The 284,188-nt window shown below is 44.9% G+C and overlaps 4 protein-coding genes and 2 pseudogenes across 9 annotated transcripts; 3 read left to right on the top strand and 3 right to left on the bottom strand.

The window, feature by feature from the left end:
* The first annotated feature begins 7,168 nt into the window (after nucleotides 1–7,168).
* LOC114811175 lies at nucleotides 7,169–8,187 on the top strand (annotated as a pseudogene).
* A 42,089-nt stretch (nucleotides 8,188–50,276) lies between these two features.
* On the bottom strand, nucleotides 50,277–50,435 carry LOC114816120 (annotated as a pseudogene).
* Nucleotides 50,436–93,476: 43,041 nt separating this feature from the next.
* Nucleotides 93,477–182,554, top strand: GNB4 (G protein subunit beta 4). 2 transcript variants are annotated; one of them, XM_029058119.2, is made up of 10 exons: nucleotides 93,477–93,561; nucleotides 153,578–153,686; nucleotides 158,994–159,032; nucleotides 161,076–161,182; nucleotides 163,525–163,588; nucleotides 168,390–168,552; nucleotides 169,626–169,692; nucleotides 169,787–169,988; nucleotides 175,847–176,063; nucleotides 177,798–182,554. In XM_029058119.2, exons 2-10 carry the CDS (start codon nucleotides 153,630–153,632, stop codon nucleotides 177,902–177,904), a joined length of 1,023 nt encoding a protein of 340 aa, XP_028913952.1. In that variant the 5' UTR covers nucleotides 93,477–93,561; nucleotides 153,578–153,629; the 3' UTR covers nucleotides 177,905–182,554. The 2 variants fall into 2 exon arrangements, with proteins under 2 accessions (XP_028913952.1, XP_028913946.1); XM_029058113.2 differs by lacking the exon at nucleotides 93,477–93,561 and adding an exon at nucleotides 94,690–94,820.
* A 2,208-nt stretch (nucleotides 182,555–184,762) lies between these two features.
* Nucleotides 184,763–220,972, bottom strand: MFN1 (mitofusin 1). Its single transcript, XM_029060151.2, has 18 exons — nucleotides 220,925–220,972; nucleotides 215,521–215,642; nucleotides 210,904–211,039; nucleotides 207,574–207,736; nucleotides 205,807–205,931; nucleotides 204,840–204,948; nucleotides 202,892–202,999; nucleotides 202,188–202,341; nucleotides 201,976–202,043; nucleotides 197,673–197,794; nucleotides 196,400–196,526; nucleotides 196,130–196,234; nucleotides 194,875–194,977; nucleotides 194,008–194,237; nucleotides 192,525–192,680; nucleotides 191,698–191,894; nucleotides 188,595–188,729; nucleotides 184,763–186,688 (listed from the first exon to the last, which is right to left on the bottom strand). Exons 2-18 carry the CDS (start codon nucleotides 215,633–215,635, stop codon nucleotides 186,622–186,624), a joined length of 2,220 nt encoding a protein of 739 aa, XP_028915984.1. The 5' UTR covers nucleotides 215,636–215,642; nucleotides 220,925–220,972; the 3' UTR covers nucleotides 184,763–186,621.
* A 10,134-nt stretch (nucleotides 220,973–231,106) lies between these two features.
* ZNF639 (zinc finger protein 639) lies at nucleotides 231,107–245,836 on the bottom strand. 5 transcript variants are annotated; one of them, XM_029046413.2, is made up of 8 exons: nucleotides 245,692–245,836; nucleotides 240,208–240,315; nucleotides 239,517–239,586; nucleotides 236,705–236,773; nucleotides 235,118–235,228; nucleotides 233,073–233,207; nucleotides 231,900–232,979; nucleotides 231,107–231,339 (listed from the first exon to the last, which is right to left on the bottom strand). In XM_029046413.2, the coding sequence occupies exons 4-8, from the start codon at nucleotides 236,760–236,762 to the stop codon at nucleotides 231,293–231,295; spliced, it is 1,431 nt and encodes a 476-aa protein (XP_028902246.1). In that variant the 5' UTR covers nucleotides 236,763–236,773; nucleotides 239,517–239,586; nucleotides 240,208–240,315; nucleotides 245,692–245,836; the 3' UTR covers nucleotides 231,107–231,292. The 5 variants fall into 5 exon arrangements, with proteins under 5 accessions (XP_028902246.1, XP_028921424.1, XP_007662585.1 ...); XM_029065591.2 differs by having other exon boundaries at nucleotides 231,107–232,979; nucleotides 245,692–245,835; XM_007664395.4 differs by lacking the exon at nucleotides 245,692–245,836 and adding an exon at nucleotides 241,062–241,261 and having other exon boundaries at nucleotides 231,107–232,979.
* On the top strand, nucleotides 240,773–246,042 carry LOC114811171 (formin-like protein 5). The gene is made up of 4 exons (XM_029062821.1): nucleotides 240,773–240,908; nucleotides 241,029–241,325; nucleotides 241,957–242,032; nucleotides 245,604–246,042. The coding sequence occupies exons 1-4, from the start codon at nucleotides 240,773–240,775 to the stop codon at nucleotides 246,040–246,042; spliced, it is 948 nt and encodes a 315-aa protein (XP_028918654.1).
* Nucleotides 246,043–284,188: the final 38,146 nt, after the last annotated feature.

Genomic DNA, 284,188 nt, shown 5'->3' with positions numbered 1-284,188 from the left:
AAATGGGGTTTCAATACCTGTTCTCCTTCATTAGAATATAAGCTTCAAACAGGCTACAGACTGTGCCCATCCTAATTAACCTGTACCTACCCCAGCGCTTAGAACAGTGCTTGATGCATAATAAATGGTTAACAAATACTATAATAAAATTATCCCTCCCCTGAGAGCCATCTGTTTCCTGCTTTGGACCATAAGCTACTGCGTGGCCCTGACTTTCTCTCTTGATTCTTCCCCCCTCCCAGCCCCCCAGCATTTATGTACATATCTGTCATTTATTCATTCGTCTTGATGTCTGTCTTCTGCCCTCCCCTCCCAAACTCTGTGGGCAGGGAGTGTTGTTGGTTTATTGTTGTATTGTACTCTCCCAAGCACTTAGTACAGTGTTCTGCACCCAGCAAGAGCTCAATAAATAAAATTGAATGAATAAATGAAGCTCTCTGTGGGCAGGGAATGTCTACCATTCAATCATTCATTCAAACAATGCTATTTATTGAGCAATTATGGAGTGCAGAGCACTGTACTAAGCTACCGAGAGAGTACAATATAAAAGTTGGTAGACACGTTCTCTGCCCACAAGGAAGCAAACATTAATAGGTCCGTACCTACCCCAGCGCTTAGAACAGTGTTTGATGTGAAGTAAATGCTCGACAAATACCATAAAACAGTGTCCCATCCCTGGGACCAATCTGTTTCCCACTTTAGACTGTAAGCTACTGCATCGCCCTGACTTGCTCCCTTGGTTCTTCCCCCCTCCCAGCCCCACAGCACTTATGTAATAACAATGGTGGTATTTGTTAAGTGCTTACTATGTGCAAAGCACTGTTCTAAGCACTGGGGGGATACAGGTGATCAGGTTGTCCCTCATGGGGCTCACAGTTTTTAAACCCCATTTTACAGATGAGATAATTGAGGCACAGAGAAATGAAGTGACTTGCCCACAGTCACATAGCTGGCAAGCGGCGTAGCCAGGATTCAAACCCATGACCTCTGACTTCCAAGCCCAGGCTCTTTCCACTGAGCCACACATCCATTAATAGCCATGTTGTACTCTCTCAAGCACTTGGTTCACTGATCTGCACACCATAAGCGCTCATTAAATGCAATTGATTGATTGATTGATTGATTGGAGACCTACTCTCTCTCACATTCTTGCTAACTCTCTCTCCTAAACTTTCTCTGGCACCTTTCCTGCTATCTCATCCTAGCCAAGGCTCCTACCTGAGAAGCAGCGTGGCTCAGTGGAAAGAGCCCAGGCTTGGGAGTCAGAGGTCATGGGTTTGAATCCTGGCTCTGCCACTTGGCAGCTGTGTGACTGTGGGCAGGTCACTTCACTTCTCTGTACCTCAGTTACCTCCTCTGTCAAATGGGGATGAAGACTTTGAGCCTCACGAGGGATAACCTGATTACCCTGTTTCACCCCCAGTGCTTAGAAGAGTGCTGTGCACATAGTAAGTGCTTAACAAATACCTACATTATTATTATTATTATTACCACCACCTTAAAGGATCAATTTGAGTTCTATATCTGGCTCTGCCACTTGTCTGCTGTGTGATCTCGAGAAGGTCACTTCACTTCTCTGGGCCTTTAACACGGGATTAAGGCTGGGAGCCCCATGTGGGACATGGACCACGTCCAGTCGGATTAGCTGGTATCTACTCCAGTGTTTAGTACAATTTTTAAAAATCAACCAGTGGTATTTTTTGACCACTAACTGTGTGTGGAGCAATCAATCCATCAGTCATATTTATTGAGCATTTACAATGAGCAGGACACTGTACTAAGCACTTGGGAGAGTACAACACAACAATATAACCGAATGATTCCCTGCCCACAATAAGTTTACAGTCTAGAGGGGTGCTAAGCACTTAGAAGAGTAGAATCCAATATCACCATGACTACTCCCTTTGCTCACCTTTCCCCCTGTCACAGCTGCTTTTTTGAAGGGTCATTTGTTAAAACTAATAAATGTTCCTTCTTAGCTTTCTTGCATAATCTAGATTGCAAATTCCTCCAGGAGAGGAACTAGTTGTTTCATCTCCCACTCAAAAATACCATCATAGGATATGTGAAAAAATAGCAAAAAGCCTTTTTTTTTCATCTGGATCACCAACTCAAGATCATTTCGGGGACCTTAAATGAAGAGGAGAATGAATGGTCTGGGCTGTAGAAGAAGAGTAGAGAGGTGAGATAGGATAGCGGAAGGTGGTGGAGTGCTTTAAAACCAATGGTGAGGAGTTTTTGTTTGAAGCGGAGGTGGATAGACGATGACTGGAGTTTTTTTGAGAAGCGGGGTGACGTGTCCTAAATGTTTTTTGGAGAAAAATGATTCAGGCAGCAGAGTGAAGTATGGACTGGAATGGGGAGAGACAGGAGGCTGGGAGGTCAGGCAGGAGGCTGATGCAGTAATCCAGGGAGGATAGGATGAGTGACTGCATTAATGTGGTAGCAGTTTAGTTGGAGCGTTTCCTACAGAAATGAGAATGGTGAACTCATTCTCTTCGCAGATGACACCCAAATCTACATCTCCTCCCCTGTTCTCTCCCCCTCCCTCCAGGCTCTTCTCTCCTCCTGCCTCCAGGACGTCTCCACCTGGATGTCTTCCCGCCATCTAAAACTCAACATGTCTAAAACTGAGCTCCTCGTCTTCCCTCCCAAACCCTGTCCTCTTCCTGACTTCCCTGTCACTGTGGACGGTACGACCATCCTTCCCGTCTCTCAAGCCCGCAACCTTGGTGTCATCCTTGATTCCACTCTTTCATTCACCCCACACATCCAATCTGTCACCAACGCCTGCCGGTCTCACCTTTACAATATCGCTAAGATCCGCCCTTTCCTCTCCATCCAAACGGCTATCTTGCTGGTACAAGTTCTCCTAATATCCCGGCTGGATTATTGTGTCAGCCTTCTCTCTGATCTCCCTTCCTCTTGTTTCTCCCCACTCCAGTCTATTCTTCATTCCGCTGCCCGGATCATCTTCCTACAGAAATGCTCTGGGCATGTCACTCCCCTTCTCAAAAACCTCAAATGGTTGCCTATCAACCTTCGCACAAAACAAAAACTCCTCACTCTTGGCTTCAAAGCTCTCCATCAACTTGCCCCCTCCTACCTCTCCTCCCTTCTCTCTTTCTACTGCCCACCCCATACACTCCTCTCCTCTGCTGCTCACCTCCTTACGGTCCCCCGTTCACACCTATCCCTCCGCCGACCCCCGGCCCACATCCTACCGCTGTCCTGGAATTCCTTCCCTCCTCACCTCCACCAAACTAACTCTCCTCCCCTCTTCAAAGCCCTACTGAGAGTTCATCTCCTCCTGGAGGCCTTCCTAGACTGAGACCCCCTTTCCCTTTGCTCCCCCTACCCTACCTTCCCTCCCCACCTCCTACTCTTCCCCCTTCCCCTCCCCTCAGCACTGTACTCATTTGTATATTTTATTTATTACCCTATTTATTTTCATTCATTCAATAGTATTTATTGAGCGCTTACTATGTGCAGAGCACTGTACTAAGCGCTTGGGATGAACAAGTCGGCAACAGATAGAGACAGTCCCTGCCGTTTGACGGGCTTACAGTCTAATCGGGGGAGACGGACAGACAAGAACAATGGCACTAAACAGCGTCAAGGGGAAGAACATCTCGTAAAAACAATGGCAACTAAATAGAATCAAGGTGATGTACAATTCATTAACAAAATAAATAGGGTAACGAAAATATATACAGTTGAGCGGACGAGTACAGTGCTGTGGGGATGGGAAGGGAGAGGTGGAGGAGCAGAGGGAAAAGGGGAAAATGAGGCTTTAGCTGCGGAGAGGTAAAGGGGGGATGGCAGAGGGAGTAGAGGGGGAAGAGGAGCTCAGTCTGGGAACGCCTCTTGGAGGAGGTGATTTTTAAGTAAGGTTTTGAAGAGGGAAAGAGAATCAGTTTGGCGGAGGTGAGGAGGGAGGGCGTTCCAGGACCGCGGGAGGATGTGACCCAGGGGTCGACGGCGGGATAGGCGAGACGGAGGGACGGCGAGGAGGTGGGCGGCAGAGGAGCGGAGCGTGCGGGGTGGGCGGTAGAAAGAGAGAAGGGAGGAGAGGTAGGAAGGGGCAAGGTGATGGAGAGCCTTGAAGCCTAGAGTGAGGAGTTTTTGTTTGGAGCGGAGGTTGATAGGCAACCACTGGAGTTGTTTAAGAAGGGGAGTGACATGCCCAGATCGTTTCTGCAGGAAGATGAGCCGGGCAGCGGAGTGAAGAATAGACCGGAGCGGGGCGAGAGAGGAGGAAGGGAGGTCAGAGAGAAGGCTGACACAGTAGTCTAGCCGGGATATAACGAGAGCCCGTAATAGTAAGGTAGCCGTTTGGGTGGAGAGGAAAGGGCGGATCTTGGCGATATTGTAGAGGTGAAACCGGCAGGTCTTGGTAACGGATAGGATGCGTGGGGTGAACGAGAGGGACGAGTCAAGGATGACACCGAGATTGCGGGCCTGAGAGACGGGAAGGATGGTCGTACCATCCACGGTGATGGAGAAGTCTGGGAGCGGACCGGGCTTGGGAGGGAAGATGAGGAGCTCAGTCTTGCTTATGTTGAGTTTTAGGTGGCGGGCCGACATCCAGGTGGAGACGTCCCGGAGGCAGGAGGAGATGCGAGCCTGAAGGGAGGGGGAGAGGACAGGGGCGGAGATGTAGATCTGCGTGTCATCTGCGTAGAGATGGTAGTCAAAGCCGTGAGAGCGGATGAGTTCACCGAGGGAGTGAGTGTAAATGGAGAACAGAAGAGGGCCAAGAACTGACCCTTGAGGAACTCCGACAGTTAAAGGATGGGAGGGGGAGGAGGCTCCAGCGTAGGAGACCGAGAATGATCGGCCAGAGAGGTAAGAGGAGAACCAGGAGAGGACAGAGTCCGTGAAGTCAAGGTGAGATAAGGTATGGAGGAGGAGGGGATGGTCGACAGTGTCAAAGGCAGCAGAGAGGTCAAGGAGGATCAGAATGGAGTAGGAGCCATTGGATTTGGCAAGAAGGAGGTCATGGGTGACCTTAGAGAGAGCAGTCTCAGTAGAGTGGAGGGGACGGAAGCCAGATTGGAGGGGGTCTAGGAGAGAATGGGAGTTAAGGAATTCTAGGCATCGATTGTAGACGACTCATTCTAAGATTTGTCAATGAGGTATATATCTCCTTGATTCTATTTATCGTGATCATGTTGTCTTGTTTTCATTTTGTTCTCTTTTGCTTTGCTGTCTGTCCCCTCCCCCCCCCCCCCCCCCCCCGTTTAGACTGTGAGCCCATTGTTGGGCAAGGATGGTCTCTATCTGTTGCCGAATTGTACATTCCAAGAGCTCAGTACAGTGCTCTGCACATAGTAAGCACTCAATAAATACTATTGAAAGAATGAATGGAGAGGAAGGTGCGGATTTTAGCAATGTTAAGGTGGGACCGACAGGATTTAGGGATGGATAGAATATGCATGTTGAATGAGAGAGAGGAGTCAAGGATAATGCCAAGATTATGGGCATGTGAGACTGTCCCAAGTGCCTAGAACAGTGCTCTGCATACAGTAAGCACTCAATAAATAGGATTAATGATATTAGAGGAGCAAAGTGAGAGGACTGGGCAGAGAGGCACCATGGCCTACTAGAAAGAGCATGGGTCTGGGAGTCAGAGGACCTGGGTTCTATTCCCGGCTTTGCAATTTGCCTGCTTTGTGACCTTGAGCAAGTAGCTTAGCTTTTCTGTGACTCAGTTCCTGCATCTGTAAAATGGGGGTTTGATAACTGTTCTCCCTCCTCCTTAGACTGTGGGACTGGAACTGTGTCCAATCTGGGAATACTTAGTAGTGCTTGGTACCTAGTAAGCAATTAACAAATATCACAATTTTATTACTATTACTATTATTATCATTATTATTATTGTTATATTCTTCTTCTTCTTGTAGTGGGAGAGGAGCAAGGAAAAGTGAGGAAGTGATTGTTCACCTTGAATCCAACCGTGAGATTTTGCTTGATGCGGGGATGGATGGGCAATCTCTGGTGGCACTTGAGGAGGGGGGAGATGTTGACTGGATTTTTTTTTAGAAAAATGATCTGGGCAGCAGAGTGAAGTATATGGACTGGAGAGGGGAGAGACAGGACACAGGGAGGTCACTGAGGAGGCTGATGCAGTAGTTGAGGTGGGAAGTGAAAAACACTTGAACCAGTGTGGAAGCAGTTTGGATAGAAGGAGCAAATCCTGAAGATGTGGAAATAAAATTGACAAGACTTAGTTACTGACTGAATAATTAGGGTTCTAACTGGTGCTGAACCAAAGTATCTCCTGCTTTCATTTAAATTATTTTTTCTTGCTTTATCCCTAATGGGCATAGATAATAACTAGTTAGCATCCTCCTCCTAAACACTCTTCACTTACCTAAAGATCATTATTAAGTGAACACCAGTTCCTATTACCTTTCCTCAGTGAATCCACTTTTGCAGTCTAATCATTTTTGTCACTCTTCTCTCTAAAGATAATAAAATCATCTTTCAAATTAAAAAAAATATGCTAGGTCTATAAGGTGTAAAAGTTCAACCCAAAGTCTGTCATTGCTTCTTTCGGTCCATGACTTTCTGGCTTTCTTGTGTTTCTCTTCCTCCTCTTGCTCTTCATGGCTCTCCCAGGATATGGACTTCCAAAACCATTCTAATAAGACCTGATGCTAGAATTTTCAGCCAGTTTCTTCTGGGACATTTCCATCAGTGATTTTTCATAGCAAGATGGACATCATTCATCACTATGTATGAATTTTCTCTCTGTAGCTTTTTCGTTATTGCAAATATTTGAAGATGAACTCCTGGGCCAAGAGTTTGTATAAAAAATTAAATCCCAGATCATATTTTCTCAGTCAGGTTGTATAAACTCTGGAAATTGAGGGTGAAATATGCAATAACTCTTTCTTAATACAGCCATCCTATTGGGAAGTCCCTTACTTTAACCACATAGTTTTCAGGAACATTAGGAGGGAGGTAGTTACTGCTAGAGGTGGCTGTCAATAGTTAAGTAGTCATGGAACAGTAAATTCACCTTGAGACCAAGGAGGTGAGCCTAATAGCTTCTTTCAGGTTTCTCAAATGGTCCTGGAAATATAAGTCTTGCTTCAAAATTCCCCCATTCCTTCCGAGGTGAAGTCTGGGAACCCTCTTGGAAGGATTGTTGAAGTCCGGAATGTGCCCATCAGAAAAATGTGAGGGTCCACAGGAGTCATTGCCTGCATCTAAATCAAGACTAGAAATGACTCCTCTAGACAGGGATAGCTCTCAAAATAATTCTGATGAAAATGATGGGGGTTTGGATCTCAGAGAAAAACAGTCCTGTTTTAGAAATGCTAAAGAACATGATGAAATTACCCAACATTTAAAGGGAACTTTAGAAAATAAAGTGGTGGAAGACGTACCAGGCCTCCAGTATATTAATATGTCAACAGAGAACACAGCTTCATCAAAAGTTAGTCCTGTGGAGAAGACACAGCATCCAAAAGTCTTTCGTCCCATTGTGATCTTAGAACAGGGGTCTATGAAGGGGGCTTAAAATCTGGGAATGTACCTTCGACTTCCTGGCTTTTTTAGCCAATGCTGAAGTACAGTTTGTTGGAAAAAGAGTGTCAGATATTGGCTGTGGAGCAGGGTTGTTTGTTATCTCTGCATTAAAAGGAAAAGCTGAAGAAGTTCGCTTTCAAGACTATAACAGTACTGTGATTAATGAGCTAACCATTCCCAGAGTAGTAGCTAACTGCACTTTTGACCACCAAGTCGGTGAGGTCGAAGAACCTGATCTGAAGAGATCCAAGACCTCCAACCCACCGGCCGAACTTTTGTGGAGGTGCCGCTTCTTTTCTGGGGAATGACTTGAATCTACCAAGCTCATGCTCAGCGGTGAAAAACCGCACGGGAACTATGACATCATTTTCATGTCAGAAACCATCTACAATTCAGATTATTACAGCACTCTGCACAACGCACTGGTTACACTGCTGAGTGGAAATGGGTGTGTGTTTTTAGCAAGCAAAGCACATGACTTTGGTGTGGAAGGAGGGGTTCACCTATTTGAGACGTTTGTGGAAGAAAAGAAGGTATTCAAGATTAGGATTCTCAAGCTAATTGATGAAGGAGTAAAGAGGTTTTTAACTGAGATGAACTTTAAGCCTCTCAGTTCATGTCCACCCTCGCCATATATATCTACTTGAACAGTGGTGACTAATAAATAGGTGTTTGACAATCAAGGACCTCATCTATCTCCTGGAACCTATTCTGAAACTAACAATGTATTTATGATTGTTTCTCTCTCTAGTGCAAACAACTGTAAGCTGATGTGGGCAGGGAATGGGTCTGTTCTTGTTGTACTGTACTCTCCCAATTGCTTTGTACGCAGTAAGCGATCAATAAATACGATTGATTGAATGAATGAATGAACCCTTACCCTTTCAACACCACTGGCAAGCTTGAAAGCTGACACAGCGTGGCCTAGTGGAATTAGCATAGGAGTCAGCAGACCTGGGTTCTAATCACAGCTCTGCCACTCACCTGCTGTGTGACCTTGGGTAAGTCACTTCTCTTCCTCTGTACCTTAGTTTTCACATCTGTAAAATGAAGACTCAATACGAGTTCTCCCTCCCCATTAGACTGTGAGCCCCAGGTGGAGCAGGGAGTGTATCTGATCTGATTCTCTTGTATGTGCCCCAGTGCCTGGTTTATCTCAAGTGCTTCATAAATAGCACAATTAGAATTACTGCTATCACATGGTAGGGCGAGGTAAAAGGACACGAGGGAATGAACAGAAGGAAGGTGGAAGGAGAGAAACCTTGTAGGCTGCCCAGTAACATGGCAGTGGCTATTTCTGTTCCAAAAGTTCAATCATGTGGGACCAGAAAAATCGGCTCTGACTCCGTTTCAGTCCAATTAGCAAAGCCCTTTCTTCACCAAACCCCGCCCTTCTCACCTGGCCTCACAGCTCACAGCCCCGTGAGCTCAACTTCCTCTCTGGGGGAGTCCAGTCCTTTCCCTGTGGGGGCTCCCATGTCCCCAAGCCCCCAGCAAAATAAATTCACCCCCCTGCCCGGAGACCTGGACTTGGCACAGCTATGAAAAAAGTTTGGGATGGCATCAGTTGGCACTGGGGCCATAATTGAGAAAACGAACACCCACGAAATGTAGTTCAACCTTTCCACTCCAATTTCTGAACATGCAGAGTGAGGTAACTAGCCACTAAACCGGTGCTAATTAAAAAAACAGTTCAAACAGCTATCATCCCTGCTGGCATATAATTATGGCATTTATTAAGGACGTACTGTGAGCTAAATACTGGGGTAGAGAAGAAGTTAGCAGATCAGACACAGACCTCCCACACTGGACTCATGATCCCCTCTAATAATAATGACTGTGATATATGCTAAGTGCTTACTATGTATCAGGCATTGTACTAAACACTGGAGTGGATACAAGCAAATCAGGTTGGACACAGTCATGGGGTTCACAGCCCCAATCCCCATTTTACAGATGCGGTGACTAAGACACAGAGAAGTGAAATGACTTGCCAAAGGCCACACAGCAGACAAGTGGTGGAGCTGGGATTATAATAATAAATAAAAGTAATAATTCTGGTATTTGTTAAGTGTTTACTGTGTGCCAGACACTGTACAAACCACCAGGGTGGATACAAGCAAATCGGGCTAGACACAGTCTCTGTCCCACATGGGGATCACAGTCTTAATCCCCATTTTGCAGGTGAGGAAACTGAGGCACAGAGAAGTGAAGTGGTGGCCCAAGGCCACAGGGTAGACACGTGGTGGGGCTGGGTTTAAAACCCATGATTTGCTGACTCCCAGGCCCATGTTCTATCCACTACACTATGCTGCTTCTACCGACTCCATTGTATTGTACTCTCTCAAGCGCTTAGTATAGAACCCTGTATAGTAAGTACTCAATAAATACTCCTGACTGACTGAGGCCCAGAGAGGTTCAGTGAGTTGCCAAAGGTCACAGAGCAGGTCAGTGGCAGATCTAGGACAAGAACTCAAGTTCTCTGACCTCCTAGTCCCATGAGCATACCACTAGACCATACCAGCCCAAATAGTCCCTTAAATGCTAAATTTGGCCACATAACTTGTATCCAGAGAAACCCCCTCCAAAGTACTGTTAGCTGGCAAAAGTGGGGGTGTTTATATAGCAAGAACAAACTGCACTGGGAGAAAAAGGTGGAGGTGCAGAATTTTCTCATGTTTTCAGCTTGGCGGGGATACAGTAGTCTCAAGCCCAGAAAATTGCCACTAGGAAACAATCTTCTATGGCCAACAGCATTTCCCTGGGCCTTTTGCCTGTTACCCCAGAGCTATTTTGGACTCACAGCTACTTTCCAAATTGATAAAGTGCCATATCAAATTGATATCCACTCAAGGTACAGTGTACATTAATGCTGCGAGCCAGAAGTTGAACCCCAAAGTCACTGGAGTTCAACCACTTCTCTAATAGTCCTTGAACCCAGCCCTCTTTTGCCTTCCAGTCATCCCTTCTAAAATACCTCAGCTTGATTTTCCTCCTACGCCTCCTCCTCAATTCTGCCTTTCCTCCACCCACAAAGTGAAATCAAATGCTTTCAAGAAGTTACAGAGGGAAATATTTGGTGTCCTCTTCCTTATGGCACATTAAGGCTGATCTCAAGTGACTAGATTTTCTCGAGATTGTAGTGAAACACCCTATAATGGGCATAGTGGAAGGATCCTGGGCCTGAGAGTCAGAGGACCTAGGTTTTAACTCTCACTCCACCATTTATCGGCTGTGTGACCTTATACTAATTGCTTAGCTTCTCTGTGCCTATCTCACCTGTAAAATGGGGATTCAATACATGTTCTTCCTCCTACTTAGACTGTGAGCCCCAATAATCCATTATGATTATCTTGGATCAACCCCAGGACTTAGTACAGTGCTTGATACATAGTAAGTACTGAACAAGTATCACAATTATTATTCTTGTTAGTATTATTTTTCTTCTAACCATGTGTTTAAAGAGAGAAAAAGACAAGGAAAAAAGACAGAATCAGAGAGATACACACAGAGCAAAAGAGGAAGACAGGGTGGTGCATATCTACACATCTATTTGAAACAGAGATACACACAAGAAGAAGTAACATGGTCTAGAGAATAAAGCATGGGCCTGGAAGTCAGAAGACCTGGGTTCTAATCCCGACTCCACCACTTGTCTGCTGTGTGACCTTAGGCAAGCCATTTTACTTCTCTGGGCCTGTTACCTCATCAGTAAAATGGGGATTAAGACAGTTGAACCCCATGTAGGACCTGGACTGTGTCCAACCTGATTATCTTATGTCCACCCCCAGAGCCTAGTACAGTGCCTGGCATATAGTAAGCACTTAACAAATACCATTAAAAAAACCACACACAAGAAAAATACCAGTCTTGAGATCCAATCTCCTTATTCTTGCATCAGCAGCAGCAGCAGCAATAGCATTTCCTGAGACCCTCCTTAGTGCTAAGCATTGTACTAAGCACTTGGGAGAGAACATAAAAAGCATGACGCATGATTCTGAAGGTTTCAGCCTAATGGGGGTTGGCAAACAGAAATAATTTTCCATCAGTGGCTGCAGGAGGAAGAATAAGGATGCAAAATCAAGCAGCTAGACACTCTCTGACACTTACTCTGTTCTTGGCCCCAGGCATGGAGAGGCCATTTTTTTAATTAGACTTCCATCACTCTTGGCCTGTCTCCACCTCTTCTTCTGCCACTCACACTCACACACATAATTAGTACAAGGTATGTGAACCGACATTCTCTCACTTACACGATCCCTCACTTCATCATCCACAGAGAGACGTGCACAAAATCCCCATCACCCACCCACCCTTGCCCACTCACACAATCAAAAGGCTTAAGTTTTTTTGTTCCCAGCAAGGATTCTGCCAGAAGGCAGGTACTGTGCCGCAGCCTGGCACTTTTCTCTGTTCCAGTTACAGTAGCAGTGTTTAGTGGTGTTCGTGGAGAGTAGCTGAATGTGGATGAGAGAGGAAATGGAAAGGTCCTGGTGACTGAGCTTCTCTTCCCTTCAGAAGACTGGCAAAAATGGTTTCAAAAGCCGGTGATAAGAGCAGAGTTGTGAAAAGAAGCAGAGTAGCTAGTGGAAAGAGCAGGGGCCTGAAGTTAGGAAACTTAGATTCTAATGCTGGCTCTGCCACTTGCCTGCTGTTGGATCTTGGGAGAGTGATTTAATTTCTCTGTGCCTCAGTCTCCTCATCTATAAAACGGGGACTCAATACTTGTTCTTCCTCCTATTTAGATTGTGAGCCCCATGTGTGGGACAGAGACTAGGTCTAATCTGATCATCTTGCATTTAGTTTGGGGTTTGGTATATAATGAGAGCTTAACAAATACAGTGATTATTACATTGAAAAGGTCATCTGGCAGACATTTTGGCAGACCACTAACTAAGCATGGCCGTCCCACCCATTCTATGATAGCAAAAAGTGAGTAATGCTGACTATACAGTCTAGGGCTTTCCAGTTTTCAGGCCAGCAGCCAAGCATAAAGGTTTGCTTTTTTTTTATGGTTAAGCGGTTACTATGTGTCAGTCACTGTACTAAGTACTGGGGTACATACAAGCTAATCGGGTTGGACTCAGTCCATGTCCCACCTCAATTTACTGAGCTCTTATTGTAGGCAGAGAACTGTACTAAGTACTTGGGAGAGTACAACACAACAATAAAACAGACATTCCTTCTAGACTGTGAGCCCACTGTTGGGTAGGGATCATCCTTATCTTTTGCTGAACTGTACTTTCCAAGCATTTAGCACAGTGCTCTACACACAGTATAATAAATACGATTGAATGAATTCCTTGCCGACTCTGAGTTTAGAGTCTAGAGTGGGAAACAGACATTAATCTAAATAAATAAATTACACAAATGTGCATATGTGCTGTGGGGCTGTGCTGTGGGGTGACTAAAAGGAGCAAATCCATGTACAGGGGTGACACAGATGGGAATGGGAGAAGAGGAACTGGGGGCTTAGTCAGGGAAGGCCTCTTGAAGGAGGTGTGCCTTCAGGAAGATTTTAAAGGTGGGGAGAGTGATTGTCAGATAAAAAGAAAGGTTTTTTAATCTGACCAGAGACAGCACTGACCTCTCTGCCTCCAAGCACTGCAAGTCACTGCATCAAGATGGGATAGGATAAGTGCTTGGATTAACATTATAGCAGTTTGGAGAGGAAAGAATGGATTTTAGTGATGTTGTGACAGTTGAACTGACAGGATTCATTGATAGATTGAATATGACGTTGGAATGAGAGAGAGTTTAAGGATAATGCCTAGGTTATGGGCTTATGAGACAGGAATGATGGTCAGAAGGAAGGCAGGGTTTGTGTGGGAAGATAAGGAGTTCTGTTTTGGACATGTTAAGTTTGAGGTGATGGCGGGACATCCAAGTAGAGATGTCTTGAAGGCAGGAGGAAATGAGAGACTGCATAGAGGGAGAGAGATCAGGGTTGGAGACATAGATTTGGGAATTATTCACACAGAAGTGGTAGCTGAAGCCATGTGAGTGAATGAGTTCTCCAAGGGAGTGGGCGTAGATGGGGCTGCAGAACTGAATATTGAGGGACACCCAAAGTTAGAGGGTGGGAGGCAGAGGAGGAGTCTGCAAAAGAGCCTGAGAATGAGCAGCCAGAGAAATAGGAGGAGAACCAGGAGAGGACAGTTTCAGTAAAGATGAGGTTGGATAATGTTCCCAGGAGAAGATGGCGGTGGACGGTGTTGAAGGCAGCTGAGAGGTCGAGAAGGATTACCAACCTACTTATTGTCCCTTGTTTTCACTTCAACTGCTGATTATCCTTTGCTCGTGCCCTCTCTCCTGCCTGGAATTCCTTCGCCTATATAGCGGACCATTACTTTCCCCATCTTCATAGTCCTACTAAAATCATAGCACATAGAACAGCATGGCTTAGTGGATAGAGCATGGACCTGGAAGTCAGAAAGACTTGGGTTCTAATCCTGGCTCTGCCATATGTCTGCTGTGTGACCTTGGGTAAGTCACTTAACTTTCCTGGGCCTCAGTTACCTCATCAGTAAAATGGGGATAAGAGAGTAAGCCCCGTGTGGGACAGAGACTGTTTCCAACCTGATCAGCTCACAACCAACCCAGTGCATAGAACAGTGCTTGGCACATAGTAAGTGCTTAACAAGTACTATAATTACTATTATTACTATTATCTTGTCTAAGAAGGCTTCCCTCTCTAAACTCTGCCCCATTTCCCTGCCCCATTTTCTCTCCCTATTGCCTCATTCATGAATAATAATAATAATAATGCTGGTATTTGTTAAGCGCTTACTATGTGCAGAGCACTGTTCTAAGTGCTGGGGAGATACAGGGTAATCCGGTTGTCCCTCATGAGGCTCACAGTCTTAATCCACATTTTACAGATGAGGTAACTGAGGCAAAGAGAAGTGAAGTGACTTGCCCATAGTCACACAAGTGGCAGAGTCAAGATTCGAACCCATGTCCCCTGACTCCCAAGCCTGTGCTTTTTCCACTGAGCCACACTGCTTCTCTAATTCACACTGCATGCCCATAGCTCCAACATATCTTTATACACATATCCTTATTCTTGGTTTCTTCCCTTACCTGTGTTTTATTTTAATATCTGTCTCCCCACCTGGATGTGAGCTCCTTGATGGCATGGATAATAATCATATTAATAATTCTGGTACTTGTTGAGTGCTTCTATGTTCCAAGCACTGTTCGAAGTACTGAGGTAGGTACAAGTTAATCAGGTTGGGCACAGTCCCTGTCCCACATGGGGCTCACGGTCTCAAACCCCATGTGACAGATGAGGGTACTGAGGCACAGAGAAATGAAGTGACTTGTCCGAGGTCACTCAGCAGACAAATGGCAGAGCCGGGAATAGAACCCATGACCTTCCAAGTTCCAGGCCCTTGCTCTTTCCCCTACGTCATACTGCTTCTCTCAAATAGATAGGGTCTATCAATTTGTACTGAACTCTTCCATGTTCTTAGGACAGTACACTGCACAGTGTAAGTACTCAGTAAATGTCATTGATTAATTGACTGGCAGAAAGCTAACTCATGTAGCTGAGAATAAGATAGATTTTAGTAAGTGGTGACCGAAGCAGACAGACCAGCAAAGAAACTTTTGGAACAGTCTAGTTGGGAAGTCACTCATGCTTGAATTAAAGGCTGCAGTTGAAAGGGAAGGGAGGAAGGGGCAGGTGGTGAAATATTGCATCTAAAATATTCATTATCTTAAAGCAGCATGATGTAGAAGAAGGAGAGTGGGACTGGAAACCAAGAGTTTTGCCTAGTGGATAGCGTACAGGCATGGGAGTCAGAAGGATCTGGGTTCTAATCCTGACTCCTCCCCTTATCTGCAGTGTGACCTTGAACAAGTCACTTCACTTCTCTGTGCCCCAGTTACTTCATCAGTAAAATCGGGATTAAGACTGTGAGCCTCATGTGGGTTCTGATTAAGCCTCTATCTACCCCAGAGTTTAGAACAGTGTTTGACACACACAAGCACTTAACAAGTAACATCATCATCATTATTATTATTAGTCCTGGCTCCACCACTTGACTGTAAATCATATAATCTCCCTCTATCTCAGTGTCCTCATCTGTAAAATGGAGATAAAACACCTACCTTCACTCTTAGACTTTGGACACATCTGAGACAAGGACTCTGCAAAATCTGATTATCTTACTGAGGACTCCTGCACTCAGCCGAGGGCTTGCCATGTAGTAAGCACTTAATCTATGCCCATATGATTACTGAAAATTTTAAAGTTTTTTATAACAGTTAAACTCTCCAAAATCTAGAGTCTTGAATTTTATTTTTCATAGAAAACCAATACATTTTCTAAAGATGAATAGGAACAGGGAATGAGAGAGAGAAAGGCAAATGAGTGTTTTGTGAGGATTGAGAGAGTAATTTGAGTAGTAAAGAATAGTGGTAGTAATGATATTTATTAAGTGATCACCTTTTGCTGAGCACTATTCTAAGCACTGAGAAAAATACACAGAAGAAAATTAGATATGGATCCTGCCCCTCGTGGTGCTCAAAATCTAAGAATAAGGGAGGGGAGAGGTGTTAGGTGTTAGGCGCATAAGGAAGGATGAAACAATAAGAACACGAAAATATCAAAGACCACTAACTGAGTAGACAAGGAAGTTCGGGGCGTGTGTGTGTGTGTGTGTGTGTGTGTGTGTGTTCATTCATTTCAACAGTATTTATTGAGCGCTTACTATGTGCAGAGCACTTAACTAAGCCCTTGGATTGGGGGTGGGCGTAATATGCAGTATTTGCAAAAATGCAAATACTTTTTACAGTGTGCTGAAAAAAAAATAACACAATATTGTGAAATGTGGCTTTTCATTGTGAAGAATCTCTAGTTTTTTGATGGTTTTCATTTTCAAGTGTTCATTCTCTGGCTAAGAAGCCTATTGTTAAATTTGGAGTGAAGGGGAGGGAAGAAGGAATGGGGAATTAGTATGTAATTGATTTTATTTTTGTCTATAAGGGCTTCAATTGCCCCATAAATATCAAGATGCTTCTAAATTATTGGAAGAACACGGGTTAGGAATAACTAAGAGCAGTAAATTGGATTGTTTAAAACAAATGAAATATGTTTGATTTAGCCATTAAAAACACTTGAACCATTGATAAGGAAACCGATGCCTGCATTCATACACTCACTCCATCCAAGTAGCAGAAAATCCCATTAAAAAAAATCTCCTGGTATCAAAAAATGTCTGACTAGAACAAGGTCTGGGTTTATTTTGTATAGTCTGAAAACAGGGAAGAAATGAACTCAAAAACAAGAGTCCTCTCACACACAGAAAATCCTGCTTCAGTTTATGGTGAATCTTATCTGTCAGGGGAGGAAAAAGCCATTTAAATTCAGGCAGCGTAGCTTCTCCAGCCTGGAGAGCTATTTTTAGCTTGAACAGTAGCTTAATTTAGAAAGTGAGCAGTTGAGGTCCTGTTTTTTCTCCTACTAGGGATTTTCTTTAAGGACCTTCGATACTTCCACGCGACAGAATGGTAGAATAAAATTTGGCACACCCTAGATACAAGTCCATAATAGATATAAATCCATAGTATTAAATCGAATCTGTTGAACAGAAGAGAATATTGAGATTCGGGAACTACCTGTGAATCTACCTGCAATTATTTTTCCTTTTTTGTTTAGCCGTTCACCAGGGAAGATGATCTCCCTGGCACTGCCACTCCCTAGGCGCAGGGTGAATAAAGCAGCTTGTGGTCTGCAATCTGCCAGTCTATCAGCCTTCTTCCCATGCCCGCTGTGCCTGAGGGGACTTTTCACCCTGTCGATTTGGGCTCTTCAGAAATACAGACCTGCATTGCATAGAGGCTCAAACCGAGCCTCTCTAACTCTGATGATTTTCCTAAGCACATTCCACGAGCTGCCTTTTTTTGTTTTTCCCAACTGTGAATAGCTCTGCTCCATTGCTTGGCCTGTGCATCAGTCTCCTGTACATCTCGGGGCATATGTAATATAAAAATAAATCTATATGTTATGTGCAAAAGTGACAGAAGAAAAATGGGGATGAATTTTTGGAATTCTCTGTTCTCTGTTGGAACCCTGACCTGTCACTGTTACTGAAACTTTCATGTGATGCCATGTTCCTCCTCTGAAGCAGTGTGGTCTAGTGGTTAGAGCATGGGCTGGGAGTCGGAAGGACCTGGGTTCTAATCCCAGCTCTGCCACTTGTCTGCTGTATGATTTTAGGCAAGTCACTTAACTTCTCCCTGCCTCAGTTCCCTCATCTGTAAAATGGGGATTAAGACTGTGAGCCCCAGATGAGACAGGGAATGTGTCTAACCTGATTACCTTGTATCTACCCCAGAGAGCTTGACCCGTAGTAAGCACTTAAATACCATCATCATCATCATCATCAATTTATGCTGGACCAGTGAGACATAATGTTTCTGAGTAAGTGGTATGGGGAGTGAGCAGGAAAAGTGGAATCGCTTCCTGGAAATAAGCTTTGTCTATTCTCAATTAACTCCCTGCCCCAAGCTTTTTTTTGCCCCAATACAATCTTGGCAAGAGCCTGGACCTGGGAGTCAGAGGATCTGGGTTTTAATCCCAACTTTACCACTTGCCTACTTTGTAACCTTGGGCAAGCCACTTCACTTCTCTGTGCTCAATTTCCTCATCTGTAGAATGGTGATTAAATCCTACTCCCTCCTACTTAAATTGTGAACCCCAGGTGGAACTGGAACTGTGTCCGACCTGTTTATCTCATGTCTACCCCAGTGCTTAGTACAGTTCTTGACATATAGTAAGTGCTTAACAAATACCACGACCTACAAATACATGTCAATAAAACCTCTGAGGAACTTCCTTCAGTGCAGAAATGCCCTTTAAGGCAAGGAAGATCTAGACATGGGGGAGAAGTGAGCAAGAGATGTAGGGTGGCATCTGCTAGATATCCCAAATGTTAGGAAGATATGAGTCATGGGATCCAGGTCTGGTTAAGGCTTCAGTTTGCGTATTTAAAATGCAGGACTTCAAGTGTCTCCATCCACAGGCAAGACTTTAAATGGAAGCCTCTGAGGGACTAGAGAAAGCAGCGTGGCCTAGTAGATAGAGTAATGGCCTGGGAGTCAGAAGGACCTGGGTTCTAATCCTGACTCCACGATTTGTCTGCCACTTCACTTCTCAGTGCCTCCGTTACTTCATTTGTAAAATGGGGATTAAGACTGTGAACTCCATGTGGGATAGGGACTGTGTTCAACCTGATTCTTTTGTACCTACCCCAGCGCTTAGTACAGTGTCTGGCACATAGTAAGTACTTAGCCAGTACCATGACAAAAAGGTTAAGGATAGAGAAAACGATTGTGGATATTGACACTTGTTGCACTTATTGGCACTTACTGGCACTTCTGCTTCAAGATCAAAAAAAGCAAAGAAGATCCTCAACAAGAACTAATGAGAAAAAGAAAAAAGCAATAATGGAATTCACTTTGCTAGTGTAAGAAATGGCAGGAATGGTTAATGATAATGATTAGTGTCCAAATCTGTAATCTGGAGGGTACTCTCTGCCAACCCCTAGAGATGACGATAACACTATCTTCATCTCACCCAAAATTCTTATCAGATTTTCTATTAGGTCTTGGATTTCACTGTATCAGCCTTTAAATATTAAGGAACCCTGAGCCAGTTGGCATCCTTGCATAACACTCCCCCAGGAGCCTTATAATGATAATAATAATGATGTTATTTGTTAAGTGTTTTCTATGTGCCTAGCACTGTTCTAAGCACTGGGGTAGGTACAAGGTAATCAGGGTGTCCCATATGGGGCTCACAGTCTTAATCCCCATTTTACAGTTGAGGTAACTGAGGCACAGAGAAGTTAAATGACTTGCCCAAGGTCACACAGCAGACAAGTGGCGGAGCCGGGATTAGAATGCACGTCCTCTGACTCCCAAGCCCATGCTCTTTCCACTAAGCCACGCTGCTTCTACTCGACCTGCCCAGCTTGGGAAGACCTTAGATCCTTTCCTTTCCACTAGCTCTCAATCATCACTTTGGGCTGATTTTTCTGTTGTGAAAAGCTTTGGTCAGGGAGGGGAGTCCTAATTTTGAATTTATCACACTACTCTAACATTCAGTAGGAGGCAAGGGTTTCTATTCACTCTGTTTGACTAATGCCCAGCGCCACATCCTGAGCTAAGGTGGCCCATTAAACAGAGTGGTCGTGCTTTCGAAGTTTTGTGCCACATTCCAAAAGGCGTGGCATAGGACCTAACCAAGTTCTGCTCTTGCCCAGGGTGTTTGGTCTGCAGGGCCTGACTAAGTGGTGATGGAGAGTAGCGTATAGGAGAAATTTGCGCCTTGCTAAAGTACAAAATACCACAAGTAATGCTAGCTGCCAGGTGACTTTCTGTGATTGTATTCCACTATCGCTGTCCAAGCCGCACTTCCTTCATGGATTACTCCTTCTGTCTCTCTTCTCTGTTGAACTCAACTCACTCTCTCCCCTGGCCCAACGTTGATCTCATACCACTAACCTACAGCCCTGGATCACCTGCAAAGTGTGCCTCCTTCACTCTTGTACTCAAGCTGCAGACTGCTTTTGGAGGAAATCTAAGTATCAGGCCGACTTCATCCACTTCAAGTTTATCCTTGCATGCTTTAACTCTGCCCTCTCCTCTGTCCGACAAAACTATTTCTCTTCCCTTATTGACACCCATGCCCATCGCCCTTGCCAGTTGCTGGACATTTAACTCCCTCCTCAGGTCCCCTGCCCCTCCGCCTCCCCAATCCCTTGTCCCCAGTGACCTGGCCATTTACTTTAAAAGAAAATTAACACCAACAGGTATGAGCTCCCTAAAATCGTCCCTGCCCCTCCTTAGTCCTTCCCCCTCCCAGCCCCCTTTTCAACTCTCCCATCCTTCCTATCAGTGTCTCTAGAGGAGATCTCCTGCCTCCTCTTAAATACTACCCCCTCCACAGGCACATCAGACCCCATTCCTTAGTACCTTTTCAAAACTCTTGCCCCTCCCTTCTTCCCTCCTTAACAGCCATCTTCAACTCTTCACTCTCCAATGGCTTCTTCCAAACTGCCTTCAAACATGCCCATATCTCCCCTATTCTAAAAAACCCTCCCTTAACCCCACGACACCCTCCAGTTTTCATCCCATCTCCCTCTTACTGCCAGTCTTCTCCAAACTCCTGGAGCGAGTCATCTACAGCCGCTGTCTCAAATTCCTCTCCTCCAGTTTTCTCCTGGACCCCCTCCAATCTGACTTCTGTCCCCTTCACTCCACAGAAACCGCTTCTCAAAAGTCGCTAGTGATCTCCTTCTTGCCAAATCCAATGGCCTCTACTCCATCCTAATTTTCCTTGACCTCTCAGCTGCCTTCAACATTTTGAACCATTCTCTTCTCCTGGAAACGTTATCCAACCTTGGCTTCACTGACTCTGTTCTCTCCTGGTTCTCCTCTTATCTCTCTGGTCACTCATTCTCAATCTCCTTCGCGGGCTCCTCCTCTGCCTCCCATCCTTTGACTATGGGGGGTCCTTCAAGGTTCAGTTCTGGGTCCCCTTCTATTCTCTATCTGCACTCATTCCCTTGGAGAACTCATTCACTCCCACAGCTTCAACTACCATCTCTATGCAGATGATTCCCAAATCTGCATCTCCTCCCGATCTCTCTCCCTCTCTCCAGATAGTCACCTCCTTCTGCCTTTAAGACATGTCTTCTTGGATGTCCTCCCGTCACTTCAAACTTAATATGTCCAAAACAGAGCTCCTTATCTTCCCACCCAAACCCTGTTCTCTCCAGGACTTTCCCATCACTGTAGATGGCACCACCATCCTTTCTGTCCCACAAGCCTGTAACCTTGGCATTATCCTTGACTCCTCTCTCTCATTAAACTCATGTATTCAATCCCTCACCAAATTCTGTCGGTCCCACCTTCACAACATCACTAAAATCTGCCCTTTCCTCTCCATCCAAACTGCTATCACGTTAATACAACCACTCATCCTGTCATTATTATTATTATTGTTGTACTTATTAAGCACTTACTATGTGCCAAGCACTGTTCTAAGCACTGGGGTAGATACAGGGTAATCAGGTTGTCCCACTTGGGGCTCACAGTTTTAATCCCCATTTTCCAGATGAGGTAACTGAGGCACAGAAAGGTTAAGTGGCTTGCCCAAGTTCACACAGCAGACAAGTGGCGGAGGCGGAATTAGAACCCATGTCCTCTGAATCCGAAGCCCATGCTCTTTCCACTAAGCCACTCTGTTTCTCTATCCTGCCTAGATTACTGCATCAGTCACCTTGCTGACCTCCCAACCTCCTGTCTCCCCACTCCAGTCCGTATGGATCATCTTTCTATCAAAACGTTCAGGACATGTCACCCCCCTCCTCAAAAATCTCCAGTGGTTGTCCATGTACCTTCATATGAAACAAAAACTCCTCACCATCCGCTTTAAAGCACTCCATCACCTTGCCCCCTTATCTCACTTTGCTTCTGCTCTACAACCCAGTCCACACAGTTCACTCCATTAGTGCTAGCCTTCTCACTGTGCTCCAATCTCTCCTGTCTCTCCACCAACCCCGGGCTCACGTTCTCCCTCTGACTTGGAACACTCTCCCTCCTCAAATCCACCAGACAATTACTCTCCCTCCCTTTAAAACCTTATTGAAGGCACGTCTCCTAAGAGACCTTCCCAGACTAAACCCCATGTTTCTTCATCTCCCACTCCTTTCTGTATAACTTTGACTTGCTCCATTTGCTCTTCACCCATGCCCCAGCCCCACAGCATGTACATATATATTTGTAATTTTATCTATTTGTATTGATGTCTATCTCCCCTCCTCTAGCTGTGAGCTCATTGTGGGCAGGGATGTCACTGTTTATTGTTGTACTGTACTTTCCCAAGCAGTTAGAACAATGCTCTGCACACAGTAAGTGCTTAATAAATACAATTTAATGAATGAATGAATAAGTGAATGTTCCCCTCCACCATCTCCCTTCTCTCTGGCCACTTAATTTCTTTCTTTGTCTTTTCCTCTCTTGGTCCCCATCTCTCTGGATGCTCCACCCACATTCTGCTTTGGGTCTCTGGAAATCTGGTTGCCTAATTCTGTACCATGCTTCCTTCAGCGTAAACTAAACAGGGTGAGCACAGAATAGCTATTGTTATTCATCAAACCTCAGAAAAACATGATGGGTGATATCCAATGAACCCTGGACATAATAATTTCAAACACATTGTACGTGCTTAAATAGTGTTAAGAATGTTTCTCTTGCCACAATCTATGACTACAATCTTTCCCGAGTTTTTTTTTTTACATTTTCATCTCTCTATACTTGTCTGATACAGCTTTCCTACATATAAGCTTTTTGCAAACCCTGCCAGCTAGCTTAGACAAATCCTTTGAAACTCTCTCTTTGACGTCAATTCAGCATCAAGGAGTATTTGCTACTTTTCATATGATGGATATACCAGGAGGTTTCCTGGTAGAGCTTCTCCAAGAGGCAAAAGAATGGGAAAGAGAGAGAAGCAATGTGGCTCAGTGGAAAGAGCAGGGGTCTAGGAGTCAGAGGACTGGGTTCTAATCCCAGCTCTGTCACTTACTGGCTGTGTGACCTTGGGCAATTCATTTAATTTCTCTGTGCCTCTATTTCCTCAATTGTAAAATGGAGATTAAATATCTGTTCTCCCTCCTATTTACACTGTAAGCCCCATGCGGGACAGGAACTGTGCCCCAACCTAATGAACCCAAGAGTTTAGAACAGTATTTGGCACATAGTAAGCGCTTAACAAATACTATTAAAGAAAAGAAAAAGGAGCTTGGCTGGAATTGCTATCATCTTTGGTAGTTGAAAACAACCTTTTCATCTGCAAACGGGCTAGGACAACGGGCCATTTTAAGCTCTGAGGCATTAAGAAGATACACAACATTTTTTACTTGGGCAAGAATGTACTTTTTTGAAAGTCAAGTGTGAACAAAATGAGAGGGAAATTTCCACAGATTTCATTTGATTGAAATGTCACACGTATGGTTCAGTCACACTTGGATGGTCTTTGGAGGGAAGAGTAATTTGTTTAAAGGTAGCTCTTGCCTATTTAAAATGAAGCAAACAACCAAAAGAAATTCTTGGTAAAATAATGGAGAAATCAATCAGCGTTTCCTAAAAATCCTTTTTAGGAGGTAACAAAGATGGAAACTCATCCATTCCTGGAGTCAGATTATCCATAAATGCAATTGAAAGTGAGAGAATGAAGTGTGCTGCTTATATGCCATGGGCCTAGTTCAAAAACACACTTTTCATAGAATATGTACTCCATACAAAGTTGTAAATAAATTTAATTTCTCCAACCTGCAGGAAAAATTATAGGTTTGTGGAAAAAAGAGAGCTGAATGACACAGTGGATAAGTGACAGATTACTGTGCGAATGATAGGAAGCAGCATATCCTAGTGAAGAGACCACAAGTCTGAGAGTCAGAAGGACCTGAATTCTAAATCCAACTCTGCCAATTGCTTGCTGGGTGACCTTAGGCAAGTCACTTAACTTCTCTATGTCTTAGTTTCCTCTTCCATAAAATAGGGATACCTATTCTCCCTCCTACTTAGATTGTGAGCACCATGCGGGATAGGGATTTAGAAGTGTTTGAAATATAGTAAGTGCTCGACAAATGCCATAAAAAGAAAAAAATCCTATATAATTCTAATTTATCTCAATTCTGATGAAAAGAGCATTAGTCGCCTCATGTTTATGTTCTGGGTTTCAGTTGGACCCGGGAGGCATTGTAGTATAGTGGAAAGGGCACAGATCTACACCTCAGCTAATCTCTTTTCAGTCCAAATGGCTTGCATTATAATTTGGGTCAGTCATCTGATTTTTCTGTGCCTTAGTTCCCCTTTCTGAAAGGAGTAGCAGCTAGGCCTAGTGGATAGAGCATGGGTCTGGGAGTCAGAAGGCCTGGGTTCTAGGCTCGGGTCCACCACTTGTCTGCTGTGTCACCTTGAGCAAGTCACTTCACTTCTCGGGGCTTCAATTACCACATCTGTAAAATGGAGATAGTGACCGCAAGGGCACTGTGGGACATGAACAGTGTCCAACCTGATTACCCTATATTTACCCCAGCTAGTAGTGCCTGGAACATAGTAAGCGCTTAACAAATACCATAAAAAAATGGGACTAATAATATCTCTATCTGCCTCTCTCTCAGGGATGCAGTAGCTATAATTACTGAAAGGAAACACACCATACACATTCCTTCACTCATTCAATTGCATTTACTGAGCACTTACAGGAAGAAGGATGGCCACTGGGAGTCAGAGGAGCTGGGTTATAATCTTGACTCTGCCATTTCTCTGCAGTTCCCCTTGGGCTTACTTTTCTGGGCTTGAATTCCTCATCTGTAACATGATGATTCAGTAATAAGGGCAGGGACTGTCTCTATCTGTTACCAATTTTACATTCCAAGCGCTTTAATACAGTGCTCTGCACATAGTAAGCGCTAAATAAATTCGATTGAATGAATGAATAATAATAATACTGGTATTTGATAAGTGGAATATGTACCAGACACTGTACTAAGCACTGGATGAATATAAGCAATCTGGTTTAACATAGTCCCTGTTCCCATATGGCCTCACAGTCTTAGTTCGCATTTTACAGATGAAGTAACTGGGGCACGAGAAGTGAAGTGACTTGCCCAAGATCACATTAGCAGACAAGTGGCAGGAATTGGGAAAGGACCCAGGACTTTCTGACTTTAAGGCCTGTGCTCTATCCAGTAGGCCGTGCTGCATTTCATGCCTCCTCTCTCTCCTACATCATCATCAGTGGTATTATTGAGTACTTACTGTGTGCAGAGCACTGTACTAAGCACTTGGGAGAGTTCAATACAACAGAGTCGGTAGACACATTCCTTACTCATGAGTTTACAGTCTAGAGGGGTAGACATACATTAAAATACATAGTAATTCATAATCTATAATTTACAGATATAAACATACCTGCTATGGGGCTGAACATCACCAAGATCTGCCTTCTCCTCTCCATCCAAACCGCTACCACATTAGTACAGTCACTCATCCTATCCTCACTGGATTACTGCATCAGCCTCCTTTCTGATCTCCCAACCTCCCGTCTCTCCCCACTTCCAACTCTAATTCACTCTGCTGCCTGGATTATCTTTCTGCAGAAATGTTCTGGGTATGTCACCCCGCCTCCTCAAAAATCTCCAGTGGTTGTCTATCAACCTTTGTGTGAAGCAAAAACTCACTGTTGGCTTCAAAGCTCTCCATCCCCTTTCCCCCTCCTACCTCACCTCCCTTCTCTCCTTCTACAGCCCAGCCGGCACACTTTGCTCCTCTGCCACCACTCACCTCCTCAATGTGCCTCGTTCTTGCCTGTCCCACCGTCAACCCCTGGCCCATGTCCTGCCTCTGACCTGAAATGCCCTTCCTCCTCAAACCCGCCAATCATCTTCTCCCCTTCAAAGCCCTACTGAAGGCTCACTTCCTCCAGGAGGCCTTCCCAGACTAAGCTCTCCTTTTCCTCTGTTCCCCCTCTTCTCCCCATCACCTCAACTTGCTCCCTTTCCTCTACCTCCCTCCCCACCCCAGAGCACTTGTGTATATATGTACATATCTATAATTCTATTTATTTACATTAATGCCTGTTTACTTGTTTTGATGTGTATATATCTCTAATTCTGTATATTTATATTGATTCTATTGATGTCTGTTTACTTGTTTTGATATCTGCCTCCTCCCTTCTTGACAGTTAGCCCGTTGAGGGCAGGAATTTGTCTCTCTTTGTTGCTGAATTGTTGCTCTGCACCAAGTAAGCACTCAATAAATACAATTGAATGAGTGAATGAATGCCCAAAGGCCAAAAATCCAAATCCATAGATGATACAGAAGGGAGAGAGAGCCAGAGAAAAGAGGGTTTGATTAGGAAAACACCATTGGAGGAGAAGTGACCTTAATAAGGCTTTGAAACTGGGAGAGGGTGTCTGGCATATGTGGACAGGGAGGGAGTTCCAGGCTAGAGGGAGGTTGTGAGAAAGGGGTTGGCAACAAGATAGACGAGATTGGGGCACAGTGAGTAAACTGGTGCAGTGGAGCCTAGAGTGAGGGCTGGGGCTGTAGAAGATCATGCGAGTAAAGTAAGAGGAGGCTTCAAAGCCTATGGGTAAGGAGTTTCTGTTTGATGCAGAGGTGGATGGGCAACCACTGGAGGTTCTTGAGGAGTGGAGAGAGGTGGACTGAACATTTTTGTAGAAAAAGGATCCTAGTGACAGAGTGAAGTATGGATTAGAGTGGGGAGAGATAGGAGGCAGCGAGGCGGGAGAAGCTAAGTGGTTGGATCAGCATGATACCAGTTTGGATGGAGAGAACAGGGCAGATTTTAACAATGTTGTGAAAATAGAACCTACTTAGACTGTGAACCCTATGAGGGAGAGGGCCTGCATATGACATGATTACATTGCATCTACCCCTGCGCTTAGTAAATGCTTGGTACATCGTGAACACTTAACAAAGACTATCATTATTATCCTGTAAATAAACTAATTCTACAAATGGTGGGAACACCAGAGATTGAGGAATAATCTTTCCAAATTCGGTTGCCAAGTAATTTTTTAAAAAATCAAACAAACAGCATGGCATAGTGGATAGAGTGGAGCCTGGAAGTCAGTAGGTCATGGGTTCTAATCCCAACTCCACCACTTGTCTGCCGTGTGACCTTGGGCAAGTCACTTCTCTGTGCCTCAGTTACCTAATCTGTAAAATGAGGATTGAGACTGTGAGACCCAGGTGGGACAGGGACTGTGTCCAACCCAATTTTCTTGTATCCACCTTGGAACTTAGTACAGTGCCTGGAACACAGTAAGTACTTAAAAATACCATCATTATTATTACCTGGCAATCTAAAGCCAGTGACCTTTAATGCCGTATTTTGAACTCAGCCAGAGTACCATCACCTCTTCACAATCTGATTATTAGCTACGTACAGCCATGGCAGCTGTCTGTGTGTGGTTCATCTTGGAAGCACTACATAACCCAAGGAGCTGTGACATCACACTCCCTACAGTGTTAATTATGAAGAATCAAGAATAGCAACAGACAAATACAGAAGAGAAAATTGAAGTGCTTTTTCAACCCACTGAAAATTTAGGAATGGGTAAACAGAGGGTTTATTTTAGCCAGGGGATTCTTTGTTTGGAAGCAGGGCCCACAACTGTGTCAGTTACACAGGAGGAAATGTTTTAAAGCTCATCTAAAATGATACATTTTTTGGCTGGGAATTTCATTGAATGTAGATGCTCCTTGACCTGAGAAGTTTTGTCTAATTGGGCATGAAAGGGAAGAACATTCTCCTTTACACTATGAGCTCACTGTGGGCAGGGAATGTGTCTACCAACTCTATTACATTGTAGTATCCCAAGTGCTTAGTACAGTGCTTTGCATTCATTCATTCATTCAATTTTATTAATTGATCACTTAGTGGGTGCAGAGCAATGTCCTAAGCACTTGGGAGAGTACTGCGTTGCTTAGTGGAAAGAGCACGGGCTTGGGAATCAGAAGTCGTGGGTTCTAATCCCGCATCAGCCACTTATCAGCTATGTGACTTTGGGCAAGTCATTTAACTTCTCCATGCCTCAGTTACCTCATCTGTAAAATGGGAATTAAGACTGTGATCCCCATGTGGGACAACCTGATTACCTTGTATCTTCCCCAGTGCTTAGAACGTAGTGCTTGGCACATAGTAAGCGCTTAACAAATACAATAATTATTTATCTTTACAACAATCAACGGCCACATTCCCTGCCCAAAATGAGCACACAGTAAGCATTCAATTAAAATGATCAATCAACTGATTGCAGCCCATTAGAGTTGCTGAGCAGCTTTCCAGAGAGAGCTGTACTTTAATGGTATTTGGGTGATCACAGAATCAATCAATCAATCAGTCACTGGTATTTATTGAGTGTTTACCATGTGCAGAGTATCATATAAAGTGTTTGGCAAAGTACAGTGCAGTAGAGTTGATAAACATGATCCCTGCTCACAAAAAGCTTACAATCTCCAAGGGGAGACAGACATTAAAATAAATTACAGAGAGTGGAAATGGCAGAGTATAAGGATATGCACCCAAGTGCTGTAAAACTGGGGGTGGGGTGAGTATCAAAGTTCCAGAAAGGTACAAAGTCTCAGAGAGGATGTTTTTGGTGAGTTATGGAACGAAGGGACAGAAGATAATAATAATAATAATTTTGACATTTGTCAGTGCTTTCTATGTGCCAGACACTGTACTAAGCACTGGATGGATCTTGGAGGCTTGCAATCATGCTCTGATGGTAGAGACCCAGGTCCTGCTCCCATGCTTAGGACCCTTCCACAGACAGTGAAACATGAAGAGAAATTGGTGTTGCCTGGTATTTTCTTTTTTCACTTACTACAAACACTGATTTATTAACCTGCCAAATTCGGGAACTGAAAGACTTGAAGAAATTACCTTTCCAAAAACCAATTTGAAAGAACAAAATAATAATTCCCCTCCTGTCCACTCTCCTCTGCCCCCTCAATCCAGGATTTATATTTGTGTCATGGTATATAGAAAGGTCCCGGAGAGAGATTGCGGGCAAGGTTCAAAATGGTGTATGTGAGTTCAAGCCAGAGTCTTCGAGACTGTAAGAATCCAGGGGACAATCTAAAGTTCTAGCAAAACCTTACCCCATTTAAATGTTCCAAAAATTAAGGAAGGAATTTTAATGTTGACTCCAGAAGATATGCATCCATACCTTTAAATTATATATTATAAACTACTTATTTATTTAAATTAATGTCTATCTCCCCTCTAGACTGTAAGCTCAGTTTGGGCAGGGAACATGGCTGCTAATTCTGTTGTACTGTCCCAAGTGCTTAGGACAGGGCTCTGCACATAGTAAGCCCTCAATAAATACAAGTGATTGACTGATATTCCTATGGACGCATGGCAAAAACCATTCATTTGTGTGGTTACTGTTGAGCAAGAGCTATGATTGAATTCCAGCATTAATAGGCTTGAATTTCAGGGGTCTAGTATTGTTACCAAGAAAACTCTATGGATCCTCTACTAGAACGACTGCAGATGGAGGTGGGGCATCTCAGGAGAGATGTGTCCATAGCGTCGCTATGGATCAGAGACGACTCGTCGGCATAAGACAAGACAAGGAGCTGTGAATCAAGGCGATCTGTCTATCAACCCTCTGGCTGTTTTGTTCATCTGTCTGTTTTTCTGCCGGAAAGAACTAGCAGGCCATCGGCCAAATTGCAGAAAGGGCTAGTGGAAAAGGCACAGGCTTTGTAGTTAGCCAGCCCCAGCACTTGTCTTCTGTGTCACCCCGGACAAATCGCTTAATTTCTCTGGGCCTCAGCTTGCTTAGCTGTAAAATAAGGAATTGATACCTGTTCTTCCTCTTATTAGAATGTGATCCCCGTGAGGGACAGGGGCTGTGTCCGGCCTGTTTATCTTGTATCTAACCCAGCATTTAGTACTATGCTTGGCAAGGAGTAAGCACTTAACAAGTAGCACAATTATTACTATTTTTATTATGCTAAGGAATTTGATATGCTAACTAAAAATCCCAATCCTAGTGTATTTGCCAATTAGCAGTCAGTGTGATTCTTAAGAAACAAGGCACCTGTCACCGTCACTGGAATGCTTCAAAAGAGTAGCCAGATCAAGCCATTATTGAAATATCTGAATCATTTTATAAATTCTTTCTAAGAATGGTAATTACCTTCAGATTATGACACAGGTCATGACTCAGCTGTTCACTTTTCCTGGAATTTAAATCCGGTTCAGTCTGCATTCAGAAATTCGAATCCTAAATCAAATTATACCAGTCACCTGAAAGAGGACATGCATTTCCTATGAGCTGGCAAGACATAATTAGAACCTGGACCTAAGTCTCAACTATCAGAATAAAGATCAAACACAACAGGGCTATTTTGAGCGGGAAGCCATTTTCCTTTACCAGGTTTGGGTCCTATGGACGCAGTTTTGGAAAGAGAACAACAGTGAATACAGGAGATACTATTCACAGACAATAGAAACTGATCGAGACTTTTTAAATAATTTATTCACATACGCTAATATCAAAACCATAAATTCCCATATTGGGAATTTGGGAGATACTTTCCCACATCACTCAAGGGGCTGAGAGACTAGAGAGGGAGAGAGGTCACTAAAGTAAATTATGCATATGTACAACACTTGGCTTTGGGCTGGGGATGGGGGAATATCAAAGGCTTAAATGATATAGATCCAAGCACATAGGTGATGCAGAAGGAAGTAACAGTGTGGCTTAGTGGAAAGACATGGGCTTGGGAGTCAGAAGGACCTGAGTTATAAATCAGAAGGACCTGGGTTCTAATCCCAGGTCTGACATTGCTTGCTTTGTAACCTTGGGCAAGTCACTTAACTTCTCTGTGCCTCAATTTCCTCAACTGTAAAATGGGACTACCCATTCTCGCCTTCTTCTGAGAACCGTGAGCCCTGTGTGGGCAGGTCCTCTATCCCACCTAATTAATTTGTATCTACCCCAGTGTTTGTTACATAGTAAGCACTTAACAAACCTCATGAAAAAGACGAAACTCAAGTAACAGTGATTAAATTGGTGTTAGAAAGAGTTTAATGTGAGGATGGGTTGTAGTGGGAAATCAGTGAGGTAAGGTAAGGGGGGAAAGCTGATTGAGTGCTTTAAAGACAATGGTAAGGAGTTTCTGTTTGATGAGGAGGTGGGTGGGCACCCATTAGAGGTTCTGGAAGAGTGGGGAGACATGGACTGATCATTTTTCTAAAAAATGATCAGGGCAAAAGAGTGAAAAAAGGATTGTAGTATAGAGACTGAAGGCAGGGAAGTCAGCTAGGAGACTGGATGCTTATAATCAATCAATCATATTTATTGAGCATTTTATTGTGTGCAGAGCATCATACTAAGTGCTTGGGAGAGTACAATACAATTGAATTGGCAGACATGTTCCCTACCCACAACAAACTCACAGTCTAGAGCAGGAGACAAGCATTGCTATAAATAGATTAATTATGTCTATGTATAAAAGTGCTGTGGGGCTGAGGGACAGGTAAGTAAAGGGAGCAAATCAGAGTGATGCAGAAGGAAGTGGGAAAAGAGGAAATGAGGGCATAGTCAGGGAAGGCCTCCTAAAGGAAATGTACCTTCATTAAGGCTTTGAAGTTGGGGAGAGTAAATGTCTGTCAGATACGAAGAGGGAGGGTGTTCCAGGCCAGAGGCAGGACTTGAGGGAAAGGTTGGTGGCAAGATAGATGAGATTGAGGTATAGTAAGAAGGATAGCCTTAGAGGAGTGAAGTGTGTTGGCTATGTTGTAATAGGAGAGCAGTGATGTTGTAGGTAGGGGGCGAGGTGAATGAATGCATTAAAGCCGATAGTAAGGAGTGTTTTGGTGTGAAGGTGGATAGGTAATCACTGGATGTTTTGAGGAGTAGGGAAACCTGAACTTTTGTGTAGAAAATGATCCAAGCAACAGAGTGAAGAATGGACTGGAGAGGGGAGAGACGGGAGGCAGGGGGGTCAATAGGAGGCTGATACAGTAATCAAGACGGGATAGGATAAGTGCTTGGATTTATGTGATAGCAGTTTGGATGGAGAGGAAAGGGTAGATGTGATTAATGTGAAGACTGAACTGACAGGATCTAGTGATGGATTGAAAAGGTGGGTTGAATGAGAGAGATGAGTCAAGGATATCGCCACGCTTATGGGATTGTGAGACATGAAGGATGGGTGGGCTGTCTCCAGTGAGGGGAAAGTCAGGGGGAGGACAGGGTTTGGTTGGGAAGATGAGGAGATCTGTTTTAGACATGATAAGTTTGAGGTCAGTCATATTTACTGAGCCCTTACTGTGGTGTTGAGGGGACACCAAGTAGAGATGTTTCAAAGGCAGGAGGAAATGTGAGACTACAGAGAGGGAGAAAGATCATAGCTTGGAGATGTAGATTTCAGAATCATCCACATAGAGATGGTAGTTGAAACCATGGAAGCTAATGAATTCTCCAAAGGAGTGGGATTAGATGGAGAATAGAAGGGGACCCAGAGTGAACCCTTTGGGACACCCACACTAAGAGGGTGGGAGACAGAGCACTAGCCCCTGAAAGGGACTGAAAAAGAGAGGCCAGAGAAATAGGAGGAGAACCAGGAGAGGACAGTGTCAGTGAAGCCAGGTTTAATTAATGTACCCAGGAGAAGAGCCTGGCCTATAGTGTCGAAAGCAGCTGAGAGGTCGAGAAGGATTAAGATGTTGTAGAGGCTGATGCCCCTCTCAGGGTCACAGCTGGAGATTTTCCAGGACCCTACCATTCTCAACTATGGGCAGGAGAGTCAAGCAGAGGCCTACCCATTCCATTACTAGCTTGACTAGGGGCTAGCGATTGGAAGACAATCTGCTACAAGTCAAAACACACCTGTGCAGGGCAGCAACATAACGGGAGAGAGTCAAGGGTGGATACTTACGTTTACTGCACAGAAGGAGGCAGTGCTAAATCAATTCTATATGAAATGTGTCCATGGCATCGCAATGGGTCGGGGATGACTCGATGGCAAAAGACGAGCCAAGAGGCTGATGGATTTGGCAAGAAGAAGATCACTGTTGACCTGAGAGAAGACAGTTTCTGTGGAGTGAAGGGGGTGGAAACCAGATTGAAGGGGGTTGACAGAGAATTGGTGGAGCGGAAATGGAGTCGTTCAGTGTAGACAATTCGCTCAAGGAGTATTGACAGAAATGGTAGGAAGGATATGTATTTAAGCCATATCCATTTTCTTTTTCCTCCTCCTTTAAATTATTTTAGTGGCTGTCTGCTCCACTAAATTGTAAGATCCTTAAGGAAAAGGATCACATTTATTTACTCTGCCGTTCTCTCTCGGGATCTTAGTACAGTGGTTTTGACTTCAAATTCTGAGCCAGGCAGAAACAAACCATTCCAGAGATGTACTGGCAGAACTTGTCCTTTAGAAACCAAAGTTATGCAATGTCCTTCTTTAAAAGCATCTATAGTAAGAGTCATAACCGAGGCAGGAAGGAGGGTGTTCTATTGTTCATTAAGCAATACTCGCCTTCCTTCTTCTGTACTTCCGTTCTCTAAAGATGCACGGTAGAGAGTGAGGTTGGACTAGTTCTTTTTCTGGCCTGTAGCAACAGAAAACCCTGTGACACAAATAAACATTAAATGGAGATGTGGTAAAAGAGAAGTCACTCTTCATAAAACACGTCTTGAAGTTTCACTTTTCAATGAAGGTTTTGCCTTCCAAATATCGGTTCTGAGAAATGATGGTTTTGGGGAAGGATGTGTCTGGTTCAGCCTTTAAAATCAGATGTAGAGGATCTAAAGATATCAACTAAAGATATCAACAACTTTTTCATTGCTGACAGCAGCCATGGATTCTAGCCATGCTTTCCAAAACCCTTTTCCTACCAATCGATCAATCGTAATTACTGAGCACTTACTCTGGGCCCAGCTCCATACTCACCACTTGAGAGTGTACAGTACACTTAATAAACACAATCTTTGCCCTTATGGAGTTTACAATCTTGCAGGGGAGACAGACATTAATGTAAATTAAGATAGGAGGAAGGAAGAAAATGTAAAGACGCATCTTATACGTGCTGCTGCCAGGGTATACTCAAGTGCTTAGAAGGAGAGTATCCTATTTATAGTGTTTGTTAAGCACTTACTATGTGCCAGGCACTGTGCTAAACACTGGGGTAGACACAAGCTAGTCTCCAGAAGACTGGAGATTCTCACAGTCTTAATCTCCATTTTGCAGATGAGGTAACTGAGACAGAGAGATGTGAAGTGACTTGCCCAAGGTCACAAAGCAGACAGGTGGTGAAGCTGGAATTAGAACCCAGGTCCTTCTGACTTCCAGGCCTATGCTCTATCCACTATCCACTAGGCTACCTCTCCTAGTGCTTAGGAGACAGGAAGTGCTGAAATAATAATAGAGTTGGGGAAAAGATGGAGTTAATAGTTGTGATATTTGTTAAACACTTAATCTGTGCTAAGTGATGGAGTAGATACAGTATAAGCATAACCCGTGTGCCGCAGTCAGTCAAACGTATTTATTGAATGCTTATTGTGTGCAGAGCACTGTACTAAGTGCTCGGGAGAGTACAAAATAACAACATAACACGTTGCCTGCCCACAACGAGCTTACAGTCTAGAGGGGGACACAGACATTAATATAAATAAATAAATTACAGATATGTAGGGTTGGAAGGGGGGATGAAAAAGGGAGCAAGTCAGGGTGATGCAGAAGGGAATAGGAGAATAGGAAAGGAGGGCTTAGTGGGGGAAGGCCTCTTGGAGAAGATGTTCCTTCACTAAGGCTCTGAAGGTGGGGAGAGTAATTGTCTGTTGGACATGAAGAAGGAAGGTGTTCCAGGCCAGGAGCAGGACCTTCCCGAGGGATCGCTGATGAAATAGACGAGATTGAGGTATAGTGAGCAGTTAGCATTAGAGGAGCCAAGTATGCAGGCTGGGTTGTAGTAGGAGAGTAGTGAGGTAAGGTAGATGGGGGTAAGGTGCCTGAGTGCTTTAAAGCCAATAGTGAGGAGTTTCCCCTTTACTCTCCTCTTCTATCCCCCTTTTTGCCGATGAGAAAACTAAGGCACAGAGAAGTTAAGTGATCTGTCCAAGGTCACACAGCAGGCAAGTGACAAGATCTGGAACTAGGACTCAGGTCTCTGAGCTCCCAGGTCCATGGTCTTTCCACTAAGTCACACTATTCAGGGAAGATCTCTTGGAGGAGATACAATTTGAGAGGAGAGAAGTGGTCTGCTAGATGTGGAAGGGGAGGGAGTTCCAGGCAGGAAGGAGGGTATGAGCAAGAAGTTGATGAAGGTCAAGAGAAAGAGAGACAAGACTGAGGCACAATGAGTAGGGAGACTTGAGAGAAGTGTGTGAGCTGGGTTGAAATGAGAGAAGAGTGAAGACAAGTATCAGGGAGAGAACTGATTAAATGCATTAAAGTCGATGGTTAAGATTTTCTGCTTGATATGGGGAGAAGTGGAAAACCATTAGAGGGTTTTGAGAAGTGGGGAGGCATGTGTAAAACATGGACAGATGATGTCTTTGAAAAATGAGCTGGGCAGCAGCGTGAAATATGGGCTGGCGAGGGTAGGATATCATTAGTAATAATTACAGCTGAAGTTATAGCTGAAGTCAGGACACCTCATTTCTAGTCTCCGATCTGTTGATGACTGAATAATCATTAAATTCCACACTTCCTCTTGCCTCTGAGACATCTCCACTTGGATGTCTCACCAAGCAACACACACTCAATATGTCTAAAACTGAACTTCTCATCTTCCCTTCCAAACCCACTCCTAACTTTCCCACCTCAGTCCATAATAGCACCACTATGTCTTTCCAAGAAGCCCACAAGCCTTATGTCCTCAACTTCTCACGGTCTTTCAAGCTCTCATATTCGATCAACAGCTTAATGTTGTAGGTTCTTCCTGCACAACATTTTCCAGATCTTCCCCTTCCATTCCATCTAAACAGCCATCGCTCGGGTTCAAGCTCTAGGCATATAAAGCATTGCATAGTGGATAAAGCATGGGCCTGGGAGTCAGAAGGTCATGGGTGCAAATCCTGGTTCCACCACTTTCTACTGTGTGACCTTGGGCAAGTCACTTCATTCATTCATTCAGTCATTCAATCGTATGTGTTGGGCCTTTACTGTGTGCAGAGCACTGTACTAAGTGCCTGGAAAGCACAATTCAATGATAAAGAGAGACAATCCTTGCCCCACCAGGCTTACAGTCTAGAAGGGGGGGACAGACATCAAAACAAGTAAACAGGCATCAGTATAAATAAATAGAATTCTAGGTATATACATATATACACAAGTGCTGTGGGGCGGGGAGAGAGGGGTAGAGAAAATGGAACGAGTCGAGGTGATGTGGAGGGAAGGGGGAGATGAGGAAAAGGGGGGCTTAATCTGGGAAGGTCTCCTGGAGGAGGTGAGCTTTCAGTAGGCCTTTGAAGGAGGGAAGTGTGCTAGTTTGGAGGAGGGAAGGCAATCCAGGCTAGAGGTAGGACATTGGTCAGGGTTCAGTGGCAGGACAGATGAGAACGAGGCACAGTGAGAAGGTTAGCACCAGAGGAGCGGAGTGTGAGGGCTGGGCTGTAGAAGGAGAGAAGGGAGATGAGGTAAGAAGGGGCAAGGTGATGGAGAGATTTGAAGCCAATAGTGAGGAGTTTTTGTTTGATATGGAGGTTGATAGGCAACCACTTCTCTGGGCCTCAGTTACCTCATCTGGAAAATGGTGACTGAGACTGTGAACCCCATACGGGACAAGGACTGTGTCCAACTCGACTTGCTTGTCTCCATCCCAGCGCTTAGCACAGTACCTGACACACAGTAAGCGCTTAACAAATACCATCATTACTATATCATGGATAGACCACTACATCAACCTTCTCCCAGTTTACCTGTCCCCAGCCTCCCAGCTACTCAGTAAATTCTATATACTTTTGCCTAGTTATCTTTCTAAAATATCACTTAGTACACATCTCTTCACTCTTCACTCTTCACTCTTCAAAAACTTTCCATTTTCCCCTGCATCAAGAAGAGTCAGCATGACCTAATGGAGAGAACACGGGCCTATGAGTTGGAGGACTTGAGTTCTGATCCTGGCTCTGTCAATTGCTTGCTGTGGGACCTTGGGTCATTTACTTAACTTCTCTGTGCCTCTGTTTCCTCAACAGTAAAATGGAAATTTCTGTTCTCCCTTTTAATTAGACGGTGAGTCCCAGGCCAGACAAGGAATATTCGAGCTTATTAATTGTATCTATTCCAGTGCTTAGAGTAAGCGTTTAACTACTACTAAAAAAAATATTCTTACCATCGGCTCCGATGTTGCCCTCCAGCTCTACCCACCTTACATATTGACTCTCATGAGCTGTTTCTTCCAACTCACACTATTTCCATACTCTTAGCGCTTCTAACTCTTCCACTCTGCCAACCAGAACCTGCTTCAGTTGGCAAGCAAAGCAAGCAGTCAATTGAGGCAGACATGGATGGTGGCACACTTCCTAACCCATGCAATGTGGTCACCAGTTGGACAACAAAAAATGGTCCCCGAAATCAGACCTTAAAAAGATTGTCACCACACCGGCACAGAGTCGCTGCTGCTCCTCGCCACCCCATCACCGCACATGTGCAGTAGTTGTTTTTGGTTTTTTTAGTGGTATTTGTTAAGCACTTACTATGTGACAGGTACTGTACTAAGCGCTGGGGTAGATACAAGATAAGCAGGTTGGCTGCAGTCCCCTGTCCCACATAGGGCTCACAGTCTCAATCCAATTTTACAGATGAGGTAGCTGAGGCACTGAGAAGTTAAGTGACTTGCTCAAGGTCCCGCAGCATTCATTCATTCATTCAGTCGTATTTATTGATCACTTACTGTGTGCAGAACACTGTACTAAGCGCTTGGAAAGTATAATTCAGCAACAGATAGAGACAATCCCTACCCAATAACGGGCTCATAGTCTAGAAGGAGGACAAGTGGAGGACAAGTGGCGGAGCTGCGAAGAGAACCCAGGTACCCAGAACTCCTGATTCTTACTCTGTGTCCATTAGGCCACATTGCTTCTCCCATTTTTGTCTCCTTTTCCAGTGATAAGCCTTCTCCATTCTCCTGTCTCCTGAAATAAAAACTTCTCTGCGGTGCTAGTGGGTTTTTCTGTTCTTATCTAGTTGCTATGGGATCCCTGGTTTTCCTCCCTTCAACCTCATTCCACTCCCACCTCCTTGGAGGCCACAGAGTCAGTCTGGGTGGGGTAGTGGTGTGAGGATGGGAAGGGGGCCAGGGTGGGTGGTGAAGAGATAAGGTCAGAGGTGCGGATGGGAGGGTGGAAGGAGGCCGAATGAGTAGGAGCCCTGTCAGGGTTGTTAAGAGATTGACTGCCAATCAATCAATCAATCAATCGTATTCATTGAGCACTTACTGTGGGAAGAGCACTCTACTAAGCACTTGGGATGGTAAAATAGAACAGGTTTTGTTGGTAGACATGTTCTCTGCCCACAAGGACCTTGCAGTCTAGAAGGGGAGACAGACATTAAAATAAATTACAGATATGTACATAAGTGCTGTGGGGCTTACAGTGGGGTGCAAATCCAAATGCAAGTTAGAGGCAATGTAGCCTAGTGGCTAGAGTTCAGGCCTGGGAGTCAAAAGGACCTGGGTTCTAATTCCAGCTTTTCCACGTCGGCCATGTGACCTTGGGCAAGTCATTTCACTTCTCTGGGCCTCAGTTACCTCATCTGTAAAATAGAAGTTGAGACTGTGAGCCCCAGGTGGGACAGGGACTGTGTCCAACCCCATTTGTTTCTATCCACACCAGTGCTTAGTACAGTGCCTGGCACATAGTGTGCACTTAACAAATGGCATAGTGGATAGAACATGGGCCCGGGAGTCAGAAGTTCGTGGGTTCTAATCCCAGCTCTGTCACTTACCTGCTTTGTGACCTTGGGCAAGTCACTTCACTTCTCTGGGCCTCAGTTCCTTCATCTATAAAATGGGGTTGGAGACTGTGAGCCCCAAGTGGAACAGGGACTGTGTCCAACCTGATTAGCTTGTATCCACCCCAGTGCTTAGTACAGTGCCTGGCACCCAGTAAATAACAAATACCACAATTGTTTTTATTATTATCATTAAATATCTAAATTATTACTATTATTATTAAGTCCAAGGGTTACGCAGAATGAGAGGGAATAGGGTAAATGAGGGAATGGGGAGATTGTCCATAGCTCTGCTATATTTGAACCACCAAACATAGCAGAGTGGGTGTGGGAGCTCCAAAAGTCACTCCCAGCCCCACTTGTGAGACTTTGGCCCAAATCAGGGCAAAGGACTGGGGGTGAGGAGTGACCCGCCCACCTCCTGGGATAAAGTGGGAGCAGGGGACTAGCATCCGGAGTGACCCTTCTTCTGGGATGAAGCTGAGGCCAGGGCCTGCTCAGCCAGAGAGCCAGGGAAGTGGAATCGGTGGGTGGTCGGAAGCAGCCAAGTATCTTAGTGAAGCTGGGAGCTGGAGGGCCTCAAGGCCCAGAGGGTGTCTCACACAGTCCCAGGGTGGAGACCCATGGCTGAGAACCTCCAGAAGTGGCAGAACTTGGGAGTTAGATCCGCGCTAAGGGGGAAAGGAGCTTTTGAGTATACAGAAATCTACTAATTCACTCTATCACAAGCAGATTGAGTCATTGATGGTGATTTCAGGAGTTGGATTAAAGAGCGTTTAGCCGCTGATTCTCTCCCTAGTCTACCTTCCGCATTCCCCAGATACTGTCTTGTTTAAACTAGGATTTCAGATCCTGAGCAAGTTTTCTTAGGATTTGCATTTTTTTTCTAAGAGTTTCATGACCTTTACTTTAGAGAGTTGGCAGTGGTTTCCTGATAAAGGAAGCAGTTACATTTCAGAATCTATGAAATATCTTTTATAATAGTATCCCTTTCTACTAGAACACAAATTTTTAATAGATTTTTCTTGAAAAAATTCCAAAACAAAAGATTATACATAGTTCAGAAAATGATTTACCTCTACAGTAGTTTTAAACTAGATCACTACCTTGAGAAGCTTTTCCTTTTATTGTATATGGTTTCTTCCTTTAATTTTGTTTTGCTTTTGCAGTGCTTCACAATATGCCTTTGTTCCTTGAGGAATCTAATATTCAATTTGTATAATAATCGATCAATCAATCATGTTTATTGAGTGCTTACTCTGTTCAGGGCACTGTACTCAGCGCTTGGGAGAATACAAAACAACAATATAACAGACTCATTCCCTAGACTTCATTCCTCAAAGGCTGAAGATATTTACAGTGAAAACACATTCACCTTCTTTTTCTTACTATTATTTATTAAGGTCTTGCTCTATGCCAAGATCTGTGTGGGAAGATGAGGTAGCTATAGAATTATCAGATTGAAGTGCTTTATCCTATCCAGGGCTCACAATCCAAGAACTAGGAAGAGCATCAATTTCTCACATAATAACCATAGTAATTGTCGTACTTGTTAAGTGCTTGCTACATGCCAACTGTAGAATTAACTGGGGTTTATACTATATAAGCGGATCCCAATTTTGCAGATGAGGAAACTGAGGCATAGAGAGGTAAAAGGGGTTACCCAAGGTCACACAACAGGTTCGTGGCAGAGCAAGGCCTGGACTGTGACTCTCACTCCTCTGCCCTTTCCACTTGGTCAAGCAGCTTCCCACATTTTGTTTTCCATACGCCTTCTTGAATTTCAGGATAACAAAGTGTTCCATGCTTCTATTTTATTCCTCTTTTCTCTTGTGATGCTCCATTAAAAAGAACTACTCTCAATCAGTAGTATTTATAGAGGCCTTACTATGTGCAGAGCACTGTCTTAAGCGCTTGGGAAAGTACAACAGTTGGTATCTTATAGTCTTCTGGGGGAGACAGATATTAAAATAGATAGGGGTTAGGGGAAAAAATTGAGAATGGGGATAATACGTAGTAAGCGCTGTGGAATTGGTGTGAGTGCCAAAGTGCTTAATGGAAACACAGCCAAGTGCATAGTTGATGCAAAGGGAAGGGCGGATAGGTAAATGGGGGCTCAGTAGGGGAAGGCCTCTTGAAGGAGATGTGATTTTAATAGGGCTTTGAAGGTGGGGTGTCATATATAAAGAGAGAAGGAGTTCTAGATCCAGGGAGGGTATAAGCAAGGGATCAGCAGAAATATAGATGGAATTGAGGTACAATGATTAGATTGGTGTTAAAGGAGTGTAGTGTGTGGGTGAAGTTGAGGTAGGAAACAGTGAGGTAAGGTAGGAGGGAGAGAGCTAACTAAGTTTTAAATTAAATTTATAGATATATAAGGGCTTGGGAGAGTACAGTATAAGAGAGTTGGTAGACACGTTTCCTGCCTACAAGGAGATTACAGTGTAGGAGAAGAGAACAGTCTAGAGGGACAGAACAGTCTAGAAGGGGAGAAAGGTGATGGAAAGGAATTTCTGCTTTACGTATAGGTGGATGGGCACCCATTGGAGGTTTGTGAGGAGTAGGGAGACATGGGTTAAAATGGGTTGATCTGAGCAACAGAGTGAAGAAAGGACTGTAATGGGAAGAGAGAGGAGGCAGGGAGGTAAGTGAGGAGGCTGATGCAGTAATCGAAGAGGGAGGTGAAAAGTGCTTAAATCAACCCGGTAGCAGTTTAGATGGAGAGGAAAGTCTGCATCCTGTGAACTCGTTTTGGGTAGGAAACATGTCTGCTAATTCTTTAGTATTGTAGTCTCCAAATCGTTTAGTACAGGGCTTGGCCTAGACTAAGCATTTAAGGAATACTATTGATTGATGCTGTGAAAGTAGAACCGGGAGAGGATTTGGTGACAGATTGTATATGTGGGTGGAATGAGGGAGACGAGTCAAAGATAATGCCAAGGTTATGAGCTTGTGAGACAGGGAGGATGGTGTTGTCTGTAGTGATGGGAAATTCAGGAGGCGGACAGGGTTTGAGTGGGAAGATGTTTTGGACAAGTTAAGTTTGAGGTGTTGATGGAACATACAAGTAGAGATGTCCCGAAGGCAGAAAATGTCAGAGTGAAGAGAAGGAGAGAGGTCAGAGATGGAAATGCAGGGGAAATGTAGAAGGATATGTATCATAAATGCTGTAGTAGAAGCAGAGAAGCAGCATGGTGTAGTGGAGAGAGCATGAGCCTCGGCGTAAGAAGGTCTGAATTCTAATCCCGGCTCTGCCACCTGTCCGCTGAGTGACCTTGGGTGAGTCACTTTACTTCTCTGTGCCTCAGTTACCTCATCTGTAAAATGGGGATTGAAACTGTGATCCCCAAGTGGGACAGGGACTGTGTCCAACCCAATTTGGTTGTATCCAACCCAGTGCTGAGTACAGTGCCTGGCACATAGTAAGCACTTAAGTATCACAATTATTTATTTGTTATTAATAGTAGTGGTGGTAGTGGTGGGATGAATATCAAATTCTTAAGGGTAGATCCAAGTCCAAAGGCAATGCAGAAAGGAAGGCAAAGAGGCTGAGGAAATGAGACCTCTTGGAGGAGATATGATTTTAGTAGGTCTTTGAAGATGGGCTAGTAGTGGCCTTTTGGACATGCGGGGGAATGGGAATCTCTGCTAGCTGCATTCTTTAGATCCCTGAGTCCATAGATGAGTGAGTTCATTCACAAAACAATTATCTGATTATGACAGATCCAGGTGCTTCAAACTGGTTTTTCCTTGCAGGCTTCTTTCCTTCATCTGTTTTTTTTTGATAATCAAGTCAACAATCAATGGTATTTACTGAATGCTTATTTTGTATGGAGCACTGTAGTAGGCACATGGAAGAGTGCAATATAACAAAGTTGGTAGACATGTTCCCTGCCCACAGGGAGCTTAGAGTATAGAGGGCCTCAAATTCTACTGCTATTGCTAATATTACTATTATTACTACCACTAATAATAATATCTGGTATCTAATTAAGAGTTTACCAGGTGCCAAACACTGTTCTAAGCACTGTGGAAGCTACAAGATTTTAAGGTAAGAGGTAGGATACAGTCCCTGTCCCACACAGGGCTCACAGTCCCATTGTGGGGTAGGTTTTGTCTCTATCTGCTACCAAATTGTACTTTCCAAGCGCTTAGTACAGTGCTCTGCACACAGTAAGCACTCAATAAATACGAATGAATGAAGGAAAGAAGGAATCTGGGGATGCTTCTAAAGCCCAGGTTTTCCCTAGTGGTTCTGCTCAAAAGGTTGATGGAATTTCCCAGTGAATCTGATATGCTGGGCTGTAGACTCACCATCGAGAAGTTAAAATGATTAGTTTAATCTCATCCTGATTTGGACTTTCTGCTGCCTCAGAGAAGGTTGAATGTTACGCAGTAACTGAAATGGAAACATGACAAGCCTGCTTTGTTAGGACTCCCTGTATGTTTCGGTTGGAACTCCACCATGGAGGAGGGCAGGACAGGGATTGTAGTTTGCCTGCTCTTTACACTTTAATTTGTTGTTTTTGCCTTCTCATCAGCTGAGAAAGAAGCAGTGTCTGGTAATGGCCCCCAGACTGAGCCCCCCTTTTCCTCTGCTCCTCCTCCCCTTCCCATCACCCCGATTCCCTCCCTCTGCTCTAGCCCCCTCCCTGCCCCACAGTACTTGTGTATATATGTGCATATTTATTATTTTATTTATTTTATTAATGACGTGCCTATATAATTCTATTTATATTGATGCTATGGATGCCTGTCTTCTTGCTTTGTTTTCTTTTGTCTGTCTCTTCCCTTCTAGACTGTGAGCCCATTGTTGGGTAGAGATTGTCTCTATCTGTTGCTGAACTATACTTTCCAAGTGCTTAGTACAGTGCTCTGTACAAAGTAAGTGCTCAATAAATACGATTGCATGAATGAATGAATGAGGAGCTAGGGTGGGGCAGAGTTGAAGGCAGGCCTGTGAGGGAACTGAATCAATTAATCAGTGGTATTGGTTGAACACTTAGTGAGGGCAAGTGACTGTACTAAGTGCTTGGGAGAGGATAATACAGTATTGCTTGTAGACCCCTGGCCCGAAGAAGCCGGGATAGCAAAAATAAAGGGCCTTTCTAACTACCTCTTCTCTTCTTTTTTAAAATCAGAACTGGTTATTCATACAATCATATTTATTGAGCTCTTACTGTGTACAGAGCACTGTACTAAGCGCTTTTTTGTTGTTATAGTGCTTTTATTGCCAAAGCGCTCTCACATTACATTAGTTCATTTCAAACCCTCACAACAGGTAGAGGCACAACAGGTTGAAGCAGCGTGGCTCAGTGGAAAGAGCAAGGGCTTTGGAGTCAGAGGTCATGGGTTTGAATCCCGGCTCGGCCACTTGTCAGCTGTGTGACTGTGGGCAAGTCACTTGACTTCTCGATGCCTCAGTTCCCTCATCTGTAAAATGGGGTTGAAGACTGTGAGCCTCACGTGGGACAACTTGATTACCCCGTATCTACCCCAGCGCTTAGAACAGTGCTTGGCACATAGTAAGCGCTTAACAAATACCAACATCATCAATAGGTAGAGGAAATAAGGCAGGCATTATTACCCCCATTTTATCTTATCTCATTATTCTTGTGATGATGATGATGATGATGATGATGATGATGATGATGATGATGGTGGTGGTGGTGATGATGGTGATGATGATAATGATTGTTCAACTTCTGGGGAGTGGATAGAAGCCTCCAGTAACTTACACCGAGGCTGGTCCTGTGTAAGTTTATGACATCCACTGATCAAGTAATCGGTAGTATTTATTGAATACTTATTTAGTATGGTTCAGAACCTTACTAATGCTTGAGAGAGTACATTATAGGGGTACATGATATAGGTGTGCATTGGCTAAGGTACATTCGACTGGTTTACGGGCATGCCTGGGTGCCCTTCTCTGATCTATAATAATAATTATAATTACTTATAATAATTATTATTATTATGGTATTTGTAAAATGCTTACTAAATAGTAGGCACTGTACTAAGCACTGAGGTGGATACGAGCAAATCAGGTTGGACACAGTCCCTATCCCGCATGGACAATCCCCATTTTACAGATGAGGTAAAAGGCCCAGAGAAGTTTAGTGACTTGTCCAAGATCCCACAACAGACGAGTGGCGGAGGCGGGATTAGAACCCATGCTCTTTCTGACTCCCAGGCCCGTGCTCTATCTACTATGCCATGCTGCTTCTCGTTATGCTGCTTCTCGGTACTTCACCCAGTGGAAAGGGTCTATTTAGGGCAAGGTCTTGTCCTCTGATTGGCGCCTGCATATTGGCTCTCAGTGACTGGAACATCTATTACTCATACAGTCTGCTGCCCCTCTGGGATCCTGAGAGTAGGTGGCTGCGAGGGGCTGAGAGGGACGACACTGAGCCGCTACGAGAAGGACAGGAGGCTGACTCACAGGAATATCCCACCCTCCCTCTCCCCCGGCTCCACAGGGAAAGCAGCGTGACTCAGTGGAAAGAGCACTGGCTTGGGAGTCAGAGGACGTGGGTTCTAATCCCCGCTCTGCCACTTGTCTCCTGTGTGACCTTGGTCAAGCCCCTTCTCTTCTCTGGGCCTCAACTGCCTCATCTGTAAAATGGGAACTAAGACTGTGAGCCCCACATGAGACAGCCTGATTACTTTGTACTTACCCCAGTGCTTAGAATGGTGCTTGGAACGTGGTAAGTGCTTAACAAATACCATCATCATCATTATTATTATTGTTATTACTCCCCTTGTAGTTTCCTGGATTTAACAAATTGTTGAGACAGCAAGATACTGCAGTAGATTATCCTATCATCTCGGAGGACTTCACCAAACAATAGTAGCTCATAATGATGGTGATCCTTTGGGGAACCCAATGGAGTTAGTAGACATGACTCCTACCCTCAAGGAGTGTACAGTCTAGTAGGGGGAAATGGAATCCTCTTCTAAAATATACTCTCCAAAAAACTTGCTTCCTCCATGACGGATACTACTCATTTCTCAAATGAAGAGCAATCCTCACCTCTTTCACTCCACCTGGAAAGAGGCATCCTCAACTTGCGTCTCGCTAGTATGAACAACATTTCAGTAGGAATCATTAAGGTGCTGCCAACAGGGAAGCAGCATGGCCTAGTGGATAGAGCAAGGGCCCAGGAGCCAGAAGGACCTGGGTTCTAATCCTGGCTTTTGCCCTTCACTGCTCTGTGCCTCAGTTCCTTCATCTGTAAAATGGGGATTGACACCATTGAGCCCCATGTGGGACAGGAACTGTGTCCAACCTGACTTCTTTGTATCCACCACAGCCCTTAGTACAGTGCTTGGCACATAGTAAGCGCTTAACAGATACTATAATTATTATATTACGGGGAGCCGGGATATTTTCAAGTGTGCCAGAGCAATGGTTCTCAAATGATATGTTGTAGAGGTCTTCAAGAACTGTCACATCCTAGAATCTTTTCTATAAGCTCACCGTGGGCAGGAAACGTGTCTACCGACTCTGTGCCCTCCCAAGCACTCTGCACACAGTGAACTCTCAATAAATGCAATCGATTGAAGTACTCTACTCCCCAAGTGCTTATTACAGTGTGCTGCACATAGTAAGTGCTCAGTAAATATTGTTAATTGATCAATTGATTAATCTTTCAATTACTGTGCCCCCGGATTTATGAACAGAAGGGACCGAATAATAATAATTATTGTGGTATTTGTTAAATGCTTACTATGTGCCTGGAAGTGTACTAAACACTGGGGTAGATACAAGTCAATCGGGTTGGTCGCAGTCCCTTTCCCCATAGGGCTCACAGTCTTAAGCCCCATTTTACTGATGAGGTAACTGAAGCACAGAGAAGTCAAATGACTCATCCAAGGTCATACAGCAGACAAGTGTTTAACTTTCTGGCCTTTGGTTTTACTTGCTGCCATGTGCCTTCATCTATCACGCTTGGCTTTTTTAAATAATTGTGGCATTTGTTAAGTGCTCACTATGTGCCAGGCACTGTACTAAGCACTGGGATGGATACAAGCAAATTGGGTGGACACAGTCCCTGTTCCCCATGGGGCTCACAGGCTCAAACCCCATTTTATAGATACGGAAGAATTGCAGCAAGGCGTAGTGGATAGAGCACGGGCCTGAGAGTCAGAAGGTCAAGGGTTCTAATCCCAGCTCCTCCATTTGTCTGCTGTGTGACCTTGGGCAAGTCATTTTACTTCTCTATGCCTCGTTTACCTCATCTGTAAAATGGGGATTGAGACTGCGAATGCCTCGTGGGACAGGGACTGTGTACAACCCGGTTTGCTCGTATCCACCCCAGCACTTAGTACAGTGCCTGGCGGATAGTAAGTGCTTAACAAATACCCCAATTATTATTATTATCATCATTATTATTAACTGAGACCCAGAGAAGTGAAGTGACATGCCCAAGGTCACATAGCAGACAGCGGCAGAGCTGGGATTAGAAACCAGGTCTTTCTGATTCCCAGGCCCGTGCTCTATCCACTAAACCATGCTGCTTCTCTAAAACAAAACAACGATTCTAACTGATTTACCCTACTCAACTCATTCTGCCTAGATTTTTTTTCAGCCATTATTACACATGTTGAAAATCAAGCTCTTTGTATGAGCTATTAGATGACAGGACCAGCGTGGCTCAGTGGAAAGAGCACGGGCTTTGGAGTCAGAGATCATGGGTTCAAATGCCGGCTCGGCCGTTTGTCAGCTGTGTGACTTTGGGCAAGTCACTTAACTTCTCGGTGCCTCAGTTACCTCATCTGGAAAATGGGGATTAAGACTGTGAGCCCCACGTGGGACAACCTGATTCCCTTGTGTCTACCCCAGCGCTTAGAACAGTGCTCGGCACATAGTAAGCGCTTAACAAATACCAACATTATTAACTTACTGCCACTATCCTTGTCCACTATAAAACGAATACTGGGCCTCAAAATAACACAGTCCTTGCGGTATCCTAGTTCAGAAGTTCAGAATTCTTTGTTTTGAAAATAGAATCATAAATAGGAGTAACAATTTGCTATTTGTAGCTTAAAGGTCGTTAGTCTAATGAATAAGCACTATTTTTAAAAACATTTTTTCCCAAACATTTGGAGTATTTCTATTTTTGTATGTTTGCTCTTCATGTGACTATCCACAGCATGTAGAGGTCACAAGCAGGTTCCACATCTCTAGGCACAGTCTGTGTCTACAGTAACTATTTCCACTGCTAACTATTTTTCTAGCCTCAAGGATAAACAGAGTTCCCTCCTAGTGATCTGGATGAAAAAGGACAAATCTCCTTATTCTTCTTTCTTGAGCTAGATGCAAGTTTCAGAAATCTTCTGTCACGGATCGAGCTGTAGCAAGGATTGTAACATATACAGTGATTGGACTATTTCCTCAACCTGTAAAGTGGACTTCGATTAATACCATAAAACTACTGCATGCTGCAAAAACTTTATCGCTCTTCCTAATGGCACAAATGCAACATTTTGACTTGTGAGCCTAGCTGGAAATTGTGTTAAATCAATTAAACAATTTACCAAAATTCAAACCCCCAAATTTACGGTTTGGAGGGGAGAAAACGGGAAGCAAAGAGCAAAAGATACAAATGAAGTAATGCAATGGCACTGAAGTGCAATTTATTATGCAACATGGGAAGAGGTGAAGAAATGTGCCCTTTCTTAATGGAGAACATTAAGATATTGTACACATAGTAACTCATGGCAATCATTTTTCCCTTATTTTGGAAGCAAGAGAAACTATCACCCGGGGAGTGAGCAAGCATGGTCTAGTGAATAGAGCACACACTTGGGAGTCAGAAGGACCTGGGTTCTAGTCCCAGCTCCACCACTTGTCTGCTGCGTGACCTTGGGCAAGTTACTTCACTTCTCTGGGTCTCAGTTACCTCACCTGTAAAATGGGGATTAAGACTGTGAGCTCCACGTGAGACAGGAACTACGTCCAGCCTGATTAGTTTTAATCTACCCCAGCGCTTAGAAGAGGGTTTGACACATAATAAGAGCTTAATAAATACCATCATCATCATTATACCCTGACATTTTGATATGTTTTAAAATGCTGGAAGATGGTTTAATGAACTTCATTCCAGGGTAATGTGGGCAGTTTTTGGTAGAAAAGGTTTAGATAAAGAGGCAAGTGGAAAGAGTATGGATCTGGGAGTCAGAGGAACTGGGTTCTAATCCCGGATCCATCTGGATCTGCTGGGTGACCGTGGGCAAGTCATTTATCTTTATGCCTCTGTTTCCTCATTAGTAAAGTGGGGATTAAGACTGGGAATCCCAGTATGGGATGTGGACTGTGTCCAACCTAATTATCTTGTATCTACCCCATAATTATTATATAATACTTATGCTATTAATCCTAATATTATTATGATATTTGTTAAGCATTTACCATGTGCCTGGCACTGTACTAAGCACTGGGAGGTATACAAGCAAATCAGGCTGGACACAGTCCCTGTCCCCCATGGGGCTCACAGTCTCGATCCCCAATTTATAGTTGAGGTTACTGAGGCACAGAGAAGTGAAATGACTTGCCCAAGGTCACACAACAGACAAGTGGCAGAGTGGGGATTAGAACTCATGACCTTCTGACTCCCAGGCCCTTGCTCTATCAACTATGCCAGATTTTAATACAGTGCCTGGCATGTAGTAAGTGCTTAAGAAATACCATTTTTTAAAAAAGAGTCTTGTGATATTCAGGGTGAAGACAGTCATAAATGAACTGGGCATTGTAGCATTCGTTTTCTGTATGAACCAAGCTGGCTCTGAAACAGACTGTGAGTATAGCTATGAGAGGATCCATCAGGTTCATAGCTAAATCTTGGTCTGACCTCATCTGGCATTGGGTTGCCCCCAGTTTGCAAGGTATCCCAAGGTTCAGATCCACTTAGATACAGAAGGAATAATAATAATAATAATAATAATGTTGGTATTTGTTAAGCACATACTATGTGCAGAGCACTGTTCTTAACACTGGGGTAGATACAGGGGAATCAGGTTGTCCCACGTGGGGGCTCACAGTCTTAATCCCCATTTTACGGATGAGGGAACTGAGGCACAGAGAAGTTAAGTGACTTGCCCACAGTCAGCTGACAAGTGGCAGAGCCGGGATTCAAAACCATAATGGGGAAATACCCCAGGTTTCCCATTTAGAGATCAATCAGTCAATCAACTCTGAGTGAGTTTTGACTTGTAGCAGATTGCCTTCCACTCGCTAGCCACTGGCCAAGCTAGGAATGGAATGGGTTGGCCTCTGCTTGACTCTCCCTCCCATAGCCGAGGTTGGCAGAGTACTTTTAACTTCCCACTTTCAGGTCAAAACTCTCCAGCTGTGACCCTGAGAGGGGCTACCAGCCTCACCCTAGTGTAAATGTTAGGAGGCTGCAAAGAGAGTAGAATGAAGTAGGTGATGTGAGATTGGGCAAATCCAATCCATCCACCACTTCAATCAGTGGCATTTATTGGAGAGCTTACTATGTTCAGAGCACTGAACTAAATGCTTGGGAGAGTACAGTAATAATAATAATGTTGATATTTGTTAAGTGCTTACTATGTGCAGAGCACTGTTCTAAGCGCTGGGGTAGATACAGGGGAATGAGGTTGTCCCACGTGAGGCTCACAGTCTTCATCCCCATTTTACAGATGAGGGAACTGAGGCACAGAGAAGTGAAGTGACTTGCCCACAGTCACACAGCTGACAAGGGGCAGTAAGGAGCAAGCTCTTAAAAACTGAATGCCCAGAGCAGGACATTAATCTGCAATTTAACACGTATATATTTAGGGTGTCAGTAATCAATCAATCTACCAATGGTGCTTATTGAATGCCTATTATGTGCAGAGCACTGTACTAAGCGCCTGCCTGGGAGACTATAACATAACAGAGTTGGTAGATACGATCCCTGCCTACAACGAGCTTAGAGTCTGGAGCTTAGTCTGGGAAATCAGAGGCTGTGCTTGTGGCTTAAAAATAAAGATGTCAAAATTACCATAGCACTGAAATGCAGTGTTATACAGATTTTGCAGATCTCCTTGAATGTTGTAAGTGTTGAGTTTTGACCTGAAAGTGGGAAGTTAAAATTATTTTTTCTTCTGATACTTCAAACAGTGATCAACTTGTCTAAAAAGTTGACAGTCATTTTTTAACCTGATGATCTAGCTTTTAGAATAGAAGAGACTATTTTCATTTTCTCAGATTTAAATGATGGGTGCCCTACCCCATCCAGGAAAAAACTCTTAATAGTGGTTTTCTTATTCAACTCAATATTGAATTAACTCATTATTTGTCCTGTTCACCGCCTTCCTAAAACCTCAGCACAGTGGTCCAGTGTTTAGCAGAGAGTGAGGGCTTAGTAAATATTATTACTATCATTATAATTATTATAGGCAAAAGAGTCAGTTAAGAGCAGGCATCTAATGATTTCATTACTCAGAAACTGCCTCTTACCAACTTGAAATCAGAGACATGCTAAATTGACAATCTCTGCTATCAGTCTTGCAGAAGGAAGCAGGGTGGCCTAGTGGAAAGACCATGGTCTTGGGAGTTCAGAGGACCTGGCTTTCTAATCCTGACTTCGCCACTTGCCTGCACTTGCCTTCTGTGTGACCTTGGGCATGTCACTTAACTTCTCTTTGCCTCAGCAGTAAAATGAGATGAAATATCTGTTCTCTCTCCATTTAGACTGCGAGCCCTGTGTGGGACAGGGCCTGATTAACGTATATCTATACCGAGTGCTTAGAATAGTGCTTGACACACAGTCCAATACGATCAAAAAAGGATAACACCTCCCCCACCCATCCCCAGTAGCAAAATAATAAAAAAACAAGCAAGAAGATTTCCTTCGCTCATTCCGTGAAGGATTCTTTCAATGGAAGGGGCAGAGCAAAGAGGCTAGCATTTTGCTTTTTCATAACTTTATCCCCTGGTCCCGTGAATCCAGTCTTCCTGTCTCCTCCCCTAGCTGGGAGCAGCCTGGCTCCCTGACTCCTCCCCTTTACCTCATCTCCTTAGACTTCTTCATCCAACCAATCAACAATATGTTTAATCGAGCCCTTCCTCTGTGCAGAGCGCTGTACTAAGCGCTTGGAAGAGTGCAGTAGAGTTAGTTAAATCAATCCCTGTCCACAGGGAGTTTACTGTCTAACTTCTAATTCTTCACCCGTCTGTGTATGTGGGTCCAAAATTTCTCATGTGTGGTTCATTCTAGAAATAGAGGCTTCTCTTTAACTAGGGGCCTATTCAACTCAATCAGCTATACCCTCCTACATTACCTCCCTGATCTTCTACCAACAAGTCAACCCACACTTAGTTCTTTTAACTCCAACCTCATCACCTATCTCACTGCTGACCCTTGGCACGTCCTCCTTCTGGCCTGGAACTCCTTTCCTCTTCATATATGACAAACCACCACTGTCCCAAACTTCAAAGCCAAACTAAAATCATATCTCCTCCAAGAAGTTCTCCCTGACTAAGCCCTCCTTATTCACCATCCCTCCGGTTCACCACAATGCACTCTACCATGTATTCCTTAAGCACTTTGATATTCAGCCCACCCCCAGGCTCGCAGAACTTTTGTACATATCCTTGTACTTCATTTATTTTAATTTCTTAATATTTTATTTATTTTAATGTCTGCTCTAGTCTGTCTAGTCTGTGAGGCTCCTTGTAGGCAGGAATCATGCCTACCAGCTCTTTGTATGGTACTTTTTGAAGCACTCAGTCCAAAGCTCTGCACAGAGTAAGTTCTCAGTAAATACCACTGATTGACTTATTGACTGATTCAACTAATTCTTGTCCCGTTAGTATCAGGATGACGATCTTTGTCTTGTCTAGGATCCAGATTTTTTTCTGTCCCAAACATTTTCAGTCTATTATCTTCCAGGTTATCTTGCAACAAAAATTTATCAGGATCCCTGTCTTTGTGGCCCCAGAGGCCTGGGTGACAGGCAGTATACCAAATAAGAGTTCACTTATTGGAACTCTTTATCTCCCCAAATGACTGTTCTAAGTCCAAGAAGTTGAACTTTGCAGCCAGTATCATTTCACCAGAGGCCTACCCTGGGACGCAACATGGATTGAGAAGCAGAGGTGGCTCAGTGGAAGGAGCATGGGCGTTGGAGTCAGAGGTCACGGGTTCGAAATCCCAGCTCGGCCACTTGTCAGCCTGTGGACTGTGGGCAAGTCACTTCACTTCTCTGTGCCTCAGTTACCTCATCTGTAAAATGGGGATTAAGACTGTGAGCCCCACGTGGGACAACCTGATTCCCCTGTGTCTACCCCAACATTAGAACCAGTGCTCAGCACATAGTAAGCACTTAACAAATACCAACATATTATTAACCTGCCTCTTGGGATCTTGAGGGTGAGATTTCCCTGTTTTAAAAATGGGGGAACATAGGAGGGTAGATTAATTTTGCTTTTTTCCTAGACCATGGAAGAGTCAACAGTATCAGAAATGAAAACATTATTCAGGAATTCCTACTTCTTTGAGACCATCTCAGTCCTGATAGGAATAAAGAAATAAATAAATAAATACCAAATTAAAAAAAATACAAAGAAAATATGTTCTGTAAGGCAAGGCTTATTTCCTCCTTGCTGAGATATAGTAATTAGTAATACAGGCAGTAACTGTTAAGCATTTAGTATAGTTTGTTAATATTTGCAAAGCACTTCCCAAGCCCCCAGGGAAGCGTATACGATCAGATACAGTCCCTGTCTCACATGGGGTTCATAATCAAAGGGCTCTCAGTCTGAGGGAAGCTAGATGCCAACCTCTGGATAAAACTGATTACATTCTTCATGAAAGAAAGGGGGGAAACAAAAATAGAAAATCCTGTTGTTGCTGGGTTGAATCCAGGACTGGAAGTTGGGCAGGCCTCTGATCTCTATTTTGGAAATAAATCAGAACCAAGCCTTGCATTTCAATCGGGAATGAGGAGAGATGGAAGAGCTGCATCCAGTCTGAGGCAGCTCCACCTTCAAGTGGTTATGGCGCAGACCTGCAGCCTAATCAATCATACTTTTTGAGGTTGCTTACTGTGTGGCAGAATGCTGTATTAAGCACTTGGCCGAGAGTACAATATAACAGCACCCTCGGCACTTCTTTTCCCAATCACATGCTGACAGGGCTGGACTGCCCAACCGGGATAATTGAAACAATCTGGGGGAAACTAGTGCCAGCTGAAGAGTTGACTGCTTTCTCTGTGCAGATAATAATAATAATGATGATGGTATTTGTTAAGCACTTATTATGTGCCAAGCCCTGTTCTAAGCACTGGGGAGATATAAGGTAAGCAGATTGACCCACATGAAGGCTCACAGTCTTTCGTCCTTATGGATGTTTCAGAGATTGAGTGCTCTAGAAAATCTTGCTCTAGAAAAGCTTTACAATCTGACCCCAAAAGACTAGATCTGGGTGGAACAGGAGAAGAGAAGAGAGAACGGTTCCCCAAGGGTATTTCATTCACATCAGGAAGGACCAGATGAGATTTTAAGAAGAGCTTTGAAACTGGAGAAAACTCTTCTAGAATCCCATCTAGGCCACGTGAATATAAGGGCAAGACATGCCAGGAAAATCTGAAAGCATAATACCTTAGAGATCTCAGAAGCACAATCCAATATTTCCTCAGCTCTTAAGAGGCTTTGCCATCTTTAATTGAGAGCAATGGGTTGGAAGAGTACATCTTTAAGAGAGGAATATCTGAAGGAATACAGCAAATAGTGTAACTCAGAACACAGCAGGAGAGATGGGGTTTCAAACAGGTACATGCAGTCGTCAAATAAATTATTTGTTTTTGAATCGAGTAGTAACTGGCTTACTTCTTGGTGAACACAGACATCAGAATCATCTGATCAATTTATACCTGAATGATTCCACCCTTCCACCTAGATTTCATTCCTGAACAACAGCTGTGTTTTCTCACTCTCTTAAAATCAACAGGCAAACCCACACCCTCAGATTGGTCACTCTAGTCTAACTTACTTCTTCTAGGGCAAGGGAACAAAAATGCCACATTCTGCCGGATCTCAAAGCAAATTTAAAGGTGTTTCCAGACCCTTGATCATTGGACGGGGTGTTTATTGCAAAGCTCCTATTGACCTATAGCACAGGGGTCAGGCAACAATTACAACTCCGGAATGGGATGGTGAAGACTGAAAGATGAATTTTTCACCCTCTTTGTATTTTGAGGTGTGACTGGCAGCCTTAGATACCAATCAAGCCCCTTGAAGTTGGAAAGCACAGTCAGAAAAGGTGGAAGCCACGAAAATGACTCATCTTCCAGCTTGGTCCTCACCCAGCAGGCTGTGATCGGTTCAGAATTCCTGTCTCTCCAGTCATGGTGGGCAAATAACCTGGGCCAAAATGTACTGTGTGACTTTGGACAAGCCATTTAACTTCTCTGTGCCTCGATTTCCTCATCTGTAAAATGGTGGACTCAGTAGCTCTTCTACCTCCTCCTAAGACTAGGAGCCCCATATGGCATCAAGATTGTGTTCGACTTGATTATCTTGTGTCTACCCTAGTGCTTAGAAACAATAACACAATTACCCACTATTAACTTGGAACTGAGGAAAGAAGTCTCCTCACCACTCAAGTGCTAGAGCTCCCTGAATGCCCTGCTCCCAAGGTGTTCTTGAAAGAGAACTCCTCACCAGAGGCTTAGTGGTAGAGCACAGGCTGGGAGTCAGAAAGGCTAGGTTCTAACCACAACTCTGTCACTTGTCTGCTGTGCGACCTTTAGGCAAGTCACCTAACTCTCTGTGACTCATCCGTAAAAAATGAGGGTAAGAGTGTGAGGCCCATGTGGGATAGGGACTGTGTCCAACCTGATTAATTTGTATCTACCCGGTGCTTAGAACAGCACTTGGCACATAGTAAACACTTAAAGAAGTACCATAATTAACATCATCATCAGTTTCCAGAATGTAAGTTCCTTGTGGCAGGATTGGGCTACCAACTCTGTTGTACTGTACTTTTCGGGGGTAGTATTGAGTTCATTCAATCAACCAATGATATTTATGGAGCACTTACTTACGTTCATCTCAATCATAATCTGCTAAGTGTTTACTTTGTGCTAGGTCCTGCTCCTGGGAGAGATACAAGATAATCAGATTGGCCACAGACCCTGTCGTACATAGGGCTCACAGTCATTTTACAGATGAGGAACTGAGGCACAGAGAAAGTGAAGTGATAGCCCCAAGAGCACACAGAGGACAAGTGACAGAACCAGGATTAGAATGCAGGTCCTTCTACCTCCAAGGAACATGATCTATGCAGCAGGCCGCTTGGGAGTCAGAGGTCATGGGTTTGAATCCCGGCTCTGCCACTTGTCAGCTGTGTGACCTTGAGCAAGTCACTTAACTTCTCTGGGCCTCACTTACCTCATCTGTAAAATGGGGATTAAGACTGTGAGCCTCATGTGGGACAACCTGATTACCCTGTATCTACCCCAGCGCTTAGAACAGGGCTCTGCACATAGTAAGAGCTTAACAAATACCAGCATTATTATTATTACTACTGTTTCCCCAGTGTATTTTCAGAGAAACATGCCTTGAACTGTGACAGTGTGTGCTGCATGCTTAAGTATACCTGGAAGGGGACCCTTGGAGGCATCTGTTTTTGAGGCTTAGCTGGTAGCTCTGGAGATGGCTGTAAATAGAGTTCTATGGTCAGCCAGTCAGTCAGAGGGATTTATTGAGCCTTCACTGAGTTCATCGCATCACGGAGCAACACTAGACTACCAAATGAAGGATTGCTCACAGATTGGGCCGTTTCTCAGAATGACAGCTATCAAGGGGTTGGCTGTACCGTTATGAAATCCCCATTCTAGGGTGTTTCAACTCTGCTCAGAGGCATAAATTAAGATCTGAAAGGAAGGAAGGAAAGGAAGCGCTTTGCTAGCATCGTTGGTGTGTATGCCCCCAAATTGGAGAGAAATACCAGTTTAGGAAGACTTGCCACAAAGAAACTGATGTTCAACTAGTCGATTATAATGGGAGATGTCATCGTTTGAGTTTTAGCCATACCCAAACATTAGAAAAAAGGCATCAGACTTCACGGGATTGGCAAGGTGAACAACAAAAATTCCTCACCGTAGGCTTAAAGCACTCAATCACCTTACCCCCTCCTACCTCACCTCACCATTCTGTTACTACAACCCAGCCCGCACACTTCACTCCTCTAATGCTAACCTCCTCACTCTACCTCGATTTCATCTATCTCGCCCCCCCTCTGGCCCATACCTTGCCTCTGGTCTGGAACGCCTTCCCTCTTCATATCTGACAATTACTCTCCCCAGCTTCAGAGTCTTATCAAAGGTACCTCTCCTCCAAGAGACTTTCCCTGACAAAACCCTTCCTTTCCTCTTCTCTCACTCCCTTCTGCATATCCCCGACTTGCTTCCTTTATTCATCCCCTCCTCCCAGCCCCACAATACTGATCTAAATATCTGTCATTTATTTATTTATATTAATGCCTGTCTCCCCATCTAGACTGTAAACTCATCGTGGGCAGGGACTATGTCTATTTATTGTCATACTGTACTCTTCCAAGAGCTTAATACAGTGCTCTGCACACAGTAAGTGCTCAATAAATGCAATTGAATGAATGAATGAATGAACATTAGTAAACATTTACTCCTTGGCAGTGCCAACATCTGGTGAACCCCAGTGCCATCTTCCATCCACCAAAGAACAGGACCTAGGAACCAAAGGATTTGGGTTCTAATTCTGCCTCCGTGTGACCTTGGGTGAGTTACAGTTTCCTCACCTGTATAATGGGGATTAAATTCTACTTCCACCTACTTGGACTCTGATCCCCATGTGGGACAAAGACTGTCCAACCAGATTATCTTGTGTCTTTCCCATAGTTCAGTACAACACTTGGCGTATAGTAAGTGCTTAACAAGTACTAAAAAACAAACACATAAACATCTGATGTACCAGAATATAAATAGTGACATTTCATCAACTAGATCACAGTATCGAGTGTCATAAAAAAGAGTCTTGTCTTAGTGAGAAGAGCATGGATATTGGAGTCAGAGGACCTGTGTTCTAATCCCGGCTCCACCACTTGCCTGCTCTGTGACCTAGAGCAAATCAGTTAACTTTCTTATGCCTCAGTTCTCTTTGTAAAATGGGCATTAAATACCTGCTCTCCTCCCCACCTCAGACTGTGAGACCCATGAGGGACAGGGGATTGTGTTTACCCAGTGCTTGGCTCATAGTAAGCGCTTAGCAAATACCACATAGTAAAGGGGGTCTGACCTTTGAGTAAGCACATTTCGCAAGCTCCTCAGTAGCCCACTCCAGTGTTTAGCAAGTATTATTGACAGGAAACTCTTCTTTATAGGCAAGCTAAAGTCCTCACACTGTATTTCAAGCCATTTAATAATCACGGTATTTCTTAAGCACTTACTATGTATCGAGCACTGTTCTAAGCACTGGGATAGATACTAGTTAACCATGTCAGACTCAATCTCTTTCCCATATGGGACTCATAAACTAGGATGGTGGGAGACCAGGTATTGAATCCCCATTTTACAGTTGAGTAAAATGAGGCACAGAGAAGTTAAGTGACTTACCTAAGGTTACCCAGCGGGCTAATGGTGGAGCTGTGATTAGAACCCAGGTCCTCTGACTTGCAGACCCAGGGTTTTTCCTCTAACCCACACTGCTTCCCATTTTCTCCTTTTCCATTTAATATAGAAAACATTTGGTATAGTGTAGGCTCCAGGAAGAGTGACTCAGTACTTGATCCTAGGAGAGTAATTGCTATCAATCAGTCAGTCAGTCAATCAATAATATTTATTGAGTGCTTACTGTGTGCAGAGTACTGTATTAAGTGCACGAAAGAGTACAATACTGAACTTTTGAACTGTTATATTGAGAACAACAACCTGGAGGAGGATTATTCTGAGAGTTGATGGAACTAGGAGAGTTTACTTCACCTCTGGCCAGTACTTTACCCTGGTCCCTGGAAAAGCACCGTGGCTTAGTGGAAAGAGCACAGGCTTAGGAGTCAGAGGTCATGGGTTCTAATTCCGGCACTGCCACTTGTCAGCAGTGTGACATCAGGCAAATCACTTAACTTCTCTGTGCCTCAATTATCTCATTTGTAAAATGGGAATTAAAACTGTGAGCCTCATGTGGGACAACCTGATAATCTGGTATCTACCCTAGCGCTTAGAACAGTGCTTGGCACGTAGTAAGCACTTAACAAATACCACCACTGTTATTATTACTTTAACACAATCAAACAAATCGATGGCATTTTTTGAGGGTTTACTGTGTGCAGGGCACTGTATTAAGCACTTGGGAGAATACAACACAATAGCGTTGGTGGATGGGATCCCTGCCCTACACAGAACATCATCAATCACTGGAGTCTTTGTACCAGACTTTCTGAGAATTTCCCTGACCTAATGTAAAGAGGTAAAATTCCCTCCTGAACAGTGAAAGAGAATCTGTACTGATAAGGGTTTTGCGAATCCCCCAAATCCCAGCATCATTTGTGCTTGGGAGTTACAGTCCATAAGTACAGTTATTCACTGACCACTGATTACAAAATTTAAAAAACTGAAAAGTCATAAAATGGGACTAAATCTACAGAAGGGGATTTAGCCTTGACCAGTTAGATTGTATTCTTGTTAAAAAATACAAATGGTAAATTTACTTGAAAGATTTTGCTCAAAACACCCACTCATTAACCAAACCAACACAGACCCACAGAAAAGATGTCCATAAATTCCTTCAAATCCTGTTTTTCTCTAATCTGATTTTTGCTTATGAAAAAGAGAAAAGGACAAGCAGGGGATCAGACAGCTGCCAGAAGGAAAGTTTTATCTTCAAAAAAGCCAAGAAAATCCTGCAAATGCTATTTTTAGACTTGTTCTTGCATCAGCTGAACCTGGAGAGGAAAAAAAAATCATTAGCTGACTGTCAAGTGGATTTTTCCCTTCGAGCCAATTCTGAGTTAATATAAATCTGACTCATTGTCACTGGAGACATCGCAGAAATTTGTGCATTTATCAGCAATTGATCTCTAGAGAAAATAAGCTCTACATTATGCAAGCAGATGCAGTCATAACATAATTCGATCTTTGCTTGTAAATAAAGCGATGCCAGAGACAATTCATGGACTAGGTTCAAAAATCTGGGCAAAGCACCATCGTACATACTACTGCTGAAAGGACTATCGAATGTAAAATCCAGAGGTTTAGCTCCGTTCCAAATATATAGTCAGTAGAATTCTCCAAGTAACAGAGAAAGCAGTGCCTCAACAATGAAAACAAGCACTGGTGCCCTAGTGCAGACATACAGAAATACAGCAAAATCGGATTTCCAAATCATGGAGCTTGCAAACTTATAAAAATTGTTGGCTAAGGTCATAGCTAAAATTTAGTCCAGTGAAAGCAAACCAGAAAGAGTATCAGTGGCAAATTTGTTAATTAGGGGAAAAAAGATTGGCATGAAAGGTGCCCTTGCCATGAAAGTTAGTGAAATCAGAAGTACTTTGATTATTTGGGCAGGGAACCCGTCCATTAATTCTGATGTATTGTACTCTCCCAAGTGATTAGTACAGTGCTCTGCACATAGGAAGCGCTCAATAAATACCACTGATTGATTAATGTGAAAAGACGAAAAGCTATTTCATTTTTGGGTCTGGTGGAATGCAGCGTTCTGCAGGGATGCAAAAGTAATGGCTTGCAATTGTGTGGCATATGTGCGAAACAAGAAAATACAGGTATTTTTTGTGGGGGAGAGGGTTTTTTGTCCTTTTACTGCCTCCCTATCGTGTGTAAGAGTTTGTATTAGAGGCTTGAGAAACACTGGGTAAAAAGAGCTACCTAAGAACAAGCAAATGACTATCTGAGAGAGAGAGAGAGAGAGAGAGAGAGAGAGAGACAGACAGAATGTGTGTAGGGGGCATAAATTAGATCAAAAATTGATGTGGTGGTTTGGGAATTTGATATGATTATGATATAGCTATACAATTCAGCCAAAAATATATTTCTAGAGAGGGGATAATGGGTACCAGAGCCAGCTTCAGACAGTAAGCAAGGTAAGAGAGGTTAGAAGAGAAGCAGCATGGTCTGGTGGTAAGAACACAGGACAGAGACTCAGGAGAGCTGCATTCTATCCTGGTTCTGTCACATGCCTCCTGTGTGACCTTGGGCACATCGCTTCATTTCTCTGGGCCTCACTTTCTTCCTCTGAGCTCCCTGTGGGCATGGAGGCTTACATGGATTTAAACCACCACTAACAGTGCCTTGCAAATGGGTGACTCTGTGGTACCTACTGCCCCTCATCATGGATCTCAGGGCTCTCGGCCTCCTCCTCCTCCTCCTCCTTCTCCTTCTCCTCCTCTACAGGACCCCCAGGTTGCTGCACCGAGACCCCATGCAGTCTCTCATTCATTCATTCAATCGTATTTATTGAGCACTTACTGTGTGTACTAATTGCTTGGAAAGTACAATTCAGCAACAAAGACAATCCCTGCCCACAAGGGGCTCACAGTCTAGAAGGGGGAGAGACAGGCATCAAAACAAGTAAAGTTTTGATAAATTTATAAAGTAGTATCATTATAAATAAATAGAATTATAGATATAGACACATCATTAATAAAAATAAACAGAATTATAATTATAAATATGTACATATATACACAAGCGCTGAGGGGCGGGGAGGGGGGTAGAGCAGAGGGAGCGAGTGGGGACGATGGGGAGGAGGGGAGCAGAGGAAAAGGGGGGATTAGTCTGGGAAGGCCTCCTGGAGGAGGGGTCGATGGTGAGACAGGTGAGAACGAGGCACAGTGAGGAGGTGAGCGGCAGAGGAGCAGAGTGTACAGGCTGGGCTGTAGAAGGAGAGAAGGGAGGTGAGGTAGGAAAGGACAAGGTGATGGAGAGCTTTGAAGCCAACAGTGAGGAGTTTTTGCTTGCTCTTCCCTACTGCACCGAGGAACTCTCTGTTGTGTGACCTTGGGCAAGTCACTTCACTTCTCTGGGCCTCAGTTACCTCATCCATAAAATGGGGATTAAGACTGTGAGCCCCTTGTGTGGCAGGGACTGTGTCCAACCTGATTACCTTGTATCTACCCGAGAGCCTAGAACAGTGTTTGTCATATAGTAGGTGCTTAAAAAATGCCATCATTAATTCCAACACCCTGGCGGGACAGAGGAAAGTAGCCACAGGATGGCACCTTTGATGTCCCCTCCACCGGAAAGCCCGCCAAGGTGCCTCTCTGGTAACCGGCACCAGTTCCCCTCTGTGCCATCTCGGAACCTCCGTCCCGTCCTGCCTTCCACCACCCGGGAAGGAAGGAGAACAGCTCCTGCAGCATGAGGCTTCCATAAAACCTTAGGGACACTGATCTGCTGGGATTCTGGCTGTGACCCGAACTCTGAGCCATGGGGAACTTGAATTTCTTCTCCTCTAGTCTCAGCCCCCTAACTGCTTTGGCTTTTATTTTTTGGGTTTGTCTGTGTTCTGTTTTGTGGCTCAGTGGAAAGAGCACGGCTTTAGGAATCAGAGGTCACGCGTTCTAATCCCGGCTCCGCTGCTAGTCAGCTGTGTGACCTTGGGCAAGTCACTTAACTTCTCTGGGCCTCAGTTACCTCAACTGTCAAATGGTGATTTAAAAAAAACCAACTGTGAGCCCCATGTGGGACAACCTGATCACCTTGTATCCCCCAGCGCTTAGAACAGTGCTTTGCACATAGAAAGCGCTTAACAAATACAATTTTTATTTTATTTATTTATTTTATCATTCCCCCTTTTCCTCTGCTCCTCCTCCCCTCCCCATTACTTTTTTTCCTTCCCTCTGCTCTACCCCTTTTCCCTCCCCACACTCACTCTCTCGGTGAACTCATTCCCTCTCACGGCTTCGACTACCATCTCTACGCAGATGACACGCAGATCTACATCTCCGCCCCTGTCCTCTCCCCCTCCCTTCAGGCTCGCATCTCCTCCTGCCTCCGGGACGTCTCCACCTGGATGTCGGCCCACCACCTAAAACTCAACATGAGCAAGACTGAGCTCCTCATCTTCCCTCCCAAACCCGGTCTTCTCCCAGACGTCTCTATCACCGTGGATGGCACGACCATCCTTCCTGTCTCTCAGGCCCGCAATCTCGGTGTCGTCCTTGACTCGTCCCTCTCGTTCACCCCACACATCCTATCCGTTACCGAGACCTGCCGGTTTCACCTTTACAATATCGCCAAGATCCGCCCTTTCGTCTCCACCCAAACGGCTACCTTACTGCTACGGGCTCTCGTTATATGCCGTAGAGACTACTGTGTCGGCCTTCTCTCTGACCTCCCTTCCTCTTCTCTCGCCCCGCTCCGGTCTATTCTTCACTCCGCTGCCCGGCTCATCTTCCTGCAGAAACGATCTGGGCATGTCACTCCCCTTCTTAAACAACTCCAGTGGTTGCCTATCGACCTCCGCTCCAAACAAAAACTCCTCACTCTAGGCTTCAAGGCTCTCCATCACCTCGCCCCTTCCTACCTCTCCTCCCTTCTCTCTTTCTACCGCCCACCCCGCACGCTCCGCTCCTCTGCCGCCCACCTCCTCACCGTCCCTCGGTCTCGCCTATCCCGCCATCGACCCCTGGGTCACGTCCTCCCGCGGTCCCGGAACGCCCTCCCTCCTCACCTCCGCCAAACTGATTCTCTTCCCCTCTTCAAAACCCTACTTAAAACTCACCTCCTCCATGAGGCCTTCCCAGACAGAGCTCCTCTTCTCCCTCTACTCCCTCTACCGCGCCCCCTTCACCTCTCTGCAGCTAAACCCTCTTTTCCCCCTTTCCCTCTGCTCCTCCACCTCTCCCTTCCCATCCCTGTACTCATCCCAGCACTGTACTCGTCCGCTCAACTGTATATATTTCCATTACCCTATTTATTTTGTTAATGAATTGTACATCGCCTTGATTCTATTTAGTTGCCATTGTTTTTACGAGATGTTCTTCCCCTTGACTCTATTTATTGCCATTGTTCTCGTCTGTCTGTCTCCCCCGATTAGACCGTAAGCCCGTCAAACGGCAGGGACTGTCTCTATCTGTTGCCGATTTGTTCATTCCAAGCGCTTAGTACAGTGCTCTGCACATAGTAAGCGCTCAATAAATACTATTGAATGAATTGAATGAATGAACGTATATATTTGTACTTATTTACTGCTCTAATTTATTAATGATGTGCATTTATCTATGGTTCTATTTATCTATTTTGATGGTAGTGTTGCCTATCTACTGGTTCTGTTTTGTTGTCTATCTCCCCCTTCTAGACTTTGAGCCCATTGTTGGGTAGGGATTGTTTCTATCTGTTGCCAAATTGTACTTTCCAAGTGCTTAGTACAGTGCTCTGCTCACAGTAAGCGCTCAATAAATACAATTGAATGAATGTCTTGTCTCCAGTTCCTTCTCTCCATTTATATGCCCAGACTGTGAGCCCCCTGAGGAACAGGGACCCTATGTAATTCTCATCTGCATATTCTCTCCTATCACTTATTAAGTGCTTAATAAAAACTATTTCTATATAACTACTACTTCTGCTACTAAAATTATGAGCCCCATGAGGGAAAGGGACTGTAACCTATCTGATTTTCTTGTATCTATCCTAGTGTTTGGCACATAGTGACAGCTTAACGAATACCAAGAATTAGGAAACAGCCTAATGGATAGAGCACAGGCCTGGGAGTCAGAAGAAGCTGGGTTTTAATCCTGGCTCCACCACTTGAATGCTGTGTGACCTCGGCAGGCCACATAACTTCTCTGTGCCTCTGTTATTTCGCCTGTAAAATGGGATTAGGATCGTGAGCTCCATGTGGGATAAGGATTGTGTCAAATCTGATTATTTTGTATCTATCCTAGATTTTAAAACAGTGCTTGACACATAGTAAGCACAAATACCATCATTATTAAATATCACCATTATTATTATTATTATTTTTATTAGAGAAGCAGTGTGGCTCAGTGGAAAGCACAGGGGCTTGGGTGTCAGAGGTCATAGGTTCGAATCCCACCTCTGCCACGTGTCAGCTGCATGACTGTTGGCAAGTCACTTAACTTCTCTATGCCTCAGTTACCTCATCTGTAAAATGGGGATTAAGACCGTGAGCTTCACGTGGGACAACCTGATGACCCTGTATCTACCCCAGCACTTAGAACAATGCTCTGCACATAGTAAGCATTTAACAAATACCAACATTATTATTATTATTATAAGCAGTTGACTGAGGGCGGCCCACAGCAGGGGTGGAATTAGTCCTCTAAAACTCTTCCAAAGTGGCCTCCACTTGGGACATTGACCTCCTTGTCAAGATGGGTGCCGAGCTTGCAGAGAATCACTGTCTCCTCTCCCCTTCCTCAAGCATGTGTGGCAGCCATCTTAAGTTTCATTTTAATATGATTCCTATGCTTCTTCAATCCTTAGAACTAAACAAATATTTCTAAGATTTGTTTTCTTGAGTTTTATTTTAACATGGCTCTTATGCTTCTTCATACTCGGAAATAACAGAATCTTTGTAAGATGTTGGACTTTTTAATTTTTTTAAGTGGCAGAAAACTTGTTCCTCCTGCCATCGTCCTTCCTTGGACCATAGGAGTGGCAGGGAATCACTGGATTCGGGGCAGGGGACGGTGGTGGTTAGAGCTTTTCTTTGTCCAATACTGTGCATTGGGCAATCTGAGGAGGGGACAGAGAGAGCTGTCCCTAGGAAGAACTCCCAGGGTCACACAGAGTGACAGATAAGCCATTCCAAGTCAGGGATAGGGAGTTGGAAGGTTGACATCTGGAGACAAGGAACAGCGTTCCGGGTAAGGACTCGGAGGCCTGGAAGAGAGCAGAGGAGATGTCTTTTAATAATCAAGAAAGGCATAGGGCCTGACCCAAAGGGCAGCAGAGTAGACGTTCTGAGCCGAGGACCCGGGGCAAGGAGAAGGCTGAATGGGAGATGAGATCTGGCTGAAAGGGTGCTTTACCTGGCTTGGGATGATAATAATAATCATCATTATTACTACTAATAGTAGTAATAGTATTTGTTAAGTGCTTACTTTTTTCCAAGCAATGTACAAAACACTGGGGTAGATACAAGTTAGATCAGACACAGTTCCTGTCTCACAAAGTGCTCACATTCTAAGTCGGCGGATGAGCAGGTATTGTATCCCCATTTTACACTGAGGCACTGAGAAGTTAAGTGACTTGCCCAAGGTCACATAGGCAAATGACAGAGGCAGGATTAGAACCCAAACCCTCTGACTCCCAGGCTCTGTTCCTAGGGAAACTGAGTTGGTAGACTGAGGTACTGCGCCCACAAAAAGAAGGTGGTTCATGGTGTCAAAGGCAGCCATTAGGACAAGGAGGAATAGGATGGGGTACAATTATCAGCATCACCTTCATCATCATCTGTGGTATTTACTGAGCACTTATTGTGTGCAGAGCAGTGTACTAAAAGCTTGGGAGAGTACAATGAGACAATATTGGTAGACACGCTCCCTGCTCACAGTATATACACAAGTGCTGTGGGGCTGAGGGTGAGGCGAATGTCAAATGCCTAAAGGTCTCAGATCTGAGCGCAACGATGACAAAGACAGGAGAGGGAGCTGGAGAAAAATGGGCTGATGGGGGAAGGTATCTTGGAGACGTTGTGTCCGGAGAGTGGTGGCCTGGCAGAATCAGAGTGGGAGAGAGTGGGAGACTTTGGAAAGGGATTGGCAGCGAGATAGATGAGATCAGGGCAGAGTGAGCTAGCTGGTGCTCGAGGAGTGAAGTGTGTGGGCTGGGCTCTAATAAGAGTTCACTGAGGTAAGGTAAGAGAGGGCAAGCCGACTGATCAGTCAATTGTTGGTATTTATTGAGTACCTATTGCGTGCAGAGTGCTATTTCAAGTGCCTAGGAAAATTCAATATAATAGAGTTGGTAGACATGTTCCCTGCCCACAAGGAGAGTAAATCCATTAGATGTGGTGAGAAGTAGGTCATTGGTGACCTTGAAGAGAGTGATCTCAGAGGAATGAAGGAGTTGAATGCTGGATTTACAGAGAATCAGGGAGGGAGTTGGAGGACAGCCAGCCCTATATGCTAGCCTGTCAGCCTATTTTGTCTGGCAAGGCAATCTCCGGCCTGGCTTCCGCAGCAGACTACTTTTCCACCAGTTCTGGGCCTCTTTACAGTTTGAGCATTGCTTACTCTAATAATAATAATAATAATAAGCCCTTTGCTAAGCTTTGAGGTAGATACAAGGTAAGCAGGTTGTCCCATGCGGGGCTCATGTCTTAATCTCCATTTTACAGATGAGGTAAGTGAGGCAAAGAGAAGTGAAGTGACTTGCCCAAAGTCACAGAGAAGACAAGTGACAGAGCAGGATTTAGTCCTCTGGCTCCCAAGCCGGGGCTCTTGCCACTAGGCCAAGCTGTTGGCCTGAAAACACTACACTGCTCTTTCACTTATGTGTTACATTCATTCTCATCAATCTGGGAACATGGAAAACATAACCAGACATGCCACGCTGGCCAGACAGTCTTGAATGGTGCCACATAGTCAGTCAGTCAGTCATGCTTACTGAGCACTTAGTGTGTGCAGAGCACTGTACTAAGTACTTGGGAGAGTCCAATATAACAATATTGTCCCACACCACCTTCCAAAAGTAGCTATGAAAACGGCAAAAGTCCGACTCTTGGTCATGGAAATGGCAGTGTCAAGAGCAAAGACTCTGAGGAACATGCTACACATAGTAAGTTCTAAATAAATACCATTTATTGATTCTTTAAATGGCATTTGTTAAGCGCTTACTATGTGTTGAACACTGTTCTAAGTGCTGGGCTAAGTACAAGTTGATCAGGTCAGACACTCCCTGTTCCGCACGGAGTACAAGTTGATCTCAGTCACTCCCTGTTCCGCATGGAGCACACAGTCTAAGTAAGAGGGAGAACAGGTGTTGAGTCCCCATTTTACAGGTGAGGAAACTGAAGTGCAGAGAAGTTAAGTGACTTGCCCATGGTCACACAGCAAGCAGTTGGCAGAAACAGGATTAGAACCCAGGTCATCTGACTCCCAGGCCTGTGGTCTTTCCACTAGGCAGCGCTGCTTCTCCAATTGATCGATTGGCCGTACCTGTCGACAGCACAGGACCATGCACCTGTAGCATCAATACCACCAAAATAGATAAATAGAATCATAGATATATCCACATCATTTATAAAGTAAATAGAATAATAAATAATATATACAAATATACACAAATGCTGGGGGGGGGTAGAGCAGAGGGAAGGAGTAGGGGGAATGCGGAAGGGAGGAGGGGTAGAGGGAAAGGGAAGGCTCAGTCTGGGAAGGCCTCCTGGTGGAAGTGAGCTCTCACTAGGGCTTTGAAGAGGGGAAGAGAGTTAGTTGGGTGGAGGTGAGGAGGGAGGGCATTCCAGGTAGGACGTGGGCCAAGGGTCGACGGCGGGACAGGTGAGAACGGGGGACCATGAGGTGGTGAGCGGCAGAGGAGGAGGGGGGTGTTGCAGAAGGAGAGAAGGGAGGTGAGGTAGGAGGGGGCTGGGTGATGGAGAGCTTTGAAGCCAATAGCGAGGAGTTTTTGCTTCTTGCAAAGGTTGATAGGCAACCACTGGAGGTTTCTGAGGAGGGGAGTGACATGCCCAGAACATCTCTGTAGAAAGATAATCTGGGCACCGGAGTGAAGTGTAGGCTGAAGAGGGGAGAAACAGGAGGATGGGAAATCAGAGAGGAGACTGATGCAATAATCCAGTCGAGATACGGTGAGAGCTTGTACCAGCATGGTAGAAGAGGAAAGGGTGGATCTTGGCGATGTTGTGAAGGTGAGACTGGCGGGTTTTGGTGACGGATTGGGTGAGTGGGGTGAATGAGAGAGCTGAGTCAAAGATGACACCAAGGTTGCGGGCCTGTGAGATGGGAAGGATGGTAATATCATCATTATTATTATTATTATTATTACAGAGAGTCAGCAGTGCTTGGTACATAGTAAGTGCTTAGCAAATACCATCATTATTATTATTGTTATTATAAACACATATTGATTGATTGAATGAGAAGAAGCAGCCTGGCATAGTGGATAGGGCAGAAGCCTGGCGGTCAGAAGGTCATGGGTTCTAATCCCAACTCTGTCACTGGTCTATGTGACTTTGGGCAAGTCACTTCACTTTTCTTGGCCTCAGTTACCTCATCTGGAAAATGGGGATTAAGGCTGTGAACTCCATGTGGGATAATCTGACTACTTTATATCTACCCTAGCACCCTAGAACAGTGTTTGGCATATAGTAAGTGCTTAACAAGCACAATAATTATTATTCTCTTTCTGCTGCTCCTCAGCTCTATGACCCACATGTTCTTGTATGTGTGTGTGTTTATATGCATATTTACTTTGTGAGTATTTGAGACACTGAGAGTGTAAGAGTCTGGGTGTTTGTGTGTGCCTATATAAGTATGTGCAAATATGTGTATCTGTGCACTCTCCCTATCACCTTGTATAGTGTTCGGCACACTGTAAGCGCTCAATAAATATCACTGATTGGTAGATTTTGTGTGTCATTGTGAATATATATGTATATATGTATAACTTAACATGATTACTCTTGCCTGTGTATCTGCCTCTGCCCAGGTTTCCCCTCTTGCTACAACCTTTTTCTCTCTCTCTCTTATTTCTACTCCCTGTCTATCTCAGGTTTCCTTTCCCGTTTCCCTCCGCCTCCTTCACGCCCCACTACCAACATGTGTTTGGACATTGACTCCTACTTCCCCTCTTTCATTCCCTCGCCTTCAGAGGCCCTGGCACTTGGAAACGCCCACCCCCATCCCATTTTCGATTCAAGAAAGTTAGTTCAATTAAGCCAAGAAACAGTGTCCCCAATGGCAGGAGAATAGTGAGGGGCAATTTAGATGTCCCCCGAAGTCAGGAGGCAACAAGGAGAAAGCAGCTTCTCAGTAGCCATGCTGCTACTAATCATGAGCAGACATGTGCCCTTGACCCCTGTTCCCTGCTGAAGTCTGAGCAATTTCCTGTGAAAGGCTACCACCCCTCCACCTCCCCCCACCCCAGAAGGGGCCACCCCGTTGACAGATATTACTCTTAACATTTGTTTTCTCTAAGCGGTTGGCCAGCTCATTACAAATTAAGAAAGACTGGCTGGCCACAAGTAGGTCAGAACTCATCTGGGCTGTGATGTGTGTCAGATCTCCCTTTTTCGTTGTCATGTCTATAATCGAGTTAAGGTATTCTCTTTTCTAACTGTGTCCAACTGGATTAACTTGTATCCACCCCAGCACTTAGAACAGTCCTTAACACATAATAAGTGCTTAACAATTGCCATACTTCTTATTATTAATTTTTATTATTTTACTAATGCAATCAACATTTTATGGTCTGACCTCTGCTAATAACCAAAATGCCATATGGCGTATCTAGATAGATGACTAAATATGAACTGCAACAGATTTTCTATCCACATAAACTTTTACTAAATATTTTAAGACCTTCTTGTGTTGCTCCATATTGATTTTTTTTAAATGGTATTTGTTAAGCGCTTGCTACGTGCCTGGCACTGTACTAAGTGCTGGGGTAGATACTGATAATAAGTTTGGACACAGTCTAGTTCCACATGGGGCTCACAGTTTTAATCCCCATTTTACAGATGAGATAACTGAGGCAAAGAGAAGTTAAATGACTTGCCCAAGGGCACACAGCAGATAAGTGGCAGAGTCAGGATTAGAACCGAGGTCCTTTGGAATTCCAGGCCCGTGCACTATCCACTAAGCCAGCATCTACTGTGAGCAAAAAGAACTGTACTCGACCCTGGGTGTTCTTGAGGAAAGATCCGTAAACACAAAATACTCAAGGAAAATTTAAATTAATCAAATAAGTTGAATATATTATGAAACACATACACCTAAATGATAAAATCACACAAGAGGAACATAGCTACATGTAGTACAATCATGTATTTAGTTGTCCTTTGTATATGAAGAAGACACCACTGAAATTCACTGATGAGTGTGAGTTTGTGGTTGAAAAGATGAGTGTGGTACACAGAGTCCCAACCTCAAAAATTCACCCAAAAAGAGCAATTGCTTTTTGTGTGGTCATGCTTAATGCTTGCAGTGCCTGGAGCTGCTTTCTCTTGGCTCTAAGAGCCTCTCATTCTGGTCTCTTCTCAGAGTTGACTCCCAGTTTTCAGCTGGTAGGCAACATGATCTAGGCTTTGCTTTACTTTGTTCCTAAAACGTTTCCTCTGTCCTCCTTACTTTCAGTTTCCCAATTTCAGCTGTCCATACAGGAGCTGTTCTCTTCTCCTGCTGTCACTCATAGAGCATGGACCTGGGAGTCAGAAGGTCTTGGGTTCTAATCCTTGCTCTGCCACTTGTCTGCTGTGTGACCTTGGGCAATTCACTTCACTTCTCTGTGCCTTATTTACCGCATCTGTAAAATGGGGATTGAGACTGTGAGCTCCACAGTGGACAGGGACTAGGTCCAACTCGATGTGCTTGAATCTCCCCCAGCACTTCGTACAGTACCTGGCACATAGTAAGCACTTAACGAATACCATTATTATTATTATTATTATTCTCTTCACCTGTTAAGGTGAGCAGAGCTTCAATGCTAGATGACTGGCGACATTCAAGACCTTCAACTTCTGAGACCTCGTCTTGTTGTCTGTCTCCTGCACCCTCTAGACTGTAATCTCACTGTGGTCAGGGAATGTGTCTGTTTATTGTTGTATTGTTCTCTCCCAAGAGCTTAGTACAGTGCAGTGCAGTAAGCGCACAATAAATATGATTGAATGAATGACATCTGATATTGAATCTGGCCTGCGATTCCGGTGGAACTGCTCAAGGACTCAGATGCGATCAGAGTTGTGGTCTAGCGCCCATCACCACCCTATTTGAGTTTCCCAAAGGTTGCACCAGCCTTTTACATTTGATTTTCTACTTCTTTGTTTACCACTGCATCTCTGGTGCTGCCTACATAATGGAATTCTGTCACGGCTTTTAGCTCTTTGTTCCCAATATAAAATTTGTGTTGGATGTATCGCTTCCCTGGAGTGGACTGATGTATCACCTCGGTTTTCTTTAGACTTACCATAAGTCCATAGTGCTTGGCTGATTTGGTGATTGGAGTCACGTATAGTCGGCCTAGAGGACCGTTGAAGTGATTGTTACAAGTACATTTTTATGGGTACATTTCAAATGTCTTTCATATTAATGTCTGTCTCCCCCTCTAGACTCCAAGCTCGTTATGGGCAGGGAACGTGTCTGCTAACTCTCTTGTAATATACTCTCCCGAGCACTTAGTACAGTGTTCTGCAGCCCATAAACACTCAGTAAATACAAATTGACTGTCTGACCTACTGACTCTATCAACTCTCTCCTCCCTATCTATCCTAGCTCCTTTTCCACTACAACCCAGCTCACCTTCTTCACTCTATCGCCAACCTATTTATTATGCTCCATCTCATCTCTCTAGCCACTGACCGTCTCATCTCTCCTGCCATTGACCCCTTGCTCACTCTCTCCCCTCTGCCTGAAACTCCCTTCTTCTTACCTAGCGGCTACCACTGTGCTGCTCACCAAAGCCCTACTAAAATCATATCTCCACCAAGAAGCCCTACCTAACCCTTACTATCCTCTCCTTTCCCCACACTACTCTCCCTCCATTCTGCACCACCTACACACTCAAGTCCGTAACTCATAAGCACTGTTATACTCGCCCACCCCGTCAGCACATAAGTAAGATACTTGTACTCTTTTGCTTCCCCTACCTTTAATTAATTTTAATGTCTGTTTGCCTTATTAGATTGTAAGCTCCTTGAGGGTAGGGGTCATGTCGACCAATTTTTATGCATTGTACTCCAAAGGACACAGTACAGAGTTCTGCATCAGTAAGTGCTCAAAAAATACCAACTATTGACTGGGCCCCCCTCCTCTGGTCTCTCTTCAGTGAATCCTACATATCATCTTTTTCAAATGCCTGTTTGAGCTGATCACTCCCTTCTCAAAAATCTTCAAATAGCTCTCCGCCACTTCTATCAAATTCATTCAACTGCATTTATTGAGCACTTAATGTGTGCAGAGCACTGTACTAAGACATTGGGAGAGTACAATGCAACAACAAACAGACACATTCCATGCCCACCACGAGCTTACAGTCCAGATGGGGAGGTTTTATCAAATAAAACTCTTGCCTTTTGGTTTCTTCTAATCCCACCTCTGCCACTTGTCAGCTGCGTGACTTTGGGCAAGTTACTTAACTTCTCTGTGCCTCAGTTATAATAATAATAATAATGTTGGTATTTGTTAAGCGCTTACTATGTGCCGAGCACTGTTCTAAGCGCTGGGGTAGACATAGGGGAATCAGGTTGTCCCACGTGGGGCTCACAGTCTTAATCCCCATTTTACAGATGAGGGAACTGAGGCCCAGAGAAGTTAAGTGACTTGCCCACAGTCACACAGCCGACAAGTGGCAGAGCCGGGATTCGAACTCATGAGCCCTGACTCCAAAGCCCGTGCTCTTTCCACTGAGCCACGCTGCTTCTCCATCTTATGGATATTTTCTGCATATATATATCATATATGCAGACAGTTATCTCATCTGTAAAATGGGGATTAAGACTGTGAACCCCATGTGGGACAACCTGATTACTTTGTATCTACGCTAGTGCTTAGAACCATGCTTGGCACATCGTAAATGCTTAACAGATGCCATTATTATTATTATTTCAAAGTACTTTGTAAGAACGTTCCTTCCTATAACAATAATAATAATGATGATGATGATACCTGCCTCTTGACATCTCAGGACACCTTCTGAACTTCTCAATTGTCCCTTGCTCTTTACAATCCAACCTCTGATACACAACTCATTCATTTCCCACTATCCAAAGCACACACTTTCCTAAACTTTGTTAGACTTTGTTCCTTTTTCCTAGTCTTCATCTAGAGAATCACCTCTTTTGGAGGTATTCCCTTATTAATCCCCCATCTTCCTGGTCATGCTGTCATTCACGGAAGTGCAATATCTGATTATTCTGAAAATTAAGGACATTTTGGAGGATAACAGGGGATGGAAAAGAGGAATGAAATGGATAACCATTTTCTCAGCCACCCTTGGTCCAATCTTGCCCATCTAGTAGCAGTGGCAATCATATTTACGAAGCACTTTCTGCATGCGGAGCTCTGTATTAAGCCCTGGGCAGAAATACATAGATGGAATTCAATATGGTCTCCGTCCTTTGGGGGCTCACAATCTAGTAGCCTTGATAGCTATTTTTCTTTGATAAATGGGAAAAGACCCCCAAAATGTTCAGAGCACAGGGCATGCTATGCTCAATAAAGGCGTGCAGACAAAATAAGGGTTAGTGGTGTTTGCTGCTGCAGAGGGCTCACAGAGCTATCCTACCCCACTGCTACCGGTTGCCCCAGTTGGCCATCTGAAGGTGTGTGCTGCTGTTCATATGAAGACTGGGTGAGGGAGTATGGATAGTGCAGGGTGAACCATCACCACTCCTGGAAGATATCAACGCAAGCCCAAGTCCTATCAGTGGGATGCTTTTCCTTCTCACTCAGTATAAACAGGTAATCCAGATTATTGGCCATTGGCTCACTTAAGGCAGCAGTGCTATTTAGTGTCTGAACAGCCTTACTTAAAATTCTCTGTGCACCCCAAAAGGGAGGGGGTTTGAAAAGGTTGCTGTAAACACCATCTGCCTTTCAAAGCTCAAAACTGCCTTGCTGGAGAGCTGCTTTCATTCATTCTTTCATTCAATGGTATTTATTGAGCGAGCACTGTATTAAGCAATTAACTGGAATCTTGAAATGACAATAACAAATAGAAAAACTAATGAATAGAAATAAAATAATAATCACACCAGGGAACATCTAGATGCTATTTTATGATAATGACAACAATAATAACTGTGGTATTTGTTAAGTACTTACCATGTGCTAAGCTTCGGGGTAGATATAAGATAATCAGGTCAGACACACATGGAGTTCACAACCTAAGGGGTAGGGATAACTGGTATTTCATCCCCATTTTATAGATGAAGAAACTGAGGCACAGAGAAGTTAAGTAATCTGCCCAAGATCACACAAGCAAGAGGTAGATTTAGAATTAGAACCCAGGTCCTCTGATCCCCAGGCCTATATTCTTTCTTCTAGGTTATGCTGTGGTCTTCCAACAAGGATGGCACTCATTGCTAATGAGTGGACAGATATGGAGTTAACTTTCTAGACTTGAACAAAGCTAGAATAGTAGGTGAAGAACAGGTCACAGGGACTCTAGACTATAAGATCTTGGTTGGCAGGGAACGTGTCTACCAACTCTGTTTTATTGTTCTCTCCCAAGAGCTTAGCCCAGTGCTCTGCACAGAGTAGGGTTCAATAAACACTACTGATTGATTGATTGATTGATTGACGGGAGCTAGATTCAAATTAATCAATTATTCAGTCATACTTCTTGCATGTCTACTGAGAGCAAAGCCCTTATTAAATCAATCAATCAATCATTCAAATTTATTAAGCACTTACTGTGTACAGAACAGATGGCAGTACTGTAGATAATGATGTGAAAGTCAAGGGGAGGGCAGTTGTAGGTGGGAATATGAGGAATTCTAGTTTGGACATGTTAAAGTTGAGGTGTTGTTGGGACATCAAAGTAAAAATGTGCTGAAGGCAGGAGGAAATACGAGACTGGAGAGAAGGAGAGAGATGGAGATTTGGGGAATCATCTTGAGAGATAGTAGTTAAAGCCCTAGGAGCTAATGAGTTCTCCAAGGCAGTGGGTGTATTTGGAAAATAGAATGAGACCCAGAAATAAAGCTTGAGGGAGTTGGGAGGCAGAGGAGTTGCTCATGAAAGAGACTGAGAATCAGCAGCCAGAGAGAGATGAGGAGAACCAGGAAAGGACTGTGTCACTAAATGCCCAGCAGAGTAAGACAGAGCTAAAAGACACAATCCATATCCTTAGACCACCAAATTATTTACAGTTAGGAAGAAAAAGAGAAGGGAAAGAACAATGAGTAAGTACAGTAAGTGCTTAAACAGTAAAACTTGGAAAATACTATGTACCTAAATGCTACAGGTGGTCTTGAGGGCAACATTAAGGAGGTGAAGTTATGTCCTGAAGAAAGAAAATTAATTGGGAGAAGTCTCTTGGAGGAAACGGGCTTTCAGAAGGACTGTGAAGATGGGAAGAGCTATGATCTGTTGGATGTAAAGGAATGATCAATTTCAGGAAGGGGAAGGATATGAACAAGAGGCCATACCCTTGGAGAGCTGAGTATGAAGAGTAGGGATGATAATAATAAGAAGAAGAAGAATGGCACTTGTTAAGTGCTTACTATGTGCCAGGCACTGGGCTTGGCACTAGGTGGATACAAGCAAATCCAATGGACAGAGTCCCTATCCCAAATGGGGTTCACAGTCTCAATCCCATTTTACAGATGTAGTCACTGAGGCACAGAGAAGTGAACTAACTTGCCCAAGGTCACACACAGCAGACAAGTGGAGGAGCAAGGATTAGAACCCATGACCTTTTGACTCCCGGGCCTGTACTCTATCCACTATACCATGCTGCTTTTCTTATAGCTTGGGCAAAATGTAGAGCACTATCAATCAGTCAAAGGTATTTATTAAGGACTTACTGTGTGCAGAGCACTGTGCTAAATGTCTGAGAAGGTACAGTACAACAGAGTTGGTAGATATATGATCCCTGCCCACAAGGCGCTTACAGTCTACTGTGGGAGACAGATATTAAAATAAATCACAGATAGGAGAAATAGTAGACTACAAAGATATGTGTACTTAAGTGCTGTGGGGCTGGGGGGGAAGGATCAAAGTGCTTAATGGGTGCATAGTTGACAAAGAGGGAAGGGTAGATAGGGGAAATAAGGGTATAAACAGGGAAGGCCTCGAGTCAGGGAGTTTGGGGCCCAAGGGAGGACTTGGGCAAGAGGTTGGTGGTGGGATAGACAAGACTGAGGTACAGAAAGCAGCTTGGCATTAGAGGAGTGGAGTGTGTGGTTTGGGTTGTAGTAGGAGATCAGTGAGATTAGGTAGGAGGGAGCAAGCTGATTTAGTGCCGTAAGGCCAATGGTAAGGGCTTTCTGTTTGAGGCAGAGGTGGATGGGCAACTATTGTTGGTTCTTGAGGAGAGGGCAGATATGGGAAAGAGCCTGGGCTTCGGAGTCAGAGGTCATGAGTTCGACTCCCGGCTCTGCCACTTGTCAGCTGTGTGACTGTGGGCAAGTCACTTAACTTCTCTGTGCCTCAGTTGCCTCATCTGTAAAATGGGGATTAACTGTGAGCCTCAGGTGGGACAACCTGATTACCCTGTATCTACCCCAGCACTTAGAACAGTGCTCTGCACATAGTAAGCGCTTAACAAATACCAACATTATTATTATGTTGTTTCAGAGAAATGACTGGGGCACTAGAGTGAAGTATAGATTGAGGGGGAGAGACAGGAGTCAGCAAGGAGGTTGATTCAGATGGAAAAAAATAGGTGCTTGGGTCAGCATGGTAGCAGATAAGATGGAGAGAATAAGGTGGATTCTAGAGATGTTGTGAAGGTAAAACTGACAGATTGAATGTGTGGGTTGAATGAGAGAGTTGAATCGAGAAGAAGACCAAGCCCTGTGGGACAGGGAGGGCGATGGTGCTGTCTATGGTGATGGGAAAGTAGGGGGAGGACAGGGTTTGGGTGGGAAGATGAGGAGTTCTGTTTAGGACATGTGAAGTTTGAGCTGGGAATAGTGACTCAAGAGGACAGAATAGTAAAGAAAGAGCAGATGGAGAGCCTTGGAGCCAATGTTCAGGAATTTCTGCTAGATTCAGAGGGAAATGAGCACCTGTTGGAGGTTCTTTGAGGAGGGGAGAGATGTGAGCAGACCAATATTTTAGTGAGATAATCCTGGAAGATGATCCAGGTTGCGGACTGTAGTATTCAGTGCTAGATCATGAGCCCCACAAGGGACAGTACTAATTTGCACCCGTGAGTTCTTTCCCAATGCTTAGTATAGTGCTCTGCACACAGTAAGCCCTAAATTCCATTGATTGATGATCGATAGATTGCTGGGTCTCACATTCCAAACTTGGACTAGCAAGATAACAAATGGATTGAAAAGTATCATCCAAAGTATCGAGAAGACTTAAATGTCAAGATCCTGGAAAATAAAAAAAACTCACTAAGCACTCTGTACAGCCCTATGGATTACCTCCTACTAAGCCCTTTATTTCCCCAATCTGCTCTCCACTCTGTCCTACTCTCTCTCCCTTCTGAGTCACCTATGCCCTTGAATCTTTACCCTTTAAGCACTTGATATTCACCCTACCCTCAGTCCAGCCGCATTTATACTGCTTTAGAGAAAGAAGCAGCATGGCCAGGTGACTAGAGCACAAGCCTGGGAGTCAGAAGTCATGGGTTCTAATCCTGCCTCTGCCACTTGTCTCCTTTGTGACCTTGGGCAAGTCACTTCACTTCTCTGTGCCTCAGTTCTCTCATCTGGAAAATGGGGATTAAAACTGTGAGCCTCATTATCAACACGATTATCTTGTTTATACCCCGGCGCTAAGAATGGTGCCTAGCACATAGTAAGCGCATAGTAAATACCATAACTATTATATCCATAATGTATTTTAAGGTGACGATTTGGGTATCTGTTAAGCGCTTGCTGTGTCAAACACTATTCTAACCACAGGCGAAGGTGATACAAGTTAATCACTTTTTACACAGTTCCCATCCCACATGAAGCTCATAGTCTAAGTCGGAGGGTGTCTGTCCTGTTTCTGTTTGTCTACTCCAAGCGCTTAGTACCCAGAGAATGTCTGTCTCTGCCTCTAGGCTGTATGCTCCGTATGGGCAGGGAATGTGTCTACCAAAACTGTTGGATTGTTTTGTATCTTCCAAGCACTTAGCTCAGTTCTCTGCACACAAGTGCTCAATAAATATCACTGATTGACTGATGACTTATGAACTTGGCTTTGTACCACTTAAGCACTTTGAAATGAGAAGCTGCGTAGCCTGGTGGATAGAGCAAGGACATGGGAGTCAGAAGGACCTGAGTTCTAATCCCCGCTCTGCCACTTGTCTGTTGTGTGATCTTGGGCAAGTCACTTCACTTCTCTGTGGCTCATCTGTAAAGTGGGGATTAAGACTGTGAGCCCCGTGTGGGAAAAGGACTGTGTCTAACCAGATCTGCCTGTATCTGCCCTAGCGCTTAGTACAGTGCCTGGCACATAGTAAGTGCTTAACAAATACCAAAAAAAATACTCACCCCAGTCCCACAATACTTAGGTAAATATTCTTATACTCCACCACTTCTCCTATCCTTAATCTATTGTAAACCTGTCTTTCTCTGTAGACTGTTACCTCCTTGTGGGCAGCGATCTTTTCTACCAACTCTGGTGTACTGTACTATTCCAGTGCTTAGTACAATGTTCTGCACATGGTAAGCGTTTAATAAATACCACTGCTTGATTGACTGGACTATGAGTCCCTCCTGGACACGGACCTTATCCAATCTGATTAACTTGAATCTACCCAGCACTCAAAACAGCGCTTGACATGTAGTAAGCACTTAAATATCATAATGATAATCCTAATTATGAACATCATTATTAAGTAGACAGTGTATGGAGGAGCAGTGTGGCCTAAAGGAAAGGACACAAGCCTGGGAGTTAGAGGACCTGAGTTCTAATTCCATTCTGCCAGTAGCCTGTGCAAGTCACTTCACTTATCTGTGCCTCAGTTTCCTCATCTGTAAAATGAGGATTAAGACTGTGAGCCCCATGTGGGACAGGGACTGAGTCCAACTGATTTGCTTGGGTCCATCCCAGTGTTAAGTACAGTGCCTGGCACGTAGTAAGCACTTAACAAATACACAGTTATTATTATTATTGTTGTTATTATTAACTTTACTTGGTCAGCTGTAAAATGGGGATTAAATTCCTGTTCTCTCTTCTACTTGGACCGTGAACCCCATCTAGGGCAGGAACTGTGTCCAAACTTAATAACTTGTATCAACTCCAGCATTTAGAACAGTGTTTGACACATAGAATCCCTTTACAGATATTATTATTATTACTACTAATAATAACACTAACACTTCTCTGAAACACTGTCTTTCAGGTATTTATCGAGACTGTGGTTTTGACAAAGAGCCAGTTCCAAATCACTTTGATGAAAATCTCTCAGAGATTAAAATCTACTTGCATCAAAGCGTGAAATGTATCAATACCCCTTCAATCTCTTCATAACTGTAACATACTAGAGACCTACAAAATTTTGCAGTAGATGAAACTGATCAAGTTAAGAAACATGAGAAATAATAATAATGATGGTATTTGGTAGGAAGCCAAAGCTGGAGACCCAACAATATGCTCACTGCCTCCAATCAATCAGTCAATTGATTAATAAACTGAGTTTTTATTCGAAAGAGTCAAAGCTGTTACTTTTATTCTTTCATTCAATCGTATTGATTGAGCACTTACTGAGTGCAGAGCACTGTACTAAGCACTTGGAAAGTACAATTCAGCAACAAATAGAGACAATCCCTGCCCACAGTGGGCTCACAGACTAGAAGGGGGGAGACAGACATCAAAACAAGAAAACAGACGTCAGTAGCATCATTATAAATAAATAAATAGAATTATAGATATAGACACATCATTAATAAAAATAAATAGAATTATAATTATAAATATGTACATATATACACAGGTGCTGCGGGGCGGGGATGGGGGGTAGAGCAAAGGGAATGAGTCGGGGCAATGGGAAGGAGAGGGGGAGCAGAGGAAAAGGGGGGCTTAGTCTGGGAAGGCCTCCTGGAGGAGGTGAGCTTTCAGAACTTTTACTCTCCATGTACAGTGTATGTATATTTATAATTGGACACAATCAAAGATATATGCATTTAAGATAAATGCTTGGGTCTATTTTCTTAATCTTTTATTTAATGATAGTGTATTTGGTAATTTTTATCTTCTATTTTCCCTTGAAAATGCAAGTTCTATGGGGCAGTGACCATTTCTTTTATCCTTCTTTTATGCTTCCCAAGCTCTTAGTTCCAGGTTCACTCCACAGTATGCACTCAGAAAATACTGTTGCCGACAATGATAATAATGCAAGAAGAGTGTGAGGGGGACATTATAAGCAGGGGAACCAGCATGTGTAATCACAGTAATAGCAACAATTATAATGATAAACTGTGGTATTTGTTAAATGCTTACTTGGTGTCAAATCCTGTTCTAAGGGGAGAGCCAGCTCAGCCCCATATGGGGCTCACAGGCTAAGGAATAGGGAGAGTGGGTATTTGATCTTTATTTTACAGATGAGGAAAATGAGGCACAGGGAAGTGACATGACTTGCCCAAGGCCACACAGCAGGCAAATGGCAGAGCTGGAATTAGGATCTAAGTTCAGCTCCTAGGTCCCAAGACACACAGGTGAGGGACAGCGAGCAATATGGACTGTCAGAAGCAGAGTGTGGGTGTGGGGGCAGAACAACCCGGACAGAATTAATTTTGTTAGGCCTCCGTGGGGTAACTGGCTTTGGGCCTCTCCTAATGTCCTCAGTCAACACTAAGGGGAAGTGTTGGTGAATCCTGTCTTTCAAGTATTCAGTCAGTTGGTCAATTAATCATATTTACCGACTGTCCCTACTTTGCACAGAGCACTGTACTAAGTCCTTTGGAGAGTACAATAGAACAATATAACAGGCATGTTCCCTGCCCACAGTGAGTTTAGAGTCTAGTATTCCTGACTATGATCCCTCAGGATCAATTGAACCTACCTAGAGCAATCACCAAAACGCTCCTTGTGCTCATTTAGTGGTTTATCTCTAAATCGAGAGGTTCTGGGAATGAGGCCTTAAATTCTGGGGACCCTGGGGCAGCGGAACTGTCTTCTCCAAGGAAGTTCTGCTCCTGCATAACTGAACTTTATAAGAAGCAGAGTGATCTAGTGGATAGAGCAATGGCCTGGGTGTCAGAAGTCCTGGGTTCCAATCCTGGCTCCGCCTCTTGCCTGCTGGGTGATCTGGGACAAATCAGTTCACTTCTCTGTTCCTCAGGTACCTCATCTGTAAAATAGGGATTAAGCCTGTGAGCTCCACATGAGACAGGGACCGTGTCCAACCTGAAGATCTTGTATCTACCCCAGCTCTTAAGAACAATGCCTGGCGCAGAGTAAGTGCTTAACTAATACCATTTAAAAAAAAAAAAACAACCCTAGAGAACACGTAGGCAAAAAGGACAGTGGGAGAGAGAGGTTGATTAAAGTCCAAACATCCCATGGTAAGGAGTTTGAATTTGATTTGAATAGCAATTGGCAGTGACTTTCAGCTTCTGAGAAAGGGAGCAATATGATCAGAAAGACATTTGAGGAAGATAATTCTAATCACCGGAAGAATAATAGACACGAAGGAAGAGAGACTGAATTAGGGAGTCCAAAAAGGAAGATGTGCAGCAATCCAGATGCTAGAGAAATTGGTTGATGAGTTCCATCAAGCTTTGGAAGGAGAGTTTTTGCAACCGGGATATCCATATCGGCCTCGTAAATTCATTTTGCTCTGATATGGATGTCCTGGTTGCAAAACCTCCCCTCCATTTGGACTCCACTTCAGACCTGTAAATTCAATATGCTCTGAAGTGGAGTCCAAATGTTATTCCTCCTGACTCTTTAAAAGGAAAGCAGTAAGTCACTTACCTCGTGCTATAATTCAGGCATGAACCACAGTGAAAAAGGACCCCTCGATCCTGAGCTCCATTTTCATTCCCATTTAACCTTTGGAATTTCTTTTTTTCTGGCCCTCTTGCCTGATGTAGATTTTTAATAACGAGAGCTGTGACGTTTGTTAAATGTTCCCAAGCACTGTTTTAAGCACAAAGGTAAATTTAAGATAATCAGATTGGACATGGTCCTTGCCCTATATGGAGCTCACAGCTTAGTGGGAGGGAGTCTAGATATTGAATCCCCATTTTACAGATGGGTAAAATGAGCCACAGTGAAATTAAGTCATTTGTCCAAGATCACCCAGTAGGTGAGAGGCCGAGGAGGGATTAGAACACATATCCTCTGACTCCCAGACCCAGCCTCTCTCAGAAGGCTGCAGTGTTTCTTGATTCTGAGTTTTGCAAGCGAAGATGTGTGATTAATGGGGTTTGCTATCTTCTGTCCATCTTCTCCTCATCAGCCTGCGTTCTACTATGTCTTTTCTCCTCATCTCCTCTGAATAAACAGAGACAATACTCTCTGTGTAAACCAGTCCTCCTGACTACGAACTCGTGGTGGGCAGGGAATGTGTCTGTTGTTGTACTGTACTCTCTCAAGTGCTTAGTGCAGTGCTTTGCACACAGTAAGCACTCAATAAATACGATTAAGTGAATGAACGAATGAAACCAAATTGGGGAAGAAGAAAGAGGCTAGGTTTCTGACCGGAAGTTGAGGTTGGCTTTGATCATTAATTTAGTGGAATAAAATGAATATAGGTCCACAGACTCATGAAGTAAAACAGTATGAACATTATAGTTTGTAGAGGCACACAACTTTCACATTGACTGGAGTGGCATGCTTTACTGAACATTTCTGTGAATGGATGATTTCCATTCTGAGTAAGCTAGGGGTGAAGGTATCTTCCCCTGACAAAATGGACCAAGGCCCATGAATTTATGTCATCTAGGGACCCCAAAATAGAATAGTTACTTCCTTCAATTTCCATCAGTACCTTAACTGCCAGCCTCAGGGAAACAATGAAGCTGAAGTAGAACCTGTTAATAATTTTCACCTTTAACTTTCAGAGCATTGCTTGAAAGTTCTTCAGGAGTTACCTGTGTGTTTCAGAGGGAAGAAAAGGGGATTGGAGAAGAGTGACATTATTAGAAAATTATAAAGCATAATAGCCGCCAGTTTTCCGATTACTCTCAGGGAAGCAAGCAAGCAATAATAGAGAATTACATTTGCTTTTTAGGTCACTCTGGTTCCTATTACTAGTTAGTGCATTGCAGAAAATTGGTCTCAATAAAATCAGAGCTTTTTTTCTATAAGGACCATCAGAACAGAGTTCAAGTACCCCTGTTAATGGAAAGATGAAAAACACGTAATAGGAGACATACACAGTAGGCGATCAATGAAATGTCAGCAATCACAGTAGAGCAAACACCCAGACTAGGAAAAGATAAATGGAGGATTTTATTTTTTTTAGAGAACACTTTGCCAAACCTGAACAGGTGTTTAGAACATTTCAACTCCCCACGTCCATCCTTAGTGATGATCTTCATTCATTCATTCAATCTTATTTACTAAGCACTTACTGTGCGCAGAGCACTGTACTAAGCACTTGGAAAAGTACAATACAAGCCACTTAACTTCTCTGTGCCTCAGTTACCTCTTCTGTAAAATGGGGATTAACTGTGAGCCTCACGTGGGACAACCTGATTACCCTGTATCTACCCCAGCGCTTAGAACAGTGCTCTGCACATAGTAAGCGCTTAACAAATACCAACATTATTATTATTATTATTACAGTACAGCAATAAAGAGTGACAATCTTTGCCCACAACAAGCTCACAGTCTAGAATGGGACAGTCATCAGCATAAATAAATAAAATTAAAGATTTATCCATAAGCACTGTGGGGCAGGGAGGAGGGGGAAGAGAAGAGGGAGCAAGTGGATTGATGCAGAAGGGAATGGGAGATGAGGAAAAGTGGGGTTTAGTCTTGTCTGGGAAGGCCCATTGGAGATGTGCCTTTCAGTAAGGCTTTGAAGCGGGGGAGAGTAATTGTCTGGCAGATTTGAGGAGGGAGGGCATTCCACTCCCCAAACTTGCTCTCAGAGTAAAGCTTTGACCCAGAAGTTAACAGCACAGGACACTTTCCCCATTTTTTACTTTGTGGTTTTAGAAGCACTGAAAATAGGAAGAGGGGACAGGTGAGAAGCAGCATGGCCCAGTGGATAGAGCATGAGCCTGGGAGTCAGAAGGCCCTGAGCTCTAATCCCTGGCTCTACCGCTTGTCTGCTATGTGACCTTGGTCAGATCGCTTCACTTCTCTGGGCTTCAGTTACCTCATCTGTAAAAAGGAGATTAAGTCTGTGAGCCCCATGTGGGACAGAGACTGTCTGACATGATGAGCTCGCATCTAACCCCAGCTCCTACAGTGCCTGGCACATATTAAGCGCTTAACAGATGTCATAAAAAAAGATGTACAAATAGCAGGATAGTAGCATCACTTTATTTTATAGTAGGCACATAGTTCAGCAGTTTTCAAAAAATCAGTTCAGTTCCCCCCTTTCCTTCTTATTCTTCATTTCCACTAAAGCCTTTAGAACTTTCAGTCAACAGCATTTATTGATTGATTATTGATTATTGATAACCTACTCTGTGGAAAGAGCACTGGCCTGGGAATCAAAGGTCCTGAGTTCTAATCCTGACTCTGACGCTTGTCTGCTGTGTGACCTAGGGCACGTCACTTGACTTCTTGGTGCCTCAGTTCCTTCACCTGCAAAATCGGGATTCAATACCTGTTCTCCCTCATACTTAGACAACGAGCCCCATGTGGCCCCTGATTAACTGGTCTCTACCCAGCGCTTAATACAGTGCCAGGTGCCTTGTAAGTATTTAAAAAAAACGCAATTATTACTATTATTACAGAGTCCTCGGGATTAGGGAAAAACTAACCAAGTACAAAACCCAGGCCTCTGTTTTATCTTTCACATCTGCAGAGGCTGCAACCGAAAATGATGCTTATGTCCGGGCATGTCAATAGCTGAAAAGGCCACTGCAGGGACGGACCCACGGTCCCCACCGCATTTCATACATCAAAAGCCTGTCCATCGTAGTACTCTTATGGTTTCTGTTCACAGAGCCTCTCACTGTTTTCCCTTTTGCACCTTGTCTCTCGCTTCATACTGAACATTTGCTTGGAGAGAGCCACGCTCTTTGATTTTTTTTTCCACTGGTATTTATTAAGCGTTCACTATGTGCCCTGTGCTGTACTAAGCCCTGGGGTAGACACAGGATAATCAGGTTGGATGTAGTCCCTATACCCTGTATGAGAAGCAGCATGGCTCAGTGGAAAGAGGCCGGGACTGGGAGTCAGAGGTCATGGGTTCTAGTCCCGGCTCTGCCGCTTGTCAGCTGGGTGACTTTGGGCAAGTCACTTCACTTCTCTGGGCCTCAATTACCTCGTCTATAAAATGGGGATTAAGACTGTGAACCCCACATGGGACAACCTGATCACCTTTTATCCCCCTCACTGCATAGAACAGTGCTTTGTGCACATAGGAAGTGCTTAACAAGTGCCATCATTATTAGAGAAGCAGCGTGGTTCAGTGGAAAGAGCACGGGCTTGGGAGTCAGAGGTCATGGGTTCAAATACCAGTTCAGCCGCTTGCCAGCTGGGTGACTTTGGCAAGTCACTGAACTTCTCTGTGCCTCAGTGACCTCATCTGTAAAATGCGGATGAAGACTGTGAGCCCCACATGGGACAACCTCATAACCTTGTATCCTCCTCAGTGCTTAGAACAGTGCTTTGCACATAGTAAGCACTTAACAAATGCCATAATAATAATAATTATTATTATTATTACCATCTGGGGCTCACAGTCTTCATCTCACTTTTATAGATGAGGTCCTTGAAGCATAGAGAAGTGACTTGCTCAAGGTCACACAGCAGACAAGTAGGGGAGCCGGGATTAGAACCCAAATGGGTTCTAACTGGCTCTGCCAATTCCTTGCTGTGTGACCTTGGGCAAGTCATTTCACTTCCTGTTACCTCAGCTTCCTCAACTGTAAAATAGGGATTAAAAATCCGTTCCCCCTCCTACTTAGACTGTGAGCTTCGTGTGGGACAGGGACTGTGTCTGAACTAATTAATTTGTACCCACCCTAGAGTTTAGGACAGTGCTTGAGAGGGAGTAATCTCTAAAGAAAGACCATAAAAATAAAAATGATGCCGAGAGAACTGCTAGAGGATCTGGGTGTTGCACTTGAGTGGGGTGCAGGTCTTACAGCCAGAGAAAAGGTTGGACAAGATTCAGCTCTGCAGAATCTTAGCGTGAATCTTAGGTCTGCTTAGAGTGGCTTAGTGGCAAAAACCCAGGCTTGGAGGTCAGAGGACCTGGGTTCTAATCCCGACTCCGCCACCTGTCTGCTGTGTGAACTTGGGCAAGCCACTTAACTTTTCTTTGCCTCAGTAACCTCATTTATAAAATGGGGATTAAGAATATGAACTCCACACTGGACAACCTGATTACCTTGTACGTATCCCAGCGCTTAGAACAGTGTTTGATGCATAGTAAGTGCCTAACAAATACCATAATTACTGTTATTATTATTATTACCTTTAGTTTGGTCCGAAGCCTGATGCCATGCTGATGCTTCAGTCTTTTCAACAATCTCCCAAAGGAGGTGCTCCTCTTCTTGATCTGTTTCTCTATATCCTTGTCTAACATCGCTTCGTTGGTCAGTGTGCTGCCTGGCTAGATTATGATATAATGGGGCGGGGGGAGGGTGAGGGGAAGGCAGTAGGCCAATAAACAAACCTGCCCTATTTAGGAGTAAGAGAATGAAAAGAAATGCAGTAAATATAAACAAGTAAATGAAATAAATATCAAGCAGTCCTTTGCATTGAGAACTTGCTGGGTGCAGAGCACCGTACTACGCTCTTGGGAAAGCGCAGTATAACAGAGTTGGTAGACACGTTCCCCGCCCACAAAACAGATTCAGACATGAATGCTGAGTTGGCTGGTGGGATGACAAGAATAGAAAGGTGTGGGGAGTCATCAAGGAATGAATACCTCCTAGAGAAAATGACTTTTGAAGAAGGCTCTGAAGGAGTGAGGGATGTGATTTGGTGAAACTGAGTGAGACAGGCATTCGAGTGCCTCAATCTCGTTCATCTCGCCGCAGACCTTTCACCCGCATCCTGCCTCTGTTCTGGAACACCTTCCCTCCTCATATCTGACAGACAATGACTCTCCCCGCTCCGCATTTCAAAGTCTTATTGAAGGCCCATCTCTTTCCTCTAGGAAGCCTTTCCTGACTAAGCCCTCCTTTCCTCTTCTCCCACTCCCTTCTCCACTGCCCTGACTTGCTCGCTTTATTCATCCCCCTTTCCAGTCCCACGGTGCTAATGTACATATCTGTAGCATGGCCTAGTGGATTGACCACGGGTCTGGGAGTCAGAAGGCCATGGGTTCTAATTCCGGCTCCGCCACTTGTCTGCTGTGTGATCTTGGAAAAGTCACTTCACTTCTCTGTGCCTCAGTGACCTCATCTATAAAATGGAGATTGAGACTGTGAACTCCAGGTGGGACGGAGACCGCATCCCACCTGATTTGCTTGTATCTGCCCCAGCACTTAGTACAGTGCCTGGCATATAGCCGATTAGACTGTAAGCCCGTCAAACGGCAGGGACTGTCTCTATCTGTTGCCGACTTGTTCATCCCAAGCGCTTAGTACAGTGCTCTGCACATAGTAAGCGCTCAATAAATACTATTGAAGTGCTCAACAAATACCATTATAATGATCATTATTATTATTATTTATTTATATTAATATCTGTCTCCCTCTCTAGAATGTAAGCTCATTGTGGGAGGGAATGTATCTGTTTATGGTTGGCCTGTACTCTCCCAATCGCTTACTACAATGCTTCACACACAGTGAGTGCTCAATAAATAGTATTGAGTGAATGAATAAATGAATGAATGAACAATGGGTTAGAAGTGGTTTTGTCAAGCATGGAAGACAGTTTGGAGATTTCTCTTCCACTGACAATAACCTCTTTGAGGGCTGAGATTGTCTTTTCCTGCTAATATCAGTCAATCGGTCAATCATATTTACTGAGCGCTTACTGAGTGCAAAGCACTTTACTAAGCACTTGAGAGAGACAATGTAACAATAAACACACACATTCCCTGCCCACAGTGGGATTACAGTCTAGACGGGGAGACAGACATTAACACACAAAAAAAATTACAGATATGTACATAAATATCCTCTTCCAGGGGCTTTGTTTATCTGTTTGCTTTTTCTTGTGGTATTTATTAAGCACTTACTATTCATTTATTCGTTCATTTGCATTTATTAAGCACTAAATGTGTGCAGAGCACTGTACTAAGCGCTAGGGTAAGTAAACTACAACGATAAATGGCTTACTAAGTTACCGGCACTGTACCATGTGCTGGGGTAGATACAAGGTTATTGGGTTGGACACAGCTCTTGTCCCAGATAGGGCTCACAGTCTCAATCCCCATTTTACAGAAGAGGTAACTGAGGCACAGAGAAGTGAAGTGACTTTCCCAAGGTCACACAGCAGATAAGTGCAGAGCTGGGCATAGAACGAAGGTCCTTCTAACTCCCAGGCCCATCCCCTATCCACTAGGCCATGCTGCTTCTCTATAATAGTTCAGTAATCTACACAGAGTAGGGACTTAATAAATACTATTGACTTATTGGGAGGAGAGAAAAGCACATCAGGATCCTAAGCACAAAAATCTACACTCATTAGATACCACTTAGATGTCCCTCCCATTATGTCAGTAGCAAATTACTTCAGCTAATGGCATTTTTTCCTTGACTTCACTTTCCGATTTTCAGTATCCTTACCAGCCATTCACTGAATAAGATACATCAGTGTATGTGGCAGAACCACTAATAGAATTAATTTAAAATATCTTCTTGGAAGTGGAATATGTTGGGTGATGATTAAAATTCCCCCTTTTGTTTCTGGACCTTATCCACTCAGCAGTTTCCTTGTACGCTGTGTATATTTCTAAATCAAAGCGGTTTGCATTATTTATTTTTAAATAAAGCAGCACAACACTTTTCAAGTTTTCATGGTGGTGGGGTCTCACTTATAAGCTGTAGAAAATAATTTAATAGAGGTCCTTCTATCATTATCAAAACAGTTTCTTAAAACTTACCTATAAAGCCCTGGGAGCATAAATTTTAGACAGTTAAGATGTGGCCCCTGGCCTGTATGGGGTTTACAGTTAATGTATAGGGTGAGAGGGCAGATACACAGAACAAAGATACGTAGAACAAAGTCAAAATTACAATGCATTTTCAGGAAATGCTAAGCCATAGGCTCCGATCTTTTGCCGTCGGCAGAATCTCGGAATTTCTTTCCATGACATCTTTCCTTGGACCTCAGAAACACCGCAGTTAACCCAGAGAGACTTCTTCCCTTTTCCTCTCCCTTTTAAAAGCAATAATAACCACTACATAATCATTCTCTCCAACGCTTGACACGCAGCAAGCTTAATAAATGACATACTAATAATACCGAATGCCAACTCGGGGCAAATGCCACCGAAATAGGCACCATGGGAATTTATGCAATAGAGAGGACATGGCCTCTGGCTTGGAGTTTGCAATTCAAAGAGAAATTAGAGGTGCAAATACTAGAAGTCGGGCCGAAGTTCCAACTCTGGGGAGAATGGGGCAATCGCATGCCCTCTTGCTTGTTGAGCATCAAGGTCAGAGGCCTGGCAGAAGACAACCTTCCCTACCAGAATCACTTGGAGCATTCTAGGAGAAGACTGACTTCTCTGCCAAAAGTGGGAAAGCTCTATTCCCCCTGGAATGTGGAGTCCAGTTTTCCAGGGGGTAGAAGGAAGGGAAGTAGGACAGTTGGGATTTCCTGTTGGTTGTGACGGGCTGTTTTTCTGCTTCTCTGAGGCATAGCCAGAGATCTTCATGCACTAAATATATATCTCTCCATCAAAGGTAAATCTGGGATCAAAAAGGAAACTAGAGAAGATTAATTTGGTTATCGTAACTGGGGAGAATCCTAAGCTAAACCCTGTTACTCAGCCTTTTTACCAAGCTTTTATTTTTTTAAATGGTATTTGTTAAGCACTCCCTATGTGCCAGGCACTGGGGTAGATATAAGCTAATCAGGTTGGACACCGTCCATGGTCACGTCCCACATGGGCCTCATTTTATAGATGAAGTAACTGAGGCCCAGAGAAGTTAACTGACAGAGAAGTTAACTGACTTCCCAAGGTCACGCAGCAGACAAATGGTGGGTCGGGAATTAGAATCCAGGTCTTTCTGACTCCCAAGCCTGTGTTCTATCCAGTGTAGCACATGATGTTTGATTTCTGTTAATCAACTCCTCGGCTTGGCCCAGGCAGTCAAAAAGTTCAGTGACTCTAAATCCTACCTTGCAAATCTGGACGTTAGCGTTTCCTGTGGTAATCATTAATCATTTGCTACCAAATTCTGATTTTGATCATTACCTTGTTTGGGAGTCTGTTTTAGCCGTGGTCACGGACACCTACGAAGAACTCTCAACCACATCCAGGTGTAAGTTTTTAGTACCATATCATTTTGGATAATAGGTGACATAGGTGGTCAGTAATTTTAGCCCTAGATTGGTCGTGTATAGCAAAGAGACCCCAGTTTCAATCACCAGAGGAAAAAGCCTCAGCGGAGTCTAGTAGTGCAAAGATATTTACTTTGCCCTTTCAGCATTTTGTGTGAGGTGGACTGCCAGCCCACAAAAATCCTGACTCTTATTACTCTTCGGTAGCTGGAATTCATCAGAATGGTGGCTTGGGCTCTCTGACTCACCCTTCTCCCCTCTAATAGTTGCCCAGGTCACTCTTCACAAGTGACAGATGTGAAGAGGAAGAGAGGTTTCCTGACTCTCTCCCTGTTCCTGCCCTTCCCTGCCTATGGAAGTCTCTTCCTTTCCCCTTGAGGCCTAGTGGATAGAGCCAAGGGTGGAGACTCAGAAGACCCGAATACTAATCCTTGTCTGCCATTTGCCTGCTGTGCGACTTTGGGCGAATCACTGAAGTTGTCTCTGCTTTGCTTTCCTCATCTATAAAATGCTGGTTCCGTGAGCCCGGACAGGGGGACGGGGACTGCATCTGATCTGATTATCCTGTATCTACCCCAGGGCTTGGCACAGAATAAGCGCTTGAAAAATATCATAATGATTATTATTAGTACCGTCTACCTCCTTGTCTCCTCTCCAGGTCTAATTCTGATTAGTTTATGTGACTCTCTGGATGCAGTAATAGGCTCTGGCTCTGACTCTCTGGCCGGAAGCCACCTGAGACCACGCCTCTGGGTTCTTTGGGTGCATGAGTGGCTCCATGTGTGCTTTTGGATACATCCTCGACTGGTTACCTGGGCCTCTATGCAATTTCTCTCTGGTTTTGGGCATGTCTCCGGCTTCATCTCTGGGTCTTTTGATTGTGATTTTGGCTATGTATCTTGATTCCTGGAACCCCAGGGTTGTCACTGGTGGAACAGGGAAGGGAATAAAGATGAAGAATCCCTGACTGAGCCTCTCTTTCATGCTGGTTTTTTCATCCATTCATTCAATCATATGCATTAAGCGCTTAGTGTGTGCAGAGCACTTTACTACATGCTTGGAAAAGTACTGGGAGTCAGAAGGTCACGGGTTTATCCCAGCTCTGCCACTTGTCTGCTGTGTGACCTTGGGTAAGTCACTTCACTTCTCTGGGCCTCAGTTTCCTCATCTGTCTCTGTAGGACAGGGACTCTGTCCAACCCGATTACCTTGTGTCTACCCCAGCGCTTAGTACAGTGCCCAGCACATAGTAAGTGCTTAACAAACACCATCATCATCAAAGTATCATAAACAATAAAGACTGACAATCCCTGCCTACAATGAGTTCACAGTTTCTGCTCCTAAATCACGGCTTTATCTCTTACCCATGTCCCAGCATTTACTCAAAATAAAAAGTTGTCATTTAAATCCAGGGTTCCCTAAAACAGCATGGGCCCTATTCCTGGAGGAATACATTAAAAAAAAATGTATTTGTTAAGTGTTTACTACATGCCAAGGACTCTTCTAAATGCTGGGGTAGAAGCAAATCAAGTAGACTGGACACAGTCCCTGTCCCACATGGGGCTCACAGTCTCAATCCCCATTTTCCGGATGAGGTAACTGAGGCCCAGAGAAGTGAAGCGGCTTGCCCCAGGTCACCCAGTGGACAAGTGGCAAAGGGGGGATTTAGAACCCAGATCCTCATCTGACTCTCCAGGCCAGTACTCTAGGCGTTAGGCCACTCTGCATCTCGTCCTCATCGACCAGTGCTTGGCACAAAGTAAGCTCTTGACCAATACCATAATAATAATAATAACATATTCTCTAAGGAGACATCAATTTCTAGGCTGCCTCTTTGGAGCATGGGGGAACTGATGGATTTTAGGAAGCATCGAGGGTCTTCTCCCAACAGACGGTGGGAAGCATCGAGGGTGGGAGAAATCGAGGAATGCGGGGGCGTTAGAGTCGTCACAAGATCTTCCACCCTCTGTCCCACAGAGCCGCTCCGATGGGCTCCTTGGCGATTTCCACACCCCGGACTGTGTCTTTAAAATGTTTAACGTCAGAGAGTGAAACCTATAGCAACTGTCTATCACATCGACTTAGTCCATGAAGGAAGGTGAGGGGCGGGGACCGAGGAACTGCTTCAGTGCAGCCCGGCTTTCACAGTGAGTAAATGCAATGGCTCCGTTGATTTTCTTTTCTTTTCTTTTCTTTTTTATTTATTTCTGTTGATGGCACGTGAAATGGACGCTCGGAGCGAAACGGTCAGCCTCTGGAAAGGCAGCAGATGGCAGGCCTGGCGTCTCCCCAGTTGGAGGCTCGGGGCGTTTTTCTTGGGGTGCCTGGATCAGGGGCAGCCGCCGCAGCTTTAGTGGGTTCTTGGGGAAATCAGGGATACGTTGCAGCGGAAAGAGGGACGAAATAAAGCCGAGCGAAGCTGTGTGCGTCTAGATTTGGGGGCAAATAGATGAATAGAGAGGGTCTGCGCCAATAGAGGGCCGTGGTCAGAGTTCACCGGGCCAGGACCGAACGGTAGGCCACCGCCAGAAGTTGATTACCCGGGACTGGTGTTTCATTCAGTAAATACTATGGAATGAATGAAAAAAATGAAATAAATAAATTGTAGGTAGTAAAGTCATGTCCCCATTTAAGGTAACAGAGTCGCCAAGGCACAACTACCGCCCGTCTCTTAGGAGTCTTCGCCGTCGAGGCAGAAAATCGCAACCCTCCCCCCGGATGGCTAGCCAGGAAACGTCCCGGGCTTTCCCGGAGCCGGAGCCGGCCCTAGATGTGTATTTTTATTTTTTTGTCTTTTCCTCCTTTTCGGCGGGGAGGGAGAAAATAGGAAGCAGAAGGTTCCAGCGCGCAGACTCTCCCCCTCCCCCTTCTCCCTCCTTGGGCGCCGAGCCGGCCATGGAGGGCGGGGGGGGGGGGGAGGACGCGGGACGGTACCATCGGCGGGGCGGGGGGGGTTGGTGGTTGCGCCGCCCTTCGCCGCCACTTTGCCCGACGCGCTCCGCCCGGCCGCGGCGGGGGCTGATGGCGACGGGATGCGGGGGTGCGGGTGGGGGTGCGGGGGGCGCGGGGGGAGGGGCGGGGGGCATCGGCGACGCCCTGTCCCCGCCGCGTCCCCCCCCCCGGGCGGCGGGTGGGCGCGTCTGCGGGTTCCCGGGACGACGACGACGACTGAGGAGAAGGAGGCGGCGGCGGCGGCTGAGGAGAAGGAGGAAGGCGGCGGCGGCGGCTGAGGAGAAGGAGGAAGGCGGCGGCGGCGGCGGCCGAGCGAAGGCGGGCGCGGCGGGCCGTGGCGGTGTCCGACCCCTCCGCCGGTTGTCCGAGGCTCGTCGGAGGCCATGCTCCGGCCGTCCCCGCCCGACGGCCAGCCTTAGCGGCCCCGCGGGAGGGAGCCCCGAAGGACCGGCAGGTAGGGCCGCCCGGGCCAAGCTCGCTCAGCCCGGCCTCTTGAGGGAGCGCTTCCTCTGTGGACTGGACTAAGCGCTTAGAATGGACCCCTGGACCCCAGATAGACGCCATCCCCTCAGCGCGAGGGCGGGGAGGAGAAGCCATGGCGCCCCACTTCCCATTTTCTATGGCCCCGGGTGAAGCAGGACCATCCCACCCCCTTCCCTCGCCCCTCCTTGATTTGGGGGGGCTTCCTCACACTCCTTCATGCTCTCCTGTTCATTGAGTAGTGTTTATCGAGCGCTCACTAGGGGTAGGGCACCGTACTAGGCGCTCCTTGCCTCCCAGGGCTGTAGAAATGGGTCTTGGGGTGTGGACGCCGCCGACTTCCCCTGGGCTTCTGCGCTTCTGTTGTATCCCCGCAAAAAAACCCTCACATTCATTCAGTCGTATTGAGCGCTTATTGTGGGCAGAGCACTGTACTAAGCGCTCCACGCCTCCAAGGAGTGTAGAAATGGGTCTTGGGGTGTGGACGCTGCCGACTTATCCTGGGCTTCTGCGCTTCTATTGTGTCCCCCCCCCCAAAAAACCCCTCATATTCAGTCGTATTGAGCGCTTATTGTGGGCAGAGCACTGTACTAAGCGCTCCATGCCTCCAAGGAGCGTAGAAATGGGTCTTGGGGTGTGGACGCTGCCGACTTATCCTGGTTTTCTGCGCTTCTGTTGTGTCCCCCCCCCCCAAAAAAACCCCACCTCATGTTCATTTAGTCGTATTGAGCGCTTATTGTGTGCAGAGCACTGTACTAAGCGCTCCATGCCTCCAAGGAGTGTAGAAATGGGTCTTGGGGTTTGGAGGCTGCCGACTTCCCCTGGGCTTCCTGCGCTTCTATTGTCCCCCCCCCCCCAAAAAAAACTCATGTTCATTCAGTCGTATTGAACGTTTATTGTGTGCAGAGCACTGTACTAAGCGCTCCATGCTTCCAAGGGGTGCAGAAATGGGTCTTGGGGTGTGGACGCTGCCGACTTAGCTGGGTTTCTGCCCTTCTATTATGTCCCCTCCCAACCCCCAAACTCCCATTCATTCAGTCATATTGAGCGCTTACTGTGTGCAGAGCACTGCATTCATTCAGTAGTATTTATTGAGCGCTTACTCTACTGTACTAAGCGCTTGGAATGTACAATTCGGCAACAGAGACAATCCCTGGCCAACAACGGGCTCACGGTCCAAACGGTATTTGTTAAGCACTTACTATGTGCCAAGCACTGTTCTCAGTGCTGGTATGTGCAGAGCTCTGTATTCATTCAGTAGTATTTATTGAGCGCTCACTACGTGCAGAGCACTGTACTAAGCGCTCCTTGCCTCCAAAGGGTGTAGAAATGGATCTTGGGGTGTGGACGCTGCCGACTTATCCGGGGTTTCTGCGCTTCTATTGTCCCCCCACCCCCCCAAAAAAACTCACTTTCATTCAGTCGTATTGAGTGCTTATTGTGTGCAGAGCACTTTATTCATTAATTAATTCAGTAGTATTTATTGAGTGCTTACTATATTGTACTAAGCGCCTGGAATGTACAATTCGGCAACAGATAGAGACAATCCCTGCTCAACGATGGGCTCACAGTCTAAACGGGATTTGTTAAGCGCTTACTGTGTGCCAAGCACTGTTCTAAGCGCTGGTATGTGCAGAGCTCTGTATTCATTCAGTAGTATTTATTGAGTGCTTACTACGTGCAGAGCACTGTACTAAGCGCTCCATGCCTCTAAGGGGTGTAGAAATGGGTCTTGGGGTGTGGAGGCTACCTACTTCCCCTGGGTTTCTGCGCTTCTGTTGTCCCCCCCACCCCAAAACTCACACTCATTCAGTCGTATTGAGCACCTATTGTGTGCAGAGCACTGTATTCATTCACTTGGTAACATTTATTGAGCGCTTACTATACTGTACTAAGCACTTGGAATGTACAGTTCGTCAGCAGAGACAATCCCTGCCCAAAGACAGGCGCACAATCTAAATGGGATTTGTTCAGCACTTGCTATGTGCCAAGTACTGTTCTAAGCGCTGTTGTGTGCAGAACACTGTATTCATTCATTCAGTAGTATTTATTGAGCGCTTCCTATGTGCAGAGCACTATACTAAGCGCTTGGAATGTACAATTCGGCAACAGAGAGAGGCAATCCCTGCCCAACGACGGGCTCACTATCTAAACGGTATTTAAGTGCTTACTATGTGCCAAGCACTGTTCTAAGTGCTGGTGTGTGCAGAGCACTGTATTCATTCAGTAGTATTTATTGAGCGTTTGCTATGTGCAGAGCACTGTACTAAGCACTTGGAGTGTACAGTTTGGCACTGAGCACTTGACACACACACGCCCACCCCGACATTCTCCCAGTGAAAGGTCAGTGTAACTGCAGTGTCCATGGAGGGGGGGGGGTGTGTGTGCCCACCAACAGCCATCTCTGGTGGCTCTTCGTGACCCTCCCCAGAAGGAGGTGGGGCAGTGACTGGAAGTTTATCCCAGTGCCAGAGCACCGTCCCCCATCAGAATATGTACTACCCTCCCCCTTTATAGTCATGTCTGTCCACCTCCCCACCCCCCGGAGACCGTAAACCCGTTAGGAGCAGGGAATGTGTCCACCAGCTCTGTCCTCTTGCTATATTGTGGTCTCCCAAGTGCTTAGTACAGTGCTCTGCACACCGAGCTCTCAAAAAATACAGGTGACGGATGAAATGGGCCTCGAACGGTAATGCATAAGCCGTTAAATTAAAAGAGGGATGGGGCTGGCTCTTGTTTTCTAGCACACGTCTCGCCGGCCTTTGAAGGGCTGGTGGTTTGGGGGATGGAATTTCCCTTTCTGCTTTGCTTCTTCCCTCTGCCTTAACTGAATTCTGGTAAATACCAGAGTTTGAGGGGAGCCTAGATTTTCATGGTTGGAAGGAAAACTTCATTGATGAGGTTATAGAATTGTCTGTGGGTCCGCTGCGTTAATTAGGCAGTAAACAAGTTACCAGTGTTAAGTGCCCAAGGACACTGAATTAGGTTTGGGGTGAAGGTTGGTTAGCTAAAGTTTCTAATGAGTTAATGTTAAGTGGTGTAATTAGGGAATATTTGTCTAACTCAAGTTTTTTCACCCTAATTTGAAGACTTTGGCAAATTTAGTTTAGAACGTTTCAATAGCAGATGGATAGTTGGTACATCATTTCTTTGTTAATTCAGAATTCTATCTACCTCAGCGTTTAGACAGTTTTTAGCTGGACATATAGTAAGTGCTTAACAGATAGATACCCATTATCATTATCATTGTTGTTATGGTGTTTCTCTCTCAGGTTGGCAGTGGTTATACTGATACCGAAGGACAGCTAACCAATTTACAATGGGGAAGTAGCGAGGCTAGTGGAAAATAGTGGGCCTAGGAGTCAGAGGACCTGGGTTCGAATCCCAGATTTTAGTCATCGTCAGTGGTTTTTCTGAGGGCTTGCTGTGTACAGAGCACAATACTAGATGTTTGCACGATATAGCAGAGTTGATAGATACGGTCCCTGCTCACAATATGTTTTACACTCTAGAGATGAGTTTAATCCCAGCTCTGCCACTGACATGCTGTGTGACTTTGGACAAGTCACTTAACTCCTCTGGGCCTGTTTCCTCCACTGTTCATTCGATCAGTCTTTTATTGAGTGCTTACTGTGTGCAGAGCACTATAGTAAGCGTTTGGAAAGTACAGTTCAGCAATAGAGACGGTCCTGGCCCACAACAGGCTCATAGTCTAGAAGAGGGGAGACAGACATCAAAACAAGTAAACTGGCATCAGTAACATCCGTATGAATAAATAGAATTATAGATATGTACACATTAACACAAGTAAACAGACATTAATGTAAATAAATAGAATTATAGATATGTACACAAATACCCAAGTGCCGTGGGGTGGGGGGTAGAGCAAAGGGAGCAAATTGGGACAATGTGGAGGAAAGGGGGGCTTAATCTGGGAAGGCCTCTTGGAGGAGGTGAGCTTTGGAGTAGGGCTTTGAAGGGGGGAAGTGTGATTGTTTGGCAGATTTGAGGAGGGAGATCGTTCCTCGCCGCAGGTAAGATGTGGGCCAGGGGTCAGTGGTGGGACAGGTGAGAATGAGGCCCAGTGAGAAGGCCTCATTCTTGGCCTCATGGAGAAGCAGCGTGGCTCAGTGGAAAGAGCGTGGGCTTTGGAGTCAGGGCTCATGAGTTCGAATCCCAGCTCTGCCACTTGTCAGCTGTGTGACTGTGGGCAAGTCACTTAACTTCTCTGTGCCTCAGTTCCCTCATCTGTAAAAATGGGGATGAAGACTGTGAGCCCCACGTGGGACAACCTGATTCCCCTATGTCTACCCCAGCGCTTAGAACAGTGCTCGGCACATAGTAAGCGCTTAACAAATACCAACATTATTATTATTAAGGCACCAGAGGAGCGTAGTTTGCCAGCTGGAATGTAGAAGGAGAGAAAGGAGATGAGGTAAGAGGGGCCAGGGTGATGGAGAACTTTAAGCTAATCGTGAGGAGTTTTTGCTTGATACAGAGGTTGATAGGCAACGACTGGAGATTTTTGAGGAACAGGTCTGACCTGATTAACTTGTATCTACCCCAGCGCTTAGAATAGTGCTTGACATGTAGTAAGCGCTTAACAAATACCATTAAAAAAATTAGGTTATTAGCATAATGAGGTCTAACTTTTTATCATGTCTTGAGGCCTTTTAAGCGAAAAAAAGGCACTTAAAAACTCTAAACGGGGGTTTAGTTGGTTTATTAGTTGCCTCATTTTTTAGTATAGTCAACCGAGCCAGGATCCATCCTACCAAGCAGAGAGGGCCACTCACAGAGGGCCCTGCTTGCCCCTGTTACTCCACCCACTAGCGATCATGCTCAAAAAGGGAAAACGTGCTAAAAGATCAACCCATTCTCCTTTCCCTATTACCCAGTCCTACCAGAAAATGTGAACAGCACGATTAAAAGACAGACTGTCATTGTAGGAGATGGCCCCGTAATTCCTCTGCAATTAAGGGCCAGAAAGCATTGCCAAAGAGCCTGTTGCCTGTTTTGCCTCCGACAATCAGTTGACTGAACTGTGTCCGTCTCCCCCTCTAGACTGTACTCTCCTTATGGGCAGGGAACATATCGGCTATTTCTGTTGTAATTAATTGTTGATATTTGTTAACTGCATACTATGTGCCGAGCACTGTTGTAAGCGCTGGGGTAGATGCAGGGTAATCAGGTTGTCCCTTGTGAGGCTCACAGTCTTAATCCCCATTTTACAGTTGAGGTAACTGAGGCATAGAGAAGTTAAGTGACTTGCCCAAAGTCACACAACTGACAGGTGGCAGAGCTGTGATTAGAACCCATGACGTCTGACTCCTAAGCCCATGCTCTTTCCACTGAGCCATGCTGCTTGAACCCTCCCAAGTGCTTAGACAGTGCTCTACACATAGTAAAAGCTCAATAAATGCCACTGATTAGTTGGTGGTTAGGGAACTCTCAAGATTCCTGTATAACCCTGAATGCCCTGGGAGGTGGGATAGAGCTAGAAAATAATACCGTGACCCCATTCAAAGTAACACTTGTGGACCTCATGTCAACTGCCTTCTTGCTCTGACCCACACTCACTTAATCTGCATTTGAAAGATCCAGTGACATAATCACTACTCTGGTTCTCAAAATTTTGTTGTATCGCTTTTTGTCAGTGCCCAGCGACCCTCAGAACAGATAACCACCTCAGTCGTGGTTGTTCTTGGTGATTATTCTTTTGGGTGGGGTAATGGTACAGCCAGTTAGAGTTGAATTTAAAAATGAATTAGAACAGACTTCAGAATTTATTTTATTTTTTTTCATTTTTGGTTCCCTTGTGGAACGTGGATATGTCTGGTAAACTGGGCAAGAAGTGTCCAGGGCATTCCTGGAAACTGAGACCACAGTAAGGCTGCGATATAGCTGCCGCCACCAACTTCAGATTGGATCTGCAAGCAACAGCTCTGGAGCTCGATGCAACCTTACCACACCTTCCAGATCGTTGGTGCTCTCACTGGCAAATGGGGGGCAGACAAAAAAGATGGCAATGAAGAGCCCGGGATTGAGCTTGGGACTTCAAAGCAGTGGTCCTGTAGAATCTGGAAGTGGGAGTGGCAGGCGAAGTCTGTGACAGGGGGCCATGTCTCAGCCCAAGTTTAGCAAATGTTCCAATTTGGGGTTTTCAATAGCCAAAAACCTCATCTGTACCAATGCTGCTTTTTAAGATTAGGCTGTTGTCGGAATATAATACTTTTGCTCCCAGCCCTACCCCTTGCTTGGCTCACCGTTCTGTAGATGCAGCATGGCATAGTGGAGCGAGCACGGGTGGTCATGGGCTCTCATCTCAGCTCCACCACTTGTCTGCTGTGTGACTTTGGGCAAGTCACTTCGCTTCTCTGGACCTCATCTGCAAAGTGAGGATTAAGGATGTGAGCCCCACATGGGACAGGGACTGTGTCCAACTTGATTCGCTTGTATCCACTCCGGTGATTAGTACAGTACCTGGAATGTAGCAAGTGCTTAAATACCATCATCATTATTATAATAATAATATTGGTATTTGTTAAGCGCTTACTATGTGCCAAGTGCTGGGGAGGATACAAGGTAATCAGATTGTCCCATGTGGGGCATTTTGCAGATGAAGAAACTGAGGCACAGAGAAGTTAAGTGACTTGCCCAAAGTCACACAGCTGGTAAGTGGCGGAGCTGGGATTAGAACCCACGACCTCTGACTCTCAAGCCCATGCTCTTTCCAGTGAGCCATGCTACTTCTCTAATTATTATTATTAAAACTAGTTAGTTACAGTGGTGTGACCAGCTGGGGGTTTTTATTGTTGAACACCCAGGATAAGATTCTAAGTTTTGGTACATTTCCGTTGCATCACTCAGATTTAATCATATTCAAATTTTAGGCCTAAGGTTCATCAGTGAGATTATTTATAGAGGTGTCCCTTTATTGATGGCCATTTGGAAATTGTGATTATAAACTAAAGTAATGTGGTAATGGTCATGTTCTTTGCATGTTCACAATCATTGTGAATTTATAGATGATGGAAAAAATCATATCCTCTAAGAAAATCTTCCCTGTTTCTGAAGAAATCTGGAGTGTGTTGTTGTTTTGTGATCTCCCTGCTGTGTGACCCTGGTCACGTCACTTCTTAACTTCTCCATGCCTCAGTTTCCTCATCTGTAAAATGAGGATTAGATACTTATTCTCCCCCTCCCTGCCCCCTTTAGGCTGTGAGCCCTAATTGGGCCAGGAACTATGTCTGATCCAATTGCATTAGAACTACCCTAATACTTAGTGCAGTGCTTGGCACAAAATATGTGCCCATTATTATTATTATTATTCCTACTACACTGAACCTTAAGCAATTGTCCAACCCTGTAGTGACAAAGGAAGAAATTTATTCAAGTTACTGAATTCTTATCTGTTCAGACTAATCCAGGGATTTTTAAATGCACTCTGGAAATTAATTTTGCCCTAAATGCATATCATTATTATTAGACACTTCCTATGTGCTGAGTGCTGGGTTCGATGCAGGATTATCAGATCAGACAAAATCCCTGTCCCACCCACAATGCAGTTTATCCCCATTTTACAAATTAGGAACTGAGGCCCAGAAATATTAAGTGATTTTCTCAAGATCACACAGCTGGCAAGTGGCGGAGGAGGGACTAGAACCTGGGTTGCCTGACTCCCAATCCTGAGCTCTTTCCAGTAGGCCACACTGCTTTCATTTTATCTTTTAAGTTCCTCCCTTAATGAAAGGCATACAGCAACAGGAAACAATGGATGGGATTTTAAGTCGTCCTCAGATACTGTTTCTAAGGTTCAAATCTTCAGTTGACGGGTAAACCGAATATTTAGAATGTGTCTTTCATTTTTGGAGCTACTTAATTTTAATATCATTATTAAGTAATTAATGGTACTGTAATCAATCACTCAATCACTCAATTTGTATTTATTAAGCGCTTACCATGTGCAGGGCACCATACCGACTGCTGGGGAAAACGCAATACAATAGAATTAGCAGACACGCAAACTGTCGAACTCTGTTTCGGACGACCTCAGTACATATAATCTGGAGAGAGATCTTGTACTAATTGCAGGTGGAGCCCAGCATCCTTAATCCCCACCCGAAGTTTTGTCCAGTCATTGAAGGGAATTCCGTTTCTTATCCAGTCTCATTCATACCCCATACAAACTGGAAGCCAAGTTCTCTGTTCTACCTGAAAGCAATAGGGAATCGTGGCTCGGTAGAAAAGAGCTGCCAGGTCCAGCTAAAATCTCTGCCTTTCTATCTCACCCTGAGACTCTGCTGCTTTCAGATGAAGTGGTGAAACTGCCAGTGACAGGAGGAGGTTGTCACGGCTGTCACTAAGGCTACAGTCTTAGTATTACCATCACCAGCAAATATTGGGGGATGAAAAAAGTCTCGTGTCAATTTTCAATCAACCAGATTATCTTCTAAAGATGATTGTAGGTGACCCTGAGAAGGTTGTTCAAAGGTGTGCAGAAGTATTCAGAAGGACTTTGCCTACGTAAAAGAAAAAGAGCAGGCCGTAATCAATTCCACCTAGACTGAACAAGTTTTTCACTTAAGTTGAAAAACAGCTACCCCATCAGGAGAAACAGTTTCTACTTCTGCAGTGTCCTGTAAACGCTGATTTACACTGTAAGCCTGCCATTGGGCAGGGATTGTCTCTACCTGTTGCTGAATTGTATATTCCAAGCGCTTTGTACAGTGCCCTGCACATAGGAAGCGCTCAATAAATACTATCGAATGAATGAATATCCATATTATATCTCCGTACTGTACTCCTCCTTAGAGGCCCTCCTCTGCTTAGGCCTTCCTTATCCCTCTCTTCTGCGTCAATCAGTCATATTTATCATGTGCTTACTGTGCGCAGAGCTCTGTACTAAGGGCTTTGGAGAGTACAATATGATAGAGTTGGTAGACCTGCCCACAAGAAGCGTCCAGTCTAGAGGGGGAGACAGATATTAATATAAATACAGTATGGATATGTACAAAAGTGCTGTGGGGTTGAGGGAATGGTGAATAAAGGGTCTGAATAAAAATAATTATGGTATTAAGCGCCTAAGCACCGGGGTAGTTACAAGATAATCGGATTGGACACAGTCCCTGTCCCACATGGGACTCGCAGTCTTAATCCCTACTTTAAAGATGAGGGAACTGAGGCACAGAGAAATTAAGTGACTTGCCCAAGGTCACACAGCAGCCACGTGGTGGGGGCCGGGATTAGAACCCATGACAAGTGCCAGGGCAACACAAAAAGAAGTGTGTTGCCTATGCACTTTCATCATTCATTCAATCGTATTTATTGAGCGTGTACTGTGTGCAGAGCACATTACTAAGTGCTTGGAATGTACAATTTGGCAACAGGTAGAGATACTCCCCGCCCAATGACGGGCTCACAGTCTATAAGGGGGAGACAGACAACAAAACAAGTAGTCAGGCATCAATACTGTCAAGATAAATAGAATCATAGATATATACACATCATTAATAAAATAGAGTAATAGGTAATTTGTACAAATATGCATGAGTGCTTTGGAGAGGCGAAGGGCGTAGAGCAGAGGGAGGGAGTAGGGGCAGTGGGGAGGGGAGGAGGGGCAGAGGGAAAGGGAGGGCTCAGTCTGGGAAGGCCTTCTGGAGGAGGTGAGCTCTCAGTAGGGCTTTGAAGAGGGGAAGAGAGTTTAGTGGAGGTGAGGAGGGAGGGCATTCCAGGACAGCGGGAGGATGTGGGCCAGGAGAGCAAGGGACCGTGACAAGGTGAGCGGCAGAGGAGCAGAGTGTATGGGCTGGGCTGTAGGAGGAAAGAAGGGAGGTGAGGTAGGAGGGGGCAATGTGATGGAGAGCTTTGAAGCCAAGAATAAGGAGTTTTTTTGTTTCATGTGAAGGTTAAAAGGCAACCACTGGAGGTTTTTGAGGAGGGGAGTGACATGCCCGGAGCATCTCTGTAGAAAGGTAATCTGGGCGGTGGAATGTAGTATAGACTGGAGCAGGTAGAGACAGGAGAATGGGAGATCAGATAGGAGTCTGATGTGATAATGCAGTTGAGACATTTTGAGAGCAATACACTTTGATCTGTATCCTTTTAAACTCTTGATATGCACTCCACCCTCATTTGCACAACACATTTACATATCTAATTTATTTTAATATCTCACTCCCCTTCGAGACTGTAAACTCCTTGTGGGCAGGGAATGTGTCTGCCAAATCTGTTGTATTGTACAGTGAGTGCTCTGTGTACAGTAAGTGCTCGGTAAATATCCTTGAGTAATTAAATAGTGATGTTATGCTTTGAATTTATTCATAGAGAATAAATAATAGTGTAGTGATGTTGAATGCTAAAGATTATAACATGTAAATGAATTTCATATTTTTCCAGAGGTTCTATAATGGGTTCCAGTTTATGACATGAAAGTCTATAGAAAAACATACCCCCGATGCAGCTGTTTGTGGTATATCCTTGTTTTTTAGGAGAGTACAGCATTTTGTGGGCTAGGCTTTTCATATTTCTCATAGTATTTATAAATTCTAAACATGTATTATCCATGACTCTTAGATTCTGGTCCATTTTTTCCTCTTTTTAATCCTCGCTACCATTGACGTTAACCAGTTTCATAAATTTCGTAGTTCATACTCTAGTCACGTGCAGAGATATTTTTTCTCCTATGGGAAGTTTAAAATCCTTTTGTGTTCCCATTCAGAAAATGTGCACTCGGACAAGATTTAGCTCACCTGGATCCTGATCTTGGAATGGTATCAAATTTCAACACCATGCTTTGACTTCCCTTCCCCTTCCTTACAATTTTTCCTTTTTGTTGTTGTTGTTGAAAAATTAGCCTGAAGTAAAACAACCTCACTTTAGAAGTCTGGGAAACAAGCATGTTATTTGGGATTTTTTTTTTTCTAAATATGGGCTGAAAGATAGTTGCACAGTTAGTAGACTTTTCCACACTGGAAATGAAAACCAGTCTTCTCTTGGTAATTGCCGTAACTGTTACTATAGTTGGTAGATAATTGTTTCACGTGACAAATGTATTGTTGCTTTTGACCATTTCCAAATGCTGGATGCCAGACTGGCAATTCAGTCTGAATTTTTTCGACTCTTCTCAGTCTATCCTGAATCACTGGGAGGTGTTTCAGTATGGCCTTATAGTGTATTTTCTATCCCCCTACTTGTTTCAGGAGCCTAGCCATCTGTCGCCCGATATCTTCCATCTTCAGGGCTTGGGCAGCCCAGTGGAGTTGGGTTGTAGCAAATCCTGCTTCGACGTAGGTGGTGTATTTTCAAGTGATCCTCAAATTCTAGCAGAGACCTTTCCAAAATCTTAAATGAAAGCACGTTATGGCAAAACTGAGTCTACTTGGCTCCCAAAGAAAACTGAAAAGCAAGTGCTTTCCTGCCAAATTATAAATTCAGGGAGGAACGGGTGGCTGTTAGTTCAACGGATATTTTTCTAGGTAGAGAACTAGAAAGTTATGTATGGAATTGATAAATTTGCAATGATGAGACCATATGTCCATATGAAGAGTCAGAAATAAGTTGGAAATGTTGGTCATCCTCCGAAGTATGACCCTGCAGGAGTTCTCTCTCTCGAGCCAGATAGAAAAACTTTGGTTTGATTGTGGAAACTGGGAAGAGGGAAGGAGGGAAGAGCACAAACATAAGAAGTCTGGTCAGATCTAAAGATGAGGGCTTGTCGGAGAAAGTATTGCAAAAATCAGACTTTTACTGTGTCACAGGTGATTCACTGATATATACCCTGACCATGTATGGGTCTTTTGTACATTCCCACTAAATACTCTGTTGTATTATACGCTCCCGAGTGCCTTGTACGGTCCTCTGCACACAGTAAGCGTTCAGTAAGTACCATTGGTGATGATGGTGATGAGGTCCATCACATCTGTCCCTGGGATGGAGAAGCCAGGCTGATTCTGTCCATCTGTTCTCCTCTTCTTCCATCCTCCACGGTTGTATTAGGCCTGGGATGGAAAACTTCTATCTCCAGTGTTGGCGTGTAGTCTGTAGTCTGAGGCCGAGGTTAGTTTGCTCCCAGAACCTATTTTCCTGGTTCTTCCCAAGGGAGATGGATAATTGCAGGGTACAGACTGCTCTCTAGACTGAAGCTCACTGCGTTCAGGCTCTCCCAAGTACTAACACGGTGCTCTGCACACAATAAGCTCAATAAATTCGACTGATTATCGACTGCCCTTTGGCTACCGCTTTCCCCAAAGGGATATGAGACAATGAAGAGCAATAAGTTAGACAAACATATGCTCAAATTGGAGTTCAGAGAGTAAGACAAGCAGTTAAGGAGTCCTGGAGTGACCTAGCAGAAAGGTTCCCGGTTCCTTGGCAGTATGTGGGGCGTTAGCCGAGTCTGCAGAAGGATGGGTTGATTCATGGATGCAAGTTGTGGAAAATGAAACTCCCTGGAATGTGTGTGTCAGCTTCTGATTGGTTGGGTGTCCATCGCTCCTACTCAGCCTGCGACTTGGTTGATCTTGGGTCACTGAGGGAGGCGTGGGATTTGCAGAAAGACCAATGAGATAGCAAATGCAGCCAGGGACAGAGTTGGCGTCTAATTCCCTCATGGATACTTTTCCCCTGTGCTCAGTATAGCGCTCTGCACACCAAGTGCTTCAGAAATACTATTTTTCCTACCATTACTTTAGTCTCCGCCAAATTACTTAGCCTGATTAAGGATAGGGACCTCACCTGCCATTTCAAATTGTTCCGGGCATATTTTAAGCAAACCTTTCATGGACATTGCCAGATACTTCTGCTAGGTTATATATTTTTACAGGGCCTGCAACATTTGCTTCAGGTTATCATGTTGAGAGCTCTTCTTCTGGACTGAATAAAGTAAGGATGATTTGTAATAGTCCTGTAGTATTTAAGGGCTTACTATGTGCCAGGCACTGTAATAATAATAATATTGGTATTTATTAAGCGCTCACAATGTGCCAGGCACTGTTCCAAGCGCTGGGGTAGATACAAGGTGATCAGATTGTCTCACGTAGGGCTCACTGTCTTCATCCCCATTTTACAGATGAGGTCACTGAGGCACAGAGAAGTGAAGTGAGTTGCCCAAAGTCACGCTGCTGACAAGCGGCAGAGCTGGGATTAGAATCCATGACCTCTGACTCCCAAAGCCTGTGCTCCTTCCAGTAAGCCACGCTGCTTCTCACATATAGGACTGTACTGTGTGAAATTTGTGTCTTGTTAAAAGCTCTCTTGAACAGTATACATAGAAGAGATCTCTAGTTTCTTGAACACAACTTTTTGAATCTGTTTTGCTTCTTGAGATGAATGAAAAAGATTACCTTTCATGCTTTAGTGTTTTAATCTTTTTCATCTGAGAAATGAGCTCGCCTGCATATATACATCAGATATCAAGTAGATTTAGAAAGAGTGATGAGAGGATAACTGAATAATGAAAGTCAGATCATTTGGGTTTTGTGGGGGCGGGGGGATTGGCAAATTAAGCCAAACCCCCAGTTTCTTCCCTCTAAACCATTTTTCCCCTAAATAATGAATTAAAGATACCACACCAAATAAAGAAGTACTTTTCCTGTATAATGAAAAACTTACAGACATCTGAGTTTATCTGAGTGTATCTGTTTATTGTTATTTTGTACTCTCCCAGTCATTTAGTACAGTGTTTTGCACACAGTAAGCACTCAATAAATAAGATGGAGTGAATAGATAAGACTTGTTTCCTTGTCCATTTAAAAGTAAGGAGAAATTTATATTTTAAGGAATTGTTAGTGATTTACTTCCATTAAGATAAATCAGTTTATTTAGAGACTAAAAGTAATCTTTAAAAAGCCAGTGTCAAATCTTTGGCTATACGTTGGGCTTTTTTTTTTAATACATTTGTTAAGCGCTTACTATGTGCCAAGCACTGTATTAAGTGCTGGGATAGGTACAGGTTAATCAGGTTGGACTCAGTCCATGTTCTACATGAGGCTCACAATCTTCTTCCCCATTTTACAGATACGGTAACTGAGGCACAGAGAAATGAAGTGACTTGCCCCAGGTCCACCAGGAGACAAGTGCCGAACCAGGATTAGAACAGGTCCTTCTGACTCTCAGGCCCGCACTCTATCCACTAAACTGTGCTGTATCCTTTTCATTGCTGCTTCATTGCTCACAAAACTTGTTTTAATTTGTTTAAGGTATTTAAGAGCTATTATGACAATGTGCTGAGTAATGATTTGCTCTGAAAGAGTTGAAAAAATCTACAAATGCATCTAAATGAATAATCTATTATTCTTGTGCTGCAAATACAAAGCAAAGGGACGGTCCTTATTCGTTTGGCAGTCAGCTTTTGTGTTAAAGGGCCATCCAGGTTTGTTCAGCAGTGGACCTCATGGCCAGTAATTCATATGTGTATGGACCACATGAATTTTTTATTGGTAATGACGCTGAAGTATTGTCGGTTAGCTATTCCAAAATATGGATTTTTTTAGCATTAATAAAATTTTAGAAAATGATTTAATCAACTTTAGTACAGAGGTAGATCGTTATAAAGCCAGTGTGAGCCAGTCTTCAATTTTGAACTAAATGGACTGAAATCAAGCAGTGGATGATATTTATTTTGCACTTGCTGCGATACAGAGCACTCCAACCAGCCCTTGGAAAAGTACAACACTATAGAGTTGGTAGATATGATCCTTGTCCTTGAGAAGCTAATAGTCTAGAAGGGACGGTAGATATTAATGTAAATTATGCAGTGGAAGGATATGTACGTAAATGCCGTGGAGCTGAGGGTGGAGTGAATATCAAGCTCTTAAGTCGTATGGATGTTGCAGAAAGGAGGGAGGTAGGAGTAATGAGGGTCTAGTCAGGGAAAGCCTCTTGGAGGAGATGTGATTGTAGGGAGGTTTTGAAGGTGGAGGGTGTGGTGGTCTATTGATATGAAGAGGGAGGGAGCTCCAGGCTGTAGAGAGGACGGGGGCAAGGGGTTGAAAGAGAGGTAGAAGAGGTACAGGTATGGAAAGTTGGTTGGTGCTAGAAAAGCAAAGTATGTGAGTCGGATTGTAGTAGGAGACCATTGAGGTAAGGTAGGGAGTGAGCCGATTAAGTGCCTTAAAGCCAGTGGTAAGGACTTTGGCTTTGATTTGGAGGTGGAGGCAATCATTTGGTGTTGTTGAGGAGTGGGGAGATATGGACTGAATTATTTTTTTAGAAAAATGATCTGAGTGGCAGAACGAAGAAGGGACTGGAGAGGGGAGTGGCAGGAAGGTCAGTGTAGTCAAGGTGTGAAATTGATCCCCTGTCATAATGGTAGTAGTGTGGATGGGAGGAAAGGGTGGAGTATAGAGATGTTGTGAAAGTAGAAGCCACAGGATTTTGTGACAGTTAGGTGTATGGGGAGAGATCAAGTGAGGATAATGCCGAGGTGACAGGCTTGTGAGATACAGAAGACGATGATGTTATCTACAGTGGTAGGAAAGTGAGGGGAAAGATAGGATTTGGGTGGGGAGATGAGTTCTGTTTTTTTGTGGCATTTGTTAAGTGTTTACTATTGCATCAAACACTGTTCTAAGCCCTGGAATAGATACATATTAAGTTGGACACAGTCACTGTCCTGCATGGGACTTTCAGTCTAAGTAATGTGTTTTGAACATAAGTTTGAGGGGTGGGCGGGACAACGAAGTAGAGTTGTCATAGAGGCAGGAGGAAGTGGGAGAATGCAGAGGAGGAGAGAGGTCATGACCAGAGAGGTATTTAGGAATCATCTGAGTAGAGATGTGGAATTGAGGGAGCGAATATGTCATCCAAGGGAGTGGGTGATGATAGAGAATCAGAAGAGGACCCACAGTTAGAGGATAGGGGGCAGAGGAGGAGCCTGAGAAGGAGCAGCCGCAAACCAGGAGAGGATAGTTGCAGTGAAGCCAAGGTTAGATAATGTGTCAAGAAGAAGAGGGTTGTCCACAGTGTCAGAGGCAGTGGAGGGGTCAAAGGGAATTAAGTTGCAGTAGAGGCCATTGGATATGGCAAGATGTAGGGCCGTTCTGTGGAGTGGAGGGGGTGAAAACCAGATTTTGAGTGTCAAAAAGGGAAGTGTTTACTCAAAGAGTTTGGAGAGGAATGGTAGGAGGGAGCTATGGGGTCAATAGAGTCATTTTTTTAAGGTAGGGTATATGTGGGTGTATTTGAAAGTAGAGGGGAAGCCGTTGGAGAGTGAATGGTCGAAGCCGATGATCAGGGAGGGAAGAATATAGGGAGCAAGTGTTTTTAATAAAGTGTGAATTGATGGGGTCACAGGCTCAGTTGGGAGGGGGTAGAATTTGAGATGTGGGAGGTCTTCTGAAATACTGCTGAGAAGGGTGGGAAAGTTGAAGAGGGGGTAGGTGGAGGGAGAGACTGGGGAGGAACATTAGAGCTATTAGGAAGACCACGCCAAATAGTTTCAGTTGTCTCAAAGTACGTGGAAAAGTCATTAAAGGCCGAAGTTGAGGAGGGGTGGGGAGATGGGGGATTTAGGAAGAAATTAAGCCTGAAACAGGTGGTGAGGGCAATGAGTCTGACAGTCAGTGAGCCAAATGGAAGGGAGGGCAGAGGTGAGACGGATGAGTTTGAAATGGATGAGGTCGGCCTGGTGTCGGTCTCCAGCAGCGCTCTGCAGCTCGAGCACAGGAGCGGAGGAAGCAGACTGTGGAGATTATCCAGGGTGGTGGGTTAGTGGGACGAGACCAACAAAGGGATAGGAGAACACGGGAATTGAGTTCAGTGGAGAGGGCGGTGTCTTGGAGGCGTCGGTTTGTGTGTCGAGAGAGAGTAGGTTGGGTAAGTAGAGCAAATGGAGCAAGATGGCTTTGGAAAATTATGTAATTAATTACATGCAGCTTCAATTACAATTACTAATTGATTTAAGCCTAGTAGCATGACACCTGGCGGCAGTTAGTTAAGAACGGGAACATATACGTTTGCCAGCTAATTAGGCAAAAATTAATTTTGCTAAAAAATGGCACCAAAGTGGGCCACATCCGTCCCGCGGGCTGCGTGCGGGACATCCCTGCTCTGAATTAAAACTTGATGTGTTTGATAATGATAAACTTTAAAATATGCCTGCTTGAAGGTACCTGGAGATGCAACCCTCGGGAAAACTGCAAAGATGTGAGTTGGCAGCACGTCACCTCTGCTTTTTACTCACCGAGTGCTTAGTATAGTACAGTACACCCAATGAGCACTAAAGTACTATTTCTGCTCGAGGGGTTACATTGCCTGCTGACCATCAGGAGACAAGTCCTTTCCCTTCCCTCAAATGCTGCTAGAGAAAGTCTCTTATTCCTTCTTCTCGTTCCTCTAGATGCTCAACGAAACAACATACAGAATTTTGTCTTCTTACTGGCTGGTTAGTTCCAACTAAATTACCTCTGTGATTTTTCACATGTTTCTCTTAGTTTATACATGGAAAAATGGGCAAGAAGGATAGAAAAGAGTGTTAAACTTCCATCTTGTCCCTTCCAGAAGGTGTGGGAGTAGGCCCGGGGGTCTAAGGACTTGGATTCTAATTCCGGATCTGCCACAAAGCTGCTGAGTTACGTGGGGCAAGTCATTTCTCTGTGCCTCAGTTCCCTCATCTGAAGAATGGGGATTTAATACCTGTTCTCCCTCCTACTTAGACTGTGAGCCCCATGTTGGGGCCTGATTATTTTGTAGCTACCCCAGTGCTTATTACATTGCTTGGCATATAGTAAGCGCTTAACAAATATTATTACCATCATCATTATTTTTATCACTATCGTCATTATTATCATTATTATTCTCCACTCCTGTAAATTGTCTTGGTGCTCTGTCCACCTAGAGCTTTAGCAGCTATTGCTGTCTCTTTAGTTCTGTCCATCATCTCGTGAACCATGGGGACATTGATGGGAAGAGCCAAGGACTAGTCTTTTGCTCAACTCTGTTGCATTGTACTCTCCTGAGTACTTAGTACAGTGCTCTGCACACAGTAAGCACTCAGTAAATATGATGGATTTGATTGATTTTCTTTGGGGGAACTCATTTATCCTTTAGGTAGTATCAGTAAGTATGTAAGTGAGAAGCAGCGTGGCTCAGTGGAAAGGGCTCGATCTTAGGAGTCAGAGATCATGGGTTCTAATCCCAGCTCCGCCAACTGTCAGCCGTGTGACTTTGGGCAAGTCACTTGACTTCTCCGTGCCTCAGTTCCCTCATCTGTAAAATGGGGATTAAGACTGTGAGCTTCCTGTGGAACAACCTGATTATCCTGTATCTAGGCCAGCGCTTAGAACAGTGCTCGGCACATAGTAAGCGCTTAACAAATACCAACATTATTATTATTATTACCACGTACCAAGCCCTGTTCTAGGCACTGGGGATGTACTAAATCATCAGGTTGGAACAGTCCCGATAATACTATTATATATTGATCTATTATATTAACCAACCATGGTATGTTTGTGACTATCATTCACTAAGTATTAATATATTATTACTGTTGTGGTAATTATTAAGTACTAGCAATGTCCCAAGCACTGTACTAAGTATCGGTTAATCGGATCAGTCCCATCCAGTGTGGGTCTTGCAGTCTAAATAGGAGGGAGAACAAGTATTGAATTCCCATTTTACAGATGAAGAAACTGAGAAGTTAAGTGACTTGCACAAGGTCATACAGCAGGCATAGGGCATTGGTGGGATTAGTACCCAGGTCCCCTGACTCTCAGACTCATACTCCTTCCACTAGGCAATGCTGGAGCTTCCCACTGAGCGCAATGCGCTGTTCTAAATGCTTGGAAAATTACAACAGCACTATGTCAACTCTTTTAAACTCTAACAGGGAAGACAGGCATAAAATGTTGATAAATGGGGTAAATGATCTGCCCAGGGCCCTCATGATTAAGAAGTAGCGTGGCGGAGGACTTGGGTTCTAATCTCAGCTCCACCACTTGCCTGCTGTGTGTTTTTGGGCAAGTCGTTTAGCTTCTTTGTGCCTCAGTTTCATTGTCTGGAAAATGGGGATTAAATACCTCAATTCCCTTCCCCTTAGTCTTTGACCCCCATGTGGGACAGGGTCTTATTCGGCTTGATAGTCTCTGAGCCCGTTGTTGGGTAGGGATTGTCTCTATCTGTTGCCGAATTGTACTTTCCAAGGGCTTAGTACGGTGCTCTGCACACAGTAAGCGCTCAATAAATAAGATCGAATGAATGATCTACCCTAGTGCTTAATACAGTACTTTACACAGATGGTATTTTTACAAATACTATATTATCTTTATTATAATTATGTGGCATAATGAGAATATTATTACTATTTAACAGACCCCAGAAAACTGGTGTAGTTAGAGAATGAAAAGATCTTGATGGTTTAGCAGGTGAAAGCCCTAATCCACTCCTGCCACACAGGACTCTTGAAGGCAGAAAAGATCCTTTGTCTTTTGGGAGAAGTTCCTTTCCTGGCCTCAAGACCCATGATATCTCTCCCATAAATAATCTCATTATACAAGGGAGAATTATAGGTCATCTGTGTGTCAGGGACAGTGCTTACATTTGAACTACTTACCAGGCTACGTACGTGCAGAGGAATTCTTTGGCCAAGGAATCAGATTGCTTTTAATTTACCTCACCTTAAGCACAACTCCTGAACCACTGTTTGGGATAGTGGTTTTAAGTTACAGGACACAAAATGTCATGTTTTAAGATTTCTGTCTGCTGGTATTCTAGACCCCCCCCCCCCCCCATGCCCCCAGAACACTAAAGCAAATTAGAAGATACCAATTTTTCTGAATTAAGTACACAAAAAGATGTCTTGGATGTGGTTTATGTCCTTGTGATACATCTGTTTTCACCATATGTTAATATTGCCAGGCTTGGGAGTCGGGATCTGGGGCCTAATCCCTCTCTACCACTTGGGCAACTCATTCATTCATGTGCAGAACACTGTACTAAGCGCTTGGAAAGTACAATTTGGCAACAGATGGCGAAAGTCCCTAACCAACAATGGGCTCACAGTCTAGAAAGGGGAGGCAGACAACAAAGCAAAACAAGTAGGCATCGATACTATCAAAATAGATCAATAGAAGTATAGGTATGTACACATCATCAATAAAATGAATAGAGTAATAAATATAATAATAATAATAATGTTGGTATTTGTTAAGCGCTTACTATGTGCCGAGCACTGTTCTAAGCGCTGGGGTAGACATAGGGGAATCAGGTTGTCCCACGTGGGGCTCACAGTCTTAATCCCCATTTTACAGATGAGGGAACTGAGGCACGGAGAAGTTAAGTGACTTGCCCACAGTCACACAGCCGACAAGTGGCAGAGCTGGGATTCGAACTCATGAGCCCTGACTCCAAAGCCCGTGCTCTTTCCACTGAGCCACTCTGCTTACACAAGTGCTGTGGGGAGGGGAAGAGGGTAGAGCAGAGGGAGGGAGCGGGAGGGTGGGGAGGGGAGAAGGGGTGGAGGGAAAGGGAAGGCTCAGTCTGGGAAGGCCTACTGGAGGAGGTGAGCTCTCATTAGGGCTTTGAAGAGGGGAAGAGAGCTAGTTTTTCAACCATTGACACTTTTAACTTCTCTGTGCCTCAGTTTCCTCATTTGTAAAATGGGGATTCAGTACGTGTTCTGCCTCCCTCTTAGACTGTAGACTCCACCTGGGTCAGAGACCGACCCAATCGTCTTGTATCTACCCCAGCATTTAGTACAATACTGGTTGCGCAGTAAGTGATTGACAGATACTATTGTTTTTGTTAGTAATAGGAGGAGTGATATTACAATACATGTGTGTTGCCTGCTTGGTCCACATTCAGGCTAGCTTGCTAGCTTGATGCCAGACACACAGCTGCTCCCTGGGTTGTAGTCTGTGATGAATTCGGGTTTCTTTGCAGCCAATTGAACGCCTACCTTTATATCAACCTAGAAGTAAATGAGACAAAAATTAAATCAGATACTCGAAGCCATTGGGTTTTTTTGGTTGTTGCAATCTTCTCAAAATGTCTAATGATGAAATGTGGGGAAAAGGCTTACGGCATTTTTTTAAGCTCTACCCTTAAAAATGTTAACTGAAAAAAGGAAGTTGTGTAGAATCCTTTCTCTTTCCTCCACATGGGTCCCGCAGAATCAGTTTGAGGGTTTGAGATGACAGTTCAGTCCATCCCAGGCCACTAAAGCCCCCCCAGGTGTATCGAAGGTGAAATCAAGGGCCCAGTAAACTTGTCTTTTCAGTTGGAAAAAAGCCTTTTTCTGTGGTTGCGTGGTCATATGGCCCCTGCCTGTATTTCATTTCCAGCCAGTTCGGAAGTAAAGCGGAACAGTCTGGAACAGGGCACCGGTTAAAGAATAAGTACCCCTCATTAGTCTATTATTAGTACACCTCATTAGTACACCCTAGTGTGCCCGTTCTGGTTCCACTGATTTTGGCACCGGATGTTTGTTTTTCGGAGCCGAGAGGAGTCACCTGGCTCGGGGACTCCCCTGCGGTGCAGGGGCTGGGCGGCTCATCACTGGCGCTCGCGGCAAGGAGCCCGCTTGGCATGGATGCGGCCTCCACCCCTGCTGTTGGCCACAACCCAGGCCCAAACTGTAGGAGGGTTGGGCAGCCTCCCAGCCGCCGCCGGAGCTGTTGGGCTTTCCAGCCAGACAGTTAGTTTATTGAGCACTTATTGTGTGCAGAGCACCATACTAAATGCTTAGGAAATAAAAACAAATAAATACTGGTATTAAGCGCTTACTATGTGCCAGACACTGTACTAAGCGCCAGGGTAGAGACAAGCTAATAGGTTTGGACACAATCCCTGTCCCATATGGAGCTCACAGTCTTAGTCCCCATTTTACAGATGAGGTAACTGAAGCACAGAGAAGTGAAGTGCTTTCATTCAATAGTATTGAGCGCTTACTATGTGCAGAGCACTGTACTAAGCACTTGGAATGTACAATTCAGCAACAGATAGAGACAATCCCTGCCCAATGACGGGCTCACAGTCTAATAGGGGGAGGCAGACGGACAAAAACAAGTCAACATAATCACGATAAATAGAATCAAGAGGATGGACACCTCGAGATGCACTGGCGTGGTCGACAGAGCACCTGGAACACTGAAAACTGAAAACTTGACTCTAGAGAGGAAGGGGAAGCAGCCGAAAAAGATCAACATCTAAGTGCTTGCCTAAGGCCACTCAGCAGACAGGGTTAGAGCCCAGGTCCTCTGACTCCTAAGCCCATGCTCTATCCACTAGGCCCCAGAGAGTACAATGTAACAGTATAACAGACACATTCCCTGCCCAGAATGAGTTTATGGTCTAGAGGGGGAGGCAGACGTTAATATAGATAAATGAGTGCTGTGGGGCTGGGAGGAGGATGAGTAAAGGGGCTTGCAGCGAGCTGCCAGGGCTCCCAAAGGGATGGGGGGGGTTTCCCATGGGCCGGGATAGGGGAGAACCCATCGGTACCCGGGCCGGGCCCGCTCTTTCATCTGGCAGATCGCAGCCTTTTTTTCTGCTCCAAAACCTGGGTTGTACCAGTGGTCCTCTCTCTGCTCTAGCAGTGGCTCCTTTCAACCCTTTAGCCCCACCCCACCACCTTCTGGTAATAGAATTAGTAATAGCGTGAACTAGTTGTGGTCAGGGAACATGTCTAACAATTCTGTTGTACTCCCCCAAATATTTAGCACAGTGACCTGCACACAGTACGCGCTCAGTCAATACACTCGGTTGCTTTATTAAGCGCTTCCCATGGGCAGAACTCCATACTAAGCACTGGGAAAAGAGCGTGCAGGTGGGAATTAGATACGGACCCTGTCCCTCGAGAAGCCCAGAATCTGAGAAAATTAAATTTTTACTTTTATCTTTGTCTCCAATAAGTGCGTAATCTCCTTCATCTGAAGTTCTATCATTGAGGGTGAGTTTTCCTCCATGTTCAAATGAGTTTTACAAGTAAGACTCGTGACATGTAATTGGAAATTTATGGAATTGATTGTACAAGTAGTTATTGCCTGAGTAATTGTTTGAGCCAAACCCTTAATTTCTTTCCCTTGGAATCTAAGTACTTTCAAACCAGGAGACTTGAAAGAATGTTGGATTCCAAGTGAAAGGAGGCTTGAATGATATTTTTAAGTGCTTCTCTAGGGTGCAGTGGAGAAAAGTGAAGGCAGTTTTCCGAGTTTGCTGATATTTTGGGTTAGATCATTTGATTCTCTCATCATTTCTTTCAGTATATGAAGTGATTTAGGACCAGCTGTGTTTAGAATACTTGGTGTCAAGTGATGTAAGCGTCTTGGTGGAATAAGATGGAAAGGAAAGCTTTTTAATCGGTCAGTGTTATTTGTTGAATGGGTTACTGTGTGCTGAGCATTGTACTAAACACTTAGGAGAGTACAATATAAGCAGAAGGCATAGTTTATTTTTACACTGTTGTGCCTTGTATTTTTTTTTCTAGGACCTTGGGCTTCCTAAGAACCAAGTGATGTAGACTCACCGCCTGTTCCTTGGAGGCAGTAGATTCCGTGACCAGGAGTGCTTCATTTCTTTCTCTGAAACTTTCTGTGGCGTTAACTCCTCTGTATATAATTTGTTTATCAAATTTTTCAAATCTAAATTGGGAAGTTCTTGCAATGAGAAGACGACCTCACTTTCAAATCGATCAGTTTCTTCTTTGTAAATCATAGGTCTTTCTTTCTCTGCCCTTTGTAGATTTGTGGGATCATTGTAAAAAAGCTGTGATATCAGTAACCCCTATTCCCTGATCAATTGTGGATCTTGCAGTTTTCATTTGTTTCCACATTTGTACAGCTGAAGTTTTAGAATGGTTAGGACTCATTAGCACTGTTGTCATAGTTGAGTAAGTTGTTTCATGAAAGTGAATTTGAGCTCCTCTGCCCTATGCGCGTTAGTTTCCATTTGCTCTCAAGAGACAAAGTGGTCCCAACTCCAAAGTGAGTTTTATAGGAGAGCATCTCCCACCATTCCTCCAAGTGGTATTTCACGCCCTTGTTAGAGCCAGAATGGATTGGATGGATCATTGATCTAATTCAACATTACTTATGCTCTTAGAGGGTTGTTTGCCCATCTGGAAATGGGGAGAAAGAATCTCAGTTTTAGAAATATCGGGTTTTTCCTTACACTGAAGAATCAGGTAAGGTAAAAACCCATCTTATACCTCAAAGATCTGCTCCTGCATGTTGGAGAGAAAAAGAGAATAACCCACGTTTCAGAATGGTGTCACCGAAGATATTTCCTTTAATTTCTCAGGGAGATGAGTCATGGTCTAGCTTTGCATCTGCATCAGAACTAGCGATTGAGGTGTGCTCTGAATACCTGAAGCCTTTTCTGAATGATGGCGGCCACAGCTGACATTCTCCTTTAACCTATCTCTGAATGCGTCCATTATTATAGCATTTAGGGAGCAGCCAACCCGGGCTGCCATGTTGCTGTTTAATAGTATAACCATTAATTATAAAAGGCCATGGACCGTAGTTGGGCCTGGACAGAAATTAGGAGGAGGAGGAGAAACACGTTGTTTGTGGATCTTCCATTTCCCATAGGTTTTTGTGACTGATAGGTCAATATCAGGTGGATTATTTTTTCTTCTCATCTGTTTACTTCCTCCCCACAATCATCTCACATATTTGCAGCACCTTAGTATTTTTGAAACCATCCTTTTCATTGCTCTTTTAATAATATTGTTTTCTACATCCTATCAGGAGTAGCCAGGCTGCAGCTCATTTATTCATTCGTTCATTCAGTTGTATTTACTGAGTGCTTTCTGTGTGCAGAGCACTGTACTAAGAGCTTGGGAGAATAAAATACAGTAAATGGACACGTTCCCTGCCCACAGCAAGCTTACAATCTAATAATAATGGCATTTGCTAAGTGCTTACTGTGTGCCAGGCACTGTACTAAGCCCCGGGGTAGATACAAGCAAATCCGGTTCACAGTCTCAACCCCATTTTATAGGTGAGGCACGTAGAAGTGAAGTGACTTGCCCGAGGTCACACACGCGAGTGGCAGAGCCGAAATTAGAACCCATGACCTTCCATCTCCTGGGCCTGTCTGTCCGAAGTGACATGCTACTTCTACCTACAGTGCAATTCTTCGGTTGCTACGCAGCTCACAGTAAAAAGCCAGGGGAAAATACAGAGAGAAGTAGGATGGCTTGGCACCTGCCGATGGCCAAGTCTAATTTGGAATTAGTCTTAGCCCATATTTGGATCTAAGAACCATCTTGGTCACCCAGGTAATATAACCCTGAATTGGATCAGCTATTGGATATTAGAGTCTTGCCATTCTTAGTCGGGCATAGACTTCTGCCACCAAACAATTGGAGACATATTTTTTAATTTGCTAAGTTTCTTGGAGGTTAGAGGGGGGAGGGTTTTTCTTCACTAAAGAACACTTCATTTGGCGACTCAGATATCGACACCAGGAATAAGCCATGCTTTCCCATGGGTCCTCTGTTTGGGAGGCAGGTGGCAAGGCTGGATACGGGGAGAGCCATTGGCCTTCTTAGAAATTCCGTGCTGTAATAATAATAATAATAATGTTGGTATTTGTTAAGCGCTTACTGTGTGCAGAGCACTGTTCTAAGCGCTGGGGTAGACACAGGGGAATCATGTTGTCCCACGTGGGGCTCACAGTCTCAATCCCCATTTTACAGATGAGGTCACTGAGACGCAGAGAAGTTAAGCGACTTGCCCACAGTCACACAGCTGACAAGTGGCAGAGCCGGAATTCGAACCCATGACCTCTGACTCCAAAGCCCGTGCTCTTTCCACTGAGCCACACTGCTTTTCATAATTATTATTCTCATTAATAATAGTAATGTTGGTATTTGTTAAGCGCTTACTATGTGCCGAGCACTGTTCTAAGCGCTGGGGGAGATACAGGGTCATCAGTTGTCCCACGTGAGGCTCACAGTCTTCATCCCCATTTTACAGATGAGGGACTGAGGCACAGAGAAGTGAAGTGACTTGCCTACAGTCACACAGCTGACAAGTGGCAGGGCTGGGATTCGAACCCATGACCTCTGACTCCCAAGCCCGGGCTCTTTCCACTGAACCACGCTGCTGTAGTAACGAAGCCATTCAAAGCCTCCTGCTATCCTTCTCCTTGCCCAGGATAGGGTAGGTCTCATTAAACAGGGCCCAGAGCAGGACATTATGGAGTAAAATTGCTACCCCATCTTGTATCTGCAGAACCTCTCATAGCTCCAAGATAGTGTACCCTGGTCATAATAATAAAATAATAATTATGGTATTTATTTGCTTACTATGTGCTGAGCACTATTCTAAGTGCTGGGGTAGATACAGGGTAATCAGATTGTCCCACGTGGTGCTCACATTTTTTAATCCCCATTTTTACAGATGAGGTAACTGAGGCACAGAGAAGTTAAGTGACTTGCCCAAGGTCACATAGCAGACAAGTCGCGGAGTCGGGATTAGAACCCCCGACCTCTGACTCCCAAGCCTGTGCTCTTTCCACTCAGCCACGCTGCTTCTGAGTCTGTCATCCAGAGGAGCCCCTTCAGCCAACCATCAATCCGTGGTATTTAGTGAATGCTTAATGATAATGTTGGTATTTGCTAAGCGCTTACTATGTGCAGAGCACTCTTCTAAGTGCTGGGGTAGATACAGGGTAATCACCTTGTCCCACATGAGGCTCCGTCTTCATCCCCATTTTACAGATGAGGTAACTGAGGCACAGAGAAGTGAAGTGATTTGCCCACGGATACACAGCTTACCACTCTCAGAGCACTGTAGTAAGCACTTGGGAGACTACAACAGAATCGGCAGTCACGTTCCCTGCCCATAACACCCTTCAAGTCTAGAGGGGGAGACAGGCATTAATATAAATAATTTTAAATATATAATTTAAAGATATGTACGTATGTGCTGTGGGGTTGGGGGTGGGGTGAATATCAGATGCCCAAAGAGCACAGATCCAAGGGCATAGATGACACAAAACGGAGAGAGGGAGCCGGGAAAAGAGGACTTAATTGGGAAAGGCCTCTTGGAGGAGATGGGACTTTAATAATGCTTTGAAGGTAGGGGAGAGTGGTGGTCTGACGTATACGGACGGGGAGGGAATTCCAGGCTAAGAGGAGGGCATTGGATCGGGGTCGGCGGCAAGATAGATGACATAAGGGCACAGCTATTAAACTGGCTCTAGAGGAGCGGGGTGTGCGGGCTGGGCTGGAGTAGGAGATCAGTGAGGTGAGGTTGGATGGGGCAAGCTGGTTCTCTAAAGCCAGTGGTAAGAACTCTCTGTTTCCATCTGCATCAGAGGAACATTATCACATAATAATGTTGGTGTTTGTTAAGCACTTATTGTGTGCAGAGCACTGTTCTAAGCACTGGGGGAGATACAAGGTCATCAGGTTGTCCCACGTGAGGCTCACAGTCTTAATCCCCATTTTACAGATGAGGTAACTGAAGGTACAGATGAGGAGGATACAAGGTGATCAGGTTGTCCCACATGGTGCTCACAGTCTTAATCCCCATTTTACAGATGGAGTAACTGAGGCACAGAGAAGTTAAGTGACTTGCCCACAGTCACACAGCTGACAAGTGGCAGAGCTGGGATTCGAACCCATGACCGCTGACTCCCAAGCCTGGGCTTTTTCCACTAAGCCAATTAACAATAACAGTAGTCTCCATCCCACTTGGAGCTCACAGTTTCCAAAGAATGAGAACAGGCATTTAATCGCTATTTTACAGATGAGGAAACTGAAGGACAGAGAAGCTAAGTTACTTGCCCAAGGTCACCCAGTGAGGGAGCAGCGAAAACAAGCAGAAACAGGACCTGATCACCTTGTATCCTCCTCAGCACTTAGAGTGCTTTGCACATAGTAAGTGCTTAAATGCCGTCATCATTATTATTAATAGTAATGGTGCTTGTTTAGCTCTTAGTATGTGCCAAGCCCGGTTCTAAGCACTGGGGTAGATACAGTTAAACAGGTTGGACACAGTCCCTGTCCTACATGGGGCTCACTCTCTTAATCCCTGTTTTACGGATGAGGAAACTGCGGTACAGAGAAGTTAAGTGACTTATCCAAGGTCACAGCAGACATGACAGAGCTGGGATTAGAACCCAGGTCTCCCTGACTCCCAGGCCCTTGCTCTATCCACTAAACCACACTGCTTCTGAAGTCCGATCTGATTATCTTGTATTTAGTACAGTGCTTGGCACATAGTAAGCACTTAGCATAGCACAGTTATTATTGTTATCATTCCTTAGGTTGTAATCTCCTTAATTGTGTCAACTGAATAATAATAATGATAGTGGTATTTGTGTTTACTGTGTGCAAGTTTTACATCTATTGAGTGTTTCCCAAGTACTGTGCTCTTGTAGAGAAGGTTTTCCATCAATTTTGTTTTGATAATGAAGGGTAACCTAGTTTGCATGAAAGGAATAATGGGTGGAAAGTCGGAAATACTGAATCATCATCTCCCATGTCACTGAATGACTTGGTCAAGTCACAGTGTCTTTCTCCCTCAGTTTCTAAACCCCTAAAATGGGATCAATAATACCATCCAAATGTTCCATGAAGCTCTTGTAAAAGCTAGTTAAGATAAAAGATGTGGAAGTGGTTTGTCTTTCCAAAAGATAAGTAATCTGTTTGTAGCTTCTTCTCCTAGGGCGTTGGCTGTTTTATCGCATCTCAAATCGATCTGATTCTAATTTGCTTATTGCCCTTGGTGTGCAAACTATTTTTATCTTTGATATAACAGCCTCTTTTAAAGTAGGAATTTCTTATATCATGGGGCAATCACTTGGAACAAATTTTTATTTGATGTTACATCTGGTTGTTGAAACTGGAATCTATTCCTGTCGTAGAGTTGTCAGATTCGGGTATAGGCAGTGATTCAAATTTTTGTATTCTAGAGATCTCTCTTACATATGTAGTGGTGATAGACTAGAGGAGGAGGGATAGATGGAAGCGTTTTCCAGGAAGCCTGTCCCAGTTCATTCAATCATATATATTGAGTGTTTAATATGTGCGGAGCACTGTCCTAAGCACTTGGAATGTACAGTCCGGCAACAGGTAAGAGACCGTCCCTCCCCAACAATGGGCTCACAGTCTAATCCACAGCGACCCAGTTATGTCAGACTCAGGTTGACTGTTAGCACATGTGCACATTAATCCTTTTCTCATCTCTTGCATATGTAGGTACATTTGTATAGCGTATAGTTATCTGTACATTTAATTATTGGTTCAGCTGTTTATCTAGGTGCTTGTATTGCTTTCTGCTTTAAATTTGTTCTTCCTCTTGCTTTCATGGTCTCTGTCACCCAGTCAGCGTGGCTTAGTGGATAGAGCACAGGCCTGGGATCTAATCCCAGATCTGCCATTTGTCTGCTGTGTGACCTTGGGCAAGTCACTTAACTTCCCTGTGCTTCCGGTGCCTCATGTGGAAAATGGGGATTCAGACTGTGGGACAAGTACCGTGTCCAAACTGTTTAGCTCAGATCTACCCCAGTACTTAGCACAGTGCCTGGCACATAGTAGTAAATGCTTAACAAATACCTTCAAAAAAAAGCATTAATAATAATTATAATAATTATGGTATTTGTTAAGCGCTTACTTTGTGTCAAGCACTGTTCTAACTCACGATCTCTGACTCCCAAGCTTGTGGTCCTTCCACCACACGCACTGCTTTCTAAGCTTTGAGGGCAAAAAGTGTGCGTTGTCCTACTATTTGTACTGTCCTCAGTGCTTACTTCAGTGCTTATGCCGAGGTACTCGATAGATGCCACTTGATTACTAGGGGGGACATGAGAGAGAAAACTGCCAAATTGATGGGAATTAGAATGCCGTGTATACAGTTTCAGTCCTTAATGATTATTAATTCACAGAGCGGAGTGAAGCTCTGAAAAGGCAGAACTGAGGGCAACAGAGGGAGCTTCTCCAGTGGCAGTAATTCCTCGACTAGCAGGCACTCTACGGGAAGGACTAAAGCACCCGGGTAGAGGGATAGCAGCCCTGGAGGTCAAGGGGTGAGGCTTGCTCTTACATAAGGGAGGGAGGGAGGGAAGGTGGCAGAGTGGAAGTTGGATTTTTGATGAAATTATACTCATAAGTATATAGCCTTACATCATATTACATAGTATAGTGTGGAATATTATACTAATGAGGTGACCGTTAGTTGCTTGTCAACATCTATTCTTTAGGTACTTTCTCATTTCTCCTTCACATTTCCCCATGGAAAAACAACAACTCAGAACACCACCACATACATGATTGAGGTCTAGAAGGAAAAATGATTTAGTGTAAATCTGATGGAGATTGCTCAGATGGTTATGAACCCAGTCCCCACAAGAACATGCCTGCCTCCGGTTTCAGACCCATCTGGGTAGAACCACACGAACGATCCGGACCCTTTTAATCAGTCCATCAGTGGTATTTACTGAGCACTTACTGTGGGCCCAGTACAGTACTCAGCGCTTGGGAGAGTACAGTACATTCCCTGCCCACCTGCCAGGTTGCACTAGAAATACGAAGTAGAGATGCCTTGGTCCAGTTGAGTATGACATTCCCCCAGCTAATTGTGAGACTGATCTGAGTTATCCTTTTGTCGTGTGAGTCCGAAGAGGTAGTAAACTGCTCCAAACAGGAGTATTTTACAACGCGTGCAGTGCCAAATTCCAAATCACTTCTGAAAATAGCCCTAACACATACAGAATAAAATATGAGTCTATACATGGATAGTCCCTGACTTCAAATTTTCCTCCAGTGTCTGCCTGCAGACTCCAAGGCGGCGCAGAGCTGCTCCTCTTCCCTCTCCTTCAGGCCGGACATTCAAAATGGTATTTGCGGACTCCTCGGAGCTAACCAGCAACCCTCTGCTGGTGATGTTATTGTCATTGCTTTAAATTCATTGATGGGAATCATTCGCCAGCTTTCAACAGCCCAGTGGCTTCTAATTTACCATTTATAAAAATAACCATCTTTTAAGTAGAGTTAAAGAAGGGGCAGAAATGTGGTTTTGCTACTAGCTGGCATTAAAATATCTCGTAATAATTACGAGCATGCCCAAACAGTTGTCTAATGAATCCTTGTTTTAGCGCTGTTAAGGAATTTGACTTTTTGTAAAGTACTTTTTGCTTTCAGCTCTAAAAATGCACCTAAAAAAATATTTTTCTACACCTTCAGTAGGTTAGATAGTCAATGGAATGAAAAGTGTAACTAGGTAAAGAATTGCTTATATCTCTATGGAATAATACAGCTGTATACTACCTCACAGTTGTATAATTGTACAGGCTATATAATGCTCCACTTTAATGACAGCTCTATGGAAATTTTCAGGAGTTGACTGAAGGAAAGCCACTTGAATTACACATCTGGGTTTTTTTTTTAATTTATTTAACAAATTGGCATGGATACAATGGTGTATTGGTATCGTTCAGCTCTTCGTAACTGGTACGGGTGAGCTGTTTTATAACATCCCCTGTTGTACTGATGATTTCTTGTAAACTTCAGAATTAGTTCACTATGTGACAGTACCATTTTAAATGTATGAGTAATTGGAAAAATGATAAACTCTCCAACCCAGAGAAAGTTAAAGCAGTTGTAAACAGGAAGAAATGCTTCTACACACATACAAAACCAATTGAACGATTTCTGTTAAATTATTGCACTCCAAAATTGCCTCTGCCAATATTTTGAATTTCATTTGTGTGCTTCATTTTAATGATTCTCTCAAGTTCGCTCTCAGGCAAGAAACAAAAAAAAAAATGTAAAAATAGCTAAATAGACCTGTAAATATCTTATACCCTATGACTTAAGCACTATCGTGAGCCCCTGGCTCGTACCAAGCAGGACTTTCCTGGATCGGGGAAGTCTCGGTGACGTATAGTAGAAGTCAGACCACACCTCTGATCACCAAGGTTACTGTGGAAAGTTTTTTACTTAGTTTTACCAACATGCAAGGGAGTGACACATACACACACTCTCTGAAACAACTCCACCAAGGGTCCAATACCAGTCTGCTGGTCAAGGGAGCCCGTTCTGCCAGTGCTGTTTCTTTTTGCTTCTCCTCAGCATGCTTCTTGCCCTGTGTGCTTCTGTGTGCCCCCTTGCAATTCAAAACGAGCACCTTTGATCAGCCGGGGCTCTACGTGGCAACCATTGAGTGGTCCAGGTCCGGTACCGGGTAGAGCAGGGAGAGAAGCCCCACCGCCACCTCCCTCCGTGCTCCATCCCCACAGGCCAGCAATCACCTGTCTCAGGTAGAGCCCATCAGTGCCTTCACCAGTCTCTTCCTTCTTCTTGTTTGCGGGATCACAAACCGTCACTAATAAGGCACCTGATGGGCTCACCACAAGCACTATCTCGTGCACGTAGCCACTTTTCATTCTTTCTCCTATCTCTGAAATTATCGTCCATTCCTTATATTCTATCTGTCTCACTAGATAATAAACTCCTTGGACAGCAATAATGTCTGCTAACTCTATTGTTCTCCCATTATCATAATTTCTTGATAATTTAGCATGCCCCTAAATAGGTTTAGCAGTTGTGGCCTGAAATACTTGAAGCTTATTTTAGAATTTAGTTGATGTCCTTTGCTAAGTAACACCTTCAGTACCTCTGAATTGTCTGAGTGCACCGTAGAGAAAACTATACTACCAGGTAGGGGACAGCTCACAGAATGGTGTGCCTGGGGGATCAGTCGGTGGTATTTATTGAGCATTACTGTGTGTAGAGCACTGTATTGAGCTCTTGGGAGAATGCGGTATAAGAGAGCTGGAAGACATGTTCCCCGTCCACAAGGAGTTTGCAGTCAGGGCGAGATAGACGTTTAAGTGATGGAGAGGGAGTAGGGGAAATGAGGGCTTGGTTGGGGAAGGCTAAGGAAGTTGGAAAGACTTGTTTTCTCAGGAAGCCATCTGGGATCGGTTTTGCAATTTGACAATCACTGATATTGGACCTTCCAACACTGCCCAGAGTGTAAGATACGGGCCGATAATGCTGTTCTTAACTCCAAAAGCAAAGCGCTTCACTTTCCTCATCGTCGTAGACTTCCGCAAGGATTAAATGCGATGGAGGAAAAAAACTGATCTTCAGAAGCATGCCACCATATAACAATTGGGTGACTCTAAGACCAGTCTTTGAATCACTTGGGATTGGCAACTGAACGGCAGTGGCCTGTTTTAGTCGAACACCATTTTGCAATCGCCATGCCACCTTCTCCCTGCCAGACTAATGACGATCATAGTGGGATCGGTTAAGTACTTACTGTGTTGTCGTGCACTGTAGTAAGTGCTGGAGTAGATATAGACCTAGTCAAGTTGGCTGTCCTGAGAGGTTTATGAGAATTTTGAGGCTGTTTGACGACAGCAGTTGCTAGTCATGGCGGAGTCAACAGCACCTTTCTTGATTGCAGATGAAGTAAAACAGCACAGTCTTGTAGGATCTGACTTGTTTAGTTTATTCTTAACAGGCATGCTGGAGGACCTAGAAACAGATGTTAAAAGATGTCTCTTTTCTTTCAGGCTACAAATACCATCCAGAGTCTTAGCGTCAGTCAGTCAAGACTAGCTGTATGAGGAAATCTATGCTCTAGCAACATACCCAATGAGTCAATAAAGTAATGCTATTTATTGAGCACCTCCTGTGTATACAGCACTCTGCTAAGCTCTCAGGAGAGTGTACTAGAAGAGACATGGTCGCTGCCCTTAGGCAGCTTAAATTCAACTTTGCCAAATCAACTGGGAGTTATGTATTGCCAATAATGCTGAAGAAACCTTTGATAATGTATCAACCTGCGTCAGGGAACCTTTACACATAAAAGCCTATGTTGGCAGCACGCTGGCCAACTGTGCCACGATAGACAAGGTAAAAGAAAAATCTAATCAAGAAGGTGACAACATCCTTGGTTAGAGTTTGGTAGTGACAGGTATTAGATATTAGGCCAAACCAACTGCAGAGCGGAAGCGTTGTGCTTTTTCCTCACTGGCACCCAGCCTGGTTCCTTGTGTCGTTGCCGAACTCTACATCACGTGACAAGTGGGATCTTGAGTAAGGAAGTCTTTACCTTACAGATAACCAGGTGCTTATCCAATACAGCTTTGCTGTGAAGTAAGAGGATAAGTGAAGAAAATGAAAGATGGGGGGATGCCCAGGTAGCTGCTATTGGGCTGAAATTGGGCGACCGAAGGTAAGGGAGAGAAAACACTGTAGAGCAACGAAGCTTCAGACAATAATGCTTCACTGAAAATCCGCCACTTCAGCACTTCCCATCACCTAAGCACTTGGGTACCCCACCCAAAGCAATTCCGTCAGTGTCTTTAACCATTCCTCTTAGCTTTAATTTATTTTAGTGCCTCCCGTCTCCCCTTGTAGATTTTAAACTCCTCAAGGGCATCCTGTCTACTAATCTGTTGCACTCTCCTATGGTGCCTACTATAGTGCCCTGCATACAGTAGGCACTCACTCACTCGGGAAGCAGCGTGGCTCAGTGGAAAGAGCACGGGCTTTGGAGTCAGGGCTCATGAGTTCGAATCCCAGCTCTGCCACTTGTCAGCTGTGTGACTGTAGGCAAGTCACTTAACTTCTCTGTGCCTCAGTTCCCTCATCTGTAAAATGGGGATTAAGACTGTGAGCCCCACGTGGGACAACATGACTCCCCTGTGTCCACCCCAGCGCTTAGAACAGTGCTCGGCACATAGTAAGCGCTTAACACCAACATTAAATAATTTTGATTAATTCATTGACTGAGCCAAACAGATCAGCTTGGCATCCTCCAGTCAAGGAACAAGTGCCTCCTTTTGAGTTAAAGTTCGAGGAAAATAACATAGATACAAAAGCAAAAACTGCCTGTCCTTGCAAACAGTAAACATCACGGCATAACAAAGTACAGTGTTTTTGCACGATATTGGGCGGTTTTGGGCGGAGGGGGTGGAGGGAGAGCTCTCCGGCATTGCTCTGAACTGTTAAGTTTGCCTCTGACTACGGAGGACAACCCTCTCCGTTAGCGCCCATGTGCACGCACACATGTATAACTGAAGGTATTTCTCTATAGATATATATATGAATTGCTCTTGTAGTCTTATCTTCATTTGCATTCTGATTCATAACAGTTATCAGAAAATATATCTTTTAAATCGCTTGTGTTCAAAGGTGATGGTAGTATTATCCCGGGCTTAGAACAGTGTTTGGCACATAGTAAGCGGTTAAATACCATCATTATTATTATTATTATTATTATTATTTATTGAGCACTCCGCTGGTTGCAGTGTGCTCTCTTAAACACTTGAATTATAAAATAAGCAAGTGACATTCCCTGCCTAGAAGGAGCTCGTTGTGGGCAGGGAATGTGTCTGTTTATTGTTGTGTTATACTCTCCCAAGCGCTTAGTATAGTGCTCTGCACACAATAAGCTCTCAATAAATACAGTTGAATGAACATGCATTGTCATTGGAAGATCAACATAAAAATGTATACAAGTAGAATAAGCAAAGTAAATACGTGAATAAACATGCACACATAAGTGCCGTAAATGAGTATAATAATTATAATAATGGTGGTATTTGTTAAGCCCTTACCATGTGCCAACCACTCTTCTAAGCACTGGGGTAGATACAAGGTCATCAGGGTGTCCCTCGTGGGGCTCACAGTCATCATCCCCATTTTACAGATGAGGTAACTGAGGTACAGAGAAGTGAAGTGATTTGCCCAAAGTCATACAGCTGATAAGTAGCGGAGCTGAGATTAGAACTCACGACCTCTGACTCCCAAGCCCGGGCTCTTTCCATTAGGCCATGCTGCTTCTCTGTGGTATTTAAGTGCCTGCTATGTGCCTGATAGGTTTAGATGACTTGGGGCCTAATTGGAGAAGGTGGGCTTTCGGGTGGTCTTTGAATATGGGGAGGGCTGTGGTTTTAGATTTCGGAGGGAAGAGAGTTCCAAGCCGAGGGGGCAGAGGTGGGAGTTGAGAGCTGAGAGTGGGTTATCGTGGGAGGAACGAAGAGAGCTTGTTGGGAGTGGTGGGTGAAGAGAGCAGAGATGGAAGGCAGGGTGTGGGCATGGAAAGCTTTGTGAGCGGTTTTTGCTGGGAGACATGGGGAGCCCGAGGAGGGTTTCGAAGGGCAGAGTGGTGTGCGCTGAGCAGTGTTTTTCAGAAAAATCACCCCTGCGGCAGGCACTGTATAGAGATAGAAGGAAACATGTTTACCAACGCTGTTGTTTTGTACTCTCCCAAGCACATAGTACAGTGCTTCGCACATAGTAAGCCCTCAATAAATACCATTGATTATAGATAACTGTATTATTTGGAGCATGTGTAGACCATTTGGATATCACTCTCATCATTCATGGCCTTCTTTCTCCACTCTGTCAGTTCCTTACAGTCACACACCATGTGAAATCAGCTCATGGTTTCCAGCATGGGCCCTCAACTTTTCACGTTTTTTTTTTAACAGCAAAAAGACTAATATTCCATGTGTTTTCTGACATGACTCAAGTCTGTTTTTCGTTTTTCTCCACACTGGTGTTCATAGTTTAGTTGGTGTTCAAACACCATACCTAACCAAGTGCTAAGCACCGTGGTAAGTGCTGGGCGTCGACACCAAATTGTTAGTTCAGGCATAGTCTCTGTTACACATGGTTCTCACTACATCTGTGTTACACATGGGTCTCGCCACCTCATGGGAGATACAAAGAAGAATCATGAATTATGGACAACAATAAGATCCTTGTGGGCAGGAAATGTGTCCCTCCCAGGCGCTCAGTACAATTAGAGAAGCAGCGTGGCTCAGTGGAAAGAGCAAGGGCTTTGGAGTCACAGGTCATGGGTTTGAATCCCGGCTCGGCCACTTGTCAGCTGTGTGACTTTGGGCAAGTCACTTAACTTCTCGGTGCCTCAGTTACCTCATCTGTAAAATGGGGATGAAGACTGTGAGCCCCACGTGGGACAACCTGATTCCCCTGTGTCTACCCCAGCGCTTAGAACAGTGCTCGGCACATAGTAAGCGCTTAACAAATACCAACATCATTATTACAATTTCTGAACAGTCAGTGCTCAATAAATACTGTTGATTGATTGGTAAGTGGCGTCAAACCAGGAAAACTGTGTTAAAATAAGCCAATTAACCCTCCTTAGAAGGAGCCTTTAGACTCCTTACCGCTCTAGGCAAACAGGCAGTAGCTCGAACCTCCGTAGCCTCCGCAGCATTCAGATGATCGAATAGCTAGGTATCTGGGCGGTGGAGGGGGCTGGTCTGATCCCGAGGGATAAGGATTCTGGAGCTCTGTGATTCTCAATCCCTGCCCACGTGATCTGGCTGCCAGGGAGCCTGGTCTGGGCATTGGGCATTTGTTCTGCAGAGCAGCTGTCCCTCCACCACTTAGAACTTGTTGAACCTGGTTCTCTCCCAGTAAAAAATAACCACCAGACGCCATCAGCATGTTGTTGATACTCAGTTCTCAATTTCCTTCCCACATGACCTGCAGAGTGCAGGCATCTTCGATTCCCAGGTGACCCCGGTGGGGATACTGAGTGTCGGTCTTTAGGACCATACTGGAATACCTCCCCTCTGATATCATTATCCTCCGCTGGAACTGTTCAGGAAACTTGATTTTAAAATGCCTCCTTGCTGAGCAGAATCGAGGAACGTACCTATAATTAAGAACATGCCTCCTTTCGAGCAGAGTCTGTGTTTACTACTCTGCGTTTTAAGGTGTTGAATTTAGTCAGGTAAAAAGTAGAGACAACTGTTTATAGGGAGGGATCCAGAGGGTTCAAGCTAAGGGAGTTTAGAAACTTCTAGAGCCTCCTCCGAGGCCTGACATCTTTAGTTATCCCGAGCTGTTACTCCCTGTGACTCTCTGGAGAGGATGGTGGTCTCCTACCACTGAGGGAGAGAGCATCAAGAACTTGCAAAGCCCTGGACAGTGTTTGGATGGTGTCCAAGTGCCCAGAGAACCTACTAGGTTTCTGAACCATAAGATTGGGGATTCCCCCCTAACTCGTTGGCTTTTGACTTCATCGTGGGTGGTGAAAGTGTCCACCAACTCTTTTGTAATCTCCCAAGTGCATAGTACAGTGCTCTTCGCCCCCTGCTACCTCACCTCCCTTTTCTCCTTCTCCATCCCAGCCCATACACTCCGCTCACCTGGTGCCGCTAACCTCTTCACTGGGCCTCGTTCTCGCCTGTCCCGCCGTCGACCCCTGGCCCACGTCCTACCTCTGGCCTGGAGTGCCCACCCTCCTCACATCTGCCAAACTAGCACGCTTCCCCCCTTCAAAGCCCTCCTGAAAGCTCCCCTCCCCCAGGAGGCCTTCCCAGACTGACCCCCCCCCTTTTCCTCCATTCCTCCTCCCCTCCCCATCGCCCAATCCCTCCCTCTGCTCTACCCCCTCCCCGCCCCACAGCACTTGTGTTTATAATTCATATTATGCTATTTATTTTATTAATGATGTGTATATATAATTCTATTTATATTGATGCTGTTGAGGCCTGTCTACTTCTTTTGCTTTGTTTTCTTCTCTGTCTCGCCCCTTCTAGACTGTGAACCCCTTGCTGGGTAGGGATTGTCTCTATCAGTTGCCCAATTGTACTTTCCAAGCGCTTAGTACAGTGCTCGCACACAGTAAGCGCTCAAAAAATGCGATTGAATGAATTCATATAGGATCGTTAATTAATTGACTACAACCCAGGCGACTCACTTTGCTGTCCTAACGCCAATCTACTTACTAGGCTTCAATCTCACTATCTCGCTAGTGACCTCACCTCCGTTGCTCACATCCTCCCTTCGGCCTGGAACTCTGTTCCATTTATACAGACAGACCTTATTAAAATTGCATCTCCTTCAAGAGGCCCTCCCTTCTAAACTCTTATTCCCCCTACTCCCTCTCCCTTCTGCATCTCCCAAACACTTTGATCTGCACCCTTTTAGCACTCGATATTCACCCCACCCTCTGCCCCACAGCACTTATATACATCTCAAAAATTTATTTTATTGTCTAGGCTCCACTAGGCTAGGTCTTTGTGGGTGGGGAACATGTCAACTAACTCTATTGTATTGTACTTTCCCAAATGCTTATTTCAGTGCTGTGCACACCGTAAATGATCAGTAAATACCATTGCTTGATTGATTGCGGTGCAAAGTTCTGTTCTGCGGATTTGCGAATTGCAGGGGTCACGAGAGAGATTGTCATGGCTGCAGTTCTCGGGTGTGGAATCAGCATCCTTTTTCCATGAGTCGGAGCACTGAGATGGGGTTTCCCAGATAGCCCAATTGAGCATGTGATGAGTTGGCAAGAATACGTAGACTTGATTCTTGGCCTGACTCCTCTACTGACCCTATGAAATAATGAAAAAAATATATATAGAAGAAACACCTTACTGGGTCAGACCGACAGTCAGAGAAGCAGCGTGACCTAGTGGATAGAGCATGGGCCTGGGAGTCAGAGGGACCTAAGCTCTAATCCCAGCATCAGTACCTGTCTGCTGTTAAAGTTACTTCATCTGTAAAATGGGGGTTAAGACAGTGTCCAGACTGACTATCTTGTATCTACCCCAGCGCTTAGTACAGTGGCTAGTGCAAAGTAAGCACTGAACAAATACCATTCGGATGAAAAGCGGTTCAGTGTTCTGGCTCTGACAGTGACAGCTAAGAGTTCTTAGAGGAGTGTGATGAGTGACCTCCCTTATGTTGTGAGCCCCCTTCCGAGGGACAAGGAACGGGTCTAATTCTCACCTGTATATTCTTGCCCACCTCTACTACAGTGTTCAGCACAAAGTAAGTGCTAAATAAATGCCATTACTATAACCCCAAGCTTTTCCCTCAAATAAACCTTTTGTTCATTCAATAGTATTTATTGAGCGCTTACTATGTGCAGAGCACTGTACTAAGCGCTTTTGTGGAATTGTCATCACTACTGCTTACAAGGAGAAGCAGCATGGCATAGCGAATAGAGCATGGGCCTGCGAGTCAGAACATTATGGGTTCTAATCCCGATTCCGCCATGTGTCTGCTGTGTGACCTTGGGTGAGTCACTTTACTTCTCTGGGCCACAGTACCCTCATTTGTAAAATGGGGATCAAAACTGTGAGCCCCACATAGCACAGTGACTGTGTCTGACTCAATTTGCTTGTATCTGCCCCAGCGCTAAATACAGTACTCGGTCCAAGTACTCGCTTAAATGCCATAATTGTTATTATTATTATTGTTATTATTTGCCTTTGCTACCTTTAAGTTAATGTTCTAATAGTCCATTATAGACCTTTCATATAGTAATATTTGTCTCGACCCGTCTTGAATCAACTCCTATTTTCCACCTTTATAATTTCTATAGGTGTAGATTTCATCTACTTACCAGCCGCTATGGAAGACACTTTTTTGGTTCGTTTAGGAAATAATGGAAGTAGCCCGTTTTCTCAATATTTATCTTCTTCAGTGGCAGAAACAAGCCAGACCTGGCCTGAACTAAGTGCTGACTCTTAGCAGAGAAAGTTCCAGATTGGGTATGCCGAGCAGGAGACAGGGGTGGGAGCGACAGAAAGTTGGCAGTGGGGTTGGAAATAGGATCCTCACCCATGTGGGGCTGGGGAGTGATGGCACTGCCTAGTCCTGCCCCCAGCTCTGCTGGGAACAAGGCAGACCAGGCGGGCCGGGTTTCTCATTAGGTTTTTTGAGGGTTTGTTTTTCAGCACTCCCACTGTGTTTCCTGGGAGTCGTTATGTTCCAACACACGTGGTGGGAACTCGACTCCTCGGTTCTTGATCTAGACTGTAAGCTTGTTGTTGGCAGGGAGTGTATCTGGCATTGTATTGTACTTTCTCCAGTGCTTAATACAGTGCCCTGCACAGAGTATACCCTCAGTAAGTACAATTAAATGAATGGGCAGGGAATGTGTCTGTTTATTGTTATATTGTAATTTCCCAAGTGCTTAGTACCGTGCTCTGCTAGTACCGTGCTCTGCAAGTAGTAAGTACTCAGTAAATGTGACTGGCTGACTGACTTGATCATCTCCCTCTCTGGATCATCTGAACCAGTTTTATTTCATTCATCACATCTGTTCCAGGATTGTTCCAGAGGCTTCAGCTCTCAGAAACTATCCACTGGGTTTGGGGTTGCTGCCAATTATGGCTGCGTTTCTCCAGCAAAGAAGCAGAGCCAGTGTCCAAGGTTCCAGACTTCTGTTGTGGAGCAAATCTGCTACCCTGCATTTGTTGAAGTAAATAAGTACCCATTTACCCTGGGAACGGAGGACGGTCTGAAAGTTACAGTTGATACCAAACCATCTTTCCTTGTTTCCATTTTAAGTATTTTGTATCATTAATAGAAGAGAAGCATGGGTTTTAATTTACAATTATGAACTCTGCTAATATCTCTTCTTTTGACAAAAGGCGTTGTTTGATTGTTTCCTGTTTTTGCTCTGGCACTGTAATGGAGGCACTTCATTTTCAAACATATCCTAAATGTACAGAAGTGTAACAATAGCCTTGTGACCTTAGAGAACTAAGTCACACCCAGGCCTGTTTCCTGTTTTGTTCTTAAGGAAATTAAGGCTTTGATAACCAATTTGGAAAATATACATTTTTCTCTTTGAATTAAATTTTTTTTTCTTTGACATGGAAATCCTCTTATTTTGAAACAAAAGCTAATTAAAAGTAGTTGTAAGAATGATTCAGTGATGTCCAGGAGTGGGCCTGTCCCGGGGACAGGCCCAGGTAGTGTCTCTGAGGCTTCTGGGCGTGTTTTATTTTTGGCGGAACACACCCTGCAAGCTCGTAAAGGTTTGGCGGTTGGTGAAGCAGTTGAACTGCAAAATTTCAAATGGGAAGGAATGAATACTATGGCAACCATCCGGTGAGTCTTCTGTGGTTGTCAGGGTTTGCATTCATTTCTGGCACTGAACAGAACCTAAAGGGCGTGGCCAAGTGGGAAGAGCATGGGCCTGGGAGTTGGAAGACCTGGGTTCCAAACCTGGCTCTGCCATTTGCTTGCTGTGAGCCCCACGGGGGACCTGATTACCTTGCATCCGAGTGCTTTGTACAGGGCTCGGCACACAGTGAGCCCTGAACAAATACCACGATTATTATGTTGAAGCACTGTGGAAGCTTAGTGGAAAGAGCACTGGCCTGGGAGCCTGTAGGACCTGGGTTCTAATTCCGGATCCGCCACTTGTCTGCTGTGTGACCTGGGGCAAGTCACTTCACTTTAGTAAGTGCTTAACAAATGCCATCATTATTATTCTCTGGGCCTCGGTTACCTCATCTGGAAAATGGGGATGAAGATTGTGAGCCCTATACGGGATAGGGACTGTGTCCAACCTCATTAACTCGTGTTTATCCCAGTGCTTATTGCAGTGCCTGTCACATAGTGAGCGCTTAACAGATACCACAATTATTATTGTGTTGTTGTTATGTTTACCATTTCTCTCTCCCTAGCTCTCCCTTTTTTACATACCTGCTCTCTGTAGTTTGCAGTGAGTTCCAAGACTGTAACTGCTGTATTTTTGGACATTTGGGCATTCATTTCTCAGAAAGCTTTGAAAAGTTCTTGCAATAATAAATATTATAAGGACACTTATTGAGAACTTATTTTGCTAGACCTTGGGGTAGGTGCAGGATAAATCAGGTCCATCACCATCACAAGGGGATAAGGCCCACAGTCTAAGAGGATGGGAGAGTGGCTATCTTTAATCCCATTTTACGGATAAGGGGATAGAGGCACCCAGAGGTTGTCACTTGTGCAGAGCACACAGTCAGGAGCAAAGCTGGGACTAGAACCAGGGTCTCCACACTAGACCCCGCTGCCTCAAATCACCACCATTAATGTTTAAGTGCTTACTGGGTGCCGAGCCCTGAACTGAGCAGCGCTTGGGGGCTTTAAAGAAAAATAAAAGCACCCTCCTACCCACGAGGAGCTGTCAATCTGTGGGAAAGACAGACGACGTATACTGTGGGAACAAGAGGGGCAAGAGAAACAACTAAACACAAAAGCAAACAGAAAATATTGAAATGAATAAAAAGGTTGACCCGATGTAACAGTTCTTTATCGTTGAGGGCGACTCTATTTAGGGTAAGAACCTGACCACGTATGTGGCTGGAAGGTCAGGACGATGACCGACTCACACTCCTCGTCATCTCATGTTGAGGAGTAGATGGGTAGATTGTTGATCCCAAGCAGCGTCGGGGATGGCCGATGGGAAGCCATAACCGGGGAGATGGAAATTAGTCGGGGAATGCCCCATGGAGGGAATTATTTTTTAGGACTTTGAAGGGGGAGAGGAATGTGGTTTGGCAGTTTTGCGGAAGCGGGGGACCGATGCAGGGGGAAAGACAGGTGCGATTGGTATAGTTCAGGAAAGCTGAGAGTAAGGTACTGTGAGGAAGTTCGCTTGGGGGACCTGAATGTTTAAACTGGAGGGCAGTAGGATTAGAGAGCAGATAGGTATAAGTAGAGGCGGCTAGTGGGAACCTATGAATTCAACAGTCAGGGGTTTCTGTTTGATGCCAAGAGGGATGGAGAGCCCTCGAGGGGTTTTTGAAGAGGGAGGTGACAGATTCAGAATGGCATCAGTGAGATCATCCGGCCGGCAGAGTATAGGATAGATGGAGGAAACTATATTAATAATGAATCTCATGGGGCTTTCAAAGGCTTTTCTAAAGCATTAGTAAAAATTAAAGGAAACCACTTTGCCTAATAGAACTCGGGATTCTGTCTAGAAGATTGCATTAGGCATCTTTGATGTTGTTTCATTTCTGTGAAATGGATTTGTGGTCCCCGTAGATAGCTTCCTTGTTGTCAGCATTAGGTAGAGATGGAGGAGCAGATCTTCCCAGTAACTGTGCTGCCTTTCTGCAAATATATGTACGAAGAGTCAGGTTTTTTCCTCCTCTCTAAAAGTTCATTTAAGAAGCTGGTTAATTTGGGCTTTGGATTTTTAAGCAGAACATATACTTAAATATGTTTTCTTCCCTTCAGTCATCACCCTCATTGTCAACATCTATTCAGCACCTGTGTGCAGAGCACGGGTTGATTGTACTAGGCATTTGGGAACATATAGAAATAAATCCCAGACCTGGTTCTCAAGGAGATAAGTAGACAAAATGTCTAAGTAGACAATAGATATGAGAGTGAGAGGAGGGTAGAATCAAGTGATAGGTGTACCTAGCCTGTAAAAGAGTATTATCAAATAAAAATGCTTTCCTAGAGTTGTAGATCAGAAGCTGGGGAAGTGTGTGGGAGGAGAGGAAGAAAGGAAGACACAGGGACATACTCCTCCCGCCGGCCTCTCCCCCCACCCCTCCACATTTTGATACAAAACAGAAATTTTGCCAAATTGAAATGTGGATTTTTTTTCTTGTTGGATTTTAAATTTAGGACTCTGCTAGCATAAAATGAATAATCCTTTGAATAAATGGATAATAAAATTAATAATTCATAAAATGAATAATCCTTGGAGAAGAGGCATAGTCAAATGGAAGGAGCATAGGCTTAGAGTCAAGACCCAGGTTCTAATTCTGGCTCTTCCACTTGTCCATTTGCTTGCTGGTTCACCTTGGTCTCATTAGTTCCCTGTGCCTCCACTTCCTAATCTGTACAGTTGGGATAAATGACCTATTCCGCCTCCCATGTAAACTCTAAACCCCTTGTCAGGCAGGTGCTCTTTTGACCTGATTCTCTTGTGTCTTTCCCCCATGGTTAGTGCAGTGCTTGGCACATAATAAGCATTTAACTAAAATAATAATAGTAATGATAGTGGTATTTTTCAGCAAGTCCTGTAAATTCATCAAAAAAATTTGTCCGTTTGTATCCACCCTGCTTCCTTCTTGAGAATCAACCAAAGGACTGCAGAGAGCCAGCCTGGGGGAAGGGAGAAGTGGTAGAAAGGTCAAGGAGAGATTGTAAACTGGGAGGTTAGAGATTATGTCTACCAACTTTATTGTATTCTCCTGAGTACAGTGTTTTTTCTCACAGTAGGTGCTCAGTAAATATTACTGATTGATTGGAGAGACCAAGTCATAGAGGAGGCAGCTTGATAGTGTTCCCCGTGATCGCGTTCCTATAATAATAATAATAATTATGGTATTTAAGTGCTTACTATGTGCTATGCACTGTTTAAGAGCTGGGGAGGTACAAGGTAATCAGGTTGTCCCACTTGGGGCTCACAGCCTTCATCCCCATTTTATAGATGAGGTAACCGAAGCCCAGAGAAGTGAAGTGACTTTCCCAAGGTCACTCAGCAGAGCTGGGATTAGAATCCAGGTCCTCTGACTCCCAAGCCCGTGCTCTTGCCACTAGGCCATGCTGCCTCCCCCAGCATGGTAGATTCCCCCCTCCTATAGCAGGGGAGTTAGGAAGAAACCAACAAGCCAGATTCTTTTTGATCCCTCTAGACTAAACTCATCGTGGGAGGGGAACATGTCTACCAACTCTATTGTATTGCACTCTCCCAAGTGCTTAGTACCGTGCTCTGCACACATTAAGTGCTCAATAAATGCCACTGATGATGATGATTGTGTTGATGAAGAGCACGGGCCTGGGAATCAGAGGACCTGCGTTCTAATCACCACCCCACCACTTGTCTCCTGTGTGACCTTGGGCAAGTCACTTAACTTGTCTACCTCAGTTTCCTCTTCTACAAAATGAAGAGTCAATATCCGTTCTCCCTCCTACTTAGACTGTGAACTGCAAGTGGAACCTGATGTATCTATCCCAGTGCTTAGTACAGTACTTAGAATCTAGTAAGCCTTTAACAAAGACAACATTGATGATGATGATGATGATGGGGGACCTCTCCCTCTAAGGGCCCTCAACTTTTTGTGTTTGGGATCCCCTTCTAGCCTTGGGTACACCTATGTCTTCTCCTCCGTGGCCCCGGTGAATATTCTCCCCTGTTTACTCCAGCCCCAACTGTCCATCCATCCTGGCAGCCTTCTTCACCCCATCGTGGAGCAACACCTCCTTGGGAACCCTGATTTGGGCCTGTTTTCTCAGAGAGAGAAATTTAGTGCTGCCAGCATTAAATGCTATGTTGGAGGATGATTTTTCATGTACAAGTGAGTTCTGAGAACATGAAATTTCCGGGCAGTGATCTGTAGTCTATAAATCATCAATTTGATCATCTGTCAGTAGCATTAGGTTTGTAAGTAATGTAGATCTGGAATAATAAAATTTGGAGCCTAGGCTATTTGATTTATCTTTGGTTGCATTAGGCAAGATGAAATTGGTTTCTACCTGCTGCAAACTGATTGAAGTAGTATGTTTTGAGGGTGCTGTAATACTTACGAAGAGGAAGTCTGAAATGGGTTTTTTATGTAGTATGTTTTGAGGGTGCTGTAATACTTACGAAGAGGAAGTCTGAAATGGGTTTTTTATGTATGAGAAAACGAATTTCTTCCCTCTCGTCCCAGTTCCATATTGTCATTTGGTCTTTTGTTTTCCTGGTTTTCAAAGGAGGAAACTCAATCAGTTGTACTTTAAATGGTTTCTCCACCAAATGGCTAATATGAAGAGAGGTCGCATCCCAAAATGTTTTGGCTACTGATACAAGAAATAAATTCTCCACTCTTCTTTTACCCCTTCCTCAGGCTGTTCAGATTCTCAAGAGAGTGTAGTAAATGTGGGCAGACTTAGTTTCTGAATTTCCCTAAGTGCCTAACCACATTGACCTGTGGATAGAGTAGTCAGTTGTGTCGGTACAGATGTCCTCCTATCCCTCTCTTTTCATTTTAGAGAGGCACAGTTCCTGTGTTGACAAGGCCAACTTCAAGCCCATTTGAAATATTATTGTGCACTCAAAGTTGGAGATTGGCAAATTTAAAAAAAATAAAAAAGGATATTAAACTGCCGGACTTTGAATAGCAGAAGGTGGGATGAATAAAGGGTGCAAGTTCCACTGCAAGGGTGATGCAGAAGGAGTGGAAGAAGAGGAGATGAGGGCTTAGTGAGGGAAGGCCTCTTGGAGGAATGTGCTTTTAATGAGGCTTTGAAGGTGGGGAGAGTGATCATCTGTTGGATTTGAGAAGGAAGGGCATTCCACTCCAGAGAGTCGGCAGTAAGATAGACGAGATGGAGGTGCAGTGAGATGGTTAGCATTTGAGGAACAAAGTGTGTGGGCTGGGTCGTAGTAGGAGATCAGTGAGATAAGGTAGGAGGGGGCAAGGTGATTGTGTACTGTAAAGTCAGTGGTGAGGAATTTCTGTTGGATGGGCAACCATGGAAGGTTCTTGAGGAGTGGGGAATGGCGAATTGAACTTATTTAATTAAAAAATGATCCAGGCAGAAGAGTGAAATGTGTATTGGAGTGGGGAGAGAGAAGAGGCAGGGAGGTCAGCAAGGAGGCAGGTGCAGTAATTAAAGGGGGAGAGGATAAGTGCTTGGATTAATGGGGTAGCAGTTTAGATGAAGAAGAAAGGGCAGATTTTCACAATGTTATGAAGGTCGAACCTACAGGATTTGGTGACATCGAATATGTGGGTTGAAATAGATGAGGATGATACCAAGGTTTTGGGCTTGCGAGACAGGGAGGATGGTGATGCTGTCTATAGTGACGGGAAAGTCAGGAGGAGGACAGGGTTTGGTTGAGAAAATGAAGAGTTCTGTTTTGGGCACGTTTGAGGTGTCGGCAAGACTTCCAGATGTCTCGAAAGCAGCAGGAGGAAATCCAAGACCTCAGAGAGGGGGAAAAATTAAGGCTTGGAGAAATAGATTTGGAAATCATCCAACTAGTGTTGAGTTCTACAAGGGAGCGGGTGTAAATGGACAATAGATGGGGACCCGGAACTGAGCCTTGAGGGACTCCCACAGTTATGAGGTGGGAGGCAGAGGAGGGGCCTGCGAAAGAGACTGAGAATGTGTGGCCCGAGAGATAGGAGGAGAACTAGGAGAGGATAATGTCAGTAAAGCCATGGATGGATAATGTTTGCAGAAGAAAGGGTTTCTGAGTTTCTGAGTTTCAGTTTCTGAGGCTGCCAAGAGGTTGAGGATTAGGATGGGGTTGAGGTGATTTGGCAAGATGGAGTGAACAGGATGGAAACCAGATTGGAGGGGTTCAAGGAGAGAATTGGAGAGGAGGAAGTGGAGGCAGGGGGTGTAGAAACCTTGGTTCAGCCTTCACGATATTGCTAAAATTTGCCCTTTCCTCTCCATTCAAACTGCTACCCTGTTAATCCAAACACCCTCAGCCTCCTTACTGACCTCCCTGCCTCCTGTCTCTCCCAACTCCTGTCCATACTTCATTCTGTTGTCCGGATCTTTTTTTTTTTCCCAAAGAAAGATGAGTTCACATTTCCCTACTCCTGAAGAACCTCCAGTGGTTGCTCAGCCACCTCTGCATCAAACAAAAACTCCTTACTACATGCTTTTAAAGTACTCAGTCACCTTGCCCCCTCGTATCTGAACTCGCTACTCTCCTCCTGTAAACCAGCCCGCACACTTAGCTCCTTGAATGCTAACCTTCTCACTGTACCTGGAGCTCGTCTATCTCACCGCACACCCCTCGCCCGTGTCCTGCCTCTGGCCTGGCACACCCTACCTCTTCATACCCGACAGAGGATCACTCTCTCCACCATCAGACCCTTATTGAAAGCACCTCTTCTCCAAGAAGCCTTCCCTGACCAAGCCCTCATTTCCTCTTTTCTCAATCCTTTCTGTATTGCTCTGATTTCCTCCCTTTAGTCACTCCTCCTTCAGCCCCACAACACTTGTGTATGTAGCCATAATTTATTTATATTAATATCTATCTCCCCCTCTAGACTGTGAGTGGGAAATGTGTCTACCAACTCTGTTACATTGTACTTTCCCAAGCACTTAGGACAGTGGCCTGCACACAGTAAGCGCTCAGTAAATACCAGTGATTGTTCAAGGAGTTTGGAGAGGAATGGTAGGAGAAAGATGGGGCAATAACTGAAGGGAGCTAGGAGGTCAGGGAAGGGTTTTCTTTGAACAGGGGAGACATGAGCATGTTTGAAAGCAGTGGGCAAGAAAACCATTGGAGAGTGAACAACTGAAGGTGGCAGTCAGGGAGGGTAGGAAGGAGGGGGGCAGATGTTGTGATAAGGTGCTAAGGGATGGGCTTGGAGGTGTGGGTAGAGGGGAGAGATTTCGAGAAGAGACGGAAGATTGCCTCTTGAGATACTGCTGGGAAAGATGGGAGAGTCGAAAGTGGGGCAGGAAGAGGGAGGGACTGGAGAGGAGCAGGGGAGATTTTAGGGAGATCCCGCCTGATGGTTTCAATTCAAGATCACTGTGGCCACTTTCAAGTTCCCCGACCCGCCTAATAACTGAAGGGACCGCAGTCTGCCAGAGATGCTGGTTTTATTTTATTTAATTTTATTTTTTGCTAGAAGTTTGTTGTTTGTCATTGAAATGTGGAAAATAAAGTCTGAGAAGTCAGTGAAGCCACCTTTATTTTAAATTAAACCACCATTACAAAGACTTTGAGGTACATCAAATGTTCAAAAGGGTTTTTTTTTTCTTTTTAAGTATTGGCAATATCTGCATCTGTTTTAAAATGAACAAGACAAAGACAATCTTTGATATGTAGAAATGGTTACTATTTCTGGTTAGTTTGTGTTCCTTCAAAGAACTGTGGGGTTCTGTAATTTCATATGTGTAGGACTTAGTAAATTATGGTTTAGTTTAGCACTCAAAAAACACAAAAACCAAAAAAAAACACCAAAAAACCCCACACAACTTGTGAGGGGGTTTGTGGAGCTCCAGAGCGTGTATACCATCTTCAGTGTTTACAGATAGCCCTAAAAGTAGGACAGTCCACTGACCTGGCCTGGGGAGGCAGAAATCGACCAGTGTCAAGCACTGTTCTCAGCGCTGGGGTAGATCCAAGGTAACCAGATCAGACCCAGTTGCCCCAAATGGGGCTCACAGTCTAATGTGGAGGCAGAACAGATTTTGCACCCCCATTTTGCAATTGAGGAGATTTTGGTCCAGAGAAGCAAAGCGACATGCTCAAGGTCACAGAGCAGGCAAGAAGCAGACCCGGGGTTAGAACCCAGGTCCTTTAACCCAGGGGCCCGTGTTCTTTCCACCCGGCTCCTCTGCTTCATGCTGATTATTGTGTGATTGTGTGATTAATTGCATTTTGCCATCATCTACCACTCCCGAGGCCCCACCTCCAACTTTCTGAACCATTTCTATCCCTTTTTCACTTCTCTCTTTCTTGGTCCCTACACGTACCCGGGGACTTCAGTGTCCACGTGGATGTTTCCGCCAACCTTTTTCCACTGCCCACTTCCTCCCTTTCAATCAACTCCATCGACCTCCTCTTCCCACCCCACCTCACCCACTCACGCTCGATCTCTTCCTCTTGTCACCGTACAATCTTCCACTTCACCAACTCCGAAAATTCCACTCTCCGACCACAGCTTCCTGACTTTCATTCTCTTCCGTACACTCCCTCCCGGCAAATCTGTCTTGTTCTTCTGCCATGACCTCAGTTCTTTTTGATCGTCTCCGATTTTCTAAAATCATCATGCCCCATCTGGTCTCCATACCAAACCTACCATTTCTCGGCATACAAATCCACACCCACAACACTGCATACTATAATGAACCCAGTGTCCTCCTAACCCTTTCCCTTTGTTGATCTCCTATCACTCTCCAGCAATCCTGAAATGTGTTTCCTTCACTCTGGTGTGCATGTGAGGCCCACTCCTGTGTGGCAAAAATCTAGACACTAGGCCTACCCCATCCATCTCAACCCATCCTCATTTTCTTTAACTTTTCCCTTTCCTCCAGCTGTCAACGATACTACTCTGTCCTTATTGACAGTCATGTCAGTTGCCCACACCTGCTGCTTCAGACTTTTTACTTCCTCCTCAAATGCCCCGTTACCCCACCCCACATCTCTTGCCCCATATCACCTGCCCATGTACTTCATTAATAAAATTGAAACTATTAGGCATGAAAATCTTCTTTGTTCCTCCCCAGTCCACTCCCACCTCTTCTCAGATTTTTCCCCCTAATCCACCTGAGCCTACAGTCCCATCGCTTCACCCCTTATCAAAACACTTGCCTCCTCACTTCTCCCCTCCCTGATCCCAGCCCTTGACCACTCACTTTCCAATGACTCCTTTCCCATGGTTTTCAAACATGCCCATGTATTACCTGTTAAAAAAAAAAAAAACAACCAACAACAAAAACCCTCATTCCTCTTCCAACTTCTAGAGAGAGTTGTCTAGACCCATTGCCTTCACTCAGTCTCCTCCAGTTCTTTACTTGATCCCCTCCAATCTGGCTTCTGATTCCTTTGCCCCATGGAAATGCCCCTCTTTAAGGTGACCTTCTTTTTACCAACTCTAGTGACTTCTGCTCCATCTTAATCCTCCTTGACCTCTATGCTGCCTTTGACACTGTCAACCACCCTCTTCTCTTGGAAACATTATCCAACCTTGGCTTCACTGACACTGGCCTCTCCTGATTCTTCTCTTATCTCTCTGACCTCTCACTCTCAGTCTCTTTGCCCAGGCTCCTCTTCTGCCTCTAAATGTGGGATCCTTCAGGGCTCAGTTCCAGGTCCCTTTCCAGTCTTCATTTGCACCCACTCCCCTCCCCCAACTTTTTAATTCTTCTTTTGGTATTTGTTAAAGTTCTTACTGTGTGCCTTGAAGAAATCACTCACTCCCATGGCCTTGACAACCATCTGTATGTAGATGATTCCCAAATCTACCTCTCCAGCCCTCTCCTCCATTGCAGTCTCGCATTTCATTTTGACTTCAGAACTTCTCTACTTGGATGTCCCACCGACACCTCAACCTTTGTTTTTTATGGAATGTGCAAAGTGTTTACTGTATGCCAGTCACTATACTGAGTGCTGGGGTTAGATACTAGACGAAGTCCCTGTTCCATATGGGGTTTATAATCTAAAGGAGGGAGGAAGATTTAATGCCCATTTTACGGATGAGGTAACAGTGTCGCAGAGAAGTTAAGTGATTTGCCTAAGGTCACACAGCAGATAAGTGCACTTTTCGCTAGGCCGTGCTGCTTTCCAACTTAACGTGTCCAAATAAGAGAAGCAGCGTGGCATAGTGGATAGATCACAGACCTGGGAGTCAGTAGGTCAAGAAGCAGTGGAGAAGCAGCATGGCTTAGTGGAAAGAGCACCAGCTTGGGAGTCAGAGGTCATGGGTTCTAATCCCAGCTCTGCCACTTGTCAGCTGTGTGACTTTTGGCAAGTCACTTAACTTCTCTGGGCCTCAGTTACCTCATCTGGAAAATGGGGATTAAGACTGTGAGCCCCATGTGGGACAACCTGTTGACCTTGTGTTTACCTCAGTGCTTAGAACAGTGCTTGGCATATAGTAAGCGCTTAACAGATACCATCATCATCATCAACCCCAGGTGGGACAAGGACTGTGATCAACCCAAGTTGCTTATATCCACCCTGGTGCTTAGTACAGAGCTTGGCACATAGTCAGCACTGAACAAATACCATTATTATTCATCTTTCTACCTGAATCCTGTCCTCCCCCATCTTTCCCATTACCATAGACAGTACTGCGGTCATCCCTGGTCTCACAAGTCTGTGGCGTTGTCGTCGACTCATATCTCTCATTTAACCCACATATTCGTTAAATCCTGTTGGTTCTACCTTCACAACATTGCTAAAATCCATCCTTTCCTCTCCATCCACACTGCTGTCATGCTTACTCTCCCCACCTTCAAAGCCTTATTGAAGTCACATCTCCTCCAAGAGCTCTTTCCTAACTAAGCCCTCCTTTTTTCTTCTCCCATTCCCTTCTGCACTGCCTTGACTTGCTCCCATTATTCATCCCCCCTCTCAGCCCCACAGCACTTATGCACATATCTGTAATTTTATTTATTTATATTATCTGTCTCTCCCTCTAGACTGTAAGCTCATTGTGGGTAGGGAATGTGCCTGTTATATTGTTATATTCTCCCATGTGCTTAGTACAGTACCCTGTACAGTAAGCGCTCAATAAATACGCTAATTGGTGTGATCACATATTTCCTACCTTGACAACTGTCGCAGTCTCCTTGCTGAGCTCCTTGCCCCTTCTATCCCCACTCTAGTCCTTATTTCACTCTTACACCTGGATCATTTTTCTTAACTTTTTTTTTTAAGTTCACATCTCCCCACTCCTCAGAAACCTCCAAATCAAGTAGAAACTTCTTAGCCTCACCTTTAAGACACTCAGTCTCTAATCTGCCTTCAGGACATCTCCCCCTGGATGTCTGTCCACCACCTAAAACTCAACATGCCCAAGACTGAGCTCCTTATCTTCCCTCCCAAACCCTGTCTTCTCCCTGACTTCCCTGTCACTATGGACGGCACCACCATCCTTCCCATCTCACAGGCCCACAACCTTTGTGCCCTCCTTGACTCTGCTCTCTCATTCACCCCATACATCCAATCCGTCACCAACACCTGCCGGTCTCTCACCTTCACAACATTGCCAAGATCCGCCCTTTCCTCTCCATCCAAACTGCTACCTTGTTGGTACAAGCTCTCATAATATCCCGACTGGATTACCATGTCAGCCTCCCCTCGGATGTCCCATCCTCCTGTCTCTTCCCGATCCAGTCTATTCTTCATTTCACTGCCCGGATCATCTTCCTAAAGAAACACTCTGGGCATGTCACTCCCCTCCTCAAAAATCTCCAGTGGTTGCCTATCAACCTTTGCATGAAGCAAAAACTCCTCACTCTTAGTTTCAAAACTCTCCATCCCCTTGCCCCCTCCTACCTCACCTTTCTTCTCTCCTTCTACAGCCCACACACTCCACTCCTCTGCTGCTAACCTCCTCATTGGGCCTCGTTCTTGCCTGTCCCGTCGTCGACCCCTGGCCCCATCCTACCACTGACCTGGAATTCCCTTCCTCCTCACATTCTAAACTAACTCTCTTCCCCTCTTCAAAGCCCTACTGAGAACTCACCTCCTCCAGGAGGCCTTCCCACACTGAGCCCCCTTTCCCTCTGCCCTTCCTCCCCTCCCCATTCCCCCTTATCCCACCTTCTGTTCTTCCCCCTTTCCCTCCCCACAGCACTGTGCATATGTGTATATATTATTTATTACTCCATTTTGTTAATGATGTGTATATATCTATGATTCTATTTATCTTGATGATATTTACGCCAGACTTGTTTTGTTTTGTTCTGTTGTCTGTCGACGGTGATCCCATTTTTGGGCAGGGATTATCTCTATTTATTGCCGAATTGTACATTCCATGCACTTAGTACAGTTCTCTGCACATATTAAGCTCTCAATAAATATGATTGAATGAATAATCTCAGCTGAGACTAATCTCACTGATCTACTACAATCCAGCCTGTGCACTTCACTCGTCTAATACAGACCTAGTCCCTAAACCTTGATTTTTGCCTTTTTGGTGCCCAACCCCCTGCCCACATCCTCCTCCTGGTCTAGAACCCTCTCCCCTCATCATATCTGATAGATCTGCTTATATTGAATCTATCCTGACATTTAATACGGTGCTTTGCATAGGATAGTAATGATAAAAAAAGGTATTAAGCACTTTCTATTTGCTAAGCACTCTTCTAAGCACTGAGGTAGATACATGATAATCAGGTCAGACACAGCCCCTGTCCCATACAGTGAGAGTTTGATGAATGTAGCCACCACTATTCTCTCCCTCTTCAAAGCATTCCTAAAATCATTTCTCCTCCAAGATGCCTTCCCTGACTAAATCTTCATTTCCCCACTCCACCCTCAACCCCATAGCACTTATGTTCCTCACTCTGTCATATCTCCAACTTTTTATAGTATTTATTAAGCACTTACTGTGTGCCAGGCACTTCCCTATGCACTGGGGTAGATACAAGCTAATCATGTTGGACACAGACCATGTCCCAGATATGCATGGAATATGTCTGCTAATTCAGTTGTATTGTACTCTTCCAAGCATTTAGTACAGTACTCTGTACAGAGTAAGTGGTCAGTAAATATCATTGGTTGATAGGGCTCACAGTCTTAATCTCATTTTACAGTTGAGGTACCTGAGGTACAGAGAAGTTGTAACTTGCCCAAAGTCACAGAGCAGACAAGTGACCCAGAGCCAGGATTAGACTCTAGGTCCTTCTGTCTCCCAGGCCCATACTCTATCCACTAGGCAACATTTCTTCTCTATCTATAATTCATTTTAATGTTTGTGTTCCCCTCTAGACTGTAAACTCCTTATGGACAGGGAACCCGGCACCAACTCTTAATTGGTCTTTCTCAGTGTTTTTTTATAGTGCTGTTCCCACAGAAAGCATTCAGTATTAGTGTCATTGACTGATTGATTGAAATGTAAGGCTACCCACAAGAGCCTCCTTTGATGGAACAAATTATGCTCAGCTTCAACAATGTATCTAACATGGCCATCTCCACCTAACTCCCAAACAAGAAGTCTTTAATCTTATGTCTTTTTTTTCTCTTGGCTCTTTTTTCTTTTATAGCAGTAACTGCAGTAATATTGCAATATCACACAGTTTTTTCTACAGTGCAGGAGTTGCATTCTTGCAAAACTCCATGTTAAGGAAAACCAGATGAGTTGTACTCATTTTATCCTACACCACACATATGTGCCCACATAAACACACCAGGTGTTTTTTAACACTGAGACAAGGTGTATCCAAACAGTAAGGGTCGGGTGTTCTCTAAATCGCTAACAACATTCCAACCAAAAAGCCTAGTAAGAATTGCTGTGATGACAGAACACTTTGCTTTTATTTTTCCAGAGCACTTCACCATCAGTTACTCATTCAGTCATAATTATTGAGCGCTTACTGTGTGCAAAGCACTTTACTAAGTGCTTGGGAGAGTACACCTGTAACAACAGACACATTCCTGCACACAGTGCACTCACAGTGTAGAGCGGGAGACAGATATTAATATAAATAAATCGATTAATTAATTACAGATATCTCATTTTGCCCTGACAAAATTGCTGTCAGGTTGGAAGAGATCAGTTCGGGCATACATCCGGTTGCGAATGACCACAATAAGAAAAATCCAGAGAGAAGCCCTACGGTAATTGCTGCCATAGGCCAGGATCTGTAAGTTCCACCAAGAGTTATGTGCAGTCACTCCAGGGAAGACAACAGTTCCCTCTCAAGCAGTCAGTTGTATTTATTGAACGCTTACTGTGTGCAGAGCACTGTACCGAGTGCTTGGGAGAGTACAACACAACAATATAATGGACACATTCCCTGCCCACAAGGAGCTTACAGTCTAGAGGGAGAGTCAGACAATATATATATAAATAAAATAGGCTCAACCGTGGTCAAAAAGGTACAGCCGGCATCTCCTCTTCGCTCTCTCAGGGCCTTTCGGAGGGAGGTAGAGCACAAGTGGAGCACGAGTGGAAGGTTGGAGAGCTCTTCTCTCCGGCCGTGATTCTGAGCTTGCCTTCGGCTGAAGTAAGAAAAGCCAGTTGAGCCACTCTTCCCTCCACCACGATTTCTCACCTACCCTAACTGGGAATTGCAGTTGCTATGGTGAGGGGTAGGGAGGGGTGGCTTAGTGGAGAATCGCTGTCCCCTGCCACAGGCGGAAATGTCACTGGGCTAAAGTGATGCCTGGCCTCCGGGGTGAAAGAAGATGACCGGCGGCCTAATCAATAGGGACAAAAGAGCTCAGTCGATCAGTGGTATTTATTAGGTGCTTACTGGGTGCAGAGCACAGTTCTAGGTGCTCCTGGGCGTACAGTACAATTGAGTTGGTAGACACTTTCTCTGCCCACCAAAAACTTATGGTCTAGAAGGGGAGACAAACATTTATAAAAATAAATTTTGGATATTTACGTAAGTGTTATGGTGCTGAGGGTAGGGTTAATACCAAGTGCCCAAAGGGTGGTAGCAGTAATAATAATAATTATACTCAATTTCTTCAACAATGTGTCTAACATGATCATTTCCACCTAACTCCCAAACAAGAAGTTTTTGATCTTACCTCTTATTGTCTCTTTTCCTTTTTTTTCTTTTCTAGTAGTAATCGCAGTAGTATTGCAATATATCACTCAGTTTTTTCTACAGTGCAGGGATTGCATTTTTGCAAAACTCCATGTTAAGGCTATCACTGGAAGTTAGTGAGAACTGGGGAAACTGAGCAGTTTTTTAGAAAAGTGATCTGGGCAATAGAGTGAAGTATGGACCGGAGTAGGGAGAGAAAGGTAGAGAGGACAGCGAGGAGGAAGAAGCATTAGTCAAGTAGCTCTAGGATAATCGCTTAAATCAACCTAGTAGCAGTTGGGGTGGAAAGGAAGGGGAGATTTTAGCAGAGGTGTGAACTGAAAGGACTTGGTGACATTAAGTAGATTGTAGAAGAGAGATGAGTCGAAGATACGAGCTTGTGATAGAGAGAGGATAGTGGTACCGTCTATATTGATGGGAAAGAGGAGGAGGAAAAGGTTTGGGTGGGAAAATGAGTTCTTTTTTGGGACATGCTTAGTTTGAGGTGTCAGCAGTGTATCACAGGTTTAGTTGTCCCAAAGGCAGGAGGAAATGCGAGACTGCAGAGGTGAGAGATTAGGGCTGGGGATGTAGATTTGGGAATCTTCTGTGTAGAAATGGTCGTTGAAGCCACGGGAGCAGATGAGTTCTCCAAGGGAATGGGCTTAAATGGAGACCCGAACTGACACTTGACGGACCCCCACAGTCAGAAGGTGGGAAGCAGAGGAGGAGCCCATGAAATAGACTGAGAAGGAGTGATCAGAGAGCTAGGAAGTGAACCTGGAGGGGACAGTGTCGTTGAAGCAGATGTTGGATAATATTTTAAAGGAACAGAGGGGAGGGGTCCACAATGTAGAGGCAGCTGAGAGGTTGAGAGATTTGGATGGAGTGGAGGCTGTCGGATTTGGCAAGAAGAAGATCACTGGTGATCATAGGGCAGTTTCAGTGGAGTGAAGTTGGCAGTAACCAGATTTGAGGGGATCAAGGAGAAAATTGGGGGAGAGGAAGTGAAGACAGCAGGTGTAGACAACTCCCTTGTGTTTGGAGAGGAATGGTAGAGGGGAGATGGGGCAATTACTGGCCCCCAACTTCTGGCCACTGGGGTTCTAACTAGGACCCTCTAACATTTTTCTGTCCCCCATCTGCTGAAAACAATGGTGGCGGGACACAGCCAGTTCCTGGTTAAAAAAAAATATACTTGGCCGGTGATTAGGATAAAGGGAGTCAGGGAGGATGGCTCAGTAGGGCCACAGTTCAGGTACACGGGGATCAAGAAAGTCCCTAGGAGTAGAAGGGAAAAGAGGAGGACTGAGGCGGAGAGTGAGCTACAGTGTAATTTGTCACTATCTGTAAGGGCACGATCATCATGTCAGCATTGATTTTGGAACTTGTAAGCCTATGGGAAAGTGTATCCCATTATGCGATGGTTTACCATATGCTCAGATTTTTGAGGAACATTATTATCCATGGATATGTAGTGTGCCTGTACCGTTAGTTGTATTTTTAGAAGAAACTCCATATCTACCTTTTCCTCTCCTCTTCTGTAGTAACCCTTGGGTCTGTGTCCTGATCATCTTTTCTCTTGCTTCTTGTTCACTTCTGTCTACCATGAAAGATCCATAATTGATTATTAGAAGGAGATGCCAAGAATGTTAGAAGATTCAAGAAAGAATTAGATTTAGATCATTAAAAGGAAGTTTGATTTAGATTATTAAAGGGAAAGGGCTGTTAGACCAATTCCTAACCATGAAGACAGACATCAAGGCGAGCAGCAAAAATAACATTAGAATATAAGAAATGCCTTACTGAGTCACTGTGTCAGATCAATGGTTAACATTATTGTTATTTTTTTTTTTTAGCAATCATCTTCAGTGTTGTGGCTAAGTGTGAGGTTTACAGAGACTTGGAAGGATGAGTGAACTGGAACAGCTGCGACAAGAAGCAGAACAACTGCGAAACCAAATCAGAGTAAGAACAGAGCATCTGTGTGTGTGAGATTTAAATGTTTAATTCTGTTTATCTGGCTCTACTGATTTTTGTGGCTCTGTATAAAATACTGTTAGTGAAGGTCCTGCTAAATGGGTGTATGAATTGAAATCAGATTTACCAATTTAGAGAGCTAGAACTAACATTCGGTATCCTGTAGTTCAAATTTTGATTATAAACTGATGATACCAAAAGCAATTCTAGACTGTTAATTTGTTCCCAAAGATGCCAAAGAAAGGAAGTTCCACTATGCATTTTCCTTCTATTTAATATTAAACTCATTTCTCTTGTTTTCTTGTTGTCTTGGAGAACAATTAATCAATGTCTTCCATAAAATAAACCTTCGTAGATGAAGACAAGTCAGATGTCTCAGCTGGTTATTGGTATCCATTACGCTACTTAGGTAATGAGAAGCAGCGTGGCTCAGTGGAAAGAGCACGGGCTTTGAAGTCAGAGGTCATGGGTTCAAATCCCTGCTCGGCCACATGTCAGCTGTGTGACTTTGGGCAAGTCACTTAACTTCTCGGTGCCTCAGTTACCTCATCTGTAAAATGGGGATTAAGATTGTGAGCCCCACGTGGGACAACCTCATTCCCCAGCGCTTAGAACAGTGCTAGGCACATAGTAAGCGCTTAACAAATACCAACATTATTATTATTATTATTATTAATGGAGCTTTGGATTTCTGGCAGGTAATTTCAGGATAACAGTTTCGCTGAGTAACCCTTGAAGCTTTTTCGTCTAATAATTGTGATATTTGTTAAACGCTTACTTTGTGCCAGGCACTGTAGTAAGTGCAAGCAAATAATAATAATAATGTTGGTATTTATTAAGCGCTTACTATGTGCCGAGCACTGTTCTAAGCGCTGGGGTAGACATAGGGGAATCAGGTTGTCCCACGTGGGGCTCACAGTCTTAATCCCCATTTTACAGATGAGGGAACTGAGGCACAGAGAAGTTAAGTGACTTGCCCACAGTCACACAGCCGACAAGTGGCAGAGCTGGGATTCGAACTCATGAGCCCTGACTCCAAAGCCCGTGCTCTTTCCACTGAGCCACGCTTTTGGACATGGTCCCTGTCCCCCATGGGGCTCCCAGTTTCAGTCCCCATTTTGCAGATGAGGTAACTGAGACACAGAGACGTGACTTGCCCAAGCTCACACAGCAGACAAGTGACGGAGCCTTTTTTAGAACGCATGACCCGACTCCCAGGCCAGTGGCCTGTCGCCAACGCCATGCCGCTTCTCTAATTCTCCAAGATTAACTGATAGAACCATCATTTTTGGAGAAACAGAATTGTTTCCCTTTTTTAAAAATCCTATTTACCAAGCACTGTACTGAGAAATCTTTATTTAGGGTGTTATTGTATGCTCTGGGCCTATTAGAGATTTAAAAAGATTTGCTGATGATCTCACTCAGAACCCTGCCCGTGCCCCTGCCAAACCACCTTCTATGTTCAAGAATGCTATTCTAGGCACTTAGGGAAGCTACAGAGTTACAATATTTTCCCTGCTTTCCAGCGGCTTATAATCTAAAGGGGAAGACAGAGCGCATAGGAGATAAACGTATAAAATGAAAAGTATGTAAGCAAAGATTAAAAATGAATCCAAGTGTATAAAATACAATAAATAACAAATATATAAGGTGATGAGTGAGTGACATGGAAGATGAAAGAATGGTAGGACTTTGGGGAGGGGAGGGCTGATTAATCAAGGCAGGCCTCCTGAAGTGTGGTTTGTCAGAAGGGCTTTCAAGAGTGGTCGTAGAGAGGGAACGTGACTTGACAAAAAGGGATTGGCAACAGTAGCTCTAAGAGTTAAATGTAAGGGACAGTTAGCAGATTTTCTAGGGAAGAGCAGAAAATTGAGGCGAACAGTACTGGGAGGAAAAGGTCAGTTTAGTATGAGGGAGCCGGTTAATGGAGAGCCTTAACTAATGGTCCAGAAGTCAGGGAGGCCAGGAGGAGATTTTTGAGGCAGAAGTGATATGCCCTGATCAACTTTTAATAACAAAATTCAAGCAATTTTATGTAATAATGATGGCATTTGTTAAGCGCTTACTATGTGCAAAGCACTGTTCTTATCGCTGGGTGGGATTCAAGGTGATCAGGTTGTCCCATGTGGGGCTCACAGTCTTAACGCCCATGTTACAGATGAGGTAACTGAGGCACAGAGAAGTGAAGTGACTTGCCCAAAGTCACACAGCTGACAAGTGGCAGAGCTGGGATTAGAACCCATGACCTCTGGCTCCCAAGCCCGGGCTCTTTCCACTGAGCCACACTGCTTTGGGGAAAGATTGGAGGCAGGGAAAGCAATAAGAGTAGTGTTGAAATATAACCCAGTCAGGAGGTAATACTGTTTGTACAACTAGGGATGGTGGTTTTATGGGACGTAGTTAAAGGTTGGGTGAATTTGGAAGATATTGAGAAATGACAGGCTTTAAAAGAATGAGAAGGAAGGGGCAAATAAAAGCAAGCAGTCAAAACTAACACCAAGGTGGAGCATATTAAGGTGACGGGGCTGACTACAGTGAAACATTTAGGAGGAGGTTAGGGTTTAGGAGGTAGAGGGAGAAGATCAATTTTAAATCCTAGAATTCAAAGTATATTCAGGTCACTTCAGAATATTAAATCACCTAAAGAGCAAGGACGGTTTTTGACTTCCTTTATAACTTTCTACAATTCCTGTCACACTCATGACAGAAAATGAGTGCTCAAAAAACAGTGAATTCAGAAATTTGAGGTCTTGAAAAAGTTGGTGATAATAAGTTTCCCCATTTGTTTGTAATTATGGGAATCGAGTTTATGAATTTACGACCGTTCCTCAAAGTTCCCACTCCCATTGGTGGATAAAGCTATTAATTCATTGATTTCTAAGAACTTGGTGGAGTACCCCAGAAGCAAATCATTTCCTTAATAATAATGATATTTGTTAAATATTTACTATGCGACAAGCACTGTTTTAAGTGCTGAGGTAGATACAAGTTAACCAGGTTGGACACAGTCCCTGTCCCACAGGGGGCTCATACTGTTAATCCCCATTTTACAGATGAGGAAACTGCGGCACAGAGAAGTTAAATGACTTGCACAAGGTGACACAGCAGACAAGTAGCGGAGTCAAGATTAGAGCCCGGGTCCTCCAACTCCCAGGCCCGGGCTCTATCCACTAGGCCATGCGGCTTCCAATTACTTCTATTACTTCTAATCTATTCTGTGCAGAGGATTGTACTAAACTCTTGGGAAAGTACAATGGAATTAGAAAGCATAATGCTTACCTTCAGGGATATTACAATCCGAGGGAGGCAAATAATTTACAGATCTTAGAAGAGAAGGAAAAGTTAATGAGCTGAGTCGACGGTCAAGTAGTAGGGTAGAAAAAGTGCTACCGATAGTTGTTAACGCAGAAGTGGGTAGTTGGAACAGAAGCATTGAGGTGATAATTGGGAGAGGCATGATCTGGGGAGAAGAAAATTAATCAGGGGAGGCTAGAAGAGATGTGATTTCGGGAGGGCTTTGAAGACAAGGAGAGGTATGGTCTGGCAGATTTGAAGCAAGAAGGAGTTCCAGGCATGAGGAACAAGGGGTCAGAGATGGACGAGTAAGAAAAGAAGTAGGTTAGCTCAAGAAGATTGAAGTGTTTGAGCTGGGTGTAGTGGGAGGAGAGAGCAGATAAGTAGGAGGGAAAGAAGTCTTAGTGCTTTGAAGCCAGTGGTCTGGAATTTCTGCTTGTGGCCGAGAAGAATCATCCCTGAAGATTTTTGAGGAGTGAGGAGATGTGAGCAAATTGAGTCATTTTGGAAAAATGATCCAAGCAGTGGGGTGAAGTATAAAGTGGAGAGGGGAAAGTCTCAGTCCCTGCTCTCCAGGACCTTAGTGTGCTGTTAAAAGATGAGCAAGCAGAAGCTCTGGGTCTTGATAACTCTGCTTTTTAGTTAGTTTTGGTATTTATTCAATACTTACTTTTTTCCAGGCACAAGAGTCAGTTCAGACACAGTCCCTTTCTCAAATGGAACTCAGTCTAAGAGGAAGGGAGAACCAGTGGTCAAGCCCCAGTTTTATTCATTCAGTAGTATTTATTGAGTGCTTACTATATGCAGAGCACTGTACTAAGTGCTTGGAATGTACAAATCGGTAATAGAGACAGTCCCTGCCCTTTGATGGGTTTACAGTCTAATCGGGGGAGACGGACAGACAAGAACAATGGCAATAAATAGAATCAAGGGGAAAAACATCTCATTAACAAAATAAATAGGGTAATGAAGATATATTCAATTGAGCGGACGAGTACAGTCCTGAGGGGATGGGACGGGAGAGGGGGAAGAGCAAAGGGAAAGGGGGGAAAAGAGGGTTTAGCTGTGGAGAGGTGAAGGGGGGGGTAGAGGGAGCAGAGGGAAAAGGGGAGCTCAGTCTGGGAAGGTCTCTTGGAGGAGGTGAGCTCTAAGTAGGGTTTTGAAGAGGGGAAGAGAATTAGTTTGGCGGAGGTGAGGAGGGAGGGCATTCCAGGACCGTGGGAGGAAGTGGCCCAGGGGTCGACGGCGGGATAGGCGAGAACGGGGGAAGGTGAGGAGGTGGGCGGCAGAGGAGCGGAGCGTGCAGGGTGGGCAGTGGAAAGAGAGAAGGGAGGAGAGGTAAGAAGGGGCAAGATGATGGAGAGCCTTGAAGCTTAGAGTGAGAAGTTTTTGTTTTGTGCGGAAGTTGATAGGCAACCACTGGAGGTTTTAAAGGGGAGTGACATGCCCAGAGCGTTTCAGCAGATTGCAACAGAGGATGGACAAGTTACTTTCCTGACGTTGTACAGCAGGCCAGTGGCAGAGCTGGGATTAGAACTCAGATCTCCTAACTCCCAGCCCAGTCTTCTTTCCTCTAAGCCAAGTGGCTTATTATTCCCATTTTGCCAGGGAGAAAAAGGGATGCAGTTGGTAAATTTTAGCTTGACCTTAATAAGTGCTCGAATACCATTGATTTGATTTTGCTGACTAGCATGAGGTGTGAATAGATATCCACATTTTTCTGCCTCAGCTGGTCCCAGAAACAGATTTTTTTTCGAATGAAACTCATCTCTGAAGGTGTCTCATCTCTTTCTCCCTCTGCCCTCCAATCCAATGGGATGATTTGTTTATTCCAGCATACTTTGGTGTGTAAGATAATGTAATTTCAAAATGACTCAATTTTTTAAATAGTAATTTTAAAGTTCCTTTGTAAATTAAACCATGCTTAGTTACGTTGGATTTTGTGAAGATTAAAGAATGGCCAATTTGAATGTAAATTAATGTGTTTTTGTTTTTTTATAGGATGCCAGGAAAGCATGTAGTGACACAACACTTGCTCAGGTAAAATATTTCTGAATGCAAAACAGTAATCTGGATCAATTTGGAGTTAAGGGCAAATGAAGTCCTTTTCCCCTGTAATTCTTCATTTTTGAATAGTTATGTTAAAGTGCCTTGGTATTTCTGGGAAAGATGTTGAAAAAAATATTTAGGTATGTAGAATTGCATTGTAGTTTTCATGTTTTTTTTTAAGGGGTACTCCAAATGTGCGTGATAGTTCTTGAGGGGAAGAAAGCTGTTTATTGCTATTGGAATGGTTCTAACAATTGTATTAATTCTGTACTTGGAAGGAATTTTTAAAAATCACACAAGTGAAGCAAACACTTCCTCTTCAGCTGTTTGCTCTTAATCCATTTTTGTAGAATTTTTCTTCTCTACAGTATACAGATCTGCTCTAACATATTGTATTTTGGATATGAAATGATGGCAGAATTAAAGAGGATTCTTCCCATGAGTCTCTTGACATAATTCTGTTTAATAGTAGCTTTGGTATAAGAAGAAAGGCTTATGTGTATGCATATAGGTAAAATACTGCTGTGCCGTTCAAGTGCTTCCTTAGCCTTACTGTACTGTACTTTGTATTTCTTTGCATTTTTGCAGATTTGCATGCTCTATTACAGTAAAATAAAAGGGCAAGGGTATTTAGCATTCTTCTAGTAGTAACGAACGCAATATGGCGGTTTGAAACGAAATTTGACGATCACAGTGGTATCTTCAAGCCTTCTACCCCTCAACCTACCTATCATTAAATCAGTGATTTCTAGAATGCATAACTTTCATAACACTTTCATAACATGAGGCTCATCGCAGAATACAACCACAACATTGTAGCAGAAATGGGGTATTTAACAAAACGGCTTTTGTGTGTAGAGCAACTAAATTCTGGATGAACCGGTGTTATCTAATCAGTCGTTCATACTGGGCGCAGACTGGAAACAGGGCACTGTACTAACCACTTGAGGAAGTCGAGAGTTAATAGTCTTTATTCCTGCCCTCAAATAATTTACAGCCCACCAAGATGCTTTTTGCCCACCTCTGCTGCAGCTTATTCTTCATTAACTTTATGGACAATTTTACCAATTTACTGGTAAATATTAAAAGTGTACGGCAGCATGAGCAGATATGGCCCATATGTCATATCTGGGTCACCAATTGACTTCTTGAAGTGGCTGCACTTGTTTCCCTTGGCTCCGATTTGCTTCCAAGTCTGTTGTGGCTGTTCTTATCTTTCCCTGCCCACAATATATCTCGGAGTCATGTCAGAGAGAAACTCCTTACTGTCAACCTTAAAGCACTCAATCAGCTCTCCTCCTCCTACCTTGGTGATTTTCTACTCCAGCCCATCCCGCACCCTCTGCTCCTCTAATGCCAACCTACTCTTTGAACCTTGATCTCCTCTAGCTCCCTGCCGACCCCTTGCCCACGCCCTCCCTCTGGCCTGGAATTCCCTCCCCCTTCATGACTGACAGACCATCCACTCTCCCCAACCTCAGAGCTTTGCTAAAAATCACATCTCCTCCAACAGGCCTTCCCTGACTTAGCCCTCATTTCCACTATTTCCTACGCTTTTGTGCACTTTAAGCACATTCCCCACTCTCAGCCCCAACTTACACACACCTCCATCATTTATTTATCTTAATGTCTGTCTCCCCTTCTAGCCTGTCAGCTTCCTACGGGTGGGGATTGTGTCTGCCAACTCTTTTGTATTGTACTCTCCCAAGCACTTGGTATAATGCTCTGCACACAGTAGGAGCTCAGTAAATCCTGTTGATTGACTGCTTGGTTGATATCTGCAACAGCCTTGGAGCCGAGTAGGAGCTGCACTGGGAGAGGAAGTGCAGGCAGATAGCCGAGAGGAGTCTGGATGGGCCCGCCACACACTTAGAAATTGTCACCAGTCCCCTGCCCCCAGCAGGCACTCTCCATCCTTCTCAGAAGGACTCCTGGATCCCTCAACTGGAGGAGATTAAGGTGTGGGTCTGCTGGTCAGTAATTTAGGTCTGTCTGTATAGATCGTGTAGAATAACGTGTGTTTTCTTGAAATAGATCACGGCAAGCCTGGACTCCGTCGGTCGAATTCAAATGCGAACGAGACGTACACTGAGGGGTCACTTAGCTAAAATTTACGCTATGCACTGGGGATATGATTCAAGGTTTGTACTTATCGGTAATTGAGGGCCTCTTTAAGTTAAAAAATATATTCAAGGACTAGAGGGTAAACCTCTGCATGGCGAGGTTTCCCCTTCCCTGACATTGACACTTAGTTGTAATGATAAACACCTCTCTTAACCAGATATGAGGAAATAAATGGTTAGCCAACTCTTAGGAAATGCGCTTTATTAGGAAATTTGGGGCAATTTTGTTGAACCTTTCGCATTTTTAAGAGGATATATTACTTTAACAGTGAGTAATTTTCAATTGTAGTTTAGTTTGGATATTCTAGTATTCCTATTTCTAGAATTCCTATTTCCAGATCATTTCTAATACCCGGAAGTGTGTTTTGAGACTGAGTAGAGAGAGGCCCTTCTCCCTTCAGCTCCCCAGATTTAACTTTATTTGCATCTTTTCAATAATAGTAAATATGATATTCGCTAAATGCGTACTGTGTGTCAAACTCTGTTTTAAGCTCTGGGGAAAGGTTTGCATCTTTCCAGGTTAGTATCTTAATCAGGTTGGACACAGTCTGTCCCACATAGGGCTTCCGGTCTTAGGTTAGGAGGGAGAACAAGTATTAAGTCCCCATTTCTCAGATTAGGAAAGTGAGACACAGAGAAGTTAAGTGAATTACCCAAGGTCACACAGCAGGGAAGTGGCAGAACTGCCATTAGAACCCAGGTCCCCTGACTCCCAAGTCTGTGCCCGTTTCACTAGGCCACGCTGCTTCAAGAAGGGACACTTGGCTTGATGATCTGCCACACTGGGGAGCATCGTATTTGGTAAATATCTTAACTTCAGGGAATTGGTAACCATCCTTTGATATTGACACAGTCACTTATTGGCACCCAAGATATGCAAACGATGTTTTATAATTTTTTGGAAATCCTGAAAGGATTTAAACGGAAACAGTCTACGTCTAGCCATGCTGCTGAAGACATCTTTGTCAAACTGAAGTTCAAAATCCATTTTCATTTCCCCTATGTGGGGTTGTGGTTTTTTTTTGTTTTTTTTCAGTTTTAAGTCTCCCAGTTGCATGCCACACTGAAGCAGTGTGGCCTAACTGGAAAGAATCTGGGACTGGCATTCAGGAGACCCTGGGTTCTAGTCCTAACTCTGCCACACGCCTGCAATGTGACCCTGCTCCAACACCTAAGTTGTCTGTTCCTCCATTTCCTCATCTGTAAAATGAGGATGAAATATCTCTTCTCCCTCTTCCTTAGATTGAGAGTCCCTCGTGGGCTAGCGACTGAGTCTGATATGGTTACTTCGTATCTACCCCAGTGCTTGGCTCACTATTTATCCCATACTAAGGTCCTAATATGTGCCAGCAGTAACACTATTATTATATTAGTGCATCAAGGATATTAGTTGGTAAACTCCTTCATCTATGAGGTGGTTTTTACCATTGAGCATTCTGTGGTTGTTGGTTCTCTCTGGAAGGCCTCTGGTTAGCTTGCTTCAGCCACGGCCCCACCCAACACTGCCTTCCAGTATTTGATGGGGGCATTTCAGATGTTCCTCATTTAAGCCAAGAAAAATGATCATGGAGTATTCCAAAGGAGATTGTCCTGGCCGCTCAGGTGTACCGTTACTTACATCATTAATGCAGCCATCCTCATGCCAGAAAACTGTTATGTGTATCCCGGGCTTTAACGTCCAAAGTTTAAGCAGTGTGGCCAAGTGGACAGAGCCCAGACCCGGGAGTCAGAGGACCTGGGTTCTCATCCCGACTCCGCCACTTACTTGCTATGTAACCATGGACAGATCACTTCACTTCTCTGGACCTCAGTTCCCTCATCTGTAAAATGGGGATGAAGTCTATGAGCCCTGTGTGGGGCACCCTGATTACCTTGTATTTACACCAGCACTTAGAACAGTGCTTTGCATATAGTAAGCCCTTACCAAATTCCATCATTATTATTACTATTATTATTCTCTGTGCTTCAGTTCCTTCATCTGCAAAATGGGGTTTCAATGCCCATTCTCCCTCCTACTTAGACTGTGAGCCTCCAGTGCGACCTGATTGTCTTGTTTCTGCTCCAGTGTTTAGTACAGTGCTTGGCACAAAATAAGTGCTCCCCAAATCTCATGGTTATTATTGCTATTATTTAAAATGTCCAGTTGAATGGAAGACTAATTGCAACTGAAACCGATGCTGCTAATATGGTATGAATTGAAATGCAATCCATTTCACATTTAGGGCAATATCAAAAAGGTTTTTTTGCTGAAGGGAAACAAAACTTGTCTTTCAACTGATCTTAGCTAATATATGATGTGCAATTATTTCAAATGCTTTTTTGATTTAGTATTGATTTTGTTGTGTTTTGGTGACCTTCAGGCTACTCGTCAGTGCTTCTCAAGATGGAAAACTCATTATTTGGGATAGTTATACCACAAATAAGGTAAGGCTACTTATCCATCCGTATCATTGATCTTTTGTTAAGGATCCTTGTATTTTGTTTGTTACCCATCATTTGTTGTTTGCATCTTTTTCTTCAAATGTAGCTTTCATTTTACTTGTTAGATCGGAGTCAAATATAGTGTCAATCTTCAAAATTTGAGTATGGGTTGCTGTTAGGTTTTTGTGTTTTGGGATTTTTTTCATTCTCCTTTCAACCGTAGCACAATTCAACCACAGTGCTCAAGATAACGGCTAAAATTCGAATTTGGAAAGACTTTGCATGGGCCAGTTTACATAAAAGGAGATTGACTTTTGAATTCCTTTCTCCTAATCTACTGAGACCCTAGATTTTTGTTTTGGTTTGAAGGTTCTTTTTTTTTTCCCCTTTTCAGAAGTATTTCCACCTATTGTTATTTTTAGAGGTGTGCTTGAAAAATAAAAATAAAAGCTTTAGTTGTTCTGAAATGGCTTAGATTGAACTGTCCGATGCTTTGATTTTTGAGGATGGTGTTTCCTTTTAAATAAACATCCATTATGATTACTTTTCAAAGTTGCTGGACTCGGAATAATAGTAGTAATAATATTTACTAGTCACTCTGTGTAGAATACTGGACTAAGCAGTGGGAAAGAATCCGCAGGTGAGAGTTAGACACGGCCCCTGTCTGTCCAGGAGCCTTCAATCTAACAGTGTTCACCTTTAAAATACTGTTTGCTTCTTAGCCAAGAGTTCACCATTTATAGATTTTCACAGATCAATCAATCGATTGGTTGTATTTCTTGAGTGCTTACTGTGTGCAGAGCACTGTACTGAGACTTGGGAGAGTACAGCTGAGTTGGAGACACTGTTCCCTGCCCACAATGAGCTGCCAATTTTTGATTTCATTCTGTGTCTTTTTCAGTAGCTTGTGTTCTAGAAACCATCAGGGTAATTCCTTTTAAGGGAAGTAGAGGATTTTAGAAAATTACTACAATCCAAAGTAATTTTTGATGAGGATTTGAAACTGTTGTTCTACACTTTGCAAAAGGAACTCATGCTACATATTTATTCAGTGGAAAGATACTGTGATCCAAAAAAGAATCTAATCTTAGACCACGTTTTGCTGAGAAATGAAGACATATGTGACCTTCAGGGCTGATGTTGGTAATAATTACTGGTCACATAGCAGTGGAATGCCTCTTCTTACCGGTTCGTGTCTCTCAGAGAAATGTGATGGCCCGTTTGATTTTTTTTCTTAGACCAGTTAACACTTTTTTAATATGATTTTCTTTCTGCTCCATTCCTGTTCTAATGTATTTTTGGAATTTGAATTGTGGTACTGATCTCGAACAGTTGTTCTTTTCGAACACTCTACCATGGAGCTCCTGCAGAAACACAGAATTCTGCTTTGGAAAGTCCTTGGTTTTTGTTATTTGCTAGTTTGTTTTTTTTTTTTAAATAATTACTTTAGTAACTACTTAACCATCAACTAAAGTCTACTTTGCAAGCCCTCGATGTTGTCTGAGATAGGCTTGAGCCTTCTTGCTTTCCCTGCCTAGTGTTAAGGAGTACTTCGTTAAGAGAGGGCAAAAATAGGGTTACTTCGGGCCGTAGTCTTTGTTTTTCTAGTTACCGGGTTGCATTTAGTGTTAGTTTTCTATAGCATTTGCAAGAGTGGAGGAATTCAGTACTTGAGTGTCTATTATTGCACTCTTCTTGGGCTTTGGGAACAGACCAAAGTAAAAAATGCAGTCTCTATCCTTCTGTACAATGAGAGGAATCTAAGGTTGAATTAAGAGCGAGTCTATATAAATGATAGAAACAAATGAATCAACAGCAAATAGATAATACAGTACTCTTGGTTCTGTCATAAAACGTGTTTTCACTATGTTCTAGGACGTTGCTAGGGAATTAGGCGTCGTTCTTTGAGTAACACGGTCCTGTCTTGGATCCAGCACCCCAGAGTGTTGTGCACATGCGCAGGTCTACAGCGTTGGTCTCCGTGAAATCTGCAATGCATTATATCTCAATGAGGGTCTTGCAAGAACACAGCTCCTGCATGGGTTGTTGAAGTACATGAATGTGGCGATAGCTGGTGGAATAACATGCTGGGGAAGGAGGTGAACGCCTTGGCACGGAGGGCCTTTTAGACAGCCTTTGAAAGAGAAGAGGGATGTAGTTTGGCTCCACTTAAGTGGGGAGGAAATTCTAGGAGGGGAACAGGGGTTAGTGGCAGGAGAATTGACAGCGAGAGACAAGAGATTTTATTGGGAGGAATGAAAAGTGTGAGCTTGGGTGTAGTGAAAGAAGAGAGCGGTTGGAAAGAGGAGATCAGCTGATGGAAAGAGAAGAAGTTGATGGTTGAGTTTTGGGTTTTAATAATAATAATGTTGGTATTTAAGTGCTCACTATGTGCAGAGCACTGTTCTAAGCGCTGGGGTAGATACAGGGTAATCAGGTTGTCCCACGTGAGGCTCACAGTCTTAATCCCCATTTTACAGATGAGGTCACTGAGGCACAGAGAAGTGAAGTGACTTGCCCACAGTCACACAGTTGACAAGTGGCAGAGCCGGGATTCAAACCCATGTCCCATTACTCCCAAGCCCATGCTCTTTCCACTGAGCCATGCTGCTGATTTTATACATATGTGAATGATGGGTAGATGATGCATCCATCCAATTGAGGAGGAATAAGCTCTGGTTAGTATTTTAGAAAGTTGATCATGTGCAGCTGTTTGTTTGTTCAGTAGGGGGAAGAGGGGTGGCAGGAGGTACAGTATCGAGACTCTGCCACTTGTCTGCTGTGTGACCTTGGACAAGTCACTTCACTTCTCTGGGCCTCAGTGACCTCATCTATAAAATGGGAATTGAGAATGTGAGCCCTTAATGGGACAGGGACTGAGTGCAACCGGATTTGCTTGTATAATAATAATAATAATAATAATGGCATTTAAGTGCTTACTATGTGCAAAACACTGTTGTAAGCACTGGAGAGGATACAAGGTGATCAGGTTGTCCCACGTGGGGCTCACAGTCTTAATCCCCATTTTACAGATGAGGGAACTGAGGCCCAGAGAAGTGAAGTGACTTGCCCAAAGTCACCAGCTGACAAGCGGCTGAGCCGGGATTTGAACCCATGACCTCTGACTCCCAAGCCCGTGCTCTTTCTACTGAGCCGGTCTGCTTCTGTCCACTTTAGCTTGTAGTACAGTACCTGACACATCATAGGCACTTAACAAATACCATCATTATGAAAATAAGCACCTAGTAGAGTGATCTGCAGGCAGTAAGTGCTCAACAATGCTCAAGGGCTCAATAAATTCCATCATCATCGTTATTATTAATAATAAATACGATTGAATGAATGAAGACTATTACAGCCATCCAACTGGGAAGTGTTGTGAGGGTAGCCATAATGGCTGAGAAAAAGAGGCGGCTCTGGACGGTACTTTAGGAGGCAGACCAGAAGGATTCAGAGGAAGACCGAGTGGAAAATACATGTGAGGACAGAGTTAGAGATGACAGCAAGCTGAAGAACTGGTGGTTCAGGGAGAGTGTGTATATGTATATGTATATATACAAGTGTGTGTATATGTATGTATATATATATATATGTATGTATGTGTGTATATGTATGTATGTGTGTGTGTGTAAATGTTATACATATATATATATATATTATGCATCTGTTTATATATAGAATATAGTTATCCTTTGCATTTGAAGAAGACCCCACTGACGATGAAATTCGCCTATGAGTGATTGTGGCACTCCAAAGGCTAGGGCAGGATCCACAACCCAAGTCACATTGGGCACACAGAAAGCGGTCCCATGTAGTATGAATGTTTGCAGTGCCTGCTACTGTCTTCTCTTTTGCCTCCTTTTTCTCTTTCCATGTGAAGCTTTTGCTTAAGGAGAGCTTTTTGGATGGTGGTGAGCCGTGGAGGTCTAGCCTCAGCAACCGACTCCCCGTTTTCAGCGGGGTTGCAGCGTCGTTGGAGGCTCTGTTGTACCAGGTCCTTGAAACGTCTTCTCTGCCCTCCTTGTTTCTGCTAAGGAGACAGAATGATGACGTTGAAGATGATGGGAAAATTGAGGAGTGTAGAAGGGAAGAGGAGGATTTGGTTTGGACTGTATTAATATTTACGGTACCAGCAGTTCATCCAGGTGAAAATGTCCCTTGGTGGGGCCGAAGGAAATCTGAGCTTGTAGAACAGGTGAGGTACAGGTTGCTCTAGAGATACAGGTTGGGAAGTCATCTGATTTGAGGTGATAGTTGAAACTGTATCAGCAGATGAGCTTTCTGCCACATTGAGTCTGAAGTGAGAAGGGTAGGACCCCCAGATCTGAGCCCAGCAGGTTACTCATAGTTAAAGGTGAAGAGAAAAGGAAAAGCCAGCAAAAAGAACTGAGGCTTGGCACTGGAAGTAGGATGAAAATCCGAAGAATGCAGTCCCGGTGAAGTTAAGGACGAGAAGCAACGAGGCCTAGCGGATGGAGCACGGACCTGGGCGTCAGAAGGACCTGGGTTTGATCCCGGTTGCGCCACGTGTCTGCTGTGTGTCCTTGGAGACCCTTCAGTTCTCAGTGCCTCGGTTGCTTCATCTGTAAAATGGGGATTAAGACTGCGAGCTCCATGTGGGACATGGACTGTGTCCAACCAGCTTAATTTGTATCTACCCCAGCGCTTAATACAGTGCCTGACATGAAGTAAGCCCTTGACAAATCCCATAAAATAAAGAAAGGATGACTTCCAAGGACCAAGTTATGAATATAATTGTCTATGATCAGCGTAGGAGGACTGATATCTAATATTTCTCTTAAAGATGCATGCCATTCCTTTGAGATCCTCCTGGGTTATGACCTGCGCATATGCCCCCTCGGGTAACTACGTCGCCTGCGGTGGATTGGACAACATCTGTTCCATATACAACTTAAAAACTAGAGAGGGTAATGTGAGAGTGAGCCGAGAGCTACCAGGTCATACAGGTAAGTCTCATTATACTTTTGTTCCCAGCCCCTTGAGCCCTTTCCATTACCGGGGCCTCGCCATGGCCGGCCTCTGCACCGTCCGTACGTCAGCACCGTACGGCGATGGAGCTACTCTAACCAATGATTCAGCTGGGCCCCTGCAGCCTCAGATTTTCAGGTGATGGCTGATTGCACAGAACTCTACCTCCCTTTCAGCTGCTTATCCCTACCATGTGGCTGCTGCTCTTTTGGTTTAAAAACAGCCTCAGGACTGGCTGGGAGGATAGTCTGCCTAGAGCTAGGGAAGCCCCCACCCAGTGGAGAGAGTGACTGAGTGGGAGAAATTTCCACAATTCAGGGCCAGTTTAAAAACAGCTTCAGGACTGGCTTGGAGTATAGTCTGCCTAGACCTAGGAAAGCCCCCACCCAGTGGAGAGAGTGACTGAGTGGGAGAAATTTCCACGGTTCAGGCCCAGTCCGAGCCGTAAACAGACCCTATGTGGGAGGACGGGGCTGGCTCTGAATCCCTGTAGTGCCCTGCTACAGTCCCTGGAGTGAGGCTTTCAGACTGGAAATCCTGCTTCCTTATGTTCAGTAAGTGTGTAGTAATTAATCAGCCATATTTCCTAAGTGCTTACTATGTGCTCACTATGTGCAGAACATTGTACTAACCACTTGGGAGAGTGCAGCAGAATTGGTAGACACATTCCCCGCCCAGAACGAGCTCGCATGGTGTTGGCAGCTTTATGCATTGAGGGAAGTGAAAATAATTATGCAGGGTAGAAGAAATTTCTTAGAATTATCTTGCCAAGAATGCACTGTTCTGTGCCCATTTATGTTCTGATGTTCCAACTTGAACACCCTAGGCAGTAAGTTCCAAAAATACCGGTGCCTAGCCAATTTTATCTTAAAGTGATTAAATCCGTATACAAACAATGGCTTCCAAATGATTAAAAAAATAGAAATACTGGTTTGTCCTCCAACATCTGATGCCAAGAAATTATAAAGCTTTTTGCATTGGTTATCATTGTGGGCTGAGAACCAGTATTTGAATGGAATAACATGGTGCCTACCACTTTCGTGTGTTTCAGGTTACTTGTCCTGCTGCCGTTTTCTAGACGACAACCAAATCGTTACAAGTTCAGGTGACACAACCTGGTGAGTTTGGTTGGTGCCAAAATTGGGTGGGAAAATGAATGCAGTATTTGGAAATTGTAACTGATCATTTCATTTTTTTTCTTTATAACTATAGTGCTCTGTGGGATATCGAAACTGGCCAACAGACCACCACATTTACAGGACACACTGGTGATGTGATGAGTCTCTCGCTCAGTCCGGACATGAGAACTTTTGTGTCTGGTGCTTGTGATGCCTCTTCGAAACTCTGGGACATTCGTGATGGAATGTGCAGGCAGTCGTTCACTGGGCACGTATCAGACATTAACGCTGTCTGTGTAAGTGACTGATTTGTACTATGGTGAATTTTATTGCGTTTTCTAATGTGATATTTAAAAAAAAAAAACTACTTCAAAAAGTATTTCTGAGAGACTTAGTGTGGTAATAATAATGGTGGTATTTGTTAAGCGCTTACTGTGTGCCAAGCACTGTACTAAACACTGGGGTAGATAGAAGGTAATCAGGTTGTCCCACATGGAGCTCACAATCTTAATCCCCATTTTACAGACGAGGAAACTGAGGCAAAGAGAAGTTAACTGACTTACCCAAGGTCACACAGCAAACAAGCGGCAGAGCCTGGATTAGAACCCACGGCCTCCGACTCCCAAGCCCAGACTGTTTCCACTGAACCACGCTGTGTTAGCATTATAACCCTTGAATGGTTAATGGCTTAATATATGCTTTCTTAAAAGCACCAGGTGCTCTTTTTTTTCCATTTGCATTGAGACCAATTTGTTAATATCCATCACCCAGTTCTTAATCAGTTGTTTTTATAGAGTGCTTACTATGTGCAGAGCACTGTACTAAGCACTTGGGAGAACACAGCACAACAGAATTACAGACACATTAGCTGCTCATAACGAGCTTTTTTTAAATTATAATCACATTTACAGTCAGCTAGAAGAAAAGTTTAAGACCGTATGGGTCCAGCAACCTTCACATAGGCCCAGATCTCCTGGAATCTGTATGTGCACTAAAACTGTGTGAAGCTGCCCTTCATCTGTATATAGCTCTCTTGCCTTTTCAAAGATGGCACTACAGGTAGCAAGATCTGACCCAAGTGGAAGGTAATGATTCATCCAGGCTTAGTCCTCTGGTGAGCCAGGTTTGAGTTGGGTGATGCTGGCAATGTAGTGAAGACATGTCTTTTAACCAGTCCCCTATATGGATGAGTGGCACACCCTTAGATAAGGCCCATCGGATGGGAAAGATGTCGCCGAGCTCTGCTGCTCTCTCCCTGTCAGTGATCAGATGACCTGTATCCTGAACCGTATACTTTTTTTTTTTTTTTAAATGGTATTTGTTAAGTGCTTATTGTGTTCAAGGCACTGTACTTAAGCACTGGGGTAAGTACAAACTAATCAGATTGAACATAGTCCATGTCCTACATGGGGTTTGCAGTCTTAATCCCCATTGAACAGAGGAGGTGAATGAGGCACAGAGAAGTTAAGTGGCAGACAAGTGGCCTGACTGGGATTAGAACCCAGGTCCTCCTGACTCCCAGGCCCGTGCCCTACCCATTTGGCTACACTAATTCTCAAGTCCTACATGCAAGTCCGACTTGCATAGGACTTGTATTTAGGGGCAGGAGGATGGGGTATCCAACGATGGTGTGCTTAAATTCTTATTTTAATAGCGGTGATACTACAGAGCCGTGCCCCTTCTCTCACCCGGGGCCCCCATCCTAAGCCACAAGCGTTGGTCCTGAAATGCTGAGGTGCCCCAATTAATTCCCAGTGTCCCTTGTCGCGTCAGATTCGGTCTCCTTTTCTAGAAATTACATTTTCATTTGCACCCGTCATCTGCAGTTGTGCTTAAATGTAGATGCATTTTTTCTTTTCTTTTTTCTTGTTTTTCCTTCGGTATCTGTAAATGTTTCTCTGTCTACTCTGGTAGTAAGCTCCTTGTGGGCAGGGAATGTGTCTCATGGTTTGGTTGTACTTTCTCAAGCACCTAGTACTGTGCACCAGTGAGTATTCACATATCCTCACTACTACTATTTTTGAGGGATTGAGGTAGTCAATGGTATGAGGTCAAGAATAACCAGGATATAACTTATTTTCTCTCCCCCAGCTTCTCATTCTTTCCCTGGACACCCTGTCTTCAGAGTCTGTGGGTGTGTCTCTACCTCATGAGTATCTCTATCTCCCCTCCCTCTCTACCTTTCTCCCTCTCCTCCATCTTCTCTGTTTTCGTCTTTTTCCCCTTTATTGTTATTGTTGTTTTTAAGGGTTTACTATCAAGCTCTTTGTAAGCTCTGTGGTAGATACAAGTTAATCAGGTCGGACACAGTCCCTGTCCGGGAGGCTCACAGTCCAAGTAGGAGGGAGAACAGGTATTGAATCCCCATTTTACAGATGAGGAAACTGAGGCACTGAGAAGTTAAGTGACTTGCCCAAGGTTACACAGCAGGCAAATGACGGAGGCAGAATTAGAGGCCAGGTCCCCTGACTCGCATGCCCATGTTCTTTCCAGTAGGATACTCTGCTCCTTAATGTCCCTCTCTCTGCTACTTCGCTCTCTCTCTGATGAGAGGGGTCTCTCCATGCGGACTCTTTTTTCAGAGGCTCCCATGCACCAGTCTCAGCCGCTGTCTTGTTCCCAGAGGGCTCAAGAATCAGCTTGCTGAAGAACGTGAGGATCCTGGCCAAGTCCTCCAACTCTAGAGCTCATTTAAGGGGAACCACTTGGCTCTGAGCACGGTTAAAGGCTCCCAGCTCAAGGGTTCTCGACTCTAATCCTGAGGCTGCAGACAGAAGCAAGGTCACCTGGGGAGGGAGCCTGGCACTCAGATCTTTGTATTCAGCTCTGTTGACACCAACGCGTTTCACCTCAGATTTTTCATTTCAGGCCTTGGGGTGTTTTAATCACACAGAGTATCTTATGGACAAATAAACATGGTAGCTTTAAAGCTATTTAAAGCTAAATATGGATAAAGGTATACATTGCTTACTCGGATGGGTTTCAGACGGTGTTTGACATCGTCTCCTCCCCCCTCCCCCCACCGTCGTCTTGGGGAACATGGAGAATTTTTTACAGGATGTTGTTTCTATATATGTCCATTGCTATTTCCTCACTCCTGCAGTCTGAAAAAGGAAGGTCGCCGTCTAAAGGAAGAGCTCTTTGTTGTTGTTGTTTCATACTGGTGGGTCGCAAGTTTAATGATCCAAATAATGAAACTCTTCAGGAAAAACATTTCTTTTTAATTATTTGATTATTTTGCTTTTGAAACTACTGGATGGCTGTCCTTGCGAACCACAGGTCTCCACTGTGGTTTCAAAGCCCGAGTTACCTTACATATCCTTAGAGTGGCAGGATGCAGTTCAGGGAGCAAACAGAAGCAGCTGTTCTCTTTTGGGAAAAGAGAGAAGTATCTTTTCTGTGAAATCCTACAGAGAGACTGAAAAGTTGGGGAAGCAGCGGAAACTAGAGGAAAGAGCACTGGGAGTCAATGGACCTGGGTTCTAATTCTAGCTTCGCCCCTAGGGCAAGTCACTTAACTTCTCTGTGCCTCAGTTCCCTCATCTGTAAAATGGGGATTAAGATCGTGAGTCCCGTGTGGGATAGGGACTGTGTCATTCATTCATTCATTCAATAGTATTTATTGAGCGCTTACTATGTGCAGAGCACTGTACTAAGCGCTTGGGATGAACAAGTCGGCAACAGATAGAGACAGTCCCTGCCGTTTGACGGGCTTACAGTCTAATCGGGGGAGACGGACAGACGAGAACAATGGCACTAAACAGCGTCAAGGGGAAGAACATCTCGTAAAAACAATGGCAACTAAATAGAATCAAGGCGATGTACAATTCATTAACAAAATAAATAGGGTAACGAAAATATATACAGTTGAGCGGACGAGTACAGTGCTGTGGGGATGGGAAGGGAGAGGTGGAGGAGCAGAGGGAAAAGGGGAAGAGGGAAGAGGGAAAAGTGTCCAATTCGATGGGCTTGTGTCTGTCCAGCGCTTAAATCCAGTGCCTGGCACACACTAAGTGCTTAACACATACTGTGATAAAAAGAGCCAGGAAGCCAAGACCAAGCTCAGAACTCATAATCAGACACACACCCAACCAGGACACACAAAGGTAGTAATCACACTCACAACAGTATTCCTGCAAGGGATAACTGATATCCATTAAACTTTCAAAGATGTTCATTCCATATTTTTCACCTCATTTCACGGGAAGCCAACTGGAAAGGGTATGGAACTGGGAGACAGGTGACCTGAGTTCTTATCCCTGCTCTGCCACTGGCCCGCTGGGTAGCCTGAAGTGGGTCACTTCACTTTTCAGAGCCTGTTTTCTCATCTGCAAAATGGAAGAATTACCTTTCTGTTCCACCTCCCCCTTAAGAGTGTATATAAGACAGTGACCATAACTGACGTGATTATCTTGTATCTACTTGGGTGCGTAGCACAGTGGTTGGCCCAGAGTGCATGCTTAACAAACACCATTATTATCATCATCATCATTATTGTTATTATTATCTCATTTTGTCTCCATCCCCCTTTTTCTTATCTCCTTCCCATTCATTATCTATCTACTTCTTTATCAGGCATCTCTTTCGTCCCTCTTTCCCTCCCTCCCAATTCTAGGTGTCCTTGCTTTTTCTCTCAGACGTCACTGTTTTTTCTGTCCCCTTTGCACCGGCATTTGTTTTCACCCCTCCGTAGCTCAGAAAATCCTCAGGCACCTCAAGGACAATAGTTGAATTTCATTAATTGAGACATGTCTCACCTCCCCACCATCTTGAAGCTACCAGAGGTATTTTTTGAGCACTTACTTTATGCAGAACACTGAACTCAGCACTTGAGAGAGCACAGTACAGTTGGTAAATATCATGTTAAGGAGCTTACACTTTAACAGGGAGATTAAGGCCTTTTAGCATTATGCAGTACAAATGGTTTTTCTGCAGAGCCTTTAATGAGAATTTCCAAAACTTGTCTTAATACTATGAAAATAAAATACTTTTTGAACTGATGTACAAAGAACTCATACCTTGGGGGCCTAGCTTGGCTGTTGACTGATCGGCCCTATCCCCCTCAACCAGTCATCCGCCCGTCAAAAACCCACAGCCACCAACTTCTTCCCGTCTCCAGAATGTGTCCTGAACTCTAAGAAGCAGCGTGGCTCAGTGGAAAGAGCACGGGCTTAGGAGTCAGGGGTCATGGGTTCCAATCCCAGCTCCGCCACCTGTCAGCTGTATGACTTTGGGCAAGTCACTTCACTTCTCGGTGCCTCAGTTCCCTCATCTGTAAAATGGGGATTAAGACTTTTTGAGCCTCACAGGGGACAACCTGATGACCCTGTATCTACCCCAGGGCTTAGAACAGTGCTTGGCACATAGTAAGCGCTTAACAAATACCAACATTATTATTATTATTATTATTAAGAACTGCCACGGCCCCTCACTACAGGCACATCCCCAAGTGTACCTTTGGAGTCCCGTTTTCAGCTCCCCCGTTCTGCTCATTTCCAAGTCCTTTTCCCATGACAAGGTCAGAGTCCAGGGTGGGAAGATGCTCAGAAGCAGGTATCTTTTCCGTTCAAGTGCCTACAGTTCATTCAAGCGGCCCTGCTGTTGATTCAGCAGAAGGAGCACGGCTCTGGGAATCATCGGGAAACCTTTCCGGTTCCATCTTTGCAAGTAGGGAAATGCCCGCCAGGGCAGTGGTGACAAGTGGTGAAGATGCCTGACTGAAGAACTACCCGGGCCATTTGGCAAGGTGGATAGATCCTGCAGAAAGCCGGAAAAAGAGCCGGCAGATGAGGGAGGTGAAGACAACAGAGGCTGCCGAGGGGACCACCTGCCGGGTCACGGCTCTGGGGCACAGCGTGGGCACTGTGCTGCCGTCACATTGGCCGGAAAAGGGGCAGTACCTCGACAGATATTGCCTGCTCTTTGGTGGCGTACTTTCCCGTGGGCCTGAGCGGAAATGTGCCTGGGGTGGGAGGCAGAGGATGCGGTGGGCGATGCGAGTGGTGGTGGGCTAATCATAGCCAGTGCAATAGTTAAGACGAGTTCACGGTTTATAGGTTTATATATTGTCATGTTGTAAATGCTAGATCATTTAGGTGAAGGAAATGAAGACTTCTGCATTTTTGAAGCCTCCGTTTCTTGGTTCTCTTTTTAGTTCTTCCCAAATGGACACGCGTTTGCCACCGGCTCTGATGATGCCACCTGCCGGCTCTTCGACCTCCGCGCCGACCAAGAGTTAATGATGTATTCTCACGACAACATCATTTGTGGAATCACTTCTGTAGCCTTCTCAAAAAGTGGCCGCCTCTTGCTGGCAGGTTATGATGACTTCAACTGTAATGTCTGGGACACTTTGAAAGGAGAGCGTGCAGGTGAGGAACGATTTGGGGCCTTTAGGGTTCAATGGTTTCTGTTAAGTCAAAACGCCTAAAAGTTATGGTACTTATTAAGAGCTTACTACCTGGCAAACACTGTATTAAACACTCGGGTAGATACAAGTTAGTTGTAGGCAGTCCCTGTCTCACATGGGGCTCACAGGGTAAGTAGGAGGGAATAGGATTTGGCCCCATTTTACAGATGAGAAACCGAGGCACGGAGAAGTTAGTTGGCTTGCCCAGCGTCACATAGGAGACAACTGGTGGAGCCAAGAAAAGAACCCAGGTCCTCTGACTCCCAGGCCCAAACTTTCCACAGGCCATGCTGCAGGATCTGTTGTCCAGTAATGTGCAAATCTCACTGGTTTCTGCAATTGATTTTGCTTGGGTTTGGCTACATTGTGCAACGTGAAAAAACTCAGCTTTGCCTTTTTGATGTTCATTTCACCTCGGTCTTGTTCCTTCAGTCAACTGTTAATGAATATGAGATGAAACAGATGGGTGATTGAACTCTTTGCCCTCAGTAGCAAGGATTGCATTTTTGCCACCTACACATACAGTGCCTGACTTTGGGTGATTTAATCTTGTTCAGGAGTTCATATGAAAATCTAAAGCAGTGACATCCGCTCAAGAAATTCCTCTGTATGCAGATTTTTTTTGAGGTGCTCATATTTTCATCTCCTTTCTGGTCCAACCTAACATTCTTTTTTCTCCCAAGAAATTTCCCTAGTTAAAAAGGATTTTGTGACTGGTTTTATATAGCACATAAAATTGAGCTTTTTTTGGTTTGTTTTATTCCATTTTTGTCAGTGTTCACTCATCTCTTTATTCCCTAGCATTCTAACATTCAGGAGGAAATTTGTAGTGAAATAATTAGCTATAATTTAGTTTTTTTAAGTTAATGAAGAATGTGAACTATCATCCCAGGAAAGTTCTAATGCTGCTAACACCTTATTACAAGCAAGGTATTTTCTTGGTTTTCCTTGTTTCGCTTGATGTGACCAAGGCCTAGTAACGAGTTTTGATGGGAGCATTCTTTTTCAGTGGTGGTGCTAAGCCTTGCTTTTAAAAAAATAAAATAAATTTAAAAAATAGTATTTGTTCAGTACTTACTATGTGCCAGGCACTGTTCTAAGATCTGGGGTAGATACCAGGTAATCAGTTTGGACACAGTCCCTGTGACACATAGGGCTCACAGTCTTAATCCCCATTTTACAGCTAAGGTCGTTGAGGCACAGAGAAATGAAGTGATTTGTCCAATACCACACAGCAGACAAGTGGGAGAGCCAAGGCTAGAACGCAGGTCCTTCTGACTCTCAGGCCCGGGTTCTGTCCAGCTTGGCCCCTTGAAGTGTACTCTTTGCTGTGTACCCCCGAACACCGGCACATCTATTTTAACCTTCCTCCCATTTGGGGGTCGCAAGGGAGAGAGGAGAGACCTGAGTTCTTTTTAGGGTATTTAAAAGCAGGAATATTGCATCTCCTCCCGCTCTGCCGCTCAAGTATGTGGAAGGGAGGAGATTTATTGATCATCATCATCACCAGCGTCGTTCATTTTGCTCTGATAAGGGCGTGTGGCCAATTGCCGTGACTCTGCGGTTTTCATAGAGTAGAATTTTGTCCATGCGTTAAGGACCTATGTGTCTTTTTAAAATGGAAGCAACCCCCTTTAAAAACTGTTCCATCTGTTGACTGTTGCATTGTCTGATGATTCCCTCCCCTCTTTTCCAGGGGTCCTTGCCGGCCACGACAACCGTGTGAGCTGTCTAGGGGTTACCGATGATGGTATGGCCGTAGCTACGGGATCTTGGGACAGTTTTCTCAGAATCTGGAATTAACTGGGGCAAATACGGTGTACATTCTCCGTCAAGACCTGGAGAGATCAATGCTGCAGCCTATAGCTGTGAAATAACATTTCTACCTTGTATTTGCAGGTGAAGTTTTTCTATTCACTGATTATTACACAAAAAGGCTTTCTGTAAACTACAAAAAAAAAATCAAGCGAAAAAATGGGGATGGGAGGGAATGAAAAAAAAAATCATTGACTTTAAAAAAACAACAACAAACCAGGCTAGCCCACAAAATCATGGTGACCACAAAGCTGAAGAGCCAGTTATTTTTGTTTTGGGGGTTTGGTTAAGATAGTCCTTGAAGGATTTCTGCTTGTGCTCCAAATCTGCTAGTTCTGTACTTTCTCATAATGTAACAGAATGTACACACAATAGCAGCCCATCATGTAACATTTGTATGTAAAATAATTTTGTTTTTTTAAAAAAAAACCTACATTTATCGCTTTTCAGTTGACTGAGATGTTACACTTTTGAGTTTTGTAGTGAGAGAACCAGGTTGCTGTTTTAAAGGATCTTTTGTGTATTTACTGTAAACCCACATTAATGCCATTGCTCTGTGTGTGTATGTGTGTGTGTGTATTTTAGGAGACATTGAAATAGTGTCCTTTATACTTTAAAGAGGTCCTGATGATTCCACAATACCTAGAGCTTCACTTCTCCACCCATTCCGCCACTGGGTTTACCCCTTCCTCCTGGCCCCCCACCCCAAAAGGCTGCTGGCATAACTGTTGCCCACTGTGGCACCAAGGAGTTAAAAACTAAGTGCCACCATTCAGGCTTTTGGGGGGAAGGGGTTTGTCAGATGATCCCCGGGATCTAAATCTCCTCATTTCACATGAGGTTTCCTTTTCTCTACTGCGCTTGGGACATTCCAGGTAGAATCGGCTGGTCAGGCAGTGTTCGTATAGAGAAAACGTAAATCCTTGAATTACTCTTCTGCGTTGGTTCGCCGGCTCTAGCTCAAAAGCTCGACGTGGATAAGTTGAACCTTTCTGCTCTCTCATTTGAAGAAGAAAAGCGGGTGTTTTAAGTGGTGGGTGTTAAAAAGTGTATAGGCTATTTCTAGCATCCCACATCAACATGTCCATCTCGTTTCCGTTGCACTGATGGGATGGGACAGTGTTACCTTTTGAACGAGTTAACGTTATTTCTGATCAGTGGTAGCCCAGTTGTGTGATGTGACGTATCTTCAGTGTTTTCCGTCTCCCATTTTAACTTCCGGACTAGTAAAGATGCCTTCCCATTTGACTGGGCACCAGCAGTTCGGTCAGTTGAGACGTTAACCGTTCCACGTGTAAATATTTCCTCCTTTGCCGTAGAGGGTGTGTTTCGGGATCGTGATTCATTCGACCGTCTAGATCTGAACGAAGCCTCTTTTAGGCCAAGAGCAACATTTCTGAAACGGTCCCTGGAGCGAGGACCGGGCACTTGGCCAGCTTTGACAGCGGCATTATGTACGAGTCCAGTGCCGGCAATAAATACGCTGGAAAAAACAGGAATTCAAATTCAGTTTGTTGGGTGGAACTTTTCCCGTGGCCTCACTGGATCCTAGTGAGGCTTTACAGAGAGGCGAAATCGAGGCCTCCTTCTAGCTGAAGGCATCAAGTCCTCGAATGGTTCCCGGTCATTTGGTCAATTAAGGGCCCGATATCTTGTTGCCTACAGAAGTAACGATTATCGAGACCACGATTAAGCCCTGGTCGTTGATAATGCTAACTTTCACGCTTGCCAATCGTGTCTACGCATTGTCATGTTTACAGTTAGGAACGTGCCAACAGTTGAAAAATAAAAGTGCATCTTGTGCTATAGAAAGGATACATTTACTAAAGTCAGACTTAAGGTAGATAGGACCAAAAACCAATTTGTGCATTTTTTTTTTTTTATGAATTGTGTGCTTATAGTCGGTTATATTTGGGATGTCTGTCTTTTCCGTTCATAAACGGGGAAGGACATTTTTCATAGACAACGTGCACGCTACGTGCAACGTGGTGCCATTTGGGTTTTAGGATGTTGTCCCTAAAATCTAGAGAAAAACGCCTCGGACCGTGGAAGACGTTTTCAACGTCTCGTGCTCTGCCGTCCAAATGGTGTCGGGATGGAAATTTTCATCTTAAAAGATTTGAGGTGAGAGTGGATCCAAATTGTGCTGATGCTTTAGTGATTAGGTGATATGATTAAAAGCAACGTTATGTGCTTATACGGCTGGCTGATCTCCCAAAAAAGAGTGTGCTTAGTTAGATCTTACTTCCTGAACGTCGTCGTGTTTTAGAAGGCCCGTTTTGGCCAGGTTGAGAGAGACAGGCCCACGGCTCTATGCCAGTTTCCGGCTGGCTGGCTGCTGTGCAGAGGAGTTCAGCGCCGTTGCCTCTCGCATCCATTCGGTTCTCCGATCCCGTGAGGGAGGTGGGGGGAGGTCACGTTCCCGAAGAACCTCGACTTAAGGAAAAAACGAGCGCTCGACCCCGCACGCGGCCATTTCCTCTGACCTCATTCCACGTCGTGGGAGAACTGACTGTTTTCTGTTCCGGGGGGATTCTGGAGTAAAGCAGACAGGCATAAACTGCGGCCAGATGGGTTGGCTGTTGAAGATTTGGCAGTTTGGTGTCTGTTCGGATTCAGTTTGCAGTTTAAGGTATCGTCGGGTGCCTAAAGTATAGCATCGGTCTCCGGTTTTAATGAAATGCATCCAGCTGGATATGTTTTCCATAAAAATTTCAGCCTCCTTTCCAAAAAAAGGGGCACCGTCATAAAATGCAGTGCAGGAGTGTTGGATTCCCATTCTTGGTCATACTGTATTCCTGAGGAGTGACTAGAAAACTTCGGCCATGGTCTTTAGAATCAGCTGTCTGTGTGTGGCTCTCATATTCATTTAGGTTTGTGTGGGGTATCTTAACTATAGGGAGCCACGGTCTTTCAAAAAATGGACTTTTAGAGCTACTGGGAAACACTAAACAATCGAAACGTTAGTCACCAAACTGAGAGGGGAAAGAAAGCCCTCACTTTAAGTAACTATTCCTTGGTGACAAACTGCATGCTAGGTTTTGTATTCTCGCTGAAAATACCTATAAGGCATTGTATGCCAAAAGCAAATAACTGCGATCTTGTGCCATTATTTCCAATCTTAAACGGAGATCACGTCAAGTATTTTTCCAATCTGCAACTTCTTTTGTACTTTATAAACTTTTCTTGTGCCTCACAGAAATTTCTTTAGCTTCCAGTACAGTTGCTGTTTAACATTTTATGTCTCACTATTAACTAATTTTACACTGAAGGATATTGAACAAGTCCCTGCAAATGGGACTTAATCCTGCCATTAATTACTTCAAGGGTGATGGAGCTGGTTGTGACCAAGAAAACGCAAGATTTTTGGCATCTAACGGTAATGAAGAAAATTGGGCATTTTCTTTTTTTTCCCCCCACGGTAAAGTGGACATTTACCTTCTGGCAATGAAATGCAGGAACTAGACTAGATTAATAACGATATTTAACACCTCTCCCCCTTCCCCGTCTCCCCCCGATCCACCCCCCCTCGTATAGGCTTGGAAGGGCAGTTGGTTTACTCTGAGCTACAGTGCTGATTAGCCGGAGTGGTTTAAAAAAAAAAATCTGAAAGATTTAATAATTGAACCTTGGTCCCACCGGTCAATCGATCGTGTTTTAAGATGGGAAGAGAACAGCATGAAAGACATTTCCAAACTGTTGTCTGTTTCCTCCCTTTCCTCAAGGAATAGTTCCCTCCTCGGCGGTTTGGTCCGTTCTCTGAAGTGTCGGTTACCGCGAGGTGTGGATGAATTCTAAGGTGAAAAATGTATCAAATGGTTTTGTATTAGAATGACTGCCTTTGAGATAGCATTTCATGTAAAAGTAATTAAGCATGGGTTGATGGTGCACCTCGTATACAGTAATCTGGCCTGCATGCTGGTAAAATTCTTCCTACACTTCGGAGGCGTCACAAGCCTTTTATCCAATTGCTGGTTATGTAAAATACATGCAGAATGTTAATGCAGTGTTGTTATGGTAAAAATGTGTGAACAGTGTTACTAATCGATATAACTGATAACAGATTAAATGTGCCTGACAAAAATCTTATACCACACAGTACGTTAGGTTTCTGATTAATATGGACTTCGGTGGAATAGTCTTTAGATATTTCAAGCCTTTGTTTTACTTACACAATGGTGCTCTATTCTGTGTTTATCCTTTCAATAAGGCATCTGAACACTTGTACTACATATTACACCCAAAGGAGTCCAAATCCGATTTTTTTTTAAACACGGTTGTCGATTGGGGGTGTGGGGGGAGGGGGATCGAAAGCAGTTGCTGGAAAACACTTGAGAAATTCCGTCGTTCAACCTGGAAAGTGATTCTACACTGCCTTTGGATTGTGTGTGTATTCAGAAACAAGTCTTAAAGCTTTTATTTAAGCCAATTAAGAAACCAGGGACTCGTGCCATGCGTTCTCGAACAGTGCTCTCGCTGCATAAAAAGACTTCCCTGTGAAAATTATCACTAGCTATGAACTTGGTTTATAGCCTTTTCAACAATGGATCTTTTCTTTGTAATTTGTACAGTGGCTCAGTGAAACAGATGTTACCATGAATTGATATTGTAACCAATAAACAAGTGCTTTTAACCAGACTGCTTGAAACATGTCGTTCTTAAAATGGAACTGTAGTAGAATCCCTCTTTCATTTTTTTCTCTCCCTACCCCCCCCCCCCCCCCCAGTGGCCCGCTTAGGAGATGTTCAAAGAATTCAGCGTTTTCCTGGGAAACCAAATCCCCTCCCCAACTTAGAGGAGAACCTGCGCTGCCTCGATTGGAAGAATGTTTCTTCCAACACCACGGTTCCATCCTGGAATTGAAAAGAACGGAATTGGGTGTATTGTTCGTCGGAACGTTAAAGTAAATTAGGAACTAGATGCAGAGTGGGGAGCGAGAATGGTAGGAGCCAGGGCTTCAGATACTACGCGAAAAGGAATGTACTTCCACAATGAATAATTCCTGTTTTGCTGCAGAAATAGCAGGTTAGATGTTCGAGGTGGGAGAAGATGAAAGTATTCGTGTAGGGGAATGATTAATTTGTCAGAAAGGGAGGAGATTCAGCAGTGGAATCAGGAAAGAGACTTGGGCGCCTTAGCTGCCGGGGTCAGGAAGATCGTCCCACAGAGGTCATTTGTACATTGTACTGAGGCGAGGAGAGCGTTCCTCTGGCTCCTCCTGCAACAGCCATCTAGTGGATCCCAGTCAAAGCTTATGTTGTGACTAACATAACCCACAGAATGCACAATGTGACATTCTTGGAAACCCACAGATAAGCCCCACGCTTCGGTTTGTTAGCATTTTCCATTGCATAATGACACTATCTCAAATCAGTAACTCGGGCAGGAGCTTAAATTCCGATTCTCTGCCAACGATTACGGCCGCCTGGGACGATAAACAGATCGCCCACGTCACGACTCAGCACTGCAGACCGGGAAAAACCGAGATTAAGTCCAGCCCACCCGCGCCACGAGTTTGAAATTTCCAAGTTTCCCTCCGGAAAGCTTGGCCTTTGGAAAGGTGTCACAGTGGCCAACTGGCTGCAGCAAAACAAAAATACGTTCGTTAAAATAGGCACTGCCACTGTCCTGCGCTAAGCAACACGAGTCCACGACTAAACGGCCTCCTTTCGCCGGGATCCACCATCCCAGCGGGATCTTGCCCAGGGGGAAGGCCTCCGTCGGCAAGACTTCGCAACAAGGAGAGCGTCCTTCCCCCACCCGATTCGAGTCCCCCTCGGGTCCCCTCCCACGGGGAACAAGTAGGTACCTAAGTTCTTGGCTTCAGAGTCCGAGCGGTAACGAGCTCCACGTCCCTCCACACGACCTTTCCTAAGCGCCTGTCACATCGTAGAGAGAGCGCTGGGGCCAGCTACACTCCCTTCTGCCACGACACCATTTTCACTACCCTTGAGGGAATAGTGACGGCACAGTTAGGAAGCTGGTTTTCAACAAGGCGTATTTGTCGATGGAGCCACGGCGAGTCCTTCGACCGAGTTTCCTGAATGTGGGGCCCTGCTTTGCAGGAGAATAATAATGATTAGGGTATTCGTTATGCGCTTACAATGTGCCAGGCACTGTACTAAGCGCTGGGGTAGACACAGGCAAATCGGGTTGGACACGGTCCTCTCCCCTGTGGGGCTCAGTCTCAATCCCCATTTTTCAGATGAGGAAACTGAGGCACCAGGACTTGGCCAAGGTCACACAGCAGCCACGTGGCAGATTCCCGTGCTATCCCCTATGCCACGCCGCTTCTCCGAGGGGCTTAGGATCTGGCCTTTCATGCAGCGGTCCAAATTTTTGTTGCAATGGGATTTAAGCACAGGGGTTGCCCCATATGGGACTCACAGTCTTAACCCTCCTTTTACAGACAAGGGAACAGAAGCAGGGAGAAGTTAAGTGCCTTATCCAAGGTCACATAGACAAGCGGTAGAATCTGGATTAGAACCCAGGTCCTTGTGGCCCATGCTCTATCCACTAGGCCACGCTGCTTCGCTGAAGACATGTGTGTGAGTATATCCTATTATCCAGAGATATTAGGTTAATTCTAAAGATTTATGTGTGCACATGATTTAAGACACACCGGTCTAATTTTTTAATATGCCACATGCATACATGTAAGTGGCTTCTTGCAGAGCTGCCCAAATCAAGTCAGATTTCTTTACTCTTTCTATACAAATATACTCACCATTTAGCAGTTTGATATCCATAAGGCTGTGTCTGATGTCCTATCAACCCTTTAAATCAATTTGCAAAAACAGGAAATGTCTACTGAATTTTTTTGTAAATAACAGGCACGTAACACTATTCAAATTAGGTAGTAATACCTGATCATTTTATTTTTCCCTGGGAGTTTTAAAGAACGATAGTGTGTAAAAAGTTTAGTATTTTACAAAGTATATAAATGCTCTTGCAAACGTACATAGAAAAACCAGTCTGAAACACATCGGTTCTCAATGACAACATTTCTGTGCAATTCATAGGCACGGTCACTACCAAAATTGCAGATTTAATATGAGGAGAAAGGCTTTGCTTTAGCGGTTTTTAAACTTTCCTTTGCATTTTGACATGCATATACACGACCTAGAGGCAGACCTGATTAGGTGGCAGTTATTTCCAACTACAGATGGAAAAATTAAGTCACACTAAGCAAAACGAATGAAATTCCAAGCCACCTGATACTGTTTCATATGTCCAAGTGCATGGCAAGACTTGTTAGCTCTTATCTGAAACTGTCGATAAACGCTACCCCATTTTACACCACTATTTTCATCCCGTTAGCTCGTCACTGGCTGCAAATCGATACTTTCCGGCTCCAAATTCCCGGACTGAACTATGACAACCTAAACCACTGAACTCACCTGCTTCTCTTTCAGCTTGAAACTTAAATATCGCTCACTCACAAGACTGCGGGAGGCTGTTGGAACGCGGCTAGTTCTAATCCTGAGAAATAACCCTTTAAAATGCAAGTAGGCCTGGTTTGAACCAGTTGAAGGCAGGAGAAAGAAATCACTAAACTCTGCAGAGGTCTCATCGACAGTACAGTGTACAGAACGGGATCCTGCGCCAAAGTGCCCACCTCCACTGCCCTGCCTAATCTCGAAAGAGGGGCCTGGAAGGGTAACATGCCTTAAGATTCCTGTCCCTTTCTGAAAGAATGCCAGTCTTTATTCCTTCTGCTCTCTTAATTGGCTTCTATTTGTTTTCTTTCTTCTGAACTTCACCCAGCCAGTTAAGGGCCTTGCTGAAAAGGAACCAAACAGCAGGAAGCCCCCACCCATTCAACCTCTGGAGAAAGACAAGAGTCAAAGTTCAGATCTAGGAGCTTTCTGACCGGCAACGCAAATTTAGGCAAGGAACCCGACCGTCTCAGACGTGTTGGTACCTTAAGGGTCATGGCTTCGGATCATGAGCCCCCGTACTCCGGGCAGTGGGCTGAAATCCGTCCTCAGTCACTGTAGTTGACGCTAATGGACAGACAGAGCTCCCCTGCGTGAGCCCAGCCGAGAACCTCCTCCCTTTTAAACTCTCCGAAAGTGTGGCCAGGTGATTACAGATGGCTTTTGTCATTAGACACATTTCAATAAGCAAAAATGGAAAGCAGTATTTATTTTAGGGGAGAAATTTGCTTAGTGACAGAAATGATCGTTACCTGCACAAATTCATCCTAAAAATCTGCCCTTTTGCTCTCTGCAAGAGTAATCCAATGAATATTGAACACAACAATAAGCAATTCCTCTTGTGCAATGAAAGAAAAATAACACTTTGGAAAAAGGCATAGGAGAGAAACAGTGAGCTTTCTCTAACTCCTGGATGCCAGGAAGCAGGGTTTTCCAAAGTCGATAAAAATAAAAAGCCCCACTTTAGAGAGCTCACAACCCCACCCTCAGGGCTCACGTAGGGGATTCTGCTACCCAACAAATTCATCGTTTACATTTGGCTTTCTCGTTACCAAAAAACTGAAACATAGCTACATACTCTCCAGAAACATAAATACCTCGAGATACCATTCATTGCCAGTATCAAAACTGGAATTTGCTGATTTCAAACAAGCACAGTCAATAGAATTCATATTTTAAAATGATTCCAGGTAAATCAGCAAGTGTCTCTCAACATTCTATTTTGTCTTCAGTGGCAGCTGAAGACATCTGGCCTGCGGCAAATATTCATTTACTGGAAAGGAAATGCTTTGTAAAATCCTCCAACTCGTTTTCAAGCTGAATGGCTTTATTTCTGTTAAAACAAAAGGAAGAGAAACATTTTGTAAAGGCCGCATGCCACCAAATTAAAGACATTAGGCTAATGGGACAAGAAGCTAACCTGTGAGCAATGAAATGTATTAACAGTGCCATTTCAGATAGGGTAGCTCTATCTGATCCAGTGACCCAGTAGAATCAACACGGTGTGACCCCTCCACATAGGTTGCAAGGGTAAACACATTTATAGGCAATCTTTTCTGCCACATGAGGGAAAAAATGAGTAAACACTGATTGGTTTTATCTAACAGGACCATACAATTAATTATACTACAACCAAGACTTACTTGACAATAATCCAAACTGACTAGAGCTTGAGCAATATTGCTAAACCTTAAACCTAAGAGTAATGATTCACATTCTGTGACTGTGATTTTCATGGGGATACGAAGAACTATAATAGTAATAATGGTGTTATTTAAGTGCTTACTAGGTGTCAAGCACTGTACTAAGTGCTGGTGAAAATGAAGGAAAACAGAGCTTCTTTAGACAATCTAACTGCGTCAGGACACTTCTGCCCAGTTGGCCGGGTTTTTTTTGGTAATGTAATTTTGTAATAAGAGTGAGGTAGGAAGATGAAAATATAAACATCCAGCCAAAAGTAAGGTTTCTTACAGGAAGGAAACTGCCAGCTTTCACAAGACACTTTGTCAATCTCCTAAAAATTTTTTTCATTCATTCATTCAATAGCATTTATTGAGCGCTTACTATGTGCAGAGCACTGTACTAAGCGCTTGGAACCGTACAATTCGGCAACAGATGGAGACAATTCCTGCCCAACGACGGGCTCACAGTCTAAATGGGGGAGACAGCGAAGCAAAACAGGACAAGACAACATCATCAAGATAAACAGAATCAAGGAGGCAGTTGAGGCAATTTTCCAAAATTTGCTTCAAGTTTACTCTTTAATAAATGTTTAATTACAAAACCCATATTAAAGAAAGGTATTGGCTTTACACAAGGAGACATTACCCAGTTGAAGTTCTGTCGCTTCCTAAGAGTAATAATAATAATAATAATGTTGGTATTTGTTAAGCGCTTACTATGTGCAGAGCACTGTTCTAAGCGCTGGGGTAAACACAGGCGAATCAGGTTGTCCCACGTGGGGCTCACAGTCTTAATCCCCATTTTACAGATGAGGGAACTGAGGCACAGAGAAGTTAAGTGACTTGCCCACAGTCACACAGCTGACAAGTGGCAGAGCTGGGATTCGAACTCATGAGCCCTGACTCCAAAGCCCGTGCTCTTTCCACTGCGCCACGAGAGTAAAATGACTTAGGTCTTTTCAAAGAAAGATAACGCTTCAATGAACTCCATTTTCTTTCAACATAGATGAAAACTATTTCAATAACAATAAGTGGTATTTTTGAACCACTTCTTATGTACCAAGCACTGTACTAAGTGTTAGGCTGGATACAAGTCAATCAGATCTGACACAATCCCATGGGACTCACAGGCTAAAGGAAAGGGATGAAGAGGCATTTTACAGAGGAGGAAACTGAGGCCAGAGAAATGAAGTGATTCACCCAAAGTCATACAGCAGGCTGTATGTGGTGGAGTCAGGATGAGAACCAGGTCTCCTGATGCCCAAGCCCGTGTTCTTTCCACTAAGCCATGCTCCTTCTCTAAAAGGTAGAAATAGATGTGAAGGAAGAAAATAATTCTTCCAAGTGGTCTCTGCCACACTTTTGAAGGACATTAATGATCTGGATGGACCATAAGCATGTCTTGGAAGCGGCATTGTTTAGGTTTCAAAAAACAAGAATTGCAGATGGCATATTCTTAGAAATAAACAAAATGCTCCATTTAAACACAAAGATTACCCAATTTTGTCCCACAAAAAAACAAAAAACTGCATTCAAAGAAACTTTCACCATTTTTACCTTAGGTGCTTGGAATTACTTTGTATTTTCTCCAACTGATCTATCTCTTTGGACAACCTCGCAATTTCCTCTTCCAGGTTTTTCTGAGTTATGTCAACTTGCTGACACAGGCGAGCAAAGGTAGTGGCCATCTCCCTGAAAGCAGTATTTAAAAGGTGGTAAGGACCAACCATCAACTAGCCCCTTGAGTTTGAGGTTAGATGTCAAACCTATGCCAATTTAAAAACATTACAGAGAATGAATAGGAAGGAGACTGACAAAAGATAAATAGGCTACTTCTGACATCGTGGATTGCTCCCTTCTCCTGGAAACACTAAGTAAACTTGCTTTTACCACAAGTTCTCTCCTATTACCTTTCTCACCAATCCTTCTCAGGTTCCCTCTCTGGCCCTTCTGCCTCAATCAATAAGTATTTGCTGAGCACTTATAGTATGCAAAGCACTGTACTAAGCATTGGGGCTGGTAGACGCATTTTCTGTCCTCAAGGAATTACAGTCTAGTATGGGAATATGGACATTAAAATAAATTCCAGTTGGGGGAAATGGCAGAGAATAAGAATTGGTAACTAAGAATTCTCATTCTCTAATTGTGAGAGACCTTCGAGACTTTGTTCCGGGTCCCCTTTGAATACTATTAGAATGGTATTTCTTAAGAGCTCACTTTATGCTAAGTGCCAGGAAGGAAGAGCAGGTAGCTCATTCCTACTTTAAGGGTGAGAGAATTGTGGCACAGAGAAGTTAACTGATTTGCACAAGGTCGCACAGGCCAGTGGCAGAGCTGAGATTAAAGCCTAGGTCTCCCGACCCCTGGTCGCATAGCCTGATCATTTTTTCTACAACTCTGTTCTGCACACTTCGCCCCGTTCCTCAAAAACCACCCCGAGTTGCCCATTGCCCTTGGCTTTTCAGGCAGATACTCCTGACCATTTGTTGTAAAGCACGTAATCACCTCTCTTCCTCCTTCCTAGCTACTCTGCTCCCAGTACACCATTGCTTGCCGCTTCATTCCTCTCAGATTATCCTACTCATGATGCTTTCTCATCTCTCCTGCCTCCAACTCCATCCTCAAAGCTCTTCTGAAATAACATCTCCAAAAGGTCTCCCATGATTCATTTTTCTTCTCCCCAAATCATTTCCCCAGCGACCAACTGAGCACTTCTGGACATAATTCACCCTATTTAGGAACTAACCTGCCTAATCTAGCCAGACCGTTTTCCTTCTACCTGAAAATTATGTTGTGTCTGTTTCTCCCTCTACATTGTATGCTCACTGGGGGCAGGAACTATGCCTTACTCTATTGTACTCTACTAAGCACACAGTATCACGCTCTGCACATGGGAGGTGATTGAATACTATCAATCAATGGATAAGGTACATCAGTGTTGAATCTTTAGTACCAATAAATGGATTAAAAATTGATGAGAAAACTACAAAATGAAGAAAAATGTTTTTATATTTGTGCATATCTGCTCCTTCATACTGACATTTCCCAGTATGAGCATGAACTCTTTCCACCACGCAATTACTAAATCACTCCTTCCCTGTTAAATGTGAAATTAAACCCAGTGTCACACCTCTCCTTCAGAAGCTGCTCCCCGGCAATCCTCTTCTACTTTCCTCAAGAAGGTCCATATTATCAGATACAGCCCCTCCGAAACACACTGGTGTGAACTTCCCCACATTCGCCCTGACCACCAGCCCCACCCAAACATCTTGGGGGGGGGGGGGGGGGCGCCTCCAGGGTCACGGTGTTTAAAGAGGGCTGCTGATCTCTCTTGGGGTTTAGGGACTGGCTCGCTGAACGAGGCCTTATTAGGCTACCAAACTGGCCAATTTTTAGGCACCACAGATGGATCAATCAATCGAATTTATTGAGTGCTTACTGTGTGCAAGGTATACGTGGGAGAGTACAATATAACGATAAACAGACATTCCCTGCCCACAATGAGCTTATCATCCAGAGGAGTAGACAGTAATATAAACAAATGGATTACAGATATGCACATAAACGCTGTGGGGCTGAGGGCGGGGTGAATAAAGGATAAAAATCCAAGCGCAAGGGTGATGCAGAAGGGAGTGGGACAGGAGGAAATGAAGGCTTAATCAGGGAAGGCCTCGGAGGAGATATGCCTTCAGGAAGGCTTTGGGGGCTGCGGGGTGGGGCAGAGTCATCGTCTGTTGAATATGAAGCGGGAGGGCATTCCAGGACAGAGGCAGGACAAGGAGGAGATGGCGGGGGTGAAACAGATGAGATCAAGGTACAGTGACTAGGTTAATCATCATTGTATTTGTTAAGCGCTTACTATGTGCAGAGCACTGTTCTAAGCGCTGGAGTAGATACAGGGTGGTCAGATTGTCCCACGTGGGGCTCACATTTTTTTTTTTTAATTCCCATTTTTACAGATGAGGTAACTGAGGCACAGAGAAGTTAAGTGACTTGCCCAAGGTCACACAGCAGACAAGTGGCGGAGCCGGAATTAGAACCCATGACCTCTGACTCCCAAGCCCGGGCTCTTTCCATTGAGCCAAGCTACTTCTCATTTGACTAGGTTCATTCTCATAATGACTAGGTTGGCATTAGACAAGCCAAGTGTGCGGGCTGGGTTGTAGTAGGAGAGCAGGAAAGTGAGGTAGGAGGGGGAAAGATGATTTGAGTGCTTTAACGCCAGCGGTGAGGAGTTTCTGTTTGTTGCGGACGTGACGGACAACCACTGGAGGATCTTGAGGAGAGGGGAAACAGGCACTGAATCCTTCTGTAGAAAAGGAATCCAGGCAGTAGAGTGCAGTATGGATCGGTGCCGGGGAGAGACGGGAGGCAGGGAAGTCAGCAAGGAGGCTGATGCAGTAATCACGACAATTTCTAATGACAGATAATCTGTCTTTTCCCCGGTTGTCCCAAACCATGTTGACTGGTTTAATTATGAAAGGAAAGATGCAGTCTAATCAACGTTCGCAAGAACTGCTCGGAAACAGGCTTCCTGGGAACCCAGGCAAGTGTTTGGAAAACCCATTAAATAAACTAGTCCCCAAATCTTTACATTTTCATAATGAGGGCTGGAGCCAAAAACAAAAACCTCTCCTAGTGTGTGGATCTCACAACTTACTGTTGCACTTGATGGCTGCAATTGGCACTGGTAAAGCTGACAATCATCTGCAGCTTTTCGGTAGCATAGTTTACAAACTGCTGCTTGAAGGCTCTCTCCTTGGCTCGAGTTGTCCAGGTTAGCCTTTCGTAGAGATAGAGGGAACCATACATACTCAGGGAAAAGGCTATGAGTTTCCAACCAACTGTTTTCCAAACCTGTAAGAGAAAAACATACCTCTTAAGTAAAAAAGAACGGAGCGGAGAGGATAAAAGGATGGAGGAAGAGAAGGGAGACTGCTAGCTATTTGGCATGCTCTGCCTTGCTATTTCATTTTAATTGGGCATCTGCAAACCGACTAGCACAAACCTTTTTAATCTCACATATAGGCTCCCACAAGAAGTTGAAGCTTCTTGTTCCTGGAAACAAATTTCCTTTTTTCTGCTGGTATTGGACAGCAGAACAGTCCACAAAGAGTTTGACTGATTTTTCATTTATTCAAGCCTATCTCAACACTCAGCTGATATATCCTACTAATGATAGAAGAGGGGAAGGAGGCCAACTTCAACCCCAGAAAATCTGTCTTCATGATATGAAACTGTTTTGCCCTTTCAAGAAATTTACACCTTCTCACTGATCTCCAACTCCCGGAAAGGAACTAAAAGCTAAACAATTCTGAATTTGCCAACTGAATACCCTGTACTAAATATTCATATTTACACTTAAATCGTCATGCACTCATCATTTGAACCTCCAACTGTCGGTACCAGTTTGTGCCTTTAATCACCAAAATGGGCGTTGACTTCCAAAATTTCAGTTGTCTCGGTAATAAAATAATTGTTACTTGCCACTCCTCCAACAACGATGATGGCCATAGAGGTTCTTGATGTTAAGGAAGCTAAACCTGTTGCTAGAGTAATCATAATTTCTTCCTGTGACACATGATCTGGTGTTGCAGGATTGGTAGGAGCAGCAGTGGGAGTGGAAGCTAGAGATCGAGGAAGCTGGAAAGGTAAAATGATGGAAACAATGTCTCACGGAACTAGATCACAGAAACGCTGTCAATCAATGGTGTTTACTGAGCATTCACTACGTGCAGAGCACTGGACTAAGCGCATGGGAGAGTACCATACAACAGAGACAGCAGACCCATGCCCTGCCCATGACAAGCTTACCGTCCAGCGGGGAAGACGGGCTACCTTCCCTAATCCCCGGATAAATCTTAGTTCATATTCCTCCTGGCCCCTATCCCTTAAGGCAGTGAGAGCATCAGAACTGTGGCAAGTAGGTAATGTCTATTAATAGCATTCCTTCCTTCAGAACTGAAATTCTAATACTGGTAACAGTGACAAAGGAACGGTCCCTAGAGTGATTTCACTAAGGTCATACCAAGAAAAGAGTGCAAGTAAATGCCAGGACATAACTGTTTTGTCCTAACGCAAAAAAGAGTTTTGAGAGAGCCACAGTTAGAGGGCCTCCCTAAAAATGTTCATTTTAATTAGCCTTAAGTTTCAGGTACAAATGCTTCAAACCAGCACTCCCTACCCCCAATAAAAAAGGGTTTCCATGCTACTATGAAACTGAACTGCTATTAGATCCGTGATGGCACACTCTCCCGCCCACCCCCAGCTGCCCTTTTCCTCCCTCTCTACTGAAGGTCAGCTTGGGTAACATGGTCTGTGGCTTGGCCTTGGGATATGCAGATCCAGAAGAGCACACATCGCACACATACAGGCTTCCCTTGGGGTCTTAATCAATCAGTCGTATTTACTGAGTGCTCACTGTGTGCAAAGCACTGTACTAAACTCTCGGGAAAGTACAACAACATGGTTGGTAGACGCATTCCCTGCCCATTTTAATTTGCAGCACTTTGAAAATAAAAAGATCCTCCATAGGCATCACTAGTAACATATTTATTCCTTCCTCTTCCTCACTCCTGAACATATTCCTCGGACAACTGAATACTTCTTCCACTCAGCCACTAACCTCTCATTTAACTGGCAAGCTTCCTCTTTGTACAGGAGGCCCATACTCTCAGGGAAGGAAAAATGTGCTGCGTTTCAGCTCAGCTGTTTTAAGGGTTAGTAAGAGAGAGGTATTAGGCACTGGAGAAATAACAATAAAACTGAAATCAGGGTGACTTCCAAATTCAACCAAGCATCTCCAATGTTATTGGAAAAAACTCTGGGTTCTTTTCATTGGCGAACTACATTCCACTTGTCGGGGAGAAAGCAAGCACCACAGAACTAACCGGTTTACATGGAAGTACAAAATAAAAGCAAACACTCTAAGAGACTTAACAAGCTTTCAGAGATGCATAAAATACCTTACCTGCAAAACGGGTTCCGCCAATCCCAACAGTACACGCTGAGCGTTCTTAGGGCCCAAGAACCGATTTACCAGAGCGGCCCATCCCAGAGAAAAACGAAATACAATATCCTCTTGAAAATCTGCGCAGAGTTTGTGACAATTCAGGTCGTAGCTGAGGTCAAATTTCTTACAGGGGATCAGAACGTGGAGCTGATTCTGCACTCCGGGGGGAAGCAAAGGCTTCAGATTTTCTAGGCAGAGAAAGAACAAAATGAACACAGTATTTCTTTCAAACAGCAAGTCAGTTCACGCACACCTTCCATTAACTGCATGACAGCCAAAAAATAAAACCTTTCAGAATTCCATCCTAGAGTACACAACAGCTATAAAGAAGATGACTGAAGCAACTTGGCAGGGATTGTGATTATCAACTCTATTGTATGGGACTCTACCAAGCACTTAGTACAGTTCTCTGCACAGGCTAAGCACTCAAATACCAATGATTGAAGAACAAAATTAGAAATTCTCAAAGGACATTATTTCTTTATTTAATGTCAGACTCCCCCTTCGTCCGCTAGACTGTAAGCTCACTGTGGGCAGGAAATATTTCTATTTATTGTTGTACTTTCCCAAGCATTTGCACACAGTAAGCTCTCGAAAAATACTACTGAATGAATGACTTGTATCTCAATACTGGAATTTAGTAATTAAATTCATGAAAACCCTTTTAAAATGAAGACATATCTGGTTACCCTATTTGAAATTCTCCATGCAATTACGGGAGTAAACAAAACTAGAATACAAATAATTCTTCCCTCCACAGTATATGACACTCAAGACAATGTAAAGCCATTCTCTAGTTTCAAACAAAATCCATTAAAATTATACCAATTATTTCCTGCTGTGATTGATGCATTGAGGCATTGACTTCACAGGAGCACCGATCGGCCAAGTTTTTTCCCATACCATCTTCTATGTGCTTGTTTAGTTCCTATTAATAATGTTAAATTTTCATAATATTAATCCCCAAACTCCAAAATGAGGTTCACAGATCCCCCCCAAAAGGGGGGAAAATAGAAGGAAAGAAGAAACACCCAGCAGAAACTTCTGGTGTGAGACCATATGTGTGTATGAACATAGACATACACACAAATATATATAAAACATATAAAATATATCTATGCATTTACATGTAATATACATGTACACACACAAGTATATTTATGTTATATAAAATGTATCTGCACTTTGATTTGACAAAGTAGTGCTGTGTATCTACATATGTGTTTTCTAGCCACCTTAAGGTTTGCCCACATTTCCAAGACAATTATTTTAATAAGAAACGCTGAGCTCTTGGTTTTAGTTCACTATATTTACATAATAGAAATGACCAAGCCAAGAAGTGAATAATATTCTGGATGACCATAGGTGACATTAATTGTCGGGACACTGGAAGAGTACAGGCTTGGGAGTCAAATTCTACCTCTGCCACTTGTCTACCGAATGGCCTGGGTAAAGTCACTTAACTTCTCCGTACTTTTGTTTTCTCATCTGTAAAACAGGGACCCAATACTGATCATCCCTCCTACTAAATCTATGAACCCAGTCTGTACACAGACTGTGACTGTGAAACAAGGACCATGTCCAACCTGATTATCTTCTATCTACCCTAGCATTTAGGACAGTGCTTGGCACATAAGAAGCACTTAACAAACAGCACAATTATATTACAGTTAATAAAGTCCATTTTTATAGTCCCCAGCCTACAACTGAGACTACAGTCGTATGAACTACAATGTGTGTGTGTGTGTGTGTGTGTGTGTAGTTTTCTTCATAGTCCAAGAAAACACCACTGACAGAAATTCGCTTATAAGGGTTCTACAGTCTCAATCACATTGTGAGGATTAGAATTAAGTGCAGCAAGCAGGGGTTCCTTTATATGACCCTTCTAATTTTAGCCTAAGAAAACCAAGTTAATTTTCAAGACGGGAAATATTTACACAGAAGGTAAAATTATTAGCTTGATAGTACATTAAAATGTGGGTTTCATCAGGACGACATGAATATGTTGTGGAAAAAAACCTGGATTACGCTATCCTTCTTTTGCACTGTTTGCACATACAGTACAGAGTGATCGACTTACAGTTTTGTATAGTTTCAGGACATTTGGGGAAGGATGGAAGTCTGAACAAAATTCATCAACCAAAAGAGAAAGTCGACAAATTTCGTCTGTCATGGCACATGAAACCTGAAAATATTAAAGTGTAAAAATTACTAGAGAGAAATCCACAGATCATTCAGTTAAAAACTTACCTAGGCACAGTTCTTATGAGGTGATTCGAGAATAATTTTTTCACATAACTGAAGAATGATCCCAGAATACTTCCACTGTCAAGGCAATTCTGTAACCCACCTTATTCTCCACCTCCTCAGTAACCGCTTTGATTTTTTCCTTAACATCCTCTGTTAAAAGGTTCATCTGGTTTCGAATAAAGTCCAACCTGTCTGTCTGGTCCTCCCTCTCTTCCATTGAATATACCCTATATCAGCAGCAAGGGTAATAAATCCCCAAGTTAGATCACACAATTACAAACACAAAATCATTCCAGAAATTCACTCGCAGAAAGGAGTGGAAAATTATCAGCGGTCTTACAAACGAAAAAAAATAACTCATCAAAATTGATTTGATGTTAAAATGAAATTAGCCATTTGATGAGCTAAAACAATGCCACTGGACATCAGTGTTTGGGCACAAGGGGTACATGTTCTATTGGTTTCTCTGGATTGAGAAACAACATCGATCCCTACCAGGAGGCAGAGACAAAGTTCTTCTCCCCTATACGTCTGCCAATTTATTTCAATCATCATCATTAGCAAAGCTTTAAAAATGCTTTAAGAACTCCACTCAGAAAGTAGTTGGTAGCTTCACAATGGAGTGCTAAAAATGATACTTTACTTCGCTTTTAAGATTCACCAAGTATCTGGAGCAAACAGATTCTTTTAGTTGTCTCCCCCTTTGCAAAGAAACTGTATTGTGATTTATCTGTTTCGAAATATTACTAGTTGTATTTGTTTCATGGAATATTACTGTCATACCACAGAAAAAAGGCCATCATCTATTTATTATTTACAAAAAATCAGTACCAGAAAAACCTCATAAGAAATTCTAATTTCACCATTAGCAATCCACTACCAGCTTACTTCTCTTCACTTGGGCAACAAAACTGCAGAAGTTGAATAGAATCATCCAAGTGCTGTGATCAGCTAGAAAATGACTTTGGTCCCGGAAAACTAAACTGATACTAAAACAAGATCATTTTAAATAAATTAGACTTTATATGACACACTGTCTATTGGTATTCCCACAGTGTCTAATCCAACCTACTCAATGCATAATGCCCATTTTTTTCCTCAAGGAACTTAATGTGTCCTACCTCCTTTGGCCCTCGCAAAATCTCCATAACACAGGTGTGATACCTGCCCTCTTACCTATTTTACTGACGGGGCACTCTCAGGGCTAGGCGAGATCATTTGCCCAAGATCACGCAATTCATCCAAATCCCCGGGGGGGAGGGGGATCCAATTCTTCCGATTCAGAGCCCAGGCTCTTTTTGAGTTTTCTTTACACCACGCTGTCTCCCAAATAATAGGCTACAGAAAGACACACAACCCAAAAGAACGCGTACCTTTTTTCTGCTGCTGCCAAATTTATTGCATCCATTATGTTTTTCACAGTATCTATGATCTGTTTAGCTCTGATAGTGTGCTGTTCAAACTTGGTTTTCACTGCTGACTGCGAGATACACTCCTGCGAGGGGGCCCAAGCCACAACACATTACTGTAATTCCATCCCACATTTTCAGGAATTTACACACACACGAGAGAACTTGCTGCTACTATAACGGAACACAGACGGAAATAAAAATAACACGCCTGATAACTAAAGACAAAACTAAAAACTTGAAAAGGATCTGTAACAGCAAGTCTGGAGCTTACGGTGTCTGTCCACAGTAATGTGCCATGGGTTTGTAAACGAAAAGCATAACAAATCATTTAAATAAACATTGAACAGATGGGTTTCCAGTTACAAAATTTAAAAAAAAAATCATTTCCCAAAATGAATTCTCTGTTGTAATCAGATTCATTTACTATCAACATCTTTCTTTTGGTGCCATCAAACCTGTGATCGTTTTTTTCCCCAAGCTTCCACTTATAAAAGAGTAATTTCTAGGAGCTGCAATATGCTGTTCCTTCTAGTTCTCCTCTAATGCAGGGGTTGTGTCTTTGGGGCAGGGAATGTGTCTGCCAACTGTTGTATAGTACTCTCCCAAGTGCTCAGGACAGTGTTCTGCCCATAGTGAGCGCACAAGAAACTGTGCCATTGATTGCAGAAATTGGCATTAAAGAAAATCCGCAATGAGGCACTGCAGGGACACGTGCATAAATGCACAAGCACCCACACACACCACTGGCGTGGCGGGGGATCCGAAATGGGTTTAATGTGCCGGAAGAACCGTCCCTGACTCCCTAAAAGCTTTCTAATCAAAACCAAAAGTAAATGCACATTTCAGCAGAACCAAGTGCTGTTGTTACAATGAAATCCTTATCTTTAAAAAAAGTTCTGCTGAAACTGAGATGCCTATAAAAGAGCAGAATCAGGTTCAAAGTGGCAGCCAGGGTAGAGCCTTTAAAAATTAACCTGTAAATACACTTTTCTTTGATGTGCCTTTCATTTTCAGTATCGGTAGTCAAACAAATTTCAAGCGATGAAAGTAACGGAATTGAAAATTGAATTGTTGGGGACATTTCAGGACATGCACATTGGTTATCTAAATTATTATTAGAGTTTATACAGCAATTTAATAGAATTCATTATAACGATCCTGATGGCCAAAAATTCAAGAATGCTTCACTGTAAACCTTTGTTTTCTAAGACTGCTTCCCACAGTGAAATTTTATCTGTGGGCCAAAAAGACAGTTTTCCAAACTGCACACTCATAAACATAGTAGAATACTCGGATTATACTCAGTGCTAGGAGAGATATGAGATAATCAGTTTCAGACACAGCCCCTGTTCCACATGGGAGTCAGTCAAAGACAGAGGGGAGTGCAAGTATTTTACAAATGAGAACAGTGAGGCACAGAAGTTAAACAACTTGTCCAGAATTACCCAGCAGCCAAGTGGCAGAGCCAGGACTAGAACTCAGGTCTCCTGAAATCCCTGTCTTGTGTCCTTTCACTAGGATCAGGATCTCTTCAGCTCTCACATTCTCAGAATTTGGGGGTCTGAATATAGTAGGCAAATCTACTTTTTCTTACAGATGTGCAAATAGAGGCAGGAGCCTTCTTCCAAACAAGTTCATTCAAAATTCAAGTCTCGCTAACATTAACTGAAATAGCTAAAAACTGTTTTTATTCTACTAAAAGATGAAAACTCATTTATCAGATGTAATCAGTACTGAATCGGGTATGTAATCCAAACAGAAACCTATAAATATTACAGGATGAAAAAAAAGGGGGGGGGGGAGGAACAGAAGGAAAATAGAATGATTAAAAGCAATGTTATGTTCCTCGAAGAAGCAGATCTAGGTTTCAGCAATGAAGACCCTCAGTTCATAAATATCAGCACAATGTAAGAGCTAGACTGTGTGGGAAAGAAAATGACTTCAAGAGTTAGTAAGCAGTAAAAAAAAAAAAAAAAAAAAAAAGAATAATTCCACAATCCAAAATTCCACAATAAGCCCAAGAGTAATTTTCTAAGAGGTTGAAATAGACAGATTTATCCACTTCTATCTCAGTGGGAACGACAGTGATTCTAGTGTTATTTACTTAATATAACAAAAGAATAAACAGTCTAATATAGTAGATGAGTCAATCAGTGATAGATCCGTTATCTATCATAACGTCTCTGTCCCCTGGTAGACGGTAAGCTCCTTGTGTGCCTACCAACTCTGTGATATTCTACTCTCGCTACTGCTTAGTACAGTGCTGTGCACACAGGAAGTGCTCTATAAGATCGACTTCTAACAGCCACAATTTAAAAATTAATTGCAGAGATCCTGATAAAATACCTACTGAGGTATTGATTAAAGGCCCGACAAACAACAGAAAACTGCAACCCATCCCAGGTCCCAGTGACTGAAAATGGTCTGAGACCAATTCTATGCCAATCCCGTTCAAGACGAAGACTTCTTTTGGAAAGATTTCCGTCCCCACCTCCCTATCCTCTGACACTCTCCATACTACTGATAAAAAAAAAGAAGAAAAGTTACAAATTGGAGAAGACATAAAAACATCAAAACTTCTTTAAATTGATAAACAATTAGATTTTCAGACATTATTCGGGTGTGTTAAGAGGGGTAGAGTAAGTGCACAAGGCAAAGTAAACATAGACACCCCTTGATCTGTATTTTAATATACATACATAATAAACACCCCTTGATCTGTATTTTAATATATATACATAATATTATGTATGGCCCATATGAATTATTCTCTCGAGTCCACAAGAGCCCACCCTGATGCTAAATGTTCAGAGATATAATCACAAACATTAGTCCAAAAGCAGGCTTGAAATTCAGAGCAAACCTTCTTCTATGGGCGCTTCGAATCACCGATGCTACTGCAAAGGTTGCTCGAGCAGATCTAAATTTCAGAAACGCCACCAACTAGGTGTGTGTTAGGATGCAGCATGGCTCAGTGGAAAGAGCACAGGCTTGGGAGTCAGCGGTCATGGGTTTGAATCCCGACTCTGCCACTTGTCAGCAGTGTGACTGTGGGCAAGTCACTTCACTTCTCTGGGCCTCAGTTCCCTCATCTGTAAAATGGGGTTTAAGACGGTGAGCCTCACATGGGACAACCTGATTAGCCTGTATCTACCCCAGCGCTTAGAACAGTGCTCTGCACTTAGTAAATGCTTAACAAATATCAACATTATTATTATAATTATTATTATTAGGAGAGCTCTTGTGCCTACTTTTTGTCCTTCGGGAACTAAGAAAATGAGGTTAATTATTGAGTCCTCAGGAAAAGTTGTTTCATAGCACAAAATGAAAAAGAATGAACTGAAACTGTGCCCAAAACACTTTAATCTTCTCCAGTGAAGTATAATGAAACCCAAAGGAAAAACATCTAGAGGAAATACCTTTGAATTCTCTAACCTTAATGTCTCACCCTCTGAAAACAGTGAAGAGGAAAGAGACGAGGGCATTAAGTGGAGTACTCAGCTCAAGTGCCTAACGTAGATTTAGATAGAATTAACTTTGTTTTAGGCTATCTAGCTATAGCTCACTGTTCCAGCATATTCCCCTCACTAAAAACCTTTGAGGGGGGCAGCTCTTACTACTTTACCTGCTCTAAGTGCTTTTTTTCCTGGGTGAGGAAGGGCATTTCCAGAACATCTCGGCAGAGTCAGAGCCTTGATGGGGGGAGAAGAGAATCTCTGGCTCTCTGAGGAAAAGATCCTCCTCTATCCCGAGTATAGCTTCTGCATCCGTTTCTTTTTTGCTTTTTCCCCATGCCTTTCGGTCTGTGCACAACTGTGTGCTTAATAAGACAGACTACTTGCTTCTGTGGTGAAACCCCAAAGAAAGAATGCAACAAGCATTCAGGGAGGTAGATGCTTACTAGGAGTAGACCACATGGCAAAGTGTCATTGAAGTCTAAGAGGTACTCGGAAAAATAAAACATTAATACCTGTGGTAAAAAAATATCCATTAGCTACTTCCCAAACCTGACGTGGACAATAACAGCCTGCAGAGTGACTCTCAACTTCCAAACCATTCCTGCTGCTCATACATACATTACATACATACATACAAATGCTCATACATTTCCTCCAGTAGTTGCTGAAACGGCAAAACATTTTCAAACAGGGGATTCTAAAATTAAACTGAAATCTTAGGTTCATCCAGGGATACTTATGATTGAAAGATGGAATCTCCGCACCTACCGAATACTGCATAAGGCCCAGAGACTAGCCCTCCCTACCTCAAAAATTTGTTCAAAGTTCCGAAACTCCTGAAATCTTGTCTGGAAGCCTTCGGCAAGTGCACCACCTAAAATTTGGCAAATCAGAAGTTTTAAATTAATCTGATTAAAAAGTTGACTTGGTTCAAATAATGTTTTAAGACCTACAGTTTAATACACAAGTAAAAAGCTTATATTTAGTTAATAGCAAGAGATCCACATTCAGTACTTACCAGTTTCTGGCATTCCTTGGGCTTTCTGCTTTCTAGCACTAAGAACTTCCTTGGCTGAAACAAAGAAAATGCGATTTCGTGCCTCTGAAAGATCCACGACTTTCAGTTCTTCGACCAGGAAATTTAAGCAGCGTTCCATATGCTGTTTGCGTACCTGAAAGGAGCACAAGGACTGTAAATGAATTCCATTCAAGATTCCATTACTTAGAATTAAAATGACCCATCCATCAAAAGATTGACTACAAAAAGTGTTGAAGAATTTCTTTCACTTGAAGCATCAAAGAACCAAATTTGGGGTATTTTAGTCAGTTATTTGGAATTTGAGACACACACTGATGGGAAAATGTACCTTCATTAAAATATCAAAGTAGTTAGTCTGTAGGGTATTAGGCACTAAATACACAGGACTCAGAAATGTCCAGAGAATAGACTACACTGCACTGTACGCTTTTTAAAAAGGGTATTTGCTAAAAATCTAAAATGAAAGGGCACTTAGAAAATATGAAACAAGGCAAAACAATATAAATACAATCATACAAATCAACCTCAGTTGCAAATCTGATTATACCTCTCTCCTAATTCATATCCATGTCTCTCTATTTTCTAAAGCAGCCTACGTTTTGAAAAGCATAAGAATCCTTTTATTACATTCCAATCTTCGACGTAAATAGACAGCTTCCAAAATTAAGACTACAATAACTCACATCTTCCATGTATTCAGGCTCTGATGCAGAAGCATCCCAACGGTTATTCAAAATGAAGATATTAGGTTTGGAAAGTCGCTCATTTACTTTATGAAAAAAGTGCTTTTCCTAAAAAAAGACAAGAGTGAATGATTTTTAAAAGAATTATTGAGGATTTGAAATGTAGTTCATTCAAGCTCATTATGGGCAGGGAAGGTGACCTGCTAATTCTGTTGCATTCATTCAATCATATTTATTGAGCGCTTACTGTGTGCACAGCACTGGATTAAGTACTCTCCCAAGCACTTAGTCCAGTGTTCTTCACACAGTAAATACTATTGATTGAACTTCCAGTTTCTTTGACAAATATACGTAAGCATACAGGCTAACATTCTGATAAGCAAATCATTTCGCAATCAGACACATCATCGTGTCTAGCTGCAGGTCACTGGATGGACGGGCACACCATCTGCCCCTGTAGACACACTTCACTTATTTATTCCTTTAAATTGTATTTATTTAGCACTTACGGTATATAAAGCACTATTCTAAATGCTTGGGAGAACGACAGACACATTCCCATTCCACAGTAAGCTTAGGAGGGGGAGACAGACATTAATATAAATAAATGACAGTTATGTTCGTAAGTGCTGTGGGGTGGGATGGGGGAATGAATAAAGGGAGTAAGTCAGGGTGACGCAGGAGGGAGCGGAAGAAGGAAGGCTGAGTCAGGGAAGGCCTCTTGGAGGAGATAATCCCCGCTCTGCCATGTCTGCTGTGTGACCTTAGGCAAGTCACTTCACTTCTCTGGGCCTCAGTTTCCCCACCTGTAAAATGGGGGTGAAGACTGTGAATCCCATGTGGGACATGGACTGTGTCCAACCTGATGATGTTCTATCTACCCCAGTGCTCAGTACAGTACCTAGGACATAGTAAATGCTTACAAAATACCATTTTAAAAAAAAACCCAAAAAATAACCACCAGGAGCACCTAAAAGTTTGTTTGGTAGAGAAAACATTTAGGTAGGCACAGAATTCCTGAGGTCAGAGCCGGAGGAGAATGTTGCCAGGAGGCCAAGTGTGCTGCTAGATGACCCTGGATAGCCTTCTGCCCCCAAGAATCATGGTTGCCTCCCCATCCTGGGCCCCAGTGTACAGATCAAGGGGCAGGAGATGAGTCCTGTCCTGGAGATTCTGGGGGAGCTTTCTCTTTCACTCCGTGTCGGCTGCCTAAAAACATATGCCCTGTGACCCAATGACATTATGCACCACATGTGACCTTGCAACACTGATGAGCCCCAGCCACTGGCAGGAGTGGAGGTGACCCAGTGTGTGGGGCTGGAAAATGGAAATTTTTGGAATTTCAGTCATCGCCCAGAAAATGGCAAAGCGACTTTCCTCGGCTACTGTCTCCAATATCCCGTAGACAAAGTACTTAATGGAGGGGGGAGATGGAGATTCTTTGAAAAGACTAGCATCTTCCAACTCTGGCGACAGCCTCTAGCTGTAGCTGCCCATAAGGGTAATAATAATAATGATGATGATGAGGGTAATAATTATAATGGTACTTGTTAACCACTTACTATGTGCCAAACACTGCACTAAGCACTGGGGTAGGCTAACTTGACTAGATCCGAGCAGATAACTAGGCCAGTCTTCTGAACTCTCAGGGTTCTCAAAGGCCAAGAGAGAGCTGTACTTAGAGAATGCAGTAAGCTACTGCTGAAAAACTACAGCTTAGGTAGTTGTCACACATGAAGGACTGATTTACTCAATCTAACTTATCGGTCCATACCCACTCTTAATTTTCACTGCCTCAAAGTTTCCCACCCAAATCACATAGGGGAGTGGTCAACGAGTTGGAAATGGCTTTAGTGGTGCCATTTTGGCTCACCATATCTTCCCCAAAATTATACCTGCAAGAATCTTTTCTCAAATGGAAGCTAATGGCAATAGGTTCATGTCCTACCGTGTTCATTAATGTTGACTCAGAGTTGGCGACCAAAACAAAGACATCAGCATCGAGGCAGAATTTATCAATCCAGCTATCCAGCTCTGTAGTTACATCAGTGCCAGGACTAGTGGAGAAAAAGAGTTAGATTAGATTCCTACTTATAGTTTAGGGTACTTGTAAAACAATGTGAAGCTTTAACCTAATTATTGGTTTATACTGACTGGGCCACAGTCTTCTCCCCTCCTCTTCCCCTCCAAAGGCATCTCATCACCTCATTTTTACAGCTAACCTCACTACTTATTTATTTGTCCTTCCTCTTGCTACTTTCTGTATTTCTAGTTTCAACTAGAAACACTCTAAGGTCAGGGACTGTGTCTTTTTCTCCTCCACTCTTTTCTCCCAACTGCTTAGTTCAGTGATCTGCACACAGGGAGTATGCAATAAATATTTTTGTTCAGAAGACTCTTTGGGGCTCTTATAAAATGAAAATCGAGTTAGAGGTATTTCTGTTTTAATGAATCTGAACTGACTTTCTTGCATTCTTTTCAATTGTATCTCTGAATATTGAGATTCAGTTAGCAGAAAGGGATAGTCAAAGTCTTACAATTTTTCAAAGGACTCAGTCAGAGTTCCCTTTTTGGGTTCCGGTCTGATTCCATGTCTCTTTTAATCTCTCTGAATGCTCATATTGGTTGAGCCACTGGCTTGTCATTCTAGGTATTTTAAGAGGTGGCCCCCACCTCACAAAGCATGTGAATCTAATAGTGAGATAGATGCAACCCAGCAAAAGCCACTCAGAAAAACCTAGTCCAATACACAAATCCCACCAAATGACATGTCAAAACTCCATCAGAAATGGTAATAATCTCTAGTCTCTTCCTTAAAACCCTTTAGCAGTGAGTTTTTGAATTACCTCCTTATGTATGGTACCACTGAAAAGGAAATAAAATGCTAAAAGAAAAATATAAAACATTAACTTTACCTGTCCACTAGAACCAAGTCATCTCTCAATAGTGCACACTTTGCTTTGGGCCAAAATACATGTACAAGACAGCCAGCTTCTAAGTCTTTGTCCATATGAAGTGCATGGGCCAGTTGGTTAACCGTCTTCAAATAAAAGAAAAGAACTTTACAGATCTCTGTTACATCTTTAAAAAAAAAATCAGCCTGTACCTAAGTTCAACATATGCTTGTTTAGAAGTTAAGATTTTTAAAAATAAGCTATCACCAAGACAGTATTTTCCTTCAACTTTCACAGAAGCAGCATGGCTTAGTGGACAAAGCACAGGCCAGGAAGTCAAAAGGATCTGGGTGCTAATCCTGGCTCTACCAATTGTCTGCTGTGTGACCTTTGGCAAGTCACTTGACTTCTCTGTGCCTCAGTTACCTCATCTGTAAAATGAGGATTAAAACTGTGAGGCCCACATGGGACATGGACTGTGTCCAAATACTCCAGTGCTTTAGAACAGTGCCTGGCAATGAAAAGTGCTTAACAAATACCATAAGAACAAACTTTCAAAATCACTATTCTGCCCACAAAAATCCATTAAATGTGCTGTTTCTTTCATGCCTCAGAGCTGTAATTCCACAATGCAAAGATTTAAACTTTAAAATATTAAAGTGAATTTTGGGGTCCATTTCAAAACTGCACTAAATTTCAGATTTGTGAATTTTGCGATAATTCCTTTAATAAGAGTTTGAATATGACCTCTCTGAATTTAGAATTTTCCTTCAGCACACTTACTTGCATTTTAAATCTCAGCATATTTAAAATAAAAGCTTTGACTAGTATGGGCAACTTTGAGCCTCATAAAATTTATAAGAGGAACAGACGGACATGATTATTCCACGGTTTTGAACCAGGTCCCAAAATTACTCAGTAAAATTGGACTTTTTTTTTTTTTTTTTTACAGGAAACTCCCATTTTTCCAAATCCCTGCTCCCAATAACTTTTACTTCATAAAGGTGATTCTGACAGGACACGTAGTCACTCTGCCTTGCTTCCCTTGCTTTCCTTTCCTTGTTACCTGACCTGCCACACCTAGAAGAGAAGCACCACACTTCTTTAAACATTCACAGAACAGGCAGAAAAGCTTAGCAAGTCCGTGTAACTCGTGAAGTCTCAAATGTTTACCACAGCCCTATGGAAATTTCTGTTTCTCAAAAATGCGGTCACTCTAGAAAGATCGCAAACCCAAACCTGTCCAGTTGATATAATAATAACAATAATAATGTTGGTATTTGTTAAGTGCTATGTGCAAAGCACTGTTCTAAGCGCTGGGGTAGATACGGGGTTATCAGGTTGTCCCACATGAGGCTCACAGTCTTAATCCTCATTTTACAGATCAGGTAACCGAGGCACAGAGAAGTTAAGTGACTTGCCCACAGTCACACAGCTGACAAGTGGCAGAGCTGGGATTAGAATCCATGACCTCTGACTCTCAAGCCTGGGCTCTTTCCACTGAGCCACGCTGCTTCTCTATGACCTACCTATAAATTTTTTTTAAAAAATCACAAACCTCAAGTTTCCCTACCCTGAAAATACAGTTCTTATACAAGCTTAAAAAACAAAAATCAAAAAAATTACATCTGCATCTTAGAAAATTTGAATGTATTCTTAGTACACATAAACTGCGGATCACAAAAACTTCTGTAATGCTGTATTTCGTACCCGCCTAAATTCGTTGGTGCGCACATAACAGATATGACAAAAGATGACATTCTCTTGATTTAACAATAAACCCCATACCTTTACGCTCTTTTTTTCATCTGATCCTTCAGTCATAAGATATGCTTTGTCACCATCTGTCCCTTCTACACTCAGAAAACAGTTAGTTGTGTGGCCAATCCCACTAGGCAGTACTTTGTCCCACAACATTGCATTGATAACAGAACTCTTCCCACTGCTTGTCCTGGATAAAAAGAACATAAACATATGAGAAACAGGAATACTTTAAAAAAAAAAGGCCCTAAATGACCATATTTGGGTGTACATAAGCCACAAGCTGAGATAGATTATAAACTCCTTGAAAGCAAAACCCTAAGACTTGCTTACCATTATCTGTCTCTCCCTCTAGACTATAAACTCCTTGTGGGTGGGGAACACACCTACCAACTCTATTATACTGTACTCTCCCAAGCAGTTAGTACAGTGCTCTGCACACGGTTCACGCTCAATAAATATCACTCATTAACTGATCGCTTCCCACTCGGCAGTTACTCAAATATCACTGATTGACTGAGTTACTGTCAGACTTCCAAGGCTATCAACAGGTCTCATGTCTGAATAAGTAGCTTTGTTAAACCGCTTAAGTCGATTTTATTTTCAGACCTGTGAATTTTGAATTTCACCAGGTCTTCATGTTTCACTGAACATAAAATGATTATGATCTTGAAGAATTAGCTTGGATTAGAACCCATGACCTCTGACTCTCAAGTGTAATTTTAAAGGAGGCGGTAAAACCTTACTTTCAACTTTGTATCCAAAATGTGACATTTATCAAGCAACTCACTAAGTGTTGGGTACTGTACTGTGGTCGAGGGGCAGAGAACAGGGAGTTCCAGCCTGGATAATAGTCTTAATAATAATTATTATGGTATCTGTTAAGTGATCACTATTTGCCAAGCACCGTTCTAAGCTCTGGGGTCGATACAAGGTAATTGGGCTGTCCCACGTGGGGTTCACAATCTTAATCCCCATTTTCCAGATGAGGTAACTGAGGCCCAGAGAAGTGAAGTGATTTGCCCAAGGTCACACGGCAGAGAAGTGGCAGAGCTGGGATTGAAACGCACGTCCTGACTCCCAAGCCCGTGCTTTCCACTAAGCCGTGCTGCTTCTCATAGTCTTAATAATAATGTTCGTATTTGTTAAGCGCTTACTATGTGCAGAGCACTGTTCTAAGCGCTAGGGGAGATACAGGGTAATCGGGTTGTCCCACCTGAGGCTCGCAGTTAATCCCCATTTTACAGATGAGGTAACTGAGGCACACAGAAGGGAAGTGACTTGCCTAAGGTCCCACAGCTGACAAGCGGCAGAGCCGGAATTCGAACTCATGACCTGACTCCCAAGCCCGGGCTCTTTCCGCTGAGCCACGGGGCACAGAAGGGAGGGAGGTCAAGAGCAACTGTGTAATTCCATATACACTAGAATACTAATAACAGTGGTGGTTTTAGTTAAGGGCTTACTATGTGCCAGGCACTGTACTAAGCACTGGGGTGGATAGGCAAATCCGGCTGGACAAAGTCCCTGTCCCCACATAAGGCTCACAGTCTCAATTCCCATTTTACAGATGAAGGTACTAAGGCCCAGAAAAATGAAGTGACTTGCCCAAGGTAACAGAGCAGACAAACAGTGGAGCCAGGATTAGAACCCACAACCTTCTGACTCCCAGGTCTGTGCTCTATCCACTACTCAACGACAGCACAAGGAAGCAGTACTCTGGTATTTAATAATCCAGTCGGACGCCTGTGGGTGAGGGACACGACAGTGAGAATGTCAGGTCCCGATCGGTTGCACTGGAGATTTTGGCCTTTGAGGAAGATAAATAAAAATAAAATAAATTGTGGTATTTGTTAAGCGCTTACTATGTGCCAAGCACTGTTCTAGGCGCTGAGGGATACAAGGTGATCAGGTTGTTCCACGTGGGGTTCACAGTTTTAATCCCCATTTGACAGATGAGGTAACTGATGCACCCAGAAGTGACCTGCCCAAGGTCTCACAGCTGACTAGCGGCAGAGCCGGCATTAGAACCCGTGACCTCTGACTCCAAAGCCCGCGCTCTTTCCACTGAGCCCCGCTGCTTCTCTAGATGAGAGCGAGGCCCTGTTAGGAGACTCACCAAATGGTTCGGCTGCCTCCGGGAGGTTATCCAGTTCAAATCGGGGACAGCGTCAACCAGTCCACGCCAACTACGCAACTAGGACGCGGCCGCCCGAGGGCCCGCCACACCACAACCACACAACCCTACCTGGCCCTGCTCCACAACTCCCCTTGTCGCCCCGAGCTGCCCCTGCCCTTCTGGGAAGGCCGAACCCACCCTGGCTGCTCTCCTCACCCTGCTCTCATCTCTCCACGACCTGGCCGTTTTGCATCCTCCCCAGGCTTTAGAACAGTGCCTGACACACAATAAACACTGAACGTATACCAATCAACGGTATTTCATTCATTCAATAGTATTTATTGAGCGCTTACTATGTGCAGAGCACTGTACTAAGCGCTTGGAATGCACAATTTGGCAATTTATTGAACACCTATGTGCAGAGCACTGTAGTAAGCAACTGGCAGAGTATGATTCAACAGCATTAGCACATTCCCTGCCCAAAACGAGCTTGACAGTCTAGAGGGAGAGACAGACCTTAACATGAATAAACAAGTAATTTATAATATAGTTTAAAGATATGTACATAAGTGTTGTGGGGTTGGGGCGAATAGCAAATGTCCAAAGGTCACAGATCCACATGCATAGACTACATAGAAGGGATGGCATTTAAGCGCTTACTATGTGCAAAGCACTGTTCTAAGCGCTGGGGAGGATACAAGGTGATCAGGTTGTCCCATGTGGGTTCACAGTCTTAATCCCCATTTTACAGATGGGGTAAATGAGGCACAGAAGTTAAGTAACTTGCCCAAAGTCACACAGCTGACAAGCAGCTGAACTGGGATTTGAACCCATGACCTCTGACTCCCAAGCCGGTGCTCTTTCCACTGAGCCATGCTGCTTCAAGGGATGGTGAGCCAGGGAAAAGAAGAGGAGAAGCCTTACAATCACAGACCACAAATACCATTATTATTATTCCAGTGACAGACACAAGCACCTTATTCCAAAGCCTGTAATTTAGTAATATCCTTCACACTCTTCTACAATACAATCATTATTACGCATTTGGTTTCCACTTCACAGGTGGAGACAAGGGACACGTGACCTATTTAAATCTGGGAATTATGAGTTATTTTAATGGCATGAATCAATATCATATCCATTCTTAGAGACCTCGATTTATACCAGGGTCCACATCACACACGTATTTATATACATCCACCTAAGTCAGTCATTTAAAGGAAGTGGAAACAATCCATTACCTGCCAAAAAACGCTACTTTCATATGTCTCCGGGACAATACTTCTCCAATGATGGACAACTTATTTTTATAGCCCTGAATCTCTGCCAGATCTTCCTCGGTGGCAATCCGTTCGAGTTCAGGATTCTTATATGTCTCTGTGACGGCATGAAGACACCAAAAAAAGACAAAGTATATTGTTAGAATAATGACACTTAAAATTATTTCCACAGGACCGGCTGGCATTTCAAATAATGTTTACTTTATTCATAAGAAATCTACAAACATAAGAAACCACATTTTACTTTCCCAAGAGTTTAGTACAGCGCTCCGCACACGGTAAGGGCTCAATAAATACAAGGGATCGATCGATTAAGAAATGCTACCACAGGGTCAGGGGAACAGTTTATCCCACCCAGCAGGGCTTCCCACCGTCGCCACGGGATGCTGGAGTACCTAAGCAATGGCTAGTCTCCATGTAATCCATCCTCAGGTATAGCAACATCCCAACTTCTCCCCTCTATGCCTTTATTTTTTCCTTTTAGAAAGAATCTCCCTTTCCCTGATCACCCTGTAAATATTCTATCTTAAGATGCAGAGACCAGCACAAGGCATAAAACATGAAATGCCCACATCCACATAGCCTTTTGGGCAGCCATCGTACCTTTTCTTTCCTTTTTACAGTATTTCTTAAGCACTTATTATGTTCCAGCCACTGTAGTAAGCGCTGGGGTCAATACAAGCTAATCAGGTTAGACACAGTCCATGTCCCAGGTGGGGCCCACAGCTGTAATTCCCATTTGACAGATGAGGTAACTGAGGTCCAGAGAAATTAAGTGACTTGCCCAAGGTCACACAGCAGACAAGTGGCAGAGCAGGGATTAGAAACCAGGTCCTTCTGGCTCCCAGACTCGGGCTCTACCCACTAGGTCAAGCTGCCTCACCTTGGCCCAATAACTGGGAAAAAAAGAAAGAAAGAAGCCATCGACAATGACTTCAAGATGTGTCCCCTGAATTATGACTGAAAGTTCGGAGCCCATCATCGGGTAGTTGTAATTTCTATTTTTTTCCCCAGTATGCATTACCCTACTCTTGATACCATTTAAGCCCATCTCCCATTCTTTGGTCTCTTAGCTAGATGGGGTCTTCCTGCAATTTATCTCCGTCTTTTAATAAACAATGTATTTGTTAAGCACTTACTATGTGCCAAGCACCGTTCTGAACACTGGGGTAGATACAAGGTAATCAGGTGGGGCTCACAGTGTTAAACCCCATTTTACAGATGAGGGAACTGAGGCAGAGAGAAGTGAAGTGGCTTGCCCAAGGTCTCACAACCGATAAGTGACAGAGCTGGGATTAGAACCCACGACCTTCTGACTTCTAGGCCCGGGCTCTTTCCACTAAACCACGCTGCTTCTCTTTTTGGGACTTCACCACCTGGAAATGCTTAGTGTCATCTACAAACGCGGACACAACACTGAACGCACTGTCTGTCAGATACTTGGCACCCCACCACGTTGCCTACTGGCTCCAGAGAAGCAGCGTGACTTGGGAGTCAGAGGTCGTGGGTTCTAATCCCGGCTCCACCGCTTGCCAGCTGTGTGACTTTGGGCAAGTCACTCCACTTCTTTATGCCTCAGTGACCTCATCTGGAAAATGGGGATAAAACTGTGAGCCCCAAGTGGGACAACCTGATCACCTAGTATCCTCCCAGCGCTTAGAACAGTGCTTTGCATAGTAAGCACTTAAATACCACCATTACTATTATTATTATTGTTATGAGAAGCAGCGTGGCTCAGTGGAAAGAGTCTGGGCTTGGGAGTCAGAGGTCATGGGTTCTAATCCCAGCTCTGCCACTTGTTAGCTGTGTGACTTTGGGCAAGTCACTTCACCTCTCTGTGCTTCAGTTCCCTCATCTGTAAAATGGGGATTAACTGTGAGCCTCATGTGGGACAACCTGATGACCCTGTATCTACCCCAGCGCTTAGAACAGTGCTCTGTACAGAGTAAGTGCTTAACGAATACCAACATTATTATTATTATTAGAAGCGGCCTGGTACAGTGGATAGGACACGGGCCTGGGAGTCCCTAGTGCCTATCAATCTCCGCTCCAAACAAAAACTCCTCACTCTAGGCTTCAAGGCTCTCCATCACCTCGCCCCTTCCTACCTCTCCTGCCTTCTCTCTTTCTACTGCCCACCCCGCAAGCTCCGCTTCTCCGCCACCCACCTCCTCACCATCCCTCGGTCTCGCCTATCCCGCCATCGATCCCTGAACCACGTCCTCCCGCGGTCCTGGAACGCCCTCCCTCCTCACCTCCGCCAAACTGATTCTCTTCCCCTCTTCAAAACCCTACTTAATAATAATAATAATAATAATGTTGGTATTTGTTAAGCGCTTACTATGTGCCGAGCACTGTTCTAAGCGCTGGGGTAAACACAGGGGAATCAGGTTGTCCCACGTGGGGCTCACAGTCTTCATCCCCATTTTACAGATGAGGGAACTGAGGCACAGAGAAGTTAAGTGACTTGCCCACAGTCACACAGCTGACAAGTGGCAGAGCTGGGATTCGAACTCATGAGCCCTGACTCCAAAGCCCATGCTCTTTCCACTGCGCCACGCTACTTAAAACTCACCTCCTCCAAGAGGCCTTCCCAGACTGAGCTCCCCTTCTCCCTCTACTCCCTCTACCGCTCCCCCTTCACCTCTCCGCAGCTTAACCCTCTTTTCCCCCCATTTCCCTCTGCTCCTCCCCCTCTCCCTTCCCATCCCCTCAGCACTGTACTCATCTGCTCAACTGTGTATATTTTCATTACCCTCTTTATTTAGTTAATGAAATGTACATCGCCTTGATTCTATTTAGTTGCCATTGTTTTTACGAGATGTTCTTCCCCTTGACTCTTTATTGCCATTGTTCTCGTCTGTCCGTCTCCCCTGATCAAACTATAAGCCCTTCAAATGGCAGGGACTGTCTCTATCTGTTGCGGACTTGTTCACTCCAAGCGCTTAGTACAGTGCTCTGCACATAGTAAGCGCTCAATAAATACTATTGAATGAATGAATGACTAGTGCCCTCATATCTATCAATCAATCAATATTTCCTGGGTGCTTACTATGTGCAGAGCACCATACTAAGCACTTAGGAAAGAACAATACAACATAATTAGCAGACATTCTCTGCCCCGCAAGATTACAGATTAAGGGAACTCTAAACTATCTGCTTAGACAGTAATGGAAATGACATCATGACTGGCCCTGGGGCAGGCAATCAATCAATCTTACTAATAATAATAATGTTGGTATTTGTTAAGCACTTACTATGTGCCGAGCACTGTTCTAAGCGCTGGGGGAGATAAAGGGTAATCAGGTTGTCCCACGTGAGGTTCACAGTTAATCCCCATTTTACAGATGAGGGAACTGAGGCACAGAGAAGTTAAGTGACTTGCCCACAGTCACACAGCTGACAAGTGGCAGAGCCGGGAGTCAAACTCATGACCTCTGACTCCGAAGCCCAAGCTCTTTTCCACTGAGCCACGCTGCTTCCCTTACTTACTTACTTATTTACTGAGCGCTTGTGTGCAGAGCACTGTGCTAACAAGCTGCCTTTGGACCAATATTTGTGCATAGAGGGGACTAAGGCCCCAAAACAATGGAAAATCCACATAATTGGCCCAGCCTTTAAGGAACAATGACTATTAATGGGTCTGTCTCCCTCTCTTCACCTCCTTATCACTATTGTTCCTCCATTACCAGGCTCTCAAGTCTCACTATCCCCTTTATCTTGCTCTATTACTCCACTTTCACTCCGTTCCACCCCCTGCACTAATCCAATCTAAGAGGAGAAGAGCCACAACTCTATAATACAAACCTAGGCGATCTGGCAGAGGTTTTTTTTGTCTTTTGCATTTGACAAAAATCACCAAAATGTATCAGAATTTTTTTTCCCTAGTTCCTTAAATTGGCCCAGAAGCATGCATACAAAGTGTCTATTTTATACTTGATGCAAGTTCTATTCAAGCCAAGAACATGTCTTTCTGTTCTCTGTATCAACATATCCAGTAGAGTTCCAGGCACACAGAGGCCACTCAAATATCTGCGGAAAGCAGCAGCGTGGCTCAGTGGATAGAGCGCGGGCCTGGGAGTCGGGAGGACCCGGTTTCTAATCCCGGCTCCGCCACACGCCGGCTGTGTGACCTTCGGCAAACCGCTTCACTTCTCTGGGCCTCAGTTACCTCATCTGTAAAATGGGTGTGAGCACCATGTGGGATAGGGCCCACGTCCAACCTGATTAACATGTATCTTCCCCAGCCGCAGAACAGGGCTTGGCACATAGCAAGCGTTTAACAAATAGCATTATTATTATTATGATGGCATCTATCTGCAATGTTTTGTTTCTTTTAAAAAAAAACACCCAAGCTTGAAGATAAACTGAAAACGAAAAATCGATTAATAATATTCTGGCTGATTTTATTTTTCCAAAATATTAAATAAAAAGACTAGGCACAAGTTCAAAGGTTCTACCTACTCTAAATAAAGCCTTTATCGAGCCTCCAGTGCACCGTGCCCAAGGGCAATCCAAGTCTTAACAGGAGTAAATCTGGCTACACTGATATTTAAAAGACCTTGTTAGCAAACTAACCTTCAACAAAATCTGCTCCCTCAGTGACATATTCCAGTAGCTGGTCAAAGATTGCAGTAATCGTCTTTTTAGCCAGCACAAAGTGCTTCAATGGAGAGGTGGTGTTCTCTGCCATTCTGTAGCTGTGGAGATATTAATGACAATATCAATAATTAAAAAGAATTGAGATGACAGCAGAAAATACAACTTTTTTCAAACTGCAGTGTTGAAAAAGAATGAAAACACTATCCAAACAAGCCATAATTTGTTACCTGAGAATAATGGAGGGTGTAACTTCGGCAATTGGACAAGTAGTACTTTTTACTACTTAAAAGTGAGCATAAACACAAGAATAAGTGGAGCGAGTTTTAAATGTCTGGGACAGTGTTTTCTGAACCATGTGCTGGCAAGTGGGTCTACAGTATGTTCATCCAGACTTCCAAGCGTGGGAAGGGAGAAAGGGTACTTCTGTCTATTTAAGGACTAAACGTGAAGTGTTTCACACCGAAATAGAACGTTCAAGATGTACCATTTTCATTTGTGGTACGAGGCATAACACTTTTCCCAAAATGTGTCCTTCCCCTAAGAAAAAGTGAGTTGCCGAATCGTTTCCAATTCTTTAAAAAATAAAATAAAACACAGGAAGGTGAGAGGATTGAGTGGGTTTTTTAAAATCGAGGGGGGCCCTCATATTACTGACAATGCAGCACTTCTCAAGTGATCCTTCATTATACCTCCTTTAATTGGAGGGGACACCATTTACGGTCATGGGAATAAAAGCCCCTTGGGGACGAGGGAAAGTTGAGGAAAACTATTTTAGTAAACAACAACTAAACTGCAAACTTCTCGTGGGCTGGTAGCCTATGTACCAACCCTACTGCAGTCTTTCAAGCAGTTGGGAGAGTGCCCTGCACAAACTAAGTGCTCCATAAATAGCACCAGTTGACTTAATACCACTTTAGAAGAGCCTTCCAACTTTCCTAAAAGGACAAGAAAACGAAACATAAAGGAAGGTGCGGAATATTTACATTTAGGAAGTCAGTACTAAGACAGTGGAAAAAGAAGAAGCAGTCAGAGGAGAATACGCTCGTTGGCTGGAAGTTTTGAGGGTTGGAGAAAACCAAATCTCTTGGGGTTCTTCGAAGTTGGCTGCGGGGCGAGGGGGCACTACCAAACTGTATTTACTGAGGGCGACGACAGAGAGAAGCAGTGTGGCCTGGTGGAAAGAGCCCGAGCCTGGGAGTCGGAGGACCTGGGTTCTAATCCTGATTCTGCGCCGCTTACCAGCTGTGTGACTTTAGGCAAGCCACTTCACTTCTCTGTGCCTCAGTTACCTCATCTGTTCAATGGGGATTAAAAACTGTGAGCCCCAGGTGGGACAACCTGATCATCTTGTATCCCCCCAGCGCTTAGAACTGTGCTTCGCACCCAGCTCTGCCACTTGTCGGCTGTGTGACTGTGGGCAAGTCACTTAACTTCTCTGTGCCTCAGTTCCCTCATCTGTAAAATGGGGATTAAGACTGTGAGCCCCACGTGGGACAACCTGATTCCCCTATGTCTACCCCAGCGCTTAGAACAGTGCTCGGCACATAGTAAGCGCTTAACAAATACCATTATTACCATTAACCCCGGCTCCTCCACCTGTCTACCGTGTGACCTCGGGGAAGTCACTTCACTTCTCTGTGCCTCGGTTACCTCTTCTGTAAAACGAGGATTGAGAATGAGAGCCCCTGTGCTTAGTACAGTGCCAAGTGCTTAGTACAGTGTCAAGCGCTTAGTACAGTGCTCAGCACATAGTAAGCATTCAATAAATATTATTGAATGAATGACAGGGACTGTGTCCAACCCCATTTGCTTGTGTCCACCCCAGCGCTTAGTACAGCACACAGTAAGGGCTTCACAAATACCAGTTATTACTATTAATCACGGTAATCAGGCTGCCCCATGTGGGACAAGGACTGTGCCCCACCCAATTAGCTCATAATAATAACAATAATAATGATGGTATTTGTTAAGTGCTCACTATGTGCCAAGCACCATTCTAAGCGCCGGGATAGATACAAGGTGATCAGATTGTCCCACGTGGGGCTCGCAGTCTTCATCCCCATTTTACAGATGAGGGAACTGAGGCCCAGAGAAGTGAAATGACTTGCTCAAAGTTACACAGCTGATAAGCGGCAGAGCCGGGATTAGAACCCACAGCCAGACTCCCAAGCCCGTGCTCCTTCCACAGCGCTTAATACAGTGCCGGCCACACAGGAAGGGTTTAACAAATCCCACATTTATTTTTATTCTAATACAAGGTAATCAGGTTATCCCACGTGGGACAAGGTCTGTGTCCCACCTGGTTAGCTCATAGCTACCCCAGCGCTTAGTACAGTGCCTGCCACATGGTAAGCGCTTAACAGATACCTCAATTATTATTACTATTATAATACAAGGTAATCAGGTTGTCCCACATGGGACAAGGCCTGTGTCCCACCTGGTTAGCTCATAGCTACCCCAGCACTTAGTACAGTACCTGCCACATGGTAAGCGCTTAACAGATACCTCAATTATTATTACTATTATAATACAAGGTAATCAGGTTGTCCCACGTGGGACAAGGTCTGTGTCCCACCTGAGTAGCTCATAACAATGATGTTGGTATTTGTTAAGCGCTTACTATGTGCAGAGCACTGTTCTAAGCGCTGGGGTAGACACCGGGGAATCAGGTTGTCCCACGTGGGGCTCACAGTCTTAGTCCCCATTTTACAGATGAGTAACTGAGGCACAGAGAAGTGAAGTGACTTGCCCACAGTCACACAGCTGACAAGTGGCAGAGCTGGGATTCGAACCCATGACCTCTGACTCCAAAGCCCGTACTCTTCCCACTGAGCCACGCTGCTTCTCTAATTGTAAGCTCCTAGAGGGCAGGGATCTCGTAGCTACCCTGGCGCTTAGTACAGGGCTTGACACATGGTAAGCGCATAACAAATGGTATTTTTTTTTAAGTTGCGGGATCAGAAACCTCTTCACAGAGAAGCAGTGTGGCTCAGTGGCAAAAGCCCGGGCTTGGCGGTCAGGGGTCGTGGGTTCAAATCCCCCCTCCACCCCTTGTCTGCTGGGTGACCTCGGGCAATCCACTTGACTGCTCTGGGCCTCAGCTCCCTCAACTGTAAAATGGGGATAACCTGTGAGCCCCGCATGGGGCAACCTGATGACCTCGGTTCTCCCCCAGCACTTAGAAACAGTGCTTGGCACATAGTAAGCACTTAAAAGAAGCAGAGAAGCAGCGTGGCTTAGTGGAAAGAGCCTGGGCTTGGGGGTCTGAGGTTGTGGGTTCTAATCCCCGCTCCGCCACTTGTCTGCTGCGTGACCTTGGGCAAGTCACTTAACTTCTCTGTGCCTCAGTGACCTCATCTGTAAAAATGGGGATTAAAAAATGTGAGCCCCACGTGGGACAATCTGATGACCCTGTATCGACCCCAGCGCTGAGAACAGCGCTCTGCACATAATAAGCACTTAACAAATACTGTAATTATGATGATTATTAAAAAAATACCATCATTCTTCACCTTATTACTATAACACCAACCAGCCCACGGGCGCCACTTGTCAGCTGTGTGACTTTGGGCAAGTCACTTCACTTCTCGGTGCCTCAGTTCCCTCATCTGGAAAATGGGGATGAAGACCGTGGGACAACCTGATGACTTTGGATCTACCCCAGCGTTTGGAACAGCACTTGGCACATTCATTCATTCAGTCATATTTATTGAGCGCTTACTATGTGCAGAGCACTGTACTAAGCACTTGGAATGTACAATTTGCAACAGATAGAGACCATCCCTGCCCAATGATGGGCTCACACTCTAAACGGGGGAGACAGACAGCAAAGCAAAACAAAACAAGACAAAAACAAGGCGCTCCACCTCCTGTCAGCTGTGTGACTTTGGGCAAGTCCCTTCACATCTCTGGGCCTCAATGACTTCATCTTTAAAATGGGGATGAAGACTGTGAGCCTCACGTGGGACAACCTGATTATTCTGTATTTACCCCAGCGCTTAGAATAGTGCTCTGCACATAGTAAAGCGCTTAACAAATACCAACATTATTATTATATACACCTCATTAACAAAATAAATAGTCAGCACTTTTAAAAGGTCATCATAATAACAATAAAGAGCCTGGGCTTGAGAGTCAGAGGTCCTGGGTTCTAATGCCGGCTCTGCTGCTTGCCAGCTGGGTGACTTTGGGCAAGTCCCTTCACTTCTCTGTGCCTCAGTTCCCTCATCTGTAAAACGGGGATGAAGACTGTGAGCCTCACATGGGATCACCTGATTACTGTGTCTATGCCAGCGCCTAGAACAGTGCTCTGCACATAGTAAACGCTTAACAAACACCAACATTATTATTATATACACCTCATTAATACAATAAATAACCAGCGCTTAAAAAATGCCATCATAATAATTAAGGGAGGCAGAGGTCGTGGGTTCTAATCCTGGCCCTGCGCTTGTCAGCTGGGTGACTTTGGGCAAGTCCCTTCACTTTTCTGGGCCTCAGTTCCCTCCTCTGTCAAATGGGGAGGAAGCCTGTGAGCCTCATGGAGGACAACCTGATTACTGTGTCTATGCCGGCGCCCAGAACAGTGCTCTGCACATAGTAAACGCTAAATGCCGACATTACTATATACATCTCATTAACAAAATAGATAATCAGCGCTTTAAAAATGCCATCATCATAATAATCAAGGGAGGCAGAGGTCGTGGGTTCTAATCCTGGCCCTGCGCATGTCAGCGGGGTGACTTTGGGCAAGTCACTTCACTGGGCCTCAGTTCCCTCATCTGTCAAATGGGGAGGAAGCCTGTGAGCCCCACGCGGGGCCACCTGATGCCCCTGTGTCTCCCCCAGCGCTTAGAACAGTGCTCTGCACATAGTAAGCGCCTAACACCGACGTTATTATTACCCCCGCGCTTAGAACAGCGCTTGGCACCCAGTCGGCGCTCAACCAATGCCATCATCATCATCATCGTTCTCTGGGCCTCAGTTTCCCTCCTCTGCCCAATGGGGCTGCAACCCTGCTGACCTTGGAGCCCCAGCGCTTACAACAGTGCTTGGCGCACAGTAAGCGACCAAGAAATGCCAGCGTCGGGATTATCATTAAGGCATTGGTTAGGCGCTTACTATGTGCCGAGCACCGTTCTAAGCGCTGGGGGAGACACGGGGCCATCAGACTGCGGGGCTCCCGTGGCTGAATCCCCATTTCCCAGATGAGGTCGCTGAGGCCCAGAGAAGTGAGTTGCCCAAGGCCACCCGGCTAAGGGGCGGAGGCGGGATTCGAACCCGTGACCTCGGACTCCCAAGCCCGGGCTCTGGCCACGGAGCCGCGCTGCTTCTCTCATGAATTGCGATTGAGTCTTATTGACGAGGGAGATGAACCCACCTGGAGTGGGGGCTGGAGGCCGGAAGGAGGAGGAAGAGGAGGAGGCCGCCGCCGCCGCCAGGAGGCCGCCGCCGCCAGGAGGCCGCCAGAAGGCCGCCGCTCCGCCGCTCCGTCCTTCCTCCGTCCCTCCGTCCCTCCCTCCGTCCTTCCTCGTCCGCCTCCCTCGTCGTTCTGGTCAGGCGGCGCGGGGGGCGGGGCGGGGGGCGGGGCGGGGCGCGGGGCGGGGGGCGGGCACTTCCGGTCCCCCGCGCGCGGCGGCCCCCCATTGGCCGGCGCGGCCGGAAGCGCCGCTCCCGGCGGCGCCATGTTGACTGCGGGCCGAAGCGGAGCCGCCCGCCCAGGCGACGCCGCCGACGCGGTAAGCTCGCGCGTGCGTGCGTGCGCGCGCGCGCGGCTGGCTCTGGTCCCGCCTCCGCCGCGCGCCCCCCGCGCCCCCGCCCGGGGGGGAGTTGGTCCGGGCGGCGGCCTTCGGCTCAGCTGTTGGGGCACGGCCGCTAGGGGGCGGCGGCGAGGGCGCCCACCACCGCCTCCTGCTCTCTTCCCGTCTTCACTTTTTCTTCTTTTTCTTCTCCTGGTTTTCTCTTTCCTTCCCCCACCTCCTACTTTTCTTCCTTCCTTCCTTTCCCCATCTGCTGTCCTTCCTTCCTTCCTTCCTTTCCCTTCCTTTCCCTTCCCTTCCCTTCCCTTCCCTTCCCTTCCCTTCCCTTCCCTTCCCTTCCCTTCCCTTCCCTTCCCTTCCCTTCCTCCCTTCTTCCTTTTTTTCCTTTCCTTCTTCCTTCCTTTCTTTCCTTTCCTTCCTTTCCCTTCCTTCCTTCCCCTAACAATAATAATAATAATAATAATAATGTTGATATTTAAGCACTTACTCTGTGCAGAGCACTGTTCTAAGCGCTGCGGGAGATACAGGGGAATGAGGTTGTCCCACGTGAGGCTCAGTCTTCATCCTCATTTTACAGAAGAGGTCACTAAGGCACAGAGAAGTGAAGTGACTTGTCGATAGTCACACAGCTAAGGGGCACAGCCGGGATTCGAACCCGTGATCTCTGACTCCCAAGCCCGGGCGCTTTCCACTGAGCCACGCGGCTTCTCTATCCTTCCTTCCCCCACCTGCTGTCCTTCCATCCATCTGTCCTTCCTTCCTTCCCCCATTGCTGTTCTTTTTCTTTCTTTCTTTCTTTCTTTCTTTCTTTCTTTCTTTCTTTCTTTCTTTCTTTCTTTCTTTCTTTCTTTCTTTCTTTCTTTCTTTCTTTCTTTCTTTCTTTCTTTCTCTTTCTTTCTTTCTTTCTTTCTTTCTTTCTTTCTTTCTTTTCTTTCTTTCTTTCTTTCTTTCTTTCTTTCTTTCTTTCTTTCTTTCTTTCTTTCTTTCTTTCTTTCTTTCTTTCTTCTTTCTTTCTTTCTTTCTTTCTTTCTCTCTCTCTCTCTCTCTCTCTTTCTTTCTTTCTTTCTTTCTCTCTTTCTCTCTCTTTCTTTCTCTCTCTCTTTCTCTTTCCTTCTTTCTTTCTTTCCTCACCTGCTGAGGGAAGCCAAGGTCTTTTGGGTTGTCACCTTCCCCTTCTGTTGCCCAGCATCCATGATAATAACAATGATGGTATTTATTAAGCTCTTACTATGGACCAAGCACACTGTTCTAAGGGCTGGGAGTGATACAAGGTCATCAGGGTGTCCCACGTGGGGCTCACAGTGTTCATCCCCATTTTCCAGATGAGGGGACTGAGGCCCAGAGAAGTCAAGTGGCTTACTCAAGGTCACACAACTGATAAGTGGCAGAGTGGGGATCCTCTGACTTTCAAGCCCAGGCTCCTCGATGCTATTGGGACCTACATCCAACCGAACCCGTGCTGGGTGCCTGACCGGGCCTTGTCGCTCAGAAACTGCAGATCAAAAATCTTCTTGAGAGCTTGGCCAATACATAATAATATGTGTTATGTGCTTATTATGTGGCAGACATTGTTCTAAGCACTGGGGCAGATGCAAGGTGGTAATCGGTTGGACACAGTCCCTGTCCCACATGGGACTCACAGTCTTAATCCCCATTTTACAGATGAGGGAACTGAAGCGACTTGCCCAAGCTCATACAGCAGACAAGTGGAGGAGCTGGGATTAGAACTTGCGACCCTATGACTCCCAGGCCCTTGCTCTACCCACTAAGATAATGAGACCGGTGCCCCCAAACTGATTTGATTAGAACCCAGGTCCTTCTGACTCCCAGGCCTGTGATGGAGTGGAGTCTATCCACTACATCATGATCTTCTCAAAAACAGACTGACTGCTTGCCAGGGGCAGGGAATGTGTCCGTTAATTCTGTTGTGCCATACTCCTCCAAGCGTATGGGATTCCCCCAAACCGAGGAAGTTTTCTTCACACTTGGGCACTCCCACATATATCTCGACTGTGAGCCTGTTGTGGGCAGGGATTGTCTCTGTTGCTGAATTGTCCTTCCCAACCGCTTACTACAGTGCTCTGCACACAGTAAGCGCTCAATAAATTAGGTTGAATGAATAGTAAATGCTCAATAAATAATTGACTGATAGAGCCCTCTCACACATGGCCTCCCCATACACACACTGCCTGTAGATTGATCACCATGGTATTTATTAAGCGTTTACAAGTACTGTAGTGTAGATAATAACGATAGTGGTACTTGTTAAGCGCTCTTCTAAGCACTGGGTTAATCAGATTGGACGCAGTCGCTGTCCCAGTTGGGGCTCACAGTCTTAATGCCCATTTTCCAGATGAGGGAACTGAGGCCCAGAGAAGTCGAGTGACTCGCCCAAGGTCACACAGCAGACATGTGGTAGAGACAAAAACAGAACCCAGGTCCTTCTGACTCCCAGGGCCCTGCTCTAGCCACTGAGATAATGAGTCCCTTGCCCCCAAACTGGTTTGATTAGAACCCGGGTCCTTCTGACTCCCAGGCCCGTGCTCTATCCACTAAGATAATCAGACCCTGGCCCCAAAAGTGGCTTGATGACTGTGTAGGAAGAACCTGTTATGGTTATTGCTCATTCTTATTTGTCCGGTTGACTCATGGTACCAGCCCATCACCAAGTATTTAGGTCAAAGCAAATTGGAAAGTAATTATATTTGGTAGAATCGTGTGTAATCTATTCAAAGCATGCAGAAAAGAATCCGGAAGGGAAAATCCCTAACTCACTTCCAGGTAATTGGAAAGGCTTTCTGGAAGGGGTGTGATTTCAGAAAATAGAGGGAGGGAGGGAGAGGAAAAAAGAAGGAAGAGGGGCTTCACATTGAACAGGGTAAGGCATTCTAAGCAGCTAAGCCCCCTTTCCCTCTGCTCCTCCCCCTCCCCCTCCCCTCAGCACTGTGCTCATTTGTATATATTTTATTACCCGATTTATTTTGCTAATGAGGTGTACATCCCCTTGACTCTATTTCTCGTGATTATGTTGTCTTGTTTTTGTCCGTCTGTCTCCCCCGATTAGACTGTGAGCCCGTCACTGGGTGGGGATGGTCTCTATCTGCTGCCCAACTGTCCATTCCAGGAGCTTAGTACAGTGCTCTGCACATAGTAAGCGCTCAATAAATACTATTGAATGAATTCTAGAAAAAGCAATCAGGAGTAGGATTGAACGTTAAAAACGCAACCAACAAAAAAACTAATGGGAAGGGCAGGGCTGTGGCTGCTGGGCATCAAAGAGACCACGGATATCAAAGGCTGGAGGTGATCCAGCTGGGGTAGGATTACTCCATAATGCCAGGAATGTTGCTTCCCCCTCCCTGCAACTCCACAACCTCCCACAGTCTGATGTCCCCTCAACTCCATCCTCACAGTCCCCACCACCCTGGAACGCCCCCTCTCTTGCATTTTTTCTTACAGAGGAGCAGCGTTGAAACTGGTTCCAACTCAAATCCCTGAAGAGAGAAGAGGAGGCTCTAATAATAATAATAATGTTGGTATTTGTTAAGTGCTTATTATGTGCAGAGCACTGTTCTAAGCGCTGGGGTAGATCCAGGGTCATCAGGTCGTCCCACGTGAGGCTCACAGTTAATCCTCATTTTACAGATGAGGTAACTGAGGCACAGAGAAGTGAAGTGACTTGCCCACAGTCACACGGCTGACAAGTGGCAGAGCCGGGAGTCGAACCCATGACCTCTGACTCCGAAGCCCGGGCTCTTTCCACTGAGCCATGCTGCTTCTCTGGACTGAGCCCGTTGTGGGCAGGGAATGTGTCTGTCGTTATATTACACTCTCCCAAGCACTTAGTGAGCGCTCAATCAATACGACTGAATGAATGAAATGGATAAAGTGATAGGCAGCTCAGCATGGGAGAAAAGGAAAGGCCAGCGAAGCCCAGTAAAGGATGGAACCGGAGGATATATTTGTCAAGTGCTGTGTCAAGCACTTTTCTATGCGCTGGGATAGATTTCTGTCATATCTAGGTTTCCATTTCAGAAAAATCCCCTGGTTAGTGCTCTGCAAAGTAGATACTTCTGTAAACACTCACTGAAAATGATATTACCACTGAAGCAAACAACTCAAAGAACACCGCTCCCCCCATCCTGCTCTTCGGGTTTCTAGAAGTTTCTAATGGATGAACCCATAATATTAGAAAGGCTTTGAGCATGAGCAGGGGTAGAAATCAGCAGGAATGGGACACTGGTAAGAGAACATGGAAGATTGTGCCCCTTTCAGTTCGAATTGTTCCAAATCAGACTCTTTGTTCATCAAGCTGACCCTCCCGGACCCAAGACTCCATGGCGAAGCAGGGGTTGAGTGGCTTCTGGCTGGCAGGCGTGGAAAGGTGGTCCCAAAACAGCGCCGTAAGGTCCGGCCGCGAGCTGGGATGACTCTGGGCAGGGTGGGAACAGAGGGAATGCTGCCCCACATTCCTGCTGTTTCAACTCACCCAGCTGTCTGGCGGCACAGCCCAGGGATTGTCTCCATTGTCCATTCCAAGCGCTTAGTACAGTGCTCTGCACATAGTAAGCGCTCAGGAAATACTATTGAATGAATGAAGGGTCCCATGGGGCTCCCCCAGGCTGCAGAAGGAGCTGGGGCAGCTCCCAGGGCTGTCAAGTGCCTTGCTTAGCCCCTTCGGTGGTATCTGTTAAGCGCTCACTACGTGCCCAGCACCGTACTAATCACTGGGGCGGATACAAGCAAATCGAGTTGGACACAGTTTCCCATTTTACAGATGAGATAACTGAGGCCCAGAGAAGGCAAGTGACTTACCCAAGGTCACAAAGTAGACGAGTGGCAGAACTGGAATTAGAACCCAGCAAGGCTCAGTGGAAAGAGCCCGGGCTTGGGAGTCAGAGGTCATGAGTTCGAATCACCGCTCTGCCACTTGTCAGCTGTGTGACTGTGGGCTTAACTTCTCTGTGCCTCAGTTACCTCATCTGCAAAATGGGGATTAATTGTGAGCCTCACTTGGGACAACCCAATGACCCTGTATCTCCCCCAGCACTTAGAACAGTGCTCTGCACATAGTAAGCGCTTAACAAATACCAACATTATTAACCCAGGTCCTTCTGATTCCCAGGCCCGTGCTCTATTATGATAATTATTACTATTATTACAAGGTAATAGGTAATCAGGTTCTCCCACGTGGGGCTCAGTCTTAATCCCCATTTTGCAGATGAGGTAACTGAGGCACAGAAAAGTTAAGTGGCTTGACCAGGGTCACACATCAGACAAGTGGTGAGTCGGGATTAAAACCCACGTCCTCTGACTCCCAAACCCGGGCTCTATCCACTACTCTATCCACTAGGCCATGCTGCTTCCCCTTCCCCACTGCTCATACCACCCAAATCTAGCCAAACGGTATGGCCTAATGGATAGAGCACGGGCCTGGGAGTCAAAAGGACCTGGGCTCCAATCCCAACTCCGCCACTTGTCTGCTGTGTGCTCTTGGGCAAGTCGCTTCACTTCTCTGGCCTCAGTTTCATCTGTAAAACAGGGATTAAGATTGTGAGCCCCATGCGGGACATGATCGGTGTCCAACCTGATTAGCTTACATTCATCTCGGCGCTTAGTACAGTGCCTGGCGCATAGTAAGCACATAAATACCATTAAAAAAAAATATGGCCAAGCAGCCTCTGCGGTGGGGGCTCCTCCAGGTTCCTTGGTTTCATTTCTCTTCTAGAACTAGTCAATTTTTACTTTCACCCCTGAGCAGAAGAAAAAAAAAATCCCATGAATTCACAATGCATCCTAGTAGCATTACATTGCTGACAAAACAGAATTCATGCCTGAAACCGAACGGAAGTAAACAGTGAAAGATTCATTCATGAAATGACCACTCATAACCTCATATATGTGTGAAGCAGTTTTAACGAGATAACATCCTTACACCAGAAGAAATACTTTACATATCAAATACAAATATTTATACAAAGCTACAGTGGACGTTTTGAAATTACATTCAGTACACATTGAAAACTCAACTTTACCTGCTCTTTGTGGACACTTTTCCCCTATATAGCTTACACAAACCCACTTGTCTCAGTTTTTCTTCCTCTTTTGAATTTAAATATAGCTTAGATTTAGAATAGAGCCTCAAGAATTTAGAAATTTCATTCAAAAGATGTCAAAGCAGGCGGTGTTAATAGAGCAAGAAATACAAAATAAGCCGTACTGTAACTGGAATGTATTTAACTCGGTGATCTATCCTACGATACTCAATTGTCTCATTCATTTAAATAGAAATTAATAGATATTACAGACAAGGTCCAGCCTGTATCATATCTCAGATTTTTGCTGCTTTTCCAGAAACTGGGTAGAAGAAAATGTTTGTTTTTTCCTGATGAAGCAAATGGTCAAACACTACTTACATGAGCAGTAAAAGCCTTGTCCATCAGTCAATAAATGGTATTTATTGAGCGCTTACTACATGCAGAGCACTGTACTAAGCGCTTGGGAGAGTAGGGCAGAGTTAGTAGAGTTAGTTCCCTGCCCTTGTCCAATAACTTGGAATGGGTCATTACTCCAGAATGTCAGTTTGTAAGCTCCTTATGGGCAGGGAACATTTCTACCAATTCTATTGTACTGTACACTCCCAAGTGCTCAGTATATTATGCTGCACACAGTACACGCTCAAGAAATACCATTGATGGATTGATTTTACTCTGTTGTTTAGGTTGTCAGGGGAATTAGGGACTGATTCTGACATGTCTTTGGACAGAACATGATGTGAAGTAATAATAATAGTCACAGTCCGAGGAAAGCACTTACTATATGCCGAGCACTGTTCTGAGCGCTGGGGTAGATACAATTTAACCAGATTGGACACAGACCCTGGCCCACATGGGGCTCACAGTCTAAGTTGGGGCCTGAGAGTCAGAAGGTCGTGGGTTCTAATCCTGACTTCTCCACGTCTGCTGTGTGACCCTGGGCAAGTCACGTCACTTCTCTGGGCCTCAGTTACCTCAAATGTGAACTGAGGATTTAGACTCTAAGCCCCATGTGGGGCAGGGACCGTGTCCAAGCCGATTTGCTTATGCCCACCCCAGAGCTGAGTACCATAACCTGGCACATAAGCGCTGAACAAATATCATAATGATTACTATTATTATTTAATTGCCATTTTATAGATGAGGTAACTGAGGCAGAGCGAAGTGATTTGTCCAAGGTCACACAGCACATACATGGTAGAGTCTGGATTAGAACCCAGATCCTCTGACTCCCAGATCCACTAGACCATGTACCTGGAGCCCATCAAAGCACATAGTGCAAGTTTTTCTTAAGCAGGTTATTCAACCTCCACTTTATGAAAGAGCTAGGTCACGACATTAAAGACATTTATATTCAGTGCCCAACTGTAAATGAGTCTGCATTCAGCAACTAGTAGAATGTTTCAACAATTTTCCTCAGCAAATTTTCTGTGCCACGGACAACCCCCATGGAATGAGGAAATCTGACAAGATGCGTATAGCATGGACACTGTATTGACCGGCATGATAGCCATCAAACAACCGTATTGAGTATTTACTGTGTGCAGAGCACTGTACTAAGCATAAGCACTGGGGAGAGCACAATACAACAATATGACAGAGTTGGTAGACACATTCCCTGCCCACTATGAGCTTGGAGTCTAGAGAGAGTTATGTGTTCACTGACTTCACAAAAGTTTTCTCGATTCTGACAGCTAGCCTGCAATCTTGACCCTTATTAGGTTTGTTTGGCTTCCCAAATTGGTTTACTAAGCCAACAACTCATACTTGGCTTATTTATGACAATAGTAATAATTGTGGCATTTGTTAAGCACTTACTACAGACCAAGGACTGTACTAAGCACTGGGATAGGCACAAGCTAATCGGGTTGGACACGGTCCTTGTCCCACATGGGGCTCACAGTCTCTATCCCCATTTTACAGATGAGGAAACAGGCACAGAGAAGTGAAGTGACTTGCCCAAGATCACACAGCAGACAAGTGGCGGGGGCAGAATTAGAACCTAGGTCCTTCCAACCTCCAGGCCCCTGTTCTTACCCCTAGACCACGCTGCTTCTCAGAATAATAATATGAGTTATTACCATCACGTCCCCGTAAGGGTAAATCACAGAGTTACGATGGCATTCCTGGCAAGGGTTTCAGGTAGAGAAGAAAAAGTTTCTGAACTTATCTTCATGAACATCACTTCAACTAATCAGGAGTTGAAAAACAGCCTTGGAATTCTAAAACATAATATTCCTATCACTGCTTTAAGCGTGAAGGACGAAAACTAATTGGCAGCTTCCTTGTTTCCCTACTTGACAGTGTTGCCAGGATCCTAGACACAGTCCTATTCTACTTTGTAAAATGATCAGCAACCAAAAGTTCCTGGATTTCCCGTGTGCTTTAGTTCAGAACACTCACTTCTTCACCCCCGGTGTCTGAAGAGTACTACTCCCTCAAATGGCCCGGGGCCAAAAAAAGCTACATGCCTGTGTTTTCACAGACAAAAATCAGCAACTTGGCAGAATATTCTCTCTGAGACGCTCATACAATCTTAACATCATCTTCAAACCCAGGGATAATTTTATGACATTGGAGTGGAAATTAGTAGAGAAGTCCAATAATGCCTAACTGTGCTTATTGTCTTCTCACAGTAGACCTGGACTCCAAAACAAACATTTTTCCCTCTCTCAAGTTCACTTAGCCAAAATACATATCTGAAAACTGTCACTTATTGTCTTCTCACAGTAGACCTGGACTCCAAAACAAACATTTTTCCCTCTCTCAAGTTCACTTAGCCAAAATACATATCTGAAAACTGTCAATACATTCAGGCACTGCTGCGATTAATGAGAAAATAATCAAATGGAAAATCACTTTGTAAAAAATGCAATCAAGAAGACCATAATGCTCTTTGGGAGACTGAGCTAACAGTGCGCATCAACCACTAGACTATGACAAATTCTACAGTGTGGTAATATGGTGTGTAAACTATGGTCTTAGATATATGATTGAGTAGCAACTGGCAGTTCCTCCTCCTTAAAGTTTCATTAGGATTGTCTATACTTAACATCAACGACAAGACATGATCATTTACACCAGAGATCCTGGAGGTCACTTTCTTCAAGACCTGGAACTCCTTTCTCACCACATCTGCCAGGCCTCTCATTCAAAGCCCTCCTAAAATCCCACTTCCTCCGACAAGCCTGCCTCTTATTTGTACCCTGAATCTTATCACCCCTCAGCCAACTCTTGTTTTATGCACCCCCTAGCACTTGGGTATATTTGATAGTTATTTCTGTTTGTCTCTGCCGTTAGGGCATAAGCTCCTTAAGAGCAGGGAATACAGTAGAAACAAAAGATGTATTCCCCCAAGCGCTTAATACAGGATGCTGTATTCACTAGGCACACAAAATAAATACCATTACTAATCTGGTATGGTATTATAGGATATACACATATGTACATGTATAAACTATGATGTTATGGATGAGAAGTGGAGGAAGGGTGGCATTTTTCGGGGCGGGGGGGAAGCATCCGTCTACGAAAGATAGAGGCATTATTCTATCAGAGCGATAATCCTTGCAAATAAACCGCTTCAACCACCACCCAGATATACATCTTCCTAAGCTTAATATCAAAACTGCAGCAAGAGGAAGTTACGGTAGCCTCTCAATTATGATAGTCTATGTACTTGGCAGCTTTGTCGGCACTCTCAGTTTTTTAAATATACAGAACAACGAAACACATAAAAGTAACAACTTATTTCTGGGACACTAAAGTAGCTTGGATGATCCTGCCCAAGTTTATTTTCTGTCACCAAGGGTATGAAAGCTCCCTAAAATTTACCATCATGTTGTGTTGTCAACTTGCCTTCGTGAAGGGTGAGTTTCCAATTTTCTCCATTCGCAGCCCGCTGTACATTTCTCAGGATGGGCCAGGAAGCGACTACGGAGAAGGCTGGAACACACATTACCAATCTGGATGAGGATTGGACTGGCCGCTCTTTTGAGGTTCACCTAAATGGGTTATGAGTCAGAGAGAAGTGGTCTGGGCCTGAAGAACAATTATAAATAAACTCTAAATACTAAAAAAATTAATTTTAAAGAGACTGGAATGGCAAGGAGGGGAAAATGATCCATTTCCATTTATCCTATATCTGTACCTGTAGCACTACAATATAAAAGACAATTTGAAAAAACCAACAGTAACTCTGGACCTTCCTGAAAGATAAGTTGCCACACTGGGAAAGTCTCAGTATTGGGCAAGTTTTGCTCTGAGTGGTTCAACTCACCTAAACATCCAACTAAGAGACCCTAAAGCAAGCCAAAATCCCACATCTCAGAAGCTTCCAAATCCAAAAATTTAATGAAATTGATTCAACTGGAAATGACTCCGTCATTAAATATTTAATGAACGTCATCACCTGCCGTAAAAACCTCTAATTAAAATTGAGTTTATTATTTTACAAAAAAAACCCTGTGAATTCAAACAGAGGACCAAAATCAAGTCGCTTCATGAACCTGATGGTGACTTAGAAGTTCCTTCTCATTCCCGAACCTCATCAAACAGTCCTTACATTTGTGAGGTAAGTCGGCCGCGTGCCTGAAATCCAGATGCGTCTTAAGATCTTCGATCTGACCCGTCGAATATTCACAGTATTGACATAAATAAATCCCCTCGGACAGATGCGAATTTAAATGCTTGCAGTACTCAAGCATACTTGAAAATCCTTTCCCACAGTCATCGCAAACGTGAGGGAAGATTTTCGTATGTTCGATAGCAACGTGCCTGTTGACGTTCGTATGCAGTCTACTTCGAAAACCACACACCTGACACACGAAAAAGTTCTTACATTTATCGAAAGTAATTTTGCTTAAAAGGCTGTACTGCCCCTGCTCCCCATTGTACTTATCGCTTAACTCTATTAATTTGCACGCGTGCTCGTTCACCACGTGGCTATGCAAATCTTCCGGGTCATTGGTTTCGTGTTCACAAAACTGACAGAGGTACTGTTCGTCACAGCTGTGCTCCTGGAAGTGCAGGTAGAGCTCACTGCTTGAAGAGAACTGCACATCACACTGCTCGCACCAATACAGGTGGTCACTAAAATGAGTATCCGCAATGTGCTGGCTGAGGTTTTCAAAGAGCACCGTTTTGTAATCGCAGTATTTGCAGATGTAGGGATCTTCCTCGTGCAGTTTGGCGTGCTCGATTAAGAGCACGTTGGTAGAGAAGCTCTCCTTGCATACTCGGCACACGTTGGAATCGGTTCGCTTGTGCTTCAGGATCAGGTGCTGCTTCAAGTCAGAGAAGTACTTGCTGTTAAACTCACAGAGTTCACATTTATAGAGGCCGCTGCTATTAGCTCTTAACAAGGGCCACTTCTGTTGGGCGGTGACATTCAGAGCCTGTCCCTTGTCGAGGACTTTACAAAACTTCGCAGGTGGTTCTTCATCAATCTGGTCCCGAAGACTTTCAGATGAAATGTTTTCGGGCTCCACGTCATAATCCTCGGAAACGGCGTGCACTTCCGCGGCGATTGGAACGTCTTCCGCGGTGTGCACTTCTATAGGGCTCTCCTCCGGGTTTGGGGGATGGACGGATTCTGGAGAATCGCATTCGTCATCGCAGATTTCAGTGTCGGGACCCGGTTTCTCTAGAACAGAAAAGAGCGAGGCATTTATGAGAATCACTACGGCGTTTCGCTTGGCGTTTTTCACACTTCAACAGCTGTGATGGTTTTCCAGACCTGTAGGAAAGGTGGTGTGGTCTAGTATTCTGAGCACGGGACTGGGAACTAGGTAGTTCTGATTTCTGTTCCTGGCTCGAATTCCCTCCGCGAATTTAGGCGAGTCGCTCGATAGCTCTGTGTCGGAATCGTCATCTGTTAAAAAAAGGAATACGAAAACCACTGTACCGGAGTCTCGTTTTACAGAGTTATTGCTGGCAATGCACCCTTTAAAGCGTGATAAGTATTGTGTTCAATAACCATCATTAGTGTGTTTTCGTTATGATTAATAACCACGATGAGAGATCAGGCTGAGCCAAAGGAAGAGAACTGGATGTACTTCTGCTTAGGACCCCTAACATTTTTGTCTGAAAGGGTGAGGGGGTCTCGAGGTAGCGATAGCTGCTCCTGATCCTAACAATAACCACGCCTACTCTTCAGATCCCAAGTTTGCGAGAACTGGTTTTGGGATTTTAGGGAGGTACCCCCCATTGCGGCTCCTGAGCCCGGGTGAGCTTCCACACCCCAGCCCGGGGCCCTGGAAGCTGAGGTGCAGCAGGGCGCAGCGGAGCGAGCACGGGCCCGGGAGTCAGAAGGTCATGGGTTCTAATCCCAGCTCTGCCACCTGTCCACTCTGTGGCCTTAGGCACGTCTCTGGGCTGCAATTACTTCATCCGTAAAATGGGGATTGAGGCTTGTGAGCCCCACGTGGGGCGGGAACTGTGTCCAACCCAATTTGCTTGTATTCCCCCGCCCCGGCGCATAGTACAGTGCCTAGCACGTAGTGAGTGATTAACAAATACCAGAGTTATTATTATTATTAGGTCCTGAGCCTAGCAGAGAACTAACTGGGCACTAATTACAGAGGACATGCCCTGGCTCGGCACTATAGGGCTGTAACTCTCTCATTTTCCCCTCCAGAGTGTGAACTTGCTGTTAGCAGGGAATGTGTCTGTTTCTTCTTATACTGCACTTCCCCAAGCGCTTAGTACAGTGCTCTGCACACAGTAAGCACTCAGTAAACATGACTGACTTAATGAATGAAGTTTCTGTAAGTAGGAGCTAAACAGATTTGGGAGTTATAGCAGTGAGTGAGGAAAGAACACTGCTAGAGACAGTGCGCCCCGTGTGGGACAGGGACTGTGTCTGACCTGATTAACTTGATTAACCCCAGCACTCAACAGTATTGGACTCATAGGAAGCACTTAATAAATGGAAAAAATAATTATTAATAACACCACCACTAATAATATGAGGGAAAGGCAAACGTCAGCAGGACCAAGCACAGGGAATCTAACAGACCTTGAAGCTGATTCTGCCATTAAGGCGCACACTTGCCCACCACATCCTTGTCTTAATGATTGTAAATGAGGGAATGAGAATCTGAGAAGTGCCAGTATCCTAATCATTGTACTCATTCTGCAGTGTCTCCTGATTCTCATACTCATGTGACTAAGATATGAGGAACTCTGTCGATTGCTGTATTTCCATGTCTTAAGGATATGAAAAATGGCTTTAAATGTAGTCGCCCGGGCTCTTACAACTATCCTTTTCCCAAACAGCATGGCCTAGTGGAGAGAAGATGGGCCTGGGAACCAGAAGGATCCAGTTTCTCTAATCCTGGGCCCATCACTGCCTGCTGTGTGACCCTGGGCAAGTCAGGACACTCCTCTGTGCCTCAGTTACCTCACTTGTAAAGTGGGGATGGAGACTGCGAGCCCCATGTGGGACATGGACTGTCCCCAACCTGATTATCTTGTATCTACCCCAGTGCTTAGAACAGTGCCTGGCACAAAGCCTTCAACAAATACCATAAAAATGAAGGAAATTGAACAATCTGCATGTACATATTTTTAGTACGGCATATTTTTTGTGGGTTCCAATGGCTCTTTGAAAAATACTCTGCAAATTACCGATCGGTTCATGAAAACTCTGGGTGTGCTTTTTTAATCTGCAGCTGTGAGTCCTCTTCATTTGGAATACTGCAATTGTCATAACAGAGCACTCCAAAAGAAGAGAAGCGATTCAGTTACCACCATGTGCAATCCAACATTTTATATACTGACCTTTGTTCTCAAAATATTTTAAGTCTGGATGTCGGATAGAACAGACACTGTAACAGTGATCAGAGAAAATGCCACTGAATCCATCTGCAATTTTGTTAATCCCTGCAGAATCTGAGTAGAAACAAAAAGAAAATCATGTAATCTAAACTTAAGGAATCAGCCTCTACATTTAACAATAGCTCTCCAGAGCCACCTCCTCCAAGAGGCTATCCCAGACTGAGAGCCCCCTTCCCTTTCCGTCTCCTCCCCCTCTATCCTGGGCTCTTCCCCCTTCCCCTCTCCTCAGCACTGTGCTCATTTGTATATATTATTTATTGCCCTATTTATTTTGTTAATGAGGTGTACATCCCCTTGATTCTATTTATCTTGATGATGTTGTCTTGTTTTTGTTTTGTTCTCTTTTGCTTTGCTGCCTGTCTCCCCCGTTTAGACTGTGAGCCCGTCACTGGGCAAGGATGGTCTCTAACTGTTGCCAAATTGTACATTCCAAGCGCTTAGTACAGTGCTCTGCACATAGTAAGCGCTCAGTAAATACTATTGAATGAATGAGCCATCAGATACCTTCGCTCAGACACCGGAGGCAAAAAAAGGAAGAAGGAGAGAATTCATGATCTATAATTAAGGCCATCTTTAATCTGATTTAAAGAATCACATAAATCCAACTTTCAAAAGACGTATTTAAATCTCTTCTTCCAGACTGTAAGCTCCTCGAGTACAGGTGATAGGTCCGTAAATTCCCTACTGTACTTTCTCTCAAGCACTCAGTACAGTCCTGATAAGGTGATATAAGGCTACTACCATTCTTCAAATCACAGTGGGGTGGCCAATCAGCCCTGGAGGTTTGCCTGCAAAATTCCTGCTAGAACCCTGAGATTGTCCTGCTTTAAAATCATCAGTGACTGCAGTAAGAGATTTAGCAGCCAGGATCAGACTTTGCCTAATAGTGCTAACAAATCTATCATGCCGTAGAGAAGCAGCGGGGCCTAGTGGAAAAGCACAGAGAACTAGGAGCCGCAGGAGCTGGGACTTAATCCTGGCTCCTCCGCTTTTTGTCTGTTGTGTGTCCTTGGGCAAGTCACTTTGCTTCTCTGGGCCTCGGTTACCTCATCTGTACAATGAGGGTTAAGACTGTGAGCCCAGTGTAGGACATGACTCTGTCCAACCTAATTATCTTGTATCTACCCCAGCACTTTGTACAGTGCTTGGCACATAATCGGCACTTAACAAATGACTTTTTTTTTTGAAGAAAAAAAGGATTGAAAGTTCTTTTAGCAAACAAAGATTCAAAACCCTTCAAACTGAAATGTCATGTACCAAAAACTGCCCATCTTTTCAAATGATGTTTGTTAATCCAAAAAAATAGATAATATAATTACAGGTGACCTGTTTTTATAGGAGTATTTACATTTAGAAGAAGAATTACAATTTACATTCAGAGGAACCATTTTAGGTTTCATTTGAACTCTGATAGGTTAATTTCCCAGCAAATGGTGCACAGCGTTCAGTTTATGGAAAAGTTACATTAATTTGAAAATTCAAATTAAGACGTTCTAAATATATATATGTACGTGTACATATATTACTGACCTGAATATCGAGATGGGTGCAAAGTCTTCCTTTTCCTTTTTTTAGGATGTTCATTCATATCTTTTCAATCTAAAAAATATTTAATGAATTTTTTTTATTACAACCAGCCATAAGTGATGTTCATTCATATCTTTTCGATCTAAAAACGTTTTACCAGCCATATGTAAAGTCCACCTAATTATGAAACCAAGGTATACAAAAAAATCTCACCGTTAAGCACATTTTCCAATACTGTGAGAAACTCACATACTGTGTATCAATTCCCAACATTAAAAGATGCAGCACGATCTAGTGGAGCGAGCAGGGGCTTGGAAAACAGAGGATCTGGATTCTAATCCCAGCTCTGCTGTGTTTGCTGTGTGACCTTGGACAAGTCACTTAACTCCTCTGGCCTCAGTTACCTCATCTGTAAAATGGGGAGTAAATCCTACTCCCTCCTACTAGCACTGTGAGCCCCATGTGAGACAGGGACTCTGTCTAATCTGAATAACTTTGTAGATACTCTTGTACTTAGAACAGTGCTTGGCACATAGAAAGTACTTATCAAGTACCTTTTTATTATTAGTATGATTAGTACTATTAAGATGAAGTACCAGTTTAAATTTGGATTTCAATATCTACTTTTAAGAAAATGTGTTTAAGGGGGACTACACACTTCTCCTGTCTAACTCAAGTTGGTTTCTTTAAAAGTTTTCAAATAAATTCCATTAGTTTTTAAGTTATTCTTACAGCTATAATTATAATCCATTATTCTGGAACCAATGTGGAAGCCTAACACATTACTAATCTTTAAATTGCTTGGAATGCTGCATTCTGTCCTCGAAAATGATTCTAACAAACTTATACCACCTCCTGAAAAGTATTACAATATGGCCCCCAAAAGCTGAGAAAGATGCACAGGTATATTACTGACTAGAGTGCATTTTTCAGCTTTGAACACTGAACATCACAGCTACATGTTGACCTATAATGCACTGTTAAAATGGCTTTGAAAAATTAAGATACCCATTGTAGTATCAATTAAACTTAGATTTGAGGTGAGGCCTGTTCCCTGGAGCCAGAAAAATGATGGTATACACTATAAATAAGCCAAAACTCACTTCTCATGCTCATTACCCAGTGGGGAAAGAAAGTACTTTATGAAAAGATACAATGCATTTGTTTTCAAGTGACCAGACTTTTCATAAAACTGATTCAAAAATGCATGTCAATTCTATTAACGAACATGGAAGGAGTGACAGACGATCCATGTCACAAATGTCCTAAATCCACAGAGGTTAACTGGGGCGTAATTTTTTTTTTATCCCAATTAAGACCATTTCAGTAGTGACAAGGTTTAAAAAACATATATTTGTTTTCCTTTTTAGGTTTTAATCCTAGTTTTGAGGAATGAGTAGGGCATGCCAATAGGATTTCTTGGTAAAAACAATATTCCTTGCTCTACCGACTCTGTTATATCGTATTCTACCAAGCGCTTAGTCGGTGCTCTGCACACGGTAAACGCGCAAATGCAACTTATTGATTAGTGGAAATACAAAGTTGCTCAAAGTTATTTGCTGCAATTGCCCATTGATATATAATAAGCACTTACAGTGTGTAGAACTTGGAAGGGATACAATACAAGGGAGTTGGCAGACACAATCCCTGCCCTCTAGGAGTTTGCCAACCTAATAGGGGAGACGGGCTTTAAATTGCACATAGATTATAGAGCTGTGGTGGTGGGGGTGAGTATCAAAGTGCTTAGGGACTATGAGCCCTAATAATAATATTGGTATTTGTTAAGGGCTTACTATGTGCAGAGCACTGTTCTAAGCGCTGAGGTAGACACAGGGTAATAATCAGGCTGTCCCTCGTGAGGCTCACAGTCTTAATTCCCATTTTCCAGATGAAGTAACTGAGGCACAGAGAAGTTAAGGGACTTGCCCACAGTCACACAGCTGACAAAGTGGCAGGCCCTAAGCAATGCATAAGGGAGGGAGGTTAAGGTAGAGAGACGGGAGGTTAGGAAAGGCTGTTAGAGAAGCCTTCTTGGAAGAGATGTGCTTTCAGCCAAATTTTAAAAATGAGAAGATATGAGGTGAGTAGGGAGTTCCAGATAGGAAGGAGAGGGTGAGAAAGCGGTCAACACAGAGAGAGAGGGAGAGATGAGATGGAGGCACTGCTAGTAGGGTGGTGATAGAGGAGTGAGGTGTGCGCCCTGGGTTGAAGTGGGAGAGGAGCAAGGCTGGGTAAGGAGGAAGAGAGTTTGACTGCGCGCCTCCAAGCCGCAGGTGCCTTCAAGGAAGGAGTCTGCTGAAGAGATGGATGGGCAAACATTGGAAGGTTTTGAGGAGTGGGGAAGCTGGGAAATCCCATTTCATCATCCAGATAAAGTACGAGGCCTAGCAGGACACTGGTCCAATTACAATTCCAAGTGCAAGTCCTGAGGGCGCTGTTATCTTAACCATTGGTGGGTCAGATCAACGCTCATCCTCATGGTAAGAGTCAGAAACGGTGCACTGCCGTATTTTCACAGACCAATCAAGCTGAACGCTTACTATGTGCAGAGCACTGTACTGAATGCTTGCCAAGAGTACAGCCGACTTAGCAGAGGCGTTCCCCGCCCGTAATAAGTTTACAGTCTAGAGAACCAAGTCTGTCAGAGATTCTCTCTCCAAGAGCCATCCCGTCATGGATGCAGTCTCACCCCGGCGTAGAAACAAAGGACACTCCACTGCTATCAGGAGACAGACCTCTCTGAAGCTTCCTGCCATTAAACCCTTTATATTCATAAATGAAAGTAAAATCGAAAACGCCTCAAAATTCAACTTACATAGGGTAGGAGAGTGAGGGATAACAGTAGAAGAATGCTGCTGTTCAACTTCCGTCGGTGAGAGAAACACCTGTAAGTAAAACAGAGCAAGTCACCCTCGGCACCAATCCTCACTGAGTACTCCCCCATCAAGTAATACAATACCAAAGACGACTAATCGTCAGATGAGAAGAAGCCCTGCGATGGGCCTCACTTCTAAAAACAAATGACCACATAATGATAATCAGATTTCCTAAAAAAAAATCTGATCAACCAGAGATAGAAAATTAATTCAAACATGTATAAATGACTAATAAATTTTCCTGCATTCTAATGCCAATATGCCCTAGCATACTTTCCTACAGATTGTCAGTGACCTTGCAGAAAAAAATTAATGTTCTCAAATGATGTAAAAATCCATTTTAGATTAAGGTAAACGTTTAAAAATGCCAAGGTTTTCTTCTTCATTAATTTTCCCATTCATCTCTGCTCTCATACTGATAGCCAGGTGAATAGCCACTTTGGCCCTGCCACTAAATGCAACCAGTTGCGGCCCCAGAGGAGTGTATTAAGTCCAACAGATAAATCTTACTAACGATGAAGGGCTTAGATCACTTTGACTCCACCAACTATTTCTGACTCCCTGGGTCGCGATTTAGGTTGCGGAAGCTGAATCTGGCAAACCGATGGGGAAACGATGCAGCACACTTACGCTCCGAAGAAGTAAAAGATACCACTTATCACCCTATCGCTCGGGACCGGACAGAGATTTCCATTATTTTGGGTCGGCCTGGGTTACATCTCTCTCACCGCTGCTTCGCTGTAACAGAAGGAAATAAGAGAAACATTGTTCATTCGTTCGACCGTATTTCCTGACCAGTTCCTGTGAGCCAAGCACTGTACTAGGCGCTTGGGAGAGTACTGTATAATGACAGACAGACACATCCCCTGCCCATAACACGCTTATCTGGCTAAGTCTGGCCACTACGGGGGAAAATGAATCTGTGGGGAGGGTCAGATTCAAAACCCGCCCCAAGATACGGATGAGTAAAAATGGAACGACGGCCATCCTTCAATACATCACTCGATCAAAAAACACCTCGGGTAAATTAGAAAATTGTGAAGTTCTGAGTTTAGTTCACGGATCTTAATTTTTAGTGACAGGCTTGGAAGGTTTCAGGATCTCCCGGGAGACATTTATACAGTCTTCTACGGGCAGTATACGAGGTAGCGTATTTTGAGAGGTCTTTAATAGGAAAAGAAAAGTCCACCGAAACATGTCGAGGCCAGACCTTACTACCCCAGAGGAACCTGACGTGCCAATCTCCAACAGGAAGGAGATACCGGCCGATAGGGGGGATCAGACTCAGAGGCCCAAGCGGAGCCACGGTGCCCTCGGATCGGTCCCGAGAGGTCAAAGCTTTGAGGGCAGCTGTAGTTAGCTCAGCCAAGCCCCTCCTTTAACTTGAAAGAGACCAGAAACAGAGCCTAGGTGTCCGCTCCACTTTTGTTTCCTGCTGGCCCCCGGCCCAGCCCCGGCACCCACAGGATTCCTGGTGCTCTTACCGGGCTCTCACCGGCTAGCCCAAGAGCTCGGTGACAACGAACCGTACGTCTTCCTCACCCTCTGTCTTCCCAGGCGGCGGCCGGGGCACACACCAGATACGCCGAACCACGGCGGCGTCTGCGTAGAGCCGGCGATGCCGCGGTCGCCGAGCCGCTCCCCGGCCCTCAGCCACCAGCCACGGGTGCTGCCGACTGCCACCCGACGGCAGCCACTCCGGTTCACGGGGATCACCTCTGGGCCGGTGCCAGTGCAACAGCGGAAGGGTAAGAACCCTCTTTTTCGGTTCCCTCTTTCCTCCCCTTTTAGCCCCACCCCTCCCTTCCCTAAAACTCTGTCACCTCAAGAACCCACCCTGCACTCAAAATGAAGAGCCGGCACTCCTATCCTATCTCCGATAGAAGGTGAGGCTGACTTCCGCACAAGCTGAAAACTTGGGGTGAAGCCTTCCCGGGTGGTAACTTGGCTCTAACCAACACTAAAATGGCCATTTCGGCGTTGCCCAGGGTCAGGCCCACCCCTCCACAATGTAAGGCGAGGTATACAGTGGGCAAGTCACTTCACTTCTCGGTGCCTCAGTGACCTCATCTGTAAAATGGGGATGAAGACTGTGAGCCTCCCTTGGGACAACCTGATGACCCTGTATCTATCCCAGGGCTTAGAACAGCGCTCTGCACATAGTAAGCGCTTAAATACCAATGTTATTATTATTATTATACAGCTGCCCAGGAGCCCACCGTAAATATGAAACTTCCTGCCAGTGCAAGAGCGACTCACACCACTTGGTGATTCTCTTACCTGAAATCACCAACCTGGGGGTGTTAGGGGTGCTGAGGAGGATTTCCAGGGGAATGAAACTCTACGACCCCTCCCAAACCACACCTGCTAAATCCACAGGTTATATGACTGCTCGGAGTGCCCCGTCCAAGGGCCGGTCAAAACTTGGTGCCACACCCACAACTGAAATGCACCAGTGAGTTCACACGCGGCTCGTTCTTTCTCCCGCTTCGCAGAAACGGGTGCACTTTTCCCATCCCGTTGGCCTACTACCACTATTTCTGAATTCTGTCTGCCCTGTGCCCCCCGAATTTAGGTCCCCGAGCGTTCGAGGAGGAGGAAGAGTTAAGACATCGTCTGGGGCTCTGCAGTTAGGAAGCAGGGCAAGGGCAGGAGGCACTACCGGTGTTTCTGGCTCAGCGGAGCCCTCAAGCAACCCAAACCCACGGGAGTCCAAACGGGCCCGGGATCGGGGGTCCGGGTTCTAACCCCCCATTCTGCCAAACTGTCGGCTGGGCGATCTCGGCCCAGTCGCTTCACTTCTATGAGCCTCACTTCCCTCATCTGTAAAATCAACCCCTGGGATCTGTTCAGCGCTCACTGTGCGCGGAGCACCGTACTAAGCGCTCGGAAGGGTACACCGCAACCGAGTCAGTCCTCTGCCTCCAACGACCTAATAACCGTTCTCCCCCGCTCTTACGCTGAGCTCCACGAGGCGGGGGTCTGTGCAGGACCTAGTGGCAAGAGCCCGGGATCGGGAGTCAGAGGACCTGGGTTCTGATCCCAGCTCGGCCCACCTGTCTGTTGTGTGACCCTGGGCAAGTCACTTCGCTTCCCTGGGCCTCAGTTACCTCATCTGTAAAATGGGGATGAAGACCGTGAGCCCCATGTGCGACAACCTGATTACCTTGCATCGACCCCAGGGCTTAGAACAGTCCTTGGCACACAGTAAGCGCTTAACTGATATTATTATTATCTGGTATCTACCACCGGCTTTAGTGTAAAAACTCGTTATGGGTAGGGAACGCGTCTGCTGATTCTGTTGTACTGTTCTCCCCCAAGCGCTCAGTACAGTGCTCTGTACATAGTAAACCCCCATCAGATCCGACCGATGGACGGAGAAGCTGCATGGTTTAGTGGAAAGCGCACGGGCCCGGGAGTCAGAGGACATGGGTTCTAATCCCGGCTCTGCCACTCGTTTTATGTGTCACCTTGGGCGAGCCACTTCACTTTTCTGTGCCTCAGTTACCTCATCTGTAAAATGGGGATTAGGACTGGGAGCCCCACGTGGGACAGCCCAAATTCCTACCTTCTACTCAGCGCTCAGAACAGTGCTTGGCACATAGTAAGCGCTTAATAATAATAATAAAATGATGATGATGGTATTTGTTAAGCGCTGACCATGTGCCAGGCACCATACTAAGCGCCGGGGTGGATACAAGCAAATCGGGTTGGACGTAGTCCCCGTCCCTCGTAGGGCTCCCAGTCTTAATCCTCATTTTCCAGATGAGGTAACTGAGGCCCAGAGAAGTGAAGTGACTTCCCTAGGGTCATAGAGCAGACATGCGGAGGAGTCTGGACTAGAGCCCGTGACCTTCTGACTCCCAGGCCCGTGCCATCGATACCACAGATACCTTAATTATTATTATGATCGATTTGGAGGAAATGCTTAACGAGCACCCCAGGCACTCTTAGGTGTGTGACCCATCCAACTGCTGGGTCTTGGCCGAGGGAGGCGGTTAGCAAGGTGGAACAGCCCGGGCTTGGGAGTCAGAGGATGTGGGTTCTAATCCCAGTTTGGCCATTTGTCTGTGTGACCTTGGGCAAGTCGCTTCACTTCTCTGGGCCTCGGTCATCTCATCTGGAAAATGGGGGTGAAGATTGCGGGCCCCGTGTGGGGCAACCCGACCACTTTATACCTCCCCCAGCGCTTGCAAGAGGGCTTGACACATAGTAAGTGCTTTGGAAATCCTGTAATTATTATCAATCATTATAAGGGCAGGGGGGGAGAGAGAGAAAGCCGGGGGTAGGGGGGAGACCCCCAACCTAACAGCAGGGCTCAGCTGCTTGTCAGCTGGGTGCCTTTGGGCGAGTCACTTCACTTCTCTGTGCCTCAGTTACCTCATCTGTAAAACGGGGATGAAGACCGAGAGACCCCACGTGGGACAACCTGTAACCTCCCCAGCGCTCAGAACAGTGCTTGGCCCATAGTAAGCGCTTACCAAATGCCATCATTATTATTATTATTATTAAGAGCCCGGGCTTGGGGGTCAGAGGGAGTGGGTTCTGATTCCACCTCCGCCACTGGCCAGCTGTGTGACCTTGGGCCAGCCACTTCACTTCTGTGGGCCTCAGTCACCTCATCTGTAAAACGGGGGTGACGACTGCGAGCCCCGCGTGGGGTGACCCGACTACTCTGTACCTATCCCAGCGCTTGCAAGAGTGCTTGGCACATAGTGAGCGCTTCAGAAATCCTCTTTTAACAATCATTATAAGGGCAGGGGGAGAGAGAGTGCTGGGCCCCCGGCCGGCCTCCACCAAGAGAAAGCCAGAGAGAAAGAGGGGACCCCCCAACCTAACAGGGGGGCTCCGCCGCTTGTCAGCTGCGTGACTTTGGGCGAGTCACTTCACTTCTCTGGGCCTCAGTGACCTCATCTGAAAATGGGGATGAAGACTGTGAGCCTCACGTGGGGCAACCTGATTATCCTGTTATCTCCTCCAACGCTTAGAACAATGCTCTGCACATAGTAACCACTTAACAAATACCAACATTATTATTATTACCAAATGCCATCAATCTTGGGCCAACCCAACGGCTCTGTATCGGCTCCAGCGCTCAGAACAGTGCTTGGCATATAGTAAGCGCTTACCAATTGCCATCATTATTACCACTAAATGACAACATTACTGGGGCAACCCGACGGCTCCGTATCCTCCCCAGTGCTTAGAACAGTGCTCCGCACATAGTAAGCGCTTAACGGATACCAACATTATTATTATTTCCAAATGCCACCATTATTGGGCCAACCCGACGGCTGTGGATGGGCCCCAGCGCTGAGCACAGTAGGCGCTTAGCAGATGGCATGGTTATGATTGAGCACAGCGCTGTGCGCAGAGTAGACGCTTAGCAGAGGGCATGGTTAGGAGTGAGCGGAGCGCTTAGCAGATGGCATGGTATAATAATGTTAATAATGTTGGTATTTGTTAAGCGCTTACTCTGTGCAGAGCACTGTGGTAAGCGCTGGGGTAGATCCAGGGTCATCAGGTTGTCCCAGGTGAGGCTCACAGTTAATCCCCATTTTCCAGATGAGGGAACTGAGGCCCAGAGAAGTGAAGTGACTTGCCCACAGTCACCCGGCTGCCAAGTGGCCGAGCCGGGAGTCGAACCCATGACCTCTGACTCCGAAGCCCAAGCTCTTTCCACTGAGCCACGCTGCTTCTCTGGTTAGGAGTGAGCACAGCGCTGTGCGCACAGTAGGCGCTTAGCAGAGGGCACGGTTATTCATTCAATAGTATTTATTGAGCGCTTACTCTGTGCGGAGCACCGTACCAAGCGCTTGGAATGAACAAGTCGGCACCAGATAGAGACAGTCCCTGCCCTCTGACGGGCTTACGGTCTAATCGGGGGAGACGGGCAGAGGAGAACCATGGGTAGGATGGAGCAGAGCGTTGTGCGCAGAGTAGACGCTCAGCAGAGGGCACGGTTAGGATGAGGAGGAGGGGCCCGGGGTGGGGGGGGCGAGAGGCGGCGGGTGCCCCTCCGGCAGGGCCGCGCCCGTTGCCCTCCGGGTCACCTTGGGCCTCGCCCCGCCCCCCCTTCCCCCCCGCGCAGCGGTGGGCGCCGAAGCCGAGTACCTGGGCCCGGGGGGGCCTAGAGACGGACGTCGGGAGGCGGGGTCGGTCGGTGTCGAGGCCCCCGCCCGGGACCCAGCCGCTCCGCCGCCGGGCGCCGCACGCTTCTCCCCGATGGAAGGACGAGGGGGCCTCGGCCGCCGAAACCCACCCGACCCGGCCCGACCCGACCCGACCCGACCCGACCCGACCGACAGACGGAGCGAGCGGCGGCCGGTCCTGCGGCCTAAGGGGCCCCGCGCTCCCACCCCGCACACTGCGCCTGCGCACAACACGCCCCCGCCCCCCCCCCCCGGGAGAAGCGCCGGGAGCCTCGCGCCCCCTGCCGGCCGCGCCGCCGCCCTGACGCTCTGAGGAGGGGCTGCGCGGGGGAGGGGGGGTAGAAGGGGCGGGGCCAAACCGCCGCCGCCCAATCCGGCCCCGCGCGGGGGCGGCGGGGTGGGGGGAGAGGGAAAGGGGGCGGTAGCCTCGCGCCCCCTGCCGGCGCCGCCGCCGCACTGACGCTCTGAGGAGGGGTTGTGGGGGGGGGGGGGGGTAAAAGGGGCGGGGCCAAAGCTCCGTCGGACAATCCGGCCCCGCGCGGGGGGGGGGGAGCGGGAGGGGGAAGAGGGAAAGGGGGCGGTAGCCTCGCGCCCCCTGCCGGCGCCGCCGCCGCACTGACGCTCTTAGGAGGGGCTGTGTGGACTTAAAAGGGGCGTGGCCTGGAGGGGGCGGGGCCAAAGCGCCGCCGGCCAATCCGGCCCCGCGCGGGAGGCGGGGGCGGGGGGGAGGGGAGACAGAATGGGGGCGGCGGCAGGAGCTTCGCGCCTCCTGCCGGCGGCCCCGCCGCACTGACGCTCTTAGGAGGGGCTGTGTGGACTTAAAAGGGGCGTGGCCTGGAGGGGGCGGGGCCAAAGCGCCGCCGGCCAATCCGGCCCCGCGCGGAGGGGGCGGCGGGTGGGGGGGAGGGAAAGAGGGTAGTAGCCTCGCGCCCCCTGTCGGCGGCCCCGCCGCCCTGCCGCTGTTAGCTGGGGCTGCGAGGAGCGGGCGCCCCTAGGGGCCGCTGCGCGTCACTGCGGCCTCGGCGCCCCCTAGCGTGTGGCGGTAGCATCGCAACGGCAAGGAAGGGGCGGCGCCCTGCTCCCGCACTCCCGACACGTTGTACATTTTTATCGCCCTATTTATTGGGTGAATGAGGTGTCCATCCCCTTCAATCTATTTATCGTGATCATGTTGTCTTGTTTTTGTCTGCCTGTCTCCCCCGATTAGACTGTCAGTCCCTCGATGAGCAGGGATGGTCTCTATCTGGTGCCGAATTGTCCATTCCAAGCGCTTAGTCCAGTGCTCTGCACATAATAAGCGCTCAATAAATACCATTGAATGAAGGAAAACCCTCCTCGCCGCCAACCCCGCCTCCCCCACTGGCCTGCTGGGTGACCTTGGACAAGTCACCTCACTTCTCTGGGCCTCAGTGACCTCATAATAATAATAATGTTGGTATTGGTTAAGCGCTTCCTATGTGCAGAGCACCGTTCTAAGCGCTGGGGGAGATACAGCGTAAATCAGATTGTCCCATATGAGGCTCCCAGTCTTCTTCCCCATTTTCCAGATGAGGTCACTGAGGTCCAGAGAATAATAATACCGACACCCATGCCCGTCACCCCCGCCACTTGTTCCGGACCTTTAACTCTCTCCTTAGGCCCCCTGTTCCTCCCCCTCCCCCATCTCTCACCCCCAATGATCTGGCCACCTATTTCATCACAAAAATCAACACAATCAAGTCTGAGCTCCCCAAAGTCACCCCTCCGCCTCTCCCCTCCCCTCCCCACCAACCCTCTCCCCTACTTTTCCATCCTTCCCTGCAGTATCCTCAGAGGAGATCTCCTCCCTCTTCGCAAGTGCCACCCCCTCCACCTGCGCCTCGGACCCCATTCCCTCTCACTTTATTAAAACCATCGCCCCTGCCCTCCTCCCTTCCTTAACTTCTATTTTTAACCACTCAGTCTCCAATGGCTCCTTCCCCTCTGCCTTTAAACATGCCCACGTCTCCCCCATCCTAAAAAAACCCGCTCTTGACCCCACTTCCCCCTCCAGTTATCGCCCTATCTCCCTACTACCCTTCCTTTCCAAAATCCTAGAACGAGTCGTCTACAATCGCTGCTTAGAATTCCTTAACTCCCATTCTCTCCTGGACCCCCTCCAATCTGGCTTCCGTCCCCTCCACTCTACCGAGACTGCTCTCTCTAAGGTCACCCATGACCTCCTTCTTGCCAAATCCAATGGCTCCTACTCCATTCTAATCCTCCTTGACCTCTCTGCTGCCTTTGACACTGTCGACCATCCCTCCTCCATACCTTATCTCACCTTGGCTTCACCGACTCCGTCCTCTCCTGGTTCTCCTCTTACCTCTCTGGTCGGTCATTCTCGGTCTCCTTCGCCGGAGCCTCCTCCCCCTCCCATCCTTTAACTGTTGGAGTTCCTCAAGGGTCAGTTCTTGGCCCTCTTCTGTTCTCCATTTACACTCACTCCCTCGGTGAACTCATTCACTCTCACGGCTTCGACTACCATCTCTACGCAGATGACACGCAGATCGTGGCTCAGTGGAAAGAGCACGGGCTTTGGAGTCAGGGCTCATGAGTTTGAATCCCAGCTCTGCCACTTGTCGGCTGTGTGACTGTGGGCAAGTCACTTAACTTCTCTGTGCCTCAGTTCCCTCATCTGTAAAATGGGGATTAAGACTGTGAGCCCCATGTGGGACAACCTGATTCCCCTATGTCTACCCCAGCGCTTAGAACAGTGCTCGGCACATAGTAAGCGCTTAACAAATACCAACATTATTATTATTATCTACATCTCCGCCCCTGTCCTCTCCCCCTCCCTTCAGGCTCGCATCTCCTCCTGCCTCCGGGATGTCTTCACCTGGATGTCGGCCCGCCACCTAAAACTCAACATGAGCAAGACTGAGCTCCTCATCTTCCCTCCCAAACCCGGTCCTCTCCCAGACTTCCCTATCACCGTGGATGGCACGACCGTCCTTCCCGTCTCTCGGGCCCGCGATCTCGGTGTCATCCTTGACTCGTCTCTCTCGTTCACCCCACGCATCCTATCCATTACCAAGACCTGCCGGTTTCACCTTTACAATATCGCCAAGATCCGCCCTTTTCTCTCCACCCAAACGGCTACCTTACTGCTACAGGCTCTCGTTATATCCCGGCTAGACTACTGTGTCAGCCTTCTCTCTGACCTCCCTTCCTCCTCTCTTGCCCCGCTCCAGTCTATTCTTCACTCCGCTGCCCGGCTCATCTTCCTGCAGAAATGATCTGGGCATGTCACTCCCCTTCTTAAACAACTCCAGTGGTTGCCTATCGACCTCCGCTCCAAACAAAAACTCCTCACTCTAGGCTTCAAGGCTCTACATCACCTTGCCCCTTCCTACCTCTCCTCCCTTCTCTCTTTCTACCGCCCACCCCGCACGCTCCGCTCCTCTGCTGCCCACCTCCTCACCATCCCTCGGTCTCGCCTATCCCACCGTCGACCCATGGGCCACGTCCTCCCGCGGTCCTGGAACGCCCTCCCTCCTCACCTGCGTCAAACTGATTCTCTTCCCCTCTTCAAAACCCTACTTAAAACTCACCTCCTCCATGAGGCCTTCCCAGACTGAGCTCCTCTTCTCCCTCTACTCCCTCTGCCACCCCCCCTTTACCTCTCCGCAGCTTAACCCTCTTTTCCCCCTTTTCCCTCTGCTCCTCCACCTCTCCCTCCCTATCCCCACAGCACTGTACTCGTCCGCTCAACTGTATATATTTTCATTACCCTATTTATTTTGTTAATGAAATGTACATTGCCTTGATTCTATTTAGTTGCCATTGTTTTTACGAGATGTTCTTCCCCTCGACTCTATTTATTGCCATTGTTCTTGTCTGTCCATCTCCCCCGATTAGACTGTAAGCCCGTCAAACGGCAGGAACTGTCTCTATCTGTTGCCGACTTGTTCATTCCAAGCGCTTAGTACAGTGCTCTGCACATAGTAAGCGCTCAATAAATACTATTGAATGAATGAATGAATGAATGAATTAGGAAGCAGAGTTGGAATTTTTCCTGATTTTTTGACACTCAGACAGCATCATGTATCCTTGTGAGGCAGCGTACGCTGGAAGTCAGACGACCTGAATTGTAACTGCTGCTGTGTTTGCTGTGTGACCTTGAGCAAGTCACTTAAGTTCTCTGGACCCCGGTCTCTTTCATCTGTAAGATGAGGATTAAACACTTGTTCTTCTCATTTAGACTGTGAGCCCCATGTGGTACAAGGCCTATGTGCTCGACCGCTCATTTGTATATATTTTTTATTACCCTATTTATTTTGTTAATGAGATATACATCACCTTGATACTATTTATTGCTATTGTTTTAATGAGATGTACATCCCCTTGATTTTATTTATTGCCATTGTTCTTGTCTGCCTGTCTCCCCCGATTGGACTGTAAACCCATCAGTGAGCAGGGACTGTCTCAATCTGTTGCCGATTTGTCCATTCCAAGCGCTTAGTACAGTGCTCTGCACATAGTAAACGCTCAATAAATACTATTGAATGAATGAATGAATGTACGACCTGATGATCTTGTATCTACCATAGTGCTTACTATCGTGTTCGGCACAGAGTAATTGCTTAACAAATATCATTATTATCATTATTAGTAGTAGTAGTATTAAGAAGGGGTCTGCTTTTGTGATGTTGAAAATTTTTTAAAATTGTGTGATGAATCATTAGGTGAATTCCTTGTGGAAAAACCATATGCTCTGCCCTTTAGAAAAATCATGAGAGGAGCCACAAAGCCTGAAGGACATTAGATTAGACTCCTTAAATTTATCTGCATGGTTGAAAGAACCTCTTCTGAGAAAACCAATTTAAGAGTGTTTGCACTTCTTTCAGTCTCCCCGGGGCAGAAAAATCTAATTAACAGAAGCTGCTAATGCCCCAGTTCAATCTACTCTCAGACTTGAATCCCTGAAATTAGTCTCCTGACTAGGGAGCAATCGCTGGAGGAGAAGCAGCAGTAGTATTTAGTATTTACTGTGTGCAGGGCACTGTACTAAACGCTAGGAGAGGATAGGCATCTGGGAATTAGACACAGTCCCTGTCCCTTGGGGGATCCACAATCTAATAGTATAAGCAGCGTGGACTAGAGGATAGAGAATAGAGCACGGGCCTAGTATTTATTGCCATTGTTCTTGTCTGTCTGTCTCCCCTGATTAGACTGTAAGCCCGTCAAAGGGCAGGGACTGTCTCTATCTGTTATGGATTTGTACATTCCAAGCGTTTAGTACAGTGCTCTGCACATAGTAAGCGCTCAATAAATGCTATTGAATGAATGAATGGAGTCAGAAGGACCTGGGTTCTATTCCCAGCTCTGCCACTTGCCCACTCTGTGACCTTTGGGCAACTCACTTCACTTCTCTGGGCCTCAGTTACCTCATCTGGAAAATGCGGATGAAGACTGGAAGTCCCATGTGGGACATGGACCGTGTTCAACCTGATTACCCCAGCGCTTAATACGGTGCCTGGCACAGAGAAAGCACTTAACAAATACCATTTTAAAAAATAATAATAATGGGAGACGGTAGTTTTGACAGACACTTCAGGAAAGATGAAACATTAAAAAAGACAACCCAGACAACTACGCAACTTAAAAATGAAATTAGTAGGATAAGGGGGCTGGAAGATCAGAATTTCAGGCTCCTTGGGGATCAGAATTTGTGGGAGTTTGTGGAGGCTCCAAGGGGTTTGTGGAAGCCTAGGGCTGTGGGTGTGCTTGGAAGCAACTTTTATCTCTGCCCAGCAGGGCACAGAGCATGCCCGGGGCAGAGACGCTATCCTCCAGATTTGGGCACGAACTTTACCGTTAAAACACAGTTTCTTAATATAGTCCACCAATATGTTTGCCTCTTACAGTTACGTATATTTTTAGGTACAGAGGAATGGCAGACGTCTCTGACTCAGGTTGGACTTTTCCTGCTTCAGTGCAGTATATTGTACAAGAATTCATTCATTCATTCAATAGTATTTACTGAGCACTTACTATGTGCAGAGCACTGTACTAAGCGCTTGGAATGTACAATCCCTGTTCCACATGGGGCTCACAATCTCATTCCCCATTTTACAGATGAGATAACTAGGGCACAGCGAAGTAAAGTGACTTACCCAAGGTGACACAGCAGACAAGTGGTGGAGGCGGAATTAGAACCTATGACCTTCTGACTCCCAGACCTAAACTCCCTCTCCACCTCCTTTTTTGAGCCTCTCCAATTCAATTTCTACCCCCTTTACTACGCTGAGACTGTTCTCTCCGTGGATTTCCAATAGCCTCCTTGCCAAATCTAACACTCTATTCTGTCCTAATCCTCTGTAACTTCTCTGCTGCCTCCAGCTCTATGGACCACTCTCTTCTGGAAACACTCTCCATCCTGTTTTCTAATACGGTTCTCACCCAGTGCTTTTCCAGAGGCTCTTTCACCGGCTCTATGTGCACACCGGCAAATCAAATCATTACCCATTCCCTTCCAAACAAGCATAAACTTCTGACCATTGGTTCTGAGACAATCCATCGTTTCTCTTCCTTCTACTCTTACTCCAGCACACCTCAGCACAGATTTTCCATTTCTCTCCCCAGAGTTTACTCACTGTGCCTCGTTCTCATCTCTCCTGCCATTAACATCTTGCCTACATCTTGTCCCACCCCTGGAAATCCTTTATCAACAACTCTCCCCATCTTCAGAGATCTTCCTAATCAATCAACCCATCAATAGTAATAATAATAATGACAATGGTATTTATTAAGTGCTTAATATGTGCCGAACACTGCACTAAGCACTAGGGTTGATGGGAAAACAGTCACCTTCACTGATGCTGCCCTCTCCTATCTCTCTGGCGGTTCATTCTCAGTCTCTTTCGCAAGCTCCCCTTCTACCTCCCACCCCCTAACGGTGGGGGTCCCTCAACGTTCAGTTTTGGGTCCTCTTCTATTCTCCCTCTACACCCACTCCCTTGGAGAACTCATTTTCTCCTATGGTTTCAGCTTCCACTTCCACGCAGATGACACTCAAATCTATATCTCCAGCCCGGATCGCTCTCCCTCTCTCCAGGCTCTCATTTCCTCCTGCCTTCAAGAAATCTCTAAATGGTTGTCTACAGAGTTGTTCCCTGTATACAACGATCTTACCTTCTAGAGAGGGAGCCAGATATTAATATGAATAAATAATAAATGTATGTATTCATATATTCATAAATAATAAATAAATACATAATAAAATTCCTCACTCTTGGCTTCAAAGCGCTTCATCACCTAGCCCCTACCTCTCCTCACTTCTCTCCTTCTACAGCCCAGCCCATACACTCCGATCTTCTGCCACTCACCTCCTCACGGTCCCTCTTTCTCGCCTGTCCCGTCGTCGACCCCGGCCCACGTCCTACCGCTGATCTGGAATGCCCTCCCTCCTCACCTCCACCAAACTAACTCTAGTCCCCTCTTCAAAGCCCTACTGAGAGCTCACCTCCTCCAGGAGGCCTTCCCACACTGAGCCCTCCCTTCCCCTCTGCTCCTCCTCCCCTCTCCATTCCCCCTACTCCCTCCTTCTGCTTTTCCCCCTTCCCCTCCCCACAGCACTTGTGCATATTTGTGTATATTATTTATTACTCTATTTATTTTGTTAATGATGTATATATATCTATGATTGTATTTATCTTGATGATATTAACGCCAGAACTACTTTTTTTCTTTAGTTCTGTTTTGTTTTGTTGTCTGTCTCCTCCGTTTAGACTGTGAGCACATCGTTGGGCAGGGATTGTTTCTATCTGTTGCCGAATTGTCCATTCCGAGCACTTAGTACAGTGCTCTGTACATAGTAAGCACTCAATAAATACGATTGAATGTTTGAATGAATGAATGAAATCACAGTTACACTTGCAGGAGATGTGCTTTTAATAAGGTTTTGAAGGTGGGGGTCAGTGATCATCTGTCAGATATGAAGAGGGAAGGTGTTTCAAGCCAGAAGCAGACTTGAGCTAGGGATCGGTGTGAGATAGACGAGATCAAGGTACAGTGAGTAGGTTGGTGTTAGAGGACCGAAGTGTGCAGGCAGGGTTGTAGTGGGAGGGGGCAAGGTGATCCAGTGCTTTAAAGCCAATGGTGAGGAATTTCTGTTTGGTGCGGAGGTGGAAGGGCAATCACTGGCGGTTCTTGAGGAGTGGGGAAAAACATGGACTGAGCTGCTTTGAAGAAAAAAGATCCGGGAAGTAAAGCGATGTATGGATTGAATTGGGGAGAGACTGGAGGCTGATGCAAGGAGGCTGAAGCAGCAGTAAAGGCAGGATAGGATAAGTGCTAAGACCAACAGAGTAGCAGTTTGGATGGAAAGGAAAGGGCAGATTTTAGCAATGTTCGGAAGGTGTCAGATTAAGTATGTGGGTTCGTTCATTCATTGCATTCGTTCAATCGTATTTATTGAACGCTTACTGTCTGCAGAGCACTGTACTAAGCGCTTGGGAGAGTACAGTGCAACAATATACAGACACATTCCCTGCCCACAATGAGCTTACAGTCGAATGAGATGAGGATAATGTGAAACGGGGTTAATGGTGCTGTGGACAGTGCAGGGAAAGTCGGGGGAGGGCAGGGTTTGGGTAGAAATATGAGAAGTTTGGTTTTGGACATGTTTAGTTTGAGGTGTCAGTAGGACATTCAAGTAGAGAGATCCTGAAGGCAGGAGGAAATACGAGACGGCAGAGAAGGAGAGAGATCAGGGCTGGAGCTGTAGATTTGGGAGTCATCTACATCATTCATTGGAGTGAATGAGTTATCCAAGGGAGTGGGTATAGATGGAGAATAGAAGGGGACCGAGAACTGAGCCTTGAGGGACACCCATAGTGAGGGGGTGGGAGGCAGAGGAGGAGCCCATGTAAGAGACTGAGAATGAGCGGCCAGAGAGATAGGAGGAGAACCAGGAGAAGACAGTGTAAGTGAAGCCAAGGTTGGATAATGTTTCCAGGAGAAGAGGGTAGTCAACAGTGTCAAAGGCAGCCGAAAGGTGGTGGAGGATTAGGATGGAGTAGAGGCCATTGGGTTTGGCAAGAAGGATATCACTGGTGACCTTTGAGGGCGGTTTCGGTGGAGTGAGGGGATGGAAGCCAGATTGAAGGGGATCAAGAAGACAATTGGAGGAGAGGAAGTGGAGGCAGCAGGTGTAGACAATTCGTTCAAGGAAGCAAGCAATTGTTTGCACAGAAATAGCGTGTCATTTCACAAATGTCAACTTCCCACAGCCGTGTTGGACCTAAATTACTTTTGTTTCCTCCCCTTCCAAGGAAATATAGGCCCCCAAGAGGAATCGGTCTGATGTTTCAAAATTAGATTAGTGCACATAATCTTTGGTTTGCTGGAATCCAGTCTACTAGATTTGGTCTACTAAATTGCGCTTTATTCTACAATTCTGCCCTCATGCATAGGCTTTAGAGGATTTATGGGACTTCCGATTCCTATTCTAAGAGGGCATAACTGACATTTATGATTTTATTCTTTTCCCAGAGAAAGTAGCCCCAGTCCATGACACGGTGCTTTCCAGATGAACTCCTTTGGGAGATTACAGAATAACAAAGCTGGTGAACATGTTCCCTGCCCACAATGAGCAGGGAATTTATTTTTCCCATATGCTGCTTTTCAGAGTGTTTTTAGGGTTTTGAAAGGAAGTGGATTCATTGTTTGGATTCATTCTGTAGTCTTATTCTATTTACTATTCTGCTACATATATATACATACATACACAAATATACATGTATATTTATATATGATATGTTATACGTACATTATACATTTCATATATATATATATATTTAAGCAAGACATGCAGAGGTTGAAAGTAGAGCATGGGCCTGCTAGTCAGAGGACCTGGGTTCTAATTCCAGTTCTGCCATTTGTCTGCTCTGTGACCTTGGGCAAATCACTTCATTTCCCTGGGCCTCAGTTACCCCATCTGTAAAAGGGGGAGTAAGACTGTGAGCCCTATGTGAGATAGGGACTGTATCCAACTCCATTTGCTTGTATAATAATGTTGGCATTTGTTAAGCGCTTACTATGTGCCGAACACTGTTCTAAGCGCTGGGGTAGACATAGGGGAATCAGGTTGTCCCACGTGGGGCTCACAGTCTTAATCCCCATTTTACAGATGAGGGAACTGAGGCACAGAGAAGTTAAGTGACTTGCCCACAGTCACACAGCCGACAAGTGGCAGAGCTGGGATTCGAACTCATGAGCCCTGACTCCAAAGCCCATGCTCTTTCCACTGAGCCACGCTGCTTGTATCCACCCCAGGGCTTAGTATGTGCCTGGCACATAGTAAGTGCTTAAGAAGTGATGCAATTACCATTATTATTATTAATAATATTATTAATTGATATTCTTTACTAGTGCCCTTAAAGAAATCCTGACCAAGTTACTAGTCATTTTCCACAAGGTTGCTCGACTGTGATTGAGGTTCAGGCCAAGGCAGTGGCCCTCAATTTCTAAATCCATTGGCCAATTTATCAGGACACAGTTGCCAGGCACCATTCAATCACTAGTATTGTGCTTACCATGCTGAGGTAGTTGGTCAGGAGAGAACTCTCTATTCTCTATTCTCTGATGCTTCTGCCTGTCGGGAGAGAGATATAATAATAATAATAATGTTGGCATTTGTTAAGCGCTTGCCAAGCACTGTTCTAAGCACTGGCGTAGATTCCAGGTAATCAGGTTGCCCCATGTAGGGCTCACAGTCTTCATTCCCATTTGACAGATGAGGAAACTGAGGCACAGAGAAGTTATGTGACTTACCCAAGGTCACACAGCTGACAAGCGGCGGAGCCAGGATTAGAACCCACGACCTCTGACTGCCAAGCCCGCCATTCTCTACCGGGCAGTCCCCCTTAGAATGAGAGCCCACTGCAGCAGCAGCAACGGGACAAGCTCCCTTCCAGAAAGGAGGTCAGAATCTAAGGAAGGCCCTCCTTCTCATAATAATTGCAGCATTTGATAGGTGCTTGCTATGCGCTAAGTACCACGGTAGATATATCCTCCCTGTCTCACAAGCCCATAACCTTGATGTTGCACTCTACTCATGTCTCTGGTACAACCCGCATATTCGATCTGTCACCAAATCTTGTTGGTTCTACTTTACAGCATCGCTAAAATCCACCCATTCTTCTCCATCCAAACTGCTACTATGCCTCTCCCGCCTGGATTACTGCATCAACCTCCTCAAGGACCTCCCTCACCTCCCACGTCCAGTCCATGCTTCACTCTGCTGCCTGGGTCATTTTTCTAACAAAACGTCTCCCCACTTCTCAAGACCCTCCAATGGTTGCCCATCCACCTCTGCATCAAACAGAAGGGCCTCATCATTGACTTTAAAGCAGCCTGTCCCCTCCTACCTCGCCTCCCTGATCTCCAACTACACCCCAGCCCACATACTTTATCACTCCTCCAGCACCAACTTGTTCACTGTGCCCCGATCTCATCTATCTCGCCGCCAATCCCTTTCCCGAATTCTCCCTCCGGCCTGAAACTCTCTCCCCTCATAGACGCCAGAACACCACTCTCGCCACCTTCGAAGCCTCGCTAAGGTCAAACACCTTTAAAAAATAAATAAATGAATACGACTGACACGATTCGAGAAACACTGATCCAGGGAGGGGGCGAGATATGAAACGATTGATTCATTCTACAGAGAATATCAAAGACTGCTAATTTTGCAGCCCCTTGATACTTTGAGCGGATTCCAGCTGGTGATGATTTACAAGCCATCTTGGCGAGGCTTCGTTAATAACTCAGACAACAAGGCCCCTTCAGTTCGTAGTTTCCAACATATTTAAATTTGTAGAAAAGCCACTAGAGGCCAGTGCTTGCCTGGAAGTGAGTCGGCCTTTCAAGACACGATTGTGTCGTGGAGAGACTCTCTTGCCCGCTTTCACACTGGGCCCCTGGAAACACGATAGTACCCCTGGCCATTCGGGAATAAGCATGGCTCAGACACCAATGGTTAAGTGAGGAAAGGTATGCTCTATCATCACCATGCTAGATGCTGGAGTTGTTTTTGTAGAAGTGGGATGATTTGCACAGAGTCATCCACACTCTCGCACTCATTACCTCGGTGCTCAGTGGCAGATATTGCACAGCAGCTGGTAGGGATAACGGTTGCTGACTGTGCTCACATAACAGAACCCAGCCCTCACACTTCGCTTCTCCAACACCAACCTATTCACTGCGCCTCAATCTCACCTCTCTTGCCCTTGGCCCCTGCTCAGGTCCTCCCTCTTACCTGGAATTCCCTCCGACTTCATATCCACCTTTAAAGCCCTAAAAAAAACATATCTCTTTCAGGGAGCCCTCCCAAACTAACCTCTCGTCTCCCCATGCTATTCTCTCTTCTTTCTGCATTCACTCATTCAGTTATATTTATTGAGCACTTCATTCACTCATTCATTCAATAGTATTTATTGAATACTTACTACATGCAGAGCATTCATTCATTCAATAGTATTTATTGAGCGCTTACTATGTGCAGAGCACTGTACTAAGCTCTTGGAATGGACAATTCGGCAACAGAGACAATCCCTGCCCATCGACTGGCTTACAAGTCTAATCGGGGGAGACAGAAAGGCAAAAACAATAGCAATAAATAGAATCAAGGGGATGTACATCTCATTATTCATTCATTCATTCAATAGTATTCATTGAGCACTTAATATGTGCAGAGCACTGTACTAAGCGCTTGGAATGTACAAATCAGGAACAGATAGAGACAGTCCCTGCCCTTTGACAGGCTTACAGTCTAATCAGGGGAGACGGACAGACAAGAACAATAGCAATAAACAGAATCTAGGGGATGAACATCTCATTAAAACAATAGCAAATAAGTAGAATTAAGGCGATGTACATTTCATTAACAAAATAAATAAGGTAATGAAAATATATACAGTTGAGCAGATGAGTACAGTGCTGAGGGGATGGGAAGGGAGAGGGGGAGGAGCAGAGGGAAATGGAGGGAAAAGAGGGTTTAGCTGCAGAGAGGTGAAGGGGGTCAGTATAGGGAGTAGAGGGAGAAGCAGCGTGGCTCAGTGGAAAAGAGCACGGGCTTTGGAGTCAGAGGTCATGGGTTTGAATCCCAGCTCTGCACTTGTCAGCTGTGACTGAGGGCAAGTCACAACTTCTCTGTGCCTCAGTTACCTCATCTGTAAAATGGGGATTAAGACTGTGAGCCCCACGTGGGATAACCTGATTCCCCTTTGTCTACCCCAGTGCTTAGAACAGTGCTCTGCACATAGTAAGCGCTTAACAAATACCAACATTATTATTATTAGAAGGGGCGCTCAGTCTGGGAAGGCCTCTTGGAGGAGGTGAGCTATAAGTAGGGTTTTGAAGAGGGGAAGAGAATGAGTTTGGCGGAGGTGAGGAGGGAGGGCATAGGTGAGGAGGGAGGGCATTCCAGGACCACGGGAGGATGTGGACCAGGGGTTGACGGCGGGATAGGTGAGAATGGGGGATGGTGAGGAGGTGGGCGGCAGAGGAGCGGAGCGTGCGGGGGCGGGGGGGGGGCAGCGGAAAGAGAGAAGGGAGGAGAGGGCAAGGTGATGGAGAACCTCGAAGCCTAGAGTGAGAAGATTTTGTTTTGCATGGAGGTTGATAGGCAACCACTGGAGGTTTTTAAGAAGGGGAGTGACATGCCCAGAGCGTTTCTGCAGGAAGATGAGCCGGGCAGCGGAGTGAAGAATAGACTGGAGTGGGGCGAGAGAGGAGGAAGGGAGATCAGAGAGAAGGCAGACACAGTAATCTAGCCGGGATATTACAAGAGCCCGTAGCAGTAAGATAGCTGTTTGGGTGGAGAGGAAAGGGCGGATCTTGGCGATATTGTAGAGGTGAGACCGGCAGGTTTTGGTGATAGATCGGATATGGGGGTGAACGAGAGAGCCGAGTCAAAGATGACACCGAGGTTGTGGGCCTGAGAGACGGGAAGGATGGTCGTACTGTCCACAATGATAAGGAAGTTAAGGAGAGGACAGGCCTTGGGAGGGAAGATGAGGAGCTCAGTTTTGCTCATGTTGAGTTTTAGGTGGTGGGCAGACATCCAGGTAGAGACGTCTTGGAGGCAGGAGGAGATATGAGCCTGAAGGGAGGTGGAGAGGATGGGGCAGAGATGTAGATCTGTGTGTCATCTGCATAGAGGTGATAGTTGAAGCTGTGAGAGCGAATGAGTTGACCGAGGGAGTGAGGTATATGGAGAACAGAAGAGGGCCAAGAACTGACCCTTGGGGAACCCCAACAGTTAGAGAATGGGAGGGGGAGGAGGACCCTGCGAAGGAGACCGAGAATGACCGGCCAGAGAGATAAGAGGAGAACCAGGAGAGGACGGAGTCTGTGAAGCCAAGATGAGATAAGGTGTGGAGGAGAAGAGGATGGTGGACAGTGTCAAAGGCAGCTGAGAGGTCAAGGAGGATTAGAATGGAGTAGGAGCCATTGGATTTGGCAAGAAGGAGGTCATGGGTGACCTTAGAGAGAGCAGTCTCGGTAGAGTGGAGGGGACGGAAGCCAGATTGGAGGGGGTCCAGGAGAGAATGGGAGTTACGGAATAAATAAATAGGGTAATTAAAATATATACAAATGAGGAGACGAGCACAGTGCTTAGGGGTGGGGAAAGGAGAGGGGGAGGAGCAGAGGGAAAGAGGGGGAGAGGGCCTTAACTGAGGGGAGGTGAAGGAGGGGTAGAGGGGCAGCAGAGGGAGCAGAGGGAAAAGGAGAAGCTCAGTGTGGGAAGGCCCCTTGGAGGAGGTGAGCTCTCAGTCGGGCTTTGAAGAGGGGAAGAGAGTTAGTTTGGCGGAGGTGAGGAGGGAGGGCATTCCAGGACAGCGGGAGGACGTGGCCCAGGGGTCGACTGAGGGATAGGTGAGAACGGGGGACGGTGAGGAGGTGGGTGGCAGAGGAGCAGAGCGTGCGGGCTGGGCAGTGGAAAGAGAGAAGGGAGGAGAGGTAGGAGGGGCAAGGTGATGGAGAGCCTTGTAGCCTAGAGTGAGAAGTTTTTGTTTCATGTGGAGGTTGATAGGCAACCACTGGAGGTTTTTGAGGAGGGGAGTGACATGCCCAGAGCGTTTCTGCAGGAAGATGAGCCAGGTAGCGGAATGAAGAATAGACTGGAGCGAGGAGAGACAGGAGGAAGGGACATCAGAGAGAAGGCTGACACCATAATCCGGCCAGAATATTATGAGAGCCTGTACCAGAGCACTGTACTAAACCCTTGGAATGTACAATTCGGCAACAGATAGAGACCATCCCTGCCCAATGACGGGCTCACAGTCTAATAGGGGGAGACAGACGGACAAAAACAAGACAATATAATCATGATAAATAGAATCAAGGGGATGTACACCTCATTAACAGAATAAATAGGGTAATAAAAATATATACAAAGGAGCACAGTGCTGAGGGGAAGGGAAGCGGGGGGAGGAGCAGAGGGGATGGGCGCTCAGCTGAGGGGAATTGAAGGGGGAAGGGGGAGGAGCAGAGGGTGGAGGGGGTGCAGAGCACTGTACTAAGCTCTTGGGAGAGTACAATACAACAATAAACAGACATATTCCCTGCCCACAACGAGCTCTCATTCTAGAGGGGATTTATGCATCACCTATGTACTTGGGATGAAACGCACTAAGCACTTTGATATTCACCCCACCCCTGCTGCACTTATGTACATTTCTTTATATGTAGTCGTTTCCCTTACCTGTAACTTATTTTCATATTATTATTACTATTATTATTGTCATGGTATTTGTTAAGCACTCACTATGCCAGGCACTGTACTAAGTGCTGGGGTGGATACAGGCCAATTGGGTTGGACAGTCTCTGTCCCACATGGGGCTCACAGTCTCAATCCCCATTTTACAGATAAGGGAACTGAGGCCCAGAGAAGTTAAGTGACTTTCCCAAGGTCTCACAGCAGACAAATAGAAGAGCGGGGGATTAGAACCCATGACTTTCTGACTCTCAGGCCCATGCTCTATCCATTACTCCACACTACTCCTTCATGTCTATCTCCCCTACTAAATTGTAAGCACTTTGAAGGAAGGGATCATGTCTACCAACTCTATTGTACTCCCCCAAGTTCTCTGCACACAATAAACTCTCAAAAAATACCACTGATTCATTGATGGATTTGAAACCTCAAAGTAGCAGCTACTTGCACTACATTTTAAAAACTGTGATTGACTATAATACTCAAAATGACTTAGAGTTGGCGGGGGAGGGTTGTCTTTTCTATTTTCTTGGAAAAATCAGGAACAAAGAAATAGAAGTGAAAAACAAACCAAAGGCTAGCAGCAGCAAGAAAAAAAATACAATCATCCTCAGCCCAGCAGACCAAAGTGAGAAAAACAGCAGAAGTATTATATTATACTTACACAGTAAGTGCTCAATAAATACAATTGAATGAATGAATGAATGAATGAATGAATGAAAGTGGCGAAGCCAGGATTTGAACCCACGATCTTCTGACTTCCAGGCCCACGCTCTATCCACTACGCAGTGCTGCTTCTTCAATGTGCCGAAGGGGTGCATAGGTGACACAAAGGGAAGGGCAAACAGAGTAAGGAGATGAGCTTTCCTGATCCCTCTCTTTTGTCCCTCACATCCAGCTGGGCCTCTTTTTTGCCCCTCCCCTTGCCCAGGGCTCATTTAGGCAGAATTGCTGCCTGCTTTGGGGAAAACTAAGGAGCTTGGGCTTTATGGGGACCCAATAATGACTTCTATAAGGCCTTCTGGAAAGAGAAGAGGGTAGGGAGTCAGAAGACCTGGGTTCTAGCCCTGACTTCTCCATCTGCCTGCTGAATTGTCTTGAGAAACTCACTTAGCTTCACTTCTGGGTCTCAGTTTCCTCATCTGTGAAATGGAGATATAAATACTGCCCTTTCTCCTCCTTAAACTGAGAGTATGATGGAGGACTCGAACTGTGTCCAAACTGATGATCCTGTATCTAACCCAGAGTTTAGCACAATGCTTGGCACATACAGCATCACCTTGCGGCCTGGGAGTCAGAAAGACCTGTGTCCTAGTCCCGGCTCAATCACTTGTCTACCATGTGACCTTAGGCACGTCATTTAACTTCTCTGTACCTCAGTTACCTCATCTGCAAAATGGTGATTAAAACTGTGAGCCCCACATGGGACAGGGACCATGTGCAACCTGATTAACCTGTATCTACCCCAGCGCTTCATACAGTGCCCGATACAAATACTATAGAAAAAAACCAAACAACTCCCTCCCAAAGCACGAAGCACCAAGAAGTTAGGTGACTTGGCAAGTCTCACAGAAGGCAAGTGGCAGAGCCTGGATTAGAACTCACGTCCTCTGACTCCCAGGTCTGTGCACTTTCCATTAGGCCATCCTCTTCTGGACCCACTGTGATCAGGTTCCTGGTCTCATCACCCCATTAGGATGGCACCCTCTCAGGTCACCAGTGACTTCCTCGTACTTAAGACCAGCAGACCCTTCAGGCCTTGACTTTTTGGGCACATCACTTGGCTAATTCTCCTCCTTTCTCTCTGCCCACCCCTTCTCCGTTTCATTTGATAGCTCAACTTCTCTCCTCATCTCTAACTGTCCTGGGGCTCCTTACCCTTCTTGCTCTACACTCGATCTCTCGTGGAATTCTTGTACTCACATGGCTTTAAGAGAGCACATTTTTGCTGATGACTTCCAAGTCTCTCTGCCATCTCCGTCCTCTCCTCTAACCCTCACTCCCACATTTCCTTTGGCATCTTCAAACCCTGCAGGCCTAAAACTTAACTTCTCATCTTCCCTACTAAATTCAAGTCTCCCTTCCTGCCTTTCCCATGTCTGTTAATATCACTGCCATTCTCCCTGTCCCCGAATCCTTGGTGTCACCCATGACTCTTCACTGTCTTTCTGTTCTCCCAGTCAACCTATTGCTAAATCCCGTCACCTCTTTCTCTATGTCATTAGCTGGATCTGTCCCCTTCTCCACCCAAATAGCTATTGAGCTGGTCCAAGCTCTCACCATGTCATACTTAACTAGTGAATCAACCTCCTCAATGGTCTCCCTGCCTCTAATCTATCCTAACACACTATTGCACAAATTATCGCGAAGTATCCCTTGGCTCACTTCACTCCTCAAAAGGCTCTGAAAGCATCTTACTTTCCTCCTCCTCAAACCAAAACTCCTTGCAATTGACTTCAAGGCTCTCCGCATCTCTCCCCATCCTAAAAATCAACTTGGTTTAATAATAATTCATAATGATGGTATTTGTTAAGGACTTACTATGTGCCAAGTACTGTTCTCAGCGCTGGTGTACTCACTTGTCTCAAGTTATATGCCTCTTTTCTTCCAAGTTCAGCTCTTTGGCCTCCTTCCGCTCCCCCAGAAATCCACCACACTGCAGCTCTCCCCATTTCATAGAGCTCCTAAAATCCCATCTCTTTCAGGAAGACTAAATGATTGCCTGATTAATTAAAAACACCCTAATGGCATCAACCTTCTTTGCACTTACATATGTTATTTTAGCAAGGGCCCATGAAAGGAACACAGACTGAGAGTCAGGGGAATTGGGTTTTAATCCTGGCTGTGTGACACACTTACCTGCTGTGTGACTTTGGGCAAGTCACTTAACCTCTCTGACCTTCACTTTCCTTGTCTGTAAAACAGAGACTCAATACCTGTTCTCTTTCTCCATAGACTGTGAACTCCATTCAGGACAGGGACTGTGTCTGATCTGATTATTTTATATCTACCCCTGCACTCTGGAAATATTTGACACATAGCAAGTGCTTTCCCAATACCACAGTTATAATTATCATTATTTCATATCCTCAGCACTTACATGTAGATGCATATTTTCATTTGTTTAGTCAATTACATATTCTGTTCTTTTATCCTGACAACCCCAAGCTTCTTCCTGTTATTTTCTCCTCCATACACTATCTGTCAGTCTGGTTCTCCTTTTCGATTGTGACCTCCATGAGGGGAGGGAATGTTTCTTACTTTTGCTGTACTCTCCGAAGAGCCTAGTCTGTGGCACTCAGATGAGGCTCAATAAATACCACAGATTGATGGCTTGTGAAGCCAAATGACCCCACAGCCACTACTCAAATGACAAGAGACCTCTCCAACCAAGCTACATCCAATCAGTCAGGCAATCGATCACCCGGCTCTCCTCCCCATGAGCTAATCCATGGGCCTTGAAGTCAGAGGATTTGGGTTAGACTGCCCGTTCAATATGGGCAGAGAATATGGATGCTGATTATGTTGTATTGGACTCTCTCAAGCGCTTAGTACAGTGCTCCACACATAGTAAGCATTCAACAAATATGACTGATGGATTGAGTCTAATCCCGACTCTGTCACTTGTCTGCTGTCGACCTCGGGCAAGTCGCTTAATTTCTCTATGCCTCATCTATAAAATGGGGATTAAGATTGTGAGCCCTATGTGGGGAAAGGGCCGGGTCCAGCCCAATTATCTTGTATCTCTCTCAGTGCTTAGTACAGCGCCTGGCACATAGTTAGCACTTAAATACTATTAAAAAAACCCACATCTGGCCGGCCCACGGACTGCATGGGTTGCCATCCTTTCTGAATGATGTCTAGCAGCCTGGCCTAGTGAAAAAAGCAGAGGACTGGGAGTAAGGAGAAGCAACATGGCCTAGTGGCAAGAGCCCAGGTTTAGGAGTCAGAGGACGTGGGTACTAATCCCGGCTCCACTACTTCTCTGCTGTGTAACCTTGGGTAAATCACTTCACTTTTCTGTGCCTCAATTACCTCATCTATAAAATGGGGGTTAAGATTGTGATCTCCATGTGGGACAACCCAATTACCTTGTATCACTTAACTTCTCTGTGCCTCAGTTACCTCATCTGTAAAATGGGGATTAACTGTGAGCCTCACGTGGGACAACCTGATTACCCTGTATCTACCCCAGCACTTAGAACAGTGCTCTGCACATAGTAAGCACTTAACAAATACCAACATTATTATTATCTAGCCCAGGGCTTAGAACAGTGCTTGGCACATAGTAAGCACTTAACAAATGCCATCATTATTATTATTATTATTATTATTGGGAGTCCCAGGTTCTAATCTTGCCTCAGACACTGACCTGCGGTGTCACTTTGGGCAAACCATTTGTGCTTCAGCTTTCTCAGCAGTAAATTGGAGATTAAATACCTGTTCTCCTTCCCCATGAGACTATGAGCTCTATATGGGATGTAGCTGAGCAGATTAAATTGCCTCTACCCCTGGGCTTGGTATATAATGAGAACTTATCCAATACCACGATTCTTATTTTGAGTTTGATCATTTCACGCCACTCCAGACAGAAAGGGTACAATATAGAAACAATTTTTCTTGGAAATGCGGTATGGTTGAAGAAGGGTTTTTTTTTTTTTTGAAAAAAACCCAACAACATCCAGCATCACATTTTCATACCTCCCCAGGCATGTACAAAGCAAGATCCCACCTTGGGGACAGGATCTGGCCACTCCAGCTATTAGTGCCACCTCTGACAGTTCACATGCTGAGAGCTTCCTTCCTACTGAGAGCTCACCTCCTCCAATAGGGCTTCCCAGACTGAGCCCACCCCTTTCCCTCTGCTCCCCTTCCTCTCCCCTCCCCCCACACCGTCTGCTCCTCCCCCTTCCCTTCCCCTCAGCACTGTGCTCATTTGTATATATTATTTATTACCCTATTTATTTTGTTAATGAAGTGTACATCCCCTTGATTCTATTTATTTTGATGATGTCTTGTTTTTGTTTTGTTCTGTTTTGCTCTGCCGTCTGTCTCCCCCGTTTAGACAGTGAGCCTGTCATCGGGCAGGGATTGTCTCTATGTGTTGCCGAATTGTACATTCCAAGCATTTAGTACAGTGCTCCTCACATAGTAAGCGCTCAATAAATACAACTGAATGAATGAGTGAATGAACACGCTACACCAAACCCAAACCCTGTCCTCTGCCCGGCTATCTCATCACTGTAGATAGCACCGCTATCCTACTTGTAATAAATAATAATAATATTAATGGTATTTGTTAAGTGCTTAGCATTGTACTAAGCACTATCTCACAAGCCCACATCTTTGGCATTTTCCTTGACTCATTTCTCTCATTCAACCTACTCATTCAATCTGACACCTTCACAGGATCGCTAAAATCCACCCTCTCCTCCCTCCCAAACTACTACCAGGCTGATCCAACCCACCTTGACCACTGAATCTGCCTCCTCACTGACCTCCCTGCCTCTCCCCACTCCAGTGCATACTTCACGCTGCTGCCTAGATCGTTTTTCAAAAAAAAAAATCAGTCCACCTCTCCCCACTCCTCCAGAACCTTCAGTGGTTGCCCATCCACCAAACTCCTTACCATCGGTTTTAAAGCATTCGATCACCTTCCTACCTTTTCTCACGAATTTTCTACTACAACTCAGCCTGCACGCTTCACTCCTCTAATCCCAATCTACTCAATGTACCTCCATCTCGTCTATCTCCCTGACTACCCTTGCCCATGATTTCCCTCTCTGGCCTGTAACTCCCTCTCCTCTATAACCAACAGACAATCACTCTCTCCACCTTCAGGATCTTATTGAAATCACATTTCCCCAAGAGGCCTTTCCTGACTAAACTCTCACTTCCCCTACTCCCACTCCCTTCTGTGTCTACCTGGAACTTGGATCTGTACCCTTTCAGCACTTGATATTCACCCCAACCTCAACTCCACAGCAATCAATCAGTAAGTCATATTTATTGAGTGCTCACTGTGTGTGGAACACTGTTCTAAGCTCCTGGGAGAGTACAATAAAACACTGTTGGCAGACCCATTCCCTGTCCCCTATGCCTTGTCTCGTCTTATGCTGTCATGCCATCTCTGACCCATAGTGACTCAATTGACACATCCCCCCTGAATGCCCCACTCCCCATCTGCAATCATCCCGGGAGTGGATCCTTAGAGTTTTCTGGGTAAAAATACAGAAGTGGATTACCATTGCCTCCTTCCACGCAGTAAACTTGAGTCTTCACCCTCGACTCTCCCTTACCGCTGCTGCCCAGCTCAGGGGAGTTTTAACTTGTAGCAGATTGCCTTCCACTCACTAGCCACTGCCCAAGCTATGAATGAAATGGGTGTGCCTCTGCTTGATTCTCCTTCCCATAACTGAGGCTGGTAGAGTACTGGAAACTCTACAGGTGCCATCCTGAGAGAGGGAAGCACTTACATACATATCCATAATTTAGTTTAAAGTCTTTCCCCGTGTCTAGACTGAACACTTTACAGTGCTTTAAAGGTACTGGTAAAATCTTTCTGTTTGATGTGGAAGTGGTTGGGCAACCACTGGAGGTTCTTGAGGAGTGGGGAGACATGGAGTCCTCACTATTGACTTCAAAGGTTTCCATCACCTTACCCCTTCCTACCTCACCTCCCTTCTCTCTTTCTACATTTCAGCCCTCACACTCTGCTCCTCTGCCGCTGCTAACCTTCTCACTCTGCCTCGTTCTCGCCTGGCCTGTCATCGACCCCTGGCCCACATCTTACCTCTGGCATGGAACGCTCTCCCTTCTCAAATCTGCCAAACAATCACTCTTCCCTCCTTCAAAGCCCTACTGAAGGCTCACCTTCTCCAAGAGGCTTTTTCAGACTAAGTCCCCTTTTACTCAGCATACAGTATGTACTCAATAAATACGAATGAATGAATGAATGAATGAATGAATGAATGAATGAACTGAACTTTTTTTTTTGGAAAAATGATCCAGGCAGCCAAGTGAAGACCGGACTGGAGTTGGGAGAGAAAAGAGGCAGGGAGGTCAGCAAGGAGGCAGATGCAGTTATTGAATAGGGATAGGATGAGTGCTTGGATAAACATGGTAGATGATTGGATGGAAATAAAAGAATGTACTTTAGGTTTTTGTGAAAGTAGAACTGATAGGATTTGGGGACAATGAATATGTGGGTTGAATGAGAGAGATGAGTCAAGTATAATATCAAGGTTACAGGTTTGTGAGATAGGCAAGATAGTGGTGCTGTCTACAATTCTGGCCATGTTTAGTGTGGGTGTCAGTGGGACAGACAGATAGAGATATCCTGAAAGAAGGAGGAAATGCGAGAATTGCAGAGAAGGAGAAGGATCAGGGCTAGAGATGTAGATTTGGGAATCATCTGCCTAGAGATGGTAGTTGAAGCCATGGGAGTGAATGAGTTTCTACAGGAGTAGATGTAGATGGAGAAGAGAAGAGGACCCAGAACTGAGCCCTGAGGGACTCCTACAGTTAGGGGGTGGGAGGCAGAGGAGGAGCCTGCATAAAAGAATGAGAAAGAGTGGTCAGAGAGATAGGAGAATCAAAAAATGGCAATGTCAGTGAAGCCAAGGTTTATGAAGTTTCAAGAAGAAGGGAGTGGTCCACAGTACGGAAGGCAAATGAGAGGTGAAGGAGTATTATGATGGAGTAAAGGCCATCATATTTGGCGAGAAGAAGGTCATTGGTTACTTTATAGAGGGATGTTTTTAAGGAATGAATGGGGTGGAAACCAGATTGGAGAGGAACAAGGAGATAATTAGAGGAGAGGAAGTGGGGACAGCAGGTGTAAACAACTCTCAAGGAATTTGGAGAGAAATAGTAGGAAGGAGATGGGGCAGTACCTGAAGGGAGCTGTGGGGTCAATGGAGGTTTTTTTTTTAAGATAGGGTATATGCAAGCATGTTTGAAAGTAGTGGGGAAGAAGCCATTGGAGAGTTCATTCATTCATAACAATAATAATAATAATAATGTTGGTATTTGTTAAGCGCTTACTATGTGCAGAGCACTGTTCTAAGCGCTGGGGTAGACATAGGGGAATCAGGTTGTCCCACGTGGGGCTCACAGTTAATCCCCATTTTACAGATGAGGTAACTGAGGCACAGAGAAGTGAAGTGACTTGCCCATAGTCACACAGCTGACAAGTGGCAGAGCCGGGAGTCGAACTCATGACCTCTGACTCCAAAGCCCATCCTTTCAATAGTATTTATTGAGTGTTTACTGTGTGCAGAGCACTCTACTAAGTGCTTGGAAAGTACAACTCAGCAATAAAGAGAGACAATTCCTGCCTATAATGGGGACAGTCAGGAAGGGGGAAGACAGACATCAAAACAAGTAAACAGGCATCAATATAAATAAATAGAATTATAGATTTATACACATCAAGACAAGTGAACAGGCATCAATAGAAATAAATAGAAATATATATATATATAAATGCTGTAGGGCAGGGAGGGGGGAAGAGCAAAGGGAGCGGAGCCAAGGTGATGGGGAAGGGAGGGAGAGCTGAAGAAAAGGGGGGCTTATCTTAGGAAGGCCTCTTGGAGGAGGTGAGCCTTCAGTAGGGCTTTGAAGGGGGAAAGAGTGATTGTTTGGCAGATTTGAGGAGGGAGGGTGTTCCAGTCCAGGCGTAGGACATGGGCCAGGGGTCTACGGTGGGATAGGCGAGTTCGAGGCATCGTGAGAAGGTTAGCACGGAGGTGAGGTAAAAAGGGGCAAAGTGATGGAGAGCTTTGAGCCAATAGTGAGTAGTTATTGTTTGATATGGAGGTTGATAGGCAACCACTGGAGATTTTTGAGGAGGGGGATGACATGCCCAGAACGTTTCTGTAGAAAGATTTAATCCGGGCAACAGAGTGAAGTATGGACTGAAGTGAGGAAAGAAAGGAGGTTGGGAGATCAGAAAGGAGGCTGATGCAGTAATCCAGTCGGGACAGGATGATTGATTTGTACTGACAAGGTAGCAGTTTGGATGGAGAGGAAAGGGCGGATCTTGGTGATATTGTGAAGGTGAGACCGGCAGGTTTTGGTGACAAATTGGATATGTGGGGTGAATGAGAGAGAGGAGTCAAGGGTGACACTAAAGTTGCGGGCTTGTGAGATGGGAAGGATGGTCGTGCCATCCACAGTGAAAGTTCCTGAGGGGACAGGCTTTGGGAGGGAAGATAAGTAGCTCTGTTTTGGACAAGGAGAGTTTTAGGTGGTGGGAGGACATCCAAGTAGAGATGTCCTGAAGGGAAGAGGAGATGTGAGCCTGGAGGGAGGAAGAGAGAACAGGGGAGGAGATATAGATTTGGGTGTCATCTGTAAAGAGATGATAGTTGAAGCCATGGGAGCAAATGAGTTCTCCAAGGGAGTGAGTGTAGATGGAGAATAGAAGGGGACAGAGAACTGAACCTTGAGGGACCCCTACAATTAGGGAATGGGAGGGGGAGGAGGAGCCCACAAAGGAGAGTGAGAATGAATGGCCAGAAAGATAAGAGGAGAACCAGGAGAGTACAGAGTAAGGGAAGTCAAGCTTGGATAATGCATTGAGGCCAAGCGGAAGGTCCACAGTGTCAGAGGCAGCTGAGAGGTCGTGGAGGATTAGGATGGAGTAGGAGCCGTTGAATTTGGCAAGAAGGAGGTCACTGGTGACCTTTGAGAGGGCGCTTTCAATGGAGTGAAGGGGGCGGAAGCCAGATTGGAGGAGATTAACCTGCACTTTCCAATCTCCAGATTGGAGAGCTAACCTGTACAATCAGCCTTGTAAGTAAATTTCAAATTAGGTCTGTTCATTTGGCTTTCTGAATTTGCATTGTTTCCTCTTGCACTCACGAACACTTGCAGCTTCTAGCCATTCCCACCCCTTTCTACTTCTCTCCCCCCACTCCAATTATTTGGCTAAGGCAATACGAGAAAGGGCTCGAAACAGTCACCTGGATTGGCTTTGAGTAGTGTATTGGAAGGAGGAACAGACTATTTCTAATTGCCTCGGTCCTGGTTTCCTTAAAAGCAGAATTCAGCTGTCCACCAAGCTGTTCAGCACAGCTCTGCCACTTGTCGGCTGTGTGACTGTGGGCAAGTCACTTAACTTCTCTGTGCCTCAGTTCCCTCATCTGTAAAATGGGGATTAAGACTGTGAGCCCCACGTGGGACAACCTGCTTCCCCTATGTCTACCCCAGCGCTTACAACAGTGCTCGGCACATAGTAAGCGCTTAACAAATACCAACATTATTATTATATTTTGTGGGAAACAGTCTAACTGGAGGGAGGTGAATTTTCCAGGTGATCTGTTTGACAGCATAAAGAACATTATTGTAAATTCTTGAGGGCAGAGAGTGTGTTTACCAACTCTGTTATATTGTCCTCTTCCCAAGCGCTTAGTATGGTGTTCTGTATGTAACAAACACTCCGTAAACACTACTGATTAATTAACATAAGCAGGGAATTTCCCATCTTCTTATCGGTAAGGAAGCCTGCTTTTTGGTCACAGTTCCCCTCTGCCTGCTGACTTCCACTCTCTCTTCTGTTCGTGCTAAGGGAAAAAGCCACTAAATGGGGATTTTAGCACGGCCTGGGTCCCTGGAAAGAAGCTCCATGGGTCAGGAGTTGGGGGTGAGCCCCTATGCAGCTTCTGGGGTTCAGGGAGTGGCAGGGTGGAGGATAGGCTCTGGGAGGGGCTAGGTTGGGCTCCAATCACTTCCTGATAAAGTGATTTGGCTGGGATTTCTGCATTTGAGCTTTTCTTCCTGTCTTGCCCTCCACTGTAGACAACACCACTACCCTCCCTATCTCACAAGCCCGTAACCTTGGCATTGTCCTCGACTCATCTCTCTGTCAACCCACATACTCAATCTGTCACCAAATCCTGTCGGTTCCTCTGCACAACGTCACTAAAATCCACTCTTTTCTTTCCATCCAAACAGCTGGAAAAATTCATCCCACACAGCCTCCAGTCCCTTCAACAAAATCCCTCCCCAGGCACCCCCTTCGTCTCAGAGTCACCAGTGAGGCTTTCCTCCCTATCCCCATCCTTGCGTCCTGAATTCTTTACTCACCCACTTTCTCTCTCTCACCCTCCCTACTCCCCTGCCCTGGCCAGTCTAGGATCTTAACTTTAATTTATCTACTGATTATTTTACGCTCACCTGCTCCCCCGTCCCCGCCGGCCCTTTCCCTGGCTTGCAGCCCCTCCCCGCGCTCTCCACCCCTGGCGAAGCTGGGGACCTGATGCCAGAATGGAGTTGCGTGGTTGAGGGCAGTGGTGGTTCCTTCCAGTTTTAAGACAAATGGAGAGAAGACCAACTCCAGTTTATAATGAACCAGCTTATTTTTTTTTTATTCACCGCCCTCCACAAACAGAAAAGCGTGGTCTCTCCCCTACTGCTCTGCTCAGGCTCTGTCTCCCTGGTTTGGGCCACTGTCGTGACTACTCCTGCTAAAATAAAAAATAAAAATGAATCCATCAGTGGCAGCATGGCTTAGTGGCAAGAGCCCGGGCTTGGGAATTGGAGGACGTGGGTTCGAATCCCCTCTCCACCACTTATCGGCTGGGTGACTTTGGGCAAGCCACTTAACTTCTCTATGCCTCCGTTCCCTCATCTGTAAAATGGGGATTGTCTGTGAGCCCCCCGTGGGAGAACATGATTACCTTGTATCTACCCCAGTGCTTAGAACAGTGTTTGGCACATAGTAAATGCCTCACTTGGTTCACCCCAGACCCAACTAGGCAAACGTGAGACAAGGCATCATTGCGACAAATAACCCAGGAAGTTCGCTTTGTGTCAGATAGAACCTCAGATTTGCTCACAAGAGATGGAGAAAATTAAGTTTCTTGACTGCCATTAAGGTCACCCTCATTTAATTTATGCCCTGGGTATTTGGACAGAGAATTATTTTAAAGCTTTGGTGACATAATAGTACTAAGAACCCGAGTGGACACATTCATTAAGTGACCGGAGCTTTGCGTAGACCAAATTCATGTCCCAGCTGAGGGGCATGGTGAATCTGCTGATAGGCCCAGTGGGTAAATCACTAAGGTGGGATGCTCTTGTTCATGAGGGATTCTTTTACGGTATCTGTTGAGTACTTGGTTAACAAATCAGGATGGGGATAGATACCAGCTAATCCTCTAGTGCTACACTTCTCACTGTGTCTCGATCTCGCCTGCCTCGACCCCTAGCCCACATCCTGCCACTGGCCTGGAATGTCCTCCCTCTTCAAATCCGACAGACAATTACTCTCCCCTTCTTCAGAGCCTTTTTGAAGGTCCATCTCCTCCAAGAGGTCCTCCCTGACTAAGCACTACCTTTCCTCATCTCCCACTCCCTTCTGAGTCACCCTGACTTGTTCTCTTTGCTCTTCCCCCCTTCCCATCCCTACAGCACTTATGTACATATCTGTAATTTTATTAATGTGTATCCATGTCTGTCTCCCCACTCTAGACTGTAAGCTTGCTGTGGGCAGGAAATGTGTCTGCTTATTGTTGTATTTTACCCTCCCCAGTGCTTCGTACAGTGATCTGCACACGGTAAGCGCTCAATAAATACAATTGAATGAATGAATGAAAGTTGGATAAAGTCGCTGTCCCACATAAGGCTCTTAATCCCCATTTTACAGATGAGGTAACTGAGGCACAGAGTAGGTAAGTGACTCACCCAAGGTCACACAGTGGATAAGTAGCAGAGCCAGGATTAGAGCCCAGGTCCTCTGATTCCCAGGCCTGGGCTCTTTCCATTAGGCCACAATGCTTCTCTTAGTAAGGCAATGAATTTACAAGAGCTTGTATTTTTACTCCCGTTCGATGGCGAACCACTTGAAGGCAGGGAGGCGTACCCTAGGACAACCCCCTAATTCAGGATTATACGGTGTGATGTTTTTTGGTTCACACTTATTCCCAGCTAGCTCCAATATGCTGGTCAAGGGCCAAAGGTGAGTAAAATTCTTCTCGCTCCCTCCCAACCTGAGTTGACAAAGCAATCAGAATGAACTGAGTTGAATCGAACTGGGAAGCAGCATGGCAGAGTGGATAGAGCACGGGCTTGGGAGTCGGAAGGTCATGGGTTCTAATCCCGGCTCCACCACTCGTCTCCTGGGTGACCTCGGGCAAGTCACTTCACTTCTCTGGGCTTCAGTTACCTATCTTTAAAATGGGGATTGAAACTGTGAGTCCCACACAGGAGGACAGGGACTGTTCAACCCGATTTGCTTGTATCGACCCCAGCGCTCAGTACAGTGCCTGGCACACAGTAAGCGCTTAACAAACACTATTATTATTTTATTAGTATTATCTTGAGGCAAACTCTGCCCACCGTTTGTGCAGATTTTCAAGGTGTCGAAGAGGAAGTGAATGGCTTCCAGCTCAAATCTGGCACCAGTTTTCAAGAAACCGAATGATTGAATCTGATTCCAAGTGGAATTCAAAGGAGCACAGAGGTGCTCAGAAAAGCTAGCCCGCTACAACGTGCTTTAAGAAGGAAAGACAACGAAGCCTGCTGTTCAACCTAGGTTGGAAAATTCTACACTAGACTTAAAAAAAACACTCCCGTCGCAGTCAGCCAACAACCTTTTACTTCTTCAGCCTGCTACAAAGATTCCTAATCATAGTACGACTCCTTGATTAAATACTGTGAGGCCATGCTTTGAATGATCTTAATAAATATTAAATAACGGTCTAGCGACATTTTCCATTACAGTCTAACGGCACATAGAGGAATTTCACATAACTTTTCCAAAGTTCTGGAATGCCTTCTAATTTAAAACACGTAGGTCTGTGGATAAACGGCTCTTCCCCTCGATACAAGCACATTTTCAAGGCAGGGACCGTTTCTACGTATTCTGTTATATTGTATTCTCCCAAGCAATTAGTTCAGTGCTCTGCCATCGATCAATCAACGGTATTTATTGCACACTTACTATGTGGAGAGGACTGTGCTAAGCACTTGGGAGGGTACAACAGAGTGGGCAGACATATTCTCTGCCCACAATGAATTTACAGTCCAGAGAGGGAGACAGACATTAATATAAATGAACATGTTATAATGTATTAATATTATATAATTGCACACTGTCCACGTTTATTAAATACTGTTGTTGATGATGAGCACATCCTGGTTGTATGGAGAGGTGATGAATGTCAGTATTCTTCCAACTAGGGCTTAGCTCTGAACTAGGGTTTAGTTCAGTGCTTTGCCCACAGTAGACGCTCCTTACCTTTAATAGAAGGGTCTCCAAACCCTCATACTGGGGACGGAGGTTCCATTAAATAGAATTATGAAGATTCATCTCCACATAAGAGCATAAGGACAAAGATGAATCAAAATAAACTTAGGACAGCTTCTTCCTGAATAAGTGTTTAATGCTAGCCAAGCCAGTTTAGCTTCCAAGGAGAAGAAAAACTGCATAGAATAATCATAAAACGGCTCATTTGTGAGTCATCCCCGCCTTTCAGTCGGCTGAACGTCTAAAGTCAGCATCCGTGCCTGCTTCGTAACTGCCCTTGGCTTCGCATCAGGGCCTCCCTGCCAAGTGAGACTCCTTTTGATCCAGTATTAACACCGGTTTCTCCCCGGAGAAGTTTCCTGATGAAAAGCAACAGGCCGAAAGGTAGGGGAGTTAACAGCTATGTCAGGGAGGGATGTTCCAGGCAGGACTTCAAGCTGAGCAGAGGGAAAAATGAATTTCAGTGTCTAAGCCTCATCTCGGCCCAAGTCCTCCCAGAGGGGCCAAAGCGTGGTTGTCATGGGTGAGCTTCTTGGGAGGTGGTGCTAACCTCAGTTTGTCTTAATTATGAATATTTAATAATGGTGGTATCTCTTAAGTATATACCATGTGCCAAGCAGGGTACTAAGCCCTGGGGTAGGTACAAGCTAATCAGGTTGGACACAGTCCCTGACTCTCATCGGGCTCACGGCCCAAGTAGGCAGGAGAATGGGTGTCTAATAATAATAATGTTGGCATTTGTTACGCGCATACGATGTGCAAAGCACTGTTCTAAGTGCTGGGGGGATACAAGGTGATCAGGTTGTCCCATGTGGGGTTCACAGTTTTAATCCCCATTTGACAGATGAGGTAAATGAGGCACCGAGGAGTGAACTGACTTGCCCAAAGTCACACAGCTGACAAGCGGTGGAGCTGGGATTAGAACCCATGACCTCTGGGTCCCAAGCCCATGCTCTTTCCACTGAGCTACGTTATTGCCTCCAGGGCCTTGTTAGCCAGAGGAACATAAGATGCCCACCATGGGCCTTTCTTGCTCTTCCTTGGCACCCCTTCTTCCCCTCCCTTCCTTTCTTCAGAAGCAGCGTGGCTCAGTGGAAAGGGCCCGGGCTTGGGAGTCAGAGGTCATGGGTTCGAATCCCGGCTCTGCCACTTGTCAGCTGTGTGACTGTGGGCAAGTCACTTCCCTTCTCTGTGCCTCAGTTCCCTCATCTGGAAAATGAGAATGAGGACTGTGAGCCTAACCCTCATTTTACAGATGAAGCACCGATGAGTTAAATGATGGCCCAAGGTCAGCGTGGCTCAGTGGAAAGAGCACGGGCTTTGGAGTCAGAGATCATGGGTTCGAATCCCGGCTCGGCCACTTGTCAGTTGTGTGACTTTGGGCAAGTCACCTAACTTCTCGGTGCCTCAGTTACCTCATCTGTAAAATGGGGATTAAGACTGTGAGCCCCACGTGGGACAACCTGATTCCCCTGTGTCTAACCCAGTGCTTAGAACAGTGCTCGGCACATAGTAAGCGCTTAACAAACACCAACATTATTACCAAGCGGGCAAGTGGCAGAACAGGGATTAGAATCCAGATCCTCTGACTCCCAGGCTCTTTCCACTTAAACCATACTATTTCCAAGAGATTTCGCATTCTCTTTCGGGGCATCCCTTTCGATTCCCGAATTTAAATGAGCTCTCTTCTTCGGCTGTGGAAGATGCTGCCATTTTCTAGGACTTCCATTCTCCAGCAGTGCAAAATACAGTCCCTGTCCAGGAACCAAGACTCCTTTCTGGGGCCAGCCCAAACGTGCTCTGTGCACTGAGGCGGCCGCAAAGATTCATTTTCTGCCCCGTGTTAGGAAGCAGATTACCCGCTGGCAGGGGCAGCCTCTGGGAACGGAGAGTGCTGACTCCAAAGTATCAGTCTGTTTTAATAGCTGCTTTTGATGATGGAGTGCCAGTCACTGCACTCTCTGGCCTTGTTTTTCGCCCTCACAGGGGGCCGCGACCTGCAAATCCCTAACTTCCACCTTCCCATGGATAATTAAAGCGGGGTCCGTCAATCAGTGGCATTCGTCATGCGCTTCCTAGGTCCCGAGCACTGTACTCGACGCTTGGGAGAGGACACTACGACAGTGCCAGTAGACACGTTCCCTGCCCGCTTACAGTCTAGAGGGGAGACACGTTAAAATAAATTATGGATAATTTCCTAAGTGCCGTGGGGCTGAGGCTGGAATAACATCAAGGGCTGAAAGGGTACAAATCCAAGGGGTAGGGAGGAGGGGAAATGACGGCTTGTCAGGGAAGGCGTCTTGGCAGAGATATGACTTTAATGAGTCTCTGAAGCTGGGGAGAGTGGAGGTCTGTCATATACCAAGGGAGAGGGAGTTCCGGGCCAGAGGGCAGACGTGGGCAAGGGATTGGCAGTGAGATAGACGAGACTGAAGTAAAGTGAGTAGATGAGAATGAGGTACAGTGAGTTTAGGTTGGCATTAAAGGAGCAAGGTGTGCGGGCTGGGAAATGAACCAGGTAACGCAGGAGGGGGCTAGTTGACTAAATGCCAGAAACCCAAGGAAGAACGGAGTCGCAAGACCCTGGCTCTATCAACAGAGAAGCAATATGGTCTAGTGGATAGAGCCCGGGCCTGGGAGTCAGAAGGAGCTGGGTTCTAATCCCGGCTCCACCACGTGCCTACTGTGTGACCCCAGGCAGGTCACTTCACTTCTCTGTGCCTCAGTTCCCTCATCTCTAAAATGGGGATTAAGACTTCGAGTCCCATGTGGGAGATGGATTGTGTCCAACCTGAATAGCTTGTCCCTGCCCCAAAGCGTAGTACAGTAAGCACTTAAAAAATACTGTAAAAAATCAATAAATCAATCAATGTGTAGTATTTATTGAGCACTGTATTAAGAAATTGACCAAGGACAAGAGAGGAGGGGTAGAAGACACAATTCCTGGCCTGTAGGAATTTACAATATAATGGGGAAAGCCTACAGCCTAAAAGTACTTACAACTCCAACTCAGTTAATTATTAATAATTATGGTATTTGCTAAGTGCTTATTATGTGCCAAGTACTGTACTAAGTACCGGGGTGGATACAAGCAAATCTAGTTGGACACAGTCCCTGTCACACGTGGGGCTCACAGTCTCAATCCCCATTTTGCAGAGGAGGTAACTGAGGCCCAGAGAAGTGAGGTGACTTGCCCAAGGTCACACAGCAGGCAAGTGGCAGAGCCGGGATTAGAACCCATGACCATCTGACTCCCGGGCCCGGGCTCCATCCACTGAGCCGTGCTGCTTCTCGGTGTGCGACATCCTCCTTTGCACTTGCTCCACCCACTCCCAGGAGAATCCATCTTCGTTAATATTTTCCTGTCCCATGTACTTGATAATAACAATAATAATGATGGTATTTGTTAAGCGCTTACCATTTGCAAAGCACTGTTCTAAGCGCTGGGGGGATACAAGGTGATCAGGTTGTCCCACATGGGGCTCACAGTCTTAATTCCCATTTTACAGATGAGGTAACTGAGGCACAGAGAAGTGAAGTGACTTGCTCACCCAGCTAACAAGTGGCAGAGTCAGAATTAGAACCCATGGCCTCTGACTCCCAAGCCCAGGCTCTTTCCATTGAGCCACGCTGCTTCTCTCCTTTGACAACTTTGCAACAGTGACATTGTATCTCATAAAATACCTTCTCTGGCTATTAGGCTCTGAAGCACCGACTTTGTGAGACTGGGCTGCCTGGCTGATTTACACTGAATAAAAACAGAAAATCAAAATCAAAATACGGCCCCTCCTATATTTGATGCACTCCCGAAGGAAAGAGGGAGCACGGAGGTTAGCCAAGATCCATTCGTTAGCTCTTCGTAGCCCCAGTAATCATGGATGAACCAGATTCCCAAACAGAATAATAGCTACTGTGTATCTCAGTTTCCTCCTCTGTAAAATAGGGATAATAATACCTGACTTTATCTACCTACCTCAGAGGGTTGTTGTGGGGAGCTGAAATGAATTTGAAGAAGCAGCATGTTGTAGTGGATGGAGCACAGGACTGGGAGTCAGAAGGTCATGGGTTTTAATCTCAGTTCCGCCACTTGTCTGCTGCCTGACCTTGGGCAAATCACTTTACTTCTCTAGACCCCAGTTACCTCATCGGTAAAATGGGGATTGAGACTGTGAGCCCCACGAGGGACAGGGACTGTGTCCAACCTGATTTGCTTGTATCCACCCCGGCACTTGGCACAGTGCCTGGCACATAGTAAGTGCTTAACAAACACCATTATTATTATTATTATTAATAACACCACTATTGGAAAGACTAGGAACAGATTTGAAGGCTGACATTTACAGAATATTAAAAAACCCTGAGGTTTAAAGTGGCAGATGCAAAGCTTGATTGATGACAAAAAGGGCACGGCTTAGTGGAAAGAGCACAGGCCTGGGACTCAGAGGACCTGGGTTCTAATCCTGGTTCTGCCACTTGTCTGCTGTGTGACCTTGGGTGACTCACTTCACTTCTCTGTGCCCAAATGAGACTTTATCTTGTATCTAATAATAATAATAATAATTATGGTATTTGTTAAATGCTTATTATGGGTCAGGCCCTGTACTAAGCACTAGGGTGGATACAAGCAAATCAGGTTGGACACAATCCCTGTCCCACGAGGGGCTCACAGTCTTAATCCCCACTTTACAGATGAGGGAACTGAGGCCCAGAGAAGTGAAATGACTTGTTCAAGGTCACACAGCAGACAAGTGGCGGAGCTGAGATTAGAACTCATGATCGTCTGACTCCCAGGCCCGTGCTCTAGCCGCTAGGCCATACTGCTCCTCACGTGCTATGCAGCACTGTACTATGGGCTGTATCTGCCCTACCACTTAGAATAGTGCTTGAAACATAATAGGCAGTTAACAAATACCATAAAAAATAAAATAAACCAACAACAGTAAAATAGAAAAATGAGATGGGAAGCAGACTGGCTTATGAATTGGAGGCAGGGAGATCAGCAAGGATACTGATGCAATCACACCAACCCCTTGCCTATTTCCTCCCTCTGGCCTGGAACATGCAGCGTGGCTTAGTGGGAAGAGCATGGGCTTGGTAGTCAGAGGACATGGGTTCTAATCCTGCCTCTGCCACCTGTCTGCTGTGTGACCTTGAACAAGTCACTTTACTTCTCCGGGCCTCAGTTACCTCACCTGTAAAAGGGGGATTAAAAGTGTGATCCCTACGTGGGACAACCTGATTACCTTATATCTACCTCAGTGCTTAGAACAGTGTTTGGCACGTAGTAAGCGCTTAACAAATACCATTACTATTGTTATTCTCTCTTTAAATCAGACCAACACTCTCTTCACCTTCATTGCCCTCCTAAAATCATATTTCTTCCATGATAATTTCCCCAAATAAGGCCTCCAATTCCCTACTTACTCTCTCTTCTGCAACACCTCACATTTGGATCTGTACCCTTTGAACACTTGATATTTACCCCACCCTCAGTCCCACAGCATTTACGTACCTATCCTTATACTCTGCCATTTCCCCTCACTGTAACTCATTTTAATGTCTAGCTCTCCTTCTAGACTGTTAGATCCTTGTGGGGAGGCATCACGTGCATCAATTCTACCGTCTCGTCCTAGCCCGAGCACTTAGAACAGCGCTCTGCACGCAGTAAGAACTCATAAAACGCCCCGGCTTGACTGACTGATGTAACTGTCAAGCCAGGTGTTGACAAGTGCCTGGACCAGCAAAGTGATCGTTTGGATGGCGAGGGAAGAGCAGAGCCTGCAAATGTTTCGGCGGGAGAGCGGACCCAGTTTGGCAATGGACTGAATATGGAGGGAGGACTCAAGGATCACGCCAAGGCTCCGAGTTTGAGTGCCAGGGAGAGAATGGAGGTGTTGTCAACTGAGTTGGGAAAGTTAGGTGGAGGAGGGGATTATGGAAGGTAGAGGTGGAGCCGAGTTGAATCTGAGGCGAGATGTCCTGGAGGCAGGAGGAAATGCCAGCTTGCGGAGGAGAGAGGTTGGGGTCAGTGTGCTATTTTTGTGAGTCACCCACAGGGATGTGATAGTTGGAGCCGTGGGAACAGATCAGCTCCTCAAGGGTGTGAGTTTATGCTGACTCCCTCCTATTTAGACTGTGAGCCTAGCTCGTGTGGAACAGGGACTGTTGTCCCACCTGATTAACTTGTGTCTACTCCAGTGCTTGGTACAGTTTTGGGCACTATTATTCATTCATTTATTATTTAAATATTTATATTAATGCCTGTCTCCCCCTCTAGACTGTAAGCTCATGGTGAGCAGGGAATGTGTCTGCTTATTGGTATATTGTATTCTCCCAAGAGCTTACTACAGTGCCCTGCACACAGTATGTGCTCAGTAAATACGATTGACTGACTTAGTGAGTGCTTAACAAGTACAAAATTATCATTATTATATGTGAAGGGGGTACATTAACAGTTTGGATCAGAAGAAGTGCTCCATCATCATCAGTAGTATTTACTGAGCTCTTACTGCGTGCAGAGCACTGTACGCCAAGCAACATGGCGTAGGGGATAGAGCACGGACTTGGGAGTCAGAGGACCTGGGTTCTAATCCCCTCTCCGCCTCACGTCTGCTGTGTCACCTTGGGCAAGTCACTTCATGTCCCTGGGCATCAGTTGCCTCATCTGTAAAATGGGGATTAAGAGTGTGAACCCCATGTGGGACTGTTCTCGTGTCCAAACTGATGGGCCTGTATCTACCTCAGCACTTAGAACGGGGCTTGTATGCTGTTGGCACACAGTGCTTGGCACATAGTATGCGCTGAACAAATACCATGACTATTAGTAAGCACTTGAGAGAGTACAATGCAATAGAGTGTGTGATAATAATAACGATGGTATTTGTTAAGTGCTTACTCTATGCCAAGCACCGTCCTAAGAGCTGGGGTAGATACAAGGTGATCAGGTGGTTCCACATGGGGCTCTCAGTCTTAATCCCCATTTTACAGACGAGGGAACTGAGGCCCAGAGAAGTGAAGTGACTTGCCCAAAGTCACCCAGCTGACAAGTGGCGGAGCCGGGATTAGAACCCACGACCTCTGACTCCCAAGCCCGGCTTCTTCCACTAAGCCACACTGCTTCCCAAGATCTACTCCCTGGCCGCAATGAGCTTCCAATCTAGAGAAAGAGAAGAGAGGTGTAGAGGTGTGGAGGGGTTACTTCTCTCTTTCTCTCTTTGCTTTAAGGCTGGGGCAGCAGGGTCCGCCCTTGCTCCTTAGTTTGCGGTGATTGGGGGGGACGGTGGCGGCGGTGACAGTCGAAGGAGCCGGCGCGGTCTCCCCGCTGGCCCTCATGGCCGGCCCTTTCTCTTTGGGATGACCGACTGCTCACCTCGGGGCCTGGGGGAGCTGACCTCCGAATTTAAGGCCAGCAACAACACCTGAAGCTTCTTGGGCACACCTGCCCCACTGTGCGTTGCGGATCGGGCACGGGCCTGGGAGTCAGAAGGTCGTGGGTTCTAATCCCGGCTCCGCCACTCATCCGCCGGGTGACCTCGGGTAAGTCACTTCACTTCTCTGGGCTTCAGTTACCTCATCTGTAAAACGGGGATTGAGACTGTGAGTCCCACATGGGACAGGGACTGTTCAACCCAATTTGCTTGTATCGACCCCAGCGCTGAGTACAGTGCCTGGCACATAGTAAGGGCTTAACAATACCATTATTATTATTATCACTGTCCTATCACTCCGGGTAGCTGACATCACTTCCACCCTGGCAGAGTGGACTCTTAATGGACACCACTCGCCCCTCCACCAACACCCCCAAACACAATGAAGGTGGAAAGATGGTGGTCAAATTTTCATGACTCTTCTGCCCAATCAGGACATTTGATTATTTCAGTTAGAGGTACACTAATCAGAAGGTGCATAAAATGTACAATGATTTTAAATGCTTGTTCGTAGTCTAGTGATAAGGGGCAGAACAATCAGGAATAGCAAAGACAATAATGGTGGTCTTATTATGTATGGGTGGGGTTACTGCCAAATTCTACAGACTGAATATCAATTTTGTAAGCCTAGGGACTTTTGAAAACTTGTTGAATGTCACTTTCCATTAAATGTGGCCTAGGGGAAAGAGTATGGGTCTGGAAGTCAGAGGACCTGGGTTCTAATCCTGGCTGTACTACTTGCCCGCCATGTGACCCTGGGCCAGTCACTTCACTTCTCAGTGCCTCAGTTACTTCATCTGTAAAATGGGAATTAAACACCTGTTCTCCCTCCCCCTTAGACCTGTGAATCCCATACAGGGTAAGGACTATGCTTGACCTGATTATGGTTGTATCTGTCCCACTGCTTATTATAGTGCTTGGAATATTGGAAGCACTAAAGGAAAGACAGAAAGAAAGGAAAAGTTGTGCTATGATGATTATTTTATATGTGGTAGGATTGACATAAAACATGCCTCTCTATCTTTGGCCCTGGAAA

This window comes from Ornithorhynchus anatinus, chromosome 1 (genome assembly GCF_004115215.2).
Source record: "Ornithorhynchus anatinus isolate Pmale09 chromosome 1, mOrnAna1.pri.v4, whole genome shotgun sequence".
NCBI lineage: Eukaryota > Metazoa > Chordata > Mammalia > Monotremata > Ornithorhynchidae > Ornithorhynchus > Ornithorhynchus anatinus.
This window is presented reverse-complemented; position numbering and strand designations above follow the sequence as displayed.

Excerpts from the sequence above, each read along its gene's own strand:
- GNB4 (XM_029058119.2), top strand. The coding sequence starts at position 153,630 with ATGAGTGAACTGGAACAGCTGCGACAAGAAGCAGAACAACTGCGAAAC. Across the intron at positions 159,033-161,075 it reads GTGACACAACACTTGCTCAG|ATCACGGCAAGCCTGGACTC; the intron begins GTAAAATATTTC and ends TTCTTGAAATAG. Across the intron at positions 176,064-177,797 it reads TTTGAAAGGAGAGCGTGCAG|GGGTCCTTGCCGGCCACGAC; the intron begins GTGAGGAACGAT and ends CCTCTTTTCCAG.
- ZNF639 (XM_029065591.2), bottom strand. The coding sequence starts at position 236,762 with ATGAATGAACATCCTAAAAAAAGGAAAAGGAAGACTTTGCACCCATCT. Across the intron at positions 235,229-236,704 it reads GCACCCATCTCGATATTCAG|ATTCTGCAGGGATTAACAAA; the intron begins GTCAGTAATATA and ends GTTTCTACTCAG. Across the intron at positions 233,208-235,117 it reads AAAATATTTTGAGAACAAAG|ATGACGATTCCGACACAGAG; the intron begins GTCAGTATATAA and ends TTTTTTTAACAG.
- MFN1 (XM_029060151.2), bottom strand. The coding sequence starts at position 215,635 with ATGGCAGAGAACACCACCTCTCCATTGAAGCACTTTGTGCTGGCTAAA. Across the intron at positions 207,737-210,903 it reads AAAGTAGCGTTTTTTGGCAG|GACAAGCAGTGGGAAGAGTT; the intron begins GTAATGGATTGT and ends CTTTTTATCCAG. Across the intron at positions 191,895-192,524 it reads TCATCGTTGTTGGAGGAGTG|GTTTGGAAAACAGTTGGTTG; the intron begins GCAAGTAACAAT and ends TTTCTCTTACAG.
- LOC114811171 (XM_029062821.1), top strand. The coding sequence starts at position 240,773 with ATGTCGAGGCCAGACCTTACTACCCCAGAGGAACCTGACGTGCCAATC. Across the intron at positions 241,326-241,956 it reads GCCAGTGCAACAGCGGAAGG|GTTATATGACTGCTCGGAGT; the intron begins GTAAGAACCCTC and ends CTAAATCCACAG. Across the intron at positions 242,033-245,603 it reads CCCACAACTGAAATGCACCA|GGCCGCGCCCGTTGCCCTCC; the intron begins GTGAGTTCACAC and ends CCCCTCCGGCAG.